The sequence below is a fragment of the Lontra canadensis genome, unplaced genomic scaffold (assembly GCF_010015895.1).
Source record: "Lontra canadensis isolate GAN:19392208 unplaced genomic scaffold, GSC_riverotter_1.0 scaffold16, whole genome shotgun sequence".
Taxonomy (NCBI): domain Eukaryota; kingdom Metazoa; phylum Chordata; class Mammalia; order Carnivora; family Mustelidae; genus Lontra; species Lontra canadensis.
This window is the reverse complement of record NW_022631010.1, coordinates 6,841,483-7,128,616: the sequence shown is the minus strand read 5'-3', so window position 1 is coordinate 7,128,616 and position 287,134 is coordinate 6,841,483. Positions and strand designations below refer to the sequence as shown.

The window sequence follows — 287,134 nt, the reverse complement described above, 5'->3', positions numbered from 1 at the left end:
GGCCTAGTCCCACCAAAAGGCTCTGGGCAGAGGTCTTGGGAGGCCTAAAGGCTGTGGCTGTGGGCCAGAGAGGATTGGGGTCCTGCTTATGGGAACATGCGCCTCCCCCAGCCCAGGCCCTCCCTCCAGCTCCAACTGCTCTGCCTGTCTCAACTCCCTGCCTCTAGGCCTCGGAGAACTGGACCCAGCTAGGAACAGCTGATGGCCTTGTGTGTGTGTGTTTGGGGGTGGGTGGTTAAGTAGAGGAGGGTAGGGTGTCTCTGGGAGGGGTCTGGGAGGCTCCCTTGGGTACCTCCGTCTTCCTTGCTGGTGATCAGGGATGAGGTTTAGAGCCTCTTCTAGGTGTGCTCAGTGTGGTTTTTGGCCCCCTTTGTTTCTTCCACCTCCAGAAAGGTCCCATAGAGCCTGCTCCAGTCCCTGCCCTGCTCCTCTCTTAGGTTGGGGTCATCAGGAGGGGCAGGCAGGGGCCTTGGCACTGATAGACCGGGAACCCAAGGCTGGGGCTGAGTCTGCACTATCTGGGGCTTGCTGAAAGTCTGCAGGACTGCCTCATCTCCTCTAAGTAAGGGGTCATACTAGCGAATCCCTGACACACCCATCATCAGGGTGCTTATATATATATATATATATTTTTTTTTTTTAGGGTGCTTATATTTTGTGGGAGGACTGGAAAGGTAGAGGGCCTTAAGCCTCATGACCTCCAATATCCATTAGGATGTGGCTTAGCCCTGAAAGGAGCCCACCCAGTGGCTGCTGAGTGATGTCAAGGGCAGTTGTAGGGGCTGGGGGGGGCATGGGGGTGACATGGGGGAGTCGTCTCCTGGGGGTAGAGGAAGCCAGCAGCCCCTGGAGCCCTCTCCTCTTTCTCTTCCCAGGCAACAAGCCCAGAGTCCGGAGTATCCGCTTTGCAGCAGGCCATGATGCAGAAGGCTCCCAGAGCCATGTCCACTTTGACGAGAAGCTGCATGACTCTGTGGTCATGGTCACCCAGGAGAGTGACAGCAGCTTTCTGGTCAAGGTATGTGCCCTCCCCCCACCATCTGCCTTGCTCCCTCAGCCTTTGCCTGGCCTTGCCTGGCTTCCTGGGCCTGTTTGTTTCGTTTGCTTTAAGTGGGCTTCCGAGGCACATCTTGGTCCCTCCCTGGGCCTTGGTTTCCCGGTCTGTAAAGTGGGAGGTAGCAAGACTGCAACGAAATGAGTGCCTTTAGGATGTTACTCCAATAAAGTGGGACGGAGCTGTTGTCATCAGTGTCACCCCAAGAGCAGCGGTGGAAGGTGGTGTTCAAGCTTGAGGTGCCCAAGGCCTGGGTTCAGGTCCAGGCCTGCTGTTCTGGCACTGGGACCTCGGGCAGGTCACCTCAGTTTCCTCTTCTCTGAGGTGAAGACCGTTCACACCCCATTGAGTTGGTGCAAGCATGAGGTGAAAGAATGTGTGTGTCATACAGGTGTGACACATAATTTTGCTGATGACAGGGTGTGACTTCCGTTACCCCCCTTTGCCAAACCTCTGGTGGCTTTAGGCTGTCTGTGGTTTTAGTGTTTTCTTATCACCCTGTGTCTCCTGGTGGGAGTCCCACCTCACACACACTCCATCATGGCTTCTCTGAGTGCTGGGGCACCGGCAGATCCCACATTCACTTGGGAGGGGCAGGAGGAAGTGTCTGGAGGGGACAGATTGGTGGCGAAACAGGGAATGAGGCCCTTAGGTTGGACAGTAAGCCAGAGCTCTGGAGATGAGTGGGAATGCCCCAGCCAAGGGGAAGGCATCTGGTCCATCGGGGCCTCCCTGAGGAGGGGCCCAGATTCATCATTTCTGCCCAACTGTAAAATCCTCACTCTTTTCCTACAGCTGGCAACTTCCTCCAGGGAATTAACGGAAGGAACCAAAACTTGAAAGAATAGCTCTCTCTCCCCCTGCCTCCCCGTTGCAAAATCCATTGACGTCCACTAGGGAAAATTTGGAAGCTAGAGAAAACTGTAAAGAAATTTAAGAGCGCACACAATCATACTGTCCAGACAACAACCACAGTTAATAGTTAATATTTTGATGTGTGCCATTTCAGGACTTTTTTTTTTTTTTCCCCTTCATTTCCAAAAACAAAAAGCTGGTATCACAACAGACATGATGTTTCTTGCTTGCTTGTGAACCGTCTCCTGTCTAGGTCAGTAAATAATTTTCTACGAGATTTTCAAACTGCCTGATAATTCCATTAAATATATCATCATTGATTTAGCTGGTCCCCTATTCCTGGTATTATGGACGTTTCTATTTTTTACTTAAATTGGGCAGCGATGAATGTTTTTTGAACATCTCTAAGAGTTCCTCTGGAAAATTCTGTAGTTGGTGCAGCTGGACCACAGGGTCACCATTGGCAGGACAGCCAGAAAGGCCTCTTGAGAAATGTGTCCTCTACCTGCAGAGTGTGGGAGCCCCTGGGCTGACCTTTATCATGTGGTGATGTCTGTCCCGCTGAGCTAAGTGCTTCCCGCAGCGAGTCCTAACAAGCCCCGAGGCCTGGACTGTCTGGCCCTTGCCACTGTGAGCACACGCACCCCCCAGACTGCACTCTGCCTAGCCTGCCTGTTCAGCAGCCACCCCAGCTTGTGTCCCGTCATGCGACTGGACTTAGCAAGGTTGGCATCTGTTTCAGGGGGCACTGCTTGCCAGTCACTGTGTATGAACAATGGAAATGGCTTGGGCCCGGAGTTGGGGCTCTGGGCACACTGATCCTTTGAGTGGTAGGCAGACATCCACATTCAGGTGCCGGTGGGCCAGCTGGAGACTGACACAGATGGTCTTGTGTCTGTTTTTCTAATTCTGTCTCCTCCTCCTTCCCGTGCAATCTGTCTTGCCCATTATCTCCATGCGAGTGATGAGAGGACCAGTGTCCCTGACCCCAGGCTGTTGGTTCTTGGCAGGTGCTGGCAGGGGTGGGGCCAGGTGAACAGCCATCTTGTGGGCCTTTGAACTTCCCCTTATGGGCAATGCCAGGTGCTTGCTATGTGCCACAGGTAGTAGGAGTGGCTGAGAGGCCTCGGGAGGGCTTTACCCAGGCCACACTGTGTGGTGTCCCCGCCAGTCATTGTCTGGCTTCCATGTCTTCATCTATAAAATGGGCTACCATATACTGTGGGGCCCATGAAACAGATGTTGAGTAGCAAGCTGGAGGGATGAGGTCCTCAGGCAAAGGGCTTGGAGCCACTGGGCTTGGGGTGTGGCCAGGCTGGAGTGCTGGAGGGAGTTAGTTCCCCCTCTGGGATTCCTAAAGCAGCAGGTACAGGGGCTCACAGGATCCTAGGTGGAAGGAGCTGCCAGGCCCTGGGGGAGGCTGAGAGTAAAGGTGCTTCCCTCTCTCCCCTGTCTTCTTGCTACAGGTTGGCTTCCTGAAGATCCTGCACAGGTATGAGATTACCTTCACTCTGCCCCCAGTGCTCAGGCTGAGCAAGGATATCCGAGAAGCTCCAGTCCCCAGCCTACACCTCAAGCTCCTCAGCGTCCTGCCCATCCCAGAAGGTGTGTCCCCTGCTCAGGGTGCTGGAGGCCTGCTGTCCTCCAGCAGGGCCTGGGTGGAAGTGGGGGTGAGTGCATGGGGTGCTTCCTCTCCCCCTTCCAGGGTGGATGGGCAATTCAGCAGTTGGGGGACATGAGGCCTCTTTACAGGCTTGGAGTGTCGCATCTCAGCAGGTCCCATACCCCAGGCCTTGCTCCTGGACAGAAGTCCGTGGGCTCGCACTACCGGCCTGTGCCTGTGCATCACGTGGTAGTTCCCTCAGTAAGGACGGGCTCTGGGCCTCCAGCTCTCCCTCCTGCCTGCCCCTCAAGAAAAATCTGCCAGAGCCCCAGGAATCCTGGGCAGCTATGTCCTAGCACCTGCCAGTCACAGGCTTTGGACTTGGGGCTGCTTCTCCCTCCCCTGCCCCCGCCAAGAGGCTAGGGTGTCAGTTTCATAGTATGCTGACACCCCAGCTTCAGTTTCACGTCCCCCGACTTCCTCTTCAAGACCTTGCCCCTGCGGGGATTTGGCGAGCTCCCTCAGGCCTTTACCTCTTGCCGCCTGATCTGCTGAGGGCTTGCCCTGTCCCTCTTCCCCATCTCCCCCTCTCCCTGTCTGCCTTTTTGGGGAATCAGCGGGCCCTTCTCCTGGAAACCTGAGTTTGACCCTTGGAGCCCTAATGGGGTTGTCCACAGGCTGGAGGCACGTAGAGCTCAGTGAAGAGTGGGAAGTTTCCAAGGCCTGTTTGTACAGCCCTGGGGATGGCGGGGGATAGGTCCTGGGCTGTCCTCGCTCCTTTGGAGGAGGTGGCCAGTCTTGGTGGCAGGTTGAGGCCAGTGAGTGCTGGGCGGGGTGGGGTGGGGGGGAGACCATGGAGGTGCTGATGACCTGGGCAGGTTACAGCGTCAAGTGTGAGTACTCGGCACACAAGGAGGGTGTCCTCAAGGAGGAGATGCTGCTAGCCTGTGAAGGAGGCACCGGCACCTGCGTGCGAGTGACAGTGCAGGCACGCGTCATGGGTGAGCTTTCGAGCCTTGGGTCTGGCTACAGGAGGGGGGTGCCAGCTTGGCTGCAAGGGCTTTCCGCTCTCCCTGTCTGAAAAAGGTGTCCTTACCCTGGCCTAGGGTTCGCAGGTGCCTTTCTCCCGACTCTCCTAGCAGAGCCCACAGGGAAGCGTGGGGGGTCTCCTAAGAGTGGGTGGGGCCAGGGGCCAGCCTGGCATTCTGATCTGTCACCTGCCTTGCAGACCGACACCATGGCACACCCATGCTGCTTGATGGGGTCAAGTGCGTGGGTGCTGAGCTAGAATACGACTCCGAGCACAGCGACTGGCATGGCTTCGACTGAGGCCTGCGGCCCTGCGCGCCTTGGGGCCCCACAGCCTTAAACCCCACCTCATCTCCCCAAATGCTGTGTGATGTGGCTTCCTCGCCCCTCCCCGGGGTGGGGGCGGGGTGGGGTGTCCAGGGGCCTCTCACCTCTGCCTTCATTGTGCCACCTCCCTGCCTCTCCTGTGTCCTCCTCTCCCACTTCCTCCTCTCCGTGTGCCTCAGTCTCCTGCTGGATGAATTGGGTTGAGCCCCCAGGAAGGCTATCTGAGGAGGGGAAGGGGGGGCCTGGGGTGGGTTCTGCCCTCCCCCCACCCCAAGCCATAGGGGCTGTAGCCAGGGCTTGGGAGAGGAGGGCGCTGGCTCTGTGACGCCGTTGTCACTCCCGTTATTGCTGCTGCTGTCTGGCTTTTGCCGTCCTGTGCCCCCTCCCTCTTTCCTACTGCTGGCCGAGCTCAGTCGGAGGGAGGCACAGCCCCCATGTCCTAACCCCCAGGTCTGTGTTACTTGGTTTTTAAAGGACTGATTGGGATAAAACCCTAAAGAAATAAAACTTTCAGTGGATACCGGAGGCTCGCCAGTGTTTGTTCTCCAGGGCTCTGAGAACACCCAGTCCTCCACAGATGGGCTAAAGAACAATTTTGGCTGTATTATTCTTTTAGGAGACGAGGGCACTCCATGGTATTCTAGCACCTAGCCCCAAAAGAAGTATGCAAGATAGGTATTTTTCAAGCCTGGGTATAACTCACTAGACTTCAGATGGCGATGGGGTCTTCTCCCTAGGCCAGACAGAAGTCTTAGGGAGTAAGTTCTGTTTGGGATGTTTGCGACAGAGACAACAGCACCCCCTTCTGGTCAGTTCCCAGAGCTGCGCAGAGCGGAAAGCACTCTCCCCTTTTTGAACCCAGTCCCTCTCCACTACTCTATTGAGGTCCCCTCTTGTGAGGTACCAACAGGCTATACCTTAACCTTAAGGATAAACGCTTTATTGTCACCTTAGGGTTCTTAGGCAGGTGGGGCAGATGCATGTCATGGGTGGGCAGGCAATGTCCCAATGGCACATTGAGTTGATGGCAGAGCCAGGATCAGCCCTTAGTTCTCCTTCTGTCTCCCTACAGCCCCCCAACCCCTACTGCCCTTTGATGGCTGGGACAGGGTGCAACTGGGTCATTCATGGGCTGCCCTTGGGGCCTTCTTAGATGAATTAATCTGTCCTGAAGGAAGGTTCCCCCAAGCCAGCATCCCCCACATCCTCTCATAAGTGCCTTCATCCTGCATCCTCCTCTTTAGCCTGTTAATTGAGAAAGTTTAAAAATTAACAGTCACACTTGGATGGTCAGTACCACATCCAGGAAGGTCCTCTACCCCTGTGTTACTTGTGCCAGTCTCCAGCCATTTTTTGCCCCATAGGGGTTCTCCGCCCAGTGCCCTGTGCTGGCTGAGCCTATCAGTCCATGCACTGGGCCCTTCAGGCCCAAGCCCTGCATATCCTCCGTCCTCCTGCTCCCCCTCCCGCAGCAGCCCTGCTCTGCCTCTCCCAGCTGCCTCCACCTCCCACCCCTCTACCCTCACCACCCCCCATCCCCAGTTCAGGCCAGGACTTGGTCTTCTGGTGCATTCTGCCTTCGGGGTCACCCCTTATTGGCCCACCATCTTACAAACCTCTTCTGACTCCTTGATCTCAGCCCTTGCTTGGCAGGGCTCTAAAGCCTTCCAGTCAGCCGCCCCGGGCCCAAATCCAAAGCGAGAGTCTGTCCCCACCCATCCTGCGACCTCAGCTCCCCGGACAGGAGGGCGGGGGGAGGGAGGGAAGAGGCGCTGACTTCAGAACCAGCAGCTCTGTCCTCCGCAAGCCGACGCCCCAGACCCCCAATCGCAAGAGGGCGGGGCCTGGCACGGGGTCGGGCTGGCACCGTGTCCTCAGTTGGAAAGAAAGTCGATGGCGGCACGCACGGAGCGGTTGGTGCTGACGTCGACGGCGGTGACCTTGATCTCGGTGTCGCCAAACTGCATGGCTGCGCGGATCTCGCGGCGGCCGGAGGACGCGCCGTCGGCGGGTTCCAGCTCGAGGCTGAGCGCGCCGCACTTGCGCACGCCCGGGTCGGTGATGAAGCGCGCGTCCTCGGCGGCGCAGCAGTACAGGTTGATGAGCACGCGCCGCTGGCCCGGCCGCGCGGGACAGTAGCTGCGCCGCACCTCCTCGCCCAGGGCTACCGACTGCTCGGCGGCCACGAAGCGCTCGAAGACGTCGGTGCACCAGCGGCGGCCGTCGCGGACCAGCAGTTTTTCGGGCGGGTGGCTCCCGGCCACGAAGCGGTTGAGCACGCCCACGCCGTAGGTGAGCGGCGAGCGGCGCACGCGCACCACGCCCGGCGCCTGCCCGAACAGCACTGCGCCCTTGAGGATGGTGAGGCCCACGTCGTGCGGGACCACCACGCGTAGCCCGCGGGCGCCCAGCGCAGTCTGCACCGCGTGCTGCAGCACAGCCGACTCCGCGAAGCCGCCCACCAGGAACAGCAGCTTCACGCCCTGCACCTCCGGCCTCGCCAGCAGTGCCTCTGCGGGAGGGGGCAGGGTGGGGTGCAGAGAGGAGGGAACGCGGGGTGAGGGCGAGCCCCAGCCTCTGAGGCCGCTGCGGTGTGGCCACAGGCACCTCCCCTCCACAATCCCGTACCCGGATGGCAACTAGACACTAGCTCTTACACCCTCAAACAGTAGCCGCGTTCTGGGGAACATGGAGCGTTTTCATTGAGTGCTTCTGGCAGTCGTCACGGGCTCTGCTTCCGTGGCACTCTGCCCCCTTTCCTCTCCCACCGCGACGTGGAGGGCGACAAGGATGTGCATTTGCGCGTACTAAGTGCTCCTGCCGACTATGCATGTCTCTAGATACTTGAGGTCATTTAAATCCCTGGGATGACACTTTTGGGAACCCGGTACTATTACCCCATTTTATAAACAAGGAAACCGAGGCACCTGACCTCGGTCAGAGAAGAGACTACACACATCATCCCGCCTAGTTCTTAATACCCACTACACTGTGTCCTCCAGGTGTTTCAGATGATTCTGGGTCTCATTTCAGTGTACGGGTGTGTGGAGGCTTCCAGGCATTATCACGAGGTGGAATCATTCCTGCATCTGAGCGTGAATGTGGGGGTTAGTGGAGGACTCAGGCAGGCACTCACCTATATGCTGGATGATCCCACTGACCGTGGGCTGAAAGAGCTCGTTCATGGCTTCGCAAGACATCCTGAGCATCCCCTGTGAGGACCATTTCACGAAGTTCACGCTGTTGGTGAAGGAGGCACAGGCTTATCGGTGGGGGTCTGGGGTTCTACCCCTACTCCAGGCCAGTGTGCCTGGGTGCTGACTGCATAGTGTGTGTCCTCCCAGCCTCACTCCCCCAGGGGCTTTAGCCGCCTGCCTGGTCCACTTTCAGGCATGAAGTCCCAGGAGAGGAGCCTCCCTTTGTCTCTGGGCAGAAGAACCAAGGCACACTGGCTGGCACCGTGTGTGTGTGTGTGTGTGTGTATGTGTGTAGGCGCGTGCGCGCGCACCTGTGTCCACTGTGGTGCGGGGAGGTCAGCCCTTCCGCCAGGGCTCAAGATTCCGGTCCCAGTTCCCGCCATGGATTCTAGCTGGGATGTTCATGCCCCTCTCCTGCTGTCCGCTGGCAAGAAATGCGCGCGGGGCAGTGGGGGCAGACTCCCACTCTCCTCTGGGGCCCACGTCCTCCCTTGTGGGGGCCTACCCCACCGGCAAACCCTGCTTGAGTCTGTGGTCCCCAGACCCACCTGCTCCGGCGCAGGGCTGTCTCCACGTTGTGGCCTCGCTGTTTGCGGTAGAAGTCGATGAAGGAGAAAGGCAGCGAGATGTTGAGCGCCCCTGCGCGGTGCGGGCCTGCAGTGCGTTTGCGGGCCTCGAAGGCTATGGTTAGGTCCACCCAGGCTGCTGGCCGTTGCCTTTTGAAGGTGGTGATGAAGTCCTCGCCGAAGATGCGGCCCAGCAGCTGCTCAAAGGCCAGATCCACGCCCACCGCGCCATAGGGACCGCCTGGGGTTGGCAGGGGTAAAGGGGGGGGCATCAGCGCAGACTTCACCGCCCAGGGGGCGCAGGCGGGCCTGGGCACGCTGGGTATGAAGGGTGCTGCTGGCTGGCTACTCACCAGATGCCTTGTAGAGCTCCTTGAGGGTGCCATGTGGCTGCTCCAGCTGGTGCACGGTCAGGTCTACCGTGCCTCCTCCGCAGTCTGCCACCACGTAGCGGTCTCCTGCAGCGCCGAGCGTGAGCACACATCCCTGGCCTGCTTTGCACCCTCAACTCTGCCTCTCTTCCAGATTCACCCAGCACCCAGCACCCAGCCCTGCCCCAGCCCGGAGCCTTGCCTTCAGGGAGGATGGGTGGAGTGGCTCTAAGGAGCTTCAGGTGCTTGGACCTTAGGCCACCAGGTAGGGGCACCAGGTTTTGGGGGAAACTGTTTCCAGGACTCTGCAACCATACGCGGAAAATCCCAAGGAGAAGTGGGAGTTAGGGGGGCGGCTGAGTGGGATGGGGTGTAGGTGACAGTGAGGAGACGGCCAAGTTAGATGCAGCTGATGGAGGAGGAGGGGTGGGATTTTTAGGGTCTGACACCCACTTCGCGAATGTTCCCTTGCCCCCATCAGTATATGTTCCCCGCAGGAACCAAGAAACGTCCCTTGGTCCCTCCTTCCCCACCTGCTTGCATCTCTGCCCACAGCTCTCCAACGCCAGACTCCACCAGGAAGGTGCGGCTGTGGCGGGAACGGCGCAGCTGCTCACGGGCTGGGGGTCAAGGTACAGCAGGATGGTGGGGTTAGAAGGAGGTGCCTCAGCTACCATGCTTGGCCCCCGTCCTCTCACCAGCACCCTCCATGAGCATCTGGACCAGCCAGTTCTGAAACTCCTGCTCTACTCCTAACTAGGAGAAGGCAATGCTGAACCTTGAAGGGTCCAGAAAAACCCTATGGGGTAAACTCGGGTGCTGTGACCAATAGCTGAGGGGAAGTATTTCTGGCTGCAGGACATTCCCTTAATGCAGGCTGGCTCACAGCAGTGCGAGATTGGGGTTAGGACAGTTTGGAGGACCTTGTGTGGCCAGGGGAGGAGGTCCTGAGGGGTCCAGGGGGGTCATGGGAGATGGCATCTGGGAGAGTGACTAAGATTGATCATAGCTATCTCAGTGCCCAGTGCAGGCACTGGAGCTTGAGCTTAGTAGCAGGAGCTCGGGGCTATTGTGGGGGGAAGGGGGATGACAGCTGATGTACTAGGATGGGAGAGGTGACTGGTTCAGGGGCTGTTGAAACTCTTGAAGACCACCTTGGATCAGAGTGGGGGCTGGCTTTCTCCTTTGTCAGTACCTGAGCACCTCCCCTCAGGACAGGTGGTTTCCCCTACCTTCAGATTCAGGACTGGGGCTGAGTCCTACCCTCCTCAGACAATGATCTCCTAGGGCAAGGTGAAATCTCTGTCCTCAGATTGGACTCCCCCAGGTCAAGACTGTGCCTCCTCCCTCAGACTGAATTCCACCAGAGATGTTTCTGTCCTCTCACACTGGGCTGGAGAGGGTTGGGGCGGGGCGGGGGGAGAAGGTTGTCTCTTCTTCATGTTGGACATGGCTGAGCCTCTGGCCTCAGTGTTCCTCTGACCCTCCCAGGGCAAATGTCCTACCACTGGTCAGTGCCCCTGGGGGCAGCTCACCCTGCCGGAAGCTGGAATCGATGGAGCGGCGCTCACCCAGGCGTCCACTGCCCGGAGCCCGGCTGCTTAGGTCCAAGAGCTGGTGTAGACGCAGCTTGCGGCAGTAGACAGAGGCAGCCTCTGGCTCCAGGGCGATGAGTAGTTGCTCTGCATCCTCCCTGGACACCAGGCCAGCCTGGGGATAGGTGGGGGGCAGGGCCAGGGAATACCGTGGGCCAGGTGTCACACCTAAGACGGCACCTCTGAGAGGGTAGCCAGAGCCTGTGGAGCTCCCAGTTCCTCCCCATCACATCCCACTCATGGTAGGCCTCTCAGGCCCCTCCATGGCACTCAAACTTGGAGCTGCCTCACAGCTACCCTGTGACCAGCCTGGGGAGGAGCACAGCCACAGCCGAGAATACCATGGCATTGCCTAGGAGGAAGAGACCTTAGTGAAAACCTAGAGCACCTGGGATCTGCCTCTTCAATCTGCCCAAGGTGGTCCAGGCTGCAGCAAGGTCCCCCTCACAAGTGCAGGCTAGCCAGCTGAGCACTGGCTGAAGGTGTTAGCTCAGACCCCAGCACAGTGGGTATGGGGGTATAACGGCCAGATGGTGTGTGTGTGGAGGGGTGGTTCCCCTTTGGCTCACTGAACCATTTTCCTTCACCAGGCTGGTGCCAGACAGTAACCACAGGACTCCCCACTCCCGGGAGAACTCTGTTCCCCAAGAATCGGATCTAGGCACCAGGAGACAATCAAACAGTGAAATTGCAGGCACCAGGACAGGCCAGCTGAGGGGAGAAAAACACTTGGATCTGTTATTTCCTGTATCAGGACAGGGGATCCCTGTGGGAAGTACTTTAGGGTTTTGTGGGATTCCCTGGATTCTGACGAGGTGGGGGTTGGGGATGGGTAGGTGTAGAGACTTCCTGCCCAGGGTCAGCCCTTCCTGAACTGGCAGCCAGGGAACAGTGTGGGAGGAAGCAGGGTGGATAAACTGGCAGGGGGCACGAGGGTGGGGGGTGTTTATTCTGGCTGGGCACAGCCTTGCTTTCATCCTGGTCTCTGCACGGGGGATGCCCACTGCCTCAGGGTTAGCTCCTTCCGGTGACAGATCTGGTGCCTGGGCATGCCTGGCCAACAGATGTGTGGGGGTTGAGGGTTCTGGTATTTTCCAGGGGGTGTACCAACAGGCCTTTTAGAAGTCCTAGGGCATCTTCCGGAGGGCCCAGGGGGAGGACCAAGCAATAAGTCTTGCTCTGGGAGGCTGTGCTCCCCTTTTTCCCCACCCCACCTCACTAGAGGTGGGGGGGACTTGAATTGTGCACCACTTCCCATTCTCCAGACCTTTGGGCATCTTACGGTAGGAAGCCCAGCAAGCATTGGTCCAAATCACCCCCCTCCATAGCTGGCGGCTCCTGTGTCCCAGCTGCCCCCTTCTCTGGAGAACTGCCCTCAGCTGAATGGAAAACACGTCCCTTGGAGAACTTTCTCCCACACCCCAAGGAACCAATGACAGGCTGATAGGGATGCATGAAAAGCCAGCCACCTTGCCTCACCATGGTCAGCTGCTGGGTACAGTTCTTCCTCCAGTGCTCTCCATGGGATCAGGCTGAGGCTAGACTCCGGTTGAGACCACATTCCTGCTCAACTCTTTCTCCTGTCCATTTCCCTCACTCTTGCTCCTGAGAGCCCTTTTCCAATACACCCCATGCACAAGAATCCCGATCTTGGGCTCTGCTTCTAGGAAACCTGACTTAAGACACAGGTTAAGCTGGCCTGGGCTGTGCCTCTCGTCCCTCTGCTCTCTGTTCCTGCAGGCTCACACCCTCTCCTGGTAGCAACAACCCTCCAAAATGCCCAGCAGGGGAAGGCCAGAGGTCTTTATGCAATGACTGGTCCAGGGTTGTGGGTAAAGGATGGTCTTGGGGGCCTCCCTGGAGCCCTCCCGAGTGACTGCCCCCTGCTCTGCCTGCCCATGCTCACCAGGTAGGCGGCCTCACGCATGAACTGCTTGGCGGGCTGTTTCCAGATGGCGGGGACTGTCAACACCCAACGCACAGTGTCCTTCTCTGGCAGCGATGGGCACTGCTCCCTCAGCTCCTGGAGTAGGAGGGGGCAGTGAGGGGTGGGCTGGCTTGGGTTAAGGGGGTGTCTTCAGCCTTCTTTGTATGGGATCTGGAGGAGCTAATCATGCCTCAGGAAGGACTTCCCAGCTGAACTGGAAGAATTCCTAATGCCCCCCTCCCCAACACCTGTACATCCCATGCAGTCTCCATCAGACGGGAAGGCAGGGGCTGGAGAAGATGGCTTCTGAGCCCTGATGGATAGGCTGAGAGGAGACGATGGACCTGGGGGTCCGTGCCCCAGTGGGGAGGGATGGGGTCGCAGCGCACCTGAAGGGCATGCTCCTTGAAGAAGCGCAGGGCGTGGGCGAACACCTCCAGGGCAGGCATTTTCTTTCCATTCACAGCCTCTAGCTGGGTCTTCAGGGTGAGATCCTGGCAGGGACACAGGCAATTCGGCAGAAGGCCATACCTCTGCCCCCACTTCCTGACCTCTCTTTCTGAAAATCGCCCCATTTCCTGCTGCTTCGCCTCTAGTGTCCCCGCTAATCACACATTAGTTCTGTCCCCAGCCCCTCTCGTCAGCACCGCCCCTCCTCTAATCCTAACCCCACCCCAGCCCCGCCCCCACTGGCTCCCAAGCTCCGCCCCTTCACCCTCGCCTCTCCTTTTACCTTTGTTCCCCTTCCGTGAGCCCCTCCCTTTCCACACATAGCCCCGCCTCCCTGGCTGGAGCGGCCCGGAGCCAGGATGTGCCTTACAGTAGCGCTGTGGATCTTCATCTTGAACTTCTCGAAGTAGAGCCAGTCTCGTGCCTCCTCAGGGTCCAGATCGTGGTAGTAATCGCGGGCGGTGTAGCCAAAACTGTGAAAGGCGCCCTCCGGGGTCAAAAGCAGGCAGGTGGGGGTCTTCTGGTGGGCCACTCCTGGGTCCCCGCCCTCCCATTTTCTGTGGAGGCACAGGGCTGTCAGTGTGGTCAGCGAAACCCTCTCTTCGTGGGGTTGGGTACTGGCTTGGGGATCAGCTATGCGACCTTGGGCAGGCCACCTAGCCTTCCTGAGGTTCAGTCTTCTTACACGTAATACGGAAATAAAAATAGTACCTACCTCTTAGGGTTCTTGTGAAGATGGTGCTGGGCATCCAGTTAAATCTCCATAAATGGTGTTCATGGCATCCGCCCTATCCCTGGGGCCACAGCACCTATCAACATCCTCAGCTCCTGCTTCCTCCCATGAGGTACACCATTGGACTTCGCCTCCCCGTACTCTTAAGCAGAAGCAAGCCTGCCTAGGTCTGGCCTCCTCATGGACCCCTAGAGGACCCTAGCAGAGGCTTTCTCCCAGCCAGACTATTCGCCCTCCTCCAGGCTGTCTTCCACCGCCAAGCTCCTTCAAGGCATTAATCATTCCTATCTGACCCACCTCGGCAGCTACACCCCAGCTGACTGTACCTCCAGCAGTACCCTAAAACCTGAAACAGATTCCAAACCTCCCCATCTGCAGGTGCCATCTGGATCTCCACCCAGAACTCCCTGTCTAGTTCATTGGCCTGGCAACTTCTTTCTCCCCTTCCTCTGCCTTCTCAGAGGCCCTGATGCCTCTAGGCCAAGCTTATCCCTGCAGGCTTTAGGGGAAGGAACTGGGAATCCAGGCAGAAGGAACAGTATGTGCAAAAGTTTAGAGGTGTGAATGATCTGGGAGAACGAGCTATAGGTTCTATGCAGCCAAAGAAAATCCAGGAACGTTAAAGTCAGCTAAGGAAAAGTGTCAAATGCCATGTCTGAATTCTGTCTTGATGGGTCTTAAGTAGAAAAATAAAGAGTCATAACCACATCTGCCATTAGAAAAGTCCCTGGTTGATCTTTGTGGTGGCAGCAGTGGTGACCACTGTTCAGCTGCTGGTACATAGCTTTTTGTTCATGCCCAGGGCCTACACACCCTTGCAGAGACTGGCCAGGGCGTGATAGCCCAGATCAAGGCTCATGCAGACTTGTTGGAGAGCATCACTCCAAGGAGATCAAGTCCTGTTCCTGGCAGGCACAACTCAGAAGATGAAGCTTCCAGGGCCAGTGTCAGGTGGAGGCTCTGACCACTCTGAAGTAGAAATGATGGATGGAAGTAACGATCCATATGCTTGGAGGGAAAGTCCGTGGTTCCCTGGTCTGTGCTGGGAGAGTATGAGGGCAGACCCAAAGTGGCCAGACAGGAGAAAAAGAAGACAGGACAGGCCAAGCAGTGGGTGCAGAATTGGTGTTTTGTTAATGCTTTGCCCACCTGTGGCCAGAAGAAGGGCCCCAGTGCCAACTCTTAAATCCTTAATCCTGGCTTTCGCTAATAAAGCCACTTAGCCAGTCAAAAAGAGAGAGAGAGAGAGAGAGAGAGAAGAAAGAGAAAGGAAGGTCACTAGTCCCCAGGTGGCAACAGCTTGGAAGGGAGGAAAAATGGAGAAGGAAAACCGGAGAGGAGGATATTTATTGCTCCCATCCAGGTGAGAGAGGGTGAGGCTGAACTTAGGGGGGGTGGCCATGGAAAGAAGTGACTGGGTGTTCCAGAGATATTAGGAAGATAGAGATTACAGGTCTCGGTGGCTGGTAGGGGTGGAGAGGGTATGGGAGGAAGCCAAGATGTCCTCCAGTTACTTCCCGTGACTGTCCCCCCCACAAGACAGAGGGACAGCATCCTTCCTCCTTGGTCCTCAGCCCCAGCATGGAATCCAGCATGGCCTCAGTCGCTTATGCTGACAAGCCTGCCAGCTGAGATGCCCTGCAGCTCCTAGAGGGCTGTAAGTGCCTGGAGACCGTGTGGCCTTGTGTGGAGGTGGATGGAGCAGAGAAAGGGGGAGGATGGTTCCTGTGCATACAACACAGGTCGGTTGTATCTGTGGGGAAGCGACCCTTACGTTTGTCTCTCCATCCACCCTGCCATCTACCCTCCCAGGTTCAGGGGAAGCCCCTCAGCTCCCCTATCCCAGTCTGGGTTAGAGCTTTGGGGTCTTCTAGAAGGCTCTTCCACCTATTGGCTGCAGCTACACTAAGACACATTCAAAGGATCAGGGTCTTGAGGCCTGGAGAGAAGTGTCCAAAAATGGACTATTCGGGGGCACCTGGGTGGGTTAAGCGTCTGCCTTTGGCTCAGGTCATGATCCCAAGGTCCTGGGATAGAGCCCCACATTGGACTCCCTGCTGGGGGGGAAGCCTGTTTCTCCTTCTCCCACTCCCCCTGCTTGTGTTCCCTCTCTAACTATGTCTCTTTCTCTCAAATAAATAAATAAAATCTTTTTAAAAATGTGTTGCTCAAATAAAGCTCAGCTACATCAGAATGGGTTCTTTGCACATCTCCTTCCCAACAACTGTGTGACCTGTTACCTCAGTGACCCCTCTGATCCTTCACGTCTTTGACCTCCACTGAGGGGCTCACCCTAGCAATCTGCCTGTCTCCCGCACACACATCCCAGCACAGGTGTTCAAGGAAGGCTAGTCATCACAGCACTTTTTGTAATAGTGAACAATTAGGGGGAAGAAGCCTCTTAAAATCATCAACAGAAAAATGGGCGAATTATGACATACCCGTACTGTGGGATACTAGGCAACTATTAAAAGAAATTGTGGCTTCAACAGAAGCTGATACAGAGAACAGGCGTGCCAAGCAAGATGCATGCTCAGAGCCCAAGGGAGCTTGAGCCCAAGGTGGCTGCCTTGTTTGTGTTGTTTGCTTGGTGCCTTTTCTTTTTCCTTTTTAATTAAAAAATAATGCAGGTGGATTTGAAAGCAAAAGAAAGAAAAAAAGAAAGAGGGAAAAGAAAAGAAAAAAATGAAATGAAATTGTGGCTTTATGTGTTGACACAAAACATCTACAAAATAATGCTGGAAGTTTAAAGTAAGGCAAGTTGTAGGATATCCCACTTTTATTTATTTATTTAAGATTTTATTTATTTATTAGACATAGAGAGAGAGATCACAAGTAGGCAGAGAAGCAGGCAGAGAGAGAGGGGGAAGCAGGCCCTCCGCTGAGCAGAGAGCCCGATGTGGGGATCGATCCCAGGATCTGAGATCATGACCTGAGGCGAAGGCAGAGGCTTAACCCACTGAGCCACCCAGGCGCCCCTCCCACTTTTATTTAAAAAAAATACATGTATATGTATATATGCGTGTGTACTAGGGATGGAGGGAGCTCTGGGCAGACTCCATGTGGTCCTCAGTGACAGTCCTTCTGAGACCAGGCCCAGCCCCGGGACTGAGGACCCCTGACCCCATCTCCCAGCCCAGCCACCCTCACCTCATCATGTGGATGGCTTCAGGATCACTGGCGAAGCTGAAAGCATAGCCACTGGAGGTGGTGCCAAAGTCGATGGCCACCACCACGGAGAAGGGAGCGTGCTGGGGGGCCCGGGTCTCAGGCTTCTGTGAGGGCGAGACCCAGAGTTAGGCAGCAGCCAAGGGCTGCGTGCCCGAGCCCCTCCTCTTCTCTGGCTGTGTTCCCAACGGGCGCTGCCTCCAGTTACCTGCCCGGGCTTCCCTCCCTTCCCCTCCCCAGGCTCCAGGCTGAGCCCTGAAGCTGCCAACTACGCAGAATCCCAAGGCCTCTCAGGTTGCCCTCTGCAGCTCCTGCTTTCCTCTTTGGGTTCCCGCCTGCCCTCTGCCTGGCCGGCCTGACCCCACCCCCAGCTCACATCTTCTCAGGGCAGCTCCAGTAACACATGGACCTGTGTATATTTGACCCCCCAGATGTCTGTGGCCACAGTGAGACAACCAGATTCTGTCGGTTTTATGGCAGAGGAGAAAGGCCAGTGCACAGGCCCACTGCGGTTCCTTCCCTCTCCCAGGCCAGGCCTGGGCTCCTGAGAACAAGGGAATCCCCAGGCTGGATCATTAGGTGGAGGCCATCCTGGGTGGGGTGACCCAGGGAGTTCGAGGGAGGGTTACATCCTGGGTACTTCAAACTAGTAGTTTCCAAACTAATTTTTAGCAATGTGTCTTGTCTCCCCCAGATATAACTTGTATTCAGGGAGGGCTGTGGTCGAAAGGACGGGGAGCAACTCTGGGAGGCCGAGTGCTCTAAGGACCTGAAGTCACTAGAGGCTCAGAAGTCCCCCAGCCCTAGGCAGGCTCTGGTTCACGGATGGTATCCTGGAGCGAGGCTGTTTGGGTGGTAGTTACGTGGGGCTCACCGGAGTAGAACTGTTACCCCTACAGTCCTAGGTCGCCGGAGGCTAACTCTTCTGGGGGGGACATGAATGGAGTGTGCAGGGGTAAGAGGCATGGTGCCACCCCCAGCCCAGCCCGGGTCCTGCCAGGTCTCTGTCAAACACCAGGCCTTGTTCTCTGGAGCACGACCCATCTCCATAGCACCCAGGCCACCCACCACCGGGAGCCCTGCTCCCAAGCTTACTGGAGACTGCGAGGGTGTGAGTGGGGCAATGCCACAGCTTTCCTGGGTCCTTGGGGAGCCGGGCGGGCTAGGCACGGGGGACCGCTCAGGGCTGGAGCCTGCAAAGAGAGGGCAAGTCACTCTAGCACAATCAGCGTAGGGGGGCGGGTGGCCAGGCCCTGGGAGGTTCTCCATCAGTCCTTGCTGGACTGAGGCAAGGGACACCCTGCAGGGGAAAGGGGACTAGTGGGGGAGGGGAGGAAGGACAAGACTGAGGCAGGGGCAGACTAAGGGTCTGTTATCCATCTGAGGTGACCTTCCCCTACAGGGTAACCTATATCTCACCTGGTGTCTTCCCCAGCATCCCTCAGACACAGCAGGGGAGGGAAGAGACAGAGAAGCACTATGGGGGGTGGGGGGGACCTAAGTCCAGAGACAGAAGGGCAGGAGACATGGGGTGGGTGGAATCCTGGGGTGGAGGGTAGAGAAACCAGAAAAGGTGGGGAACTGCAGATGGAACTGAGGCCGAGGTGGGGCTGCTCCGCTCCCCAGTAGAGTTTGGCCAAATGGTTCTAATCAGGACCCGAGGGAGTCTGCCTCCTTCCCATCCTCCCTCCCTCCCTCCACTAAGGGCCAAGCATAGGCCCAGCTGGCTGCTTGGTGAGGATCGAGAAGGGGAACAGTAATTCCCGTGGCCCAGCCCTGAGCTGGGGGGTGTCCACAACACTAGGAAGTTGGATTCTGAGCCTCCCTTCCCCATGACACATAGGAACGTGGAGCCGGCATTTGGGGGCAGGGGGCCCCACTGAAACCCTCTCGCAGGCTCAGGACCGAGCTGGATCTTTGCTGGGAGGGAGCAGAGCACCTCCAGAAGGCAGCCCAGAGCTTGGCTTGGAAGATCAGGCAGCTTAAGGGCCTGCCTGGCTGGTCATCCCCTAGGTGTGGGCTGGTGGCTCCTCACCACCACACTGGGCCCTGAGAAGGCCCCTGCCCGGGGTACTGGGGCGCCCTGAGATTCAGGTGTGGGGACAGGAAGACTGGGCCGGGAGGCTTGATAGGGTCTGGTGTGAAGACCCGTGGACATGTTGAACTGGTCTGGCGGGCTTCAGGCTGAGCCAGGCCCGGGGCCTGTGTTCCTTCAGCAGCTGTCCTGCCTTGTGCCCTACTAGGTCCCCACTCTCCCTGGCGTTGGGGTACCCCAGGAACATATGTGAGGCATGAGGGGACTCGAAGAAGTGCCTGGCCAGGGCCAGAGTCTGTCTTGAGGTGCCGGAGGGTTCTCCCAGGGCTGCTTTTTTCTAGGTGGCAGGTCTAGGCTTGGGCCCTGCCAGCAGCCCCAGCTTGAGAGGCCGAGCTGCTATGGCTTGAGCCTGGGAAGGGAGGCAGGAAGGAAGGCCCTGCCCGCCAGGGCTTTGTTAATGGACTTCCTGAGGAGTGTCCCTCCTGCCTCCTGGCCTCCCACCCCTGCAGAGAATGTACAGCCTGCTCCCAGGCCAGGCCGCAGGCCACTGCAGGCATATACACACACAATTCCATGCGTGCAAAGCCACCTGCCAATACACACGCTCTCACACGAGGCCCTGCACACAAAGACCTGCCCGCAGGAAGACACAAACACACACACAGACACACACACTCATACCAGGTCCCAGGTACACAGATCCCACTCAAGACACCCACACTCATATAGTCCTGGGCACACCCCCCCACCGTGCACACACACACTCAAAGACACACACTCACGTACACAGCCCTGTGTGCACCAACCCTCCCTGCACACACACACTTGCTCAGCAATCTCTTCTGGGAGAGGCACCCATGGGCAGACCGGGGGTGGGTCTCAGTGCCAGGGTGAGTGGGGTGGTGGGTCAGGGCCAGGGTTGGGCCGGGCGGAGGGGAGACTTACCGATGTACAGCCCCTGCAGACCCATGTCTGGGACCGCCAGCATCTTTGCAGGCCCTGGGACTGTGAGCAGGGACAGACAAACAGAATGGCATTTATTTGTTCCCTTGTTTCCTCCCTCAATGCTTATTTATTTTCTTTGCTTGCTTTCGGCTGAAGTTCTTTGAAGCCAGTCCCAGGCATCGTGTTGTTTCACCTATAAATTCTTTAATACGTCTCTCCAGCAGATAAAGACTTTAAAAACAGGGCCATCACGCCGACCTCACGTTTAATAGTATGAACAGTAATTTCTCAGGCTCATCTAACGTTCAGTCCCATAGTCCCCACTTGTCTCAAAAAACCTCTCAACAGCGGCTTTGTTGGAATCAGGTTGTTCCTGCATGTTTTCAAGTGCCCACTCTGTGCCAGGTGCTGGCAGACATCTGCAGCCCAGAGAGACATTGCTGCTGCCCCAGAGGCCCACAGCCTGGTGGGGAGACTGATAAGGGTCAGAGAATCACCCAAGTGCATTTGAGGTTACAAATGATGCTGTCAAGGTCACAGCTGGATACAAACCGCAGAAAGGCTTGGTAAGGCTGGAGAGAGAGGCTGGGCTGGGCTGGGCTGATCCTGTAGGCAGGCCCCTGGGGACCCTATTTCATTTATTTATTTACTTTTATTTTTGAAGATTTTATTTATTTATTTGAGAAAAAGAGAGAGAGAGAGAGCACGTGTGAGCAGGGGGAAGGGGCAGAGGGAGAGGGAGAAGCAGACGCCCCTGCCGAGCAGGGAGCCCAAGGAGCTGAGCTCCATCCCAGGACCCTGAGATCACAACCTGAGCCAAAGGCAGACAGACAGCTGAGCCATCCAGGCAGTTCTTGGGCTCCCTGTTTTAGATCTGGTTTTATATGAAGAGCAACAGCAAATCTGGAAAGGTCTGAAGTAGCAGAATAGAGATAGGGGTGTGACCTGCGTTTTACAAAGCCCGCCAGGCTGTAGGGAGGGTGCAGATGGCAGCAGCTGGCCGGGAAGCAGAACTCCAGGCAACAGAGGATGGTGGTGGCTGTGTGTCTTGAGACAGAGGTGGAGTTCTGAAGACAGAGGTTAAAAGTTAGAGGTTAAGGTTAAGTTAGAGGTTAAAATCAAGAGGGCTGGGCACCTGGGTGGCTCAATGGGTTAAGCTTCTGCCTTTGTTCGGGTTGTGATCTCAGGGTCCTGGGACTGAGCTTGGCATCGGGCTCTTTGCTCAGCAGGGAGCCTGCTTCCCCTCCTCTATCTCTGCTTGTCTCTCTGCCTACTTGTGATCTCTCTCTCTCTGTCAAATAAATAAATAAAAATCTAAAAAAACAAAAAACCCAACAGGGCTGACAGAAGATGGCCAGACTGGATACGGGGGCTTTGCGAAGAAGCAGGTGTCAAGGGTGACGTTGTCCGACTGGAGCTCGGAGGTGGACAGAGAGGTGGAGAATACTGGCGAAGGTGGGGCTGGCAGGGGCCAGGGGCAGAGTTCTGGGTGCAGTTTTGCAACTGTGGAGAGAATAGCCCAAGGGGCCGGCTGGTGTATGATGCAGAGCTCAGAGAAAGCTGAGCTGGAGAGGCGCCTTTGGGAGTCTTGGTTCCCGGGGGGGCCTGGTGGGGAGTCATGCAGGAAGAGAAGGAAGCACCAGCACAGAAGGTTGGCTGGGGGAAGGCGGGCTGCCCGAGGAGTCCAGATGCCTGCTATGGTTTCAAGAAGATCTCAGATCTAAGAGATGCGCATGAAATTAGATACCTTTAGAGGTTATTTATGAGTCTTGAAACACCTGTTTTAATGGTCCAGGGCCAGCATTTTGGCAGAACGATGGAAATGGGGTACAAGTCAAGGGAGCCTAGGCAAGAAGTGAGCAGAGTTGAGGAGAACACAGTGGGCACTTACAAGAAACTTGGCTGAGATCAGGAGCTGGTGGGAGGGCAGTAGCTAGAGGAACAGAAAGCTCGAGGAGGGGGGGATGGGTTTTCATTTTCCTTTCTAAGATGGGAGGAACCTGAGTTTGTGTCTGTGAAGTTCTAGGGGCTGGGCTAGAGGCAGCAGCATTGCAGCCCCTGCATTGCAATCAGAAATGCAGAACCTCAGGTCCTGCCCAAGAACTACCGAGGTCAGAACTTGCCTTTTAACAAGATCCTCCGTGGTTCTGGGCACATTTGAGTTCAAGAGGTGCCCCTTGACGTGTCCCTGGGCCAGTCATCACCCATGCCACTATCCTCACCTGTGGGCCTGGCAGTCCCCCCAAATTAAGGTGAGGCTGCTCAGAGCCCACTCCCTCTCTGTAGTCAGTGGCCTGATCAGGAGATTTGCTAACAGAACACAGGCAGACACAGATCTGGATGCCATGACATGTAAGCACACGCATGAAAATGCATGTGCATGCTCTTGCTCACACACAGTTGACACAGCCCAGCCCCAGACACTCAGGCATGTCCAGAATATTCCCCCAAGGCCAGCACCATAGAAATTTCCAGACACCTACAATCGTGTTGCCACACTGTTGTGGCACACGTTGGAGGCCCAGGAATGAGAATCACGGGAAGGATAGGGGCTGTTTGTGGGCACTCAGAGTAGCAGGGTGGTGCTCAGAAAAGGGAGAGCAAATAGTGGGCATGGGTATGAGCCTTGAGAGCCAGACACAGGCTCAGCTCAGGGGAAGGGAGTGGTGTGCGGGAGGTGGTTCTCCCCAGCCCCAGCAGCTGATTCTGCGTGTCTTCCCAACTCTGCACTGATTGACAGCACCTGGACAACTTGAAACCAGCCATGATGGAAGCATTTACACCACTGAAATTGGCAAACACTATATATCAGGTTTTTCTCTCTCTGAGAGAGTTGACAGTAAAACATTCACCAGCGCACGCGTGGCTGGATCAAGGCCACAAGGGAGAAGCCCTATGTATGCTTGTCTCAATTCTTCAGCAAACACTGAGCATTTCTTTCTTTGTGTCAGGCTCTGTGCTAAGTGATTGAATGATGAATGGCTTTTCTGGACCAATGCTATTGTTTTTGGAGGAGAACCAATCTAGAACCACCAGGAAAAAAAGACTCTGGAGTCTCTCTGGAGACTCAGCTGGATTCCATGTCCAAACTGTGTGCTACAATCCTCCCAGCTATCTGAAGCTCCAATTATCTCCCATCTCTGAGTATGTGGACACAGAGTGCCCCTCCTCGGGGGTCTCAGGGCAGGCAAGGGCCTATTACGGCATCTGGTCAGAATACACAGTGTCTATCCTATAAAATGGGTCACACAAGGGCTTGTTAAGACTGACAAGTTCAGGGGGCACCTGAGTAGCTCCGTCGGTTAAGTGTCTGCTTTCAGTGCAGGTCATGATTCCGGGGTTGTGGGATTGAGCCCCACATCTGGCTCCCTGCTCAGCGGAGACCCTACTTCTCTCCCTCCCTCTGCTGCTCTCCTGCTTGTGCACGCCCTCTCTCTGTCAATCAATTAATAAAATCTTAAAAAAAAAAAAAAAGACAAGTCCAGGTAAGGAAGGTGGTTGATAAAGGCAGGACTTGGACAGATGAGAGCAATTGTTCTTTTCCTTCATAGTATGGATTCTGAATTTTCTCTTGTTATAAGTTTTTGGTCTTAAAAAAAAAGATTTTATTTATTTATTTGAGAGAGAGAGATAATGAGAGAGAGCATGGTGGGATGGGGGCGGGTGACAGGGAGACAGAGAAGCAGGATTAGCAGGCTCGTGGAGCAGGGAACCTGACACAGGGCTTGATCCCAGCACCCTGGGAATCATGATCCGAGCCGAAGGCAGACACTTAACACTTACCTGATGAAGTCACCCAGGTGCGCCAGAAATTTTGGTCTTATTGAGACTTATTCTAATCATTCTGAATTCTTTAGCGAGGGAGGGAGGACTTGAATCCATCTGTGTTAGAGGAGGATCCTGATGATTCTTTTTTTTTTTTTTTTTAGATTTTATAAACATATAATATATTTTTATCCCTAGGGGTACAGGTCTGTGAATCGCCAGGTTTACACACTTCACAGCACTCACCATAGCACCATACCCTCCCCAGTGTCCATAACCCAACCCCCCTTCTCCCAATCCCCCTCCCCCCAGATCCTGATGATTCTTTGAGAGGTGGAGACCCCAGGGGCCCACTAATTTCAGACTGGTGATGCTTATGGGTTTGAGCATAACTGGGTAGGGCAGTTTGATTTACACAGAAAGTAACTTCATTTCCTGGCAATAAGCACAGGCTAAACTCTGGCCCTAGCCTGACCCCTACCTTGCTCACAGACAGCCCCTTCACCCTCCTATGGACTGACCCCTAGCCCTCGGCTTCATATTGCTCTCTCATCTCCAGCTTCATATTGACCCCTGGCCCTGACTTCTACCTAATAGGTATGACCTATCGTTCACTCGGGGCCAGGACAGGATGTGGCTCAGTCCAAGAACTCAGAAACCGAGACTCCCATTCCAGAATGCTTCCCAGACTCACAAAAGCCAAGGACTTTGGGCCTGATGGAGAATATTCTCCAAGAATCTCTTCCTGGAGAGGGGAAATTAAGGCTGGATACTTATGCCCCCAAAGAGCACTGAGGGTAAGTGGTGTTGCTGGATTTCAGCACTCCACACACACCTGTCCTCTGCCCATGAGGACAAAGAGCCCACCCAGATCTTTACAGTACCCCTCTCTCCCCTGCACACTTCTCTTCACTGGACCCTGCCTCTCCCATCCACTGTTTTCTGCTCAATATCCTGCCAGCTCTTTAACTTAACAGGACCCTGTCAGCCCGCAGAGAGGCCACAGGCATTTCTCCCAAGCCACAGACTAGACCAACCAGGGCCAAGGACCGACCAATGAGAAATGGCACCCAAAGGGCTGCCCCAGTCTGTCTGTGGAAAGGAACCCTCAAGGAGAGGGACCATGAGGAGGCTGTGGGGTAAGGGGGCTGCCTCCTGGGCTGGGGCAGGGGGAGGCATAAATGGCTTCCCACAAGGCCCCTCCCTGTCCTCAGCTTTTTTCCCCCATACATCCTGCCCCACCCCCCGTTGGGTCCTCATCACGGCAGCAGTCAGTTCACAAATCAGTTCACAAACAACCTCTGTCCGGCAGAGCCCACTGAAGCCCCTTCAATCCTCTGCCCACCAGTACCCCCTCACCTCCCTTACCTTATGAGGCTCCAGGGCTGCACTTGGTCTCACAGGGAGACCATATTTTAGAGCTCACCCCCTCCCAGTCTCTCTGCCCCACAGGAGCTTGCTTTACAAACTGGATCCACTGCCCAGACATGGAGCCCAGACGCGTGGCCACCTGGGCCCCCCAGCCGGCCTCACAGAAGGAAACCAGAGGTCCCTGTGCGGAGGCCTGCCCACAGTCAGGAACTGCAGTATCCTGGCCACTGTGCCACTCTCGAGCTTCCCAGACCATAGGCCCTAGGAACCCCCTCCCTCGACCAGGTGACACCCCCCCCCCAACACTCAACCCTAGGTCTTCACGTCTGGCGTAGGCATTGTATCCTCCACAAACTGGCTTACTGGAGCAGACCTCCCAGCTCCCAAACCCCACCCCTACCGCGGCACAGGGGTCTACTCAGCTCCCCAACCTCCGCAGAGCCGGTGTGGGGTCCCGACGCCAGGGTGGGAGCCCACGGTCGCCGCTCCAACTGCTATTCTAAACCCGCAGCTCCACTGGAGAGAACGGCTTTGAGGATCTGTCCCCAGCCCGGCTGCCCAGGGTTAGGAAGTCTTTCGCGGGGAGGCAGGGGGGCCCTCAGCCGACAGCCCGGGACCCCCAGGACGGCACACACCTAGCCGCCGTTCTCCTCTGGGAGCCCCCCCCCCCCACCCCCCGGCTCAGAACTCACCTCCGCCCTCCCGACAGCTCGACCTCAGTCCAGCCGCCTCGATCCCGGGCCCGCAGCCCGTGGTTGTGCCCCGCCGCGGCGGCCGCTGCCCTCGACGTGCGCCCAGCCCGCGCCTCCGGCTTGCCCCGCGCCGCCCACCCCGGCCGCCGCCCCCTCCCCCAGGCCGGATGGCGGTGCGCTCCCGGCCCAGATGTGCGAGGCCGGGGCGGGGCCTGCCTGCGCGGGCCTCTCCGAGGGGCCCACCCCGGCCCCGCGTTCCGGCCCCTCCCTGCGCCCCTGCAGCGCCCTGCCGCTGCGCCTCCCCACTCCGCCCAGCCCGCAGCCCCGGGGGTGGGAGGGAAGGGTGAGGAGGGGAGGTGGAGGGAGGGAAGAGGAATTCCAGACCCCTCGTCGGCCTCCTGCAGCCGGCAGGCGGCGGAGGGGCTCCCCCTCCCCTACCCAAAGGGCCCACCTCAGGGCTCAGCTCAGGCCAGCGCCACTCGCAGCTCCCAAGCCTAGCCGCTGGTGAGGGAGGGCCCTGGTCCAGACCCCTCCCGTCCCCTGGCCCAGACTCCTTTCAGTCCCCAGCCCATCCTACTCTCCTCCCCGCCCCTCCCCCCCCAGCCCTAGCCAGGTCTCCAAGGGTCAGACAGAAAAGGCGGAATCGAAGGTGAGGTCAGCCCCTTGGGCCCCAGGCTGGGGTCTAGCTCTGTCCTTGATGAAGCTTGGGGCATTGAGGAAGGGTTCTCGAAGGCTGGGGCCCCATTTCTGGCAGGGGGCTCACTGGGAACTCACCCAGCCTCCTCAAAGAGCACCCAACCCCTTTCCTTAGAGCGCTCACAGCCTTCCAGTCCTAACCAGGCCCTGGGTGGGGGTGTGGGGGTGGGGAGATGCTCAGACATGACTCCAAACAGGGGTTTGCCAGATGGAGACCCCTCTCAGCTAGGCCCCTCTAAGGCAGCTAACTTACCTTGCCCTCCATCACCTCCTGGTTCTGGAGGGCCTAGGCGCGGCCCACTGCCCATCTAAAAGCTCGTCAGCTGAAGTGTCACATCTCCTGGGCTTGTTGCCCTTCTTATCCAGGTCACTGCCCTGGAGCACCCCTGCAGCAAGGCTGGGGTTGGGGTGTGCTGCACCAGAGGGCTTGGGACATCAGTAGCTAGTCAGTAAGCCAGCAAAGCATCCAATCAGCAGCCTCCACTGGCTGCTCCGGGGTGTGTGTGCGCGTCTGCGAGAGTGAGTGCGGCTCTGGATGCCAGTGACTCCATGTTCATGTATTAAGTGCGTCTCTTGGGACTTCTGTGTGTCTGTGTCTTTGTGTCTGTGTATATGAGAGATGTGTGTCTTTGTGCATGTGTTTGAACTTGTCTGGATGTGTGACAGGTGTGTGATGGGGGCTGTCAGCCCTTCATGTCATTTCAGAGGCTGAGAGAAGCCTGGGACGGCAGAAGTGGCTGCAGGGGAGTATATGGGGACAAGGCAAAGGGTCTGGCCCCTCCAATGCAGCCTGTCTCTCCTTTTCCTTTGCCCTTCCACTGTGCTTTCATTCCCTCCCCACCTGGAGCTCTACCTATTGGCTCATCTCTGAGGGCTTCGCTCTGAGCAGGAGTAAGAAGACTCATGGTAAGAGGTTCTCAGCCCGCAGCATCCTCCCACTTGGCAGCCTTCCGTCCCCACCCCCACCCCCCATTTCAGGCCCTCTCAGTCTGACTTGGGACTCACAGGCCCCACCCTTGGGCAGCTTCCAGTCTAACAGAAGAGAAGGGTGGCAAATAATCCCAGTGAATCCTCAAATTCGAGAATGTTCGACTCAGTTGCCAGCAGGTTTGGGCCCTGGAGGTCATGCACAAGGATCCTGCAGAGCCCCTGCCTTTACCACCCTCTCTCTGTGCCCTTGCAACACTCTCCTCTCCCCTCCCAGGGCCACTGTGGGCCCACCCACTGACCTCACCCGCTTTCTGCTTCTCCCGGGGTGGGGGAAGCTGGAGGAAGGTTCAGCCTCTGAGAGTATCCTCCCAGGAGCAGCCTGTCTCCAGGCCAGGCTATCCCACTCTGACCTTGGCTCATCTACTCTCTCGAGGACACCCTGCCCTTCCAGCCCATTTCTATGGTGCAAGTGAAGGTGATTCTCCAAAGTGCAAGCCTGGCCCCATCCCTTCATCATTTATATTCTCTGTGGCTCCCTATTACCTACAGGAGAAGATCCAAGTGATCCAAGGTGTGGACTGCCCTTGGTTGACCTCTCAAGCTCTCCTTCCCAGACCTAACCTCCAGCCTCATCTCCAGCCCTTTGAACACAAGCTCCAGAGCTCTGTTCCCCCTGAACCAGGCCCCTAGCCCTGACCTGCTCAGCAACATTCTCCTTTCCCTTGAGCCCTCGGGAAGAAACTGGCCCCTTGGACCCTGCTGTGGGTGCTGTTTCAGTTGGGAGAGGCCCCAGCCCTGGTGATCACTAGGGGTCTCTCAGGAAAATGCAGGGTTGAGAAGGCAGAAGCAGGGCTCTCCTTTCCCAGTGCCCACAGCCTGGCCCAATGTGGCAGACCAGCAGGAAGTTTTAGCCCAGGGCGTCTCAGTCTCCCCTCCCTCCTGCCCAGGCCTGGCTGCTTGCTCTGCCCCAACTCACACCGACCCCCCTGCCCCGCACCATGCACAAATACACACCAGCGGGGAGGGCAGGTGCCGGAAGACTTATTCACCAGTAGACTTTGTTGACTGAATCCCACAGTGTGCTGGTGCTTAGCTGGCTAGCTTACCCTGCCACCAAACACTTGGCGACAGGGCCCTCCATCCTCACTGTACAGAAGAGAAACTGAGGTTTCTGGGAGAACTGGGCATTGCCCCATTCGGACCCAGCAATGGCCTCAGGACCTATGTCCTTTGCCGTGTCCCAGCCTCCCCGAGGCTGGCAGGGGAGGATGGTACCTAGGCACCCAGAGGTGGCTCCCTTATGGTTGTCCGGCCCTGCCTGACCCTTCCTGGGCACAGGAGGGCTCCTGGGACAGAGGCCTCTTGAGTGTTCCTCTACCAGATTCCTGAGGTGCGAGCTTCCTTCCAGGAATTACTCCGCCTGCCCCCACCCAGCTCACTTCCTCTCTGTGGCCCACAGCCACATCACTTTCCTTATCCGAGATGGGAGTATGGGAGGCCCGGCCTGTGGCCAGCCTTGGTAGCGCCCTACCTCCACTGTCATATGGGCAGCTGGCGCCTCTTTTTTTCATAAAAAGAAAGCCCTGGGGTCGCACCTTCCTGCTGAACCTCTCCAGCATCCTGCCCCCAAAGGACACCCAGAGGACCAGAATCAGACCCTCTTCTGGAACTCTGCACCAACACTGTCCCACTTGCAGCCCCTTCTCCAGTGTGATATTATTAGGGTTCCCAGCAGGAACATCAGGAAGACTTCTTAGAGGAGGTGACCTCTGATCTGAGCCCTGAAGGATGACTGAGAGTTATCCATGAGGAGAAGTGGGAAGGACATTGCAGGAGGAGGAAATGGTGCAACTAAAGGCAAAGAGGGCAGGGTTCTGTGAGGGAACAGAAAAGGACCAAGACTCGAAGAGAACAGGACATGCTGGGGGGAAGATAATACCTCCATGTCAGCCATGTTAAGCTGGAGGAGACTGTGAAGATGCCCCCTCCCCGGATATATATTTTCTTGTTCTTAACTATACAATCTTCTCTTTTTAGCCATGCACATGGCCACTCAGCCTAAAGAAGAGATATCCCAGCCTTCCTTGGAGCTAGGCATAGCCACATGACTAAGTTCTGGATCATGAGACGGAAGCACAAGCGTTATATGGTGTCTTCCAGGCTTTAAGTGCTGGTGGGTGCCTGTTGTTCCTTGTTCCTTGTTCTGCTTTTCTCCATCCCATTGCCTGGAATGTTGATGGGATGGCTGGAGTGCAAACCACCATTTTAGAACATAAGATTCCGGGGTAATGGAATAGTGCCCTGCAGAGAGACGGGCACTTGAGCAGTATTCCCATGACAGCCTCGGGCTGTGAATATCCAGATGTTTAATGCGGAAGAAAGAAACCCTTTTGTGGAGGACGCTGTGTTTTCAGGCTCTGTTACTCACAGCAGGATGTAATACTATCTGATTCGCCCCCAAAGAGAAATGTTGACTGGGCAGTTGGTATATGGATCTGGAGCTCAGAGCCGAGTTTTGGGTTGCGGGTAGAAATTTGGCAGTTGCCCTCATGGAGATGGTAATTGAAGCCACGAGAGTGGATGAGATCACCCAGGCAGGGTATGCAGTGTGAAAGAGAAGGGTAGAAGGCTTCCCGGGAGGCAGCCCACCCCACCCTTTTGCCCACAAAAGATGACCCTCACTTTGCATCTCAGTGTCATCCACCCCTCTTCCCAACATCACATGAGGAAGGTTCTGCCTCCCAGAACACTTTTCGGTTTTTTTTTGTGATGCAGAGTCAGGATGGAAGGGGGCTAGCGGAAAGATGTGTATGGATGGGGTTGGGAGAAATTTTAGTTTTTCAAGTTTTTGCCAGTGTGTGGCAAAGTGGGTGGAAGAAGAAAGCATTTTATAATGTGTTGTTATAATCTAAGTATCCCTTTCATGGTATTCAAGAAACCACACAGAACTTGAAATTTGCTGAAATGATTTTTTGGTTGCCAGACTGGACCTCTTCTGTCGTAACATCACCCAGAGACTGGTCCATTTGGATAATGGCTTTAGAAGGGTTACACGAGTATCGAAAGCCATTAGAGCAGTGTAGGTGAAGGAGAAGCTTGGGCCAAGGACACAGGGTTTGTACTTTATAGAATCCAGGGGCAGAAAAGGGTGCACCAGGGCCTCACGAGGGCCTGGAACAAGGAACTGGAAATATCTCAGTAGCCATCAAGCTGTCACCTGGCCACAGGGACTCTCCTCTCTGCTGCTCTCCGCATATCTGCTAGATTCTTCTCTTGTTACAGATTGCCTTTTAAAAAATAATTAATAGATTTTAGCTAGTATTATTTTTTATTATTTATTTATATAGTTTAGTTTTATTATTTATGTAGTTTATTTTATTATTTATTTATATAGCTTAGGTTTTTTTTTTTAATACTTTATGTATTCATTTGAGAGAAAGAGAGAGAAAGCACGAGCAGGAGGAAGGGCAGAGGGTGAAACAGACTCCTCGCTGAGCTGGGTGGGAGGTGGGAGCCTGATGTGGGGCTTGATACCTGGACCTAGAGATCATGACTTGAGCCGAACGCAGACACTGAACCATCTGAACCACCCAAGTGACCAGTTTTTGTTACATTTTAATTGAAGTATGTTGACACACAGTGTTACATGCACCACAGTGATTTGACAGGTTTGTACATTATAACTTTTCACAAGTGTAGCTGCCACTGGTCATCACACAAGGCTATTACCATACCACTGACTATATTCCCTATGCTGTAGTTTTCATCCCTGTGACTTGTTCATTCCATAACTTGAAGCCTGTGCCTCCTACTCCCCTTTACTCCTTTTTTGCCCATCCCCTACCCAATAGATTTTATTTATTTATTTGGGGAGGGAAGGGGCAGAGGGAGACGGGGAGAGATAAGCTTAAGCAGGCTCTATGCCCAGCCCAGAACCTGACACAGGTCTCCATCTCATGATCCTGAGATGACGACCTGAGCCAAAATTAAGAGTTGGAGGCTTAACCACTGAGCCACTCAGGTGTCGCCCAATATATATATTTTTAAAGATTTTTATTTATTTATTTGACAGACAGAGATCACAAGTAGGCAGAGAGGCAGGCAAAGAGAGAGGAAGGGAAGCAGGCTCCCCACTGAGCAGAGAGCCTGATGCAGGGCTCGATCCCAGGACCCTGTGATCATGACTTGAGCCGAAGGCAGAGGCTTTAACCCACTGAGCCACCCAGGCACCCCTAGATTTTGTTTTTAAAAATAGTTTTAAATCTTCAAAATATTGAGTGGATAGTACAAAGTTTCCATATATTCCTTGTACAGTTTCCCCTGTAGTAACATCTTGGGTTAGTTTTGTGTATTGGTTACAATTACTGAACCAACATTGATACATTATTAAGTACAGTCCATAGTTTCCATTAAGGTTCACTCTTTGTGTTGCCCATCTATAGGTTTTGAAAAATAGGGCAGATAAATTCAGGAATGCTCATATGCCTGGAGAAGAAAAACACATCATGTACTCACCATTATAGTATCACACAGAGTAGTTTCACTGTCACAAAAATCCCCTGTCCTCCATTTATTTATCTGTTGAGGGCCTGGCACCCACAGGCAAAAAAAATTTTTGCTTTTTCCGGAATCAAATAGTTGGAATCATACAGAAGGTGGTGTTTTTTTTTTACCCCAAAGATTTTTTTTTAAAGATTCTATTTATTTATTTGACAGAGATCACAAGTAGGCAGAGAGGCAGGCAGAGAGAGGGGGAAGCAGGCTCCCTGCTGAGCAGAGAGCCTGATGCAGGGCTTGGGCCCAGGACCCTGAGATCATGACCTGAGCCGAAGGCAGAGGCTTAACTCACTGAGCCACCCAGGCGCCCTTCCCCAAAGATTTTATTTATTCATTTGAGAGAGGGAAAGAGAAAGAGAGGGAAGAGGGGCAGAAGGGAGGTAGAAAGAATCTGAAGCAGACTCCACACTGAGTGCAGCTGACGCCGGACTCGATCCCACAACCGTGAGATCATGACCTGAACCGAAAATGAGAGTCAGACACTCAACTGACTGAGCCACCCAGGAGCCCTCAGAAGGTGGCCTTTCCAGACTGGCTTCTTTCACTTGGTCATATGCATTTAAGCTTCCTCTGTGTCTTCTCATGGCTTGATGGCTCATTTCTTTTTGTCACTAAATTACGTTCCCTTGTATGCGTGGAACAGTTTATTTATCCATTTACTCATTGAAGGATATCTTGGTTGCTTCCAGTTTTTGGCAATGATAAGTTAAGCTGCTATAAACATTTGTAGACAGAGTTTTGTGTAGACTTGAGTTTTCAGCTCATTTGGGTAAATATCTAGGAGTGTGACTGCTGGATCATATGGTAAGACTAGGTTTAACTTTGTAAGAAACCCACCAACTGTCTTCCCAAGTAGCTGTTTCCTTTTGCATTCCCACCAGAAAAGAATGGAGGTTCCTGTTGCTCTGTATCCTCATCAGTATTTGGTGTTGTCAGTGTTCTGGATTTTGCCATTCTGATAGGTATGTAGTGACATTTCATTGTTGTTTTAACTTGGAATTTCCCAATGACTTAGGGTGTTGAGAGTCTTTTCAAATGGTTACTTGCCAGCTGTGGATCTTTGGTGACATATCTGTTCAGATCCGTTGTGCATTTTAAAAAGACTTTTTAAATCTAAAGTAATCTCTGCACCCAACGTGGGGCTCGAACTCACAACCCTGAGATCAAGAGTTGCATGTTCCACTGACTGAGCCATCCAGACACCTTACCCCTTTGTGCATGTTTTTCTGCGGTTGTTTGTTTTCTTATTGTTGAGTTGTAAACTTCCTCATATATTTTGGATACAAGTCCTTTATCAGATACGTGTTTGCAAATATTTTCTCCCAGTCTGTGGCTTGTCTTTTCATTCTCTTAACAGATTGCCTGTTATTTATGTTTTTCTTCTCCATGCATATGAGCATTCCTGAATTTATCTGCCCTCTTTTCAGCTATAAGCAGAGGCCTAATAGTGTCACTTTGTCCCAGTTCCAGAGTTTTGAGAGACACTATTATTTGATAGTCTGGTGAAGTGGGAAATTAATTTTGGCTGAACGGTCGTGTGGTGACATTAAGGCAGCTGGAAAGGAGTCTGGGAAATGCAAATGTGATTTTCCATCCCCTTCAGTACAGGCAGACAAACTAGAAGGAGGTGGGAATGGTGCCTAGTGCCAACCCTCCATAGAGACACAGGAGGTAGAGGGAGGTGGGTGGTGGGGTTCTGATATGGCATAGTCTGTGTAGACAAAGAAATTCAACCAGTACAGGATGGGACAAAATGGAAGACAAAATTTCCTACACCCGTTCCACTCCTCAAAACCTTTTCTATTTTTAGATAGTCCAGAGTTTTAACATTATAGTTCTAAAGAATATGCTTTACCTCTGTTTCTCAGAGTGCCTGAGTGACTCAGTCGATTAAGTGTAATTTCAGCTCAGGTCATGAACTCAGGGTCCTGGGATCGAGCCCCGTGTCGGGTTCCACTCTCTGCGGGAAGTCTACTTGGGATTCTCTCTCTCCCTCACATGTGCTTTCTCTCTCTCTCAAAACAAAACAAAACAATACAAAACAAAAAAAAAACCAAAAACAAAAACAAAAAAACCCCAAAAAACAAAACCAAAACAACCCCAAACAACTACCTCTGTTTCTCAATTTAGTAACTCGAGAGCATCTAATGATACTTCATTGTTAATGCAAGAATTTAAATCACACTAGCTCCCATCTCCCCCCCAAGCCCACTTTTTCATTTTTGTTGGCTATATTATTATCACAGTCTCATTTGCTGTTATTTATAGTTCTGATCAATCTATATTTAAGATTTATTTATTTGAGAGAGAGAATGTGCACACATGAGCAGGAGGAGAGGCAGAGGGAGAAAGAGAGAGAGAAATCTTCAAGCAGACTCCCTGCCATGGGGCTTGATCCCAGGACCCTGAGATCGTGACCGGAGCCGAGATCAAGAGTTGGTGGCTTATCCTATGACTATGCCACCCAGGTGCCCCTGAACAATCTATATTTAAAACATAGACAACTTCTTGAGCCCCATCAATACATAAAGATAATTAACCTCTCTAGTCCACCTGCCATCTTCCTTCCCTACCCCCATCTAATTTCTTTTGGTTTTACTTTCACATTTCCATGGCCAAAGTTTACAACATTTACATTTTGTTTTGTAATTATAACTAAATCTCCCATTCTTTATCTTCAAGTTGATCCAGAAAACTGAAAATCAGCCAATTTTATGATTATATAAACATCATTTACTACAGAACCAAGTAATGGGATAGCTCCATTGAGAAGGAAATGTAAAGCCATTCTCTCCACCCTCTGCTGCCCAAAGAGCATTTGGTGTCTCAAACATCAAGGTCAAGCAGATTTTCTTTTCTTATACTTCACTAATTGTTCAAAATCATGCCTCACATGTGTTTGCTTCATATTCAGTGCCTGGAATAGATTTTGTTGTTTCTGGTTTTCTAATTGGCTTTCTTTTTTCTTCCTGAGAGAAGAAACAGATGTTGTTTCCATTATGTTACTGCAAAATCGACTTGCCATGCACACATTCTCATGCCTGGGTCTTTTGTCTGTGTAGTGAGATGTGGTAACTGCTGTCATGTTTATCCAGCTCTCCTTTTCCCACCCCTTTCTTTCAGTGAACTGCTGCTTCCCCAGTCCAGTTTTGTGATTTGATTTGTTTTTGTTTTTGTTTTTCCAATTGCTGTGCCTTCAGGGGTGGGCTTGTACACCAGGCCAGGGAGTTTACCTTGATGGGGACTCATCTGAGGGCTGAAAACACAACTGAGGCAAGGATAAGTGGAGTCTTTCTATAGGATTTGATAAGTGGATATTGGGAAAGAGAAGCACTCACTCCTTTAGCTTCAGGTAAGTCTTGATCCAGGGACTGCAATGTCATCAAGGACCCAGAGTCTCTATACATCTTTCCTCAGCCCTCAGTGTTGTCTCCATCCCTGGCTCCTCAGAGTGGACTGTCAGCAGCAACATGTTTCTCTTGTGCATAAAATGGGGGAGGGGTGGTCAATTCCACCCAATCCACAGGCTTCAGAAATCAGAGGGAAATGAGAGTGTTTTAAAATTTTGTTATTATTATTTTTTTCTATCAAAAGAAAAATTTTGGACACCCAAACCACAGATGCTCACACTCCTTTCTATTGAGTTTGGTTTTTCTTAGTGATTCTATTTTAAATTTCTAAGAATTATTTCTTGCTTTTTTTCATAGCTCTCTCTATTCGTTTTACGAATATAATAGAATTAGACTCTTATTAAGTTTTCTTCTGTTTGAATTATCTGTTTCCTCTGGGATCAGTAAGTCACTTTTTTTTGGTTTATTAAAGAGGGAGTATCATTGGAAGCAGCCCAAGTGTCATAAAAAAATGAATGGATAAAGAAAATGTAGTATATGTACACGATGGAATATTATTCAGTCATAAAAAAAGAACGAAATCTTGCTATTTGCAGCAGCTTGGATGGAGCCAGAGGGCTAAGTGAAATGAGTTAGCCAAAGAAAATTCATGTGATTTCACTCATATGTGGAATTGGAGAAACAAAACAAACAAGCAGAGAGAGAGAGAGAGAGAGAGAAACCAAGAATCAGACTCCTAACTCTAGAGAGCAAACTGATGGGAAACTGGGAGGAGGACATGGGGCAAACAGGTGAAGGGGATTGACACTTATCATGATGAGCACTGAAGAATGTATAGAATTGTTGAATCACTATATTGTACATCTGAAACTAATTTAACTGTATGTCCACTGGATTGGAATTAAAATAAAAAGATTAATAATAATAAGAAAGAAGCAGTAGAGTTGAGTAGTTCAGGGTGCAGTGCAGCAAACAGGCTGCCTGGGTTCAGATTCCGTGTCTCTGCCCCTCACGAGCTGTTTCAATCTTGACCAAGCTAACGTACTGTTCTGTGACTCAGTTTCCTGCAAAGTGGAGGTCACAAGAGCATCTAGCTCAGGGCATCGTTACATGGTTACTGAATGTCGAGGCTTAGACCACGGCCAGGCGCACTGTTGTTGCACTCAGTTGTGGTTTGTTCTGCTTTTCTGAATCTTGCTTTTGTTGGGTTTTCTCAACTGGCCGGTAATACCTCGTGGCCAGTTCGTCTTTAGGAAGGGAGGGCAGGGCTGGCTGGTATTGGTATGGATGGAAGGGATTTTCTCTGCCCTGGAGCGTTAGCAGGGGCAGATGGAGAAGTCCATATGCCTTCACACTGTCAGGGAGCAGAAATGAGTGCATGAGCAGGGGAGGAGAGCCAGAGGGACAGACCACAGGCTCTCAGGTGACTAAGGGAAAGCCAGGATGTGCTTATGGGAGCGGTCACCTTCGTGGGGAAGTGGGAGCAGTCTTCGGCTACTCTCACGGCACCCACAGAGCTATTCTGACATTCCAGGCTTTGTGGCAGGCTCTTCACACTCGCACAAGCTGTCCCGAAGTCTCCATGTTCAGAGTGGTTGAGTGACTTCCCCCGGTCACACAGCTGGTGAATGATATGTCTGAATTTGAACTCAGCTCTGTGGAAGGCCCAGGCTCCTAACCACTGAGCTATGTAACTCACATCTGTCCCCAAGCTGACCACAACAGGCCCTGAGGATCTTCTTTGAGCCACTGTGGGCTGAGCTGGTCATATGCCTCGGATATTGCTGTTGGATCCGAAAGGACAAAGGTGAGGAAGCAGAGGGCTCTGGCGCCCTCTATGGGAGATAGGAGGCTCTACAGAGATGCCGTCATAGTTGAGCAGGGGCCTGCGGCTGAGATCCCAACAGTTCCAAGGAATGAGAGATTTAATTAGAACCCTGGTTGCTCCATAAAAAGGCAGGGCTTCATCCCTCCACCGCCCACTTCTTAATAATGAATCTCTAGTATTTATCTGGGCACATCATCTATTGGAATAAAGACATAAGGCCATGTGACTAACTTCTGGCTAGTGTGATGTAAGCAGAAATGAAATATGCAATTTAAGGAATTATCCTTAAAAGACGGGGGCATGGCCTGCTTTGTTCCTTCCTCTATCTTGCTTTCTGGAACGCAGATATAATGGCTGGTTTTCCAGTAGCCATCTTAGACCATGAGTGGAAGTGGCTCATTGAAGATGGCAGAACACAAAAATTAAAAGGGTTCTAGCTTCGTGACGGTTGGGCAGTTGCCACATCAGCCTTGATGCCAACACTTATTATTTTATTTAAATCCCTATTAATTCTAATTTTCTGTATTTTAGCCAAAATTTTTCTCCATTAAAAAGATATATATATGCTTGGGGCGCCTGGATGGCTCAGCCAGGATCCTCAGGGTTCTGGGATCGAGTCCCACATTGGGCTCCCTGCTTGGCAGGAAGCCTGCTTCTCCCTCTGCCTCTCCTTCTACCTCCCCCTGCCTGTGCTTGAGTGTTCTCTCTCTCTCTGATAAATAAATAAATAAATAAAGATCTAAATAAATAAATAAATAAATCCTTTTAAAAATTATGCTTATTTATTCCAGAACAAAAGTAAAACACATTATCCACATTTTACTAAGAGTAGCACCATGAAACCATGAAATAAATTCATTTATTAGCAAGATTTAATTTCATATTCAAGATTTCCCATGTCACGCATTGTCACTAAAAACATAGTATGTGGCATCTCTGCTCATGCTCTTTCCTAATCCTGCAAGGTTCTATTATTTTAAGATCCGTTATTCTTAGGACAGATTTTGACCTGATAGTTTTAATTGCAAAGAGATGGAATTTCAGGATACAAAAGCCTGAGAATTGTTAAGAGAGTTTCTTTTCACCGACCTTTACTCCTTCTATTTTACAATCTCCAAATAATAGGGATATGAAAGTGGCTTTGCATGCCACCGTCAGCCACCTGCCTAAGGCTGAAACATCAGCTTCCCAAGTCAAGGGCCTGAGCTGGCATTGGCTTCAGGGGATGAAAGGGGGATGCCAAAGTTGTGGGCCTACGAGTTACAGCCAAAGTCTTGAGAGAATTTCTTTCTTTTCTTTTCTTTTCTTTTCTTTTCTTTCTTTCTTTCTTTCTTTTTTTTTTTAAGGAACACACTTTTTTTTTTTAAAGATATTTATTTATTTGACAAAGAGAGAGGGAACACAATTGGGGGAGCGGCAGAGGGAGGGGGGAAGCAGGCTCCCCACCAAGCAGAGAGCCCGATGTGGGGCTTGTTCCCAGGACCCTGAGATCATGACCTGAGCCGAAGGCAGACACTTAACGACTGAGCCACCCAGGCGCCCCGTGAGAGAATTTCTGAGCTCTCACTCCAGTGGCTGGAGTGAATGGAATGAGCTTTGTCCTTTCTATTATTTTCTTTTCCTTTTCCTTTTTCTTTTTTCTTTCCCTTTCCTTTTTCCTTCCTTCCTTCCTTCCTTCCTTCCTTCCTTCCATTCTTTTGAACTGTTTTAGGGTCGCATCAAAACGAGAAGAAGACACACAAATTTCCCATACGCCTCTTACCCCCACCACATGCATAACGTCCCCCCATTATCAACATCCCCTGCCAATTTGTTGTCACTGATGAACCTGCATTGACATCCTAATCACCTGAAGTCCACAGTTCACATTCGGGTTCACTCAGTTCTGTACAGTCTGTGGATTTGGGCAGGTGTTTAAGGACATGCGTACGTCATGGTACTATACAGAACAGTTTCACTGCCCTAAAAAATCCCCTATGTTCCACCTAGTCATACTTCCCTCCCCACTAACCTCTGGTAACAACGACCATTTTGCTGTCTTCCTAGTTTGGCCTTATCCAGAACGTCATATAGTTGGAATCAGCTGCACAGACCTCAAGCTCAACCAGCAAGTCTCATTTTGGGGTTGGAGGGGGAAACAATGGAAGAACACATTGTGTTTTGGTCAAAAGAGGAAATGACTCAAAGCTAGGAGAGATACGGGGGGCTGCAAAGAGGCCAGAGTAAGTGACAGAGCGCTCATTTTTGCGGGACTTGAGGATTTCAGGGCAGAATGTCACGAGACAGTTGCTTTGGGCCACTGTGACCTGGGATCCTGGCTTCATCCTGATCCAGGGTTTCATGTCCTATTTGATCTGTACCTGTGGGTTTGCCCCCAGGGTCCAGGGGGTCTGATCTGCCATGGTTGGGCTCTCCACCACCATAAATATGTAGGGGCTGAGTTAAATTAAATTTAGGCTGTGAAATGAGAACTGTGTTGTCACTTGTGGCCGCCATTGCTTGGAGCAATGAACACCCTTCTCCATGTGCTATGTTTCTGGCAAATAGTAGGCCATCAATGAAATGGGCTCCAATTAAAAAAAAAAAAGTCGTTACTAGCCATGGTGGAGGGTTTCTTTTTCTGCCTCAGTAGGGGTTGGGAGATGCTGAAATCACATGTGGGTGTAGTGGGGGTGTAGGAGAGACAATGGGGAAGGGAGGGGGAACCAGAGACACCCTTCCAGCCTAAGGAGTATCCTGGAGGTTGAGGGCCCTGTGTCTCCCATGACTGGGGCCTGCTTCTTGGCGGGGTGGGGGTGGGGGGGTTCTAGGAGAGTCCTGGTAGCATTGGGATACTGAGAGGTTCCCAAAGGGCTTGGAGAAGCAATACTTGCATCGGGGTGCTCTGTAATGCTCCTTCACCCCAGGCTGGGCTTGACTCCTTCTCAGTTGTCAGGAGGACCATGGGTAGAAAGCTCCCTTCCTCTTCTCTTGGACTCCCTAAAAAGGCCAGTGGCCACAAAGAAGAGGAGAATGAACATGGCCAGTAAACAGGACACCCCCTCCCCATTTCATTTTGTCTGAGAGTACTGTGGCCCCAGATCCCACTTCTGCTTGCTCAAGTCCTTAAGGGCTTTCCCGGGGCCCTTCCCCTGCCCAGGAGGACTTTCCTGTCTTGGTATTACGCAAGGCCTCCAGCTGCCTCCCTGACCAGCCTCCAGGCTGAGGCTTTGGGAAAAGAGGAAGCAGCCTCTGAGCCTGGATCTCCTCTCTTGGGGTGGCAGAGCCCTGGGAAGCCACCAGCACCACAAGCATCTGGCCCTCGGTCCTGTTCTTCTTCCTGTGGTTCACCAGCCTTGCAGCCCTTCCCCCTGCGGAGCAGGTACCCCCATCTCCGGAGTGTGAGAGGAGGGCTGGGAGAGGGGTTGGGCTGAGATTTGCTGGGGGGCATTGGGAGTGGGTGCTGGGCCCCAGACCAACTCAAGCCCGAGATACTAATCAAGGCTGCAGTCATTACCAGAACCCCCAAATCTTCCCCAACCCATATCCCGGTCCCAGTCCTCACACCTGCCAGCCCTCCCTCACCCTCAGCGACACCCCCAACATTTCCATCATTTCCATGCAGCCTCAACCCTGACCTTCATCCTCTCCCGACCCATCACTCTCCCCTCCACGTCCACCCAATTCCATCCCACACTGCAGCCGAAATTCATCTTCACGCCCGCCCTGGGGCCACCCACCATTCATCTTGGCCTCACAGGAGCCCAGTCCCACTCACTGCCCTCATCACCACTTCTTCCTCTCAGCAGGACCCCCAGCACTGCCTAGCACAGCCTGGGGAGCAGGAGCTTGGGCCGGAACGAAAAACGAGATGTGAAATCTCTACTGCCCATTTCAAAGCCAGGCGACTTCATTTATGGGCCATAGGGCTTTTCAAGCAAAACGTTTGGCTTATGTTTGGGGCTTTCCACTCTTAGGAAGATCATATACTCTGGAGTCGCCCTCCTGTACCCTGATTTCTTATCTGTGGGGAAGGGCACTCCAGATGGCTGTATCCCCTCATTTCTCTCCTTCTGCAGCCTGATAGGGAAGTTGAGGGGGGAGCCCTGGTACTAGGAAACAGAAACTGAACCCTACATAGCTGTCTGTAGTGAAACTGCATCTGCCCTTCCTTCCCCAGGCCAGACTGGGCTCTGGACTCAGAGGTCAGGGTTCAGCCAGCCCTCCCCACTTATCATGGGACACTTGGTCTCACATAGACTCTACCCGCCTGCCCACTTGCTCTTGCACAGGCAGCAGCAGACTCGGGCACCCACCTTCCAGGCCATCCCAGTCCCACCCTGATGCAACATACACCAATTTTGAGAGTGGGGATTAAAGCCCATGTTCAGAACACCCAAGACTTGAAGCTACAAAGATGAATCTCAGAGCCCTGAGCTTTCTGAGGTCTGGGGAACAATCCTCTCCCAGACGGTCATTGCCTAAGGAAGAGGTTGTTTCAGGCTTGCGGGGCTCTGGTCCCCCAGGACACCCACGCCCTTTCCCAGGACTGGCAATCACCCCTTTACCACCAGGGGGCGCAGGGCGCCCACCAGTACACCCAGCTCAATGCAAGCCCTAGGAGCACCTACCCCCTAGCCCTGAGGTTTCCAAATAGGGACAAGGGTCTTCCTTTCTGGGGTCTGTCTTGCTCCTTCTTTTCCCAGGAAGGTTCTCTAGGACGAGGATGGTGTTTGGGGTGAAATAGGTTAAGTCAGTGAATTGGACTTCGGTGGGACTTACTCTTGGGTGTTGGGGCTGGGCTAAGTGTAGGTGACACCTACATGATGTGATTTGGGGTGGTTCTAGAAGGGGTCCTCTTGCATGTTTGATAATCTCTGCTCTGTTCTGGGGTCAGTAGGTCTAAAATCCCACCATTTCTCCTGTAGTTTCAGCGTTGTCCCTTCCATGGCCCCAAATGGGAAGAGCAGGGGCCCTGGGGCCGACATGCCACCCTCTCCCTCGTGTCCCTTCTGTAGCAGAGCTGACCTTGTTACCCACCCACCCCAAACATGCCTTGAGCTGCCTTTCAGCCCAGCATCTGGGCCCTAGTTCCAGCCTGGGCCAGCATGAGCCTCTCCTGTGGCTCCTCCATCCTCCTGGGATAGGGGCAGGCCTAGAGCCGCCTAAAGAACTGGGGACGAGCCGCTGGGCCTCAGCAAATGACCAGCGCTGTCGGCTGGGTTCCCTGAGGAACAGTGCTCTTCCTGGCCTTCCCATGCCTTCGCCTTTGCCCCACTCCCTGCAAAGACAGCCCTGCCCTCTTCACACTTGGCCAAGTACTGTCATCCTGATGGACAATTCAGATCCCATTCAGGCCCTGGGTGTCTGCTCAGCCCCTCCCCAGGAGTGCACCCTGGTAGCCGCCAGAATCAGCTGGGCCCCATCCTGCGGCTGATGGGCTGGGGGCTGGGAGATGTTATGAGTTTCCTGTCTCTGCTCCCAGCCTCCTCAGGCTCACCCCCTCACTCTGCCAAGTCAGCGTTTAGGACCAGGGAGGATTGCGAAGTTGGCAACATGGGTTTTTGTTTGTTTGTTGTTGTTTTAAAGATTTTTTTTTTTTTAATTTGAGAGAGAGAGAGAGCATGAGTGGGGGGGGGGCAGAGGGAGAGGGAGAAGCGGGCTTCCTGCTGAGTAGGGAGTCTAAGGTGGGGCTCGATCCCAGGACCCTGATAACATGACCTGAGCCAAAGGCAGATGCTTCACCGACTGAGCCACCCAGGCGCCCTAGCAACATGGGTTTTTGTATGCACGTTGTAAAATATACTTAACATAAAACTTACTGTTTTAACCATTTTTCAAGTGTTCAGTTTAGCAGCATTAAATACATTCATGATATTGTGTAACCATCACCACTGTCAATTTCCAGGAATTTCTCATGATCCAAAAGAGGGACTCTGCTCTCATTAAACATGAACTCTCCACTCACTCCTCCATGCCCCATTCCTTGTCCCTGTAACCTCTAGTCTGCTTTCTGTGTCTTTGAACTTGCATACTCTAGGTACCTCATATAGGTAGAATCATGCAATATTTGCCCTTATGTATATGGCTGGTTTGACTTAGAAAAATGGTTTCAGGGTTCAGGTTTCAGGTTCCTGTGCCCTTGTCACACAGGTCAGAATTTTGATCCTTCTTACGGCTGAATAATATTCTTTGTATGGATGGACCACCTCTCTTTCATCCATTCATCTGTGATGGGCGCTTGGGTTGTTTCCACGTTTTGGCTATTGTGATTAACGCTGCTATGAACACAAGTGTTCGAGTATCTGTTTGAGTCCCTGTTTTAAAATCTTTTGGTTGAGGGGCACCTGGGTGGCTCAGTGGGTTAAAGCCTCTGCCTTTGGCTCAGGTCATGATCCCAGGTCCTGGGATTGAGCCCTGCATCGGGATCTCTGCTCAGCAGGGAGCCTGCTTCCTCTTCTCTCTTTCTGCCTGCCTCTCTGCCTACTTGTGATCTGTCTGTCAAATAAATAAATAAATTAAAATCTTTAAAAAAAATATTTTGGTTGGTATCTGGAAGTGGAATTGCTGGATGCTACAGTAATCCATGTCTGACTTTTTTTTTTTTTAAGATATTTATTTATTTATTTATTTATCAGAGAGAGAAAGAGCACAAGCAAGGGGAGCAGCAGGCAGAGAGAGAAGCAGGCTCCCCCCTAAGCAAGGAGCCTGATGTGGGGCTCCATCCCAGAACCATGAGCTGAGCTAAAGGCAAATGCTTAACCGACTGAGCCACCTATGCACCCCTATGTCTGACTTTTGAGGAACTCTCAAACTATTTTCCACGGGGACTGTGCCATTTTACACTCCCACCAGAATGTAAAGTGGGGAAACAGTGCATGGGGCTTCTCATTTCCCCACGTCCTCATCAACATTTATTATTTCCTGGTTTTGTTTGTTAATAGCCATTTTGATGAGTATGAAGTGGTAGCTGGTTGTGGGTTTAGTTTGCATTTCCCAAATGATTCATGATGTTGAACATCTTTTTATGAGCTTTTTGGCCACATATATCATCTTCAGAGAAGCGTGTATTGAAGTTCTTACCCCATTTTTTGATTTTGGGTGGTTTGGGGTTTTTTGTTTGCTTGTTACTGTTCTTGTTGGGTTGTAGGAGTTCCTTACATATTCTAGATATCAACCCCTTATCAGATAGATGATTTGCAGGTATTTTCTCCCATTCTCTGGGTTGTCTTTTCACTCTCTTGATAGTGTCCTTCGATGTGTACAAAAGTTATACGTTTTGATCAAGTCCAATTTATCTATTTTTTCTTTTGTTGTTTGTGCTTCTGGTGTCATACTTGAGAAGTCATTGCCTGATCCCAGGTCGTGGAGATTTTCACCCATGTTTTCTTCTCACAGCTTTATAGTTTTGGTTATATGTGTTTCTGGGATCTCTTGCCCTCAGATTCTTATCTGTGCCACCCCCTTAGAGCCTCATCTCCAGCAGGGCCCCCCAATGTCAGAAAGCCCACCTTCTTGTACATGGTAAACAGTAGGCATTTAACTCTGGGATATGTGTTGTGCGGGGCTTGTGTCCCCTGCCCAGACTTGCCCTGCCACCAACTCCAGACACCCAAGGACCACGCCCCTCTCTTGCTCACTACTGCAAGGCCTGGGGCTCTGCTCTGCTTCAGGGTGCATGTCCTCAGTCCCAGCTCCTGAGAAATGGGGGTCACAAGCTGCCAAAAACAAGGCGAGCACAGAGATGGCTGTGGGGTGGCTCCAGGAACCCCACGGAGGAAGTTCCGGCTAGAAGCCACCTTCAAGCTGCACCTCGAAGACTGAATAAGGTTTCAGCAGGCAAAGATCATTTGTGGTGGAGGCAGAGCTGGTCAGCTGGAGAGCCCACGTGTAGATGGGACTTGGCCACAGACCGCGTGTGTGGCCAGCAGGGAATGGGGGCAGAACTGGGAGTAGGAACCCTGAGGACCTTTCAGGGATGTAAGTAGCTCTCAAAGAAGCACTTTGGTCAGTGCTCAGTCAAGCCCCATTAGGGCTTACAGCTGGTAAGGCTGGTGGTAAGGAGACAAGTTTCAAGCTATCATTCTTGCTGGGTGTTTTGGAGTGAGTCCCTGGGCCTCTCTGGGCTCCAGTTCCTGTTGGGCTTGGTGGTGGGGAAGAGGTGGGGAAGTGGGAGGAAAGAGAAACAGATGTTCATCTGCTCTGGAGGAGTGTCCTTGAGGGGTTGGGAAAGCAGAACTTGGGGTGGGGCTGAGGGACACACAGAGGGCTTTCTGGGGCACGACACCAAGTGAAGGTATTCCTGGGTGTGGTCGGCGCCGGGAACGTGGGATCCTGGCTCCCTGCTGCTGGCTGTGCTAGGAGTCCTTGGCTGCCTGGCCCTCTCACTGGGGGTTTGGTGGGGAGGCAGCAGAGCAGGGCTGGACTCTCTGCAGACTCTGAGGCTGAGGTGCCCTGAGGTGCCCTAGGAGGCCCTTGTGTACCCAACCAGTACACAAGGTATGTATCGCCTCTTAGGCACCAGAACCAGTGTGAAGCCTGCTATGGACTCCCTGTTCCGGCTTCTCCAGCTGTTCTCATCGATTTCAACAGGTAAGCTGTGCTGGTCTCGCCCGGCTCCCAGGGCCTGGCCCTGGGCAGACCGCACTGGGCCTGGTCACAGGTTTGTCTGCTGAGGTCGAAGGAGGGCTCAGGGAGGCAGTGGCTGGGAGGGCCCCCCTGCTAGGGGGCTGCTCCAGGGGTGCCCGGCTGGGGGCTCATATGGGGACAGGTCTGAGGGCTCTGCATGATACCAGGTCTTCATCACTCTCCTCTCCGTCTCGCCCCACCCTCAGGCCTGTCCTCCTGGGGTGTCTCCAGTCCCCAGAATGTGAAGGGCGTGAGGGGGTCCTGCCTCATCATCCCCTGCGTCTTCAGCTTCCCAGCTGATGTGGAAGTGACCCGCAGCATCACGACCATCTGGTACTACGACTATGCGGGCCAGCGGCAGGTGGTAAGCCACTCGGAGAACCCCGAGCTGGTGGAGGCACGCTTTCAAAACCGTGCCCAGTTCTTGGGGCGCACAGAGCACAAGATGTGCAGCCTGCTGTTGAAGGACCTGCGACCTGAAGATTCAGGCTCCTACAACTTCCGTTTTGAGATCAGTGAAGGCAACCGCTGGTCAGATGTCAAAGGCACTGTGGTCACTGTGACAGGTGAGGGGCAGGGTGAGCTGGCTATGGCCTGGAAGTGTGTCCCAAGCTGCTACTGGCCCCATTGAAGTCTAAGCCCATCTCCGGCCTCTCCCAGCCCTGCATCTCCTTTGCATTCACCCTAAGTGGGGCCGGGGGTCGAAAGTAGTCTCTCCTTCCTCTTGAAGGACCCTGCCCAGGTCTCGCCCCTCAGCAGGGCTTTCTAGGGCAGGAGGCCTCCTGTGTGGTGAAGGGGAGTCCTGAGCCTCTGGTCTTTGTCTTCAGAGACACCTGAGAAGCCCTCCATATCCTCCCTGGCGGAGCTCCATGAGGGCATGGAGGCGTACTTCAACTGCTCTACTCCCTATGCGTGCCCAGAGGAACACATCAGCCTGCAGTGGGAAGGCCAGGACCCCGAGCGCTCGGTCACCTCCAACCTCCAGGATCTCAGGCCCACAGGCATCAGCCACCTGGAGACCCTCCACATGGCCCTGTCGTGGCAGGACCACGGCCGGACCCTGCACTGCGAAGTCTCAGTGGCCAAGCAAAAGGCTCGGAGCGAGATTCACCTCCAAGTGCAATGTGAGTGTGCTGGGGGCCCCACCCTTGGGACTGAACGCACATCTATGGCTCCCCAGAGGAAACCAGTCTCCTCCGTGGCCTGTAGAAAGAGAGCCCTCGCCCCTGAGGCAGAGCCAGGTGCACTTGGACCTTCAGGCTCAGCCAGGGGGAGAGACGCTGCAAAACCTTGAGAGCCACATTGAATGGCTCCCTTGTACCTCGCGTCCCTGAGGCCAGGTTGGGCAGAGAAGGGGAGACACGAAGAGCCAGAGAACTGGGGGCCGGGGAGGGAGGCCTTGGGGATTTAACCCAGCTCTGGAGGCTGCTGCGTGTCGGGGGAGGAGGGTTCACCCTTTTCTTGCCTAAGGCTACTCAACAAAGATGAGGTGGGAGGAAGCCTGAGTTTCTACTTGATTATGGAACTTCCCATCACGGTAAAACATGGCAGCCTATTCTAGAACAAGTGCTGTTCACAAGCATCATCAGGCTGGCTGGGTCCACCACTAGCTGAGCAAACTGGGCAAGTTACTTGACCCTTGGGGCCTCCATGTCTACCTCTGTGAAGGAGAGGAGTTGTTCTCAAGGAACTGTTATGGAACTTGAAGGAGTGCTTAGCACATACTGAGCACTCTAAGATATTAGCTTCTGCTATTTTCATATTTCCCTAGATAAAGCATTTGAAAATAATAGCTTTTATAAGCCTATTTACATAGCCAGAGGCTTTGGAACAAGATTTCTAGAAATGCAGATGTGCTGTATGGTTGGCTCCTTCCTTCCAAACGGGTTAACCATCTTCTGCCTTTGGCCCCCTTCATGAAGTGTTTGATTCCTTGCCAACAGCTACCAAAAGCCACCTAAGCAGGAACGATGGTGCTTATGATCCCTAGATAGAAGAGAGGGTGATGGCTAGTGTCACGCGGCAGAAAGCCTTAGAAGGCAGTGCAGGCTGGACGCTAGGCCTGCATTATTAGGCCCTCGGTGGAGAAGGAAGGAATCAGAATCTCCTCACGAGGTGGGGGGCAGTGCCTGGCGGGGCTTCTTGAAAGAAGAGAGAAGTGGCACCACTGTCTTCCCTGGGCCCTTCCTCTGACGCCCCCCCCCCACCCACCTTGTGCCTTGCAGATGCCCCCAGGGGTGTGGAGATCCTTCTCAGCCCCTCAGGGCGGAACATCCTTCCAGGTGATGTGGTCATACTCACCTGCCGGGTGAACAGCAGCTACCCCAAAGTTAGTTCTATGCGCTGGATCAAGGACGGGACACCACTCCAGGTCGAGGGTCGTATGCTGAGGTTGTCCCAGGCAACCTGGGACGATGCTGGTGTCTACATTTGCCAAGCTGGGAACGGCGTGGGCTCTTCGGTCTCGCCCCCCATCAAGGTCCACATCTTTAGTGAGTCCTGGGGGAGCCTGGGTCTTGACTGGAGGGTGGGGCGGGGTCCCCAACAGGCCCCTGTTGCTCAAGGGAGCTAGGCCAAGGCGCCTTCTGGGACACGGGTGTGGAGTCCTAGACCTGCCCCAGATAGATGACAAACCTCCCCAGCAGGGTGGGCGGTTGCAAGAATCCTAGTAAACAGGACAAAGAGATGCGGTGCCCACCCAGAAGGGGTCTGGTACTGAGTGTGCAGGGATTCAGGCTGATTGGCTACAACCCCAGGATGCTGGAAGATGTCTGGGTGTCCCCCAGCATGCCCACTGCTGCCCCTACAGTGGCTGAGGTCCAGGTGAGCCCGGCAGGCCGCATCCTAGAGAACCAGATGGTGACACTGACCTGCAACACGCCCCAAGCAGCCCCCAGCGAGCTGCGTTACAGCTGGTATAAGAACCACGTCCTGCTGGAGGATGCCCACAGCCACACGCTGCGGCTTCCCTCGGCCTCAAGGGCCGACACCGGCTTCTACGTCTGCGAGGTGCAGAATGCCTATGGCAGAGAGCGCTCCGGCCCCGTCAGCGTGGTGGTCAGCCGTAAGTGGCCAGGGTGGAGCTGGGGACAGGGGCCCCACAGGAGGGTGAAGAGCCTGGGCCTGGTCGGCTCTGCGCTCACACCCCAGCTCTGCAACTCTGGGCAAGCTTTCACCTCCCTGGGCCTGGGTGTCCTCCTGTTTTAGACCACTTTTCATTTAGAATGAGTTAAGCTTACAGAAAGTTGCAAGAAGAATACAAAGAATTACCATACGCCTTTAACTTAGATTATCCATTTATTAACAGTGTGGTACATTTGTTCTCTGTCTTTATTTATTAATTTTTTTTTCTTAAGAGTGGGAAGGGGACGGTGCCTGGGTGGCTCAGTGGGTTAAGCCTCTGCCTTCAGCTCAGGTCATGATCTCAGGGTCCTGGGATGGAGCCCCTCATGGGGCTCTCTGCTCAGCAGGGAGCTTGCTCCGCACCCCCCCCACCCTCCCACCTGCCTCTCTGCCTGCTTGGGATCTTCCTCTCTGTCAAATAAATAAATAAATAAAATAAAGAGTGGGAAAGAGAGAGCACGGGTTCATGGTGCAGGGAGGGGCGGAGGGAGATGGGGAGAGAGGATCTTAAGCAGGCTCCACGCCTAGTGTGTGAGCCTTCTTGGGCTTGGCCTCACCACCCTGAGATCATGACTTGAGCTGAAATCAAGAGTTGGATGCTTAACTGACCAAGCTACCTAATAGATTTTATTTTTTAACAATAGTTTTATATTTACAAAAATATTGAGCAGATAGTACAGAGGTCCCATGTATCTTTCCTGGCACAGTTTCCCCTATCACATCCTGGATTAGTGTTGTGTATTTGTTATAATTACTGAACCAACACTGATACATTATTAACTAAAGTCTGTAGTTTACAGTAAGGTTCACTCTTTGTGTTGTACTCTTTGTATAATATCATGTACTCATCTTACAGTATCATACAGAAGAGCTTCACTGCCATAAACATCCCCCGTTCTCCATTTATTTATCTGTTGAATGCCTGACAACCACAGAAAAAAAATTTTTTTGCCTTTTCCAGAATGTCAAATAGTTGGAATCATACAGAAAGTAGTCCCTCTCTCTTCCTCTCTTTTTTAAAGATTTTATTTATTCATTTGAGACAGACACACAGAGAGAGAGAGTGTGCGCATACATAAGCAGGGGGAAGGGCAGAGGGAGAGGGAGAAGCAAACTCCCCACTGAGCGGGGAGCCCGATGTGGGACTTGATCCCAGGACCCTGGGATCATGACCTGAGTGAAGGCAGACGATTAACGGATGGAACCACGCAGGTGCCCCTTTTCTTGCCTTTCTTGACATTGAGACTTGAAGAGTACAGGCCAGTTGTGTGGGTGTCCCTGTTTGTGTTTGTGTGGTTTGTGTAGACTGAGACTGCACAGCCGGGCAGCAACAGCGTGGGTATGACGCTGGGTCCATCCTGCTGTGTCACGTCAGGGGGCATGTGATGACAGTCTGTCCCATTGCTGGTAGTTCCTCACCTTGGCCCCTTGGATGAGGTGCTACCCGCTGCTGCCTGGCAGTTTTCCCATCCTCATAGTGGGCCCCTGAGCCCCCACTCACAGAGTTGCCACAGCTGTTGACTGAGAAGACAAAGTGACTGGCTCCACTCAGGCACAAGTGTATTCGACCGGCCCTCAGGAGCTCTGGGGTTGCTCCCTTCATGGGGTATTGCACGGTCATAGCCTATAAAGGGGGATCCGGGATTGCCCCCATCTGAGGGTGACCAGCACCCCTCATCTCCACGCAGACCCGCCCCTTGCCCCGGACCTAACTGCCTTCCTGGAGACACGGGAGGGGCTGGTGGGTATCCTCCACTGCTCCGTGATCAGCGAGCCTCTGGCCACCCTGACGGTGTCGCACAATGGCCTCATCCTGGCCTCCACGCCAGGGGAGGGAAACCACAGCTCACGCTTCAGTGTCTTCTCCACCCCCAACTCCCTGAACCTGGAGATCCGAGACCTGGGGCTGGATGACACTGGGGAGTACACGTGCTCAGCTACCAACTCCCTGGGGAAGTCATCGTCCACCTTGAACTTCCAGGCCAAAGGTAAGACAGGCACGGGGAGGGGGGCTGGTGAAGGGACACCGAGGAGGAGGCCTGCTCTGGTCTTCGTCCCAGGAGTCCAGGGGACTTAGCTGAGGGGACGAACAAGCTGGTTGGTTTGAAAAAAAAAAAAAAAACACATCAAAGATCTGGGCTATAACCACCTGGGAGGTCCCTGAAGTCAAGGCAAAGGGGAAACGTGGCAGGTTGCATTATTCCTTTTGTACACATTTTGACTCTGAACTTGAAGAGCCCTTCATATCCATTGGTTTTTTTATTTATCAAACGCCTGGGGCAGGCTCTGCTAGGAGTCCGAGGCAGGAGGAAAAATAGAAAAGCGCGGTCATCCATACCTTCATGCATGCATTGCCATTCCCTCCTTCTGAGGCTGTGGAGGACAGAGCTAATCAATTGTGCCAGGTTTTTGATGGAAGCCCAGGCTCTGGCTCATAATCCTTCTCGATCAAGCTGCAGCCAATAGATTAGAATTGGCAGTGAAGGACAAACTCTCCTGATATCAAGACGTTCATGGAGCTGATGCCACAGAGTCCAGACCTACCTACAGTCATGTGGGGAGAGGAGAACCCTGGAGGTCTTCCTGCAGCTGGTGGCATGGGTGCAGCCGGATGCAGGGGACCTGAGCCTTCCTTACTCCCTCCTCTGCCAGTGGCCCACCTCCTCATCAGCCCCACAGCAGAGGTGGTAGAAGGCCAAGGAGTGACCCTGAGCTGCAGGAGCGGTCTGAGCCCATCGCCTGACATCCGCTTCTCCTGGTACCGGAATGGAGCCCTGCTTCTCGAAGGTTCCAGCAGCAGCCTTCACCTCTCTGCGGCCTCCAGCACCGATGCCGGCTCTTACTACTGTCAGGCCAACGATGGCCACAGGGACAGCGGACCCTCCTCACCTGCCATCCTCACTGTGCTCTGTAAGTAGTCTTCCCACCAGCCCCTGCCTACCTGGGGAGGGTCAGCCTACAGGAGCCCACCAGCCACCTCCAACTCCTTCAGGCCCTCCAGCCCCTGGGTCTAGATCAGGAAGGCAGCCACGGGCCTGGGCACCACAGAGCTGCCTGCCCAAGGCTGAAATGTGGGGAACAAGCCTGGGGCTTGCTGTCTCCCCATATCCTGTCCCTCAACCCCAGCCTCTTTAAGGCCCTCTACTTTTAGCCTCAAAGGCACCATGGATACCCTATCCAAGTTTTGTCCTCAGCTGGCCCCTAGGACACCATAATTCCATATATGTGCACACACCCTTTGGCTGCGCTCTCACAAGCTCCCACAGCCTTGACAGCAGAACCTCTAAGCACAGGGACTGTGGCCTATCAAGGGTGGATGCTTCATATTAACCTGAGGGGCCAATCAGAAGCACACAATGTTATGCTAGCCCATACGACACCCTTGTCCAAGCTAGAAAATGATATTCCTTCCTCTGGGAAGACTCAGTACAGCACTAGAGCACAGCTGAGCATGAGGGCCATGGGCCGAATTCCTCCTACTTTGGTTTGGTTGTCCTTGTGCAGTGAACAACCTACACAGCTGTTCATGGCAATTCTGAGCACATGCCTTTGTTTGCTGTGTTGTGGGAACCTAGCCAGCTTTGAGTGGACGTGGAGAACCCTGTGGAGGCCATGAGATGAATGCCTATGCTCTTCCTCCCTACAGATGCTCCACGCCAGCCCACGTTCACTGCCCAGCTGGACCCCGATGCTGCGGGGGTTGGGGTGAGACGTCAAGGGCTCCTCTTGTGCCGTGTGGACAGCTACCCCCCAGCCCAGCTGCGGCTGCTCCACAGGGACCATGTCGTGGCCTCTTCCCTGCCATTGGGCTGTGGGGGCTGTTCCCAGCGCCTAAAGGTCACCAGAGCCCCCAACCTGCTGCGTGTGGAGATCGGTGACCCGGTGCTGGAGGATGAGGGTGTGTACCTGTGTGAGGCCAGCAATACCCTGGGCAACGCCTCTGCTTCCACAAACTTCGATGCCCAGGGTGAGTCAATGCAGGGAATGGGTGGCTCAGGGTCAGGGGCTGGTACATTGGACGCTCCAACTCTCTCTGTCGTCCAGGGCAGGTCTATTGGGTGAAATCACCTCTGTTTGGCCATGGGAGCTCGTTTTTCTCCCCTACCCCATGGGCACGCCAGGGAGGGGTCTCCTTCCTGCCTTCCCCATGCTGGGAGGCTGGGCCCCCACCCCAGTGGGGAGGCAGTCAAGGGGAGGCCTGTCTCAGGTGGCCTGTGCTGCTCGCCCTCCAGCCACCATCCTGGTCATCACCCCATCCCACACGCTGCTGGAGGGCACCGGAGCCAACCTGACCTGCAGTGTGAGCCGGGAAGCCGGCGGCCCTGCCAACTTCTCCTGGTTCCGGAATGGGGCACTGTGGGCCCAGGGCCCCCTGGAAACCATGACGTTGCTGCCTGTGGCCAGAACAGACGCTGGCCTCTATGCCTGCCGCATCCTCACCGAGGCCGGGGCCCAGCTCTCCGCCCCGGTGCTCCTGAGCGTGCTCTGTGGGTGATGGGCAAGGGCAGGGTTGGGTGCTCGGAGGGTGAGGGGGTGCGCAGTGCGGGGGAATGGTCGTGAGGGGCAGAGCACGGCTTGGGCGTGAGCAAGGGCAGGCCTGGACTGCGTGTGCGGAGGGGAGGGGCACAGAGTGTGGCAGCTGCGCCGTGGTGAGCAGGACGGGGCGTGGCCTGAGCTCCTTCCTGTCTGCAGATCCCCCAGACCCTCCAAAGCTGTCAGCACTCCTGGACGTGGGCCAGGGCCACGTGGCTGTGTTCGTCTGCACTGTGGACAGTCGCCCCGTGGCCCAGCTGGCCCTCTTCCACGGGGAGCACCTCCTGGCCACCAGCCTGGGGCCCTTGCTCCCGCTCCGTGGCCGCCTCCAGGTCAAAGCCACAGCCAACTCCCTGCAGTTGGAGGTCCGAGACTTGAGCCTTGGGGACTCTGGAAGCTATCGGTGTGAGGCCACCAATGTCCTCGGATCCACCAATACCTCCCTCTTCTTTCAGGTCCGAGGTGAGTGTCCGGTCCCTAGGGCCCACGTGCCCTCGGGGCTGCTCTGGCCAGGCTTTGGACTGTGTCATGTGGATTTGGGGTAGAAATGTGAGCCTTTTTCAGTGACGGTTAGGGGAGTTTCTAGCCAGCCAGCAGGCCTCCCTTGGTCTCCAGCTCAATACATTTCCCTGTAATCACTTGGGTCATCCATGCTGGGTCCAGCTCACTCTTGGGACAACGGCCCTTGGCATGACCTAAACCCCTCTGATTTCAATGTTCTATGGGGTCAAGCCAGCATCTGTCCAGAGCTAACTTGTGCAGGCACTGCACCTGCCATGGGGTTGGAGGTCCCATAAGCTGGGCCTTCTGGTAGGTGACATATGACCGACAGAGTGAAACTGTAGCTCTGGGTAGTGGGTGATAAAAGCTGGGACAGACGAGGGCAGGGGAGTTGGGAGCAGGACAGAGGGAGGCATGGAGCTGAAGTGGAGCCTTTGGTGGTGGTCTCATAGGGGGCCTGTGGCTCCAGGACATAGGACTAGGGTCCTTGTGTGGACAAACATATAGTCCCAGGCTGGGGGAGAGGGCATGGGGGAGGGCCCTCACCTGCCCTTGGTTTCCCCCCGCAGGAGCCTGGGTCCAGGTGTCTCCATCACCTGAGCTCCAGGAGGGCCAGGCCGTGGTCTTGAGCTGCCAGGTGCCCGCAGGGGTTCAAGAGGGGACCTCATACCTCTGGTATCAGGATGGCCAGCCCCTCCCAGAGTCAAACTCAGCCACGCTCCACTTCACGGCCATTACTCTGAGCCAAGCTGGGGCCTACCATTGCCAAGCCCAGGCCCCAGGTTCGGCCACCACGAGCCTGGCCGCACCCATCAGCCTCCACGTGTCCTGTAAGCTTTCATCCTGTCCATGTTTCTTGGGGGGTGAGGGACAAAAGGGACAGATAGAGGAGGGGCTGGGCAAGCCCTGCCTCCAGCGAGAGTGCTAGAGAAGGGACGGGGGGTCCTGACCACTCCCCACCTCCTGTAGACGCCCCTCGCCAGGCCACACTCACCACCCTGATGGACACGGGCCCTGGACGACTGGGCCTCCTCCTGTGCCGTGTGAACAGTGACCCTCCAGCCCACCTACGACTGCTCCACGGGGACCACCTTGTGGCCTCCACCTTACAGGGTGTGGGGGAGCTGGCCAGCCACTCTCCCCGGCTGCAGGTGGCTGTCGCTCCCAACACACTACGCCTGGAGATCCACAGAGCGGTGCTGGAGGATGAGGGCGTCTATACCTGCCAGGCCAACAACACACTGGGCCAGGCCTCAGCCTCTGCCCTCTTCGATGCCCAGGGTCAGTGTGAGGGCGTGAGTGTGTGCATGGGGGGCTCCTTTAAGAGAAGAGAGAAGGCTGGAGAAGGTTCTGGAAGCCTGAGGGACAGGCAGGTGGGCTGAACATAAGGACAGCCTCCATTCTCAGCCTCCTTTAAGGACAAATGACTCCAGACTTGGCTTTCACGGAAGAGCCTTTTTTTAGAAACAGATGTTTGCCTGGATGTCCAGTGGATAAATCAGAAAAGGGAGGGCGGGGTGTTCAAGGAGAAAATACTGCAGCCCAGGCAGGCTTGGGTTCTTCTTCCATGTGCCCATTAGGGTCAGGGAGGGCTTAGGGTACCCGGAGGCCCTGCAGAACCCTGGTTGGGACCACCTGAGAGATGTTGAGCTGTTTCCCATGTTCAATCTTGAGCCCCCTGTACATGTTTCTCTTCCTCATGGAGACAAGCGGCTTTCTTTACACAGCTTCACAGTCTAACCCGTGTCCCCGGCCCTCTTCCCTCCCCAGCTGTGAGTGTGCAGGTGCAGCCTAGGGCCGTTGTGCAAGAGGGGCAGCTGGTGAACCTGACCTGCCTTGTGTGGACCTCGAACCTCACCCAGCTCACCTACACGTGGTACCAGGATGGGCAGCAGCGCCCAGGTGCTCACTCCATCCTTCTGTCCAATGTCACAGTCACGGACGCTGCCTCCTACCGCTGTGGTGTGGTGACTCCTGGCCAGGCACCCCACCTCTCCAGACCTGTCACTCTGGATGTCCTCTGTGAGTTTGGTTGGATGCAGGGTGGGACAAAAAAGAATGACGGTGGCCCACAGGGATCAAGGGCATGGCCAGAGCCCCACAGATGTCTGACTCAGGAACCCAGACCCCATCAATCTGAAGAAGCCCAGGACAAGGAGCATTGAGTCAGGGTCAGAGGGGGTAGCTTCTTTCTGGGCAGAGGATCCTCAGTTGGGCAACTGGGGGCCCTTGCGATAGGGAGCCAGGGCTCTCCTGCTTTGAATGCTGCCTGTCAACTGGCCTCCTTGTGGCCTCCAACTGGGTGTGGTCTCTGAACTGTTTCCTTCGGTGTCCCTATAGACGCTCCCCGCAGCCTGCGCCTGACCTACCTCCTGGAAAGCCGAGGCGGACGGCTGGCTCAGGTACTGTGTACCGTGGATAGCCGTCCACCTGCCCAGCTAGCCCTCAGCCATGCTGGCCACCTCCTGATGTCTTCGAGCACAGCCTCTGTCCCCAACACTCTGCGCCTGGAGTTGTGGGAGCCCGGACCCAGCGATGAGGGGCTCTACAGCTGCTCCGCCCACAGTCCTCTGGGCCAGGCCAATACCTCCCTGGAGTTTCGTCTAGAGGGTGAGGCAGGGCTGGGGGCTGAGCCCAGCGTGGGGAGAGGGACCAGCTGTGGTCTCTGGCTGGGACTTGCTGACCCTGGTCTCCCTGGTCCAGGTGTGCAGGTGACCCTGGCTCCATCTGCCGCTGTGCCTGAGGGGACCCCCGTCACAGTGTCCTGTGAAGACCCCGCTGCCCGCCCACCTGTTCTCTATGCCTGGTACCACAACAGCCGTTGGCTGCAGGAGGGGCCAGCTGCCGCCCTCTCGATCCCAGCGGCCACACGGGCTCATGCGGGGGCCTACTCCTGCCAGGTCCAGGACGCCCAGGGCACCCGCAGCTCCCGGCCCACCGCCCTGCAAGTCCACTGTGAGCCAGGGCCCTTGGCTGGGGTTGCCGAGGCTGAGAGCAGGCAGAGGGCACTTCTGGGCCTTCGTGGGGGTGGATGCAGATCTTGGAAGGGGCACTTGGGAAAAGAAGAACATTGGTGATGAGAAAAGAGTCCTGCGAACCCCACCTGGGGTTCTCTGCCACTCTGCCCACGAGGTGTCACTTTGAGGAAGTGGCCTTTCATCCAGAGGCTTCAGCCTCACCAGTGCCAGGGGGGTGGGCCATGGACGGTCCAGGGTTTCCAAAGAGGGCCTCCAACTATGTGCTGTTGTGCTCCCAGATGCCCCCCGGGATGTCATCCTGTCGTCGTTTCGGGACTCCAGAGTGGGCTCCATGGCCGTGTTGCAGTGTACTGTGGACAGTGAACCCCCTGCTGAGCTGGCCCTGTCCCGTGACGGCAAGGTGCTAGCCACCAGCCTGGGAGTCCATGGCTTGGCATCCGGGACAGGCCCTGTGCAGACGGCCCGAAATGCCCTGCGACTGCAGGTGCAAGACGTACCCTCCAGTGACAAGGACACTTACATGTGCACAGCCCACAACTTCCTGGGCTCAGTCAGCACCACAGGGCAGCTGCTGGGGGAAGGTGAGTGGGCCAAGGGGGAGGAGAAGGGCTCAGGCACAGCGGGGCCTTGTGTATACGAGGGGCACGCTGACCAGAATGGATAGCTAGAGCCCTGCCCCATCTGATGGAGGAGGAACCGCTTTCCCTGGAGGCTGTTGCCCAGCCTGAGGGGAAGAAGCAGCCTTGCCCTTGCAGAACTCTGCAAAGGAGAGCTGCAGCCATGTGGAGGGCCCCTTGGAGACAGGGGAGACAGAGCCCTGCCCTCACAGAACCCAATCTGGGGTGGAAGCACAGACCTGCTCTGGGGAAGCCTGGGGTGGGAAGAGAGTCCCAACCCTACCTTTAGGGGACATAATGTGAGAGATGAGATGGAGCCCCATGTTTGGGGAGTCCCATCTCCGAGCAAGACACAGCCTCATCCATCAGAAAGCCTGGTTTGTAGAGACAAACCACCCTGTCCCAGAGGTCCCCAGTGCAAGAGATCTCAGTCTTTTTTTTTTTTTTTTAAGATTTTTATTTATTTATTTGAAAGAGAGAGAGAAACAGTGAGAGAGGGAACACAAGCAAGGGGGAGTGGGAGAGAAAGAAGCAGGTTTCCCGCTGAGCTGGAAGCCCAATGCAGGGCTCCATCCCAGAACCCCAGGATCATGAGCTGAGCCAAAGGCAGGTGCTTAACCGACTGAGTCACCTAGGTGCCCCAAGAGATCTGTCTTTTGAGAGAGCCACAATCTTACCTCTGTGGGCCCCAAATCAGAACAGATGTTCCCATAATGCACGGAGGCCTCTCCGATGCCCAGATCCCACCCACAGGCTCCCTGACCTCCTCCTGGTCCTTGGCCTGCAGGGGTGCGTGTGGTGGCCGAGCCGGGGCTGGATGTGACTGAGGGGGCACCGCTGAACCTAAGCTGTCGCCTCTCTGGTGGTCCCGGACCCATGGGCAACTCCACCTTCGCTTGGTTCTGGAATGGCCAGCGACTACATGTGGAGCCTGTGCCCACCCTTGCTTTCGCCCACGTGGCCCGTGCCCAAGCCGGGGTGTACCACTGCTGGGCTGAGCTCCCCAGTGGGGCCACCACCTCTGCTCCAGTCATGCTCCGGGTGCTGTGTGAGTACGACCCTCCACCCCCTGTCCACATCTCACTTGCCTGCCTCGGGTCCTCCCCCTCTTCTGTCTGCAAAGAGCAAAGACTTTGCAGGGATAGAGTCCTGGGTTGGAGGACTCCCGCTGCCTGCTTGTGTGACCTTGTACATCCCTGCCTGGCTTTTCTCATGTGCAAAATATCAGCCCCCTCACCCAGTGAGGAGCCCAGGGGATACTGCGTGCAGAGTGCCTGGGTCCCCATTCCATCCCTCATCCAGGCCCCCATGCAGGATCAGCCAGTGGTGGCTGCAGTCACAAGCCCCCCGAAATACAGAGCTTCAGAGGACAGCTGTTGTGTTTGCTCCTGATGCTGGAGGTCAGAAATTCAGGCGGAACGGAGCTGGGCAGGGTTCCGGCTGATCTCTGTCATTGTCTTGTTGCTAGCTGGTTGAGGATGGCTGTATCCTCATGGCCGGCAGCTGGGGCTGGCCTGACCTTCTTCCGGGGTTGTGTTTGCAGGAGGCCAGAAGCTGTGAGGCCCCTTGAGGTCTAGCCCTGAAGCCACATAACATCACTTCTGCTTTCTAGTGGTCAGAGCAAGGCACAGATCAAGGAGAGGGGCAAGGGGTTCTACCCCGTCATGTGGCGAGCTGCAGTCATCTTGCCTGGGTTGGGGGAGGGGGGAGGAATTGGCGCTGGTGTTCTGCAACTATCACGCCCCTCTGTGTTCCCACAGACCCTCCTGAGATGCCCTCCATGACGGTCTTTGTGGAGCCTGAGGGCGGCCTCCGGGGCATCCTGGACTGCCGAGTGGACAGCGAGCCCCTAGCCAGTCTGAGTCTCCACCTCGGCAGGAGGCTGGTGGCCTCCAGCCAGCCTGGCGGGGCTCCGGCCGAGCCCCACATCCGTGTCACAGCCACCGCCAATGCCCTGAGGGTGGACATGGAGGAGCTGAGGCCCAGCGACCAGGGGGAATACGTGTGCTCTGCCTCCAATGCCCTGGGCTCTGCGTCCGCTTCTACCTACTTCGGAACCAGAGGTGAGGGGTGGAGGGAGGGTCTGTCTCCCAGGCCCCTCTATAGGACGGCCCAGCTCTCAGGTCCAAAGGCTTCCTTCTGAGGTCTTCACTGAATCCTTCTCCCTGTGATCAGTTTGTCTAACTAGTCTAGCTTAATGCTTGGTTGCAAGGGAAAGCTTCTGAGATAAAGTGAGAGCTAGAATGGTTTTCATCTCGGGGGAGTCCCCTTGGGAGGGAGCCCTGGAGGCCTGGAGCGGCCACCTGAGCCTCACCCCTGCATTCCAGCCTTGCACCGTCTGAGTCTGTTCCAGAAGCTACTCTGGGTCCTGGGGCTGCTGCTGGGCCTCCTCTTCCTGTTGTTGGGCCTGGGGGCCTTCTACGCCTGGAGGTGGGTTCAGGGTTGGGGTCACCTCGTCATCCCCCACTTCCCCTCAACATTCCCTCATGTCTCTCTTACCAGATGCACGGGCTCTGTACTTTCTAGCCTGTCCCTCTTCTTCCCACTGCTCCAAATTTGGGAACTGCTTCTAGAATTGTCTTTCAAGCCCTCTTGCTGTAGTTTTCTTTCTTCATCTGGAGCCCATCTGTGTAAAGAAAGGGCTGGGAGGGAAGGAAGAAAGATAAGGTCCCCCACTCCCCACAATGCTCCCATTGCTCTGTTCAGTGAGCTATCTGGGGCTAAGTAAGCGCTTGGGGTCAGGGGAGGAAATGGGGGTAAGCAGGGGAAGTGAAGAGACCCTCTGAGTCCACTCTTGCTGTTGCAGGAAACAATTTTGTAAGCTGAGCATGGGTGAGAATTTGGTGGAGATGACTCCTCAGAAGCAGACCATGCAGGTATCCATCTGTCTTGTGGGCCCAGGTAGACACGACGCCTGGCTAACCCACTGGGCAGGGCTGGTGCACAGAGACAGCTCTCATATGTAGGATGGGCCCTGGGACTAGGGGGAGACTGGGGAGAGAATACAGAGAACCAGGGACCTCCGGAAAGACAGGGAAGCCACATTTTGAATGGGGCACACAACAGTCACGTGTTTGCTCGCCAGGCATGATGGGTATACTGTAGGCCAGCGTGACTGTCAGGTTCTCTGTGGGAGCTGCTGGTAAGGTGACCGGGGCAGACATTCTGACATAGCAGCTTCTCCTCGACTTTCAAGATGCATCTTGGAACACAGAACCCCACCTGGGTTCTCTCTTCCCTACTCTGCAGTCTGCCTATCCCCTGGGCAGGGGTGAAGGTCTGTTTTCCCTTCCCAGGGACGTGTCCCCTTCTGCAGATCATCCAGTTTTGCGGTGGGGGGTGGGGGCAGGGCTCACAGCCTCATTGCCAGCCAGGCACATGTTCCGCAGTCCCCTGGGGACTAAGGCTTGAGGTCTGGGGAACTGCCCTCCAGAGTTAGAGGCCATGGGATGACCACTCCCAGAGCGCTCCTTGTCACCAGGATTTTCTCTGCGGGAAGCTCACTGATCCTGATCCTGATCCTGATGCAGCCGCAGGTGGGCCCTAGTCCTCTGCTCTGCCCCTGAGCTGATCTGTGGCACTGTCTACCCTCAGGAGGAGGAGGTCACCAGAAACTGTGACGACCTGGGCCTCGTGAACAAGGCAGCACTGAGTCCTGACTCCCTCTGTGAAAACAACTCTACAGCATCTGACTTTCTATGACCCGGATCCAAATCTCTTGCCAAGAAAAATGGGCACAGAGAAAGAGGTGAACCTTAATCTACCCAGGAGGGTGCTGGCCCTGGGGGACTCTGAGGATAAACGAGTGCCCATGTTGTCTACTTGTCTTTTCCTTTTCTCTGGATCACATCTCTCCCTTTATCTTCCAATGGACGGCCCCTCACATCTTTTCCCTCCAAGCCCACCCTGGACTTTTTGGCTGGATTAGAAAAGATGAGGAGCTTCCTACATCCTCCCAGGCCGACCAGAGCACTCCACAGGAGCTGGACTAGAAGTTAGGCTGCACTAACAAGAGACCAAATACATTACCTTCAGCATGAGGACATGTTACTTCTCTCTCCCATACTAATCTGGATATGCTATGGTAGTTTAAGATGTCAGAATTTGGGATCATTCTATCTTCTTTTTCTCCATCCCCGAAATGGTACCTTTGACTGTGAGGTTCATGGTGGCCCCACTGTGTTGCCATTCCCTCCAGCAAGAAGAGGAGTTTGAAGGCACAACCATTCCCATTGTGGACAGAAGTTGCAGGTCATTTTCACTCACTCTCCATTGGCTGGAGTTGAGTCAAGCAGCCACCTCAAGCTGCAAGAGATTCTGAGAAATATAGTTTTAGTTCTGTTTCCAAAGGACTCCCCAACCATGGACTCATCCCCGAGACTTCTGACATTGGTGAGAATGCTGCCGGCAGGCCACGTTTGCAGTGCCCGTCTACTGAAGGCCAGGAGATGTCCCTGGTCATTCTGTTCATGGGCTTCCCAGAAGAGGGAGTCCCTCTCACACATTTAGACTGAGGAAATTAAGATGGTTTGGTGTTCCCTAGGGAAAAGGCATGCCAGGCAATGGGGTTGCCTGAGCATGCATTTTATCATGCCCTTGGAAAAACAGGGGCCCCCATTCCTACCCCAGTGAGTGTGGAGAGCATCCTTATTTCTGCTCCAGGTACCTCCTTCTCTGTGATCAAGTGGGCTCACTCGGTCTTCCTGGGGGCTTCTGTGCCAGGGGCTGTTAAGCAGAATGAGGGTCACAAAGAAGGAATAACTTGCTCCCAGGAAGTCAGTGCCTGAGAGGGGCCGGTTCTTAGGTGGACTAGTGTCTCCCCTCACAGCCTGGTGGCAGATGGTAGGAGACGCAAAGACCCTGCCTGGGATTTGGGTTGAGAAACTGGGAGAGTAGTGGTGAGATGTCCTAGGGGCTAACAGGTTGGAAAGAAATTGGAGGCTGAGTAAGCTCCATGGAACCGTGGCCCGAAGCTTCCTGGTCCCAGGTCCCATTCCTTGCAGTGCCTGATTGCCAGACTCTTCCTGGGGGAGCCTGTCTGGCATGTCCTCCCAATAAACACCCATCCTGTGACGTTACCAGAGTGAGTCTCTTTCTTGCAACCCAAACGGCTGCACCGCAACACGGATCTGAATGTGAACGCAGCTCGTTCTGGGAGACTGCCTGCTGGAGGTGGCCAGCAAGTGCAAATTACATGACGTTTGCCACAAACTACCTTATGTTCAAGAGATGTGCACTCTCTCCTGCTCCTTGAGGCTCTAGGTCCTGCTCACCTCCTCAGTCCACATGACCAGCACCTCGCTTGGCACGCAGTACGTGAGCACTTAGTAAGCACTGGTTTTTCCATATTGTTGTCTGGGGAGAGGGGTGGGGGTGGAAAGTGTGCACTAAATCCAGAGGTGGGACAGAGACAGAGCAAGCCGAATGTGGCCAGATGTTCTTAGGCTGTCCAGGGAAGAGAAGGTGAGGGGAGGATTCCTTCTGCGCATCTCCAAGGGGTCATAGGTCCACCTGGGAATGGAAGGTTCTCAGAGGGGCTAGCTGTGTCTACCTCCGGAGGTCTGAGGCACCTCAAGACTTCTGAAAAAACTTGTACTTCAGGTGTGACACACAAACAGAAAACCGCACACACTATAAGCACACAGCTTGATGACTTTCCAAAAAGTGATCAAGCCAGTGCCACTGCCACCCAGATCAAGAAACAGACCAGCACCGGCACTCCGGAGTCTCCCTCAAGCCCCCTCCCAATTGCAAGCCCCCGAAGTGAACTTCAAGCTTGCTATCTAACACCAGGGATTTGATTGGCTTGTTTTTGAATTTTATATAAATGGAGTAATATAGAATGATGACTTTGGAAAACTGTCTGACATTATCTATTAAAGCTAAAACACTCCTGCCCTCTGACCCTGAAATTCCACCCCGGGTAGTTACACCAAAAGAAGAAGGGCTCTGTCCACCATGAGGTTTGTAGAGGAATGTTTATAGTCACCCTGTTCTGGGTCATTCTTCAGAATGCGTCTTGTTTACAGATGGTGAATGTCACCCATTACGTAAGCACTTTGAAAATTTAACTCTCCGTGGTTTGCCTTCTGCCCAGGACACTCCCCAGTGTCCCCCTGGAGAGTGACTCCAGCAAGACACTGGAGACATCATCTTTTCCACAGTGGCTACTTGTGGGATCCATCTTCCTCAACTTTGGTCTAGTGGCCCCATCCCCTCCTCTGCAGCCTCCAAATAAATAGTTGCTTGGAGATTTCTGCAGAAAATTCCTTGGATATACTTAGACATAGCTCATCTGGGTTGGGAAAGCGTCCACGTTGCAAGGATGATTCCAACGTCCCCATGGCTCTTAGGCTATAAGTTCACCTTGTTTTCTTAGCCCTGACTGTGTGCCCGGCCCTGTGCTAGGCAGTAAACAAAGATAACCCCAGACCCTGTGGAGCTCAGGGTCTGGGGGGCGGGGGGAGAGAGACAAGGAAATGGGCAGGGAGAAGCATATGCAGGGGGCGGGAAGCAGGCTTTGGGTCGGCAAGAACCCCTTGACAAAGAGGCACCAAAGCCTAGGTTTGCAGCGAGAAGAGGAGCTCACCAGTTTGCTCTTTTCTTGCCCGAGAGGACCCTGCTGTCCACAGTGAAGCCTCTGCTCCGTGTTCAGAGTCTGGCTGCTCTGGAGAGTCTTCTCTGCTGCCCAGCCCCCAGCTCATTTAGAGCTCAAGCCACCTCCAAGTCCTCACCAGGCCCTGCTAGGCTGCACATTTGGTATTGTCCCATGTCTGTGATCTCTGGGGCTTTCTTAGCTGTCTCTCTCTTCTTCCTATTCAGGACTCCTTTACCACAGTTAGGACTGTGTGCCTGTAATTTCCCCTTCCTCGGGATCCATATTTTGTTCTGGAATCTCTCATTGTGCTCCTGGTTCAAGATGGAAGCCTAGATCCCCCTGTCCACCCCAATTCTTCCCCAAATCCTCCCTAAGAGGAGACAGGATGCCTTGCTTTCTGCTCCCTGTACCACCCCACCAGCTCATGTCAAGGGAGGATCAGGGAATTCTGTGCTTCGAGGGTGGCCTCTGCTGCTGGGGGAACTCGTGGGAACCCCATTTACTCATCCACAGAGGGAAGAGTTGATGTCTCTCCAGCCTGCCCACATTGGAACCTCCAGCATGACCAAAGCCGTCTAGGTCTATTTTAGGTCTGGTTCCCAAAGATGAGGTTTCATGTGCAAGCGATGTCAGGCTGTGCTCCAAGGGGGAAATCAGTAAAGGGCTGAAGAGAGCAAGACAGGCAAAGGCAGGAAGCTGGGGACACACACACACACATAAATGTCCACAGCAGCATTTTTGGTAACATCTCAAAACTAGGAACCACCCTCATGTTCGGCAACAGTAGAATCAATGGGAAAAATGTGATAGTCACACAACTGGATGCTAGTTAGCAATGAAAATAACTGAACTACAGCCACACACAAAGGCTGAATGCATTTCACAAACTGAAAAAGATCTGCAACTCACACTCCAGACAAAAGATGAATCTCCCTTATATATAAAGAGTTCCTTCCAGTTGTTACGAGAAAGACCAACAACTTAGTAGAAACATGATTCAGGGAACAGGAAATATAAATGGCATATAAGTGTTTGAACAGTTATTCAAGTTCACTGCTAGGAGAAATGCAAATTAAGACTGCACTCACACCTTCAGACAAGCGTATCACAGTTTGAGAACTGTGTCGGTAAGGTTGCAGGCCAAGGGGCCCTCTAGATACTGCTGGTGCAATTGTCCATTGGCACAAATTGAAGGGCAATTTAAGTGTATCCTCCCAAGTCATAAAAACACAAATCTTTTGACCCAGGAAGCCCATTTTAGGAAATCATCTCACAGATGAGTTTGTGTATAAAACTATCCATCACAGCCTGGATTGCAATAGCAGAAGGCCTGGAAACCATTTACATGGCCAAGAGGGGACTATATGAATGAGGGGCAGCATTCAACTATAAAAAAATGGCGGGGACACACAGCCACTGGAATAACTAAAATTAAAACAATGAGCAACACTAAGTGCCAGCAAGGATGGAGAGGAACTCGAACTCTCCTCCACTGCTGGTAGGCATGTGAGATGGTACAGTTGCTTTGGAAATGAGTTTCTTTCAAACTTAAATATGCCCTTGCCATAGGACCCTGCCCTTCTACTTCTGGGTCTTCACAGATGAGAAATGAGAAATGAAAACATAGATTCATATAAAACTTCACAGCAATGTGTAGTGGCTACATGTAGGAGAGTCTCACACTGGAAGAGAACCCAAATGCCTAACTGGAGAATAGAGAAAGCGTGCTTTCCTCTGCCCACGGAACATACTCGGCACTACAAAAGCAAACAATGTCAATGAATTTCAAAAACATAGAAGGAAGAAAGCCAGACACAAAGAGTACATGCTATGTAGTTACATTTATACGAAGTTCTGGAATAGGCAAAATTTATGTATAGACACAAAGCAGATCAATGACTGCCTGGGGCTGGAAGTGGGAGAGAGGGACTGGGGAGGGGGCACAGGAGAACTTTTTGGGGACGATGGAAATAGGTCTATCAGCTCCAGGCACAGCTGGACTGGTCTGGCCAAGGAACCTCCAGGAATGCAACCCCACTAGCTTACAAGTAGTTAATCAGTACTACTTCAAGGATATTATTACCGGATATGCCTAATGAAACCTCTACCAAAAAGAACAAATATACTTTTCAGATTCCAAGCCTCTTGAGATGAAGAAGACCTCCCAGGGAACCAGACAAAGTGGCACCAGGACACATGTTAACACGACCTCCTGGGCCTCCAGTCAAGGACACCCACCTTCTCAGGACAGTCCTGCCCCCAATTTTGCCCTTAAAACCCTTCACTTGCAAGCCACTGGGGAGATCGGGACTTTAGAGCATTACTTTCCCATTTTCCTGGGCGGGTCCGTACCAGTAAATAGCTAATCTTTCTTCACTGCAAAAGTTCTGTGCCACTTTTACTTGCCTGCTGTCCACAGGGTGGACAAACTCTCCTACTTGGTTTGGTTACAGAACATTGTATCTGGATTATTGTGGTGATTACAGAGGTGCATGAATTTATCAAGTTCATCTAAATGGACACTTAGAACAGGTGCATTTTATTTTTTTAAAGATTTTATGTATTGGGCGCCTGGGTGGCTCAGTGGGTTAAAGCCTATGCCTTCGGCTCATGTCATGATCCCAGGGTCCTGGGATCGAGCCCCACATCAGACTCTCTGCTCGGCGGGGAGCCAGCCTGCTTCCTCTTCTCTCTCTCTGCCTGCCTCTCTGCCTACTTGTGATCTCTGTCTGTCAAATAAATACATAACATCTTTTTTTAAAAAAAGATTATGTATTTATTTGAGAAAGAGAGAGAGAGCGAGCATGGGTGGGGAGGAGGCGCAGAGGGAGAGGGAGAAACAGGCTCTCCACTGAGGAGGAGCCTGACTCCCGGCTGGATCCCAGGACTCCTGAGATCACGACCTGAGCTGAAGGCAGAAGCTCAACCAGCTGAGCCACTCAGGTGCCCCAGGTGCACTTTACTGTGTGTAAATTATCTTAATAAAGTTGACTTGAAAACCTGAAGTAATGATAATAGGATACTAGTAATAACCATAAGACTACTTTACATGCACTGATCGGAAGCACCTCGGAAGTGTAGTAAGTGGGGGGCGGGGGGAAACGGCGTAGAGGAATGTTAAAAAAAGAAAAAGATCTGTATCGTCTTGGATGTGCGTAAACTAATCCAAAACCTACACAAGGAGCTAAGGATAGCGGCTTTGCATTGGTTGCGGGATGTGGGCTCAGAGGGTGGGAAGAAAAGGGAGGGATGATTCCTGTACATCTTATCATATTTTGTGGTATATCAGACCTACACAGGGTTCCCTATATCTGCTGCAATTCTTCCTAAGGGGACATCCGCATTTGTTCCCCAAAACAAATAGATTTGCGTAAGAGTTCGCACCCCTCCTGGGGCACCTGGGTGGCTCCGTGGGTTGAGCGACCGACTCTTGGTTTCAACTCAGGTCACGATGTTCCCTGGTGAGACTGAGCCCCAGCTACACCGTCCCCCCTACCCCCGACTCAGTGAGGAGTCCCTTTTAGATTCTCTCTCCTCCTCGGACCACCCCTCAAACAAACAAACAAACAAAATATTAAAAAACATATTTAAAAAAGAAAGTTAACACCTCTCGCTGTCAGAATACGGCTACTCGTTCTCCGGATTTACTACTCAGTACACAAACCTTTAAAGAAAGAAAGAAACAGATGTTGCCAAAGCAGGAAGGATCCCCTGAGTCTGGGAGTCTGTGGCTTTGCGCAGTTGTTCCCGGCGGCCACCCCAGGGACAGGGGCTGCCCGCACCCGCCTCGCCTTTGACGGGCACTAAGCCCGCAGCACCGCGGCTCCACCCGCTCCCCCGACCCGCGCGCACGGGCTGACGGCCACCCCGACGCCCACGAGCGTTCGGAGCCGCCGGGGCACCTGCCTCTCGAGGGCGACCGCCTCCCTTCTCCTCGGGGCACTTCCGCCGGGTTCGGCCAGGGCCCCTCTGGGCAGGGTCGGTGAGCAGGCGGAGACAGAGGTCCGCCCAGGGGACCATGGAGGGGGGCGACCCGAGCAGCAGCAGGTGGCCCCCAGCCCTGCTCTCTCCTCCACCAGCCCCCGATGGCCCTCAAAGGCCCTTCCGAGGGGCCCCGCCCCATCCCCTCTCCACACCCGCTCCGCCCCGGCGGGGAGAGCGCGCCGAGACCTACCCCGCGGCTTGGCGCTGGCGGATCCCCGAGGGGCCGCACGGATTCCGCCGGCCCTGCTCCTAACCTTAGACCGCCGCTCCGGTTCCCCGAGGGAGCACAGGGTCTGGCCCGGGGCCAGGGTCGGGCGGATGGGCTGCGGGGTTGCGTGCGGGCTGGCGCGGGAGGCGGCCGGCCGGCTGCTCTGGGCGTGGGTCGGCTTGGATCCAGCCGGGGCGGAGCCGGGAGCCGGGAGTCGCGTCGTGGAGGCCGGGGCGCTCTCAGCGATGGGCTGGGGGTCTCGGAGAGCTGGAGGGTCGCGGACGTGGCTGCTGCTGCTGCTGCTGCTCTTGAGGCTACCTTTGCCGGTGTGGGGGGTCGAGGCGTTTCAAGGTGAGTGCGATGTGCCCCGCCTGGCCGGCGAGGTCGCTGTCAGCCACCACGGTGGCTGGGAGGACAACGGAGGGTCTCCGCAGGACCTGTTCGGGGACTCTCAGCTGTACTTGGGCTGGCCTTGTGGCCCAGACTGACACACTCTGCCCAGATGCCACAGTGCCAATAACAAAGCATTGGCGGGGTGGGGGGTCCCCTCTGAGCATCTGCCCAAGTTCCCAAACTCCTCTGCCAGGTTTTTCTGCCTTGACCACCCCCAGACCCCACCCACCGGTGTGGACTTTCCTGCATCTCCCTCCCTGAGGCCCAGTGCACTGGTTGCCCAGAGCCCCTGCTGTGCCCTCAGACTCAGGCAGCCAGCATCCCAGGGCCTGGGGGGCAGTGTGTGTGTGTTGTTGATATTGTTGCCTTGTTTGATGAGATAGAGAAAGGTACTTCAGACAGAAGGGGCCCTGGAAGGTAACCTCCACAACCCTGGTGTGCAGGAGGACTGACTGAGTCCTGTTCCCTCTATGGAAGCACCCTGTGCAGGGACTGGAAGCACACCTGGGAGGGGGCAGGAATGGCCAGCTGGGCTGGGCAGCCTGGGGGCACTGGGTTCCAGAGCACTGTCGGGGAGTACCCAATAGGGATAGGGTCCTGTTCTGTCCTGGGGTCCCAAGAGGGTAGGATGATATCCCTCATGCCTTTGGATGGCTGCTCCTCCTCAGCCTGGGGTGGGGGGTGGTTGGGAGAGGGTGGGATGACCCCTGAGATACGTGGAGAAGGGCTTTGTGCTCCCCAACATCACACTGGCTCCCTAACCCTCATCATCACAGCTCCATCTCTGCCTCCCCTTCTTCCTCAGGGGTGCCATGAAGAGAATCCCCAACCCGCATGCACACAGGCACACCCTCTTCTCTTTACCTGGGAGGCCCAGGGCCAGCAAGAGGAAGTTCTTCACACCCAGTTAGTCCTCTCTGGGATGGGTTGCCCCCCACTTATGCCTCCTCCTAGATTCACTCCGATCCCTCCCCAACTGTGGCAACTGGCTCATCCAAGCCAGGAGGGCTTCCTGGGAGAAGGGGACTCCTATAGCTGCTGCTATTCTGGGTCTCTGATGATGAGGTCTGGGGGAGAGGATGGAGGAAGAGAAAGGAGTTGGGGTGGCCTGGCAGGAGCTGGAACACTTCCAGAGTCCGCTGTCTGAACGTGGGGTCAGGGCTGGCTGGGTGCTGGGTAGCTGTCAGTTCTGGGAGCTGGGTAGCTGTCAGTTCTGGGAGCTGGGCTCACTTCCCCAGGGATTGTGTCAGAGGACAGGGAGGGCTGCCTACAGGCTCTGGGGCTTGACTCCTGGGGCTTGACTCCTGCAGGGCGGTTGTGGCAAGAGCTGCTGGGACCCACTGTGGGGTGCGGGGCTGGGAGCATTCCAGGGGAGCATTCCAGAGCCTTCTGAGTAATCCTTGGCTCTGGTATTCCTCCAGAGCCCCTTTAAGCACGCCGGGCCTGGGAACACTCAGGCTGTGTCCCCCTAGGCCACCCCACCTTGAAAGATCCTGGAATCAGGCTTCTGAGCTAGGGTCCCTGGAAGTCCTGCTTCCAGCCTGAGGCCCCCCAAGGGGAGCTCTGGACAAGGTGGGCCTCCGCAGACATCTAGCTGTTGTTTTTCCCAGATGATGGAGACACAGGCATCCTCTCTTCACAGATCTCTCACCCCAAAGGCATCTGCTGCCCAGTCTAAAAATACCCCAGGCTGCCTCCTCTTTCCCTTCCCTTCTGCACTGGGGGCCTTGATCTCTTCCTTGTGGCCTCTGACCCCCAAGCCTCCTCCAGGTCAATGGGGAGGATAGCTGAGCTAACCTTCCCAGGCTTTCTTCTGCCTGGTGGCTCCTCGGTTCCAAGGATACCCCATGGGTGGCCATCCTTTCCCGGGCTTTGAGTGTGGAAGATGGAGTCTCCTGTTCCACCTGGCTGAGGTCCTATAACCTCATCCCTCCACCGTCCCCACCCCCCTAGGCTCCCCCTCATCTTTTACTCTGTCCTCCCTCCAGGAAACCACCTTGAAAAACCAGTCACCTTGCACTGGGTCCCAGATGGAAGAATCAGGCGCAAGGTCATCCTGGAGGATCCGGTTAGTGCCAGCTCGTACTTCCCCTCGCAGGGGCCCAGGGTCTCCCTGCCCCTCTGCCCCTCCTCATTCAGCCTGGCAGTTTGGCTGGGGTCCTTTTGGCCCCTTCCCGGAGGGTTGGCAGGTGGGGGTGGGGAGATAGCTGGCTCACATGAGCCTTCACACATGGAAGTCATTTTCAGGCTTCCTCCCCCTTGCTCCCTCCCTCCCAGAATTATCCAGGCCACCCCCATCCCCCAGCAGAGGTGGAGCCAGAATTTGTGGGGCCTAAAACTTTTCAGGGACCTCTTTAAGAAAACACCCAAATACCTTCCTTTTGCCAAGTTTACTAGAACATGTTACCCTGTTGACACATTGTTGTTCCCTCTGGGAAAACTTCAGCCTCCCTGGCTCATGCAGAATCCACTTCTGGACAGGGGACACTGGTCACTCTCCTAGTGTTGTCCAAGGGCACCTGACTTTGTTTCTCCAGGACGCTCTGCCCTAGCTTCTTGCCAATGCCCACCCATCACTTCCAGAATAACTGTGTCCCCATCTGTATTGGTCACACAGCTGTGCTACAAACCAGGAGGCCAGTGCCCTTGGTATCCCCATTTCACAGAGAGGCAAACTGAAGCCCAGAGAGGTTGAGAAAGTGTCTAAGGTCACATAACCTGAGACCAGAAGCCCAGAACCCTGAGGCCCACTAAAGTCTGAAACACTTGTAACCATTAACCAGTGCCCCCCACCCCTCTAGAGAGTCCCCTTCATCCTGAATTTTCAGGCAAGAGAAGACAACCCACTGTCTAAGCCAGCAAGGAGAAAGGCAGGTGGACACTGTCATTAAGGCTAGGAGGGCCCCATAGGCCCCACAGCTTTTAACCTAGGACCTTCCCTGGGTCTCTGAGATCCTCAGGGGCCCCCATTCAAACTGGCCCAAGCTTTGAGTTGGTTGTCCTGGATACCACTGCCAGAAGGGAAGTCTAGGTACATGCTGGGGTCACAGTGACTGTGGTCCTCCCTCCTGGTCCAGCCTGGGCTGTGATGAGGCTGGGTATCCCAGAAGGCATTGCTTTCCCCTGCCTCCGGGAAGCCTGCCAAGATGAGGACAGCAGGCAGAGTTGAGGCAGGGAGTCCCGTCCAAGAGGCGGCAAATACCCATACTTCAGGTTAGGGGTGGGGTGCGTAGTGAATAGCAGGGTCACCAGGAGGGCAGGAAGCGAGGACATCAGGGGCTTTAGGACAGAGAGAGGGGAGCCCGGGGCTGGTGTTGAGGTAGGAGGAGGCTTTCCATCTGGGGCAGCTGTCCGTGCTTGGTGCCAACATTTCTCCAACAAAGTAAGAGGCATTCGGGTCACGTGAGCTCATGCTTAGAGCCTTGGAGAGGTCTCTTGGCTGGGGTGGGGGAGCTTGTCTGCTCCCCACCTGCAGAGAAAAGGACCCCAGAAGAATCTGAGCCCCTTGGCCTGGGGCCCAGCCCAATGCATGGTGGGATAAAAGGGAAGGGCCAGCAAGGGTGAGGGCCCACATTCCAAACACACAACAGCTCTCCACGATGCTCCTGGGCCTGCTCCAACTCTGGGCCCCCAGCCAGGCAGAGTGGACAAGGTGGGGCAGAGGGGGTATTCCCACAGGGTGGGAGAGGCAAAGAAGCTGTGGGGAAGGACAGGCTGGCCCAGGCTCGGCCTCCTGACATCTAGCTGAGATGTTTTCCTCTCGGCCTGGAATTGGGGGGCGGGGGTGAATGTTTACTCCACAGGCTCAGTGAAGCAGGTGTGGGGCAGGCCTTCAGGAGGCCAGGGAAATTTTTGATTTGTCAGAATTGGACAAGGAGGGAGTAAAGTCTGAATTCTACAGGGAGTGGGGAGTAGCAAGATACAGAAAAAAGAGGTTGTAAGGATGCCCGAGTCCTCCACCCAATGTCTTCAGGACCCAACCGTCCTCCCCACTTAGAGCAAGGCTTTTGGATGTGAAGCAGGAGGGAGAGCCAGAAGAAGAGCCCGGTCACCCTGTGTAAGGCAGCACACCTTTCTGGGATGCCTTGTCTCATATCTCCGGAGGACATTCACCTAGCAGGCTGTGTCAAATGCCTGTTGTCAGAACCAAAAGCACCCCGAGTTTGGGAACATATATGCCTGCATATTCTCACCCCCACACCCATCTATACCTACCGTGGCAAGTGGGGAGCCTGCTGCCCCCTGCCCCCCGACTCTCCCTTACCAGCCTGCTCCCCATCCCACCTGCGCTCTCAAGCCCTGCTCTCCTTCTTGCCCAGGTCTCGAAGCTAGACTCGGGGCTGGTGGCCTTGAAGGTTGAAGGGCAGGAGCTCCTGCTGGAGCTGGAGAAGAGCCAGTGAGTACCAGGCTGGGGAGGAGGCTAGCAACCAAGAACAGCCCCACACTCTCTGGCGGGGGGGGGATCTGTGGGGGGCAGGGACTGAGGGGAACACATGAGGGAGGCTGGCTGGAGGGAGGGTCCCAGAGGCAGGGGTACAGGTGACAGAAAAAGGCATGCCAGCCCATGACCAGGTCCCTCAAGGCAGAAACAGGCTGCTGAGGCTGGGTCAGGCCAGCTGTGGGATACACACCCCACTCCAGCCCCAGGAGCACCTTGTTAGCTTCCTGCCAGAAATGAGTGAGCATCACCCTGCGGGTGCTCAAAGCGGGTGCCAAGTCCGAAGAGACTCCGAGATGGATTCCATAGTTGGGTAGGTGCTCAGGGCTGAGGGACATCAGGGACAAAGGTGCGGTAGCTAGCAAATGAAGGCACTTTCAGGGGGAGGCAATTTGTCTGGCTTGCCTGGAGGGTATCCATCTGCAGGGAAGGAAGCAGTGGGAAATGAAACCAGGGAGACCCATTAGGGCCAGATCACAGAGGCCATTTTAAGGCTGAGTGTCCAGGATGAGGCAAAGGCAAAGATTCTGAGCTGGTGAATGAGGAGGCAGGGCTGGGCCAGGTGGGATGGGTGTCGAAGGTGGAGCATAGGGTCTGGAAACCACCCAGACAGAATTACCAACAGCTTTCATTCATTGAGTGCTTGTTTCATCGGACGCACTGTTGCAAGCACTCTACACATGCTGACTTCTTCCCCCATGGAGCCAGATGCACCAGGAACACGTTCTAGTTCCACCCATCTCAGCACAGTTCTTCTGGGGTTCAACATCCCCGCACAGAAAAGGGGGTGACCACATCACCTACTCCTCAGGTTGAGTGTGTTGGGGGAGCCAAACTGGAGAAGGTGGAGGAAAGACTATGAGGTGGAGAAGCAGGCATCGCAGGTCTTTGCGGTAGTCTGGCAGTAAAGAGGTCAAGGCGAGATGGGGGTTGAGGATTTTCTTTACAGAAGAGAAATTGACTCATGTTTCGTTCACCTTGGTGAGAAGGACCCTGGAGAGATGGAGAAGAATGGTGGTATCGTTACTGGAGTGGGGTCTGAAGAAGGTGGGGATGGGGATTCCTGCTCTGGTGGGCAGGCAGGAGCAGCTGTGAGCAGGTGGGGATTCTCTTTTTCTCTGGAAGCATGGGGTGAGCATCACTGATGGACAGGTGGGGAGATACGTACGGTCTAGGGGCCAGAGAAGATCTGAAGGATTTGGGGGGCAGGAAAGAAGACAAGAGAGGGTTGACCAGATGCCCAACAAGGCTGAGCCACAGGCAGGGCCACCAAGGGAGGTCGCTGCACTTCCTTGGTTCCGGGTCCCACTTCCTCATCAGTGCCTCCTGAATCCTCCCTCCTGCCCCGCCCCAGACCAACAGACCCAGATGCCTGCCACAGGTCCCACAGGGACCACAAACTCTTTCCCCATTCCTGCTCCTCCCTGGTGCCTCCCACACCCCCACTTTCCACACCTCAGCTATTGCCAAGGCTCCTTCCTGCCCTCCACCTTTCTCCCTCTAGCCCAGGGTTTTTCTGATCTGAGCAGCGCACAGTGGTTCCTGTCCGTTCCCGAACATCCACGTGGGTGCTTCCTCAGTGCCAGCATTCAGGGAGGAAGGCTGGGAGGGCATCCTGGAAGAAGCCAGGCTGAATTAGGTGACTCCTACAACACCCCCTTCCCAGCAGGCTGCTGGCCCCAGGATACACAGAAACCCACTATAGCCCAGATGGACACCCAGTGGTGCTGGTCCCCAACCACACGGTGAGATACTTCCATGGGCTCTGAGGACAGGGTAAGGGTGCTGGGGGGGTGCACTCCCTGAGGACCTCTCCACCATTCCTTCCCCATTCTCCTCCTCTTCTTAAGGAGAGCCTGCAGCCAGCCCCCCACCATGCTCTCTCTCTCTCTCTTACGCCTCCCAGTTCAGCCCTGGCTGAGCTTTGGGGCTGGGTGCCTTGCTCTCCAGGACCACTGCCTCTACCATGGGCACGTGAGGGGCTTCCCTGACTCCCGGGTGGTCTTCAGCACCTGCTCTGGGATGAGGTGAGGCATTCTGGGGGAGGGGCGTGGGCCTGGGGCTGGGGAAACAGTCCCTTCTCACCCTTCTCTGCACTCCTCGCACCCTAGGGGCCTGATCACACTGGACAGGAATGCCAGTTACTATGTGCATCCTTGGTCAGCCAGAGACTCTGAGGCCTTCGTCACTCACAAGATGTTCCAGATCGGGCAGCTGCTTGGCTGGAAAGGGGCCTGTGGCCACAGGGATGCCAGGAACAAAGGGGACATGGCTAGCCTTTCTCGTGCCACTCAGGTCAAGGTCAGAGGCACCGACAGGAGTGGGAATGGGAATGTAGTAACCAAAGCCCTCCAAATCACAAGAAATAGGAATACACAGTCCCAGTTCAGGGCCTCCAATCCTGACATTTCTATCTGGAGGGTGAATAAACAAGTTCTAGCAATCTTTAAAGCTAAATTTATGCTTCCTGGGAATTGAGGTTAGCTGTCAGGACTCAAGCCTGGCAGCTTGCCACTGAAGGTCAATATTGTCTCTCCCCAGGAGAGGCGGGAGGTTGGCAGGAGCCCAAAGTTCTTGGAGTTGTACATTGTGGCTGACCACACGCTGGTGAGCCAGAGGTCCCAGGGGGCTGGCAGGGTGGGATGGGGCCGGTTCAGCCTGTGACACCCTCTTATGTCTGCCTTTCCAGTTTTTGACCCAGCACCGGAACTTGAACCACACCAAACAGCGTCTCCTGGAGGTGGCCAACTATGTGGACCAGGTTGGCGTTGGTGGAAAGACAGCCCTGATGGGGGTGACTGCCACATAGGCTGGCAAGTCCTGGGGCAGGAGGTGGGGGTGCTGGGAGATGGGGGGCTGTTGTGGTGTGGCAGGGTTGGAGATGAGGCCAGGAAACTGAGCAAACAGCCACCCCACGGAGGAGCACCGGCACTGTGGCCTGTCCTGTCCTTACTCTCACCACCCCCCCCTCATCCCCCCCCACCACCCTCTTCCTGTCCTCACCCCCGTCGCGTCCACAGATTCTCAGGACTCTGGACATTCAGGTGGCCCTGACCGGCCTGGAAGTGTGGACGGAGCAGGATCAGAGCCCCGTCACGCCAGACGCCAATGCCACGCTCTGGGCCTTCCTGCGCTGGCGCCGAGGGCTGAGGGCACGACGGCCACACGACTCCGCGCAGCTGCTCACGTGGGTGCCCCCAACGCCCACGCGGGGCCCCGACCTGGAGGCCCAGAATCCTGGCCACTCCGGGTCATGCTGCATTCTGCCTTCAGGGGCCGCGCCTTCCAGGGCGCCACCGTGGGCCTGGCGCCCATCGAGGGCATGTGTTGCGCGGAGAGCTCCGGAGGCGTGAGCACGGTGAGCTCCACCCCCCTCCCCCCGCCCCCCCCGACAGCAGTGGGGAGCAGGGGGCAGGAGGCAGGCTGCCCGCGGCCCGCCCCGACTGTCCCCACTCCCTCTCAGGACCACTCGGAGCTTCCCATTGGCGCAGCAGCCACCATGGCCCACGAGATAGGTCACAGCCTTGGCCTCAGCCACGACCCTGACGGCTGCTGTGTGGAAGAGGCGGCCGAGCAAGGCGGCTGTGTCATGGCCGCGGCCACCGGGTACGAACGCCGCGGTCAGGCAGGGGCTGTGGGGGAGGCCCCGCGGGACCAGGGCGCTTTCCTTTTCTTTGGGAGAAATGGTTACGCTTCCATTTTCTCTTTCGTAAAATGGGGATATGATCATAGCACGGCCCCGAGAGTTCTTTATGACGCTTGAAGGGGGAAAAAGCAGAAAAAGTGGATTGTCAAAAGTATGAAGATTATTTTCAGAACATTCTAACAAGGATTCTCCAACCCCGGGAGGAACAGCTCTAGGTCGCCATCCGACCTCGAGTCCTGGGCTGCCTGGTCCTGTCGTGACGCCTTCCAGCCTCGGGCTCACAGCGTGACGTTGTGCAGGTTCCTTGCCCTCTTTGGGCCCTGCTTTTAGAGGCTCCGGGCCGCTGGTCGCTTAGGCAGTGTGACTGCGTCCGGGGGCTGTGTGGCCAAGTACAGGGGGTACTGGTGGGAGGGGATGGGAGACGAGCAGGGGGCCGAGGGTGGCGGTGCCAGCACGCCGGATGCCCTTCCCCGCCCGTAGGCGCCCATTCCCGCGGGTGTTCAGCACCTGCAGCCGGCGCCAGCTGCGCGCCTTCTTCCGCAAGGGGGGCGGTGCGTGCCTTTCCAACACGCCCGATTCCGGGCTCCTCGTGCCCCGGGCGCGCTGCGGGAACGGCCTCGTGGAGGACGGCGAGGAGTGCGACTGCGGCGCCAGCCAGGTCAGGTCCGCGCTCCCGGCCCCCGGCGACCCGAGGCTGGCGCCCCACCCTCTCCTTCCCCAACGCCCCTCCGAGGTCTGGGGCGCGTCATCCTTACCGGCTGGTCCCCACATCCCCTTTTCGGCTCCAGGAGTGCCCGGACGCCTGCTGTTTCGCCCACAACTGCTCGCTGCGCGCGGGGGCCCAGTGCACCCACGGGGACTGCTGCGCTCGCTGCCTGGTGAGGGCGTGGGAGGCTCGGGGTGAGGGGTTAGGGGACGCTTGCGAGCCCGCCTGTTGGTCTTGGCTGATTGGCGCGCTCGGGTCCCCCGTTGGGTGCCGGCTGTATTCGAGCAGGGGCCTGCCTGGCCCTCCAGCCTCTGTGCCGCGTTCTCCGTCTGGAGCTCACGGTCTGTTGTCCCTCTGTGCCTCGGCCAACCTCCCTCCACCTGCGTAGCTGAAGCCGGCCGGCGTGCCGTGCCGCCGAGCTGTGGGTGACTGTGACCTCCCAGAGTTTTGCACGGGCGCCTCCCCTTACTGTCCCCCGGACTTGTACCTCCTGGACGGCTCGCCCTGTGCCGGCGGCCGGGGCTACTGCTGGGATGGCGCATGTCCTACACTGGAGCAGCAGTGCCAGCAGCTCTGGGGGCCTGGTGAGACTACCGGAGCACCCCGGCCCATCCTCGGGTGTGCGCTGTTTTCTACTCTAGGGAAGACTGGGGGAATTGCTAGGGGAACGGAAGCCAGTGCGGTTTCGCCCATGCTTCCTCAGGCTCCAGCCCAGCACCAGAGGCCTGTTTCCAGATCGTGAACTCCGCGGGAGACGCCCACGGGAACTGCGGCGAGGACAGCAAGGGTGGCTTTGTGCCTTGTGCGCAGAGGTGGGGAGTATAGGGGAGGGCGGGGAAGCTGGGTAGTGCGCTGGGGCAAGGACATGCCACTGATCGCCCTGCGCTTTCCTCCCCAGGGATTCTCAGTGCGGAAAGCTGCAGTGCCTCGGTGGAGAGCAGCGGCCACGCCCACTGCACACTGTGCCGGTGGACTCCACCATTGGACTAGGCAGCGATGAGGTGACCTGCAGGGGAGTCTTTGTGCTGCCCGGTGTCCAGCTGGATGTGCTCGACTTGGGCCTGGTAGAGCCAGGCACTCAGTGTGGACCTAGCATGGTGAGCCCTGCACCCTTCCCCTAGTGCTGAAGTCCTGCCGGTGGGAGAATCACTCCCCCTAACTGCCCAGTGCATACACTGCCCCTAGGTGTGCCAGGACAGGCGCTGCCGAAACACTACCTTCTGGCAGCTCGAGCGATGCCTGGCAGCCTGCCATGGCCGTGGGGTGAGTGGCCAGAATGTGATTGGGGTGGGCAGTGATGACCTTGCAGTTCCTGATCCTGTGGGATCCTCCTCTTCTCTTCTCCTCTGTAGGTTTGCAACAGTAACCAAAACTGCCACTGTGTTCCGGGCTGGGCTCCGCCCTTCTGCGACAAGCAAGGGTTTGGTGGCAGTGTGGACAGTGGCCCCATGCAGCCTGAAGGTGTGTCCATGGTGGACAAGTGGGGAGAGGCTGGGGAGGTGCCCCTGCTAAGTACTCAGACTTACCCTGTTGTCCACAGACCACAAGGCCTTCCTGCTGGCTGTGATGCTTAGCTTTGCATTGCCGTTGCTTCTGGGGGCTGGCCTGGCCTGGTGCTGCTTCCGGTGCCCAGGATCCCGTCTCCTGCCATGCCTCTGGGGCTTGAGGAGGGATGCCGCAAGCCGAGGGTAGGCTCTGAGCCCACTCAAGCACTCCCTGCTCTGCAGAACTCAGCTGGGCCTGGGGAAGCTGGGGTGGGGTGCTCAGACCTTGCCCCTGGCTACACAGAGGAGGGGGTGGGCAGAGGCCATAGAAAGGAGCCTTGAGCAGGAGGCCACAGTGGGTGGGTGTGGATCCCCATGGGGCCCCCAAGCCCTCCCAGTTACTGTGGTTCAGCCCCCTTGACCCCCTCTTCTGTCTCTCCCATCAGGGGACTGCCTCACCATAGCCTGCCTTTGTTCTACCAGCTCATCCTGCCGGTCTCGCTCCACTGTGCCCTTCAGGACTTTCCTAGCCTCTCATGACCCATCTGCCTTTTTCCACTTCCTCTGCCTAAATCTCTTCTGTACATCTTTCAAGTTCACAAATGCTGGGCCTGGCACCTCCTTTCACTCCACACCACTGCTTAGCTAGGGGGCTGGCTGCCCTTGTGCCCAGGGCCTGCTCCTCACCCAGTTTTCTGTGACATGGGAGGAGGTCACATGATACCTAAGCAGGGTTGATCACTGGGTGCTGGGCAGGGGAGGCCCCCTAGGGCACATCTGACACAGCCTGACCTTGGGAGTGCTCTGGACAAGTTTCGGGCAAGGGCAGGATTTGAGCTAGAGACTGGGGCTGAGGGCAGCCCGGACAGGGGCAGGGCACCAGCCAGGTCCCAGGTCCCGAGAGGGCTTTAACACAATGAGCAGTGATTGCAGGTCTATGGGGGACGAGCAAGGTGCTCAGATTTGGTGTGTCAGCATCAGGGGGCCTAGAGGCCAGGTGCGGTGGGGGACCCATGTATCATCACTAAGGCAGAGTCTCGAGCGCTGTGGATACTGTTTCGGAGAGAAGAGCAAAGGACAAGGCAAGGCTCTGGGAGATGGGACGTGGGCACCCAGGCATGGCTCAGAGTCATCGAGGGTGGCAGGGCCACCCAATGGCAAGGGGCTCAGGAGTATCTGATATTGGGGAGCACAGCCACCTGTCTTTGGAGCCTGAGTGATGCCAGTATCTGGAGGGTGCCAGGATGTTGGGGTGATGGCAGAGCTTGAGAAAAATGTCAGGGCTAGAGAGAAATGCCTGTGGCCCTGGGAGGGCAGGAGCCGGACCTGGAGCCTAGAACCCCAGGGCCTCTCCCAGGAGGGAGCAGGAGGGGAACTGGAGGCAGGGACATAGACCAGAAGGGTAGAGGCGCATTAAAGGCAGAACTCAGGTCAGGTGTATCTGCTCAGGACCACTGTGCCAGCCTCTTGCCCTCTTATCCCACTGCTCAGGCCCAAAGATGGCCCAAACAGGGACTGCCCCCCCCCCCAGTGGTGTTCACTCCATGGAATTGGGCCCAGCAGTCATTGGAGAGCCCCAGCCCTTGGGTGAGAGAGGCACAGAAGGAGATGGGGAGGGAAGTGAAGGATGTGCTCTCTTGCCTTCCACCTCCTTCCAGATGGGCCCCCCTCCTTTCCATGTAGCACCCAGACACCCTGAGGCCCCTGTCCCCACCCTGCCCCAGGGACTCCTGCCAGTGTCACAATATGTGGCCTCCACCCATTGCTGCAGACCTTGAGAACTCTGCCAGAGCCCAGGAGCCACCTTGAGGAGCCTTTGGCTGGGTGCCCTGCCTGCCACCCCAAGGTAGGCGGGGCCTTCCGCACATCACCCACCACCTCTGTTGCCCCAACTCGGAGGTTGCTGATCTTGGGTTATTATGCAAGTGAGATGTAACCTTGTGGAAGAGCATTGGTCACGGAGACCTGACGCTGGAAGGCCTTAGGGTGGGAGAAAGAGAAGTCGTATCTCTTCTTGGGTCACTGATCCTCAGTGAGGGAGGAAAGGGGGTCTTGGCCCTCAGGGGCAAGCCTTCCTCTTCATTTTCAGCGGGCCGAGTCCAGAAGCCGAGATCCTGCTGCTGGTGAGAGGGAGCTCCTGAGATGAGGATACTTACCGTCGACCACTGGCAGCCTCTCCAGGGACTTGGTCTCCCAGGCGCAGAGCCGCAGAGTCAGACCGTCTGCACTTTGGCAGCCTACAGATTTCTTCCCTAAGTTGAGCTTGCCCACCTACTCCAGGACCCCAGAGTTTTATCAGAAGGTGTGCAGTGCTGTCCCCATTCCTTAGGACTAGGGAATCCTGGTAGGGTATGTACTGCAGCCCCAAAATTTATCAGTCCAAGGAGTGAAGGTCATGTAGCCACTGACCTCCCATCAGCAGGATGGGCATGACCCAGCCTCTGTCCGGGGAGCCCTGGGGGTCTCTGCTCCATGTACTTTACCCAGACCCAGGTCTGCAGAGACTGGTGACTGCTGGGCCAGAAGATAGCCCTCAGGGCCCTACGGTTCAGACGGAGTCCACTTCCCTGGAGCCTGGCCCCAGCAAACAAACAAAATGAAACAAAACAAAAAAATCCTTGGGACCCTCCTCCTTTGCTTTTCCTGCCTTATCTTGTCTCTCGGGTGCTTCCTCAGCCTCACGCCTGTTCTTGGTCCTGCACTTGAGGTTTCAGAGGAGTGTGGGGTCTGCTGTGGACACTACTCACCCTCTCCTCCATTCCATGGGAGGGGATAGTGGGAGCTGTTTTAAAAAGGACACCCAAGTAAAAGTCAAAAGAGAGACAAGCTGCCTTTCAGCCTCTGTGAGTCTTTCTCTGTGTATCCATTCAGCCCCAGGGGGCTCCCTATGGGTCCTAAGGGGACGTAGCTGGTGGGTGGGGCCTCAGATGGCAGCCAGGGCCCCAGAGGTACCTGGGCATAGGATGCTGTTCCCTAGCTTGAACCATCCCTTTGCCCCACCTCTTTTGCCTCCCTTGGAGATTCTGAGAAGCCACTTACTCATGGAAGAATTGCTGGGTGACCTTCTGTATCAGTCAGCTGTTGCTATAGAACAAAACCACTCCCAAAACATAGTAGTAGCTGGAAACAACTAATTCTGTGAATTGGAAAATTAGGTGTAATTCAGCTGCTGCTCAGCTGGGCCAGTCTACTTCTGGGTTTGGCTGGCTGTTGGCTAAAGTGATGAGGATGAGCAGTCTAGGCACCCATTTTCCAACAGACTAGCTCAGGCTTGCTCACATGACAGCTGCGGAGGGTTTGAGAGAGCAGGAGTAGGGCAAGGCAGGTGATGCACTTACCTTGAACACCAAAAAAAAAAAAAGTGATCAAGATATATCTTAATGCAAAAGTCAAAAGATCAAAATTAATGCAAAAAAAAAAATCAACGGCGAACAAAATATCAGAATTTTAACAGAAGACCGGATCAGTTACAGTGTCATGCCAAGCCACTTTGGAACCTGAGCCAGAAGGAAAAATTCGTAATAGTGATCATTTCTCACCCCAGTCCCAGCCTTGCCAGAAAGTAAGTGGACGCTTACAAGGCCTCTGGAAGGTTCTATGACTGGCACATTAAACTCCATAATGCCCTATTGGCACAAGCAAGTCACAGGGCCAGCCCAAGTTCCAGGGACTGGGAGAGAAATTCTACTTCTTAATGGGCAGAGCAGCAGAATCATGTTTCCGAGGGCATAAAGGCTTGGGGGAATTTTGACAACCAACCATTCCTGCCACGAGCAGCAGAGAAGAGGCAGCCCCGAGCTGGCTTCCGCTCCATCAGCCCCAGAGATTGAATGAGGCAGTTTTCTACAGCTGCCTTATGTCTTTTTTTTTTCTTTTAATTTATTTGAGAGAGAGCAAGCAGGGGAAGGGGCAGCGGGAGAGGGAGAGAGAATCTCAAGAAGACTCTCCACTGAGCTTAGAGCCTGATGATGCGGGGCTCTATCTCAGGACCTGATCATGACCTGAGCCAAAACCAAGAGTCAGACATTCAACCAACTGAGCCACCCCAGTACCCCAAGCTGCCTTCTGTCTTGATTGTACCCATGAGATTTTGATTTATAATGATGACCTGAGTACTGGCATGGAGAGGTTAATGCCACTGAAAGTTTTTATTACTTATAATTCCCAAGAGAAGGGTGTCACACAGGGCCACGTGGGGAAGCACGACGTTCAGTGGGGAGGCAGAAGCAGGAGAAAGGGCAGAGCCTATACTAAGGTTTCTGCAGGAAAGGCAAGGCAGGGCAACTGACCAGCTGTGAGGTATAGGGGTGTCTCTAATGGTCTGGTACCTGGCCCTGGGATGACTTAGGGCAGGGAAAATATCCCTGATGAGTACAGATGCAAAAATTCTCAACCAAATATTAGCAAAGTGAATTCAATAGCTCATTAAAGGGATCATACACCATGATCAAGTGGGATTTACCCCTGAGATGCCAGGATGGTTTAACATATGCAAATTGATAAACGTGACATACCACATTAATAGAAAGATAAAAATCATATGAGTGTCTCAATAGAATGCAGGACAAGCATTTGACAAAATACCGCATCCTTTCATGATAAAGACAAAAAAAAAAAACTGAGCACAGGAGGAATATAACTCAACATAACAAAGGTCAGATAATTGCAAACCCACAGCTGACATCATACTCAATGGTGAAAGATTGAAAACTTTTCCTCTAAGATCAGGAACAAGATAAGGATGCCCACTCCAACCACTCCCACGAAGCATAAATGTGAGCAGAGCCCTTAGGAAAAAAGAAAAAAGAATAAAAGGCCTTCAGATCAGATAGGGGGAAGTAAACTTATCTTTGTTTGCAGGTGACATGATTTTATTTTATTTCTTATTTTTTACCTTATTTTTTCAAATATTTTCTTTATTTTTTTTAAATTAACATATATTATTTGCCCCAGGGGTACAGGTCTGTGAATCGTCAGGCTTACACACATCACAGCACTCACCATAGCACATACCTCCCCAAAGATTTTATTTTTAACCAATCTCTACACCCAGTGTGGGGCTTGAACTTACAACTGCAAGATCAGGAGTCACGTGCTTCAACTGAGCCAGCCAGGTGCTCCAATGACCTCCAATGTGACCTCCAATGATGATTTTATATACAGAAAGTGCTAACAACTCCACCAAAAAAAAACCCATTAGAACTAATCCCCAGGGACTCCTGGGTGGCTCAGTGGGTTAAAGGCTTTGCCTTCGGCTCAGGTCGTGATCTCAGGGTCCTGGGATAGAGCCCCACATCGGGCTCTCTGCTCAGCAGGGAGCCTGCTTCCTCCTCTCTCTCTGCCTGCCTCTCTGCCTACTTGTGATCTCTGTCTGTCAAATAAATAAATAAAAATCTTAAAAAAAAAACTAATCCCCAAATTTGGTAGTTAGAGCATACATAATCAACATACAGAAATTAGGTGAGTTTCTCCTCACTGACAAATGATCTTTAACAGAAATAAAACAACTGCATTTGCAATTGTATAAAAAATATCAAGGAATAAGTTTAACAAAGGAGGTGAGAGACCTGTACGCTGCAAACTACAGACTTTGATGAAAGAAACTGAACAAGACACAGATAAATGGTGAGATATTCTGTGGTTATGAACAGGAAGAATCAGCACTGTTACAGGGTCCATCCTACCCAGAGCCATCTATGGATTCAGTGCAAGCCCTATCAAAATACCATGGCATTTTTCACAGGAATAGAAAAGATTGTCCTAAAATGTGTATGGGACCACAAAAGATCCTGAATAGTCAAAGCCATCCTGAGAAGGATAGATATAAGGGAACACTAACATTTTTGTTAGCAACTTTTCTTCACGTCTAAGGTTAGCTAACAATAAAAAGTTAAAATTATAAAAGAAGGGGAAGAACAATAATGTTTCACAAAGTTGACAGTTTGGCATGGGAGAGACTAGGTCTCCTGGGGGTGGGAGGGGGTAGTGGTGGTGCAGTGTGTGTGTGTGTGTGTGTGTGTGTGTGTGTGTTTCCACCTAGGCTGAGTGCCTCCCAGACCTACCTGCAGGCAAAGCGGAGGAGGGGCAGGGGGAAACACACTCAGTGGGGCAGGATGTCATTCCCACTACAAGGCTCCTCCCCATGGGAGTGTCAAGTCCGCACCAACGACGCTTGCAGCTCGGGTTCCCACGCTGGGCTCAGTCTGCTGCTGGGAAGCAGACACCTGTCCCGCTGGGATTCTGCTGTCAGTCGTCCTCCCCATCTGTTTGCTGCCCGGCATGGGCCTCTGCTTGGCACCTGCGCTGCTGCTGCTGCTGCTGGGTGAGTGGCTGCCTCCTCCCGCAGACCCCTCACCTCTGGCCTCTCTGCTTGATCTTCAGGGACAAAGTAAGGGGGCAAGAGGATGGTCTGGAAAAAATCACAACCGCAGTGCGGGGCATGGGCAGTAGACTTGCATATGGGGTGTGCCTACACCGTGCCACTTGCCACTCACCACCTCCAAGTCCCATCTTGGTACCCGGTCCCAGAAACTTTCTTTTTCTTCTTGGGTCCCTTCTCCCACCTCTCTTACCCTTCTCCCATCTTCAGTCTTGGAGCTTCACACTCATTCCTTGGTGCCACGCATCTGCTGTTCCACCTGCTTGACTTCCCCTTCCCCAGCTGGGGCATCCCGGAGGGAGCCGTCACTTGACCAGGTGGAGCCGGGTGGGGAGAATGGAATCTGACAATGGTTTAAGGCCAAGGAGATACTGGAGCTGAGATGCGCTGAGGGTAAAGATGAGGCAAGGGTACTCCTGGCAGAGGGGAAATCTGTAAGCAAAGGAGCAGAGGTGGGACCAAGACCTTAGGTGACACTAAGTGCTGCTGTGTGTGGCTGAAGCTGGGCATGTGAGGGGTTTGGCTGGGACAGAAGGGTAGAGTTTCTCTGCTGCTCCTGGAGTCCTGGAGGGGAAGGGGAGGGGAGGGGAGGGGAGGGGAGGGGAGGGGAGGGTTCCCCTCTCTCCCGTCTACCCTCTCCACATACCTACTCATCCTAAGCCCTTGGTATCTGTTCATCCTGCCTGCGGAATAGACATGCTGCAGCCACACGGAGAGTCCCTGTGGCTCCTGCCATCCAATCCATGGATCCTGAAAGAGGGGGCCAGGGCCAGATGGGGACCCTGCTCCCAGACCTGAAGCAGGAGCCACCTCCCTGCACACACTCAGTGAGAAGGATGGGGGGCCAGACTGGAAAACTTGCCCATGACTGTAGCGCTTCCAGGGGCTGAGAGTACAGAGAGGGGCAGCAGAAGTCTGGTTTTGGTGACCCAGGTCCTAGGAAGGGGCTGCCAATTCCCTTCCTATGAGACCCTCACCTGGCCCCCAGAAGACTGCCACCTGTCATGGACTATTGGGCCTTGTGGCTAAGGACAGATCCCTGTTGCCTGACCAGAGGGTCTCTCTTGCTCTGACCAGAGGAATTCACACTCTGGCCGCCTGGTCTAAATGGGCCCTCTGCTGCCCAGAGCCCTCCTTTGCTTGGCTGGTGGAGAGTGGAGGGGCCAGGTGACACCAGAGATGGGCCACACGGGAGGATGAGAAGGGAGCATCAGAAGGAGTGGAAGGGCAAGACGGTAAGGGACAGAAGGAGGCACCTGAGAAGGTCTGGAAGGTGGGAGACCCAGAAACCAATAGGGAGGAGAAGAAAGGGAGAAAGCTCAGCTGTCCCTGAGTGTCAAAAGAGAAAGAGGAGGGGCCACTGTCCTCAACCCATCTCTGATAAATGTCCATTAGCCAAGTCCCCAGAAGCCTTGCTCTGTTTCCCACGTCAGCTGGGGCCTAGGAGAGTGGCAGGAGCCCCGCGGACCCCTCTTTGAACGGGTGTGGCCGTTCTGCGGAAGGAGTGGTGCCTGGGGAGGATGGGCTTCATTGTCTCAGGGAGGCCGGCCCGAGTCTCGGTGCGCCCGATCCACCCGTGACGTGTTGCAGGACTCCCCAGAGCCGGGGGCCGCCCGTCCCGGCGACAGAGGGGCGGTCAGTGCCAGCCGGTCACGCCTTCGAGCCACACTCTGCGCTCCTCAGGTTCCGCGCGCCCCGCGTCTTCAGAGGGCGTGGCCGGGGGACGCGGGGGAAGCGCGCTGGTAAGGCTCCCGGAGAACTGCAGCTGCCCGCCGTTCCCTCAGGGTCACCTGGCTCGGCCGGACGCAACCGATGCCTGGACGCGGCCGAGGCGTGTACGGCGGACGCGCGGTGCGAGCGGCTGCGCACCGAGTACGTGGCTCAGTGCTTGGGTCGGGTCGGGGCAGGAGGCTGCCCCCGCGCCCGCTGCCGCCGCGCCCTGCGCCGCTTCTTCGCCCGCGGGCCTCCCGCGCTCACCCACGCGCTGCTCTTCTGCCCGTGCGCCACCGCCGCGTGCGCCGAGCGCCGGCGCCAGACCTTCGTGCCAGCCTGCGCCTTCGCGGGGCCCGGGCCGGCGCCGCCGTCCTGCCTTGCACCCTTAGACGCCTGCGAACACAGCCGGATCTGCCGGTGCGGAGGGGGGTGGGGCTACGTGGGATGGGGCGGAGGCGGGGCGGGGCTGTGTGGCAGGTGTGAACGGGCTGCGGGAGCAGGCGGGGAGGAGACGGGTGGGGGGACTGGGCGGGGCCTCCCGCTCACCGCCCCTCCGTCGCGCCGCGCAGGCCCCGCCTCCTGGCCTTTCAGGCCTCTTGCTCGCCCGCCCCCAGCGCCCCCGACGTCTGCCTGCAGGATGAGGCCCCTCGCTGCCTGCGTGCCTACGCAGGCCTTGTGGGTACGCACTGCCGGGATCCGGGCGCTGACTGGGTTCTCTCGGAGATGCCTCCGCCTGGGTGGGCCGATTACCCAGTCCTGGCGGTCCCAGCAGGCACCGCCGTCACTCCCAACTATGTGGACAACGCGAGCGCGCGCGTGGCGCCTTGGTGCGACTGCGGAGCCAGCGGAAACCGGCGTGAGGAGTGCGAAGCCTTCCGGGGGCTCTTCACTAGGAACCGCTGCTTGGGTGAGGGGCCCGGGTGGGGCGGCGCTGACCGCTCCTTCCCAGTTTCGGGCTGGCGAGAGCTTATTTTAGCGGTGAGGAAACTGAGGCTGTTTGCGGCAGCCATGCAGGTGCACACCCTCTGTGCTGTCGACCTGCCCCTCCAGATATCCGCGCCCAGTTATCCCCAGAGACCAGATCACAGACCAAAGTAGGATCTTAGGGATGTCTAGGCTGGTGACCCTGCAGGCGGGTAGGGGTGGGAGGAAACAGTCAAAACAAGTTTCCGAGTTCCTGGAATGGAACTAGGTGAAATTCCTGCCAGCGCCACTTCTGACGTGGTCCCACGCCCAGGTGATCTTGCTTTTTGGGTCTGAGTAAACTGGGTGGTCTGTGAAGTCCGATTCTGCCACTCACCCGCCCAGAGTTAGCCAACTCCTCTAAGCCTTTTTGTGCCCATCTGTAACATGGGGGTAATAATCGTCACCCTTCCCTGTGAAGATGACAATTTGGAAGGCCTTGTCATGCACCTTCCATTCCAGAAGCCAATTCTTGCAGATATCCTATCTTCCTAACCCACCGCAGGAAGCCAGAGGTCTCTGTTTGTCCCAGAGGACCTGGGCCTGGTGCTGGGGTTTCCCAGCCTAGCCCATCCTGGCCCTCTTTCTCCATAGATGGTGCCATACAGGCCTTTGACAGTGGGTGGCCTCCAATCCTGCAGAACCAGCCAGATGTCCGCCAGGACCCTGAGCACAGCCTCCTGCAAGTAGGTGTAGGGAGAGGATGGTGAGCTGCCAGCCCCTGGCCTGTCTCCTTCCACACACTTCCATTCCAGGTGGGCTTGGATGGAGGCATGAATGGCCTGGGGTGGAGGTGGTGGAGGCAGAGAGCAGAACCCAGCTTTTACCTCAAGTGCACATTCTGGTCCCACCCCTAAGGTGTCCTCCGCACATGGGCTCCTGGTGGTGGAATCCCTGCTTTCCATGCTGTTTGTCCTCGCTCTGCAGCCCCTGCTCTGACTAGGACAGCCAACCTTGGACAACAACATCATACTGACAGCCATACTGCCTGGGATATAGGGCCCCATCTGCACCCTCTTGCCCCCTGAAAGTGGACTGGCTTGCCTCCCAAGCTGGCCCCAGTGCTCTTGCACTGCTGTCCTTTTTAGGTCTGGACACCCTGTGTGCCTGTCCCCTAGAGTGAGGGATGTGGGGTTAAGGGCCCGATGCAAAGCCCCTTGTTTCCCTTTTAGTGGGTTTCTTGGTTGTAGGTCCCTCTGTCCACTGACCTTGGAACAGTCAGGTTCTCCTACAGGGTAAGATGGGAGGGGGTCACCTTTGTAGCTAAGTCCTCAGTGGGGCCCCAGATCACCTACAAGTCAGAAACCATCCAAATTCCAAGAATTTTAAGAGATTTTTAACAGCTTCTCCGAAGAGAACATACCCTAAGGAGTACATCTGGACAGACTTACAGGTAAACTTTTTTTTTTTTAACACTGCAGCCTTTCATGGCACCCTCCCAGGGAGGCACCACCTGTCATGATATCCACCTAGGCCCCATTGACTAATGTTAGTAAGGTTCTTCCCAACCACGATATGCTGCTTGGTGTGCACCACCTGAAGTGAGACTCCAGTCCCCTGCATTGCACTGGTCATGTCACATCTTCCCTGTGGTTTAACCTAGCACTATGAATGGCAACCATAGCTCAATAAACCTGTATGCACTGAGACTGGCCTTGCTTTCCTGTGATCTGTCCTGGGATCCCGGAGACCAAGTCTGCTACAGGCTGGTATCCCTCTGCGGGCCTATGTGACCTCAGATGGTATCAGAACCAATCTGGCTACCTCTGCTCACCTGCAGATGCCAAACTGAATCAAACTATTAGATTCTAGTGGCAGAGATTTCTGTTGCTTTGTCTTCTCTGCTAGTACTTGGATTCAGGAACTACGCTTCCCAGCCTCCCTTGCAGCCAGGAGGTGGTTATGGAACACAGTCCTGGTCATAAGTGGAAGTCACAGATGAGGCTTCCAGGAGAATTCTTGAAACAGGAGCAGACTTGTTGACTGGACCCCTCAGGCTTTAGCCTTCTCTCCCTTCTTCTTGCCCACAACTTGGTGGCCATGTCTGGGGACGTGGGAGCCATTTTGAAAATGGGAGTCACATGACATTGTGGAGCCACTGCCCCAGCCCCCATCTGCTGCCTCCCACTAGACTCTTCATTGTATGAGAGAAATAATACCTTTAGTTTGTTGAAGCCAGTTTCTCCAAAGACATCTGTCATTTGCAGCCAAACACAGTTTCTGATTGTTCCACTATCAGTGGAACAATCCGGGGTGCCAGTGAGCCCTGGGGTCACTTGTACACAGAGCCCAGGCCTGACAGACACTTTAGAGTGGTGGTCATTTTGTCATTGTTGTTGTTGCTGTTTATTTCCATACATTCTGCCTGCTTCTGTCCATGTGGAGAGTCGAATTCTTTCCTGGTGTCCAAGGAAGTGTCTCATAAGGTTTTCACAAGCACTTGTGTGTGGCCGGTGTGGGTGAGGGTGTGCCAGGGGCATTGTGTTGATCTGCGGTCCTGCGAAAGTGTTCGGGGAGGAGAAGGCAGAATGATGGGGGCCAAGTATGAAGTCTTCTGCCCGCTTCCTTCTTTCTCAAGAGCTTGGAGACACCGATGAGTGAAGGGTTACAGAGTCTCTGAGCTGCTCCTTCTCAAAGCTGGTTGAGGCTTGTCAGGGGCTGTGAAACCCATGTGGGCCATGTTGTTGGCGCCTTGCTCAGAGACCAATCTGGGCAGGTCAGGTGCCCACCACACCAGGTTGGGTGCTGGGGAGGTTGGGTGCTGACACAACTCAGAGCTGCCCCCCACTCTAGAAGAAATGCCTGTAAAGTTCTCTGCTCCTGAGGTAGACTGCAGCCATGGGGCGGAGGGACTCTCCTCTGCACCATTCGTGCTCCCGAGCTCCTTGTGGGATTGGGCTGAAGCTAGATCCCAGCTGAGACCACAGCCTCGCCTAGCACACCTTCCCCTGCCTGCTCCTGCCTCCCTCAGAGGTTCCCCTGAGGGCACTCCCTCTCCTAAACCATGACCTGTGAATTCCTGTCTTAGGCTCAGTTTCTGGAGAACCTGACCTTAGACCAAGGCTTCAGTGCAGATCACACCCAAGCCCAGGCCTGGGGCTGTCCTGACCAGAACAAGAGCCACTGGCTCTGAGACTCTGTATTTAGCGCTCAGAGCAAACCCACAGACACCACATACGGCGGCAGTCCACCAGCCTTGCAGCTGCAGCCAGTAATCTCCTCGAACCCAGCACTAATCCGACCTGCTAGGGTATGCCCCTGAGCAGCCCGGGCTTCCGGCACAGCTGAGTCCAGGGTTCAAGTGATGGTGCCCCGTTGGCCTATCCATGGCTTCCCTCCGTGGCCACGAAGGCTCTCCCTGCAGGATGCGTTAGAGTGTCACCTGCAGCTGCAGACTGTGGTCTCTCCTTTTAGGGATCTCCGCAGAGAAAGGCTCCTCTCATTCCCATCATCCACGAACTGAGGCAGGACCTGGGGAGGACCAGCGTGGGTTTTAAGCCTTTTCCAGGCAGCCCGCAAAGATCACACGGAATGGGAAGGGCAGTTCTCCAGAGGAAGAGAAGGAGGGGTGCTGGGCAGGGGGAAGCTCAGAGTTCAGCCTCCTCTCACTTCATGAAGAAGGAATGTTCTTGACTCTCTTCACCTGCATGGGAATGGACACCTGTGTGTGGGCTGGGGAGAAACAGGCTGTTTAGGTGTGCTGGGAGCTGCAACGCGGAAAGCTGCCCACCATGATGGCGCAGTGGCCCAGATGAAGAATTACGTATCTTCTAAATGACGGGCCGCGTGTGTGAGTGTGTTTAATTCTAGCACTACATTTTTAAAAAGTTGTTTATTTATTTAAGGAATCTCTATATCCCAAGTGGGGCTCAAACTCACAATCCCAAGATCAAGGGTTGCGTGCTCTACCCACTGAGCCAGCCACGTGCTCCCATCACTTCATTTTTTTTTACGCCAATAATTAGAGTAAATTATACCTTTTGAAAGATTATGAACATGAAAAAAGAGCAGAACCTTGTAGAAAACAGTGGCCCTCTTCCAATAGCAGCTGGCAGTCTCCCTTCAGTAGTTCTTTCCAACTCGGGCTCGGGCTTTAACGAAATGGAGTCACTTTATCATCAGACAGTGTGTCGTGGAAAGGAGGCTTCCTTGTTGGGAGCAGGGGGAAAAGGAAAGGTCTCAGGACTCCTGCTGCCTGGTTCTCTGTTCTTCCCCCAAGTGAACATTCCCACGTGGGAGGCTTAGGGCTATTTGGGGTGAGGACCTGGGCAGCTCTGAAGACAAAAGCCAAGAGGAGGGGACCAAGCACCATGGTGTACAGAGGCCACCATCTAGCCACCTCTGGGCCCACTGACTTTCCAGGGGTTTTGTTGCTGGAATGGGCTGAATGGGGGCCCCAAAGCTATGTCCACATCCTAAGCCCTGGAACCTAGGACTGTTACCTTAGATGCCTGCAAAAGAGTAAACATTAACTAATACAGCAAAAGATGTGATTAAGAATCTGGACAGGAGGGGCTTGGATTATCTGAGTGGGCCCTAAATGCAGTCACATGCATCCTTATAAGAGAGGCAGGGGGAGATTGGATAGACGATGTGAAGACAGAGCAGAGCTAGGAGAGCCGGCGGCCACCAGAAGTAGAAGAGGCTGGGAATGGGTTCTCCCCAGAGTTCCTGGAGGGGGTGGAGCCCTGTCAACACTGAGATTCCAGACTTTTGGCCTCCAGAACTGTGAGAATGAAATTCTGTTTTAAGCCCCCAAGGTTAGGGAATCTGTTACAGCAGCCCCAGGAAACGAAGAGTTGTTGGAGTTCATTTTCCATCAATTCTACCTGAAGAGGTCTGCCTCATACACAGTGTTCATTCTGGCCAGACGCCTCAAGGCTGAGTCCCGCTGTGGCCCTCGTGACCAGGAATGGGTCCTGTTCTGTTGGTCCACATCTGAGCGTTGGCCTCCGTGTCCTTCCAGATACCCCACTGGCCGTCACTCTCTCACATGCCCTCGGGGAGACTGTGGCCCTGGCGTCATCCCCGTGACTGGGCCTCTGCTAGCTGCTGTCAACACTGAGCCTCTAGCTGGCAGGTGACTGGGGGAGGGGGAGGAAGTAAGGCAGAAGGGCAGGTGCTAGAAGCATTCATGGATTTATTGGTGGAAACTTCACGGCTCATGAATGTCCACCCTGGCTTGGGGCCCGTTTTCTAAGTGCAAGTATGATAGGGAATCTGTTTGTTGTCCCCGTCCTGCCCTCTCAGCCCCCTGGCTGTCAGGCAGGGCCAAACTCCCAGCAGCAGCTCACTTTTAGAGGACGTGTGGACATTGTTAGCTTAGATTTCCAGAGTAGCAGGAGGACGGGGGCCATGTGGGGTTTCAGGAGACATCCCCCAGCTGCACAGCAACTTGCCAATGAGCCCGGCATGTGTGTGACAGGAGACAGAGCCAAGGCCATCTTGCTGGCCCACAGGCCCTGGAAGGCCTGAGTTGAAGAATGTCTCGGGAAGCTGTTTTGCCAAGAACATGTCACCCCACCCTCAAAGGAGCCTCCAGTCCAAGGCAGACGATCCAGAGAGAACAATTAAGATGAATATACACCAGAGCAAAATACACAACCTCAGAAGCTGAGCCCTCAAGGGGTCAGGATTAAGCAAACGAGGACGGGCCTACTGGGTGTGCAAATGGACCCTGAGCCAGGCTGTCCCCAGCTCCCCGCATGGGACATCAGAACGTTGCTTATGGTCAGCAGGTCTTCCGGTCTGGTCCCTTTCTTGTGTTGGTGACACAGGATGGGAGAGAATTCCCATCCCTAACATGGGGCAGCAGGGTATGTCTGCTCATACCCAACTTGCCCGTGTGTGTGGGTGGGGCTGGAGAATCAGACACCAGGAAGGACAGTGCCATTGGTGACAACATTTTCCAAAATGATGACCAGTTCTGGGTGAAGTTCTGAAGAAAAAGTTTGGCCTTCCTCCGATTTACACCATAGCTGCCTTTCTGGAAAACTGGCTCTCACACCAGCTCTCAGATCCTTGTGTTTGTAATGGGGTTGGGTTCCACGCTTAAATAATTAGGAACTGATGTTCTCATCTATACAAATACCCAGCAAGATGTTTTAAAATCTAGTGGGAGGTGGGTCAGTTCTTGGTTGGGTGGGACAATCGTGTGTGTCACAGGATGACCATCTTCAGGCTCACCCACTAAATCGCAGCAGCTCCTCCCCATGCAATGCAATAACCAAATGGCCCCTACCTGTTCCCCAGATGTCCCAAGATGGGGCTCTCAAGAACTGTGCCCTACAGGCCTGGGCCAGGCCCAACTCCCAACACTGCTTGGGTAACCCATTTTGTTTTAGCCACTCTGGCCGCTTTGGACCAGCTCAGACCAGCAGGCATGCCCTACCTCTAGGCCTTTGCACCTGCTGCCCCTCCATTTCTAATTGCCCTTGTTCTGAACATCCATGTGCTGGCTCCCACCTCTATTCAGCTCTCTGCTCAGCTGTCACCCGTCAGGATGGCCCTCCCCTGCCCCACTAAGTAAAGGAGCCACCCCTCCCTCATTTTCTGCCCCCTACTGCATCTGTACTTTCACAGAACTTACCATCTGACGTTGTACCCATGACCTGTCTCCCTAACTGCCTTGTATACTCCACGAGGACAGGGATTTTTGTCTGTTTCGTTCACTGAGTTCCCTGGTCCTGAAGGACACGCTCATGCAGGAAGGAGGAGGACGGCAGACGTGCAGCGATTCTGAACTCCTTTGGGGCCCTGCGGCGTGTGCCCTTAGACACAGCCTGCACAACCATCTCTAGACTGCACGTGGTTCTAATGGAATCTTCCTCAACAGGCACAGCGTTGGTTGGTTACCTTTTTAAAGGTCAGACTAATGGTTTCTTTGGCAACGTCATTCCCTCCAAAACCTACACTTTTTTTTTTTTTTAAAGATTTTAGAGAAAGCAAGCAGGGGGAGGGGCAGAGAAGAGAAAGAGAGAGAGAGAAACAGACTCCTGGCTGAGCACAGAGCCTGACTCGGGCCTCAATCTCACTATCCTGAGATCATAAGCTGAGCTGAAATCAAGAGTCAGATACTTAACTGACTGAGCCACCCAGGAGTCCCCCAAACCTACACTTAAAAAAAAAAAAAAAGATTTCATTTATTTGACAGAGACAGTGAGAGAGGGAACACAAGCAGGAGGAGTGGGAGAGGGAGAAGCAGGCTTCCTGCTGAGTAGGGAGCTCAATGCAGGCCCTCATCCCAGGACCCTGGGATCATGACCTGAGCGGAAGGCAGATGCTTAACGACTGAGCCATTCGGCCTCCCCCTCCCTGCCCTTTTTATTTATTTCCCAGGCAGGTCTAGGGTCAGTGATGACATTCCTGATTCTTTCCTGGACGCCGTTCTCAAGTTGGCTTTATAGCTTTGCTTCCTTCTGGCCTCTCCCTCAAGATGCTGGCTTTGAGGTTCTGAGTCCCAGGCGGGAAGACCACACCCTTCACCTTCTTCTCACCTTGGGAGGCCAAGGCTTACCGGATCTCGGTGGATCGTGAGCGCCTCTTAGTGTTTGGAGATCAGAAGCAAGAGGAGTTGGCTTTTTCCAGCCCTGCGGGACCCTGGATTTCAGGATCCTCTCCCCCTTTCCCTTCAGCTTGTAAAGTGGCTAATTCCTTCTGGAAGTCAACTCCTCCTTGTGGTGCCTTGCCGAGAACAGCTGATAATAATCAACGCATGCCACATTCTGGGGTTGTTTCTTTTCTTTTCTTTTTTTTTTTTTAATCTTTTTTTACTTTTTCCCTCTGAGCTAAAAATTCAGCAGACACATAGGTTGCTTTCCAAGTTGTCGAGCTGGAACAGCCTACCAGATGTTTTGCCCCTGCCTGTCAGGGATCCCAGTTGCTCTGCTGCTGCCATCTGTTTGCTCCCTGCCTGCCACCTGGCCACAACCGAGGGCAAAGCCCTGCGTTGTAGGTTTCCATGATGGTTGTGCCGAGCTTCAGGGCACCAATCTGGGTAGCGTGAGTTAGAAAAGCCACTTGTTGTAACAAAGTCCCAAATCTCAGTGGGTCGGTTAGAGTAGAAGTTTCCTTTCAGTGCTGCAAAGACCGGCATACAGCTCTTGCTGAGCGGGTGACTTGCCTCTAATTGGTGACTCAGGGACCCACATGTTTTCCAACCTCTTTGGCACCTGACCTCCAGGGAGTCCCATGTGGGAGCACTGCATGGGCCAAGTTTGGAACTGGTGTCCATCATTTCTTCCAACATTTCTTTAGCCACAGCTCACTTTATGGCCCCCCACCTAACCTGTGGGTCCAAAGGCAAATTTTTTTTTTTTTAAATTTTTATTAACATAAATGTATTATTTGCTCCAGGGGTACAGGTCTGTGAATCATCAGGCTTACACACTTTACAGCACTCACCATAGCACATACCCTCCCCAATGTCCATAACCCAGTCACCCTATCCCCACCTGTCCCTGGGGATAGGGATCCAGCCACCATATCCCTGAGTTTGTTTTGTGAGATTAAGAGTCTTATGGTTTGTCTCCCTCCTGATCCCATCTTGTTTCTTTTTTTTCCCTCCCTACCCCCTACAACTCTCCACCCTGCCTCTCAAATTCCTCATGTCAGGGAGATCATATGATAATTATCTTTCTGACTGACTTATTTCGCTCAGCATAACGCCCTCTAGTTCCATCCACATCATTGCAAATGGCAAGATTTCATTTCTTTTGATGGCTGCATAGCATTCCATTGTATATATATACCACATCTTCTTTATCCATTCATCTGTTGATGGACATCTAGGTTCTTTCCATACTTTGGCTATCATGGACATTGCTGCTATAAATATTCCCAATGGCAAATTCTAATAGGTTTGGTGAACACAGGGCATTGTCTCTGCTACAAACCACGCTCCCACAGGTCTTCATCCTGTCCTAAGCAATTGGTGGCTCCCACGGCCCTTCCCCCTGAACAGTTTCATGGTCTTCTCCACCCTGGCAGTGGCCACCAGTCCCACCATTTACCTCCCCAGCCCAGTCCCATGCGCTGATGGGCCGGAGGGACTTAATGCCTCAATCTCCCTCCCCTACAGGAACCATGGCATTTCCTTGTGTTTCCTCTTCAGTTCTCAACTCCTCTTAAGCTGATCTTCCTTCTAGGACTCCTGCCCTCCATACCAGGGTGCCCGTGTACTGTTCTGACCCTGTTCTACGCACAGGAGCTGCACCCCCAGACACAGCTCTCTGGGTGGGAAGAACATCGGAAACTCCCAGGACACGCCATGGCCTTGGAGTACTCGACCTGTCAGCACACCTGAGATTGAGCAGTCTGGAAAACCTAAACATTCAGGAACCCGTGAGAGAACAAGAAGGTCAAAGACTGAGGGCACCTGCGGTGGCTTGGGCCTCAGCCTGGACTGTTCCCCACCCCTGTCGGCCCCCACTCTGGGGACCCTCCCCACACCAGGGCAGAGGTGCTCTTACACGGCTGTCTCTCCCCAGCACAGTCATTTCAAGCACAACACCGACTACAGTGGGGACACCGGGAGTCTGCTCACAGGCCACGCAGGGCTCTCTGTACCTCTGACCCCAAAAGGTAGCTGAGGGGCCCACCCTGCTGGTTTTATACCTTGACCGTCACTGAATGCCAAGGGCTTCCTCTTAGTCTGAAAACTGGTGACCATTTTAAGCATTTCCCCCCTTTCTGTAAGGTTCTAATGATCAAACTGTAAAAATAAAGGAAAAGAAAGCAAAACAAAAAATCAAAATTCAACATTCAGAGCAAAAACCACATTTTTACCAGATCTACTTTTATTTCAGAAGGAAGTTTGTATTATAGTATTTACTTTTGTTTATATACAAGTTCTTCACATTTGTGTTTAAAATGCACAGACCTCCCTTAATTCTCTTGTTCCTGCTTAAATTAGCTGTTATTTTACAATACAAAAAATACCAAAAAATTGCAGTCCTAAATGTATGTATAACACCCACAGTCCCCAGCAATGAAATAGTTTACAATACTTACTCCATATTTACATGAGTGCAAGAGATGCTAAATTATACATATTAACAAACTAAGCTTGAATCCAAACCAAAAATAAAAACAAAAACAAAAACCGTAAATACCTATAAAACAAAAACATTTCCAGAGCCAGAATTAATTCAACGAAACAGGCTTCACTAGTGTTTAGAATGTTTTGTGCACAAATTTCAGTTACTGAAAGTCAATTCCATTATTGCCTTTGAAAGAGAAGGCGCCAGTTCTCCTCTCCACTCCAGACCATCTCCCTGCAGGTAAGGGTGTTTAGGAGTTTGAATGATTCCGGGGAAATGTCTCTTGGCAGGCCTGCCGTCACGGTGATTTTTATGATTGGAGCCAAGTTTGGTAAATTGGGCACACATTTCAGACTGAGAACCGGCGCTTGGCCCGAGGACAGAACTTCTGCCTTCCTGGGTCTGTCCTCAGGGTGGCCAATTCTCACAGAAACCACCACGAGAAAAGTTCTCCTGGGATGAGAGGCGCGAGTTGGGTTTTGCTGTCATTCCAAAGAGCTTTCCATCTTGGTCACTGCCCTTCGCGTTAGCTTAGGTTGTTAGTAAGTGCTTAGTGAGTATTCATTGAGGGAGTGGATGGTTGAAAGAAACTGAAGGATCCAGGGTGTTCTCGAAAATGACACCAGCACCCAAGGAAGTGAACCCCCAACCCCTCCCCAGATACACTCCATTGAACCGAAGGAGCAAAGTGCACTGAAAAGGTCCCATGACATTTTTCTTCTTTTAAGTTCACCCCAGACCTCCCAGTGAGTATCCCATCGGGAGCTTCAGGCCCGATGTTCTGCTGTTTTCCTGCCCAGGGCGGCTCTCCCTCCAGGTTGGCTCAGTGGAGTACCTGTGGGTTGCCTTCTCTCCACATCTCCTCCCATCTCTTAGAGGGGATCTCACAGGGAGCGCAGACTTCTCCGCAAACTGTAATAGGACGAGTGGAAGATGGCCAGGCGGCCAGGCTGGGCGCACTTGTCCGGGAGGAAACGGGAGCTATGCATCATCGAACTAGCCACCCTCCTCCCACCCCCGATTTTCAGAACAGGGAACCACCCTCCTAGGAAATGGTCGTTAAAATCGTGGACCAAACGGAAAAGGCAGCCTGGAAAATCCCTTTCTAGAAAATCTGACAGGGTCTTTGAACTGAGAGACTAAGAGAAATGCTTCTCAGGACAAGACTGGTCATCCCTGGCCAGACACAGCACCAAGAGGCTAACAGATTCACGACTCCCTTGCAGAGCCAGCAGCGGTGACAGCAACAGGCCCACTGCCTTTGATGCTCCTCACATAACGCTGTTTAAATGGGCTCCAGGCCTGATTTCTCCTTTGTGTACTGACAGACGATTTCTGTTTTAGAATCAACCGATTCATACCAAATGCATCTGGACACACTGGCACAACGGGGATGCTTTTTTTTTTTCCCCTGGTTTTGTTATCAATGTATCAGGGCCCAATGAGAGGACTTCTTTAGACCTGGATATCCGGTATGTGGCACAAAAACGTATCAGGTAAAACTCAGACACTGTTACATTTAATAAAAATAACATTAGCATAGTTTTCTGTTTTATGTACACTCTGAAAGTCTGAACATTCTGGACACTACTGTATAATTATGTACAAGTGCAACATCAATGTTTTCATGACTATTTTAACTTATATACAGGCTCTCCTGTGACACGCAGCCATCTCTCTGAAGTTCCAGATGATTCCCTCTGGGTAACTGGCTCCTAAGCCGAGTGCCTCCTTCTCCTGCCACTCCCTTCCTCTGGCCTGACCCCGGAGGAAGCTGTTTGCCATTGGCTGCAGAGGATAAGCAGGTGGATTCAGCTGTTTCTCCACTGTTGGAGCAAAGTAAACATCACTTGCTCCTTTTTCCTTCCTTTTTAAAAATAAACTTTTAGGAAAAAAATAACAACAACAAACCAGGTGGTTATGGGACACGGTGCATGTTATTTCAAGGCCTGGGAACCCATGGGGAAGAGACTTCTTTGGCCAAAGAAATACTGGTCCTTTGAACAAACAAGGATTTTTCCTTGTGGGAGTTCCTTCTCCAGCGGCCTCCCTCTCTCTGCCAAGAGGCCTCATGGCAATTACAGGGGGAGGCGCCAGTCTGCGACAGGCTCTCTGTGGGTGCCGTGATGTGGAGCAGGGGTGTGGGAAGCTTGGAAGAGAAGGGGTCTTATCTAGAATTGTCTGCTCTTTGCCAATGATGTGAAAAAGCAGCTTTTTGAGAGGAGAGTCTCCAGGTAGAGGTGTTCTGTGCATCAGATAGTGTTTTAGGGTTCAACTTCCATGGAAACATCTTTCCAGGAAACTCTTCATGGGTGAGGGGTTGGTGCTGGGAAAGAGACAGCACTCCTACTCTAGGCACTGCATTTAAAGGTGAAATGCTGCAGTCTTTGCTCTTTTGAGTATTAATTTCTCCAAACTCACAAACGAGCGTGGTCACCTAGAGATCCATCCCTACGGGATAATGCCAGAGAACCCAAGTTTTGAAGCGGAAGGGAGACCTGGGGAGGCTGCCGCATAATGCCAGAATCCAGAGCACCATACACAGGGACCCCACAACCCGCAGGCAGCGGCCTGCGGAGAAGAGCAGGACCGCCCCGCCCCACTTCAGCGTGGTCACTTTCCACATGGCATGGTTATTCCTCCTCATCCATTTTCTCCATGTGCTTTTCATCCTTCTCGGTGGTCCCTGCCCTGCCCACAGCCAGCACCCGGGGCTGGGAAGGCAGATGCGGGTGCCGAGCCGAGCCTCTCCTGGAGGAGAGCGGGCAAACCAAAACGTTCCAGGTCCTTCTCCAGGCTCTGGTCATGCAGTTCCACCCGCAGCCTGAGGATGACCCAGCAGCTCAGGGCAGGCTACAGGGCACACTGCTGCTCTGACGCAGGGATCCCAAGCGCTGGCATGCTCTTTTCTGCCCGAGAGAGACACGTGACATGGACAAGTCCCTTCCTCAGTGGTGTCCTGGCAGGAGCGGCCAGAAGGGCTGGAGCCAATGTCAGGCCTAGAGTGGGGGGCGGGGGGGCAGGGGGCACAAGAGGACCACACCTTATTTAGTGGTCTTGTCTTTTGACAGCAACATCAACAGGAGCTTTCACAGTTTGGTCATTTCTGCTTTCCTCTCAGTCCCTGCTGCTAGGTTAAACGTTCCCTGGGGTGAGAAAATTCTTTCCTGGCTGCAAATTAGATTTTAGAAAAAGAGCAGATTGCCAATGGTAGCTATTTAAATTTTGTAAGAATGCAGGAATGCAATTATGGAAAAACTTAGGCTTACTAACTCTCCAATTGCTAGATCTATTTAAAGTCTAGGCACTTAGTGTGTGTGTGTAAGTGTGTGTGTGAGTGAGAAAGAGAGAGAGAAAGAGAGAGACAAGAGAGAGGGAGAGACAGAGGGAGAGGATTTCAAATGGATTAAGACTAAATTAATCAAGTTGCTATAGAAAACTACCTATTACATCAGTTTACATTCTAGGTAACACTGCTGACCTTGACATTTAAAATAGCCCCCTTCTACCTTAGTTTGATATGATTCAAAAGAGATGGACCATTGTGAGTTCTCAACTAGAAAAAAGCTACTCCCTGCAAGAGAGAGATTTGCCTACGTCGTGCGAGAATAAGTAGCACATCTTTTAAAAAAGATAGCAGGCTTCAGATGAGAACGAATTCATTCATCTGACTAGTTTTTAAAAGACCATGTTCAAGAACGACTGGTGGTGAATGTCTACTTGTAAACACTACATCTTTTGTTTTTTTTTGCAAGTTGAGACGGCCCCAAGAACAGTTTTCCGCAAGTGAACCTGAGTGTCGCTCCCAGCTCTCTCACTGGCTCTGCCCCAGCCTCCTCCAGCAACAACTGGATCCCCCCTGGACCTGCTATTCAATCCATTATTTCCTATGCAAAAGTAAAAGGTTAGATGCTGGAGCACAGATGGGAGAAACCGGCAAAGAAAGCTTGTGAACATGCAGAGGAGTCGGATGTGTCGAGGGTTTCCAGTCTTCGGCCCGCTCCACGCAGCGTCTCCCCGCCTGCCCCCTCCCTGCAGACGGCGCCGGCACGCCGCCCCCCCTGGCTCGCTCACGGAGAGTCCCCAGCCCAGCCTCAGATGCAGGTCCCGGGCTGCGCGGGGGGCTGCTGCTTCCGGTTTCTCACGGCTCCTGACTTCTCTTTGTACGCTATTGGCATCTGCTGAGAAATGTCCACCAGGGCGCTGGCCACTGCGAGACCTGGGGGGAGCCACGGGGAACACGTGGTGAGGAGCAGTTTGCTTTGTTTTTAAACATAATTTCAGAAGACAGTTTTTTGATTTTTGTTTTTTTACATTCCCGGGGTGCAATGAGCAAATAAATAAGTACAGAGGGGAAAAAACCTTCCTTCGTTCCACACTGTGCTTCCCTCCACCCCAGCATTGCTTTCAATAGTTTTTATATATTCTTTCAGGGTTTACTGATGCAAACACAAATGCATATCCTCCCCCCCACCACCACTTTTTACACAACAGATGTAGCTTGCTGTTCAGCAGATCAACAAAGCAAAGAGCTCTGCCGGGCAGTTGGAGCACTGAGACAAGATTACAGTCACGCTCTAAGTGCTACATTTTTCCTGCAGGCCTCCAGAAGGGTGCCAAGAGAAAGCAGCACTGTCAGTAAATTCAGATTCATTCCACATCACCCAGCCAGCACTAGTTATTTTCGTTATCTATCCTATGACCAGGTTAGGACAGACTCTGGGGCCAGGCTTTGGAATACCTAAGGATCTTTAACCATCCCATGCCTCAGTTTCTTCATTTGTAAAATAGGGACAATAACGTACAGGGCATGTGTGAGGAGTCACTGAGTGAACCCACGAGAACATCTGAGAATGGTACCCGGCTCGTCACCTCACCACCTCCATCACCTTTGCTTTAGGGACTAGTGGTTCCATTCTTCGTTTTGTACTAGGAACTGATTCACCTGATGTTTGGTGGGGAAGGCACGGGTGTGGAGAGCTGGATTCTCAATGCATGGGAACGAGCCAGTGGAGGCTCAGAGCCCTGCTGAGGTTCTCAGAGGCCATGTTAGGGCCGCCTGTTACTTCACCTATAAAATGGAGGCATTGGGGGCAGTGGGGATATATTTTATGTAAAGTGCCTGGTGTGCAGTGGGGAATCCACTGTTTGGAGACACTGTTTTGAGCAAAGGCAGAGCCAGGTGCTCTGGGAGTCCAGAGGAAGGACCATCTAAAATAGGGAATAGAGAAGAGACCATCTAAAATGGGGGGATGGTCTTACTTGGGGAGGGTCTCAAGCAGTGAGTAGGCCTTCATCAGGAATTGAGGGAGATGGGCTGGGCAGGAATGGTCACAGTATGGCAAGCCTGTCACTTCCTACTCTAGCCAGGGCCTTGCTCTCAGGGAGTACAGGCCAAGTTTGCTGAGCTGGGAAGTGACAGGAGACAATGCTCCGGAGTTCAGGACATTGCGTCATTCTGACCTTGACATGGGTAAGGCTGATTTAGGAGCTGAACTCATATTCCCAGGTGAGAGCAAATCAAGCAGTTCCCCTATGAAATGAAGACAATAAAGCCTGGCCTGGCTGAGCCTAAAGGCCTCGCTCGTGAGGACCCAGAAACCATTTCAAGAGCTCAGCCGGAGGCGGCTTTGGATCTGAAGGCTGCACTCGCTGCAGAGCTCCGGGCTGGGCAAGGATTCTAGAACATACTTTATCACAGACACGAGGCTTTCTCTGGCTAAGGCAACCCTGACCCCCAAAATCATTTCAACTGAAAGCTGTCTAAAACGTATGGTGCATCTTGTCTGAGGCATCCCTCAGAGTATTCCACAATTAATCAGGATATTTCCAAAACTGTATTCCATATCTCCCTGGCCTTTGATAAGAGGATGTCTATTGAAATCATGATCTGTATACTTGATGGAATTGCATAAAAGAAACTGGTAAAAACGTGGGGCAGTAAAGTATTAAAATATTTATGATAGTTACATGAAAAAAGAAGAATAAAAATGAGATCTATACAATTATTTCAACAAAGCTGGCCAGGGCTGGAAAGGAAAGAGAACAATGAACACTGGTGGATTGTGAGTACATTTCTAAGACTTCGTATAAGTTGTTAAAACTGTGCCTTCTGTCTAAAACAGAGTGAAAGGCAAAAGAAATGCAGCAGTGCTAGAAATACCAAGTTGAGGGTGGCCAGCTTGAAGGAGCTAGCTGGGGCCACTAGAGTAGGTAAGACGATTGTGGATGAGCATATGGCTGGAGGGCAGAAGGCCTACAGTCAGGGCTGAACAAGGGAGAAAAGCCAGAGCCGGCAAAAGGCAAAAGCACAGCAAGGGAAGGTGTGGCCGGGAGTGTCACCACCGTCGGGAGGCAGAGGGAACGGGGTGCTCCCAGCTCATCCCTGGGAAGGAACCATGACCTCAGGACAGACAGTGTAGGGAACACCAGGGACAATGGGATCATCTCCCTGGATCCTCACAATGACAGGAGGTAGGCACAGGCCTCCGGTTCATTATCACTTCTACACCCATGTTCACGTCCTGTTCGTCACCGGCCCTCATCTACTCACCTGACTGCCCAGGAGGAGGGATTCCACCAAGGCCTCGAGGGAGCCTCACAAACACAGAGAGGACAGCAGCTCTGTTGCCAAAACACGGCTCCAGGGCAATGGGTTTGGGAACAGTCTGGTGGGAGATAACAAAGAACTACCTAAACCGGGGTTTCTCACATGTTAATGATGCAGCCTTCATTTCTGAAATTTTTTTTCATTTTTAATAAAAATTTAAATTCAATTAATTAACATATAAGGTATTCTTGGCCTCTGAGGTAGAGGTCAGTGATTCATCCATCTTTTATCAGTCTTATATAACAACCAGTGCTCATTACATGTCCATCACCCAGCTACCCCATCCCCATCGTGATTTTTAAAGATGTCCTCTATTAGTTTCTATTGCTGTGTAATCTTGGTTGCTTACGGCAGCACTTATTTTTTTATAATTTTTCATTTTTTTTATAAACATATAATGTATTATTAGCCCCAGGGGTACAGGTCTGTGAATCATCAGGTTTACACACTTCACAGCACTCACCATAGCACATACCCTCCCCAATGTCCATAACCCCACCCCCCTCCCCCTGGCAACCCTCAGTTTGCTTTGTGAGATTAAGTGTCTCTTACGGTTTCTCTCCCTCCCGATCCCATCTTGTTTCATTTATTCTTTTCCTACCCCCCAAGCCCCCCATGTTGCATTTCCACTACCTCATATCAGGGAGATCATATGATAGTTGTCTTTTTCTGATTGACTTATTTCGCTAAGCATAATACCCTCTAGTTCCATCCATGTGGTCACAAACGGCAAGATTTAGTTTCTTTTGATGGCTGCATAGTATTCCGTTGTGTATCTATACCACATCTTCTTGATCCACTCATCTGTTGATGGACATCTAGATTCTCTCCATAGTTTGGCTGTTGTGGCCATTGTTGCAGGACTTATTTATTATCTAGCTCGGTTGGGCAGGTCAGAAGTCCAGAAGAGCTCCATAGGGTTCCTGCTTACAGATATAGGTCTGTTCATCCCTTCCATCAGTTCTGGGAAATTCCCAGCTCTTATCTCTCCAAGGTCTCCAGGATCTCAGCTCTTATCTTCACAGGTAGAAGTCAAGTTAGCATCTGGGCTGGCTCTTTTCTGCAGGCTCTAGGGAAGGATCTGTTCAAAGCTCTGTCAGGTGCCCTCAGGTGGCCGGCAGAATCCAATTCCTTGCAACTGTAGGTCTGAGGTTCCCACTTCCTTGCTGCAAGGGGCCACTCTCTTCCAGAGGCTTCCTCCCGCAGCCCCTCCAGCTTCAAATCAGTGCTGGCATGCCAAGTCCTCTGCATGTTTCCTCTTCTGCCACCACACAGAGAAAAACCCCTCAGTGTCTTAAGGTCTCAGCTACCTTGGGATTTGTATGATTTCTGCCCAGTCCCTTCAGAGCAGCACTTAGAATAGTGATGGACTGAAAAACCATGAGTGGGGAATTGTGGTGGCCATCTTTAGAATTCTGTCTCCATACCCCCAAATGTGTCATTCATTTTTTTCAATTTGGTTGAAGAAAATGACTTCTGGAACCGCTGTGGCTGCAGCACAGGAAGGATGGGTTAGGTGAGAGGACAGTGGTTTAGATCAGTGTGGTGACAGCGGCGCAGGTGTGTGCAGGGGTGGAAGACAGAATCAAAGACATGTGCTGATGGACTGACTGTCCGATGAGAATGACAGCAAGCACGGACCAAGCACAACTCCAGGACTTTGGCCTGGAGCGGCTCAGATGATGTACAGAGTTGGGGGCAATATGCCAAGCGGAGGTATTGGGGGGATAATATCCACAGCTCAGCTTTGGATAGGTCAACTCTGAGACTGCTGCTAAGACAAGTGGGGATGCTGAGTAAGCAACCAACTGGATACAGGAGTTGGTGGCTCCCAGGAGAGCTCTGAGATCATGGTGTTAAGATGAACCCACGATGGAAAAGATCACTGCTGTGGGTCTGAATGTGTCCTTCTAAAATTCGTGTGTTAAATCTTAATGCCTAATACAATATTTGGAGGTAGGGCCTCTGAGAGGTGATTGGCGCCCTCATTAGAGGGACCCCAGAGAGCTCCCTAGCCCCTTCCACCGCGTAAAGTCAGAGTGAGAAGGCACCATCTACGAACCAGGAAGGGGGCTCTCACCAGACACTAAATCTGCCAGCACCTTGATCTTGGACTTCCTAGCCTCGGAGATTCTGAGAAATTTCTGTCATTTCTAGGACACCCAGTCTCTGCTACTTTGTATGCAGCTCAAACAGACTAAGACGGACATCAAAGGAGTGAGTGTAGAAGGCATGAGAGGAGGCCCAAAGACCGAGGCGGACCTGCACCGCTCTTAGAGGTGTGGGGAAATGGAGAGCGTTAAATAGAGAACACTGAGCCAGAGCAGCCAGAAGGTGAGAGCGTATGTGTCCTGGAAAGAGAGTCAGTAAAGCCTTTGACAGAGTAATATGTATGGTGCCTCTCAGTACTTTCAATTTGTCTATTTTTTTTAATCCCACATATTGTTATTTTATCATATTTGCTTAGATGTGTATATGCTTACCATTTCATTTTCTCACTCTTCCTTCTTATTCCTCAGTCCATCCTTCTGGGTAGTTTAACTTTCTCCCAGCACATCCTGCAGACATTTCTTTTGTACAGGTCTGTGGTGGTCAACTCTGCTTTCCCTCTCATCAGAAGAAATCTTCCTTCTGTCCTCGTTCTTGGAAGGCAGTTTCAGGGGCACGCTATCCTAGACTGGCAGTTCTCCTCCTGATGTCATTTGGAGACATTCTTCCACACTCGCTTGGCTTCTGGTGTTACTAATGAGAAGTCAGCTTTGCTCTGTCATTTCCTTTTGGTGATCTTTTCTCCGCCCCCCCCCCCAGTTATTTTTTAATATAATAAATACAGATAACATATACCATCTTAACCCCTTTTATTTTTTAAGACTTCTTTTATTTGAGAGAGAAAGAGACAGAGACAGAGATAGCGAAGAGAACACAAGTGGGGAGGAGAGGGAGAACCAGACTCCCTGCTAAGCAGGGAGCCCAACACAGGGCTCAATCCCAGGATCCTCGAATACAGACGCTTAACCAACTGAGCCACCCAGGCACCCCCTCCCCATCCTAACCCTCTTATTTTTATTTATTTATTTATTTATTTGGTGGGGTGGGGGCGGGGAGGGTGAGAGAGAGCACAAGCAGGGGGAGTGGAAGGGAGAGGGAGAAGCAGACTCCTTGTTGAGCTGGGATCCCGATATGGAGCTCGACCCCAGGACCCAGGGATCATCACCTGAGCTGAAGACAGACATTTAACCAACTGAGCCATGCAGGCGCCTCCCCCCAACCCTTTCTTCCATCCTAACCCTTTTTAAGTTTACACTTCAGAGATATTAAGTATCATGTTATGCAACCATTACCACAATCCATCTCCAGAACTCTTCTCCTCTCACAGAACTAAACCCCTACACCCATACTGACTCCCTATGCCCCTCTCTCCCAACCCCCTGACAACCACCATTATACTTTGTCACTGGGATTTGAATACTCTAGATAACTCAGAAAAGTGGAATCATACAGTATTTGTTTTGTGACTGGCTTATTTCACTTAGCATAATGTCCTCAAGGTTCACCCATGTTGTAGCATGCGTCAGAATTTCCTCCCTTTTTAAGACTGACTAATATTTCCTTGCGTGTATAGGCCACATTTTGCACACCCATTCATCTACTGATGGACATTAGGGTTGCTCCCATCTTTTAGCTATTGTGAATAATGCTGCTATGAACATGGGTGTGCAAATGTAGCTTTGAGACCTTGCTTTCCATTCCAGCAGGTATATCCAGAAGAGGAACTGCCAGATTACATGGCAATTCTATTTTTTTTTTTTTAAGGGAGACCAATACTGTTTTCCACAGCAGCTACATGATTTCACATTCCCATGAACAGTGCGCAAGCATTCCGATTTCTTCACACTGTGGCAATCCCACAATATAGTATAAAAGCCACGTTAGGTCTTCTTCTTTTATCCTCCATATTCTTATCATTTGTCACAGTTTCCATCTTCTTGTCTCTCTGTTCTGCATTCTGTGTAATTTCTTCAGATTCATCTTCCAGTTCAAAAATTCTGTCTTCACTTGTGTCTGACATGCTGTTTAATGTGTAAACTGAGTTATTTAAAAAATCTCAACCCCTATATAGTCCATGTTTTTTTTTTTTTTAAGTTTATTTATCTACTTAAGTGATCTTTACACCCCATATGGGGCTGGAACTCAACAACCCCGAGATCAAGAGTCACATGCTCTACCAACTGAGCCAGCCAGGTGTCTTCGTATGTTCCATTTCTAATAGTTCCATTTGGTTCTTTTTAAGATCCGGTCCTTTTTGATTTATGGTCTCCTCATCTTTACAACTCCATCTTTCCCATCTTTAAACATTTCAGACAGAGCTATATTATGTGCCTGAGATGCCACTCTGACATGGGAAGTTCTGTCTAAACCACTGTCCATGGCGTCTGCTAACTCTTATTCCCAGTGGGTTGTCTCTCTTGTTCTTGGTGAGCTCTGATGGCTTGATCTTGATCTGTGGGGATCCTACATGGCTGGACTGGGGATGCTTTCCCACAGAGAGGATCTGCACCTACGTCAGCAGGGAGTCACCGTGTGTTACCAAGCTGAAACCACTTCAGACCACACATCGTTCTGGCTTGGGTTCACGATTTATTCTTTTTGGGGGTGGGGGATAGGAGAGTATTCCCTGGGAATTACACCTACTTCCTTTGAGCTCAGTAATGCTTTAATAAGTATTTTAAAATTCAGGATCTATAGCTGTTTTCCCAGAGTATCTGAAATATTTCATCATTTTGCCAAAAGAGAAACTTTTCTCACTTTCTTCCTCATTTCCTTTTGGAGGAGTCAGAAATATTTATATTCCATGGAATGCATAGTGACTCATAATTTTTGCCCCTTTAAGAAAATTCCCTAAACTCCTTATAAAAAGCAATGTTGCAATTTAGCTCTTTTCCAATATAAATTTTAAAGTATTATGTCACAGAATACTTAATAAGAATTTGAGGCAAACCATTTATATTTTCAAATTCTTTGACCACGAGAATGCTTAACAACATGAATGAAAGACTGAAAAATGAAAGCAAAAGAATATGTGACATCGGCGTGCTGTCTGATGGCTAAAGAGAGAGAGGAACACATAATTACGAGGCAATAGAATAAGGCTCTTGTTCTCTACAAGTTTTCGGGACTTTTGAATCACGTTCTCACCTTTATACTCCCCCCAATAAGATCAGGAGGCTCTTCATCTGTTTCCAAGGCAACGTTTACGGAGGCAAAGGGGCGACTGGCCATCTGCTGCATCTCTCGAAGAAGTTGCTACGGAGTAATATTATGGCAAGTGTTAGCAGACCGAGTGCTGAGGGGAATTTAATAAGGGATGCAACATATTAAAAGTACCTCATCCTCCCTGCTTCAAACAAATCAAGTCCAAAACGTTATTTTTGAGACAGCTGGAGAAAACTGGACACAGACGAGGTATCATCAGGACTTACTAAATTTTGTTGGATGTGATGACAGCACTATCGTTGTATATTAAAGAAAAAAAGTCCTTACTGGTTAGAGATACAGGATAAGTACTAATGGACAGAGTGCTGTGGTGCCTGCTTGTTAAGTACATGAAATAAATGACGTAGCCCTGTCTCCTCGTGTTTTTATTACTAAAGCCAGGCTTTCTTCCTTCCTACTGAAACTTGTACTGAGACTGCAGATAGGAATGGAAAGAGCTCTCTGTTCCCAGGGGTGGTATAAGCTGAAAACAAAAACATGTCAAGTCTGGCACAGTGAGAGGCACAAGCAGGGGCTCTGGATTTAGGGAGGCTTGGATATGAATCTTTGATCCAATGCTTTCCAGCTGTATCACCTTAAAAAAAGGTGTTTAAAGTCTCTGGGCTTCAGTTCCCTCTTCTCTGAAATGGGTTTTTAATGTCCTAAGAGTGTTAGCAGGTTCAAAGGAAACACTTCAAAACCCAGCTCAGCGCCTTGCACATGGTGGGATCAATATATATCAATCATGTATCATTGAGGATATTAGCAATCTGGGCATGTCACTGAAGCCTGGAGGTCGGTCATGCCATGGAAGACAACCAGGCCTGACTGCAAACCGCCCCCTTGGAACTATGGTAGGAAGGAGATAGAATCTTAGTCTGGATAGATCAGGGCTCTGTTTTAGAAGGATATTTTTATCCTAAACATTTTCTTAAAACACTAACATTCTACATCTCGTCAAGCTGTTGGTCCACTTACTCAACAAATACAAGCGGCAACCCTACTTTGGGTTCTGTGCTATTCTCAGAGCTGGAGTCACAGCAGGACAGAGCACCCACGCTCCTCTGGTTTGGAAGTTCCTTTGGGAAGAGTGCAGGAGGTAATGTGTGTAGGCGTCCAGCAAGCCCTTCAGGAGTGTCAACTGCTATGACTTCTGTAATAAATCCCAGTAAGTCATTTCTTCTACAAATCTGAGAGGGATAAGCCATGACTGAAGCTGGGGAAATGCCGAAATATATTCTCAACAGCTGGGTTCACAGTTAGAGAAATTTTAAATGGCAAGGGTAAAAGCTTAGTTAATTTGTTGATAAACACTGTTGTCATAAGCATACTTTTTTAGGGGTGGGGTAATTCTTAAAGAAGTTTAATCTGGGGCTTCTAAAGAAATTTAAATGATTTAAAAAATAATATGCTGGGGGAGCCTGGGTGGTTCAGTGGGTTAAGGCTTCTGCCTTCGGCTCAGGTCGTGATCCCGGGGTCCTGGGATTGAGCCCCACATCGGGCTCTCTGCTCAGCGGGGAGCCTGCTTCCCTTCCTCTCTCTCTGCCTACCTCTCTGCCTACTTGTGATCTCTGTCTGTCAAATAAATAAACAAAATCTTTAAAAAAAATAATAATATGCTGAAGAAACTATTATTCTTACGGAACCTAAATAAAGCCTATCCTAACCCTGCAAGGTAGGAATCTTCTAATTCTTCCCTCCTCCTTGATAAAGCATGCTCTCTGGTGTGGCTAAAGAAAAGAAAATCTCTCCTTCACCAGACATTCACCATTCCTACAGAATGAAGAAATAGCTTTTTAAATTTTTATTTAGAGTCATAATATACTTTTAAAAAACCTTTTTCTACAAGGTGTTCATCCTCTCCATATTTTCTTTCAAGTATGTTGCAAACATTTTCTAGTCGGCTGTCTTCACAGACTTATTTTTTATATACTTTATTACTTTTTATGCATGCAAGTCGCTACTCTACTGTGCTTCTATCATCTTATCTGAAAATAGTAACTTTGCCCCCTTTCCAATTGTAATAAAACTTATTTCTCTTTCTCAGAGTGCACAGCTTATAATATCCAGAACAGAATTAAGTGACAATGGGGCCTATAGGACTAGGCACGTGGCCCGTGAGGACTGAAGTCCCAAGTTTAAAGCCCAGTTTGGTCTCATAGTAACTGTGCAATGAGGCACAGAGTAATTTATTTTTCTGCCTCCCCGAGCTTCGGTTTCCTCATCTGTGAAACAGGGTCAGTAAGTATTTCACAGGCTTGTTATGAAGAATAAATCAGTTAATCTATATAAAACCTCTTAGAACAGTGCCTGGAATTTAGAAATGCTCAAATGCCAGCTCTTCTTAAGACAAACTTGTCTAGATTTTGTTGGTACAACCTCTAGTATTTTTATATCATGAGTGATGTTGGTTATCTGGATATTCTTTATAGTGTTAAAAGGAGGTATTATTTTTGAGTTTACTAAGAGTTTAGTTTTTAAAGCAGGAACCAGTGTTGAATTTCAATAAATGACTAAGTGATTACTTGGCCACTACTAAAAATTTAGGTACTATTTTTACCCACTGATATAAGGTATTCTTTTTTTTTTTTTTTAAAGATTTTATTTATTTATTTGACAGACAGAGATCACAAGTAGGCAGAGAAACAGGCAGAGAGAGAGGAGGAAGCAGGCTCCCTGCTGAGCAGAGAGCCTGATGTGGGGCTCAATCCCAGGACCCCAGGATCATGACCCGAGCCGAAGGCAGAGGCTTTAACCCACTGAGCCACCCAGGCGCCCCTGATATAAGGTATTCTGACAGGGTTTCTGGGAGCAAATGATCCTTTTATTACACTGGTAAATTAGACTGCTCCACATCCAGTCACTGTGTGACTGGCCTTTGTTTTGGTTTCAAAGTTTCTATGCATACAATGAATTAGGACTCTTTAAGCTTTCCATCTTTTCCCTTTATCTGGAACAGTTTAGGTATTTTGGAAATAATTCTCCTAAACACTCAAGGAGAAATAGACCATTATGATTATTTCCATAAGCTCATCTCAAATGGAAACTCCTAGGGTAATGCCCTTCATGGAGAGAGTAATATTTTGATACCTTTCAAATTCCTTCTCTGGCTACTGGTTTATTGAGGATTCCCACTTCTTTCTTACTCTGTTTGGATAACATTTTTTTTTTTAAGAACACTGTACAATTAAAAAAAATGGTACAATTCATTGGGTTTTAAAATGTATTAGTAATGGGGCTATTAAAAAAAATTCCTCTGAATATGTTACCCACTGAATTTTAAGAATGATAATAAAAAGGATGCAACATTACCTCTGTGCTAACATCACCTTTATGTGGGTCAGAAAAGGGGTCACGGCCCCCAGGAGAAGGCCCTCATTACAGACATTAATGTTCTGGTAACAGTACTGCGGGTCTCTGAGTTTTGATTTGGGATATTTCCGTTCTCTTCTAAATCTTATCTGTAGATCAATTTTTATATAGAAAAGGGCATGAATAGATACAGAAGACCGAGGAGTGCGGTCAGCCTAGACCTCAGTGCCCTTCCATATCAACAATGCAATAGGAGACAGGACTGCTAGAAGGCAGAGTAATAACATCGGTGAAAGGTGTGATAAATGAAGAGTTTATGCTGTCACTTTTAACCAAGTTTATTTATTTGACTGGTCACAATTGTAAATATTTGTGAGACTTAGTATTTTTTTTATTAACATATAATGTATTATTAGTTTCAGGGGTACAGGTCTGTGATTCATCAGTCTTATACAACACACAGTGCTCACTACAACACATACCGTCCTCAATTTCCATCATCCAGTCACCCCATCCTTCCACCCTTCCCCCCCTTCAGCAACCCTCAGTTTATTTCCTGAGATTAAGAGTTTCTTATGGTTTGTGTCCCTCTCTGGTTTCATCTTACTGCATTTCGATATTACTTTTGGAACAGAGTTCTGGATATATATCAAGACTCATTAAAAAAATGAAATTCAAGCAAAAACTTAACTAGACACTGATTTATCTTTGAGCGATGAGACATTTCTGAGATGCTTAGCTGGTTGATTTTACCCTCCTTCTCATGAAAAGCCCTACTTCTGAGCCCCCAGATCTCCTGCCTGAGTTAAGGACAGACTGCTGCTAGAAAGAGTAGAATTAGCAGCTGTTAAGTCAATACTAAAGACTAAAAATACTAAAGATTCCTTTTAGAAAGTTAAAGGCATGTGGTACAGAACTAATTTTACTTTATATACACTAATCCAAATCTACAGACCACATTCTGCAGACAGGGCAGCCCGAGTCCCCCTGTGATATGTCTATCAATTATCACTAAGTCGCTAAAACTGACTTGCTTTAGAGAAACAGAAAAGAAGAAGCTCTCACAAGGCATTCATGAACCTTCATCCCCTGAGGCTTACCTCTCTCCGCCTGGAGGCCCAGCAACTTTGTTTGATCTTCCAAACCACAGCAGCCACCAGGAGCAAAGAGAGGAAACAACTGTGAGGAAGGAAAGTACTGAGTTATTATCCCAGCCCCCAGAATCAGTACTATCACCCACCCATGCCTCGGCCAGGCAGGGAGGGTCACCCCAAAGCCCAACTCCGAGCACTTTTTTCACGACTCACCACAACCATGTCCCAGCTCACAGGAAGCAAGTGCGAGAAGCCTGTGAAGAGCTGAGCTTCCGGACTACATATACTGCCCCCAAAGGCACTGGCTAAGAGCTCCAACCGCCCACCGGGCCTTTTATCAGAATGGCCCCTCAAGGCTTATCCCAAAGAAGAAAAACAAAACCTAGAGTAATAATAATGAATGACACGCATGCTATTTAATTGACTTAGCAAACCTTTACTGATAATCCTTAAAAAATGAGAAAAGTTCGTTATTAATGTAACAACCAGTTTTTCATACGGAAGAGGAAAACACAAGAAGAAATAAATGTATATATAATAATATATATTCAATCATAGTTTTATAAAATAAACTCATATAATTTTTTTTTTTTTCTTTTTAAAGAATTTAACTATCTTTATTTTCTGGTTAAAAAGAAAAAAAGGGAGAGGGGGGAATAAACTCATATAATTTTTATAAAATAAAATGATCAACCTCAAGCCAAAGAACTTTCTTAAAAGTATTAGCAGAGAATAACTCGCCACTGGTCTTATAACTAAATGCTTTAATGTTCTCTCCTCTGTAAACCAGGTGTGGATGGTTTGAAAAGCAACCTCAACAGCAGACAGAATGACGGACTTCTGTTAAGCACAGACACAAGGCATTTGCAGCACAGGTCTGCTTCCGGAACTGCAGCCCCAGTCACCCAGCTGCTGGCTGGAGGTAGGCCCTCAAGCCGGCTGCAGGGGGCGCGCTGAGGTGTGAGGATGACTGAACTCCCACACTCTCAAGGCTCCCACAGCCCCCCCGCTGCCCCAACATGAATGAAGGAAAGACATCTCCAATGAATTCCCTGATGTCAAAGAGAAGGGGCTTGCCAGGGTCATCACTGGGGGAGAGCCTTCTGGTTCCTGTCTTACTGGGCCTCTCGGCTGTCCTGACTCTCCTGGTCCTTGTGCCTCCCTGATGGTCTCAATTTTCCTTTTAATCAATACTCTATTGAGGCAGGTCCTGTTCTAGGCCCATAAAATACACCCATGAACCGGACAAAAGACCGCTATTTTCATGGAGTTGACATTCCATCAGGTGGAGATAAAAAATAAACAAAATAAACAAGCAACTTATAGAGCAAGTCAGAAGGTAGTAAATGCCACGGAAATAAAAAGATGGTAAGGAAAAGGGGGTCCGGGAGTGCCACTATCACTCTAAAGCAGAACGGTCAGAGTGTGTGAGTCTTATTTCTTGAGAAGGTGACATTTGAGCAACACTTGGAGGGGGTGTGGAAGGTGGCTCAGGGGAGTTCTACAGACACACCTGGGGAATGGGCGTGGCTGTGCACAGCAAGAGGCAAGGAGGAACCTCAGGAGGCTGGCATGGCTGGAGCGTGGGGGGGAGATGGGTCACAGGGAAAGGCAGAGAGGTAAGCCCAGTAGACCTTGGGAGGCCTGCAGGCACGCTAAGGGTACTGGGTTTTACTGACTGAGATGAGGAGCTAACTTAGTATTGAAGCAGAGAAGTTAACACAATGTAACTGATGCTGAGGAGACTTTTAGGGTTGCAATGGCAGGAACAGGGAGACCAGTAGTCTAGGAGACATGATGTGGCTCAAGCACTTTGGAATCTGGACATAATGTGAAGGCTGAGACCACAGAATTTCCTGATGTGCTGGAGGGAGGGGATGGAACAGAAAAGTTCTGGCCCGAGGAACTTGCCATCAACCTAGACAGGGAAGGCTCTGGGCGGAGCAGGTGCAGGACAGCAGACAGTGTGAGACACGCCGAATTCTGAGATCTCCACCTAACCGCCAAAGGGAGAGGTCATGGACAGACACATGAGCCTGGAGGCTGGGTGCCAGGTCGGGCTTGGAGGTGGCGTTTGGGAGTCATAAGCATACACAGTTAACCCTTGAACAATGGGAGGGCTGGGGGTGCTGACCCTCCGCACGGTAGAAAATCACGTGTAACTTCTGACTCCCCCCAAACTTAACTACTAATAGTCTACTGTTGACAGGAAGCCTTACTGATAGTATAAACAGCCGATTAACTCACATTTTATATGTTATATGTATTATAGGCTATATTCTTACAATAAAGCAAAGGTAGAGAAAAGCAAATGTTAGTAAGAAAATCATAAAGCAGTGCGTGGGTGGCCCACTTGGTCAAGCATCTGATTCCTGGTTTCGGCTCAGGTCACGATCTCAGCGCCGAGTCTGCTTGAAATTCTCTCTCTCTGCCCCTCCTGCTTGTGCTCTCGTGCAAATAAGTAAATAAATCTTAAGAAAAGGGGAAATCATAAGGAAAAGAAAGTACATTTACTGTACTGTATTTATTGAAGAAAATCCACGTATAAGTGGACCTGCAGGAAAAAACCTGTGATGTTCGAGGGGCAGTGGTGTATCTGAAGTAATAAATCTGGATGCGGTCCACCCAGGGAGTGAATTACAAATATAGAAGAATGTCCTGGGGGGCACGCCTCACCCAGGAGAAGTTGGGGAGAACAGGGAGAAGCAATAAAGGAGTCTCAGGGTAATCTGTCTTTCTTGGTTTCCTGCTTTTTGTTATTTTAATTATGATAGGAACACAAGGAGGCAGCAAATCCACATGAAAGGGCAAGGAGGGAATGAGAACAGCTTCCAAGTTGGTCAAGATGCCACCAATACAGTTGAACACAGGACTAAGTCTTTGGAAGCGAGCACCTTGGTGCCACTCAGAGGCCTCTCCTAGGACTACCCTCAATCTAGAGATGTAAGACAGTACCGCTCAGGTCTGTGTCCTCTTCCCCTCCACCACCTCCTGGCCTAGGGGCTTCCATCTTCAACACAGATTTGTTAAAAACAACAGCAACCCAGTTTCTTCTACTGATTCCAGCTTTTTTTTTTTTTTAAGATTTTATTTATTTATTTGATAGAGAGATCACAAGTACGCAGAGAGCGGGGGCGGGGGGGAGCAGGCTCCCCGCTGACCAGACAGCCTGATGTGGGGCTCGATCCCAGGACCCTGAGATCATGACCTGAGCCGAAGGCAGAGGCTTAATCCTCTGAGCCACCCAGGTGCCCTCCAGTTTTTCTAAGAAGTGACACAAACAGCATACTAACACACAGTGATTGTTCCTCAAAGCTGATATGTGTATGAGATTTCTCCTAGGGTAATACAACAACAAAGAACATTCTAGTTATTTCAAAAAAGGTGGCACTCACTGATTTACCTCCCTTCTTTCCTTCCTACCACAGTTTGGGTATAGGTAGTGCTGTAACTCAGTGTTCACCCTACTGCAGTCCCTCTTGTCAACTGTTTTCTAGATTTTCCCATGTAAATGAAATTTAAAGAAACATTAAACTGTGAAAAATTTTCAAACATACACACAAGTAGAGGAAATGATCTAGTGAATTCCTACGTCCATCACTTAGCCTTGGCAATTATTAACATTTTGCCAATGTCATTCAGAGATCATCAAAGACGTGCATTTCTCTTTCAAAACTAGGACACTAGCCCCAGGCTAAGGGTCTCTCACTTTCTGTCAGCTCTGTACCTAAGGAGAAAACAAGAAACATTTCACCTTTTTGTCCTAAGCCTGTTCTTGCTTTCAAAGGTTTATACTTCCCTGAGACTATTCTCAAAAAAATCCATGCCTTGATTCTAAGTTTCTCTTTCTACCTCTAGTCTATGTCTTTTGCAAACTCACAATTTGTGTGAGAGCTCAGTGTTTGGGACCTCTGTTTCTCACCAGCTTAACTATTGTGCAGTTAGAATGATTTTTTGTTTTTTTTTTTAAGATTTTATTTACTTATTTGACAGACAGAGATCACAGGTAGGCAGAGAGTCAGGCAGAGAGAGAGAGAGAGAGAAGAGGAAGCAGGTACCCCACTGAGCAGAGAGTCTGATGCAGGGCTCGATCCCAAGACCTTGGGATCATGACCTGAGCTGAAGGCGAGGCTTTAACCCACTGAGCCACCCAGGCGTCCCTAGAATGATATTTTTGAGAGCATCCTGAACATTCTCTCCAGAGGGCAAGACTATTAACTAATGGTTATCATTTCCTGTACTCACAAATCTGGCTTTTCTAAAACTACGTATGCATTTTCTTGGCCTGGCCTTGACCTCTAACCCAGCTTGAACACAGAGACACACTGCTTCTTACTGAGCTGCTGCAACTTGCACTTCACTATTCTGGTCAGCATTAGATCCAGAGAGGCAGGAACCCATACTCCCGTCTATCTTCTGGAATGTGAAATGGACTTGTCAGAATGTTGTCAGTGTGGCAAGGGTCTAGCAGAAGTTCAAGTAATTAAGTTTTACAAGAACATTGTATCTCGCCTCTAACTGAAATTCCCATTACATGCCCTCTACTGGGCCAAGTGATGTGACATCACCTATTTCTCCTTTTTTATCCTCACTCAGACATTGGCCTCTAAGGCATCTGTGACCCCAGCCACAAAGATGTCCACAGAGTGTTGGTCCCTCTTACTACTACCAGTTGTCCTGACCACCCTGGCACCATGCTCCCAGATACAAAGCCCTTTCACATACATGACTTCATCTGATTCTTACGGCAAGCAAGCAATGGGGTCTTATTATTTCCCTCTTCATTCACAAGGCTCCTACTGGAGTCTCAAGTAGCATCTCATTAAGATACAAAGAGGGCTTAATGGATTTGTCAGAGTCTAGAGTTTACTTCACTGTGCCTGAGTTTTGAAGTACTCTTTCTAACTCCCCTCACAATGATTTTCTCACTTGAATCCCTGAGTGCCCTGTACCGCACCCCCCATTCTCTTTTCTGTGTTATCTGAGCTGTTCTTCAGAGTGCTGCTTAGGATTGTCTGGATACCTTTCTTTTCCCCTTATTGTCACTTAGATCCTTTGGGACCTGGTTAACTTGCTTGGGGAAAATATTTCATTCCTCGTGTTCATAAAAAGGACTCTTTTCTAAGTTAAAAGATCATCATCATTCTGAGTTCTTAAACAAACTCCGGGGGTGGGGAGCACTGGGTTCTTGTCCAAAGGTTCCACCTTCAAAAGAAGAAATGACAAGAGCGCCATTTGTCCTTGTTTGCTACACAAGATTCCACGGTCCCAGCCAATTCTGATGGTATCACTCAGTCTTCCACCAGAAGGGACGACTCCTTACTGGGCTGGTACCTGGCAGCAGGGTCACCTCAATCTGTACGCATGTTCCAAGAATATACGTAAGACCTGCTCATGAGCTACCGAATTAGCATGTGGCCTCTACATGCCCTTGAGAGCGTGCCATCAACGGGCTCCACCAACTTCTTTCCCTCAGAGAGGCTGGTCCCTCTGGTTCCTTGAGACTCAGCACTTCTCCTGAAGATCTAGTTTACATACATGTATTTGCATGTGACTGTGTGCTAGGGGCTGGAGAGGTGTGTGTGTGTGTGTGTGTGTGTGTCTGAAAGAGACAGTGCACCTGTTCTCTTAAGCTTTGATTCTGGGAGCACAGATATGAAGCAAGGAAAAAACTGTGGGAAGTACCATGATGAAAATTAATACGGTTCTCTGGGAGAGAACAAGGGAAGACCATTTAGTTTGGGGTTCTGGGATGTGGTCTTGGAGGAAGGAACACTGGGCCAGGACCTGAAGGATGAGTGTGGTATAATTAAAAAAAATGTTTGCTTTTTTTCCCGAGTTCCTGGTATAGAGCTCCTAATTTTTTTTTTTTTTTTAAGATTTTACTTGTTTATTTGACAGAGAGAGAGATCACAAGCAGTCAGAGCGGCAGGTGGGGGGGTGGGGAGCAGGCTCCCTGCTGAGCAGAGAGCCCAATGCCGGGCTCGATCCCATGACCCTGAGATCACGCCTGAGCTGAAGGCAGAGGCTTTAACCCCCTGAGCCACCCAGGCGCCCCCCTCAATTTTTTAAAAATATTTTATTTCTTTATTTGACAGGAATATAGAGATAGAGAGCACAAGTAGGCAAGAGCAGCAGGCAGAGGTAGAGGGAGAAGCAGGCTCTCTGCTGTGTAGGGAGCAGGATGCAGGGTTCGATCCCAGGACCCTGGGATCATGACCTGAGCTGAAGGCAGCCTGAGCAACCCAGGTGCCCCTAGCTCCTAATATTCTTAAAATTTCATCAGTGATAGGAGTGTTCCCCTTCCCAGGTTTTTACACATAAGTTCACAATAGCTCTATTTATAATAGCGAAAAACTGGGAACAATCCAAAAGTCCATCAAGAAGTGAAGAAACAATTAATTAATTAATTTTAAAAAAAGAAGTGAAGAAATAAACTGCGGCAGATCTTTACATAGAATATCACTCAGCATTCAAAAGGAATGAGTTACTTTAAAATTTGATTTAAAAATTTGTATCCTTAGTAGTTTTTTATACAAAGTAACTTTCTATAAAGAAAGGAATAATTTAAAAAATGACAGGGTCTCTGAGTTTGAATGATCTGTTTTTGTTTTTTTTTTTAATAAGAGATTTATTGAGATGCAATTCAGGAGTGTCCTTTGTGTGCTAAGGAATGACTCCTGGGAGGGAGGGACCCAAATAGCTTCAGGATGGAGGCTGGGCACCAGAAAAACCAATCACATGCTTGGAGAGTTAGAACATTGAACACCCTGCCCCATTCCCACAACCTGAGGGGAGAGGAGAGGGCTGGAGATGGAGTTTGTTAGTCACCTGTGTAAGGAAACCTTGAAAGAAATAAGGAACCAAGAGGTCCGAGGGAGCATCTGGGTTGGTGAACACATCCATGTGCCGGGAGCGTGGCACGCCTGACAGGGTGTCGAAGCTCTGTGCTCTCCACCCACCCCCACCCCCTGCCTTCTGTGTCTCTTCCATTTGGCTGTTCATGAGTTATATTCTTTATAATAAAACTGTAATTTTAAGTACTGTGCTTTTCTGAGTTCTGCAAGCCTGGCAAACTCTCAAATCTGAAGAGGGTCATGGGAACCCTCAAATTTGTAGTTGGCCAGGCAGAAGCATGGCCAGGCTGAGGACCCACTGGTGGTTGACATCTTTAGTGGGAGCAGCCACATCAAACGGAGTCCTTAGCCTGTGGGATCTGTGCCAACTCCAGTCAGCGTCAGAACTAAACTGAACTGCAAGACAACGAGTTGGTGTCAGAGAACTGGACATTGTTTGGAAAAACCAAGCAATGAGCAGAGGTATACAGATGAAGAAGGGTAGGGAGCCAAAGAAGGGAAGCATTTTCCAGAAAAAAAAAAAAAAGGGTAGTGTGTACAAATGGGAAAGAACATGGTGCTTTTGAGAAGATGGACCAGGGGGTGGGAATGCAGAGGCGTAACATAAGATGAATACAGAGGAGCGAGCAAATGTCAGTGTACTTTGGTTTTTATTTTAGATACAGTGAAAGGCCACTGAGTATGAGCTAAGGGAATAGATGCAGATGAATTCATTTTCAAGGTCTCTCCTGGACTTTTTGTGAATTATAGAGGGGCTCTGAACGCTGCACGGGAGAGAAGTGACTTGGAGGTGGCAGGGTGACACTGCAGTCAGTAATGTGGGGAAACCTGGTGGGGAAGGACTGAGGAAGAGTTTGCTTCTCTGCGTGTTGTGCTGCAGATGGGATGGCAGACTTCAACTGGGAACAGAGAATGAGAAGATGGCCAGGACTGAGATCTGGAAGAACATCAACAGCGAGAGGCTGACCAGGAAAGTTCAACAGAAGAGTGGTCTCGGGACAGTTTGGGGTCAGAGAACGCCAGAAGAGGGTGAGTGATGGGGGGTCAGTTGTATGTACTGTTGAGAATCCAAAATATGAGGAGTAAAAAGTATCTTTTGGATTTGGCAATAGAGATGTCCTTGCTACCCTTCACACACACAAAAATTCAGATGGGGTGTGAGGATGGAAGTCAGATTAGAAAGGGCTGAAAAACAAAAAGATCTCACCAACACAAGGCGTTTTAGGGTCGTGAAAATACTCTATATATTACGTTGCTGGATTCATGTCATTATAGATTTGTCCAAACCCACAGAACGTACAACACCAACAGTGAAACCCGAAGGTCAACTACGGACTTTGAAGGATAATGATGTGCCAATGTAGGTTCTTCCTTGGTAGAAAATGTACAATTCTGGGAAGCGATGTTGATAACAGGAGGCTGTGCATGTGTGAGAGCAGGGGAAATCTCTGGGTATGTATGGGAAATCTCTGTACCTTCTTCTCCATTTTGTTGTAAACTTAAAATTCCCTTAAACAAAGCTTTCTAAAAATTTAAACAAACAAAACAAAATCAAATCACACCAAACATGATCCAAGCCCACAGCCAATGGACACAAGGAGGGAAGGGAACAGCCAGCATGATCGAGGGCAGCCACATTCAGAGTGGCCGCACCAGATGGCTTCTTCCCCCTTCTCTGTCCACGATGAGCAATGGGAGACAGCAGCTAAGGCAGTGAGCCCTGAGCCTGGGACCAGGGAAGCCAGACAGGAGTGTGGCTCTGCATTCAGAAGATAAACAGTACAGCTCACCCAGTAGCACGTTCTGCCCCTAACCCACACTCACTGGAGGCTGGGACACACAGAAACAGCGTGCACACACAGGCACACAGCACTCTTCAAACCAACACTGTGAAAGAGTGGTAACAAACAACAACAAAACCCAAGCATCCGAGGAGAGTTAGTAGTAAGAGCAAAAAATAAGACTTCAAAATAAAATAAAATAAAATAAAATATTATGAACCTCACAAAGGAATAGGAGAGGAAACTATATTCATAAAATGGACACAAGTTATAAGGAAAAACACATGAGCAGTAAAATGCAAACATTAAAATAAAAAAAAAATCTTATCAGATGGGCTCAACAAAGGAAACAGACCCAACTTTGGATTAAATTAATGAGCTGAAAAATACTACAGTGGAGCTCACCTAGAACAAAGAACAAAAGGAAAATGAAAGAATTTGTGGCTTCAGTTAAGAAATACAAAGGACAGGGGCACCTGGGTGGCTCAGTGGGTTAAGCCTCTGCCTTCAGCTCAGGCCATGATCTCAGGGTCCTGGGATCCAGTCCCGTGTCGGGTTCCCTGCTCATGGGGGGGGGTTCTGTTTCTCCCTCTGTGCTCTCTCTCTCAAATAAATACATCTTTAAGAAAAAGTCACTAGAGGTCCTTTAAAATATCACAAGGATCAGGTTCCATAGGAGACCAATGAAATCAGCATCTTTGGGGGCACGGGGCTTGGGCTGCTTCTGCTTCTTTTTAAGCTTCTCAGGGAGTTCTATGTTATAGCCAGGGCTGCGAGACGGGACGTAACTGTTTCAGGCTCTCAAGCCCAATTTAAAACTTGTGGGAAGGGCTTCTACCTGGCCCTGGTCATCTTTGCATGTCAAATTGCAGGTTCATCTGTGTCTGAGCTGTTCAAGCTCCGGACTGCTGAATAATTGCATTAAAGGCCGATTAAGCGCTATAATAAGAACATGAGTAGGACTAAGTTCCAAAAGGGATGGACTTTGGAGTGAATGCGTCGGAAGACTTCATGGAGTAGGCAATTGGGTTGGGTTTGGAAGGAGTAAGGTTATGCCAGGTCAGTGGGGTTGGGTGAATATCTTTGAGGCAAATGCAGAGGAGAACCAGGTTAGGTCCACTGCCCCTCCAGGCCCTGCAGGTCACGTGGTCAACAAGGAAGGAGATGACGGCTATCTTGCAGGGGCTCATCATCTGGTGGGAGTCACAGGGCAAAGATTCACGAAATACTGAATCTGCAAGAATACGGAATGATGCTTTGGCCCCACTCTGGGAGAAGCGTGGAAGGCGGCTCATGTCAGTGACTCCTGACGGCCTGGCACTAAGCAGAATAAAACACTGCTGGAGGGGTGGGAAGAGATCTTGGAATTTTAATTTTTTTCTGTGGTAACATCAGAGAGGGCAGTTTCCTTTTGGAATCTACACTTCTGTGGAATGAAGAGATTTTCTTGTGAACAGGAAGTAATTTCGTCCAAGTTCCAGTGCTCGGACAGAGGTTCTGTGGTCCCCCACTCAGCTCCTGAGCTATGCTGAGCATTCTCTGAAGAAGGGGATGTCATAGTGAGTTCCTGGTCTCAGTGGATGTAAGAGTAATTGAAGTAATTAGTATCTTGACCTAGTTCACTGATGAGTTTCTGAAGGATATAGTAAAGTTATACCCGAATAGATTTCAGATGGACATAGGAACAACTAAACATGAAAAGATAACAGGTAAGATATCCATGAAGAAAACAGGGAGGGACCGAGAGACCTGCTTGGTGGAAAATACCATAAATGGGGCCAAAGATAAACAAGGGAACACACACACCGGTTAATAGTTGCAAAATGAAACAAAGTCCTAAGTTTCAGCAAGAAAAAGGCAAATATCCCAAGAGAAATATAAACAAAGGATAGGGACCAATCATTCAAAACAGGAACTGAAAGACATTAGTACGTACCAGTCATAACTAAAGAAATCCAAATTTAAGATACCAGTGTTACCTCCCAGAATGACGAATGAAAAATGACAATATCTACTGTTGCTAGGAACTAATAAGAGCAACAGGCAGAAACAATAAAAGAAATTATATTCCTGCTGTATAAGTATAAATTCACACAACTGTTCTGAGAGGCCACGGCAGTGTTTTTGCGTTTAAATGTAAAGGCATATGTAACAAAAACTGAGAACAATCTAAGAGTCAGTCAAAAGAGGAATGGTTAAACAAAATATGGTACTCATACTATGGAAAAAGCTGTTTAATAATGGAGTGAATCCGCACATGGGAAAAGTTAACCACAGAACACTGAGTGAAAAAACAAGTTCTAGAACAACATGTAAGGAGGAAACCCATTTCATAAACCAAAGAATCAGAAAAACCACAACTTGCATGCACAGTGTATATACACACAGAAAAAACTCTGGAAATACAACCATTAAAATATTAACAGTGGTAATATTTAAAGAGTAGGATTAGGGGAAGTTTAAGTTTTAGTTTTTATGTTGTCTGAAGTTTTACTATGAACATAAACAACTTTTTTAATTTATAGTAAGAGAATTAGCTTTATGCTGATTTTCTACCTTAAAAAGTCTGAATAAGGATTTACTATTTTGTTTTCAAATACTTGGGATTAGTTTAGCATTATTTTATCATATCTGTTTATGTCGCCTCTACAAAATTTTCCCTTTATCTAGGTCATTGTTGTTCAACAGAAATTTAATGTTAGCCACGCATGTAATTTTAGAAGTTCTAATAGCCACGTTAAAAAAAACAAAAACAAAAACAGGTGAAATTAATTTTAATAAAATAAGTTTTATTTAACCCAAGATTGCTGAAACATCATTTGAACACGTGACCAATATAAAAATTGAGGTATCTTATGTTCTAATATTCTACTAAGTCTTCAAAATCCAGTGTGCGTTTTATACTAATAAGCACATCTCAATGTGAACACTAAATTTTTATCAGAAAAGAACTGATCTGTATTTAAACTTCATAAAATTCACATTTGAAAAAGCAGATTCACATATCCAGGTTGTTCTAAACACACAAGTTCTCTGGTAACTGAATCAAGTAGTTTTTAAATTTATATTTAAATTAAATATATTTAAATGTTTTAAGTTATATTTAAATTAGTTAACGAAAAACTCAGTTTCTCGGTCACACTAGCTACATTTCAAGTGCTCACGAGCTACATGTGACTAGTGGCTATTAAGTCTATACTGATCTTCTAGCTTCTTGTTTATAACTGTCTACTGTTTAACTCTATTTAGTTTTTCATCACTTCAAACAAATCTGAGACCTTTAAACTTTATCTGTTTCCTTGGTTATGGACATATTCCACTGGTTAATCTGATTTTGTGCCCAGTGCCACAATGATCACTGTAGCTTGACCAAGTGTTTACTTGGGGGAGGGGGACAGCAGACAGTCTTCCCACCCTCTCCATTTTTTCTTGGTAATTCTTTCTTGATCTGTTATGCTGTAAGTTTGAATAATTTTACTTACTAAAGTAACGGAAACATGTAAATTTCATTTTTGTTAGGGAAGTATAGAAATGTAATCGATCCCCCCCGCCCCCGAAACACTGAATGCTTTTATCAGATTTTCTCTCTCTGCAAGACTGGAGGGATGCAACAGTTACTTCTTGGTGGAGATGTCATCATCATCCAGAAACTAAAGGCTACAGTTCACAGCAGGCAGAAATGGGCCCATCAGGATGTGGCTGAATCTCGACGTGAGGCCATCTGCTCCCCAGCATCACTCAGGAAGGGATTTCTTTCATGGTCGGAAGGGGAGGGCACCTAATGGCTCACTATGGGAAATACAATTAATTATATGGTTTTCATGCCATCATCTGCCTTTACCAATAAGAGCTGCAAAAGATGTATGTCTCTGAATGATACAGAACTAATTTTTTTTTTTTAAATTTTTTTTTTTTTTAAAGATTTTTTATTTATTTACTTGACAGGGAGAGATCACAAGTAGACAGAGAGGCAGGCAGAGAGAGAGAGAGAGGGAAGCAGGCTCCCTGCTGAGCAGAGAGCCCGATGCGGGACTCGATCCCAGGACCCTGAGATCATGACCTGAGCCGAAGGCAGCGGCTTAACCCACTGAGCCACCCAGGCGCCCCAGAACTAATTTTTTAATATTGCCCTTGTATCTAGCAACTTTGCTGAATTCACCTATCAATTTTTTTTTTAAAGATTTTATTTATCTGACAGACAGAGATCACAAGTAGGCAGAGAGGCAGGCAGAGAGAGAGGAGGAAGCAGGCTCCCCGCTAAGCAGAGAGCCCGATGCGGGGCTCGATCCCAGGACCCTGGGACCATGACCTGAGCCGAAAGCAGAGGCTTTAACCCACTGAGCCACCCAGGCGCCCCTCACCTATCAATTTTAATGTTTTTTTTTCTGCCTTCTTTTGAATTCCTATAAATACAATCATATTTTAAGGTGATGATTTTTTTCTTTTCTAAATCTTTTTTTTTTTTTAAGATTTTATTTATTTATTTGACAGGCAGAGAGGCAGGCAGAGAGAGAGGAGGAAGCAGGCTCCCCGCTGAGCAGGGAGCCCAACGTGGGGCTCGATCCCAGGACCCTGGGATCATGACCTGAGCCGAAGGCAGTGGCTTTAACCCACTGAGCCACCCAGGCGCCCCTCTTTTCTAATTCTTATGTAATTTTTCTTATCTTACTGTATTGGCTAGAACCTTTGTCACAATGTTGAATGAAGTGACTGATAGAATCTTTTTTTTTCTTTTTTTTAAGTAGGCTCCATGCCCCCTGGGGCTTCCAGTCTTGACCTTGAGATCAAGAGTCACAGGCTCAACTGACTGAGCCAGCCAGGAACCCCTGATAGAATCTTTGCCTTGCTTGTTCCCAAACTCAATTTCACCATTAAGAAAGTGGTTTGCTGTTGGCTTTATATATTGGTCCTTTATCAGATTTTTCTTTTATCAGAAGTTTCTTTCTATTCTGAGTTTCCTAGGAGTTTTTAATGAATGAGAGATCAAATTTTATCAAATGCTTTTCTTCACTGCTTAAGATGATCATATTATTCTCTTCTCTTATTATGCAACTCATGTTAATTACACAGATCAATTTTCTGATGCTAAATCAACTTTGCAATTCCTGGAATGAACCCAACTGAGTCATGATATTGTTGGCTTTTTATATTACTGGTGGATTTTTGCTTCTTCATTTATGAGGGAGACTAACTTGTAAATTCCTTCCTCATAATATTCTTGTCAGGTTGTACTAAGCTCATTAAAATATATTAGGATGTATTTTTTTCTGTTCTCTAGAAGCTGTGGTTACTAAGGATATTATTTCTTTCTTAAAAGGTTATAAGTTACCAATGAAGCTATCTGGGCCTAGAGTAATCTTTGTGGGAAAATTTTAAGTTATGTATTGTTTTTAAACAGATATAGCCCTATTCAATGTTCAATGTTCATGTTCCTATTCTGCATCAATAAGTAGTATATAATCTTTGTTTTTCTAATTGTCCATTCTATCTGTCCCATTTTCAAATTTATTTGCAGAAAATTGCTCATAAAATACTCTTATGGAGGAAAAAGTTGTCTGCAGGATTTGGAGTAATGCCTCCTTTTACATTTCTGGTATTATTTATACCTTCTCTCTTTTTTCATTGGTCAGTCTTGCCAGGGTTTATCAATATTACTCTTATTCTTTTCAAAGATCCAACTTTGTAGTTCTTTTAATCCTCTCTACTGTACTTCCTCCCCTATATGATTAATTTCACTCTATGTATATGGCCTCCCTCTATTTTCTTTAGACTTATTTGGTAGTTCTTTTTTCTGACTTATTGAGAAATGTGGGTTTTTTTTTTTCTTTTCCAATTTTGCTTTTATAAAGCAGTGATTCTTGACCTTAGCTGCATATCACAGTCACCTGCAGAGCTTTCAAATGCTTGAGTCCCATCTGCAGAGATTCTGATGTGACTGGTCCGGGATGTGGCATGGGCATCAAAAGCTTTCTACTGTGCTGCTACGGTTAAGAACCACAGATTTAAAGCCATACCCTCTAAGTACAACTTCAATTGTATCCAATAAGTTTTTAATTCTTCTTGCTCATTCAAACTGGTTTAAAAGTTCTGCAGTGATATTATGTAAATTTTTTAAATGGGCAAATCCAATATATGGTTTCAGAAGTCAGGTAAATAGTTACTTTGGGGACAGAAGGGTGTCGTGACTGATGAAACACAGGGAAGCTTCCAAAGTACATGTTCGATGTGTGATTAACTCATTGAGCCAGACACATTTTATAAGTGTCTCTGTAATTTTATAGTAAACTTTAATATAATTTTTTAAAGAGAGAAACAGATCTCATACAAGGAGTAGGAATTATAAAGGCGATAACTGCCTTCTCACTATTAATACTAGAAGCTAGAAGGAACAGCATAATGCCGTCTCAATTCTAATGGGAAATGATTTCCAGCCTAGAATTCTGTATGCAACTTTTTGATCAAATGGGAGGGTAAAAATCAAAACATTTTCAGACAGAGGTTGCAGAAAAGTTACCTCCCCTGCCCCTTTTCTCAAAAAAGTCCTGGAGAATGTGCCCCACTTAAAAAGAGGAAATAAACAGGGAGATGAAGACACGAGATCTTATATTAAATATCTTATATTTCAATATTAGAGGAAGGCAAGAGAAATTCCCAAGATAACCATCCTGCCGCAGGCCTCAAAAACTAGTGCACCTGGGAGCCGCGGGTTGGAGGGTTCTGGACACAGACATCTCCAAGAGGAACTAAAACGGAGAGTGACTGCTTGTGTTTGACCACAGACAGATTTTTTTCAATTCTGTCAGAGTACAGGGAAAAATCCGGGGTAGCTTCTTAGAAAACCAAACAATTAAAAAAACAAAATTAGAGTGCGAGTGATTGCTCCAACCAAACAATGGGGAAGTACAATCACAGTTCAACTTGCTGTGAATGGGGGTTTTACAGTTATAACAACATAAACAGGGAGCACTGAGTTAGGCAAGCACTGTGATGTAACTACATGACATGAGGGGGAAGGAAGGGGATTTCTGTTTGCACTGGTGGTGTGTGGGGAGTTGAGCGTGAGGTTACATGAGATAAATATCCTCATCTACAAGTGGGACATCCGAAGAGAAACTGAACTGAAAAACCAAGAAACAGTGCAAGCACAGAGACGTGAAAAATAGCTACAGTAATTTAAACTTTGGGGGAAGTGAAGGATGGGAAGGTGCGGGGAGGAATGCTTCTACTTTCTCTTATGAGCACTGGAACACGTGTCTTTTTCAATTATGTGTCTGTATTATTTTCATAAAAATAAAATTAAGCTTGAAAAAAGTGTAAAAATAAAAGAATCCCAAGAGCCTAACAAGTCACTTTAAGCTTTCAAACTCTGGATAATCACCAGGACTATCCCTGATTAAGAAGAAGTATATCTGTAGCACATATCAGTAATCATTATTAATTAAATATTGTTTCAACCCCGAATTCTCCCCATATGAAGAACCAAATTAGCTACATTTTAGTAGAGAGTACATGGAAAACGGCCCCCCAAGATCAGAACGTACAAAGCAAATGTTTTCATTTATCAGGTTAGGATGGATTTACACGATTGCGACTGACTCATAACTTTTCAGACAGGTCTAGGAAGTTAGTTTGATCTCTTGTGCCAACACAGGATTACTCGATTATCTTCTAGGATAATTTTGATAATTAATGGGATTAAGTACCTGAATCAAAAGAGAAGATAACATTTGTAGAAGGGAAATTACCTGAAGAAAGTCACGAAGAACTGTACCAGGTCCATAAAATTGCTGTGCTGGGAGAAGGCGATCTGTGAGGGAGAAACAGGTAGTGTGAGGAGGGAGGCTACACAGGAGCGCTGGCAAACTTGGCCTTTTAGTTCAAGAGACACACATGAAATGTTCAAGGAGAAATTAATGAAATTGTTTTTCTTAAGGGAAAGTGGCTCATCCCTTTAGTTTCTTTTCTGGCTTAACCACAATCGAAATGTAATATTCTGAGGCTTCCACGCAAATTCCTAGAGTGCCTACCCCTCTGTTCTTGATATCAGATCTAAGTTCTTTTAGTGTGACCCTGAAGACGTCTCAGATTCCCAACCTTAATGCCAGGCAAGTCAGTTGGCTTGCTACTTCCTTGGGCCTTGCCCTGGACAAAATGCTCTCCCTATCTGCTTCAAGTTGGAGTTCCGTGACCTACCTGGAGGTGGGGAGCCTCATCTGCGCCCTTCATCCCTTTGATACTTACATGCTTAGTGAATACACTCACTTCAGGATACTGTTTTTTTTTTTTTTAAACCACATCTCAAAATTTAATACACTGAATATCATCTGACAGTCAATATAATACCAGATGGAACCCAAGTAATTTTATCATATGGTTAATAGTTTTTATACCAAGAATATAAAATGTCCCTTATGTAGCTCATCTAAGATACCACTGAGTGAAACAGGCATTATTTTGTACATTACCAAGAAAAAATGCTGCCCATTACACTATGGCAAAAAACTTTGAAAACCACCGACTGTAAGATGCATCATGATTTCAGAGATATCAGAACATGAAAAAAAAAATGAACACATCAGGATTTATTACTAAGTATGATATCTGTGTCCTTTTTATTATAATCTATAATACTCATAGTACTAGCCAGATGTTACAGCATATTCCCTGCTTTTTTAAAGGGAACATAGCCCTCCTTGGAGGGACAAAAGTACCATAAGTAAAGCAATTATTGAATAAGGTGATAACTGCTCCAGTACAGACAGTAAGTATGACAAAAATCAGAGAAGTAAACGATTAGCAGCTTCTTTTTCCAATCTCACCCAACTCCCTATCTTTATCAGACAGCGGCTCCCATCTTACCGTAATGCAAGAAAGTGCTAGACCCAGGCCCCAGCACTGGGACAATTCAATGCTTCGTGTTCTTTTTATGGCCAGACTCAAAGAGGCAGAAAGAGGCTTCCAGTGTTTGCCTTTTTTGATGGCCTTATTTTCTTTTTGACATTCCATAAATAAAGTCTCAATGCTACCTATTCAGGCCATAGGACGTTATGGGGTACAGAATTTGTAGTCTGTGTGTTCTCTAGCAACCATTTATAATCAGAAATACAAAGATACATAGACTTTATGCCATACATAAGGAGAAGCCCACGTTCTTTCCTTTTCCTTCATTTTCTACAGTAACTAGTCACAAGTAAGAAGACCCCTTGAGAAGACGGCCACCATCCTTGCATAGAGCTTTTTAGTATTGGAGAAGGACAATTATTTAAACAAGGTTATTCAGTCTTGAGGCATGAAGATTCCAGGTTACAACACATAAAGAGCGAGAAGGAAACAGGTTCTAGTCCATCCACATCTGTTTATAGATTTTAGTCTTTTTAAATTGTCAGTGTGTCCTCAGTGTTTAGACTTCAACAGATCCTGAGATGCTTTTCCTCAGTGTCGGGTGCCAGGATGTATGGATGCTAACAGTGCCCTCTGAGGACTCCCAGGGGTCTGTGCACCCTGTGCCACGTAACACTCTGCAGGGCTGGGATCACCACCATGAGCCTGACTTCTTGCTGACACAGAGCCATACCATGTTCATGTCTAATTCAAAACCACAATGAACCAATATAAACTGGCTGCCAGGGTGGCTGCGCCCCAAGATTCACATTACTCCAAAAGGGGATCTCTTTTGTTAAATGTTATTCATCCAAGTCTCCACAGTTACAAGGTTTTGTAGGGAAGCAAAAGGCCTAACAGAAAAATGTTTATGAAAAGACTGACCACTTAGAAACATCTAGTCTTGTTCAACACCCCACCCACCATGTCAGTTGGTTAATCCTTGACTGACAGGCTGGTGAGCTTACTGTCCAAACTGAGAACTTCTTTCTTTTTTTTTAAGATTTGATTTATTCATTTGACAGAGAGAGAGAGAAAGAGAGAGAGAGAGAGAGAGAGAAAGCACAAGCAAGGGGAGCGGCAGGCAGAGGGAAAGGGAGAAGAAGGCTCCCTACTGAGCAGGGAGTCTGATGTGGGAATTGGGGGCTATCCTAGGACCCTGGGATCATGACCCGAGTCTGAGTCGACGCTTAACTGACTGAGCCACTTAGGCGTACCCAAACTGAGAGTTTCTGAGAGAGAAGAGGAACGCTATTAAAAAGTACACTGGGGGGGGCATCTGGGTGGCTCAGTGGGCTAAGCCTCTGCCTTCGGCTCAGGTCATGATCTCAGGGTCCTGAGATCGAGCCCCGCATCAGGCTCTCTGCTCAGCAGGGAGCCTGCTTCCTCCTCTCTCTCTGCCTGCCTCTCTGCCTACTTGTGATCTCTGTCAAATAAATAAAATCTTAAAAAAAAAAGAAAAAAGTACACTGGGACAACAAGCATGAATTGGGCTGTCCCTCCTCAGCCCGTCACACATGCAAACCAACCGCAAAAGCAATCTTGTGAATGATGAGATTTTACTGAAAGTGCTGTTGGAGAACTGATCCCACAAAACCACAGGCAAATGGAGACCTGGCAGGGTTGAAGGTAAAGACGTCTGTCCTTCAAGATACTCCAAAGGGGATTAAGGGAGGGCCTTGGGAAAACCGATGATTTATTTCTATTCTTTCTCTTTCATTACAAAATAAGATCCATGAGGACTGGGACCTTGCTACTGACTACTGTGTCTCCAGTGCCTAAAGCAGATGACTGGCATGGAAGAGGTGTTTATTAAACATGTGTTGAATAAAGGAATAGGGTAATGGGAAAAATGATGACCCCACTTCCACCCTTTCCCCAAACTTAGTGAGACCTGACTGAGTTTTCTCTTTTTTTTATTTTTTAAAGATTTTATTTATTTCTTTGACAGGCAGAGATCACAAGTAGGCAGAGAGGTGGACGGAGAGAGAGAGGCAGGGAAGTAGGCTCCCCGCCAAGCAGAGAGCCCGACTCAGGGCTTGATCCCAGGACCCTGGGATCACGACCTGAGCCGAAGGCAGAGGCTTTAAACCACTGAGCCACCCAGGCGCCCCTGAGTTTTCTTTCTTCTAAGAATCGGCTCATGGTTGCAACCATTAACTTAAATTTTGTTAACTGTAAAATTAAAATAAACATTTTTTGTGATTTTGAATTTTCATTTTTCAAGACAATAAATTTCAATCAGCCCTTTCTTTTATGATTTATTATAAAACAAACATTGAAATAGACATTGAAGTGTCTGTGACTTTTCTGACACTGAAGATAATGGGGACTTCTTATAATAAGATATACTTATTGCCAATTAGAAAATGTCATTACAATTTATAAATAAAACTCACAGTGTCATTCTTCTCCCTTTCCAGACAGCAGATAATCACTCCCCACACTCCAGCAAGCCTAGAATTTATGTCCCCTTACATTTCTACAACCTGCTGCTGCCTTACTTTCAGCAATAAGTTTGATTAAAGTGTGCTTGCCTGGAAATAGGGAAAGGGAGGGGAAAGATATATTGTGTTTTTTTTTTCTAGTAAGGCTTTGACAGGCTACTTGACTTTATGCCATTGAATAACTTCGATGTTAAAAAAGCTGAATTTAAATAGATATGGGTTGAATTCAGTTGCTCTTATATTTAACTTGACTAGTCCCCATTTTTTTTTCAGTGTCCTATAGCTACCCCTACAAAGTATGTGCACAATTTCACTGCACTGAGAAATAGACTCTGTAGGATACACGTGGCCATGATCATGCCTCATTTACAGTATTGAGCCCACTAGCCCCATTATATTCTATTTACTTCTAATATGAAAGAATACAATACATACATCATTACAGAATAATCTAAAAGCAGGGATGAAAAAGAGGAAGGAAGACAAAAATGAACCTTAGGAAGCTTCTGAGAAATACTTATTAACATTTTACTATTTCACTGAAATCCTTCTCAAACTTTTTTTCAGAAATGTGATCATACAGATTCATATCTTCTTCTATTTTTTAATTCAGAAAAAAATCATGAATATATTTTTATGTCAAGATATACCTATGCCACAAACAACTTGATCTAACTTTGAATATTTAATTTACTCTGGACTTTTTTTCTTCTTCTATTATAATCATTGTTACATTAAACATACCTTGAGCCATAAATAAATAAATAAATAAATAAATAAAGCGTGCTTGCCCAGAGACCCTCTGGGTGTGCTAAATAAATGTGAGAAACTGAACTCAGAAGCCCAGCCAGCCCCAGGACTGAGGATAGGATATGGTGGGGCTGCATTTCCCAAGCACTAGTTCTGTGCTTCAGCCGAACAAGTGTTTCAGGTTGCTCTACTACGGCATTTGGTCCTTCCATCACCAGAGTGCCCTGCGCACCCATCTGCAGCGGTGGTCCCCCCTGCCTCTTGCCGCCCAGCTCAAACACTCCCTTCCTCATTCAGTTGCTGGGAATTGGCTCTCTCTTCTCTATACTCCCAGTTCCTGACCCACTTCCCTCTCAGGGCATGGGACAGTCATACTCCACCTTATTATTATGGCTGTGTATGCAGAGATGTCCTGGAAAAAAAAGACTTCTATGCTCTTCTGTCTGCAAAGGTATCAATTTCTGACTTTCTAATTATTGTAGGAGAAAGAATGGAAAGGCAATTCCCTACCTCCCACAGAGGCAGATACACCTACCTCCAGAGAGCAAATAACACCATCGTATTCCAAGAACTAGGCCATGGTTCTCAAACTCTGGAGAGCTTACAACAAAGGGCAAATCCTGGGGTCTATTCCTGCTCCTAAAGCTTTAAACTCCCCAGGTGAATCTGATGCCAGTGTCATTTCTACTTGGAAGGTTTGGCTCCCAAAGAAATTAACCTGGATCTTGTACGGTGGGGTCATGGGGATGGGGGGAGACCAGGGTAGAGAAAGAGAGGGTAGAGCTTTGAAACAAACAGAGAGGCATGGCCCAAACCTTGAGACCAGGAAATGGAGGGAATGGAGAAGATGTTCTAGAGTTTTGAAAGTGCCAAGGAATATGGGAGGACTGCATGGTAGGCCTAGGGAGGCTCTCCGCCCTCACTGGTTATTGTGTGTCCAAATGACCAAGCCCATCACACATGGGAATGGGGACAGCTGCCTTCAAACAAACCTCATGGCCATAAACCAGGGTACCTGGAGCAGCAGTCAAGTGAATGAAAGCCAGGGGCCTTCCCTAGATCTCTGAGCTCAGGTAAGCCCTGAGGTTTCTACAGTTCCTGAGAAAAGGGGATGGGGTTCTCTGAGAATGAATTTCTTATCAACTATGGTAGGAAGGGTGCTCTTTAAAAAAAAAAAAAAAATTAAGACATTTCTTATACTCAACTATCACAGAACAAATTCTTTTTCTAACATCTGTATTTCTAATATTGTATTTCTAACATTTCTAACATTTGTGCAATCCACAAAATAGGTATTTGGAAACCAGTGAGCAATGAAATGGATAAATAATACTGAACTGATAGGGAAAGACCACTGTTTAATACAGAAGGTTTGAAATGAGAGAGGGAAGGACCTCTAGTTTGTCTTTAACTTTTCCACCAAGAATGATCTTCACTATTATGAACACCCAAGACAGGCAGAGGACGGGAAAGGACGGCTGGCTCCCCTGAGAAGTAAAGATGGCCAGCTTGTGGCAGCACCTGCTGGGCTCTGAGAAAACCCAAGGTCTGTGTGTACCTGACAGACTCCTTGGGGGCTGCTCCTAAGGCCAACGGCTTCACCAGGGCTCAACTCCACCCGGTCTGCGAGCCTGTCCAGACCAGGGCCCCTCCGCTCTTTGACTCTCCCTGAGAGATGAGGCTCTGCAGACACAGAAGATCTCACTTCAGGACCCGAAGCCTTGGCTGCCTCTGGGCTTCTGGCTTCACCACACCAACCTTGCCCCATAGCTCTGGGCTGCAAGGCTGGAAGCCAGGAGAGAAATGATTCCTCCCATAAGAACTCAGGCCTGTCTACAAAGAGCTTTCCAGTCAGGCCTCAGCTGTGTCAAAGATGGAAGACTCTGTTACCTCCTTAACCTGGGTCTACTGCTGCTGCCTCCTTGAGTTTTGCTGTGACCCCCCAAAACTTTCTTGTATGAAATTTTGCCATTTGCAACCACATGGACAGATCTAGAAGGTATAACGCTAAGTGAAATAAGTCAGTCAGAGAAAGACAAATACCATATGATTTCTCTCATATGTGGAAATCAAGAAACAAAAGAAAGAAAAAAAGGAGACAAACCAAAAAACAGATTCTTGGGGAAGGGGGACTGACCTAACAAGGTGAGGCTTTATTTTTATTTATTTATTGAGATTTTATTTATTTATGACAGAGAGAGATAGAGAGAGGGAACACAAACACAGGGAACTGGAGAGAGAGAAGCAGGCTCCCTGCTGAGCAGGGAGCCCAATATGGGGCTCGATCCCAGCACTCTGGGATCATGACCTGAGCCAAAGGCAGACACTTAACCAACTGAGTCACCCAGGTGCCCCCCAAAAACCAGATTCTTAACTACAGAGTACTGATGGTTACCAGAGGGGAGAGGGATAGGGGGATGGAGGAAAGAGGTGACAGGGATTAAGGAGTGTACCTGTGATGAGCACAGGGTGATGTTTGGAATTGTACACCTGAAACTAATATTAAGACTGCATGTTACCTACATTGGAATTAAAAAAAAAAGAATAAAGAATAAAAGAACACTAACACAAATAAACAAAAACCAAACCAAAATAATATTCTTTAAAACAAAACAAAAACAAACTGAAGTTCTATATGGAACTCTCTGTTGAGACCACAGGCCCTGGACTGGATGGATCCCAATGCCCATCACCCAGCCGCACACACTACCCACCTAATGCTGGTTTGTGCTGGCACAGAAACTGTATACACAAGCTCTGGTCAGAGCCTCAAGGCTAGTTCATTCCACTCGTTCCTGACACCAAGCTAACACTCACCGTCTGTGCACGCCCAACCTCCCACCTCAATACTGCTCTGTGCTTGCTTCCCCACGTGTCCTTGCAGCCATTCCTTTCACCACTCTCTAGAATTCCTGTTCCATCTTACCATGATCATTAATAATTTAAAAATCATTAAGAACTGCATACACTTGGTTGGACTATCTACAAAGACCATAGCTAATCACACAAAGCAATGGTTCCTGCTCTCTACTTAGTCCTCTCCTTAAGGTTTCTCTCTTTGGCCTCCGCCTTTTTTTAGGTTTCTTTTTTGTTCTTTTAGGGTTATCTTTTTATCACTAATACGTTTTATTTTATTTGCTATTTCTTGACTTAACCATGTTAGGCATCACTTACTGACTTCCTGCTATAACGGAAGGTGACTGAGGCCACCATCCCCACCTGCCCTTCCAGTCAAGTTACATCATTGTTTTTCGTGCCTCTGTTGGTTTCTGTGGCATTATTTTGAGGGTGATGGTGTTGGGAAGGATGCCAGCAGAGACAGACAATGGCTAGAACACCGCTGGTTGCAGGGAAGGGATGTGCCTGTTACCAACAGGCAGCCACAGGAGCAGGAGACAATGTGGTGAGGCCCCCTGCAAGGCACACAGCCCATGTGGAGGACACCTCAGGCCTCTGATGCACCCCTGCTTGCTCCCTTTGCCATTTCACAGGGGGAGGTGTGTTAGACAGGGTTTTGTCCCTGGCTCTTGACTGTCCTAGAGACTGTCCAACAGCAGTCAATGACTGGTAAAACCCTAGTAAAATGCTGTGCACTTCCTGCAAAGTGAAACAGAAGGCCAGTTCCAGATACAACGCAGCTGGCCTACGATGGTCCCAGTCAGTCTAGGCCACAGGCCTAACTGAGGCTACCTTCAGGAGGTTAAATAATAAAGTGGGGCTTTAATATTGTTTTCTATTACCTGTATTATCTTTTTTAAAATTTTTTATTACAGAAAATTTAAAACTGTTTAAAAAGTAGAGAGAATAGTATCATGAACCCAATGTGCTCATCACCCACGTGTAATAATTACCAGCTCAAGGCCAGTCTTGTTTCATCCATATGCTTCCCCACTTTCCCCACAACCATATTATTTTGAAGCAAATCCCAGGTTTCCTACCGTTTCATTCTTAAATATTTCAATCTATGCAGTACCTCTTAACTACCCTCTTTGTAAAATTAGGATGCTTGTGTCCTCATCCCTTTCTTTTCTTCTACCTCTCAACTCTTCTGACACCATGCTAGAACAATTCAATCCTCTAATACCAGACTATGCAGAGTGGGATGACAAATCCCTGCCCCTGGTAGGCAGTCATTCTGTCAAGATCAGAAAAAGCTGTCAGCACCTTTAGAAAAGATACAAAAGTTGCAAAAAAACAGAACAAAGTTCCGATACCAACCACAAAGCTCCCATACCTACAACTACTCATCCATCTAGTGCTCATTTGTGACGTGTCTACTGCCAATCAGCTCTATGCTGTGACACTGAGGACACAGAAGTCTAAGACACTGTCCTTGCCCTTAAGGAAATCTTTGTTGGGTGAAATGCCAGATGAGTCTACAGCTGTGGAAGCACAGATGAGGAAAGCAAGTTGCTACGGAATGTGCCTGAGGGTCCCTTGATGGACCCCTCTCCTGGGTTTCTAAACAAGAATTCTACCTGGACTCCCCAAGTCAGGTCCAGCTCCTTCCAACCCATTCTCCCAACTGCTGCCAGAAGGATCTTCTGAAAACACCGATCTTCGTCGCTTCTTGGCTTAAAACATTTCAACAACTCTCAGTGGTTTTCAGGCTATAGTTCCAAGCCCTCAGCCAAAACCTCCGGTCTCTTCCCAACACCCTTCGCCTAGGTCTCCAGCATCTTGCTCACAGCGCTGCCACTTCACCTCTGTGAAACTCCCAGGAGTTCTTGAAGGTGACTGCATATGCTGGTTCCCCACCCCTAGTCCCCAACCTCACGCTCCTGAGACTCAGCTCTGCTACTGCCCATCCTCACTCAGACTCGGGCAGCACGGGACACTCCCCTCTCTGCCCAGGACTCCCAGGAGCAGGGGAGCACAGCCTGCCACCCAGCACCAGACAGCCCCTCCTGTCCATTCAAGGCTGCTGCTCAGGGCCACAGAGTTTGCTGCATGAGGAGATGTTAAAGGAAGCCTCCGGGCTATGGAGATCACAGGGGAGAGATCTGCTAGAGCTGGAGATTTACCCGTCCCAGCCATAGGTGGTATTCACAGATGGCGTGGATGAGACTGTCCAGGGAGAAAGGATCCAGAGGAAATTCAAGGGAGCAGGGGTACTGAAGAATTAAGAAGAAACAGCCAAAGCCATGGGTGAAAAGTGGAAGAGAAGAGGCTTTCAAGAAGGAATAATAAGCAATGATCCTAATGAAAACCACAAGGTAGTACGAGAACCTCAAATGCCACTCTAAAACAAAGAAAGATTTATACTTTGAGTAGTTCAGTTCTAAATGTATCTCATAGCTGTATGATTCTTTAAAACTCTGATGGCACAGATCTCTAACACCAGGTGTAAACATACATCATCATCATCATTACACAATACATACAAACATTAAAAGTGTACCTGACATTGTTCATAATAGCCGAAGAGTGAAAACAACCCAAGTATCCATCACCAGATGAATGAATAAACAAAATGTGGCATATCCAGACAATAAACTATCACTCAATCCCTAAGAGGAAGGAGTTAAGAATTCAAACATACTAAATATGGATGAATCTTGAAAACATTATGCTAAGTGAAAGAAGCCAGTCACAAAGGACCATACGTTATGTAATGCAATTAATATGAAATGCCAGAATAAGCAAATCTATAGCGCTAGAAAGTAGGCTGGTGGTTGCCAGGGTCTAGGGGGAGGAAGGAACAGGCAGTGACTGCTAGTGAGTACGAGATTTCTTTTTGGGATGATGAAAATACTCTAAAATTGATTGTGGTCACGGTTACACAACTCTGAATATACTAAAAACTACTAAATTGTGTGCTTTAAATGGGTAAATTGTACGGTATGTGAATTGTATCTCAGTAATGAGGTTACCAAAAAAAGTATCTCTGAGTCAATAAAAGTTTCATACATCCTTTGCTTAGGAGAGCAATCCTGTTAGCACCCATAAACATAACTCTAAAGTCTAAATGAAGGCTCAGTTCTCAATACAAATTCTGTGTTGCCTTTGCTTAGGAACACTAGCCTCTTACATAAACCAGCAGATGAAACACCAGCATGGAGAGGGCTTTAATATAGTTCCACATTACAGTAACAACCTCTGTTGCAAAACCAGTAACAACCCAAAACCCCAGCTTCACCGCCCACCTTCCTACCTCACACAAAACATCTGTCTGTCCATTCTCTATCTTGAATACCTCCCGCCCCAAACTCTGGACAAGGCTATGCCAGCTGAGTCCCTGCTAACTGGCGAGGACACCCAGGATCGCCTTCAGAAGGCAGAAGCTGAGGGAGGGGCGCTCACCCACAGGAGCAACTCACAAGAAAACAGGCACAACCGGCCCCAACAGACCCATCACCCTCCTGCACACAAGGCCTTCTCAGTCTGGGTGGGTTTTTTTTGTTTTTTGTTTTTTTAATTTTAAGCTGCATCTATAAAGATTTTTCTAGTTGGTTTCAAATTCCCTCAGTGAGCAGTTATAGGTTTTGATCTGTTCCTAATTATGGAAAAGAATCCTGGGATTGGTTCAGAGGGAAGGAACTTGAGTTTAACATTACCATTTTTAAAGCACCAAGGTTTATGTGAATTCTGAGTAGAGAACTGGATTTCCTCAGTTATTTTGCTTTAAAAAAAGAGTCAGAGACAAAAAGGCTTTTGCCTGCACTGAAAGCCATACTAAAATTTAACCGAATGGCCTACGCTGCACCCTATTCTCTTCCTTCAACGAGTCTCTGCGTTTTTACTGAATCTGGATCGTCTCTAAGGTGCATGGATATGTTTAAGAGTGAACTACATGTAGGAAAGCTCAGGCTCTGAGGAGATTAGAGAGTACAGAAAAACAAAGATCCCTCTGCTGAGCACAGCACACCACTTCACATGCCCAGAAGACATGCACACACCTACACACGGTCCCGAGGGCAGAGAACCAGTGCCGTGTGAAGACACCGAGAGCACACAATGCCACAGGTCTAGTGCCTGCAAATACTACAGTTAGTTGTACCAAAGAGCAAAAGAACGCAGTTCCAACAGAACTTACCTGCTTGTTCAAGGAGAGCCTGGCAAGCTAAGTGGTGAGCCTGCCATAGTTTATTTTCGAAAGTGCTCCTGAATACAGCTTTCTTAAGTGGCTCTTATTCAAGTAAGTCATCTAGCCCAGGTAAAGAGCCCCCCAAAATCAGGCAGCAAATCAACATCTCTTTGACTCTTAAGATTAGTACTTTAAAAAATTAAGTGTGGGGAAGAGATCCCTCTGGAAGGAAATGCTCTAAAACCATTTCAGTGGCTTTCAGAGGGTGGAGCAACAGGGCACTGGGAGGAAAAAAACTAGAACTCAGCATTGGCAACAGCACGACTATCTCCAGCACAAGAGCCTGTTTATATGCACGGAGCCCTCTTTCCAAATGGGAAAAATGTTAGCAGTGTAACTTAAGATTTTCACTAAGAATCTTAAAAATGTTAATTATTTTTCAACTTTACACAACAAAGCCCGAAGTTTAATTGATTCAGAAATAATAAGGTATGTCAGTATGAAAATAATCCCAAGTTAAAACAAGCCAAGAAATAATATTTACTATACCCCAAATCAAATTTTTATAAGTATATCTAATCTATAATTGGATAGTGTTACATGTTCCCACACTGAAATTGGCTGGCTGGAGCCTAGAGTTCAACCTCAATGGGGTCAAACAACCTAAAAACCTGGTTGGCACCTAATATTCCCTTTACTTTGGTGGTGTGTACACTCTAATCCCTCCCCTTAAGTGTGGGTGGGCCTGACCTAATCAGGTCAGTGTGTTTAATTATTTATTTGTTTGTTTGTTTTTAAACACAGGGCCTGAACCTATGACCTGACATCAACACCTGAGCCAAGATTAAGAGTCAGACACCTAACTGACTTAGCCACTAAGTGGCTGCTTTTAAAAGGGTCTTTGGGGGGGGGGTGCTTTGGGTCAATCAGAAAAAGTCAGAAAAAGTTGAAACTTCAGTAGATATACCTGTATTTTTGGTCTAAAATTTTAACTTTCAAATGTTACAGAAATGGAATCAAACAGTATGTAAATTTCTAGGATTCCCCCAACACCCTCCCAACTCAGTAAAATTTTCTTGGGATTCATCGAAATTGTTGTATCAATAGTTTATTTCTTCTTGTTGCTGAGAGTTACTCCATGATATAAAATAAGTAAAATCTTAAAAACTGTTAAAAAAAAAAAAAAGGCAGTCAAAGGATGCAACTGAGAAAGAAAAGGACATAAAAGGACTCAGTAAAAAAAATATGTATCCTGAAGATAAACCCTTATTACCGGAGTCCTTATCAGAATCAGATTATATTGTGGCTATAAGGGCTGAATGGGCAAAAAGAAAAGCAGTGAAGAATGAGAAAAAGTAACAGTAAGAAAAATCAAAAAAGAAAGAGAAGTATACAAAACAGGATAAGGAGAAAAAGAAAGCTGCAAGTTAAGTCCTGACTGGCCATAACAATATAAGAAAAATCAGGATTCCCTTATAAAGAAAGTACAATGTCTAAGGAAATTTCAGCTGTGAGAATTAGGGCATAATTACTAAAATGCATGAACGTTCCCATTTTTAGAATTTGTCCTGGACTATCCAGTAGCCACGCGGATGCCGCTGTGTGAAAGGCCCATAACTGTTGCCTGCTGGAACGTCTGTTTTTATCCCTTCCAGTGTTTAATGACTCTGGGAGATAATACACTGCAGTTGTGCTAGTGATTAAGATACTTGGGGATAAAGTTCATATTTCTGACTAGAAGTATCTCATGATAAGTCAACAGAAGTTGAATCTGGATGTATCATTAAGGTGTAATCAGAAATGATCAGGTAGGGACGCCTGGGTGCCTCAGTCATTAAGCATCTGCCTTCAGCTCAGGTCATGATCCCAGGGTCCCAGAATTGAGCCCCGCATCGGGCTGCCTGCTCAGCGTGAAGCCTGTTCACTCTCCCACTCCCCCTGCTTGTATTCCCTCTCTGACTGTGTCTTTGTCAAATAAATAAATAAAATCTTAAAAAAAAAAAAAAAATGATCAGGGGACTCTAGATAACATTTTTGAAATAGGGATCACGTTGATATTTCAAAATCCTTACTCTATAGATAAGTGTATTTTAATTCCCCCCATTCTAGACTTTTATTTACCTGGGAAAGGAGCTTTGTGGGGGAGGGTGCTAACCAGTTAGCAGAACAGCATGTCTTTTATCCTCACATGTCCTATTTCTGTCGACACAACAGCCATGCTTCATGGGGAGGGCAGAGCTGGGTACAGCACCTTTGCCATCAGACATCCTTGGATTCCGTCGCTGGCTGTTTTATTGTTTTGTTTTATTTTGTTTTTTTTAAAGATTTATTTATTTTTCAGAGAGGGAGAGCACAAGCAAAGGGAACAGCAGGCAGAGGGAGAAGCAGGCTCCCTTCTGAGCAAGGAGCCTGATGTGGAACTCGATCCCAGGACAGTGGGATCATGACCCAAGCCAAAGGCAGACACTTAACCAACTAAGCCACACAGGCATCCCTGTTGTTGCCTGATTTAAGTGAACCAGAGAAAGAGCCCTTTGCAGCATGACAGAGCCCCAAATGCTCTGGAATTTACCTCTATTTCAGTAATGCTGAACGTTTTTAAGCATTAGAAAGTGAAATAAGTCAAGCAGAGAGAGTCATTATCATATGGATTCACTTACTTGTGGAGCATTTAAGGAATAACATGGAGGACATTAGGAGAAGGAAAGGAAAAGTGAATTGGGGGAAATCGGAGGGGGAGACGAACCATGAGAGACTGTGGACTCTGAGAAACAAACTGAAGGTTTTGGAGGGGACGGGGATGGGGAGTTGGGTGAGCTTGGTGGTGGGTATTATGGAGGGCACCTTTGCATGGAGCACTGGGTGTGGTGCATAAACAATGAATCTTGGAACACTGAACAGATAAATAAAATAAAATAAAATAAAATAAAACTGTTAAAACATTTGAATTAGTTTGACTACACTTCCTTACATTTCAAATAGATATTTTTTGAACTTGATTGCTAAAGATTCTAAAATGCATGTTTTATATTGTTAGGTTTTAACTAGTCAGGAATATTCTATGTAACCAGTGATATGAATTTGATTTAGGTTGTAACGTTTAGCCTTTTTAACTCCTTACTCTTGCTATCTTAAACTTGTTGCTGTATTTAATGGCATACTTGCCAAGATACTTAACATGTAAAAAAACAAAAATAAAAACAAAAAAACCCCACCAGGCTTTTGGGGCACCTGGGTGGCTCAGTCATTAAGCATCTGCCTTGAGCTCAGATCATGATCCCAGGGTCCTGGGATTAAGTCCCACATTGGGCTCCCTGCTCAGTGGGGAGTCTGCTTCTCCCTCTGCCCCTCCCCCTGCTTGTGTGTTCTCTCTCTCTCCGAAATAAGTAGATAAAACCTTTTAAAAAAACAGGTTTGTTTGTTTTTTTTAAACAGCATATTGAAGCTGTGACCTACCATAAACAAGTTGAGTGGCAGTCCTAGTATGCTATGCCTTGTTACAAAAAGCTACTGCTAGAATATTAGTAAACACAACATTTTAAAAAGTTGTCTTTCTATATTCATAACAAATTATGACAAGCGAGAATTACATTAAGCTCTTCCTGCGTCATATTTTACTAAAATTTTGTACATCATATCTCCTGCTGAATTGTTTACTAGTAATGTTAAATGGAACTGATAAATCATTTTTACTTTATATTTTTATATAATCAGGTAACATGAAATATAACTTGATGTACAATTTTGCCTGTTACAGAGGGCATGCTAATTATAGTGGTATACACACAAAATATTTTGGCTTGACAAGAAGCTAAATAAATAATTATTTCACTTTAAAAGAAAAGAGCTGTGATCCTTACTGAGTTGATTTAGTGTAAGATTGAGGATTAGGTTGAATGAAGTTCATTTATTTGTCGATGGTTGTCTACTTGTTCGAGCACTACTTATTTGAAAGGCTATCTTTCTTCCATTGAATTAATTGTCTTTGTTCCTTCATCAAAAGTCAGTTGGACACATTTATGTGGTTCTGTTTCAGGGTTCTGTATTCTATTCCTTGATCTGTGTCTATCCCTCCACCAATAACCACAAAGTCTTGATTGCTATAGCTGAACAGTAAGCCTCAACATTGTGGACAGTGATTCTTCCCACAATATTCCACTTTTTCACACCTGTTACAGCTATTCTAGAATCTCTGCCTTTTTGTATAAATTTTAGAATAAGCTGTTTATAGCTACAAAGAAAAATCTTGCTGTCATATTTAAAATTTTTTATAATTGGGGTCGCCTGGATGGCTCAGTCAGTTAAGTGCCTGCCTTCGGCTGAGGTCATGATCCCAGGGTCCTGGGATTGAGTCCCGCCTTGGGCTCCTTGCTCAGTGGGGAGCCTGCTTCTCCCTCTGCCTGTTCTCCCCCTGCTTGCATACACGCTCTTTCTGACAAATGGATAAATAAAATCTTAAAAAAATAAAATCTTTTATAATTGGGTTAAAAATATTTAAGATAAAATTTACTGTTTTAAGCATTTTTAAGTGTATGATTCAGTATTCTCAAGCACAGATGCTGCAAAGATTAGAGGATAGTGTGAATACCTTTGTGTTGATACATCTGAAAAAATGAAATAAATTAATGCCTAGAAAAAATTATTTTAAATGACTGAAACAGAAAATCCAAAATATCCTACAACTTTTAAAGAAGATGAATCAAGAGCTAAAAAAAAAAATTTCTACAAACAAAAAAATAGTAACGATTTTACAAGGGAGATTCTTTTTTTTTTAAATACTTTTTTTAAAAAAAGATTTATTTATTTACTTATTTGACAGACAGAGATCACAAGTAGGCAGAGAGGCAGGCAGAGAGAGAGAGGAGGAAGCAGGCTCCCCATTGAGCAGAAAGCCCGATGTGGGGCTCGATCCCAGGACCCTGGGATCATGACCTGAGCCGAAGGCAGAGGCTTTAACCCACTGAGCCACCAAGGCGTCCCTATAAGGGAGATTCTAATCTTATATAATCTCTTCCAGAAATGAGAAGAAAACTCCTCAATTTATAATTATTAATTATTAAAGGTTAGTATAACCTTGATATAAAAACAGAACAAGGACAGCAAAAGAAAACTGGAACAGTGGTATCATTCACTGAGAAAGGAAGCATGGGGTGTGGGGCTAAGGTCACAAGAACGATTACGTGCCAATGGCAGGAGCTCGTGATTGTCTGCTTGGAGATGTCTAGGCAGCAACTGAGAACACTGGTGTGGAGCACAAGCAGAAGCTGGGCTGGAGACAGAATTGAAATCCTATACGTGGGATGGAATTACCCAGGGAAACTGTGTGGGATGAAGACAAAGGAGAACCAATGTCTGATTCCCAGATAATCTCAATGTTTAAGGAAGGAGATTCCCTCAAGAGCCTGGCCAGAGAGTCAGGGAAAGAAGGACCAGGAAGGCAAGAAAGACGGTGACTCCAATGACTCAGTGAGAAGGAGAGGGGACTGGAGAATTGGTTGGGTGACTGGCTTCTTCTTAGACAGGACAGTTTTCAGGATGTGGTGAGGAAAGGAGGCACGGCTGCAGGCTGAGGGATGAGTGGGTAAGAGGAAGCACAAACAGGGAGCCAACACCAGAGAACGCCAGCTGAGGAGGGAAGCAGAGAGTGTGTAAGATCAAAGGGAAAGCAGACTAGAGGATGAACACATGGGTGACCAGCTAGACAGAGAAAGGGAAGCAGTTGGTGAGAAAAAAATCACAATACAGAGCCTATCCCCACATTCCAGGAACAGAAAGATTCTTCTTTAGTCACAGTCCCAAGGCATGAACACAAAATCACCAGGACTTGGTTTCAAACTCATCCTAACTGATCAGTGACGCCTTGTTTCTGAGAATCGGCAGACGGCCACAGACCAGGCCCATGACCATGCTTCCGTGGCTAACACTGGCCCCGTCCCTGAAATTCACCCCGCCCTGGATTCCATTTTCACCCCAAAGAGAGGGGGTAAAAGCGAAAAGTACTGAGGCAAGGCCTGGAGGACACAGCGGCAAATGACAAAGAGTAGAAATGGGGCCATGGGTCTTGGATAAGAAAGTCCACCGAAACCCTGAGAACTGAGAAAAGGCTCGAGGTTGATAACATCAGTGGCAGCAGCAGGTAACACGCCTTCAGGTCATGCACACAAAACCCGTCATGTGGAGAGCTACATGATCTGTGGAGGAGAGGCCAGGACTCACACGGGCCCGTGTTCTCCCACGTAACCCGATACTGCCGCCCACTCCACCCCAATCTATCTTCTTTAAACTGAGAGCAGTTGTGGCATCCTTCCATAGGACACTTCCACACTCTGGCTCTCACTGGTTTTCAGTGTGTTTCATTTATCCCTATTTGACTCATTCCAGAACCGAAGCTCTGCAGGCTTTTACATGGGAAGTGCTCAGTGAAGAAATGAATACAGCTGTAATTACCAAACATGCCAACTGGCTTTCAGAAGGGCTTATCGTTCTCTTTCTTAAGTGATTTAAGCCATCCCCACCACCGCTTTCCCTACGGTGGTCATGTGCTCAGTACTCCTTTGCCACAGGCTACAAAGGCAAAACAGTATCGTACACCCCATTTACCTCAAGTTTCAAATTAGAGGATTTAGTCTCCACTGAAAAGTTTTCACTGTCTGCAGGTTGAGACCAAAAAACACTTCTTACCTGAATTTTGATGGGCCAGGTGAAATTACTGACATAAACGAAGAAAGTGATATTTGGGTGGTTGCGAAAATCAAACTTCTCATTAGAGAAGCTATCTTTGTACTCCTTAATGTTGGTTTTTGAAACAACAGGCATCTCTTCTCCAGCCTGGGTTCCAGCTGTCAGGAAGAAAAGAAAGAAATACAAGAGTCTATTTTTTTGGACAGAATCTGCCCTCATTAATAACGACAACAGTCAGCATTTACTCAACACTTACTACGTTCCAGGAATAGTCTCTAAGAGCACAATCTCATCTAATTCTAACAATTTTCATTATTCTCATTTACAGATCAGGAAACTGAGGTTCAGAGAAATTAAGTAACTTGGTTCAGGTCACATAGCCGAGCAAGAAGCAGAGTTGAGATTTGCAGCGGGAAGGCTGATACGCAAGGCTGTGCCCTTAACCAGAATAGTTCCTCCAGGAGTCTCTGCGGCTCCTCTCCACTTAAACAACCAGACACCTAGCTGTGAACATACAGATACTAGAATCCTATCAACAATGACTTTCATTCTGCCTGTAGAACTTCAACTACTTTGCATTTCCCTTTTAGACCTGCTTGTCAGTGCTCCCCATCCCCCGCATCAGGAACACTGATTCACCTCTCACTTCCTAACAAGCAATGACCTCATGTCTCAACAGCAGCAGGGAACAAGGAGCTCTAGAGGGCCACCCAGTCTCTACTGTATTGAAAGTCCCCCCAATCTGGTATAAACTCATCCTATTCCCAAACAGTCCTTCATCGTTCCATACTCTCCCTCTGGAATCCTGGTGTCTACAAAGATTTGTAAAATAGATTTTTAGCATGTCTGCATTAAACACTGTGACTAGAGCCCAGAATGATCGTCACCTCATTGAGACAATCATTGAAAAGCATTCACGTGCTCAGAGATGCTGTCCTTCTCCCAATGTTCTCTGATAATTTTTCTTAAAAGTGTCTCCTCACTGCAAGTTTCTGAACCTTTTCTGAATTCCATACAATCTTTTAAGACATGGTAAACATAAGACATGCAAAGGTAATGTTTAATTTTGCTTCAGTCTAACTGGCTGTGTTCTGACCGAACACCAGCACTGAAAGAGCAAGGAGAAGGAAGTGTGGTTACCATCCGGTGAGAACCTGCTGTGTTTCAAGCACTACACGGACTACTTCCTTTATTGTCTCATTTCAGCTTTACCAGGCTGTGCACAGCTTGGTGTTTTTATCATCCCATTTATCATCCACGAGCAAACCAGCTCAGAAAGCCTAACCTCCCCAATTGCACAGTGCACCAGAGTCGGTAACAGACAGAGTTCAAACCCACATCTGTCGAGCTACGTTCAGAAGCACTTCATAAGGCCTGTCTGTCCCTACCTCAGTAGATCTGCCCAGATCATCTTTAGCGAATCGTAGCAAGGTGGACAAGAGAGCAAACAGTATGCTCTTAGAGCTTGATTTAATTCCCAAAGTATACTTCCTTGTACCTACCAAGATCTCATTTTGTTTTAAATAGTTCCATTTCTCACTTCTGAGGCCTGGCCGGGGATGACGAGGGGAAGGCCAGAGCAGTGGCTGCGGCAGGGCTGGGATAGCTGGGCACAGGGCAGGGGCTGAGTGCACACTCAGCCTGTCCCCACAGGAGGCAAGGGCATGCATAACCTGATGTCATTGACACAATTTTAGGAGATAAGTACTGCTGTCTGCTCTTTGTGACAAATAACCCTGCCTTTGAAGAAAAAGAGGCAAGGGCATGCATAACCTGATGTCATTGACACAATTTTAGGAGATAAGTACTGCTGTCTGTTCTTTGTGACAAATAACCCTAAGGTCCAGAGAGGGTTTCAGACACCTGTTTGAACCTCCCAGGTCACAAGAGGCAAAGGTGGGTTTCAAATCCATCTGTCTGGCTCCAGAGCCCCATTTCTCAACAACTACACGCATTTCTCAATCTACTACCAATCTACTCCACTTGGAAGGTCTTCTCTAGGTATGTCTTTACCTGAGAAGCTGGCAGCCCAGGTGATGTTGAGGTTAAAGTTTTTGGAGGCATTGATGAACATGTCCAAATCCCTGTTTTGCTGATAAGCAGTGCAAATAGTTAGAAAAGTAAGTACAACAGTTTCCAGATTTTAAAATAAAGAAGTAATTAAATTTTACTACTCTCGATTTTAACTACAAAACAGATATTTTACAGTGTCTTAAAAGGAACTCATGCTTATAACAGTCAGTAACATTTCCACCCAATATAAGCAATATATCCCAAGTAAATTTCATTTCTCTCTCATAAACATGCATGTGATTTAATGCTTTATCAAATGCCTAACTCCATAAGAAAGTAGGTTTTAGAAAGCCCCTGACCAGAGAACAATGACTTAAATTCTATGACATATGTTAGGGGAATCAGCTTCCTAAGAATCCTCTGGGAAAATTAAAGATACCATAATTTGAAGAGCTCGTCTAATTTATTTTGATTCTTGGTTTTAATGACTGAGAAAGACATCTCTGAGAAATGCATTGAGCCAACAGGTCGAAGTGCACTATTGGCTACACTAGGTAAACTGTAATATGAATTTTCAGTTTTCACTGAAACTTGACTAATAAATCTTTCTTGTCTTCAAAGAATTATTTTTGCAAGTGAATCAGATGTTGTATTTTTATATTTTACAAATGGATCCAATCCTGCTGGAATTCTTTTTCTTCAAAGGCAGGAAAACAAGTCAGGACAGTAAGATTTTTAAGGGTGTCGTTTTGATGGTAATTACAGCACAAAACCTTAACAATGGATACATTTCCAAATAGCCATTTTCAAAATGTGATCTCCAAACCAGGAGTTTCTCTCCCAAAGCAGTTAGTTGCCTTCTTGCTTATTGATATAACCTCACCTTCCTCTTACAGGGACAGCTCAAGTGTTTATTTTTAATATTTTGTGGAAGAATACTATTAACAATTAATAGTAGATCCTTTCCAAAGAAAGGATCAACAAACTTGAAATCCTAGTCCTTTTATAAAAGACAGAACATACACTTTAGATAACTCCATTAAATATTCTGTCATAAGATAAGCAAGGAACTCCAGAGAGGTCAAAAGATTTTCATGGTCACTCACCTCATTAAGAAGTATTACCAAGAGTCTATTATGTTTATTCAAAAAAGAGTTAACAACATCAATTACATCCTGCAAGACTGAGTACTTCTCCCAACTGCTTATGAATAAGATACTAAATAAATTTCATGTGTGGTACTTTTGCTATAATTTTATTCTAAACTCTTTTTTATTAATTCCAGTCAACATAGCCATTCAAATGATATGATATATAGTGTGTCCATATAATATTTTCATCTAAGGTCATCTATTATTTTTATTTAAAAAGAAATTCACTCTCTAGTACATTTCTTCTTAATTTTATCATTAAAATGGAATATAAAAAACAAATCTTACTTCCATGTGATTGTAAACATCCCACACTCTGGATTTTGTTCTACTAATTTATTTATTTTTTAGATTTGGCAATGTTTGTTAACAATAACATTTGTTAACAAAGGAACACAACCTGGCTTACTGTCATATTATTTTCCATGTATTTTTCATCATGTTTATGATGACAGGAATTTTGTAATGTTAAGTGGCTTTGTGTTATGTTGATGAGAAATAAACCTTCAAGGAAGTTCCTAAATAATTTATCATCAAGTTTAGTAAAATTTCATTATGTACTGGAGTGGCCATTGAATGACTTTATATTTTATCAAAGATATCGTATAGGTGTGTCTTCATGTTCTAGACACTTCACTTTTATTTGTCATGCTATGTTGGGTCCCTTCTACCACCAGGCAGTACCTTATGTCAGGCTGGTGGTCATCATTAATGAAAGTAGATATAAACCCACATTTCAAACAGTTGTCCTACTAATTCCAATTGTTTCTGGTTAACTTCTTGTTGGACCTGGCTATACCTTCAATTTTTTTACCTCCCAGTAAGGCCAACAACTTCCTATAGGCACAGAAGAATCTCCTCTGTGGGCTCCCAGGCATCAGTGGCATTAACTTCAATCTGCAGTTTCTTTGCAGGTACTTGTTAAGCCTCTGGTCCATTCTGAGAGAGTAAATCTGGGCCCTGCCATGTGCCCCTCTGATTAGGGACATCCCCCTGCAGTCTTCTCTCCTTTTCTGTGGGGGCTGTGACGAGCTGATGGGCAAACCAAGTCTATGTGTAGAGTCAGTCGGTCTGGGTGTCAGATCCTGGTAAACCTGAACAACACCATTCTTACCTTTGAGGTGGAGAGGGGATAAAGGGTAGCTTCTAACACTTCTTTCCTGAACCTCTAAACAGTTCTGTGTACTCCACTCTGGAGATCACTGCTAATGTTTCTACCCATAAATATCAAGAAAAAGATGCACATGAATTCAAAACAAAGCAAGAAAACTTTTAAAATCTTACTTCATCAGGGGTAGCCACAAAATTGATGGCTGTGTAATAGCGGTCATCTTCCTGGGATAGGCTAAAGGTGAACTGATAGTCAATGAGAAGAGTATCTATGGAAAGAAAGAAATGTGTATTTAAAAATTAAAACAAAACAGAATAGGTCTCTAGACATACAGATTGATTTCCTTACAAATATTCAATAGCCAGGAAACACTTTTAGCTCACTTACACCTGGGAAGTGGAAAGCTTTTCAAAGGCAGTCAAGTGGGCAGCATCATTTTATTTGGACTAACCTATCAAACTCTTCTTACATCAAGATGCCGGTTAAGACTTTGAGCTCCAATCTAACTCACCTACAAATATTAACCGTACCTCTATAACACATTAGGTTTTGCTTAAGGATACAAAGTTATAAATTAATGGTAAAGAAGAAACCAAGACCCCATGGAAAAATGGTTGATCCCAGGTCTGTAGCAAGGAATATGAGCCTTGATTATCTTGTTTTCAAAAGCAACAAAGCATTCAAAGACTAAAGTGATGTAGCAAAAGAAAATAGCTTTAAAGAGAGCCTATTGGACAAAGATGGTATAATTTTTTTTCAGTATAAAAAAGGTGGTTTTATTCAAGCACAGGAACAGGACCTTTAAGCAGAAAGAGCTGCCTAAAGATGGTATAATTTAATTCTAAAAAGTCCATTGTAAAACTTGACAACGTGACTTAAAAATGGGACAGAGGAGTTGAATAGCTATTTCTCCCAAGAAGATACACAAATGGCCAGTAAGCACACGAAAAGATGCTCAACATCAATAATCATTAGGAAAATACAAATCAGTTAAAAAACCACAATGAGATACCACCTCATGCATGGTGGGATGGCTACTATCAAATAAACAGAAGATAATTAAGTGTTGGTGGGCAAGTGGAGAAACTGGAAACCTTGTGCACTGCTAGTAGGAACGTGAAATGGTGCGACTAATGTGGAAAACAGTACGGTAGTTTCTCAAAAAATTAAATAGAGAATTATCAAATGATCCAGCAATTCTACTTTGCAGTACATACCCAAAGAACTGAAAGAGATACTTGTACACCGTGGTCATAGCAGCCAAACCTCATAGCTATTAGCCACAATAGCTAAAAGACGGAAGCAACCCTACGGTCCATCAGTAGTATACATAAAGTGGAATATTCAAAAGGAAGGAAACTCTGACATACACTACAACCTGGAACAACCTTGAAGACACGATGACAAATGAAATAAGCCAGTCACAAAAGACCTGTACTAAATGACAGTACTTACATGCGGTACCTAGAGTAGTCAACATTATAGAAACAGAAAACAGAATGGTGACTGCCAGGGGCTAGGGGAAGAGGGAAATGAAGAGCTGTTGATAAGTTTATTTTTAACTATTTAAGAAACTGCCAAATGGTTCTGCCAAAATGCCTACATCGTTTTATATTTCCACAAAGACGGATGAAAGTCGTACATAAAGGTTCTAGTTTCCCATATCACTGCTAAAACCTGCTATTTGGTATCGGCTTTATTTTTTCAAGATAGATAAGTTACAGCATACCAGATTACAAGAAATTAACTGATATAGTGGGGCACCTGATGGCTGGGTGGCTCAGCTGGTTAAGTGTCTGACTCTTGGTTTCAACTCGTGATCTCAGCGTCATGAGACTGAGCCCTCCCTTGGGCTCAGCAGCTTCTCCCTCTCCCTCTGCTCCCCCTGGCTATCTCTCTCTCACGCTCTCTAAAATAAATAAATAAATCTTGAAAAAAAAAAAAAAAAAGAATTGTTTCTGAGGGCACCTGGTGGCTCAGTCGGTTGAGTACCAACTCTTGATTTCAGCTCAGGTTGTGATCTCAGGTGGTGGGATCAAGTCCCACGTCCGGCTCCACACGCAGCACGGAGTCTGCTGGAGATTCTTTCTCTCCCTCTGCCCCTCCCCCTGCTTGTGCTCTCTCTCTAAATAAATAAAACCTTAAAAAAAAAATGGTTTCTGACCTATATCCTGAATGTGCAATATGTTGACCCCAACCAGGTAATGGCAAATGAAATTAGGTTTCAAGAGAACATAAATGAGGAAAGCCAGAGGTATGTATTTCTGTAATCTCCCCTGATATCTGCTATGGACATATTAACTAAACCACAACCATAATTAACACAGCTTCAAATGGTGTTCCTATATGCATAAGTGGAACAGAATGGAAACACATCAAATTAGGACACACTTCCACAAAGGGCTATATTTTCGTAGCACTTACCATTCTTAAACCACGTTAAAGTAAATAACTAAGTTTTATTGAACTACTTTGCTTCTAGACAAATATGAATTGTGAAAACACTTACAATAACACGTTCCTTTGAGAGGGTTTCCCTGGTATCGATTTTCTACCTCACATCTAGGGGGATAAAAATAAAGATTATTTTCTATTGATGGTTAAAACAAAATCTACATTCATCTTAAAACCAAATCTACATTCATCTTAAAACCACGCGGATCCTTTCCTATAAAACTACATTACAAAAAGTGTGAGTCATGATAATTACATTCTTCACGGTCACTCAGATCAGGCAGGCTGAGGAGTCTGTGTTCATGCTGAGTACCGACCACCCGGCACTTCACGCCCTTCCAACTGATAAACATTTGCCAAAGCACAGGAGACAAATCCAAATGTAATAAATCTAGATCCTACTTATTTTCATGAAAAACACATTTCAACTTTTGTGTGTACTAAATATTCCTCTAAAAGTGAAGTTAAAACATTTTTCAAATATCCTTTTCTCACTTCCTTCCTGTTCTCCCTGGATAAAACTGAGCCATTCTTTTAAAAATAAGAAAAGGCTAAATATCAAGAATCACTTTCACTTTTTTTTAAAAAGTCCTTGAACATGGTTCACCAGTCACCAGAGAAAAAAATAAGTTCTAAAAAAGAATCATTACTTTCCCCCACAAATATTATCTGTGAACATCAGCAAAACGCAGTCTCCCACTTCACAAGGCCATTTATACTGGCAGGCCCAGGAGCTAAGAGCTATTAGGAAGATGGGGAAAGCTTGGGTCAAGCACTTTTGCTGGATAAATAATACATGAAATTGTGTCCTTGGATCCAGGGTGATTCTTAGCACTTGCTTCTAACTAAAATCTCTTGAAAAGAAAGTCTTTCACTGGACCTATATCTCATTTCGTTACTGCATGCCTAATTGAGGGCAGGAGTGATTAATTATGCTCTATTATATGGTTCTGTTTAAAGGAACCTAGGTCCAAAAGCTAAACTTAATCTTTGATTAGACATTTCTTCATGTATTGGCTTTAAGGCATCATGAAACCAGTAAACGTGCCCAGTGGTGTCAATTGTAAAATGCAGACAGAATAATTCCTTCCTTGAACATCACTATCAAAGTCACTGGTGACCTTACTACTAGTGTTTTTTGAGAAAAAGTTTACCAATGATGTATCTGCTTGTCTCAGCTTAATGTTGTGATACCACTATGACCTCTCTCTCAAGTCTCTTCTTGAGAGAATGAGTAAAGCTGGTGCTTGTGTTTTATGAGGTTTCCTAGTGAGGCAAACCGGTATATATTCGTCAGGGAACAATCTTGTTCCAACTCACCAGGACACTAAAAACAATTATTGCTAGTACTGCTATTGATGGACAGGGAAACTGAGGTTCAGAGCAGTTAAGTGATTTGTCTCAAGAGTGCCCTGCTTCTTGGAGGCAGAGCCAGGGCTAAAATTCCATGTCTGTCTGACGCTATTGGCCTCCTCATGGATGGGAACCCCAGACTCTTCCCTGGAAGATGTCTAGCAGACTTCACCAAGGAAAATGCTAGAAGAGGAGGGATGTGTTAAAGGCCAGGGGATCAGCTCCATCATCAGACAACCAAAATGCTAAATAAAACACTGTCCTGGAATACCAAGTCTTCTAGCTCTTTCTCAGGAAAGGGTACAATCTCCTGATGTGACAAAAATTGAACAGTGGTTGAAGGTAAGACTGATCCAAGTCAGCAATGCAGTCAGTGCCACTCAAACATAAAAATGTGACCTAAGGAGCCATCAAGGAATTGCTGCTGAACCTCCTCAGTATGGAGGCTGACCGAATTAGATCCGCCTGAAGTAGAAAAGGTAGAATTCCAAACTCATCAACCTGGGGATCCCCCCCACCCAGAGCCCATAACAAAAGGGCACAGGGAAGGGGTGGCTCTTGTGGTCCAGCAGCATCATAGTTCCTTGGCCTCCCTTGTGGTACAGACCCAGCTGGCCTGGCTGTCAGTCACTAAACCCACGTGGGGCCTGTGGCAGGAGTGTGGTACTCACAGCTGGCACTCGTCCCCCTTGACGCCCTTGGTGGTGCAGAAGCACTTGCCCGTGTTGGTGTTACACAGCGATGCGTGCCCGTTGCACTTGCAGGCTGGGGAGAAGGAAAAGGAATGGAAGTCACAACTGGCGTGAAAGAACACCACTATCAGAGACTTTTCCTGAAACACATAATTTTATCTGAATTGGATTCGATAGGAAAGACATTAGAATGAAAGCATTTAAAGGCTAAGATTCAAGTTTTCCAGCTAACAATTTATCTCAAACAATGTAAAGGCAACATGAGAAGAACCAGAGTCCAAGGACAGGAGGAAAGAGAGCGCTGGCTTCTACTGCCATCTGAAGCAACCATTTGGATCTATTTTGATCTTCTCAATAGGCTGTTTTTCACTATTATGACTCATTCGTTCGGTAAATATTTATGAAGCATCTCTCGTGTGCCAGGCGCTGGGTACGGGGGCACTGACTCAGTCCCTGTCCCCAAGGAGTTGCTCTGAGCAATAACTGCCCCTCAGGGGGAGGCTTGGTCTGGCTGCACTCAGCCTCCAATGAGGTGCCTGCCCCACAGAGGCCGAGTTTCAAATCCCAGCAGGGCTCAGAAGCGGGGTGAGATCACAGTGGCAGGTCAGTGTTTCAGAGGCCCTGCAGGACTTGCACCTGGCCTTCTCTGTAGCCGCTGCAGAAACGGGCACCCATGTGGGGTGCCCACAGGGATGGGGTCCTGTGATCACTGTCAAATGGATGAAGTCCAGTCACAAAGTGTGGGGAAAATATTTTTATTCAAGACCTTTCAATCTGAGCCCGAAATGTTCTTGAAGAGTGGGGGCCAATGGCAGCAAAAGAGTACTAGTAAACACCCACACTTCCTGAGCACTCACTATGTGTCATGCACTGCTCTGACTGCTTCCATCTTGACCGCCATCCTTTTATCCCCATTTTACGGATGAGGAAACTGAATCCCAGAGAGGTTAAGGGATACACTGCTAAGATGCCAGCTGTCTCGTGGTTGCTCTGGGATCAATTCTCAAGGGCCATGCTAAGGAGTCTGGAGGTGGCATGTGGGGAGAAGTTAGAGATTTTACTTCCTTATTTATTTTCCTACTCATAACCTGAAGGGTCTTCCCACTGGAAGTAAGAACGAGCCAAAAAGCAGCTCGCCAGCCTCACTGATCATTTTAAAAAAAGGTATTAATTTATGTTCTAACACAAAAAAGTCCTCGCTTACAGGAATCTATTTGACATGCATACGGAAACAGAGAACTATTTAAATCTTCAAAATATACGAGAAGTGGGGCGCCTGGGTGGCTCAGTCAGCTAAGCATCTGCCTTCAGCTCAGGTCATGATCCTAGGGTCTAGGATCGAGTCCCATGTTGGGCTCTCTGCTCAGTGGGGAGCCTACTTCTCCCTCCCCCTCTCCCTCTGCCCCTTCCCCTTGCTTGTGCAGCTCTCTCCTTCTCTCTCTCTGTTGAATAAACTAAAAAATAATAAATTTATATATATATAAATTTGTATAATATAAACACACACACACACACACACACTCTCTCTCTCTCTCTCTCTCTCTCTCTAGATGTACTAAGGAATCCAGCTCCTGGTTAAAACCCCATGTGTGGTGTTTTGGATCCGACCACAAGCTAAAACCCAGGCTTAGCCAGCAGATCTCCTGTTCCTGAGGGGGGTCTCTGAGGGAAAGCTGCAGTCACAGTCCCAGGGCAACCCACTCCCCAAGTCAGCCATGTTCCATCACATATTTGCATTCCTAGTGTAAGTATCTTTGCTCCTGAGTCTCTTTATCTGGGCCTGGGCAGACCCTCTTTGGGAGCCTTGCTGAGCCTCCTCAGGATGGGGGGAAGAGTGAGGGAGCCCTGAAGACATCGTCCCCACTCTCAGTCCCCAGCACCCTCCCTCTCCCTCCCCTCTCCAGGGCCCATGACAGGTTTTTGCTGGAGCCTTCTGTCCTGGGCTCTCCCCACCTCTGTGCTGATCCACCTGACGCTCAACCAACATCCAGTCCTGGACGGAAAGGAAATGTGGGGACTCAGAGCTTTCTTGGGTTTAAGCTTAAGCCTCTTGCTTTACCACCACAGTAAGCGATTAAAGGCTTAACTCTTCCATTTTCAGCTTGTTGGCGTTAACTGGCTACTCTAATACTTGGCAGCTCTGCTCACTCTCTCACAGGCTTAGCTGAGCTCCTGACAAGCATGACAACAAAGGCAGTATCCAAAACCAAGTGGCTTCTGTCCTCCTGATATTCAAGTCAAACAGAGGCACTGCGTTCCAGCTGGTCTGCAATCAGTAACCCTGAGGGATTTACTTACGCTGACACCTTCCCCCATTGGTGGGATCACCATAGAAGCCAGATATGCAGGTCTCGCAGTGCTTGCCTGTGGTCAGGTTCTCACACTTCTCACAGATACTCTGATTAACGCACTTGCTGTGGCCATTGCACTGGCATGCTGGAAAAGAAAGCGTTAAAAAAAAAAAAAAGGCATTTTAAGGGGACTGTCCCGTGGTAGAACAGAGTGGAGTAAATTCCATGAGATTTATTTGCAACTATCTATTTAAGTTCTTTATTACCTCTAAGGATAAAATCATTAAAACTGGCCCACTAAAAACAAGTTGGGAAAATAAGATAAAAACATCCATACAGGACTAGCCCAGGAAAATCAGAAATATACCACAACAGGGTGAAAATCTATAGCCCTTAAAAAAAAATTTGTTGTTCATAAAAATAATGCATGTTCATGATAGTAAATTTAAAAAATATAAGGAAGAGGGGAAAATAATTTTCAATTGCACCATACAGAGATCACTGCACATATTTGGGATTTTTAGTTCAAGAAATTTATTTTTTCTATATAGTTTTACACAGTTGTGCTTATATTAATACTCAACTTTGATTTTTTTTTTTTACTTACAGCACAATTACTTTGCCACATTATTTGATCTATCATAAATAAAACCTTACATGGCAGAATGTCTATGAATCCTAACAGCTACTTAACCATTCCCTTACATTCTGATATTTAGTTTGCCTTCAATTTTTCTTTTTTAGAAAAATTACCATCTTTATATATAAAAACATTCCCACAAGTGGAATTAGTAAGATTCTTTTTTTTTTTTTTGAAGATTTTATTTATTTATTTGACAGAGATCACAAGTAGGCAGAGAGAGAGGGGGAAGCAGGCTCCCCACTGAGCAGAGAGCCCGATGCGGGGCTTGATCCCAGGACCCTGAGATCACGACCTGAGCTGAAGGCAGAGGCTTAACCCACTGAGCCACCCAGGGGCCCCGGAATTAGTAAGATTCTTAACGCCCATAGGACCTTACAACCAGAAAGGCATATGAAAGGTGGACCTCTCAGGACTACTTCAGGACAGCTGGTTAGGCTGTGCACTGCGGACTCCAGCAGGACCAGAGCGCACAATCTACACTGCAGGCAGAAGATCTGACTCTGTACATCTTTGTCCCCCAGCTTTACTGAGATACTACTGACACGTAATATTGTGTGAGGAGCATAATGCACCCATAGCATTAGCTTTGACTAACCTTTTGATTTGTTCTATGTAGATTGTAAGTCTACATAGCAGTTACTATTGCACCAAAAAAGTAGGATATGCACATCGTTCCTGTGAAGATGAATAACTATATATATCAAAAAGGCAAAGCAGAGCACACACACAAAAATGCAACACCTAAAATTATTTACCAATAAAATCCGTATCCTAGATAAAAAGACTAGAAACATGCTTCTCCCTCTTTACCCCTTCAAAATCCCACTGAAATTACTGAAAAAAAAAGTAAAAACAAGGATAAACCCATAGCAATATAGGACAAGAGGAAAAGGTGCTATCAGATGTATTGAGAAATACTTCTGAATTACTGAGCAATTTCTAGAAATTATAAAACAGATGGTGTCAATCTGATAGAAAAGGGAGTTGAGACATCTGTCTTCTAGTGCGGGAGGGGACAGCTAAACTGACTAGATGCTCGTTACCAATGGACACCTGAAAAATCCAGTTGGGGCTGGGAGACAGAGCAGGCCTTAGGAGAGTGGCAGACAGCAGGAAGTGCCTCCTGACCGGTTACGTGTCTGTTCAACCTCCCACCCCATACAAAAATAAACCCCAAAGGGCTGATGGACATAAATATAAGAGAAATATCTATGAAACTCTAAAAAGAAGAGATAGGAGTAAATCTTTGTGATCTTGAGTTAGCTATGCACTGATTTCTTAGATACGATACCAAAAACACATGGGATAAAAGAAAACACCAATGCCCCGGATTTAGAAAATTTAGAACTTTTATATTTCAAAAGATACAACCAAAAAAGTAAAAAGAAACCCTCAGAATGGGAAAAAATATTTGAAAATCATATAATCAATAAGAACTTGTATCTAGACTTCATAAAGAATTCTATGAGTCCGGGCGCCTGGGTGGTTCAGTAGGTTAAGGCCTCTGCCTTCAGCTTGGGTCATGATCCCAGGGTCATGGGATCGAGTCCGGCATCTGACTCTCTGCTCAGCGGGGAGCCTGCTTCCCCCCACCCTGCCGCACCTACCTCTGCCTGCCTCTCTGCCTACTTATGATCGCTGTCAAATAAATAAATAAAATCTTTTTAAAAATTGTTTAAAAAAAAGAATTCTATGAGTCAATAATTAACAGACAAATACACAATTTAAAAATGGGCAAAGAGGGGTGCCTGGGTGGCTCAGTGGGTTAAGCCTCTGCCTTCAGCTCGGGCCATGATCCCAGGGTCCCGGGATCGAGCCCCCCATCGGGCTCTCTGCTCAGCAGGGAGCCTGCTTCCCCCTCTCCCTGTCTCTCTGCCTGCTTGTGATCTCTCTCTCTCTCTGTCAAATACATAAGTAAAACTTTAAAAAAAAATGGGCAAAGAATTCAAAAAGACATTCCTCCAGAGAAGACACAGATGGCCTTCAGATGCTCGACTTCATCAGTCATTAAAGAAATGCAAATCAAAACCAGAGATACCATTTCTCACACACTACAACATGTATCAAAAAACAAAAACAAAAACAAAGTCCCCCAAACCAAAAAAATAACAGATACAAGTACTGATGAGCACGTGGAGAAGTCTCAATCTTTTCAGGCTGGCCAGGGAGGGTGAGACATGGCACCGCTACTTCAGAAAACCCCGTGCCCATTACTACTCATGTCTACCCCCGGCCTAGGTTGATCGCTGAGCTCTTTTTTGTCTCCGCGTGTTTGCTCTTTTTGTGTGTTTGCTCTTTTTTGGACGTCTCACATAAATGGTATCATACACCATGCAGTCTTTGCGTGGGCCTGCCTTTACATAGCAGGCTTTTGAGGCTCATCGGTGTCGCAGACTACACTACTCCATTCACCCCTTTTATCGCTTAGCAGTGTCCATCATATGAACGTATCACATCATGTTTTTCCATTCGCCACTTGACAGGCACTGGGTTGTTTCCATTTTTGTCTATTATGAATAATGCTTCTATAAGCATTCACTGCAAGTTTCTGCGTGGACATATGTTTTCAATTCTCCTGGGCATATACTGGGCCATATGAGAACTCTATGTTTAACTTTTTGAGAAAGTGCCAAACTGTTTTCCAAAGTGGCCACACCAGCTTACTTTCCTTCCAGCCATGTGTGAGGGTTCCAATTTCTCGAATGTTGTTGAGCATCTTTTCTTGTGCTTATTGGCCATTTGTGTATCTTCTTTGGAGAAATGTCTATTTCAGTCTTTTACCCACTTCTTAATTGGGTTGTCTTTTTACTGTTGAGTTTTAAGAGTTCTTTACATATTCTGGACATTAGACTCTTACCAGATACTGAATATGGTTTGCAAATATTTTCTCCCACTCTGTGGGTTGCCATTTCACCTCATATAGTCTTGATATTAATAAAAATGCACAGACTTAAATACTTCATGAGTTAAACTAGTAGATTAGAAACAGAATGATAGATCCTCTGACATCTTAGAGAGGAAAAAAGAGAACACAGAAAATTTAATTGTTTGGAGGGAAAAGACCGGTTTCTTATTTTACATTTCCCTGCTCTGCTTCCTTTTCTGAGAAAGATTTCTTTACATCCTTTGTCCACTTTTTCTACTGAGCTGACAGCGCTTTCTTCTGGAGGGCAGAGGTTTGCATACTCAGGATGATAATCACTTATTATACACACGGCAGCTATGTTCCCCCACCCTGTCTCTTGCCTTTTACCATTGCTCCCCATGGTCTTTCCCTTACAGACGTCCCCACAAAGAGCCTTATTCTTGGTGGCACTATCAGACTCCTGGAGATCTTCCTACCCACTAACCTCCCGGGGGTCTTTGCACCTGCCTAACCATCCCCCTCCCCGGTATTCTGCAGACCCTTCGGCATATTCCTGAGTATTTACTGAAAGTCTGAATCAAAGGCCAATCTCTCAGGGCAGCATCCCCAGCAGGGATAGAGTCAGGCTTTAGGCCAACTCACGGTCTATTCCTTCTGGCACCAACCACTGGAAGAAAGGAGGAGAAGGGAGCAGAGGGAGAGTAGGACGAGGGAAGGAGGGAGAGGAGGCAGACAGGCTTAATTTTCCTCTTGCCAAAAGGGATAGGGACCTTTTCCCCTCTCCCTATTCTTAGAGTTTTTCAAGAAAAACCTGTATTTACAAATCCTGTCTGTTTCTTTGATATGTATATTATGTAAATCTTTTTTAAAAATACCTCAATAAACCTCTTGTCAGCACAACAGTCCAGGAATGTTTTCTTTAAGGGCCTGGGAGCCATCACTTTGAAATGTAAACATCAAGGAAGGCAGCACTCTATATCCCTGCCACTTTGGGAATTCAGTCTGGGTGCCTTTGTGCCAAAGTGTAACCACCTGATTGCCATAAAGATACAGGATTTTTTTTTTTTTTTTTTTTTTTTTTGGATAAAGACAATTAACTAACACAGGTGGCCACCCCAATTACCAAGTAAATTCAGGATAAACTATGAACGACAGTACAGCAAACGGTGCTGTCAAATCCTCTCATATGAGGACAAGTTATCATTCATCTTCAAAACATTTATGTAATGGATTGTATATGCCTGGCTATTTAAAAGGGTGAGATTTCTCTCTGTCTTTGCAGTCTCATTAGTGGGTTGCCTGTAGGGTGCACAACAGTTTGATGGTTTGATGCTTTTCAAAATAAAACTGTTTTCCTTTTTTTCTACATTTGTGGAGAGGAACTTCTGGGTTGGTGGTTTTGTTTTTCATTTTCCCCTAACGGCTGCCATAATGTATTTTTCAGTAAAAAGCAAACTACAGAACAATACATATTAATCCTATACACCACAGTACTTTCTATTTTTAAAATAGACAGTGTCTATATTAAACCATTAGAAGTTTTTACTTCTCTGAAGAACTGGAGAAGAATTCCAGTTTTTATTTTATCTACATCTGCAATATTTGTTCATAACAAACATACTTCAATACTTTTACAGTGAAAGCAAAACACCACACTTGAACTTCTGTGTTTTCATGAACTGACATTAAAAATATTTTTCATGCAAAAAATGTGTATATTTTTCATGCAAAACTATTTCTTCTAAAATGCTCTGTTACATTTTTTTCCCCTAAAGCAAATTCATATAAATAATGTAGCTTTCAAAGTTTTAGTCTTTGTAAATAAGTAGAACACTTGATTTTGGATACACAAGGCATCTTACCTGGACAATGAATGAAAGACCAGTTGTATCTGCTGTCCTCCAGGCACATGCTGGCATTGAGAAGGGGCTGTGGGTAGGAATTCCCGGCAGGGGCCTGAGAAGGCATCTTCACTGGTCCTTTATAGGAGCCCTCTATGCATTTGCCTTTGCCAGTGTTGCTGGGATCAGTGCACCAGCCGCAGCCTGGCTGCTCCAGGCAATGGCTGCAGGTACAATAGCCTGAACAATTTTCAGCTGTAAAAGAACACAAGTTACAGTCCACTACAGCATGCCACTTTGAATTCATTATATCTAAATTACCTTTTCAAAAAGCTTTTTAAGGGGCGCCTGGGTGGCTCAGTGGGTTAAAGCCTCTGCCTTCGGCTCAGGTCATGGTCCCAGTATCCTGGGATCAAGCCCCACATCGGGCTCTCTGCTTAGCGGGGAACCTGCCTCCTCCTCTCTCTCTCTGCCCGCCTCTCTGCCTACTTGTGATCTGTGTCAAATAAATAAATAAAATCTTAAAAAAAAAAAGGCTTTTTAAAATTAATTAATTAATTTATTTAAGTACTCTCTACACCCAATGTGGAGCTTGAGCTCACAACCTTGAGATCAAGAGATGCATGCTCTTCTGACTGGGACACCCAGCCACCCCTAAATTACCTTTTATTTAAACAGACTATTCTGTCAAAAATTCCTATTCTAAGGGGATTTCTTAAATGACACAAAAAATTTAAAGGGCCCAATAGCTTGCCCAACATAGAACAGGGGCTCCTCCCCTCCTCTGTCAATCCTAAGATGTGGAGGCAGAAGGGACCTTAGCGGCCATCTACCAGAAAGCACTTATTTCACGAATCAGGAGAGGAAGATGTGGAGACATTACATGGCTTGAGCAATTCGATGCTGAAGCTGGGCAAGCTGTTTCTGTACTCCATGCCCTGTCCCACAGGGCTTGATTCTTCTTCTTCTTCTTTTTTTTTAAAGATTTGTTTATTTGAGACAGAGAGAAAGAAAGAGAGAACGAGTTGGGGGAGGGGCAGAGGGAGAGAATCTCAAGCAGGCTCCCTACTGATCATGGAGGCCGACATGGGGTGCCATCTCACGACCCCAAAATTATGCTCACATCTGAAATCAAGAGCCAGACGCTTAACCAACGGGGGGTGGGGGGGGGCAGCTGCCCCACCAGTGCTGGACTGTGTGCAAAGGTTCTCCTCTCCTCAGGCAGTCTCCGGTCTTGTCCCTAAAAGGCTGAGAGATTGACAGCACGACCCCCCAGCAGGAGCTGCACTCTTCCACTTACGGGGGCAGCTGCTCATGGTGTACCACTCCATACACTGGCCGAAAGGGAAGGAGGCCACGTAGGCGTTGGAGTCCACGCACTGCTTCATGTTGCTGCACCACATGCACTCAGAGCTGCCACTGGTGCATTCCCCGCATGCTGTCCGCAGGGCACACGGCGTCCGGCACTGCTTGGCACTGTGGTTTGCTAGGAAGCAAATCCAACACAGACACTTAGTGCTCCTGCTACGCTGGCCAAGGTCAAAGGCTTTTTGGGATGGGTTGTGACCCACTAGTAGGTCATGAAATCAAATCAGGGGGCTACAGTTAATGTAGGAGAAAACTGAAAACCAGATACTGGGCTGGTCAAGTATATCCACATAGGAGAAAAAACCCTTTCTCTCTCTTTTCAAAGAGCATTAAGGACAGACATGAGGGAACAAGCGAATCTTCCCAGAAGCATAGCAGTTCTAAAGCTCCTTGCGGTATATGGGACTCAAGATGACCTTTAGGGGTTTTACGACCCACCTGAACATGAAAACTTGTTATCTTTGTATATCTGGGGGCAAGAGGGACCACAGCATGCATTAAATGCACCAAAGCATTCAGTACCCAAAATGGCTGAAATGCTCCCCTACAGGAAGCTTAGAAACCATATTTTAAGAGGATTCTTTCAGGGCTATGAATTCTTTTCTCCACCCTTGTACTCCTCGGACGACTTGGAATACCTTCCTAAAATGAAACACAATGTCAATGGCATACAGCCTCCCAAGAAGTGCGCACAAAATTCCGCCTACTTCAAGTGAGTCCCTCTGTAGGCTATGATGCTTGTCTTGGCTTGTCTGCGTGCTGCAGATGCTGCCTGTGCCTGCCCACGGGAGGCCTGAAGGCAGCCCACAGGGGAGCTGTGAACCTGAGAAGCAACTCAGCGCCTGCCCTCAGACCCTCCCACAGCGCTAGCGCCGATCAGGACAGCTTCTGCTTTCTGTCCTATGACTGCTCTCCCCATTTTTCTCCCCATTGACGCTTTCTGTCTACTGTCCCTTGAAGTGACCTGCTTGCTTTTCTGACCTTTTCTTTGCATTTTTTGTTCCTGCTTCCACAGCGTTTCTCTGCCAACCTTAAGGACATTTGCCTTTCAGAGCAATTCTCAGTACTTCGTATGGTCAGCAAACCCATCAATCTCACGTTAATTAGAATGTTAGGTTCTTAGAGTAGTGTTAGTTTTTTTGTTTATGCTTCTGGCTCATACTATTCACAGCCAGAGACTGTTTCCTTCCACTTCTAAGTTCTGCGCTATACTCCGCTTCATATGCTTGGAATCAATACTCCATCTGTTTTTCGTGACTATCTCACACCTCTGAATATCGCACACACCTCCTACGGTCTCTCAGTGAACTTCCACTGACAAGTCCTTCACCCACAGACTCACCAGGCCTCTCACAGACACTGCCATTGAGTGGGTTGATGCAGGTTGCAGCCTTCAAGCCCCGAGTACTGGGCTCTGACAAGATCCCACAGAATCCAGCATCACTGGGCTCAGATGGCATCCACTGTAGCAAAGTATTTGTGAATGGGGACATATCTTCCCAGCACCAGTAGGACACGTTGATCTTCCGAAGGCCAACCCATGGGGTTAAGGTGAGCTTGGACTACAGGCATAAGAGATGTAGCTTTGAATACAAGCATTGTCTTGACCAAAAAAACCTTCTAGGTAAAAACCACCAAGTTATATATACCCCAACAGACAAAGGAAAACCTCCCCATCCAATTCAACCACAGCAGATTAGGACAGACTGTCTTCTTACTCCCTCAACTACACTCATGCACTAGGTACTCCGCCTGCCGGGCATACCACCACAGGGAAGCTGCTTGGGTGCGTTCAGTACAAGTGTGGGTACCAGAAGCTTCGGTTTTGAGGATGTGAACTCACCATGCTCTGTGATGACTGCATTATCCGCAGCTGTTTAAGGACGAATTCTACCTTCTTCTGGGTTGTAAGAGAAGCCAAAAAGGCATTGTGGTTCCTACAGGACAATTTAGCATTGTCATAATTCTCCTTGGCAGTAGTAATTTTCAAACAGGAGTTTCCAACCAAATGCCAGCCAATGCCACAGATATTTTCTTTTGTGAAGGGAGGAGGGAAAAAAAATAGAGTTTTAGAAATCACACAAAACTACCACATTACCAGTTCAAATGACCAGAAACCTAAAAGGTTTCAGTGATTTGAATTCCGCAGTACCTCACCAGGATGTGGTGAGGGCATCCAACACATAACTAAGGACTGATGCAGAATACAATAATGTTAGACTTCACCAGTCCTGCTTCCTGGATCTCAATATTCTAAGGTCAATTGCTCTATATCTTGGAGGAAAAAAAATCTTAGGTGCCAGTGCTAGATTTTTAAGCCCCCTTTTGAAGAATAATTAGAAACAAGACCAAAATCCTAAGAACAGAGCAATGAATATGCAGATAGAAAGGGTCGGGAAGAAAACTAGAGGATAGAAATGAGTCGGTGAGTGAACAAGACGATGGTCTTCAAAGGTGCATTGTTTCACATCAAGTGGAAGGTAAAATCAAGGGTACAAAACTTCCTGAAAGTGAGGTTTCTGGAAAGATCCTTTTTAGAAAAAAAGACAAAAAACAAAAAACCCTAAGTGATACAGGTGCAGCAAATAGGGTAAGACTGTAATCTGCTCCTGTGTTCACCCTGTACCCACCCAGCTCAGCTCTGTGTCCCGAGCTTCAGAAGTTCTCTATGCTTCCTGGAAGACAGGGAACAAGCAAGGCAACTTTGCCAGAACTGAGTAACCTGGACACACCACCAATGATGCCTGTGACTGGTCATTGAGGCAAGTGGAACATGCCCCAGAAAAGGGGTCATTTAAGAGCAAACAAGGTGTGCTCTTTCAAGTGTGGCATCAGTGTCACTACTCATTAAAATGCAGATTCTGGGGCTCCACCCCCAATATGCACCAGAACCTGAGTCCTGACAAGACCCTCTGGTACTCTGTAGTACACTGAAGTCGGATACAATGAGGTAAAGAACACGCAGCTCACACTCGTGCAAGCCAAATCCAGTACTCTCAAAGGACCCTGAGAAGGGGCCTGGCAGACCCTGCTGCTGTGTGCGTGCTTCGGAAGCTGTGCAGAACCATTGATGTCCCCCTTCTTGGAAATCCTGGGTGAGCAAATATATCACAGAACTTCTGCTGTGGCTGGCTGGCCTGAGGCCCTCAACTCTTCGTCCTCAATCTCAGCTGCCATAAATTGAGGTGTTCAGGACTGGAGAGCGCCTCAGGGGGTTGCTGGTGAGAAAACCATCTCCCCTCCTTCTTGTCAGTAGGTGCTAACAGCCTGATCCCAGTGGCAAGAAGCGTCCTTCACCAAGTGGCACACAGACCGGCTGCCAAGACTGCTGCTTTCGATTGCTAGGTGACCAGAGCAGAGGTAAGCAGGGACAATGGAGCAGGCTCAATGACATGGAGCCAAGCTGTCATTCCATTCTCCAGAGCAGCAGATAATGCTTTACTTTATTTCAAAGGACAGGAGCAGCAAATGCTTAAGAATTGTACTTTCATTTAAAAAAAATAACCACAATAGTGGAATGGGGGAATGAATGGATAAAAAGTTTGTTCCCTCTCTTGGGTGCAGTCTAGGCTGCACAGTATTGGGGGTGGGGATGTGTGTTTGTGTGTGAAGTCTCTGGACCCACAGACACCCAGATGCCCCTATAAGGCCTACCGGGCAGAGCGATGCACTCCTGATTGCGGGGCTCCCACTGGCAGTTCTGGTCCAGGGCACAGCTCCTACAGCTGGTCTTCTTGTTACAGTAGTACATGGGGTTATCCTTGGGACAATTCTCGTATCTGGAAATGGAGATCTAGAACACAGCAGACAAAAGCTTTTCTCTTAATCCACGGACAGAACTCATGGTAAGGACAGGGTACTAAAATCAACAAAATCTAATTGAGGAAGCAAACTGCAAATAAAGACATAAGATGCAGGTGAGGCGGCCCTCTGGTGGAAAGAGTGTGCTGAAATCTTTCGCACAGGACATGTCCTGACCCAGCAAGGAGGCAAGGCGCTCTTTTAAACACCATGCTTTCACCTGCTCAGCTGTGAAATGGGGGTGTTCAACCTGCCGCTTTTCAAATGCCTCCTGAACAGTCTAAAACTCTCATACTTTATGAACTGCTTTACAGAATAAACTGTCAAAAACTACAGAGGCGGAGTCACTGTATCTTTTTCTGTCCTATCACCCAAGTAAAAAAATCATAAATGGTGAGCATAAATTACACTGAGCCATGATATAACACAAGACAAGGAGATTTCATTAAGTTGCCTGACTCACCTTCAGTCTCAAGTCCTAACTTGCTCCCCAAAGCTTGCACAAGTAGAGTGAGCTCACCATGACAAGCCTCTCACCAAGAATCGAGGACCTAGCTAGAGCCATGCCTAGGGAGTGGGGAGTACACAGAATAACAGTCCTACTTTCTTCTAAGACATGACACACCAATCCTGTGGCTAGCAAGACCTTCGAAATTAGGATATATATAGCATCCCTTCCTAAAAGAAAGCCTGAAACTACACTGGAGGTTTTGAAAAATACCTCTGGGCCAGTATTTGTGTGACACACACCATAATCTCACCCCTGACCCGCCCTGGGGCTTCTTCATCCACTGAAACCCTTGAGAAGCAGTCCCTGACCTGGCCTTCTGTGCAGCTGTGGTTCACGGGGACACAATGGTCACTGCACCAGTGACAGTCATTGGTGTTGGCTGTGCAGCTGTAACAATCCGTGTGCTGGTCACATCTGTCGTGGTCAAGAGCTATGAAAAGAAGAAGAACTCATCAACTGTGACAGTTTCGTCTTAGAAAAGTCACAGGCCAATAGCCGCTATTGAGCACAACCTGAGACTAAGGTTTGAAAAAAAACCAATGTAACAAGGGTTGGGAAGTTAAAAAAGAAGAAAAACTGGCAGGAAAATATATCGGTGTGTTCAGGTTAAAATAGTATTTGGAAATAAATAAACAGTTTGAAAAAACACTATTTTGTGAGAAGCCTGGGTGGCTCAGTCGTTAAACATCTGCCTTTGGCTCAGGTCATGATCTCAAGGTCCTGGGATCGAGCCCTGCTTTGGGCTCCCAGACTCAACAGGAAGTTTGCTTCTCCCTCTCCCACTCCCCCAGCTTGAGTTCCCTCTCGCTGTCAGATAAATAAGTAAAAATTAAAAAAAAAAAAAAAAAAGAGAGAGAACAGTATTTTGTAAACTTCCATGCCCCCACCAAGAGTACACTAGAGGGAAAAACAAAGATAGGTTAATTTAATTCAACAACAATGAGATATAAGGGAAGTAGGTCTGGTTCTTTGAATACTTCTCTTTCCAAGGAAAGAAAGCAATTAGTGATATAATGAACACCAAGAGTGCCCAAGAGGCAAACAAAGTAATGCAGAAGACCAAGCCACTGCTCTAGCTACAAATGCAAAGCTAATCTGGACAGAGGAAGGAGGCAGCACCACAGAACCCCAAAAGAGACACTAGGCTGAGCTACAATTTATACATGTATGTAAGTCTAAGAGTGCAAATGTGAGAACTTTTGGGCTACTACAGACCTTTTATGTCTCCTACTGACCCTAGACAGGTCAAGGTCAGCAAAAAGAAAGAGGCTGCACAACCATACTGCTTGATCTACTGATACACTTACGGACATGGCACATGGCTGAACCCATGGACAAGACAGCCAGCCCCCCACTCCGCCACACACACAAAGCATGCGCCTTAGATTACTCTACCTCTCCTGTCACCACCACAAGGACTGGGCCCACAGAGAAAGCAGAGTGACCAAAGATGCAACATCTGAGATGAGTTCATAGCAAAGAGGTTTATATTGAACCACCTACGGTAATCAAACATTGCTTCCTATACTCTTGCACATTTAATTTGAACTTTTAAAATTTGGTTTAAGAAGAAAAAAAACAATTTCATGAATTTTATTCATTTGAAGAGACAGTGTAGATACTGTCTATCCCTACCAGGTTCTGGTCCCCTTAGTTCTCCACCACTCATTGGAAAGTTGTCTGGATGCCCTTTGGGGATCTATGATCATCTTACTTTGGAGCATTCCAGCAGAGTGAAAGCTGACTTTATCTACCATAACCCTCAAGGTAACTTGCTACATACAACTCTTAACAGTTAAGAAATTCAGCCAACATTCTTTAAAATAATTGAAGTGAACAAATATTTTGCAGAGACTTTTTTTAAAAAAGGATTTCTTAGTTCTTACATCACCGTATTACACTGTGCTACATGTCACAGCAAAAACATAAGCAGCTAAGTAGGCAAGATGAAGAAAGCTTAGAAAACATAAGTGGTGGTTCTAGAAGCCAGCACCACTGGTCACACTCAGCAACTCTCTGTCTTGCTATCACTGCTGTGCCCAACTAGAGAAGCTAGAAAAGAATACTTTGCAAAGACAGCAACTCTACCTCTATTCTTTATCTACTCCAACATAGCTTTTCCAGGTTGGCCCTCTTAATCTCACCCTTAGCGTAAGAACTGCAGAATCCAGTAAGGTCGCCACCAGTCTCATGTAATTCTTAATTTAAATTAATGAAAGTTTAAAATTCATCAGTCACACCAGTCTCATTTCAAGTGTCTCTGGCTAGTAGCTCCCATACTGGGACAACGCATAATAATACATTTCCATTATCACAAAAAGGTCCTACTGTATTGTATCGCCAAAACCAACTGCCAGGCTTAGGAGCTGGTATACAAACTCTATGCAATGCCAAGGAGGTTTTGTCTCCATCATTCACAGACAGCTTCTCGGAGCCACATGGCATGTTCCCATCCACTGTAAAGAGGTTTACAAAACTATTTTCAAACACCCATAAAGCTTGTGCACCAGTTATTACCAAACCATTTTAGATAATAAAATGAACATTAAAAATGCATATGTGCTAGATACCGTCATAATTCAGATAAAATGAGATTTCCAATTAATTAAATTTTAAGAAAAGGAAAAAAACATACTTCTTTTGGAAAAACATTCTGATTTTAACTTTTCTTCTTGTGCTTCAGTGGCCAATTCCCAGGAGATACACTGAGATGACCCCGTATCCCACACACACCGGATGCCAGGTCCTGCTGCCAGACAAGCAGCTTCACTCCTGTGTGCTCCACACTGTTCTGAGGTAAATACGAGGGTGTCACTGAGGAGGAGACTATTGAAACCACCAAATACATACATGGTGCTAAAAGGGGGGGAAAAAAAAGGAGAGTAGTTTACTGAAGGTTTCTATATACAAGGTTTCTATATATGCTTTTTATAATCTTCAGATGAAATGTCCCCAAAGGTCCATCAATTCAGGATGTGATGTGAGTAAACTATGGTACCTCCACACAATGAACACAGCAGTTGGCAGATGTAAAAAGGAATGAGGACAATTTCTACATTCTGCTATGTGGTGTGGGAAAAAAATGAAATGCAGAGAAAAGTATATATTGGATGCAACCATTTATCTAGTGAGGGAAGAAGGAAAACACACACACACACACACACACACACACACAAAATATCATTTTTCATTTTAAAAACCGTAACAACAGGGTGCCTGGGTGGTACAGTCGGTTAAGCAAACTCTTGGTTTCGGCCCAGGTCATGATCTCAGAGTTGTGAGATCAAGCTCCACATCGGGCTCTGCACTTAGCATGGTGTCTGGTTGGGACTCTCTCACCCTCTCCCTCTGTCCTTCCTCCCCCCTCAAATAAATAAATCTTTAAAAATTACAAATATAAAAACAAGAAAGCAAAAAAGTTTCTCTTTAACTTCTCTTCTTAAAAGGGCTAGAAACAATGACCAACCTAGTAGCAATAAATATGACTAGTACATAGATTGCGATATCTAAAAACCATTCTTTCCCCTAACCTTCAGAAAAAAACCACATAGGACTCTTTAAAGGCAACCTCTAGGAAGTCAGATTTAAAAATAAAAACAAGAAAAAACAGGGGCACCTGGGTGGCTTAGTCGTTAAGCGTCTGCCTTTGGCTCAGGTCATGATCCCGGGGTCCTGGGATCAAGCCCCACATCGGGCTCCCTGCTTTGCAGGAACCTGCATCTCCCTCTCCCTCTCCCCCTGCTTGTTCCCTCTCTCGCTCTGTGTGTGTGTGTGTGTGTGTGTGTGTGTGTGTGTCAAATAAATAAATAAATAAAATCTTTAAAAAAAAAAAAAAACGAAAAAAACAACTAGGGAGAAAAAAATCAGCAGTGGTACATTAGGGAGACAGACTACAGAATTAGTCAAGGCAAGACACTAAACAAACAGTAATAACAACCCCCAGTGGCAATGGTGGGAGAATCAGAATCCACACCTGATATTACCTAAAAGGTTTGGTTTTCAACAAAATGTTACAGTACATACAGAGTCACCTGCATGGCTCAGTGGGTTAAGTGTCTGCTTTCAGCTCAGGTCATGATCCCAGGGTCCTGGAATCAAGTCCCACACTGGCTACCTGCTCAGTGGGGAGCCTGCTTCTCCTGCTACCTCTGCTGTACCCTGGCTTGTGCTCTGTCTCTCTCTCTCTCTCTCTCTCTCTCTCAAATAAGTAAATACATAAAATCTTAAAAACAAACAAAAAGGGGTGTCTGGGTGGCTCAGTGGGCTAAAGCCTCTGCCTTCAGCTCAGGTCATGATCCCAGGGTCCTGGGATCAAGCCCCGCATCGGGCTCTCTGCTCATCAGGGAGCCTGCTTCCCCCTCTCTCTCTGCCTGCCTCTCTGCCTACTTGTGATTTCTGTCAAATAAATAAAATCTTAAAAATAAATAAATAAATAATTGTATAATCTGAAGAAAAGAAATGAAAAAATATCAAAGAAAATGAAAAGAGAAAATGCTTCAGAGATTTGCAGGACACTGTCAAGTATCCAACATAAACATAATGGGAGTCTCAGAAGGAAAGAAGTGAGAGAGAGCAGAAAACACACTTAAAGAAGTAATAGCTGAAAACTCCCCAAATTTGGTGAAAATGATTACTTTACACACCCATCCATAAAGCTCACCAAACTCCAACTAGAACAATCACAAAAAGATCCATGTTTACATACATTATAATAAAAAACTGCATAGGATAACTCATACAAGAGAATCACATTAATATTAATGGCTAAGACACAATGGAGGCCATAAGGCAGAGAAAGAAGATACTGAAGTAATGGAAAGAAAAAAAAAGTCAAATAAGAATTCTCTACCCAACAAAACTATCCTTCAAAAATGAAACTAAAATAAAGACCTCCCCAGAGAAACAAAGACTAAGAAAATTCTTTGCTGTCAGGTCTTATGAAAAACAGTAAAGTAACAATTATAGTTGAGGACTTTAATATCTCACTCTTAATAATGAGAGAACAACTAGGAATAAAATTAACAAGGATACACAAAACTTGAACAACATTATCAACCAATATGACCTGCTGGCGTCTGTAGAACACGTCACCTAAATAAAGCAGCACACATATTCTTTTCAAGGGCACATGGAACATTCTCCCAGAGAGACCATATATGCTAGGCCATTACAAACAAACAAACAAACAAGAATGCAGTAAGTGTTTTTTGTTTTTGTATTTTTAGGGAAGGAAATCTTTGAAGTATGTTCTCTGATCACCAAAATGGAATTAAATCATAAATAAACAGGCAGAAAAATCTGTGAACTCCACAATTATTTGAAAAATAAAGAAAATATTCTGAATAACCTATGGGTCAAAGAAGAAATCACAAGGGAACTTAGAAAATATTTTTAACTAAATGAAAACAAAAATATGCCATTTCAAAATTTATGGGATGGGATTAAAGTAGTACTTAGAGACAAACTTACAGCTTTAAGCACATATATTAGGAAAAAAAAAAAAAGAATCTAAAATCAGTAACCAAAGCTTCCACCTTTAGTAAAGAAAAGCAAACTAAACCCAAAGCAATCAGAATGGAGAAAATGATATCAAGAAGAAACAATAAAATACATAGAGAAAAATGAAAACAGTAATTTGTTCTTTGACAAGATCAATAAAACTGACAACCCTTTAGCTAGACTGACCAAGAGCAAAGACAGAAGATAAATTAACAAAATCAGGAATGAAGAATGGACATCATTATTGACCTTCAAGAAATTAAAAAGCATATAAAGAAATACTATGAACTTTTATACCAACAAATTAAACAACTTAAATGAAACAAACTCCTGGCAAGACTGATTATCAAAACTATCTAGTTTCTCAAAAAATTTAAAAACAGAACTACAATATGATCTAGAAATTGCACTTCTCAGTATATAACCAAAAGAACTGAAAGCTAGGACTCAGATATTTGTACATCCATGTTTATAGCAGCATTATGTTGCAAAAGGCAAAAGGTGGAAGCAAACCAAGTATCTACCGACAGAAGAACGGATAAACAAAATGTGGTATACATATATGAGAGTATTATTCAGCCTTAAAAAGGAAAGAAATTCTGACACCTGCTAAAACATGGATGAATGAATCTTAAGGCTATTATGCTAAGTGAAATAAGCTAGGCACAAGAGGACAAATACTGTATGATTCCAGGTAAAGGTACCCGAGGTAGTCAGATTCACAAAGACAGAAGCTAGTGTGCTGGTTGCCGAAGGCAGGGGCAGGGCAGAATGGGAAGCTGTTGTTCAGTGGGTAGAGAGCTTCAGTTTGTGTGATGAAAAATGTTCGGGAGATGAATGGCAGTGATGGTTGCTCACAATGTGTGCCATTAGTCCACACACTTTAAAAACAGTTAAGATGGGGGCGCCTGGGTGGCTCAGTGGGTTAAGCCTCTGCCTTCGGCTCAGGTCATGATCCCAGAGTCCTGGGATCGAGCCCCGCATCAGCCTCTTTACTCAGCGGGGAGCCTGCCTCCCCTTCTCTCTCTGCCTGCCTCTCTGCCTACTTGTGATCTCTGTCTGTCAAATGAATAAATAAAGTCTTTTAAAAAAAAAACCAGTTAAGATGGTAAATATTATGTAATGAAAATTTTATCAAAATTTTTAAAAAATCTAAAAAAACTGCTTAGCCAGAAAATCCAAACAGATAAACCTATCTCAAGTAAAGACTGAATTCACAATTTTAAAATCTTTCCACAAACAAAAGCCCAGGCCCAGATGAATTCTACCAAACATTAAACATTTAAAGTGTAATACCAATCCTTTATAGGTCTTTCCAGTAACTACAGGGGGAAAGAATACTTCTCAATGTATTCTGTCCGGTATAATCAGACAAATATATCATTAAAAATAAATCACAAAACTATGAGGCACTATTCCTCATGAATATAAAATAGGGCATTTTGAACAAGGACATTTAGTGGGTGATAGATATGTTATCTTGATTATGGTGATTATTTCACAAGTGTACACTTATGTCAAAGTTATCAAAGGATACACTTTAAGTATACTCAATTTGTTGTGTTTATCAACTCCAATAAAGCTGTTTAACAGGCCATCTACGCAGACTCACACACATTCAAAACAAAAACAGCTGTGTAGTAGTTCCAGGGAAAGTTCTTAAAACGCTATGGTGGGGGGCGCCTGGGTGGCTCAGTGGGTTAAAGCCTCTGCCTTCAATTCAGGTCATGATCTCAGGGTCCTAGGATCAAGCCCTGCATCGGGCTCTCTGCCCAGCAGGGAGCCTGCTTCCCCCTCTCTCTCTGCCTGCCTCTCTGCCTACTTGTGATCTCTCTCTCTGTGTGAAATAAATTTAAAAAATCTTTTAAACAAAACAAACAAAAAAAAACACTATGGTGGGAGGCCAATGCCAGCAAATGGTAGGGTTTGTCTCACAGGGTACCCAGGGCCATATCTATCTGCCACATACACGGTACCTCTATGCCTCTTGTGTGCCATTTGCTGGGACATCCTCAACCCTGCCAACCACTGTGCCAGAATAGAACCTGAAGAAAGAGGCTGGGCGCTATACAGAAAGGAGACACAACACCATCCTTAAACATAATCATCTCTTGGGACACCTGGGTGGCTCAGTCAGTTAAGTCACTGCCTTCTGCTCAGGTCATGATCCCAGGGTCCTGGGATCGAGTCCCGAATCAGTCTCCTTGCTCGGCAGGGAGCCTGCTTCTTTCTCCACCTCTGCCTCCCATAATAATCTCTTGCAAAATCTAAGAACAGAAACAAGATCACTGGGCAGAAGAGACAGAGAAGTGGACTCCAGATCATATAAAGGAGAACCTGCTAATCACTGTTGTCTCTGGAAAAGAAAGGGGCTTCCTTCTTAGGTGAGTTTTCCATCCCTGGACCTTTTAAAGGGGATGACTGCATTAAGTAGAAGTTTTGAGCTGATGACTTTAGGATCTCTTCCAACTCTGAGATCCTCTGATCTGCCCGGAAGTTTAGAACGAACCCACAATGAGGCATCAAGTCATTCACTCTCACTTGCCTCAACTGCCTTCAAATTAACACAAGACTAACTTATGAAAGCATAAAGATTTTTATGGCTAAGTATCTGCTATATACTATATCTAGAAATGGACACATTTCAATGACCCAAAATGAAGCCGATGTTTAATTTTTAATCTCACGATGGGTTAAGTATCACATTAAGCAGTCTGGATTCAACTAGTCAATCTGCTGCTTAAACCAAAGAAGCTCCACCCCCTCCCAGTACAGCTGGTGTGTTCAGCAATTCTGAATCCATCTGGTCACACATTGGCTATGTGAGGTACGCAGAGTCCTTCAAAAAGGCCTGGAGCAGGCAACTGAAAGGAACAGCCACCTCTTCGCAGCCCCAGGGCCTCGCAGCCAGCTCCTCAGCCCACGGCCCTTACAAAACCCACAAGGACAGCAGGTAAGTGACGGACAGCAGACCCAAAGCTGCTGGCAGACTAAGAAAACCACCACTTGGGATACGAAGAAATGATATCCACGTTTCTCTCTTAGTAAATTCTTCCACAAAATGAAACTAGACAAGGCCTCTCTCGTCATCTGCTGCCCCCCTCTAGCCCTGCCCCATACACACAGATGATTCACAGATAGGCCCCAACACACCACTGGAATTACACAGAAATGAAAACATCATGATAAGTCAGGCGAGCCATTCCTAATTTTGATTCGTGGCTTAAGTCTGTCGTCTGGTAAAGTGTCATCTTCTCTGAGTCTGAACCTTAGAATGTTTTAATAGAAGATCCATTTATCTGCTAGTTACTATCACCAGACTAGGAGCTGCTACAATTTAGCGAATGTCTATTATCTGCCAAATACTGTGCTGGGAGAAGCAGGGGCATAAAGATGAATGAAGCAGAGGCCAGGAACCCACTGGCAAGGGGATGACAAAACAGCCCCACTGCTTTTCAGATGAAAGCATCAAGAGGGACTCACTAGAAAACCTCAGGGTTTTCCTCACTGAGGAAGTATCAGCCTACAATTTAAGGTGACACTTAAAATCAATATGGGTATCAGTCTATACTATCACATGTTCTCACAGGAAAATCATGTTTATCACTAAATTGCAGCTGAGTGATTCCTTTAAAAAGTTGTCACCTTTTCCCAATATCTAAGTAACTGAATTTTGCCCATTCCTCCTTCATGACATCGTCAAGACATGCTACTGGTTCAGCTTTTCTAATCCCACATCTCCATCTCATCTTGCATCATAACAACAGAAATTCTGAAAGCCAGGGGAGTCCTAACATAATGTAGGCATTGTCGCATTTCAGAAGTTTTAGGATTGCTAAGGCTCAGAATTTTAGAAGGTGAAATAGACAACACTCACAACAGGTGAAACAAAATGGGAAAAATTAAGAATATGACTAGGCTGTTTAACAAATCACCAATCTATCTTTCTTTCTTTCTTCCTTTATTTTTAAGATTTTACTTTTAAGTAACCTCTACATCCAATATAGGGCTCAAGATCACAACCCTGGGACCAAGAATTTTTACGTGCTCCGCCAACTGAGCCAGCTAGGTGCCCCAACAGATCACAGATCTTTAAGGTACACTGTGAGGAACGGGCAGAGTGGCCAATCTGGATTCCCCTTCTCCAGGTGCAGATTTAGTTAACTCGGGCCAGGCATTTTTGAGCGACACAACAAAATGTAGTACAGATTTCAGAATATCAAAGATTGCGTATTTATCTGCAGGAAGCTTCATAACTTGCCCATCTCTGTTCCTCTATCCTGTCCATCTGAAATGCCCTCTCTTCTTTTTTTTAACCCCTCCTTCCCACTCAGATCTGACAAAGAGAAACCTGACAACCCAAGCACGACAACAACAGTGAACAGCGGGGGGCTTGAGACCGTACCACAAGACCTCCTGTGTCCCGTGCATGCAGACCGCACCAAACAGAGCATACTCCTGCATGCTAACAAACTGGGCATCAGAAGTAATTCAAATCCACATCAGACATTTTAAATATAAATCAGGAAATTCAGACGTACGTAGCTCTGCAACAAACTAATGGGCTGAGGGAATCCCGAAAATAATATGTAAGTCCGATTCCACTTTCTCACGCTCAACTCCATTTCCATTGCTACACTATACATACACATTACACACAAGAGAAGAGAAGCAAGCCCTTCTTCAGTTAATTACCTGTTGTGTAAGACTGCGGAATGGCCAAATCTGTTGACATCATGGTGGAGATCAGGTCTGGGAAGCACTGACCAGCGGTCACAAGCTAGGAGCAAGAAAAACACATTTCAGAAGGAGCTGCTCTTCACAATCAGTAGGAACTGGCATCTTCTTTTGGGAGAAGACTGCAATAAGCACAACCTCATAAAATATATTTCTCGGGGGCGCCTGGGTGGCTCAGTGGGTTAAAATATATTTCTCGGTTTTTCTTAATCAAGTCATTATTGCTGAGGTTAAATGGGGCAGCGGTGGAACAGTGTGGCATGGAAGAAGGGTGTAGGATAATACGGCAATTCTAATTCGTGAATGCATCCAACATCCATGATGCTCACTCACTCCGCTGCCCATCAAGTTTACCCACCAGAACCCTTCCTAACTTGGGTAAATTTTGTATTTTTCAAAATTTATGTAAGTAAAACATGTGCCCTCCATAATTATTTTCCACTCCATATTGATTTGCCCAAACTCAGTAGCTAAAATAGGAAAATACAGGTGGAGAATGAAAACTAAATAAATAGATAAATATATAAAAAATTCAAACTTCAAGTCCTTTCCTAGAACCCCTAGCATCTACTGATTTTCCTTTGTCCTGACCCATGACAGCAATTCTTCTCTGGACCTTTTTTCATCCAACCGGCAGGGCAGAACCCTACCAACCTCACTCACACTCCCTCTCTGAAACAGTCATATTTTCATGCTCACTAAGCAAGTGCTCTTCTACTCGATCCAGACCTTCACTCAACCTTACCAACAACAGTATTTGCTTCCTTCTCCCCAGCCTAGACTCTATGGCGGTCTTCTTCACACAGAGAAGAGGCCATCAGCCCTCAAAGCTTCCTGCCTACCCACCTTGCTTGTCAAAAACCACACGGTGACAGGGACTCTTTCTTCCTGTCTCACCTGACTTTTACCACAGCATTTAAATGTGCCCAAGGAGGCACTCAACTACACGTTCTCTTCCTACAGAGAAGTGGGGCTTTTTCTTTTCTTTTTTTACTCTAGTCAACATTCATGGTATACCTCTTATATGACTGCAATCTGGATTACTCCTCCCTGTCTAGAAGCTAACAAACAACATCTTTTGTTGCAAAATCCAAAAGGCTCCCCAGTCCTTGTCTTCCTTGAGTCCTCTGTAGCCACTGTTAACAGCTCCCTCACAGGTCACCCATCTTGCCTCGTGTTCCTCCTGCTTCTCTAACAGGCATCCATCCATTCTGACTCTCTGCTCATCCCTGATGACGCATGCTCCCTAGAGGCTCGTCCCTGCCTAATCTCTGTATGGGTCGGTCCCGCGGTCATCTCCAGATGAACATGCCCCCAAACCCATTGTATTCCCTTCCTCGCAACCCAGCCCCTCTCCTTCTGCTTCCAACCTGGTAAAAAGCACCGTCTACCACGGCCACACCAGGTACCTGGCAATAAGGATGCGTTTGCCTCTCTCAAAACACACCCAAACAATCCTCAAGTTCCCAGCAGTTCTCAAACCCATCTCTCTTGAACCTCACTGCCACTTCAACAGCCTTGGCTCCAACCCTCCTCAGGATTTTGCAACAGCCTCCTAACTCCTCTCCTGCCCCTTCCCAACTACTCACCACAATGCCACAGAGATCTTCCTAAGACACAAATACGATTCCATCAGCTCTTATGTAAGATTCTTCAAAAAGCCCAAATTCCTTAGCATGGCATAACAAGTCTCTCAAGATCTGACTAATCTGCTAGCTGCTGGCTTCTCTAGTTCTGCCGGAAGCCGTTCCTCCCTGATGTGCAGCTGATACAGCCCAAACTCTGATACTCAGAGGCCCTAGGTATGTGGCAGAGTCTCTTTTTGCCGCTGTGTCTCTGTACATGGGCTGTTGCATAACTTCACTTAGCTGACTTCCTCGGGACCCAGACCATCCTTAAGAAGGCCTTCCCTGATCATAACCCATTTCCTCCTGCGTTAGGGCATGCCCAGAGATGCTCTCACATATTCCTCTCAAATCAAGTAACACCCTGAATTGCAATTATATTGTCTGCTCAGTTTTCTGCCTCCCCCACTGTGAGGCCAAGCACTGTAATTTACTCATCTTACAGTCCCCGAGCTCAGTAGCAGGCACATAAACATCTGTTAAAAAAGAACATCTGATGATTACTTAAACAAGAGAACAGCTAGTATTTGTTTTGTGTGAACAAATACTGCCCTCTTCTGGTCAAGTATATTACCACACCAAAAAACGTTTAAATTCCATGTCAAAGTATGACTTCAAGAATGTGTAAAAACCATTTTTTAGGGAATGTGATAAAGCTATTAGTCAGACCAACTTAACGCAATGCTGGTGGTCACAACTACATAAGACTATTATATAAGGCATTCGTTTGTAACATAGAAGAGGCTGGTCACCCCAACTCACCTTCAAAAATTAACATTCAACCAATTAATGGGAGTATTTCACATAATAGAACTTAATATAGAAAAATATATTAAAAACTTAAATAAGAAATATAAAAAAGAACTTAATATAGAAGTAATGCTTTTTTTAAATACATGTATAATATTTGTCACATGAATACAAAAAATACCATTTGGACTCTTTCAAACGGCCCAATTTTAACTGGCGATATTTTCAGTTTCTCTTAAAATGCTGCTTACAGGGGCACCTGGGTGCAGATGGTTAAGCATCCGACTCTTGATTTTGAAAATGGTCATGATCACAGGGTCATAAGATCAAGCTGTGCACTGTGCTCTGTGCTGGGTGTGGAGCCTGCTTAAGATACTCTTTCCTCCCCTCCATCCCCCACTACTGCTCTGTCTCTAAAAAAAAAGAAAATGCTGCTCATAGATAAAAAAGATTCTTGAAACTAAAATGGCTTTGGGAAACTTACCAATGTCATAAGCCATAAAATCTGAAGAGAAGCATTTGGCACCATGGCTCATGGATGTGTCGTTGTGTGTGTTTCCTCCAAACACCAGCATGGTTCCACTCACTATCACAGCTGTGTGTAAGTAACGGAAAAATCGGCTGTCCTTAAGAATGGTCCTTTTGAGTTTATTTAAAAATAATAAATACAAGGTTAGTTTTTTAGAATATTTATCATCTATTTGCTAATGCAAACACAACCATTTTCTTAACTTCAGATCCAAATGTGCAAATACTTCTAGATTTACCCCTATATATGTTACTTTGTCAACAATAAATAAATATGTAATCTTAAAGGCCTATGAAAATTTTGACAAAACATATTTAAGAGTCTTCAAACTGTTCCTACCTTATGACCCTATAATTCCAGTTTCTGGGTAGAAATCACATCAAATACAGATGAAAACTTACATATAATGCCTTAATAATAAGACAACAACTAGAAACCAAAAATTCCAACAGCTCAGTCTCAGTACACCCACATGACAGTAATTACACAGCCACTAAAAATGACAGACATTTTAACGATACAATGTAAATGGGTATCCATAGCTGGTCTCAAATACAAAAAGAAAGAAGAGAAACCACTGCTTTATATAATGACACTATTTTATAACTCAAATTTGCTGTACATTTATTAAAATTAGCACACTTCATGTATAGTTCAATTTATAACAGAGGGAGGAGAGTTCTAACTCAGGTCCTGAAACCCCTCTATTTGATGATTTCATGCAATGATGCCAGTAACTAAGCCCAAGGATGACACTTTAGTCATCAAGGTTAAAAAATGGATATATTTTACTTAATTACAGCAATGTGCATACATTACAGCTTTGCAGAACAATCTATTCCTCAGGATTTTGAGAGCAAAAAGTGTATAGAGGTATTGAGGATATGAAAATTGAAAGAACAGTCAAAAAAGTCAAGTGTTTTCTAATCATTCTCCTATAAAATTACAGAATAATGCTATAAAATAAATACTCGGTACATTATTACCTTCTGCTTCTTTCCCAATTTCTCTATCTATAATGCTGAAGAGAATTATCTGCTAGGCCTAGAACAAAAATAGAGCCCAATATTTTCCCAACAATTGCTAGAATTCACACCTTAGAGTAAAAGCTCAAGAAAAAGCACCCACCACATCTGGGTGTCCACATCGTATCTGTAGAGATCATCTGCGAGGCGGTACTTATTGGCACTGAAAGCCTTGTAGCCCCCATGAACATAAAGGGCCTTGGTCCTATGGTCATAGACACTGCTATGACCATAGCCCCCTTGGACAAGGGCACCGTTTGTTTGTAATATACTCCACGTGTTCTTAGCTGGAAGAGGAAAACAGTTAAAGGCAAACATTGCAGGCTCCTCCTCTCTAATACTTAAAATGACCAACTAGTTTAAAATAAGAGATTTCAGGGAGCTTGATATGTATAAATTTCTTTAATCTTTTTGTTTTTAAAGGAAGGTCATCTAAAACTTGTAACAAAGCCAGGTGGCCAAACATCAATCTGTTAAATGTTCTGATGTTCTACTATATCGTGTTGGAAAATAATTACATTAAATTTAAAAGACTCGGATTTCCCTCAAGTGAACACTTAATACCCCGCGACCTTCAGTGACCAATATGCAGATGTGCTTTATGGACCTACTTTCCCAAACTATCAATTACAGGTGGTGCTCCCATACCACCACAACAGACATAATAAAATTCAACCAACGGAAAGATTACACATTAAGGGGAAACCACAGTCCATTAAACCAATCTCTAAAGGGTCGTCTAATTTTTTTTCTTCAGAATATTGGTTGTTCCAAACCACTTTTATTTATTTATTTTCAACACTGAAAGCATTTAGTGTCATCTTTGGCTCCTCACCAAACTGATGGCAAGGAACATAGATGACATAATAGCAGCAATAATCTGAATTTTACTGGGAACACAGCCACATTAACTGCATTTCAAGATAAAGAACTAGGGTCAAAGTTAGGTGGAATCTTGTTCAACCGTCATAATAATAAGGGTAGAGATTTTTAATTTGACATTCCAAAAAGATCCACTGGAAAAAATACACCTACCCAAGTCATATTCCTGTACATTGCTTATATATCCATAGAGAGGGCAATGACCAAAGATGACCAGCATGACCACTCGGCCAGTTTTCAATTTGACGATGTGTGCCGAGTGCCCGACCACTGCATACTGCTCCTTGGCTTTCGGGGTCAACAACACCCATGACTCATTATGAATATGGAACACTCTCAACTCATTGGTCACGTTCCCTGTTGAATCAATTTTTCCTCCATACATGTAAATTTTATCCTATGGGAAAAAATGCAAACAAAATTCTAAAAAAAAAATCAAAAGCATCAAACCCGAGAAAGAAAAGAAGTTCAAAACCTCAGTGTTATTCTTAGCTGAAGAAATACTAGTAAAATGCACCTTTTAGTGAATTATTAGGAAAGGAATGAAAGGAACAACATAAAATAAAACATCATATCCTGTATGTCCAACACTTCGCCACTGTTCTTGGACTTCCTCACAGGAGATCTCTTATGGTATAAAACCATAAAAATAAAGTTGAAAAATAAAGTTGAAGAGTTCCTCATCCTCCCATAAGCCACAAAAACAAGGAAATGAAAGTGATTATTCAGTTATATTGCAATGTGGCTATTCTTGGCTAAACTTCCTAATTAACATGAAAGCTAACTGACACAGTATTAATTTTTAGCCATTTAGTACAACAACTGTAATATCCCAGTACAACTCAAATCCATTAAAATCTCTCAGGTTAAACTGGTTTCAACTTACAACTTAGCCAATTATATACACCCCCCCCCCAAAAAAAAAACCCAGAAAGATTCCCCCTACCTAAAAACCAAAACTGAAGTCAAAATGAGAGAGACAGAGAAGAGAATGGTGGTTGCCAGGGGCTGGAGGGGAGGAGGGATGTGGGAAGTTATTATTTCACAGGCTCAGTGGTGTAGTTTTACAAGATGAAGAGTCACAAAGCGGGATGGTGGTGATAGTTACACATTAGGGATGTCTTTAATACCACTGAACTGTACACTTAAAAATGGTCAAGACAGTAAATTTTATATTATGTGTATTTTACCACAGCAAAGAAGATTAGCGACAAAACCCCAACACTATGTAGCTTTTCGATTACATGATATAATAAGGCAAGTGTGGATGACCGGAATTTCTAGCTTGTACAGAGGGGAGACACCTTACCTTGTATAATGCTAAAGAATGGCCATATCTGACAACCACATTGTTCACCGAACGATTCAGGGTAAGCCACTCCCTAGAAGCAAGGTCATACCTACAAAACAAACAGATTATATTTTTACCCAAATGACAAAGCAGAGTATCTTATGCTCTTCTACTTGTGATAATCATGCAGTTTGGAGATGCTCATTAAATATGCCGTGCCCGTAAGGAACCTCTCCAAACAAACCAACCTAACAGCTGAGTCCACGAGGCAAGTCAGAACTTGAGAGGGGGGGCTGGGCTGCACAACCCCGGGACAAGGGAAAACAAAGCTACTGGAAGTTTCTAATACTCCCTGGAAACCTCTCCTACACACAGTCTAAGTCACTTGCTGCAAGTTGCGTTACACAGAAGGGGCATTTACTGCTGTAACTTCTCTTTCGTTTAGTCATGTGAAATTGAAGACAGGTACTGAAAATGAATGATGATTAAGTAAAAGAAAATTCCTAACTTTCCCTTTTCTTTATCTAACTGATTTTTTAAAAAAGATTTTATTTATTCGACAGAGAGAGAGAGATCACAAGTAGGCAGAGAGGCTGGCGGGGGGCGGGGGGGAGCAGGCTCCCTGCTGAGCAGAGAGCCTGATGTGGGGCTTGATCCCAGGACCCTGAGACCATGACCTGAGCCAAAGGCAGAGGCTTAACCCACTGAGCCACCCAGGCACTCCTGATTTTTTTAAAGTCATATTTTCAAGAAAACTAGGCTATCATGGCATTAAACATTAAGTTAACATCATTCCAGACATTTTTCCATGTATATATACAAATAGAATACACTGACAATATACATTTATACAAAGGGGATCATCCTCTAGATACTTTTAATAAACAGTGTTAATTTTATATAATTTAATAGAAAAAAGAAATCAAAGGAAAACCAATGCTATTATTCTACTCTAAATGTTATTTTTTCTAAGTTTTCCTGAATAATCCAAGTTTGTTTTATTATGAAAAACATTATTATGTGAACAAGAAGATGTAAGAAAGTCTTATTATCAACATAATAAGCAAAAAAGAGTACAAATAAATGTCCATCAATAGAAAATGGATTAATAAATTATAGTATATCTATCTAATAGAATTATAGAGTGAAAAATAAATATACCTGAACACCTTCTCAACATAAGTCTCAAAACAATGTTAAGCTAAAAAAATCAAACTGCAGGATACTGTTTCTTTAATGACTAAAAACAGTTAATTTATTAATTCTAATTTTGTTCATATATACTAAAAGTGTAAAGATATGTGAACAAACACCAAAAATCTGGATATTGGTTATCTTTGAGATAGGGGTGGAACATGCAGGGGTCTTTAATTATATTAGCAATGTCTTATTTCCTAACTTAGGTGGTGTATGCGTTAGTATTCATTATTATTCTCTGAACCTTTCCTTTTGACTTAAAGATTTTACACATGATCTAAAACAAAATGGCGACATTTACTAAATATGAATGCTACATTAATACCAGCTATGATTTGATGTATTATTTTAATATTCCACATTTTTAAAAACACATGAATAATTATTTAGAAGTTGGATTCACTTTAGTTTTTAAGTTACATACAAAATTAAGTTAATTTTGGACAGAATCCATTAACTTCCCGCCTTGAAAGTTGAAAACTTTAGCACTCACATTTCCTCCCATTTCTTCTCCCAATTTTTGTCAAATAATTTTTACACTGTCCAGGTTTGCGTACTCACATCCCACTCGATAACTGTGATTTCATACTTCTTTAGTACTGGGCCTTTCTTTTAGGTGAAGCAATCTTCTCACCATCCTCTTACCACAACTTTTCCTTGAATCTTTAATTCTTACTTGGCCAGATTTTGTTGCCAAGTGGTTATTTTCTAGAGGAGCTCCTATGTGTTCCTTTCCCTAAATTATCTGGTGTTTAAGAATATCTGCTTGCTCACTTTAGAGCTGAATGACATCTTGGCTGGGTATAGTATCTTGGGTCATCCTTTCTTGCCAGCAGAACTTTGCAGATGCTGCTCCCTTGAAATAATACTGAATGCTGCGATGGAGAAGCCCAAGGCCATTCTGATTTTTCCTGTTTTTATGTGGTCTGTTTTTCTGTTTGGGAGCCTGAAGAACTCTGTCACTCCCATTCTCTCTCATCCTCCCATTCTCTCCCTCCTTTCTTCTCTCTCTCTCACTACCTTTTAAAGTCACAATATTACATTTTACTTAGGTAGAAATAACTAAAATCCAAACAGGCTAATGTCTTTACAAAATGGACTATGTAGCACTATATTACTTCTATGGACCTCTGGCTGTGGAAGGGCTCTCCTGAGGACTAGCATGGCTTCTGAAAACACATAAGACACCTAATGGTCGAGCCAGAGGCCTGTCTCTGTAAAGCTGAAAGAGAGGAAAGAAACAGAGGGCGCCCAAATCTCTAGATGACTTAATCCCCCTCTCTTTCAAGTGACACGGAGGGTGCTCAATCTGTATCTTAATGCATTTTGCTCCTCCTAGTCAATGACAGTTTAGCTCAAGAGCTTATCAGAGACACTAAGGCACTGGCAGGTTCAATAACCCGGCACAGATTAACTGCCAAAAGATCTTACATAACAGGTTGTGACTCTTTTCACAACCCAGAGAAGCAAACACAAGTTAAGATAAATATTGATGCAATAAAACATAAGAAATTCTAAGCACTTAATAAATTCTTCTGGGAGCTCAGTCCAAGATAACAGAATACTGAACAACTAGTTCTAAGACGTGGACAAGCAGATAAGCAAAGACAAACTTCAGGAATTCAGTAACAGGTGTCTTCCAGAGCTGCAGCCATCTCTCTCCCAAACTCCTCCTTGCTGGTTGGTCTCATGATGACCATGATGACACAGGGCACACACTCCACCACCCACAATGGCCTGGTATTCCAATCACAGTGTCTGACCATCTAAGACCACAGTGAAGGCTCTCTGCAGATTGACTCTGACCCCAGCCAGAGGAGGCACAGAACTCCCTGAGGCTTCCCACCCAAAAATCTGTCCTTTATGCCAAAAGTTCAACAACTTGATCAAATCCGGTCTTGTTGTGGAAGAGCTATATAATTTTCCTGAAACCTCTTATGCTATTTCAATCCATCTGTCCTATTTGTTTGGTTCTTTTCTTCAGTGACAGCAATTACCTTTATATTGGATGTCCTGTCTTCTGTGTCTCTTTGCTTTCTAATTATTTCAATCAGTATTTGTTGGAATGTCTATAAAGCTGTCAGTGATTCGATTTTCATTCCAGTTTCTGCTATATGTAATTTATTTACATTTCCTTGGATGTATAATCTTCCATTTCATTGCATTATTATCATTTTCTTGTCTGTTTTTTTTTAATTTGAATTCTCATTAAGGTGATGTGCAGCATCAAGCAATTGGAAGCAATCTCTCTTATTTTTCCTCTATGATCAGCTGTCAGCATTTACATGCTGTTTCCGTCCTCTTTATTTTCTCATCATAGGATATTTGCGTTAACTACAATGTCATTTCTTTCATCATGCTTGTGGTTATACACTGCTCTCCAGACATTTGCAAAGCGTGGATGATTTCGTAATTCTTTTTCTGCAATGTCTAAGAAAACTTTACCCTCCTATCCTAGCTGTAGTGTGAGAGCTGATATTTTATGTTCTATCCACTGTTCTGAAATCTGAGGATGTGCTAGAGCTAAGATGGGGGAGCATACAGTCTATTAGAATAAATCACCCAGACTCTGCTCTCCTTGGAGTGTCCTGGGTCAAGGCATAGCCCAAATTAGAAGCGGCCCTGACTTCTGGACAAAGAGAGGTTTTTCCCTCTTTTCACCCAGTGCTCCCCAGCAACAATGTCTTCTACTCTTCAATTAAGAGAGTGAAATAACAACGATCCCCACTCAGTTTGCATCTTCCAGATTTGGTGTTATAATACCAGACTGGTGTAAGACTGGTGTAAGAGCTCTCAGAATCTCAGCCATATGATTTCTGTGGGGCAAAAAAGAGGTCAGTTGTATGGTTCCTGTGAGTCTGTTTTAAAGTTTACTGGATTAGGTGATACTCCTTCCTCGTTTGGTTACTTGCTGCTCAATCTTTGTTTTAATTTTTTTTTTTTTTTTTTTTAAGAGAGAGAGAGTCTGAGTGGGGTAGGGAGGGACAGAGAGAGAGAGAGAGAATCTTACGCAGGCGCCACACTCATCACAGAGCCCAATGTGTGGCTCGATCCCACAACCCTGAGATCATGACCTGAGCTGAAATCAAGAGTTGGATGATTAACCAACTAAGCCACCCAGGTGCCTCCTTACTTTTTCTTTTTAGACATTTTTTTTAAACACTTTTTTGCTTAAAGGAAGGAAATTCAGTGATGAAGTTTCAATTGAAAATCATAACCCAGGGTGCCTGGTTGGCTCAGTGGGTTGAAGCCTGTGCCTTCGGCTCTGGTCATGATCCCGGGGTCCTGGGATTGAGCCCCGTATTGGGCTCTCCGCTCAGCGGGGAGCCTGCTTCCTCCTCTCTCTCTCTGCCTGACTCTCTGCCTACTTGTGATCTGTCTGTCAAATGAATAAATAAAAAAACTTTATAAAAAAAAATCTTAATCCAGAAGACCAGGATCATTTGTCTAAGAAGACTCTTGGGTGACATAAAATGGGGACTGCTTTTTAATGCAACTTAAACGTTTTGGGTTAACAGGGTTGTGGAAAAAACAGTAAGCTCAACTGCTGAAATATGTTTGTGTAAGAATATAAATGATGATAAAACTTATAATCTCAGTTCCAGAAATACTTCCTCTAAAAGGAATCACTGTGTTTTTACTTTCCATGAGTTAGTAAAGATTTATTTGAAACTATATGAATTTTTTACATGAAACACGTAAAGTTGTAAAAATCATGTTTTGATCAAGTACAAGCAGAAAAAATGTTACAAACAAATGTGGCCGGTGAGGTGTACCAGTCACATAAAAGCAAGAGGTAACATTAATATTTCCAGGAACAAGTATGTGTGAAGGAAATAAGTAATTCATTTACTCTCTTATTCACCTGATAAACACTTATTTGAGCACATTCTATGAGCTGAGCTCTGAGCTGAGTGAGCAAACAAGGTCTCTAACCTCAGAGAACATATAGTGGAAAAGCCAAAAAATGAGCAAATGCAACAAGGGGCATACACAGCATTAAAAATGATGCCCACTGCTCTAAAGGAAATGAGAACGATGAAAAAGAACAGGGAGAACCTGCCAGTACTGGATGATCAAGGAAGATCTCTTGTGGTACAGTTAACTAGATCTAACAGGTGAGAAGAAAACAGCCCTGTGGTACAACACCAGAAGAGTCTGGACCAAAGGGAGGGGTAAGCACAAAGACTTTTAGAGTAAGGACACACCTAGAGAGTGTTAGGTAAAGCTAGAAGGTTGAGGAGGCAGGAGTCTGGGAAGGTGAGTGGAGTCAGATCATGTAGGCCCATTATTAGGTCCAATGGGAAAAGCCAATGCTGGGTTTTAAGAAAGTAGTAAATGATACAAGTCACACTTAAAAAAATATCACCCCAGTTGATATTTTAAAAATGGATTAAAAGGAATGCATGGAGCGGCACCTGAGTGGCTCAGCTGAGTGTTTGCCTTTGGCTCATATCATAATCCCAGGGTCCTGGGATCAAGCCCCACATCCGGCTCCCTGCTTGGTGGGGAGCCTGCTTCTCCCTTTCCTGTTCCCCCTGCTAGCGTGCACCCTCTCTCTCTCCCTCTCTAATAAAGTCTTTTTTTTAAAAAAGGGGAGGTGCATAGAAACACATAGGCTGCTAGGAATCTACTGCTGAAGTCTAGGTGAGCAATAATGGCAGGCTGGTCGCAGAGGGAAAAAAGAATGAATATGACATGTATTCGGTGGGCTTGATGAGATTAGCATATGAGGAGGTGAAGGGGAGGATCGAAATCACTCCCAGATTTCTTTTGCTTTGAGAGAAGATGATGCCAAATACAAGGGTAAAAATCACATAAATGGTAGAATACTTGACTCTCATAATATCTGTATGATAGCCAAAGGGACAAGCACTTTCACACCTTTTATTTTACCTTACTTCGCAGGGTGGAGGCATGAGAAGTAGTGAAAAGTGGTTAGAGTGAGGACAGATTTTTTTTAAAGGTCAAGCTAACAAGACCTCCAAGACCTGCTGACATTCTGTAGCAGACAGCCACCGGGGTGGTGATCCTTATGATCTCTGCTTCTGGGTATTCATACCCATGTATAATACCCTCCCCTCAAGTGTGAGCAGGGTCTATGACTTGCTTCTAATCCAAGAGAACATGGCAAAGATGATGAGATGTCATTTCCATGACATCTGTCCTGCCAGGAGACTCAGTCTAGAGAGAGACTCTTCTGGTGACCTAATGAAGCAAGCAGCCACACTAGGGAAGTCAAAGTGATAAGGAAATGTGAGCAGCCTTCAGGAGTTAAGGGCAACCTCTACTTGACAGCCAGCAAGAAGTTGGGGCTCTCAGTCCTACAACTGCAAGAAATGGATTCTGCAAAAAACTCTAGTGAGCTTGGAAGTGGACTCTTCCCCAGTTGAACCTCGAGATGAGAACACAGGCCAGGTGACACCTTGACTGAAGAGCACCCAGTTAAGACATGCCCAGACTCCTGACCAGCAGAAACTATGAGGTAATAAATATATGCTGTCTTGAGCTGCTAGGTTTGTGGTCATTTGTTATGCAGCAAGGGATAGCTAATCTACGCACTGATATGGCGAGTGAAAAAACAAGAAGTTTTTTGTTTGGCTCCAATATGGCTCCAATGTTGGGATTAAGCAAACAGAAGTATGAAATAATCATTAACTGAGATAGGGACATCTGGGGCAAGTACTAGCCTGGAGGAAAGATCAGTTTTGGAAGCACACAGTTTAAGATACCTCTTAGGCAAAAGATTGAGATGTGAAATAAAGAGATGGCAATACGGGTTCAGGTGAAAAGTCTAGGATGCAGACATAAATCTAGGAATCGTCAACATAAAGGCCAAGATATTACATGAGATCACCAGAGAGCGAATATAAACTCTCACAGAAGAGGACCAAGAGCTGAGCCTGGGGACACATCATCATTCAGAAGTCAGTGGAACCAGAGGAACCAGATAAAGAGTCTGAGAAAGTAATAAGTAGTTGGAACAAATATCAAGAGAATACAGAAACCTGGGAGCCAACTGAAGAAAGTGTTTAGAAGTGGAGGGAGGGGGGTGCCTTGGTGGCTCAGTCGATTGAGCATCCACCTCTTGGTTTCAGCTCAGGACATGATCTCAGATTCCTGGGATCAAAGTCCTGCATCAGGCTCTGCACTCAGCGGAGAGTTGGCTTGGGGATTCTCTCCCTCCACCTACTCTTCCCTCACTGCACTTAAGTGTGCACTTGAGTGTGCACTCAAGCATGCACACGCTCTCTCTCAAATGAATGAATAAATCTTTAAAAAAAAAAAAAAGAAGAGTTAAGGAGGGAGGGACTAGTTATATCAAATGTTGGTATAAGATCAAGTATGATGAGGACTAAGAATTGAAATTTTAAAGTTCAGCTCCTTGGTCACATTAGCCACATTTCAAGCTCAGTGACCACACGTGGCTAGTGACATGAAAGTTCCCCACTGGACAGTGCTGATGCACAGAAACAGAAGGCAGGATAAATGAGCACAGATACAGGTAACAGCTAAATATGGTGGTTGGAGTTTGTGGAAGTCCTCTTCAGATAACCACTCCCCTTCAAAATAGAAACAGGAAGCAAGGCCAATAGCTGAGAATGAAAACAGGAGAAAATGTGCTAGAAATTTGAAGAATGAAAAGAAATATGGTGGCTGAGCAGGAAAATGAGAGCAAGACTGAGACAAAGCCAGTGGACTGTGAACCCCTGTGGGAGCCACGGATTGCTGGAGGTCACCCAACTTCTTGCATGTACATGCATGTCTTCTGCCAAATTTGGGCAATTCTCAGCCATTATTTCTTCAAATACTTTTTCAGACACTCTCTCTTGCTCCTCTCCTTCCAGGACTCCTCCAGTGACAGAAATGTTAAAATTTTTTGTTATGGTCCCCATATCTCTGAAGTTCTGTTCATTTTTTTAAGCATTCTATTTTATCTCTGGTATTGAGATTGAGGAATTTATATTTTATTATTCTACCTTCAAGTTCACTGACTCCTCTGTCCTCTCCATTCTGCAGTCGACCCTATCCAGTGACGTATTTGTTTTGGTTACTGTATTTTTCAGTTCTAAAATTTCCATCTGATTCTTCCTTACATCTTCTATTTCTTTAATGAGGCTCCATTATTCATTTCAAGTAGGTCTATAATTGCACACTGAGGCATTTTTATAATGGCTGCTTTAAAATCTTGTCAGATAATTCTAATATCTATGTCATCTTGCTGTCAGCATCTCAACTGCCTTTTTTTCACTCAAGTTGAGATTTTCCCAGCTCCTCACATGAGAAATGATCTTCAATTGAAATCTGAACATTTTGGGTACCATGGCATGAAACTGGATTTAATTTAAATTTACCGTTAGAGCAGGCCTCCTCCGACACCCCAGTAGGGAAGGGGGAAGGCCAACTCATTCCAGCTGTTACTGCCAGGTGGGGTAGAATCCAGGCTCCCTACAGGGGCTCCACTGATATCACAGGGGTGAGGGAGGCCTCATTCCTGCCTGGTGGAGAAGAAAGTCCCAGCTCTCTAACTGGCTTTCAGAGATTAAGACTGTAGGCAAATAACATGCAAAAACCAAAACCAAAAGGCTAAACATTAACTAGGTTACATTAACACTAGATTGCTGAGAAAGTCCCAGCTCCCTAATCGGACTTTTCTAACACTGGCAGCTGGAGAGTGGCTGGAGCACCTCACCAGATCCTGGCAAAAATGAAAATCTAGACTCTATACTGGGACTTTGCTGACAGCAATGAGGGCAAAGCCACAGTTCTTTCTGTAGTGTTTGGCTATAGTAGAGCAGTTATTTGTGTCTAAAAGTTTTCTGTCTTGCTAAGCTGCCCCTTCCCTAGTCCTTTGGCTAGAGAGAACAGGTGGGCTTGTTCTTGGGGCTTTTTTGGCTTGTGCCTACTGGTATTTCCAGATTGCTGCTTTTTCCAACCACAAATCTGAGATACACGAGACAAAAAGACCTGGAATTTGCCTTTACCTCTTTCCCTGGGTCCCGAGGTCTCTAGCCAGACTGCCTTCTTTCTACCTTTTAGAGTTTTCTCATGTTTGCATTACATATAATCCAGGATTTTTAACTGTACTTACCATAAAGAATAGGGGAAAGTGACCTTCATTTCTTTGTGACTTTTAATAATTTCCTTTTTCATATTCTATTACTAAAGGAGAATCAGGGCACCTGGGTGGCTTAATCTGTTAAATATCTGACTCTTGGTTTCAGCTCAGGTCATGATCCTGACAGGGTCGTGAGGCTGAGCCCCATATCAGGCTCTGCACTCAGTAGGAAGTCTGCTTCTCTCCCTCTCCCTTTGCCCCTCGCCCTGCTCATGTGTTTGTGTGCACTCATGCTTTTCCTCTAAAATAAAGAAATAAAGCTTTAAAAAAAATAAAGGAGTATCTTATTTACTTTGTGTTTCTCCTGGGTTTGTCTTCAATTCTGAAATCATTTTAAAATTCTTTATCCATTCGTCTGCTGAAGACATCCTGGCTCTTTCCACAGTTTGGCGACTATGGCCATTGCTGCTATGAACACTAGGGTACAGATGGCCCTTCTTTTCACTACATCTGTATCTTTGGGGTAAATACCCAGTAGTGCAATTGCAGGGTCATACGGTAGCTCTATTTTTAATTTCTTAAGGAATCTCCACACTGTTTTCCAAAGTGGCTGCACCAACTTGCATTCCCACCAACAGTGTAAGAGGGTTCCCTTTCTCCACATCCTCTCCAACACTTGTTGTTTACTGTCTTCTTAATTTTGGCCATTCTAACTGGTGTAAGGTAGTATCTCAATATGGTTTTGATTTGAATCTCCCTGATGGCTAATGATGATGAACATTTTTTCATGCGTCTGTTAGCCATTTGTATGTCTTCTTTGGTGAAGTGTCTGTTCATATCTTCTGCCCATTTTTTGACATGATTATCTGTTTTTTGAGTGTTGAGTTTGAGGAGTTGTTTATAGAGGATATGGTCCATATATACAATGGAATATTATACCTCCATCAGAAAGGATGAATACCCAACTTTTATACTGACATGGACAGGACTGGAGGAGATTATGCTGAGTGAAATAAGTCAAACAGAGAGAGCCAATTATCATATGGTTTCAATTACTTGTGGAGCTTAAGGAATAACATGGAGGACATTAGGAGAAGGAAAGGAAAAGTGAATTGGGGGAAATCAGAGGGGGAGATGAATCGTGAGAGATTGTGGACTCTTGAGAAACAAACTGAGGGTTTCGGAGGGGTGGGGGTGGATGGTTAGGTAAGCCTGGTGGAGGGTATTAAGGAGGGCACGTATTGCATGGAGCACTGGGTGTGGTGCATAAACAATGAATCTTGGAACACTGAAAAAATAAAATTAAATTTAAAAAAATTCTTTCCTAACTTCTACCATCTCATTTCTGGATTTTTCTACTTCTGATTCTATTGTTCTTTCATGTCTTGCATCATTTTCTTCCTGTATTTTAGCTTGTTTGGGAACAGTAAGTTCTCACTTTCATCAGTTTTGGGAGTGTATTTTTCTACTACGCTTTCATGTACAATGGCAGGTTATTCTACCAGATAGTCTCTTTTTTCTTTCTATGTTACTTTAACTTTTAATTTTCTATGTCATTAAAACTTGATACTTTTCTGTTGCTCAATTTTAAGTAAAACTACTTTTCCCTGAACTTCTACAGGAGAGACCTGGGTTAGGACCATCTTCCTAATTTCTCAGCTCTCTAGTTTACTCTTCTATTGTCAATGGTGTGGTGTTCAAAAGACAGCAGCTTACTTGTTGAGATATCTGGCTCTGTCCCTCTGTTACCTGGACACTCTTAATTTTTCCTCTATGGTCCCTATGCTCTTCAATTTGAATTTTATTCCCAGCAGTTTCTCCTTGGTGTGGAAATTTCTCTCATAAAGAGACTGGCTAGTTCATTTGGGGAGCTAAAAAGGCACAAACTGCTCTAGCCCCTTCAGACCTTACTACAGATCCCTTGTGCTTACCCCCTACCAAAATATACAAATCTTTCCAGTTCCAACTACCGTTCTCAAAAGCAGCTTCTTCTAGGTATACTGGAGCCTATCAGTTGGCCACCTGCTCTCCTTTGCTTACTCCTGCTCAGATTCTAATACCACAAAGGCTTTGTAGCTGTCAATAGTTAGCCCCCCTTCATCTGAGCAGACACCTTCTGACCAAGTTTTGTTTTGTTACCCATGTATTTTTTTCATTTTGCTATGCTAGTTATCTATATGCTTTAATGACTACTTGAGAGATTCAGAAACTATGCCTTTACTGCCATAGTTCCAGAATCCCTTACAGAACAGATTCTGGTTTTTGACAATCTTCATTAATAAAAAATGTCTAGAAAAAATTTCCAGGGCACAAAATTGGCATGAGTACGTGTTCATAAATTTCTCCCTAAAATCAATCTTCATAACTAACTTCATAACTCCACTGTGATAACATATATTCTCCCTTCAAGATGAGCAACATAGGACCAGCAAACAGACCTTGAACTCTAGGTCAAGTGTTAGACCATGGCATAATTTTCTCTAGCAAACTATAAATTCAAACCATCTGACCTACAAAAATGCTAATTAAATTTATAGGTAAAGTAACCCCCAATTTATATAGAGCCTAAAGTAAAATATAAGAGATGGTACCTAGAAAATTTTAATTATTGCTTATTATAACAATGCATTCCTTGTGGCTCCCAACTTCAAAAACTAAGAACATGTCAAAAAAATTCTGGAACAGTACTACTAAAATACTAACAGGGAGTTTCCTCTGGTAATGGAATCACTGACGACTTCATTTATCTCCAAATTTTCAAAATGGGAAACTAGTAAGCTTCTTACAAAAATGTTTAAAACAACTTACGCTAGAACCATGTTGTAATCTGAGTGGTTGAACATATATCCTCCAACAACCCACATTATATTTCCATTGACCACAGCTTTGTGAGAGGCCCTGGGGAGCTTTAGGTTAGAATATTCCTCTCGAGTCCAAAATGACTGGTTAGCTGGCACAGGAATCGAACATCCGGGACCTAATAAAACAGAATAAATTAGCTTCACAAAATGCAGCTTTAAAATTACTGCATTTCAAGTTTTAATCATATAAATGTAACAACTATCTAAAGAATACTTAGTCGTTCCTTTAGCATCGAAATGTCAGATAAAGCCCTTTAACTCATTCTTTCGATTCACTCAAAGCTGGTGACAAGGGTCATCTCCAGTATAATTCAAAATCACATACTTTCTCATGATGACTTGACCACAGTCAGGTTAGGATTTTTTAGTAATGAAATACTTGCTTCAACAGCTCGCATAGGAAAGAGTAGACGAAGAAATTACTGATTCAAATGAAAAACTTTAGGGTTAAAAGGTAAAGAAAGAGTAATAGTCCTGGGAGTAATAATACAACCCATCCAATTCCTGGAAAATCAAGAAACTCCATTCTTGGGGGCTGTGCCTCTTGCTGCTACCTTTCCACAGAGATAGGTACTCAAACACTTCAATTCCTTAACTCATTGGTTTTGGCCCAAGCACATAAACAAGAACATTTAAACAAACACATTTCCTTTCAAAATAAAAGTACTCTGAAGAAAAGATGCATGTATAAAGAAAAACACTAAATCAGTAACAGGTGTTATCACACAAACCTTAAAGAATTTGCTAAAGCTTCTCTGATAACCTCTCTATCTGCAGGTAATTCCACTTGCTGTTTTAGAATGATATTGTATAATCGACCCCAATTTTTTCTGAATTTATTGAAAGTTTCTGAGAGATACTATCACTGATAGTTCTTGTCCCACCTCCTAGGCTTGGTTCTCTGCTGTATTTTCTTGAGGTTGAGACCAAGTCCTCCAATTTTCATGAATGAATTGCAAAGAATGTTGAAACCCCTCCATGATTCTAAAGAGACTACAACCACACATCTATGAAATTGAAAGATCTGTAAGAATCTGAATAACAAGATGCAAAGACTTCAATGCTCCCTGATACCTCATTAACATAAGTGGTATATGTGCAAGGAATGAAGTCAATGTACAATTTACTCAACTAGGAAGATGCTGTAAAAGGGAAGAAAAAACAAGAGAAAAGCAGCTCCTACCCTGCCACTCGGGGAAGCAGGAGCATCCTCTGACATCGCTTGAATTGCAACCACCTCGATAAGGAAAACCACAGTCATGGACACAGTGAGGAATATCGCATGCTTCCCCTTTCCAGTTTTCCGAACATTCACATTGGACAGTGTTGCTGCTATTACTGCTCTTACATTCTCCTCGGCCTGAGCAGTTGTTCGGACACATGTCAAAACTATCAAAACAGTGGGGGGAGAATGAAATCAACACAAAGCAACACTTCAATTAATTTAGCAGAATTTTTACCTACACAAGGTTTAAGACTCTCACGGGCTCTCCGGTTCATCCACAAGCATAATGGCGGCACTTACCAGTTGGCCTAAGTAGGGTCAGTCAACACTGCATAGCTAGGGCAGGTAATGAAATCAAATCCAACCCTGCTGGATTCTCACAGGGCAAGACAAGTTAAAAAACTTAAAGGGAGAAGAAATTCTTGCAAAATGTGCAGGCTTAGCTTCTCAAAGGTAGGATGACTATGCTCTTCTTGGTGGCCCCCCTAGTGATGGGCATTAGAAAACTGTCAAATATGGGGCATCTGGGCGGCTCAGTGGTTTAAAGCCTCTGCCTTCAGCTCAGGTCATGATCCCAGGGTCCTGGAATATGGAGTCCAGCATCAGGCTCCCTGCTCAGTGGGGAGTCTGCTTCTCCCTCGCCCTCTGCCCCTCCCCCTGCTCATGCTTGCTCTGTCTCAGTCTCTCTCTCAAATAAGTAAAATCTAATAATAATTAAAAAAGGGAACTGTCAAATACAAGCTTCCAAGTTCGGAGGAAGGGGATAAAACAAAGTGCTAACAATATATTACCCATCCTCATGGTGTGTATACCTCTGGACAGTTTCTAAAAGTTCAGAAAGTTAAAGATTATTGCCCAGAGTGGTATATTTAAAATTCCTCAATAAGTCATCTACTCATATCAGATGGAAGAAAAGGGAGAACCAGTTTAATTCAACAGTTTAACTATAATGCGTCTCATAATAACACAACTTAACATAACTTATTGCGGGGCACCTGGGTGGCTCAGTGGGTTAGAGCCTCTGTCTTCAGCTCAGATCATGATCCCAGGGTCCTGGGATCAAGCCCGGCATTAGGCTCTCTGCTTAGCAGGGAACCTGCTTCCTGTCTCCCCCCACCCCCCGCTTGCTTCTCTGCCTACTTGTGATCTCTGTCAAATAAATAAAATCTTAAAAAAAAATTAAAAAAAAGGTAACTATATTGAGGAGCACCTGGGTGGTTTAGTCAGTTAAGCATCTGCCTTTGGCTCAGGTCATGATCCTGGAGTCCTGCAATCCAGCCCCACATCAGGCTCCCTGCTCAGTGGGGAGTCTGCTTCTTTCTCTCCCTCTGTCTGCTGCTCCCCCTCCCCCTACACTCATGCTCTCTCCCTCTCTCAAATAATAATATTTAAAAAGAAAGATAACTGTATTGACAGCACTCTAAGAAGACATAATTCAGATTTCAAAGGGGAAAGCAATAACGGAACTATCAGGATACTTTTAAGAATGTAGATTTCTTCTAAGACCTACAAAGAAAACTAAAAAGAAATTTTGTAGCAAAGCTTGATAAAAAATCAGGAATCAGTTATTAAAAACAAGCTAATTGGGGCGCCTGGGTGGCTCAGTGGGTTAAAGCCTCTGCTTTCGGCTCAGGTCGTGATCCCAGCGTCCTGGGATGGAGCCCCGCATCGGGCTCTCTGCTCAGCGGGGAGCCTGCTTCCCCCCTCTCTCTTTCTCTGTCTACCTATGATCTCTCTCTGTCAAATAAATAAATAAAATCTTTTAATAAATAAATAAATAAATAAAATAAAAACAAGCTAATTAATGTTTATACCTGTACCCAAATATCAGTTTATGACATATTTGTAATATATTCTATAATTCTATAAATATTTATAAACAATATTTTTATAATCTATGTAATTACAATGTAAGAAATATGTATATCTACTTCTCAAGACCCAGTAAGCAGAATAAGTACATAAAGTATTTGGTTAAAAAAGCTGAATGAGCGGCGCCTGGGTGGTTCAGTGGGTTAAAGCCTCTGCCTTCTGCTCAGGTCATAATCCCAGGGTCCTGGGATCGAGCCCCACATTGGGCTCTCTGCTCAGCAGGGAGCCTGCTTCCCCCCCACCCCCTGCCTGCCTCTCTGCCTACTTGTGATCTCTGTCTGTCAAATAAAGGAATAAAATCTTAAAAAAAAAAAAAAAGCTGAATGACATTCTTATCAGCCTCTAGAAAGTGGTGTCTACCATCTCTACAATAATATAAACACAGAAGTAAAGCTTCAATTTCATCTTTTTAAGAAAAAGGCCTTTGTAAGACAATGGTTTATAAAAACTAAACTTTAAATCTCAGATTGGACTTGTTATGGTAAAATGGCTACAATAATCATACTTTGTTTTTATAAAAGGTCTAGGATAAATCTGTAGTAAAGCATTGCCATGATGTGCTCACCCTTATGCCTCACACCAAAAATATGTCAAATTATTAATTTCCTACTGACACACTTATTAACCGTATACCAGGGAATGGCACACAACCAAAATTTCATGTTACTGAAAAGAAAAGAGGAGGGAGTAACCCTTAGCACCTACTAAACTAAGGGAGGGCAAATATCACAACTTCCCCTGTGCCTCAACTTCTTCACTCCAGTGCCCTCAGGCATACGTGGACTTCATGTGCCAAAAATTAATTATGAGCACTCGTTACAGTTACATAAAATCTCAAAACACAAAAATCATTTTTGAATCTCAGAAAAATGAAAGTGGCAGGTAATACATCGAAACATCTGCGCGTATGTCTAAATTGGAGCAATGAGAAAATTAGTCTAATTATTTGTGCTTAAAATGTGACTCGGAAATAAGATGAAATGCCAATTTGTGTGAAAATAAAATATAACTACTTTTCTCTTCTTTGAGAAGAAAATTAGGCAACACCAAAGTAACTATGGGTACTAGTCTCAAGGGTCCCCCAGTTGAGGCAGGTCCAAAGGTAGGATTCGGTGCAACCTGAGGACACCTAGAAAATGAGTAACAATGTTTTATGTGTGTCCTTCTGGGCATTCTTCTGGGAATAAAGAACATCGTTTAATTTGGCTTTTCAAAGGGTCTAGAAGCCCCAGAATGGTTTAGGGCTCCTTTTTAAAGAAGAGAGATCTTGGAACCAAGAAGCTAGTAAAATTTAGGATAACCTTAACATTCCTTCACTTAATAAATAAATACTAATTCTGGTCTCCAGGAGAGATCAAGGCTTCCCCTACACCAATCAAGGTAAGAAAAACATTCATTTCTTGTTAATGACCACAGAGCTAACAGAGATCTCCAGTGATGGGGCAAAGGGCTTCCGGTGTCAAGGGATATTTGAATTGCCTTTTCTCTAGGGATGCTCCCTCCCTGGAGTTTCTCTTCTTCCCCAAGGCTGCTACTATGAGGAGACTTGGAAGAGCAAAGACTGTACCTAAGAACCTATAGGGAACTTGGAATGGGGCCTGGATGGATGTCTAGATCAATGCTCCTCAGAGTGTGGACCACGAACAGGGGAGGCAGCATCACCCAGGAGCTTATCAGAAATCTGAATTCTCAGGCTCCAGCTCTGTTGAACTCTGGTCTCTGGAGAAGGGCCAGGGATGCGTGTCTTAACAAGCCCCTCCAGGAGATCCCTGTGCATGTGAAGTTTGGAAAGTACCAGCCTAAGCCTTTACCCTTCCCTTCAGAGCTGAACCTCTTCCCAGAGTGTCCCACTCTCAATGCTGTGACTCTCTAACCTTCTATTCTGAACTGTGCCTCTCCTAGGCCCCTGACTCCACCCTCCCCAGCTAGGGTCACCTAGGGCTCCCCTCTGCTTACTCAACCTCATAGCTGTCAGTTCCCTCCTTAAAACTTTCTTTTCTGAGCTTCTGTAACGACACAGCCCACAGGCATTCCTCTACCCCTTAGCTGCCTCTACTGCCTTTCTCCTCACTGTGCACACGCCCCATAAGCCAGTTACTGTCCATATGCTAGTGATTCCCAGATGACAACCCCTGGCTCTTCTGGGCCCTGGATCTGAATATCAATGTCCTGCTTAGACATCTCACATGTACCCAACCAGACTCATCAGTCTTTCCTCTCAACCCAGCCTTTATGCCTGCCTGGCTCATGAAAAATCAGCTTGCTAGTACTGTGATACACTGGCCAGGCTGCCAAGTCACAAACCTTGGGCACCTGAAAAGCTAAATGAGTGTACCAAGCAAGACAGAGATCGGTCTAAAGAGGCCTGAAAGAATCCGGAGACCCTGAGAAAACAGGCAGATAAAGAATCCAGCATAAAGGTTATACATGGAGCTTCCTGCCGCTGCCAGGAGTTGGCAAACTTATTCTGTAAAAAAACCACATAGTAGGGGCGCCTGGGTGGCTCAGTGGGTTAAAGCCTCTCCCTTCGGCTCAGGTCATGATCCCAGGGTCCTAGGATCAAGCCCCACATCTGGCTCTCTGCTCAGCAGGGAGCCTGCTTCCATTCCTCTCTCTCTGCCTGACTCTCTGCCTACTTGTGATCTCTGTCAAATAAATGAATAAAAAATTTTTTTAAAAAGTTAAAAAAAAAAACAAAAAACCACATAGTATCTTGGGCTCCGTGTGCCGCAGATGCTCTCTATTACAGAGCCCTTGCTTAGGGAGCTTTATGGGTTTAACTACTTACAAAAACAAACATTTCTTAAGAGTAAAATAAGAAAAGACAAAAGTTAGCCTCTCTCCTATCATGAGAAATTCCCAAAGATGTCTAGGTCTGTTTGTCTACATTTCCTCTGTAATCTCAGCTAAGTCCTCATCAGTGGGCCAACAACTGAGTACATGAGAATGACTAATATCTGTTAAACTGCACTTAGCAAGAAGCCCCAGTGTTTTCATCCATCAGCAGAAAAATGCCCCTCTTTTCCAGAAGAAGCTCAAACGCAAGACCTGGGTTGAAACTGTGGTCCCAGATCTTTGACAATGTATTTCACAGTTTCCCACCAGTTTCCTCCATTATAGAATGAGTGAAAAACACAGTGCTGTACTTCACTGAGTTTTTAAAAGAACTTTAGACGAGAAAATCCACGCATACTGCTTAGTGCAATGTCTGGCACACCATCAGCCCTCGATATGTGTTAGTTGTTATTACTGTTAAATACAGTGTCTGAATAAAATCACAACGATTAGACTTAAATATCTTACTTGTAAGTGATATTAAATCCAGTCAAATTATAAGCAGCATCACTAAAAAAATGCAGCAGGGCATAACCTGATGTGGTAACAACCTCAGGGACAGTCTCGTTGCCATCTCTCTCAGGGACGATGAGGCCACTGAAATGAAAACACATTTCTTACAAAGGGAAGCATGGTCACCAGGCACATCAATCACATGGCGGCACACAAATTCAAACCTTAGAATTTTTAAAAAAACACTTTGAGGAAGAGGGGCAAATTCTTGTGATAAACACATACTGCCACCTGATCAGTCTGGATCCAGTTCTGAATCCTCTGAGGAACAGATCTGAATCTTTCACCAGGCCCTCCTTTATCCTGGGTTATATTTCTAATGAGATTTGCAATCAATGGCCCTATTCTTTTTTTTTTTTTTTGTATATAAAACTATTTCTAATTCCTCTTCAAAAAACTGAGTAAACCTTCAAAATCACAGTAACAAACTTTATGAGTTGATGAATGTCAAATATAAACTACTGAAAAGTATGAAAAATAAAATTATAAATAAACTTGATAAACACCCACAATCTTTTTTTAATATTTGTATTGCTTTATTTGTCAGAATCACAATCTTAACACTATTATCATTCTGATGTACTTTCTTTGCCTAATCAGTACCATATAACATCTTATATTCTATTTTATAAGTAATACATCATAAGCAATTCCCCTCTCATTCAGAGTCCAACACAGAAGATATTTGCTGGGTGTCTAGAGAGCATTAAAAATTATCAAGTCAAAGGGTCTAAAGGATGGCTTTAAACCTCTTGATCCATAAAACCAACTTGCTTTCCAGAAGTAATATGTCAACTTGAAATCTCATCAATATGAGAATGGAAAGGTCCAGCCTACCTCACTTGCCAATAGGAAGGATTACCAGTCCTATATTAGCTTTGGTAATTTAATAAGTAAAAAGTAATTGTTTTATACTGTGGTTTTGAGTTTCTTTTACACTCCTGAAGTTAATCATTTATTGTATGTTTACTAGCCTTCTGCATTTCTTCATACGTACACATCTTCTGCCCAATTATCAATGCACTATTACCACCACAACGTTCAGTGAAAACCTGAATCATTACCAGGTCCTATGCAATCTGCTCCACACACACAGCCCCATCCAATGAACAAACATCTCATCTATTACTCTCTTCCCTTCACTCACTCAACCCCAGCCACACTAGTCTCCTTGCTTTCCTATAGCACACACCACATAAACTCCCCATCAGGCCCTATGACAGTCTTCGACAGTCATTCACTGTGACCTAGCAATTCTAAGTTCTTTGTAGAACTAATACTTGTTCATGTATGCAAAGACAAATATACAACAGTCCTCACTGTAGCACTATTCAGAATGGCAAAAGCTTGAAAATCACCTAGGGGCACCTGGCTGGCTCAGCTGGTAGGGCATGTGACTCTTGATCTAGGGGTCATGAGTTAAGCTCCACGTTGAGCATAGTGATTACTTAAAAAAAAAGGAGGAGGAGGGGGCGCAAGGGTGGCTCAGTTGTTAAGTGTCTGCCTTCAGCTCAGGTCATGATCCCAGGGTCCTGGGATTGAGCCCCGGATTGGGCTCCCTACTCAGCGGGAAGCCTGCTTCTCCCTCTCCCACTCTCCCTGCTTGTGTTCCCTCTCTCGCTGTGTCTCTCTGTGTCAAATAAATAAATAAAATCTTAAAAAAAAAAAAAAAGAGGAGGAGGATAAAGAGGAAGAAGACGACCACCTAAATACGAATCTGCGGGGAGTCGGATGACGAATCATTCCATATCTGTAAGTCTGCAGAATAACAAGGAGCTCGTCAAGGCATTCCAGTAAGTAGGGGAAAAAACAAGCTGCAAAACAAAGGGCCTAGCGTATGTGTACATTTACACATATTTAGATAAGTGCATATAAAAATAATGCACTGGAAGAATATAGAAGCAGGAAATGAGGAGGAGGGGATGGGATTTTCATTCAGTAAGATCTTAAATACAAAGAGAGAATTCTAGGAACTTGAGAACTCCCAAGGTGCTCCGAGTTTACAAAACAGTGAAGCATTTTGCACCATGTAGTCAGCTAACCAACATTTACTGATGCTGCGGGTGAGCCACAGTTCTAGGCACCAGGAACATGGCAGTGAAGAACTCCCTGCCTCCGTGGAATTCACATCAGGGAAATGACGAATGAGCCTAGATATACCCCCACCCCCACCCTGACACACAGGTGTGTGTATGTAACACCAGGGAAAGATAAATGCTAAGAATAAAACAGTGAAAGAACAAAAGGTGCTACTTTAGAAAGGGGCAGCTAGGGAAGGTCTCTCGGGAAAGGTGACCTTTGGTTAGAGACCTACATGAAGGTTTCAACTGTGATCATGCTTTCATCAACTTCATGTACCAAAACCCCTTGAAATGCTGAGCAGGGATGTACCTGTTAGAGGGCCACCTCGAAACAGGTATGTTGGAAGTAATCTTCCCAGAAGAAATACTGCCCCAGGAATGACTGGGGGCTTCAGTCACATGCAGAAGACCCACACTCCTCTCCTAGCATGAGCTTCAGGACCAGAGATGGGAACATCAATCCTCAATCCACATGCCTGGGCACGTCACAGACATCTGGGAACCTCAGTGTCCTCAAAGGTGCACAGGCAGAAATCCTGCCTGCCTCGCAGCGATACAACAAGAAGCAAACTATTACAGCACGTAAGTCCTGAAACACCGCCTCACCCTAGCAGGTGCTCAGTAAGTGATGGCTCATGGTGTTCATTACTCATATGGTGGGGACATTTAAGTGTGCGGGACAGAACAGTAGGCTGGGAGGAGGGAGGAAGGGCAGAGTCACACGGCAGGGGTGGAGGGCTGCGTGCACCAGATGAACATGATGCTGGACAAAGGGGGTCAGCTTCCTCACTGTCAGAGAGACGGGCACTGGCTTCTTTTCACTTTGAAAACCTGACATTGTGACAGCTTTGGAATGTGCCACTTTCTCCCAGTGAAAATAAAACAACCCATTTATGATAAAAATAAACTTCTACAGAGTAAATAAGTACAAACACAGCCTCGACCCAGCACACAAGGCAATGGAAAGTGCGTGGGTGAGAAAGCGATGCTGCAGGCGTGCCATTCAACTGTCACCACGAGCAGCCTCCCACCTCCCTCCCCCTCTCCTCCCCCCAGGTAGATAAATACACTCAGCCAAGGCTTAGGGGGCAGCCACGTGTTCAGTTTGAGCCAATCAAGAACTGCCTACCCCGGGGTTCTGTATAATCTTTTATTTTAAACCACTGTTTAGAACAATTTTTGAAAACCACCGTTCAAAGATATCTTAATTCAGTAGAATGGTGCCAGGCAGACATGGGTTCTCTGAACACACCTGGGGCACACCCTGCCTTCACCAACTATACCAGTCGAGTTTCCTGGCAATCCTAGATTTGACACACCTGTCTCCTTGCAAGATGAGATGCCCCCTGGGGGCAGGGAGATGGGGAAGGGAAGCCAGATTCTTCAAGTTCAAGCTCAGAGTCTGGCGACGGGGCTGGGGTTAGGGTTAGGTCCTGGTGGAAAGATCCACGAACCTGCGAGGTACCTGCCTTTGACAGCTTCTCATGTGCCGTGGTCTGACCACAGAGTCAGCTGGGTCAGCAGAGTGCCGGACAACTGACGGGTTCCTGTTCTCATGAAGCTCTTCTAATAGCTCTCTGTCACAGTCTCAACAATTGCCCTATCAACAGATGCCTCCCCCTGCCTCCCCCGCCAGAAAAAACCACCAACTCTCCAAGGAATAATGTTCTGATGAAGAAAGTTCTCAGAAAGGAAATCTCTTCTCCCTGCTCCATCACCACTCCCCACTCTGCGACAGCTCCCAGCAGAGGGGCCGTTCACAGAGGTGCTCCGTTGACACATCTGTGGAAGTTGGTGTCCCACAAACAGGAGTGGTAGAGCTGGAAGAATCCTGCCGCCCCCGCGGCTCTCAGATCTGTCTGCTAACGGAACCTGGTCTGATACGCAAATTTTATTCAGAACTTCAATATGTCAAAGATAAAGGCCATCAGCCAGTTCAGAATCAAATGAAAGTTTGGAGTTCAGAGAAAGCACAGTAGAGCACTGGGACCTGAGGCAGCAGAAACTGAGAACTAGAGCACGTTGAGTTGCTCCGAGTTGACAGAGAGACTTGGGCAGAAATGACATCCACAGTCCCCACCTTCGGAATCCCACGGGTTCTCATTAGCTGGGCCTTGTGCCCACAGGCTCCCACCACTCGGCCTCCTCCTCTGCCTGCAGGTCACCATGGGGTTGATTCTTCCCCCCAAAGCTCTCCTGACCCAACAGCCCTCCTCAGCCCCCATCTTGTGCCAGTGCCCTCATGGCTTCAACAGTGGTTTTCAAGGTGTTCTGCACATCACTGCTTCTAGGGGTTTCATGTTTCAGGCAAATTTCAATTTTCGAACACATATTTGTTCACTGTCATTTCAGAAACTTCAAACTAAATATGTTATTAGTTTAAATTTTAAAATAATCCATGTGTTAATTTATGTTATTAGTTAATGAGCTTTTATAGAGAACCATAAAAACCTTCCAGTTATTTGTACATATACTTTGGCTTCTCTCAGAAGTCACTGACCCAAAAAATTATAGCCTCCTGCTTGTTTTGTTGCTGCTGTTGCGTCACGTGTGTGCTCATCAGCTATACAGTCCAGGGGAGCCACAAGGCAATGCACCTGCTTGGCTGAAGTTCCCAAAAGGGCCACTGGCAAGCTGAGTCAGAGTGCCCGGCATGAACTCAGTGTTGAGTGAACCCCCAGAAATCCCAGCAAGTGTTATCATGGAAACATCCTATTATAGACAGTTTTCATGCTTATTGAAGTTTGGGGTGCCTCTTGACATAACCCAAGGTATGCTTCAAATTCTGGCATAAAAGTGTGTACTCCCCACACTTGGATGATGACATTTTACTGCTTAGCACGGCCTATCTACCCTATTCTTTGGCTCTATTGGTGAACCTCTGATACCCAGAAAATGACCTTGGTTCTCAGTTTAAAGATACGATGGAGAGAATTCTAAGCCAAAGGAAGTGGAGAAATATCAGGGCACATTAGTCCCCTGATTTCCTGTGTCCTTGGGCTGCTGTGTACTGTTTATTCTCTGTTACCTCCTCACTGACATGAAACGTCAAGACTAACCCCACGTGAGGAATACAAAAAATATTTGTTGAATTGATATCTTTTTAAAGTCAGGGAATTAAAAAGTCAGGAAGAAATCCGGAAAGTCAGCTGCAGATGAAAAAAATGACAGCTATGGCTCTCTATAGCCATATATAGAAAAACACATTTTATAAATTCTCTATCAAGTAAAAGGAAGAAAAATGGATGGTTTTGAATTCCCATGTAGTCAAAAACATAATAAACAACAAAGCTACTGACTGTTAATAAAAACGAAAATACCAAAACAATAGAGAACACTCCATATATTTAGTGTTAAGCTGTTTCATTTAACTACTAATCAAGAATACACTTGTCCAAAAAAAACCATAATCGGTATTTTCCTCACTTCCCACAGGTTACTCTTCATTTTCTGTGTATTCTTCCAAAAAGTCCTCCTCAGCCATATTAATGCATATACATAAATACACACACACACACACACACACACACTAGATCGAATTCAACAAATAACTCCTGAAAGGCCTATGTGATGAGGACCCCAAGGATCAAGGTGACTGGTTCGTGATCCAAATTTTTCACAGAAATAATATCTAATATATTACTCACAAAACATTTTTTAAATGTAAACTGCACCACCACCATAAGAAGTGAGTAAACTTGATACGACTGCCACAATTTTATAGATGAGGAAACTGAAACAAGAGGTCCAATACTCAGCCCAGAAACTTACCCAGTGGCTACAGGAAACCAAGTCAGGCCTAGAGCACAAGTGACAGAGGATTCCAGAACTAGCACCTTCTCCATGAAATAAAGGTGGTAAGTGACAATAAGAGTTTGCAATCTAGGAGGTAAGTCTGAATTCAGAAATCAAATAATGATTAACTAGTACTTATGTGATGAAACTTACCTAAAGGCAGCAACTAGTGGTGCATAAATTGAGTCTCCATCATAAACATATAAATGGTCCCAACTACACTCTGTAGCAAAATGATTGAAACGGAGTCTCATTATTCTATTTGGCCTGAAAAGAACAAGAGAGGCAGTTTATAATAATCATCATAACTATAAAACATTTGAGAAGAAACTAGAGAAAGATCGATTTTTAAAGAACTTACAGGGAGAGAAGAAATGAATAGTACATAAACGACATTCCTTCATATGTCGAAGATTTATTTCCTACTTACTGTGTGCATGAGACCACGAAGCACATGATGGTAAACAAAATCACCCTGACCTATGCCTCTCTGGGCCTTACAGTCTGTACAGTGGCTGTTTTTAAACAGCCTGTGAACCAACCCATTAGCCCTTCCGTTTCAGCACTTCCTTCCTTACTCAACTTCAGATTCCACACCACTTCATTTCACAAACACAACTGCCAGTTCTCTATACTTGCCTACCCTTCTGCCTTTCCAAACAACTACCTGGCCAAGGCCTGGTCTAGAGGACACGAGTTATCTGCTTTGACTGAGATTAAATGCAAAGAAAACTAAGCCTATCACTGGTCCTCTAGAGGTCCTCAAGACCACCAGGTAGGCTGGTTTCAGGACAGGTCACAGCTTACCAACTTCCAATTGGTACTTCAATTCTGCTAGCAGTGCCACTACTCATTCTCTCTCTCCTTCTCCACAACTGCTGCTCACTCCCAATTACTATTTCAAACCATTTGGTGCCACCTCCCTGCTTAAGCTCAGCACCCAGACAAAAATCTCCCAATTCCCCATTTTCCAAAACAGATGCACCCACCCACTCCTCTGTCCATCTTTCAAACACTCCACATCTCCCTCTCATCTGGAACTTTCCACATCCTCATTTTAATCTCTTTAAGTAGCACGTATTTTACAAAAAATAACAAAACATAAAAATGTCAAATCTCAACTCTCCTTCCGGCTATTACCTCTCTCTGCTGAAGACAGTGAACCTCCACACAAGACTTTGCTTTCTCTGTTTCCTCACATCCCACTCACCCTCTTTGCTCTCAAACCTGGCTTCCACCCAAACACTCCACTCAAAAACCTCTTGGTAATATCAACACTGTTTATACCCTGGCGATGCCTAATTATATGTCTCCAGCCTAGGCCTTCCCTCTACTCCACACTCGTTTAGCTAACATCTCTAAGCAAACAACTAAGTAAGTTCATAAACAAGTTAACTCAGCTGATTATGGCTCCTGTGAAGATATGAAAGGAATGTGAGGTGTACAACAGGTGGTAGCGAATTACCCCCAGAAATCTCTAGAAGATTTGAGAACAAGAGATAAGCCATGTGAAACAGATAGGGAACCATGTTTCGGACAGAGGGAACAGCACAGTCTTAAAGTCCAAGTGAGAAAGAGGGTGATGTGTCCAAGCAACATGAAAAAAATCAGTGTGTCTGCAACACAGAAAATAGAGGACACCACACAAGATGAGAAGTGAGAGATGGGCAAGGTGCAACAGCAAAAGCCAGGAGGCCAATTTCAAGGCTATCACAGTGGCCCAGGAAAGACAGGATGGTTGGTGTCTTGCAATGATAGAGATGAAGATGAAAAGGAGAAGGTAGATGGACTGGGAAAGCATTCTAGAGGGAAAACGGGCAGAACTTACTGACAGGCTGAATGTGGGGATAAGGGGAAAGAGGAGTTAAAGGTTTTCCTTAGGCTGAGGAGGACCAACCAGGAGCACCTTCAGAGGACTGCTACAGAAGGACGTCAGATCAGAATGAACTGATAGAAAGCATAGGGGCAAACAACTCCTTAAAGCAGCAGTTCTGGAGCTCTGGGCCTCGCGATGCTGGGAGGGGCCCTGAGACTCTTTGAGGCGGTCTAGGAGGTCAAATCTATGTTCGTGATAATCCTAAAATATCACGTGCCTTTATCAGCACGTTGGTATTTACTAGGTGCGGAGCGATGTGGGGAGAAAGATACTGCCAGCACCTTGGGACAGAGCGAGGCAGAAGCACCAAACTGGACCAGTAATCCCTGTTATTCTTCACCACTACACGCTCACAGAAAAAGGAAAAATGGGTTTTGTGTAAGGGTATCTTTATTAAGCGGTAAAAATGATTAATGTCATTATCTTGAACCACGAGTACACATCTTTTGAATATTTAACAGGACAGGACAGGAAGTACGGACAAAGCACTTCTGCAGCCCAGCACAGGACAGTGGTCTCAAGGAAAATCACTCTTGGAATCGTCTGGGTGGTGAGCTGAACCAATTGCTCTTTTTCCCAGAACGCCATCTATCATTTTTACTTAAAAGAACAACTAACAGGGTGCCTGGGTGGCTCAGTGGTTTAAAGCCTCTGCCTTCAGCTCAGGTCATGATCCCAGGGTCCTGGGATCGAGCCCCATATCAGGATCTCTGCTCAGCAGGGAGCCTACTTCTACCTCTCTTTCTGCCTGCCTCTCTGCCTACTTGTGATCTCTGTCAAATAAATAAATAAAATCTTAAAAAAAAAAAAAAAGAACTAACAAACTATGGTTACTCAGACTTGTATATCTGGTAGATACTTTTTTTTTAAAAATGAACAAAGCAAGTCTGTCACTTCAAAGAAAACAACTGACAGTATTTGGTGCCAAAGATAAAATGTAAGCTTTCAAGCAATAATTAGAGTTATGGAAAATTTGCATCTGCCACCCAGATGCAACTTCCCAGTGCTTCAAACTTTCCAATGAGATTAATGGTGATGTTAACCAAGTGATTTCTTTTCATGTTATGTCATGAAATATATAAAAATTTGGAAGATCTGCGTAATTCAGAGAACTACGAGTTTCCAAATAACCCATATGTTCTGTTACAGAACCATCCAAGGGTTAAAGAGCCATTCCAGAGTATAAGAAAACCAACAGATTTTAACTTAAGTTCCCAAAGTTCATGAACATTGAACATTGTTTCAGATTCCACATTGCAATTCACTTTAAAGAAATTACCACTTGTCAAGCTTTCATGTTTGATGGTGTATCAGAAGAGAGCATCCAAAATTATTTAAAAGGGTTATCAAAATCTCCTTCCTTTTTCTACTACATATTCAAGACTAATTTTCCTCACATACTTCATCCACAATAACATAATGTAACAAAGTGAATGCAGAAAAAAAATATAATAATCCAGTTACCTTCTATCAAGCCACAGAAGAAATTTTATAAAAATGTAAAACAATACCATTCTTTTCAGTGATTTTTAAAAAAATATAGGGTTTATTTTTTCACAGAAATGTCACATGGGCTGACATGTAGGAGGTTTTTAAATGCGTTAATGAAGAATTTCTTTAATATTAATTTATAATAATAATAATAAACATAGATATAATCCATACAAACAAAAGTTATTTGGAAATCTCAAAATTTAAGAACGTAAAGGGGTCCTAAGACCACAAAGTTTGAGAAGCGTTGCTTTAAAGATCTGCCATAAAGAGAGATGCCTGGGTGGCTCAGTCAAATAAGTAACTGATTCTTGATTCTGGCTCAGGTCTTGATCTCAGAGTCATGAGCTCAAGCCCCACATTGGGCTCCATGTCCAGCATGGATCCTACTTTAAAAAAAAAAAAAAAAAATGCCATGAGAGAAGAAGGAAAAGGCAAGAGCTGGAGGGTATAGGAGGCCCAGAGAAGAAGCCATTTGAACAGTAACAGTTATTTTTATTTTCCTGCCCGCAATAAATTAGGTACTTACAAAAATGTTATAATACTGTAATTGTCTACTGCTTTAAGCAAACCATTTAAAATATTCAAGTTTTAATTATTATAATTGAATATACAAATTTCTGGTATGTACAATTCATTCAAAGCTTTAAATCGACACAAAACTTTTTTTCAGGTTAACAATGAAGATTAAGAAAAATAAATTCACTTGTCAGATGAAAAGTTATCAAATAAAATACACTTTAAGTACTTTATTTTACAGATTGTTAATTTTGCTTATAAAAAAAAGTAATGCCACACTGAGCTTGGAAAAAAAATTAAAACGGGCATTACTACTTACTGTCCTTCAATAAGCCATGTGCACTTCGTTTTATATTTATAATTTCCAGGTCCATCTGTCACAAACCCAGAAGATCCAGTTAGTCTGTAATGCAAATTAAAAAAAAACAAAAACACTTAGGTCCATCAAAATTTCACATATCAATATCTTTCTTAAAAGTTAAGCATAGTGGTACATTAATGCATAACCAGAAGAGAATCACTGGATAGTTACAGTCAGAGTATACTAATCTGGGTGAAAAGAATACTTGCCATAAACTTAAGAAAAGGGGGCACAAATACACTAAAACTAACAGGAATAAGCAAAAACATACCTAAATCTTTCTAGCTGAGACAAGAAATCCATACTTTGTACCATGAAAATGGCTACAAGAACTTACGTATAAATTTGAGTTGGTTTTTAAAAAGTAAGATCACACAGTTACAGGTACAATTTAAGTGTATCTAATTCAGTAACACTGTGGGGAACACAACTGAGATGGGCAAGCACATCAAGCTACAACACACAATGGACCCATCACACTCATCTTTTTCTGAAGGCAATCTACCACACCCCATGAGCAGTGTCCTCCAGAACCTGTCTTCCCTCACTCCTGCCAAGTCTGAAGTTTGTCAATATTTTTAGGTCTTGCCAATATGATAGGCATATCCTCATATCTCATTAATGTTTGGACTGCTACTAACCCTGAAGCTTGAATATCTTCTCATATGCTTTGGTCATTTGCATTTCCTCCTTTGTGAATTAAAATTCCATATTCTGTGCCCACTCTGCCACCGAGTTGTCTTTTTCAAATTAATGTTTAGGAGCTCTTTTTATATTAAAGAGCTCCCATCTGCATGTTAAATACACTATAAATATATTTTCTCAGTTTACTTTTTTCTTTATATTTTGTGTCTGTTATCTTTTGCTATATATAATTTTTTAATATTTAAGAAGGATGCTATTTCCTTCCTCACTGCTGTTTCTAGATCATTTTTCCTTCCTCTCCCATCATCAGTGTCAGCCTTTCTGAAATAGATGTTCTCCTCTGGATCTGCCTCCCCTACTTTCTGAGTTAACTACTGGCATCCCAGTTACTCCTTCTCACCCACTGATACTAGCATCTAGCTCACTGCCTTCCATTCAACTACATCAACATTCAAGATGTTCCAATCAGAACTCAAGCTCTCCATTTCTTAACTTCACCATTAACAGTCTTTTCCTCCACCCCACATGAGCCATCCACTCCTCTGGGCCCTGCCATTATCTGTGAGAGCAAAAGCACCAAAATCTTCATTTTAGGCATCCTATGCTATGACCACTATATCTTTTGTCTCAAGTTCATTTAGCCTAGCTCCCCTTTTCCAGGAAGTCATCAGCCCTATGGGGACCTCCAATCCACTGATTTCTTCATGTTCATCACCCACCTCCCACACACTTGACTTTCCCCTTACCTATTTAAGATTCCATGGTCCATCACAATATCATCACCTGCAAATCCCTTGGCTTCTTTCCCCTTCTCTCCCTCTGCCGTACTTACCTGGATATTAATCTCTCCATGACTTACTCCCAATATCCATTTTACCCCCAAAATGTTAGTCTGAGCCAATTGTGGTGTTCTGTGTTCCCTGCCAATAACTGATTAGAAATGTGTATCAGTTAAGATTAGGTTCTAGCCCAACTGACAGAAAAATGTAAATTGTAATGACTTAACCAAGATATAAAGTCCAAAGAAATACAGAGCACCTACGGGATTTCTATAATCAACAGGGAACTAATGCTCTTCTACCTTGTTGCCCTGTCATCCTCAACATGTGGCTTCCACCTAATAATCCAAGACAGCTGCTCAAACTCCAGCTTTTATTCCCACATTCTACCCAGCAGGAAGGAAAAGAAAACAAGATGCACATCCCCTCCTTCTAAGACAAATAGGACAATTCCACTTATATCCCCTCAGCCAAAAGTTACTGACATATCTAAATGGAGAGGGAGGCTGGGAAATGTAGCCAGTATTCCAGATGACCGTGTACTCAATGAAAAATGAGGACTCCCTTTACTAGCAAAGGGGAAAGAGGCCAAAAAGGTCACTGCTAGTCTCTGTCACAGCATGTAATCTAATACTTGGATGTGAAGGCAAGTCTTGATAGAGAGCTTCCAGGAACTATTTTTTCATTCTTAAGAAAGACACTGTGGTAGGGGCACCTGGGTGGCTCAGTGGGTTAAAGCCTCTGCCTTCGGCTCAGGTCATGATCCTGGTGTCCTGGGATCGAGCCCCACATCGGGCTCTCTGCTCCGTGGGGAGCCTGCTTCCTCCTCTCTCTGCCTGCCTCTCTCTGCCTACTTGTGATCTCTGTCTGTCAAATGAATAAAATAAAAAAATCTTTAAAAAAAAAAAAAAAAGAAAGACACTGTGGTAGACAGGGAGATATATCACATTAATCTCCCTTTTGAAGAAGGATTTACTGCCTCATCAACAGGCAGCCTCCCAGTGTCCGTTTCTTCAGGAGTTGCCTTGCCCCAAGTCATGCCTTGCCCAGGGCAGCTCACATCATAGAGGGTAGAAAGGCTGGAGCATTTCAATCCAACACTAAACAACTCTGACACACAGTCCTTTGCTCTAAGCTCCCCTTTGTCAGGTCTGCATTGAAGTTCAACTTCTTCCTTTACCCAATTCTGCTTCCTGCCCCTTCCTCTCACGGGTGTTATAACCAATTTGTGCCCCAAACTGCATCTCAGCAACACAGCCATCATGGTATGAGGTTGAACACAAAGCCAACACCAAGAATGACAAACCAAAGGAATGCAAAGGTCCATGAAGAGCAGTACCAACCAACCAACCACAGAGGCCTCTCCAGGTTTATGGGCTAATACAGTTCCCACTGGTTACTGGTTCACTGTGTATGTGTGTGTGGACACAATTTAGGCCCTTCTAGCTCAGAAAGTTTTCTGGTTTTTTACTACGCTTGTTTTGCTCCCAAGAGTTTCTATGTATTTCATATACATAGACATACTCAGGCCTTGGCAAATCAGCATCACTTTTAGAAAAGAAATAGGTCATTTTAATTTTAAATATTCACTGAGTATCTTTAAATCTAGCACTTATATAATTTTACAAATAACGAACAGCTACGATCACAGATAGCCTTTTGTCAACTGAAGGGACAATTCTCCCTTTGTAACTTCTCTCCCCAAGTACTCCCACCCACCCTACACTAAGATAAACATTTAACCACCTCATAAGCGTTCTTAACTATTTTTCTTCATACTTATGAGCCCATGATATATGCACAGCTCTCTTCAATTAATGTTTGGCTACACAATTATGCAAACTTTTCTGCATCTTCCTTTTTCTCACACAACAAAACTCTGGGAGAATCTCTTCAACCAAACAGGTATGAGTCTCCATTTTTTTCCATGGAGCATTATCTTCTAACCTACTGGGATAGCATTTTTTCCTGCCTTTCTCCTAATAACATTCATTTTGTTTTCAGTCAGCTGGCATTATGCACATTGCTGCAATAAATATCTCTATACATATGGCCTTACTTGTGCTTTAATTTCTAAGAATAGAATCTTAGTAGGAGGATTACTGGGCCAAAGGAAGATGAATTTTAATTGTTAACCAAGCTGCCAAATTACTTCCAAAATGGCTGTAACAATTTACATTTGCACGAGCAGGACGTGAGAGCATGCTCTTCTCTACGCCCCCTCCCCGCCCCCCATATTAGATATTCTTGTTTCTTTTACATGGTTAACCTGAAATTCTCTGTGTTCTAGTGAATGGCCAGTAGAGTATTTATTGAAAGGGGAAGGTCAGGAGTATCAACCACACTTTCAGGTCAAGTTTAATATTATCACTGGTGATGCAGGTACACACACTGGTACTGCCTATGCTCACTTTACCAGCAGTCACACAAAGGCATCTGACTGAAACAGAAAGACTCTTCAACAGGGACGCCTAGGTGGCTCAGTTGGTTAAGCGGCTGCCTTCGCCTCAGGTCATGATCCCGGCGTCCTGGGATCGAGTCCCACGTCGGGCTCCTTGCTCAGCAGGGAGCCTGCTTCTCTCTCTGCCTCTGCCTGCCACTCTGTCTGCCTGTGCTCGCTCTCCCTCTCTCTCTCTGACTAATAAATAAATAAAATCTTAAAAAAAAAAAAAAAAAAAAAAAAGACTCTTCAACAATAGAAAACCAGATACAGAGAATTAGTAACTCCTTGCTTCTACCAAGTTTCCAATTCAAGAATACACTGGGGGTGATTCTGCACTACAAACATACAGGGAAAATAGGGGAACCCTCCAGAGGAGGCGGGTTTCAAAGGAGCCATTATAATATTTCTTTTTAATTATTATTAAAGTTCATTGGTATTATTACCAAGTAAAGTGGCCTATTAAAAAAAAAACAACCCACAAACCTCAACTTTTCTCACCTGTTTAGATTTTCTTTGTGGTCAAGTATGTTGGACATCGATAAACTTTGATCAAAGTTCCTCGAACATTTAAAAAAAAAAAAAAAAGACAATCTATCGTAGGAATGTAAACCAGTACTGATTCATGTGTAATTCAGTTTATTGAATGCACTATTCAACTCCTTCATATTCTCCCCTGTTACCTAGTAGATCTATTTCTGAGAAAGGTGTATTGAAATCCCACACCATGACACATTTACCACGTTATTTTTGCCTTATTTAGCTATTTAGTCAAATAAGCTTATAACTTTTAGATTGTCATAAACTGTCCCTTTTATCATGATAATAACCATTTATATAGTTTGATGTTCAGGTTTCATCTTGTCTATTATTATAATTACTGATTTCTTGTTGTTGTCTTCCTGGGTCATAGATCTTTATCCAATTCTTTATTTTTCATATTTCCTTATCAAATTTTCAAAAGTTTCTTTTTTCTAAACAGGACATGGTTAGGTTTTGTTTCTTAACCTAGCCTGACAGTTTTACTGGCATAATATAATTTTTCACATTTCGTGTGACTGCTATACCCATTTGCTTCCTTCCAACCAAAATTTTAAATCAACCTTAGAGAGGAGCAATTTATATACAAATGGCATCTTAAATGTACAATTTCTTAAGCTGTGGCAATTGTATATACATGTGAAACCCTCCCAAACAGCACATAAGACAGGTCTGTTACCCCCAAAAGTTCCTTCACACCACTTTGCAGTTAATCTCTCCCAACACTGATCTTATTTCCATCACTACAGACCAGTTTTATACAACATGATTTAATAAAAGCGTACAGAGACACTCTTGTGCCTTGCTTCTTTTGATCAGCCTGATGCTTCTCAGTATGATGTGTATCAGTAGTTGGTTCCGTCCCACTGCTGAGTAGCATGCTACTGCATGAATATACCACAGCTTATTTATTCATTCTCCTGCTGATGGACACTTGGATTATGTAGTTACATGAATAAAGCTGCTAAGAACACTAGTGTACAAGCCTTTGTGTGGACATGTGTGGACACTCCTCTTGGATAAATAAGTAAAAGTGAAATCACTGGATCAAAATTGATATATCAGATTTAAAGAAACTGCCATAATTTTTTCCTAAGTGGTTACACCATCTTATACTTCCATCATCACGAATGAATCTTTGCTGCTCCCAGGTCTCCCAGTAATCCCCTTGTCTCAAGCTCTGGTGAGATTCTCCCCATCGACTTAGCAATATATTGACCTTGTGGAGGTCAGAAAGATCTACTATATATCACACCATCCAGATCTGAAGCTTTACAGTCTCTGTCCCTTGCTACACTAGCCCGGCTATACACCAGTTCTCTGTCTGGGAGGATCACAACAGATCCTAGATCCTAGAGTTTCTTATAGGTCCCCCCAGCAAGCTGGTTCAAGAAAAGCAAAGTGCTTGCAGTTGTGAGAGCCCAGGAAGCAAGACTCATTGAGGCTGCCATGTTCCTATCAGGCTGCCATGTTCCTCATATCCCTCTTGGCTAAAATCCATTTATGTTTGGATTTTCTGTTGCTTTCAAGTAAAACCATCCCAACTACTAATTTTGCCAATTCTGTGATGGAGCCTCTTCCCCTAATAGTTCAGAAATCAGGATATACTATAAAGTCAATGGCATGTCACAGTTTAAAGGAAGTGGTTTTTCTTTCTTAGTGGTACACAAGATAAAGGTGAACTTTGCATTCAATGGCATCTTAGCAAGTTGAAGTTACACATACAGCAAAATTCTAAACCTGGTTGAACCCAACTCTGCTTACTCTGTATGTACAACCAAGTAGCTGGCTAAAACTAGAGACACAACGTTGTGCTGACTGGTCTCACTTCACATTTATAAACACACATCTCAAATAGGTTCTCAGCACTATAGGACAACAATCCTTCCATTTTCCTGGCCAGCTCACTTTTATGCCTTATTATCTTTCAACTTCCCAAATCCTCTTCCCTCTTCCCAATTTCAACTGCTGATCAGTGGATTGCTTTACTCATTTCATGTATATTTTCCCCCAGTGGAATGTAAACTTCATAACGGTAAAGATTTTTGTCTCTTCTGTTCTCTATTTCCAGTGCCTAGAAGCGTGCCTGGCATCTTAATGACACTAAGCGGATAGCGATAGAAGAAGAAATAAATTAGGAGAACTACATTTTCTTCCCATTACTAAATGCATGTGCTTTCCCCTGGTTACAATGGATAAACTATCTAAATTCATCTAGGATTAAATCCTCTACCTGGGTCCAGAATTCTCTACTCAATCAAGGGCACCAGCAGAACAAACCTGATTCCAAACCCAACCCCACACTTCTCTCTACTGGATCAGCATGAGATGAGCTTTCGGATTTCCTTCTTAAAAAATAAACTTTCGGGGTGCCTGAGTGGCTCAGTGGGTTAAAGCCTCTGCCTTAGACTCAGGTCATGATCCCAGGATCCTGGGGATCGAGCCCCGCGTGGGCTCTCTGCTCAGCAGGGAGCCTGCTTCCCCCTCTCTCTCTGGCTGCCTCTCTGCCTACTTGTGATCTCTGTCTAATAAATAAATAAAATCTTTAAAAAAAAATAAAATAATAAACTTCCTTCATTTTATGTTCCACTTGTGCTATTATCACTTCTGTGCTTTTACAGCAAGTCTTGAGAATTATCTACTCTCACTGACAACTCTCTAACCTACTAATTTCTTACCCCATTTCAGCTAGTTAGCTTTAACCCTAACTTCCCCAGCCCCCCAAAATCCCTTAGTTAAGGTATATGAGCCTTTGAAATAGTTGATGCCTCTTTCTTAAAAAAAAGAAATAATAATTTTTTCTTTATTTTTGCTAGGGAGAGAGAGGGAGCACACGCGGCAGGGGGCACGAGGGTATGGCAGGCAGAGGCAGGCTCCCCACTGAGCAGAAAGCTTGATCCCAGGACTGGGGACCATGATGGGAACCGAAGGCAGACGCTTAACCGAGTGAGCCACCCCAGCACCCAATGCCTCCCACTTTCTTAAAATACTTTTTGGGGCACCTGGGTGGCTCAGTGGGTTAAGCCTCTGCCTTTGGCTCAGGTCATGATCTCAGGGTCCTGGGATCGAGCCCCATATCGGGCTCTCTGCTCAGCAGGGAGCCTGCCTCCCTTCCTATCTCTCTCTGCCTGCCTCTCTGCCTACTTGTGACCTCTGTCAAATAAATAAATAAAACCTCTAAAATAAATAAATAAAATCTCATAAATAAATAAATAAATAAATAAATAAAATACTTTCTTCACTTGGTTTCCAAAACCCCCCATTCTCAATTCACAGCTTCTTCTCAGTCCCCTCTGATAAGCCCACCTTCCTGTCCCAGTCAGCCTCTAGTTATAGGAATGCCCCAGGGCTCCACCTCAATCTGCTTCTCTGCATGAAGTCATACTGGTCTCATACTATCGAAAAACATTAAATACTACCTATATATATTTTTAATAATGGAATTTTCATCTCTGTGATAGTAACACCATTCTCCTGGTTATCCCAGGCAAAAACTATGAATAATACAAGCATATCCTCTGTTCAAAAAAAAAAAAAAAAAAACTTTCATTTTTTTCCTTTCCAGTAATTATGACTTTATTATTTTTCTGGCCTTATTGTAATTAGTTAAGATCTGTTATGACATGGAAAAGAATTGGTGATTGGTAAAAACTGGTGAGGTCTTGTTCTCAATCTCAGGGGAAAACTTTCAGTATTTCACCATATGTTCTTTGTAAAACCCTTAATACCAGATTAAGGAGGTACCTTTCTATTCCTAGTTTACTAAAGATTTTTAACATTAGTGAGTGTTGAATTCTAGTTTTTTTTTTTAAACTGTGTATCTAATGGTCATTTGCTTTTTCTCCCTTATTCTATTAATGCTGTGAATGATAGTGATTTTTGAATATTAAATTGACACTGAATTTCTCAAATAAACCCAAGTTGATCATGATTCTTTTTATATTTTGCTGGATACAGTTTGCAAATATTTTAAATCTGTTTTACAGCTTCATAAGTTAAACTGACCTGCTTTTTATTTGTCAAGTTTTGATAACAAAATTATCTGGAACAGAAAAGGAATTTCACCTATTTTCCTATCTGTAGGAGAGTCTAAGATTGGTGACATTTCTCTTGTAAAAGTTTGGAAGAATTTACTGGTAAAACCTTCTGGGCCTGGAGTTCTCTTTTATGCAAGTTGGTCTTACTAGAGTTTGCCATTTCATCTAAAATTTTCAAATTTATTGGAATAAACTTATTACTAATATCCTATGATTTTTCCAATGCATGTAGGATCTATAGTGATGTCTGCCTTATTATTGATCAGTAATTTGTTTTCTTTTTATCAATCTCTCTAGCAGCTTATCAATTTTGTCTTTTCTTTCATACATATACATTTTATTTAAATAATCTCTACGGCCATCCAGGCTCCCCTCAATTTTGTTTTTCCTGTTCTAATGACTTTGAGTATATTTTTGCAGTTTTCGTATTTTCTTGAGTTGAAAACAGATCACTGACTTCCAACCTTTCTCTTCTTATTTAGTGTATACATTTAAAACCCTTTCATTCTCAGCATTGCATCAGTTGTACCCATAGTTCTCATATTTAATACTTTCATTATCTTTCAGCTCAAAATTTCAAATTCCCAGGGTGATTTCCTTTTTGATTTATGATTATTTCGAAGAGCACAGTAACTATATGGTATAGTATCCTCTGTATGTCAATTAGGACAAGTGTTTTAAAATCTTTGTTCTATTAATTACTGAGAGGAGTGTTAAGATATTTTTAACATCCATGGATATTAAAAAAGCAGGAGGAAAACCTAATGAGGAGCAGTTTATATACATGGTTTTAATGTGTTTCCCCCATATTGCTTATAAGTTGCAAGGAGGAATAAAATAGATAGTTGGGGGGGGGCAGACAACACCTTAAACAGGAGAATAAAATTAATATAAAAAATAAGGGAAATAGAGGTATCATACACCTCCAGGTATGAGATCCTGAGAAGGGCCAACCTTCACCTATGCAGTATTCTGACCAAGGATGTATAATTTGAATCTAACCATGAGGAAATATGAAACAAAAGCAAAATAAAGAACTGGATTAAAATGGAGGGTATCTATCCATGGAAGAGTGTGAATATCATTTTTTTTAAAAAAAAGGAAGAAAGGCAGTAGAAATGTTCTACATCAGGAGTCAGCAAATTACAGTCCTTAGGCTAAATCCTGCCTGCTGATTGTTCATGTAAATAAAATTTTTGGAACACAGTCAAGCCCTTTTGCTTACTTATTGTCAATGGCTACTTCATGTTACAAGAGCAGAAGCAACTGTACAGAGACAAAGCAGAAAATATTTACTATCTAGTTCTTTACAGAAAAGATTTGCTGACCCATGTTCTACATTAAAGCAGGCTACAGAGACATAACAATTAGTTGCAGTACCCAAACCTAGACTGGATCTGGTAATGGAAGAGGCAGAAGCAAATAATATAAAAGGACATTACTAGGTCAACTGACAAAATGTAGTACAAACAATATACTAGATAAAGGTACTATATCAATGTTAAGCATACTGAAGGCGAAAACTATACCACCTTAAGACTTAAGTCTCTTAAAATGATCACTACCCTTAGAAAATACACACTAAAGTATTTTATTTAAAGGGCCAAGAGCCATGAGATAGATCTCTCAAATGGTTCAAAGAAAACCACTGTGTGTATATGTGAAAAAGAGAGAGCACAAGAAAGTTCACAAATGACAGACTATTTTTCAGCCCTCTGTCTCTCAGTGCTTCTGCGTAGGAATGTTTTCCCAGCATACCTTATTCATTGATTCTCTTTTCATCTGCATCTAAGATTCCTAAAATCAGTTACTGTAGCTTCAGTTTCTGTTAATTCTTTTTTATATTTTCTCTTTATTGAAATTGTTTAAACTCTTAAAGCCATCATTTATTTCAAAGTCTGTTTCTAATCATTCTAATGGCTGACTCTTCTGTCTCTCCACTAATGTCCCTTTTCTGTCCAAGCCAGAACCCAACACTGCAGTTAGCTGTCATGTCTTCATGCCTCCCTGAACCTGTTTCTTTATAACAATTTAAATTTTAGTTGAGATAATAGATTCACAATATAAGAAAGCATGCAGTTATAAGAAATAATACAGAGTGATTCCTTACATACTTTGACCAAGTTCCCTAAATGGTAACATTTTTTTAAAACTACAGTAAAATACCACAACTAGAATACTGACGTTGGTAAGTCAATCTTATTCAAATGTCCCCAGTTTTACTTATACTCATGTGTGTATGTATGTGTGTGTGTTTAAGTTTTGCACAATTCTGTTACCTGTGTAGGTTCATGCATCTACCACCAGTCAAAATACTAAATGGATCCAGCACAAGGATTCCTCATACTACCCCTATGTAACCATACAGCTCCCTCCCACATCCTCCCCCCACCCAACAACCACTTTACATTCTTAACCCCCGGCAACATTTAATCTGTCATTTTATCTTTAGGCAATGTTCCTTTTTATCTCTATAATTTTCTTTAAAGCATAATCTGTCAGTTATTAGCATAACCATTCCTACCCTTTATTTTTTTCAATTAATTCTAGCATGGTATATGTTTTTCATTCTTTTACTTTCTACCTACATATGTTGTTGAATTTGAAGTGACTTTCCTACAAGCAGCATGTAGTTGGATCACATTTTTTCATCCAATTTGCATTTCCATTTTAGGTAATTATTACATTTATAGTAATTACAGATATGTTAAGGCTTAAGTCAGCTACTCTATTATTTGCCTTATATTGTTTGCGCTGGTTCTCATTCTGTTTCTCTCTTTTTGTCTTTCTGTGGGTCATCTGAACATTTTTTAAGATTCCGTCTTGATTTATTTATATTGTTTTTATCTTTTTGTGTATTTTCTTCGTAGTTATTATTGGCACCAGAATGCACACATGTGACTTAGAAAAATCTACTGGTAATAATGTTCTACCACTTCCATTTAGGTCCTTTACCTTCACCATTTTATTTTTTAAAAGATTTTATTTATTTATTTATTTGAGAGAAAGTACATGCATGAACTGGGGGGGAGGGGGGAGCGGTGCATGGGGAAATCTCAAGCAAACTTCCTGCCCAGCCCAGAGACTGATATGCGGCTCGACCCCACAGCCCCAAGATGACAAACCCAGCCAAAACCAAGAGCGGGACGCTCACCTGACTGATCCATGCAGGAGCCCCTATCTTCACCATTTAAAATATCATCATATTTAGTATTAGATGGTTTTAAAAAACTTTATTTGGGGGGGGGGGAGAAAGAGAATCTCAAGGAGACACCCCACTGAGCAAGGAGCCCAACACGGGGCTCGATCATACGACCCCAGGATCATGACCTGAGCTGAAATCAAGAGTCGAATGCTTAACCGACTGAACCACCCAGGCATCCCCAGTTTTATATTTTTTATTCAGTCATCAAATATGATTGCGACCACTCAGGAGGACTCTCCATTGTTCCTTCTTTTTTCTTGATGCTACACAATTGACTCTTTTATCATTTCTCTCCTGCTCAAAGAACTTCCTTTAGCCAATCTTTAATGAAAGATCTGCTAGCAACAAATTCTTTTCATTTTTTACCATCTGATAATGTTTATTTCCCTTTAATTCCTGAGGGACAGTTTTGCTGAATACAGAATTCACAAATGACAGTTGTATAATTTCAGCACCTGAGAAATAGTGTGCTGTTTCCACTGGCCCCCGTGCTTCAGATGAGAAATCTGTTATCTGCATGGGTGTTCCCCAATCGTTTTGCTCTGGCTTTCAAGACTTCTTCTTGGCCCTTAGGTTTCTAGGCTTTTATACTGTATATATTTACGTAAGTATATACTTACATACTATACGTATATACTTAACCCAAGTATATACTTATACTGTATATATTTATACATATTATATATACTACACATATTTAGGTAAGTATATACTTCTCTATTTGGAAGTATATACTTGATCTATTTGTCTATTCTTTCGCCAATACCAACTATCTTGATTACTGTAGCTCTATAGTAAGTCTTGAAGTCAGGTAGTGTTGGTCCTCCAACTTTGTTCTCCTTCAATATTGTGCTGACTACTCTGGGTTTTTTTTTTTTTCCTCTCCATATAAATGTTAGAATCAGTTTGTCAATATCAACAAAATCATTTACTGGGATTTTGACTGTATAGATCAAGTTGGGAAAAAGGGAAGAACTGATATCTTGACAATATTGAGCCTTCTCACCCATGAGCAGGGAATATATCTCCATGTACTTAGTTCTTTGATTTTGTTCATTAGAGTATATAGCTTTCCTCATATAGATCTTCTACACATTTTGCTAGACCTATGCCTAAGTATTTCACTTTTGGTGGCACTAATATAAATGGTATTGTGTTTTTAATTCCAAATTCCACTTCTTCATTCCTGGTATATAGGAAAGCAACTGAATTCTGTGTATTAACCTTGTATCTATCTCACACATTTAGATTTCAAGAGTCCAATTATGATGCATCTTGGTGGGGATTTGAGCTTTTCTTGTATGGCGTTCACAATTTCTTGGATTTGCAGGTTTCTTTTGCCAAATTTGGTACATTTTCAGCCATTACTTCTTTTAAAAACTCTTTCAGCTCCACTCTCATTCCTTTCTGGGACTCCAATTATACAAGTGTTAGATCTTTTGCCCCAAAGATCATTTTGTCAAGTCTATTTCCTCTCTGTTGTTCAGATTGTAGGATCTCTATTGTTCAGTTCTCAAGTTTACTGATTTTATCCTCTATTACTGTCATTCTACTAACTGAACCCATCTAACAAGTTGGGGAGGGGGCATTATTGTTACTGTGTTATCCAATTCTAAAATTTCCATTTGGTTCTTTCTAATTTCATTTGTAATTTGGTTCTAATTAATTTTACTTAGGTCTTTGATGAGATTTTGTACTTTTATTTCTTTCAAGACAATTTTTAATTTATTTTAAAGCATTTTTATGACAGTTGATTTAAGATTTTTGTGAAAAAATTCTAATATCTGATTTATCTTGGGTTGGTATCTGTTGATTACCTTTTCTAATTCAAGTTGCAATTTACTTTGTTCTTGGTATGACAAGTCATTTTCTCTTGTATCTTGAATATGTTGTCTATTATGTTAGAAGTCACTAACATATGGTCTCATAAGATTTTATTTTAGCAGGTAGTCACCCTGTTTAGTTTTAGCATATGGATCTTGACCCAGTTTTCTGGGCTATTATTCCAATGGCAGATTAATTTTCAGAGTCTCTGTGTTGTTATCTGCCCCACACTGCTTATCTGGTACTACTGTGCTCCCAGGCATCCCTGCCAGTGCTGCCAGAGGGGATGAAAGGAGTTTCCCCAAGCCAGGCTGCCAGGTGCCTCTTCATGGGGGAGGGGTGTGATGGCCCTAGGTTCCCCCCTGGCCAACAACCCCCTGCTTCCCAGCATCTCTGAGCAGTAAAGGCAACTCTTGAGGCCACAGAGAAAAAGAGGCCTCCCAGAACAAGCTGCTTCCCATAGCTGGGTCCCTCTTGCCAGTTCCACCCTCCTGCCCCTGTATACCTCTGGCTAGGGGAGAAAAAACTCAGGCCCACATAACCAAAGAGACTACCGAGACTACCCAGCACTAAGCTACTTGCAGCTGTGTCCTTTTTGCCAGTAGTGTTCACCCTGGTATCTTTAGGTGGGGGAGGAGATCCTGAAGTCCTCAAGCACAAAGATGCTTCTCAGACTAGAATCCTCGCTATAGCTGAGTCTCTCTCCCTAGTTCTGCCCATTTGCCTTGATAGCTCTCAGTGGAAAAGGAAAGTCTCAAGACAAGTGGGAAAAAGAGTGCTTTGTCTCCACACTTCTATTCAGTGGGATTCCTAACTTATCCCCCTGGTTGATGATATTAAGCTTGCCTGATGTTTTCAGAGGGAATTCCATTTGATTTATGGAAGAAATGAGCCTACCTGGACTGCATTCCATTGCTAAGTCAGAGGGTCAGGAAGCACTGGGCCTGGGAGGCCTTCTTCTGTTGGGTGGGAGTATGCAAGACATGCTATAGCTACACTGTTCTTCTAGTCCTGTGGTCTCAAACCAGCTTCTTCTTACAACCTTTCAGAGTTGTCCTTTGGGGACGCCTGGGTGGCTCAGTTGGTTAAGTGGCTGCCTTCGGCTCAGGTCATGATCCCACTGTCCTGGGATCGAGTCCCATATCGGGCTCCTTGCTCGGCAGGGAACCTGCTTCTCCCTCTGTCTCTGCCTGCCTCTCTTCCCACTTGTGATCTCTCTCTCTCTCTCTGACAAATAAATAAATAAAATCTTTAAAAAAAAAAAAAACATGTCAGAGTTGTCCTTTGATTGTCTTCTGCACCTATTTCAGGATTTATAGCTAGACTTAGCAGAGAAAATGCATCTACACTATCTCATCTGTACTGGAAATCTCCCTATGAGTCTGCTTCAATTATGTTTTCTCTCTTGATTTTTAGCCAATTCTTTTGTCTTTATTAAATATCTGGTTATTTTTTATTTAATGCCAGGCTGTTCTATAATACACTATGTTATAAACATACATATAATATAGTTACATGTAAATACATATTACATATTCTCAATAATATATAAAAATTATACAGATAACTTGAATCAATGGTTGATGGTGTCTTTCTCCAGAGCAAACTTTTATCTGCTTCTGGAAGCAATACAGCTAGGAGCAGGTCTCCTTAATCCAATCAAGGACTGAGGTGATCTGAAAGCTGACTTCAGCCTTTGTGAAAGCTAATCCTTAAGGTGCATCCTATCCTTCAGAGTTCCCAACTAACAGCCTGGGCTGGTTTCCAGTGCCTTTCCTTCTCTGCAGGCCCTGAACCCTAATTTTATCCCCCAACTCTGTATAACTTCCAAAATCTCTACTTAGAATCTCAGCCTCTCTGCCACCACTTTGTTCAACCACTTACATGCACATTTCAAATCAGCCAGTCACTCCAAGGGAAAAGCTATACTGAAATTTGGCCTCACCCCTCTGAGCTTTCCTTCTCCAAAATACATATACCTCAAGTCCTTGCTATCTGCCGTGCTTACTTTCCAAAGTCTTTAAACAGGTTTTTTAAAAAAATATTTTCCAGTTTTTCCAGTTGTTCTCAGTTGGGAATGTCAGCTTAGAAAAAGGTATTCTACCATCGATATGAACAGAAATTTCCCCAGTAGTTTTGTGATAGAAAAAGATGTTTCAAGCTCATTTTATAGACTTCCTGGCTCCCTTTTAACAAGGTACCCAATGTTCCTTCTAGTGGGAATTATTTAGAGAACAGAGTCTGGAATTAGAAATCCTTAATGCTGTCCAGGTGGGTTTCTGAGATTTTTCTTAGTAGAGAGAACTAGGAAATATATTTTTTAAAAAGAAAATACAGGGGTGCCTAATTAGCTCACTTGGCAGAGCACATGACTCTTGATCTCAGGGTTGTAAGTTCAAGCCCCACTTTGAGGATGAAGGTTACTTAAAAAAATAAATAAACAGAATAGAAAAGAAAATACATCATGAGTTCATACTGATAATTCTGAGTCAAATTTAGGATCCCAGAATTCTTACCCAATTTCTCTGACTGTATCTCTTTTCCACACCAAAATCTACGGCCTCCATTCAATGTCACTATCTACTTGCTTACAAACATATAACATATATTATAATACAATAACAATATCAATATTATTACCAATTACTATAATAATCTGATTACTAAAACCAGCTTATAATATCTTTGCAGTTCTTTGTCTTTAGGGGCATATACTATTAGAAACTTACAGTCAAATTACTATTTTTCAGTCTCTTGAAATACTCTATGCTTCAGCCTAGAGCTTCAGCTCACTTATTTCATTTTGCATTTGATTTTTTTGAATTGCTTTCTTCCTCTCATTTTAATTTATTCTTGTTTTATAATATGGTAAAGTATTTACATGACTCTAAAGTCTAACCCACAAAACACAAAGTATATTCTAAGTCTAGATTCTGTACCTATTTCTTCTACCCAACTCCCTCCTTGTCCTTAGAGTAACCATTCTTGTTAGTTTCTGGTTTACCATTCCTTTGGTGGGTCTATGTAGATATACCACAATATATATTTACATGTTTATAGGCCCCTTTCTTTGAAAACTGGTAGCATACAACACCACTGTCCTGCTCTTTGCTTTTTTCATTAAACAATATATTCTCAAGATGACCACATAGCATATACAGAGATAGTCCTTGTTCCTTTTTACAGCTACTCCCTTTATAGTACTCCATTGTGTGGATATGTTGTATTTTACCTAAATGATCTGAGCCCTAACTAAACTGCTATTCAATTTTGCTTCATAATTTAAATTCACATAAAAATTCAAGTGGTCTTACTGCGATGGCCAGATCAACTAATTTGCTGCTGCGATTCTGGCCTTTGCTATCACAGCTTTAGCAAAGAAGCTAACCACATAAGCAAGAAGCCAAAGGCACGAACAAAGCCCCTACTCAAACCCCTGATAGAGTTCTCAACTAGAATACACATCAAAATCAGCCACAGATCTTTAAAAAACACAAATGATGGGGCCCCTCCCACCTGGGATCTAGCATTGCATTAGTGTCTTTAAAAGCTCCACAAATGATTTTTTTAAGATTTTTTTTTTTTTTTTTGAGGAAAAGAGAGTGAGAGTGTGCATATGCACAAGTCGGGGGAAGAGGGAGAAGCAGATTCCCTGCTGAGCAGGGAGCCAGATGTGGGGCTAGATCCCAGGATCACAACCTGAGCCAAAGGCAAGCACTTAATTGACTGAGCCACCCAGGCACACCAATGATTCTAATACATATGACAAATTAAGAACAAATCTTCCATATATGGTCTTGGAATTTCTAGATATTAAAGTAGCTGAATTCTTAGAACTGAAATACTGAAAATACTTCCACATCCAAAGTTTCATCTTCAGTCAAAAATGTTTTATCTAGGGGCACCTGGATGGCTCAGTGGGTTAAGCCTCTGCTTTCGGCTCAGGTCATGATCTCAGGGTCCTGGGATCGAGCCCCGCATCGGGCTCTCTGCTCAGTGGGGAGCCTGCTTCCTCCTCTCTCTCTCTACCTGCCTCTCTGCCTACTTGTGATCTCTGCCTGTCAAATAAATAAATAAAAATCTTAAAAAAAAAAGTTTTATCTAATTCCTTAAAACCAAAATACAATGAGGGGCACCTGGCTGGCTCAGTTGGTGGAGCATGTAATTCTTGATCTTGGGGTTGTGAGTTCAAGCTCCAAACTGGGTGTGGAGATTACTTAAATAAGTATTTTTTTTAAATACAATGAAAAAAGTTCATCATGAAAATTCATTCATACTAATGACCCTAACATGTAATGAATTAAGCATTTGTCCTAATTAGTTATAAATAAATCTACAACTATAATAAGTCATATAACACAACAAACGAGTGCTATATGCTTAAATGTTTAGGATATCCTACTGTACTCAGCCATGATGATAATTAAAACTACCCACAAAACAATATGGCTCTCTTATATTTTTATAAAAAATAATAAATCATCTATCTTGAAAGACTCAATGAGCAAACGGTTCTCCAAAGAAGACATACAAATGGCCAATAGACACATTGAAAAAATGCTCAACATCACTCAGCATCAGGGAAATACAAATCAAAACCACAATGAAATACCACCGCCTATCAGTCAGAAAAGCTAAAATTAACAAGACAGGAAACAACTAATTTTGGCAAGGATGTAGAGAAAGGAACCCTCTTACACTGTTGGTAGGAATGCAAGCTGGTACAGCCACTCTGGAAAACAGTATGGAGGTTCGTCAAGAAGTTAAAAATTGAGCTACCCTACAACCCAGCAATTGCACTACTAGGTATTTACCCCAAAGAAACAAATGTAGTGATCCAAAGGGGCACCTGCACCCCAATGTTTATAGCAGCAATGTTCACACAGCCAAATTGTGGAAAGAGCCAAGATGTCTATCAACAGATGAATGGATAAAGAAGATGTGGTGTGTATATATATACCATCTGTGTGTATACACACACACATACACATAAACGGAATACTACTGAGCCATCAGAAAGGATGAATACTTACTATTTACATAGATGTAGATGGAACTGCAGGATATTATGCTGAGTGAAATAAGACAATCAGAGAAAGACCATTATCATAGGTTTCACCCATATGCAGAACATAAGAAACAGCACAGAGGAAGGGAGGGAAAACTGAATGGGAAGGCATCAGAGAGGGAGAAAAACCAGGAGACTCTTAACTGTAGGAAACAAACTGGGAGTTAATGGAGGGGAGGTAGGCGAGGAGATGGCGTAACTGGGTGATGGGCATTATGAGGGCATGTGATATGATGAGCACTGGGTATTATACACAACTGATGAATTACTGAACACTACATCTGAAGCTAATGATGTACCATATGTTAGCTAATTGAATTTAAATAAAAAATTAAGTAAGTAACTTAAAAAAAAAAAAAAAAAGAAAGACTCAATAAAATTAAGGGACAACTGTTTTGGTCAAATCCTGGGCTCTGTCCTGGAGTTTTCCTGGATGCAATTCTCCATGATCCCCCTTACAGGTAATCACATCTGCATTCATGGCTTCACCTACCATCTATGCTGGTAACTACTTGAGCTACATTTCCAGCACAAAGCTAGACCCATGTTTCAGACAAATACTTCCTATGTCAAAAAATTAAAGTAAAAGAAACTTTCTTCATTTTCTCCAACATTTTGTCATCATGCACCCTATCTTTCAAAACTTATCAACTGTTCCTTTGCTTCACCCCATTCATTCAGCTACAAAACCACTGCCATTTTGGCCTTCTTCTATCCCCACTGCCACTGCCAATGCCCTTTTTCAAATTCCCCTAGTCTAAGTTTAATCTCCTGCAACAGCTCAGCCTAGCTCCCTGCTCTGGCCAGTTCTCCACAGAACAATCGGTCATCTTCCTCAAAGGCCAATCTGATCGTGTCAAACCTACCCGGAAACCTTTGCCCGCCTTAGCACTATATACAAAGTCCATCACAATCCAACCCCACCTTACCTCTCCTGCTGCATCTCTAGCCCTGCTCCCCAGACTCAGCAGCCCAAACTGCCACAATACTGAATGTCACTCTTCTCCCTCAACTCACCTGTCCTGAAGTTCCCATGACTTAGCTCATCCTGACTATCCCTGTATCTTCCCTCCCTCTTGCTTCCCCACCAGTAAACTCCTACTAAACACCCTTTCAGATCTCAGTTCAAATGTCCACAGGAACTCTGGAAACTGTGCCCACTGTTTCAGATGCTAGCTAAGTAATCCCTTCTCTGTCTTCAGACTTATCATGTGGTCTGTTATTGATACAGAGAAACATCCCTGCCCACTCGCCAACCATGATTTTCTCAAGGACATTATTTCATTCACTTCTTTTTCTCCAGTGCCTAAAATATCACAGGTGTTCATGTAACATTTGCTGCCTAATGGGTAACAATACCAATTCCAGCAAAGTTCACAACAACAAAAATTCTCAAGTTCTTACTACCACCAGCAGCTTACTACAAAGAAAGTCCAGGACAAACTCCTATATGTATCTATGATATTCTAGAGAGAAGAGCATTTCAGAAGCTAAAAGACTAAAGGTAGAGCCTTTGTTCAAAGACATCTAAACATTGACTTGGCTCTATTTCCTCAAATAAGGAGGTGCCTTGTGGATGCCTAGTTTGGCTCAAGAACTAGGAAAGTCTGAGAGTTTACGTTAAGCATTTCCTTAAACATCCATATGAAGATTATTTGTATTGTGTCTTGAATACAAATAGAAATGAAGGGGTGCCTGGCTGGCAGAGTCGGTTAAGTGTCTGACTCTTGGTTTTGGCTCAGGTCTTGATCTCAAGGTCATGAGATCGAGCCCTGAGTCGGGCTCTGCGCTCAGTGTAGAATCTGCTTAAGACTCTCTATCCCTCTCCGTCTGCCCCTCCCCATCCCCATGCTCCCTTGCTCTTTCAAATAAGTAAATAAATCTTTAAAAAAAATAGAAATGAAAACTCAGAGCCTAACAGGGTAGTACAACAGCAAAAACTGAGAGTTCCAGAATCAATAAAACTCAACCCTGCAAAGAAACCAGGAGCCAAAAAATATGACTCTGACACAAGCTATATTTGACTCTGCTTTGTGTGGACCCCTTGTTTCTTACAGTTTTCTAGATACATTATTAGCTAATAATTTGAAATGTTAAATTAATCTTGTGGGAGGGATAGCTCTTTCCATTCAACTATAGTCCACCTGAAATGATAAAACAGCTCCATTCTCCTAAGCTTAAAATGTTGGTGTGACATTTGTTAGCTTTTCCCTCTATTTTACCTGCTTCATCAAGTGTATGACCAATTCATGATACAACTGCCATGAAAGCCTTCCTAAGATTCTTCCCTTCATCTCCATTCCCACTGCTATGCTCTACCCCAAGACCAAAATAATTCATAGTAGTCTTACTGCCAAAGACCTTGGCTATCTTCACAGCTTCAGAGACCTGCCCACAAAGTCTACTAAGCACCCCACAGCTGGAACAACATTCCTAGAGCACCGATGTCACCATGTTACTACCCTTGTCAAGTGTATACAATGACTGCACAGACAAGGCTTCTCAGGTTTACATTTACCAAAGGGGGAAAAAAGGAATAAGATTTATACTGAACTTTGTCTCCTTCTAGCAGTAAGTTATATTACCCATAGATTTTTTTTAAGTACTAGCCATCTCAATAAGACATGTTTCTCCAACAAAAATCTACCTAATATGTTTAAATATTATTTCTAAAATGTCCATTATATTTATATGGTTTGTTCAAAGATGCACTAAAAATAATCATAATGATCAGTTAATTCAGAAAAAAAATCTTCACGTAAGGTCTCACAGTAACATAAAACTGAAAAAAAAAAGGGGCGCCTGGGTGGCTCAGTGGGTTAAAGCCTCTGCCTTCAGCTCAGGTCACGATCCCAGGGTCCTAGGATCGAGCCCCGCAACGGGCTCCCTGCTCAGCGGAGAGCCTGCTTCCTCCTCTCTGTCTCTCTGCCTGCCTCTCTGCTTACTTGTGATCTCTGTCAAATAATAAAATCTTTTTAAAATTTAAAAAAAAAAAACCTGAAAAAAAATCATTTACATACTAATCCTCGTTTTGAAGAAATATAACATACTCAACTATCTTCAATATAGAAATATATTAGAATAAAATCCTAAGGCAGAAATACACATATACAAATTAGTGCATGAAAACTGGTAAAAATCTGAATAAGACTGATGAAATTATATCAATGCCAATTTTCTGGTTGTGCTCATACACTATTACGCAAGTTGTTACCATTAAGAGAAACAGGTGAGAGGACAGGAGATCTCTGCACTATTTCTTACAACCTTATGTGAATCTGCAGTTATCTCAAAATAAAACATTAAAAAAATTATATAGGAGGATTTGGAAACATATTACAAAGTAATCAAGATAGGCTGGTACTGACAAAAGAACAAACAGGTCAACAGAATATAACTGACAGTCTGAAATAGACCCATACATCTAGAGTCAACTGACAGGGGACCCAGGACCAGTCAATAGAGAAAAAAATAGTCTCTTCAATAAATGTCACTAGAACAACTGGATATCCGCATACAAAAGAATATAAAGTACCTACCTCACAGCATGTACAAAAAGTAATTCAAAACAGATCAAAGACCAAAATGTAAGAACCAAACCCATAAAACTATTAAAAATAAAACAAATGTAAATCTTCATGATTTACATGATTTGGATTAGTAAATGGTTTCTCAGATAAGACACTTAAACCACAAGCAACCAAAGAAAAAATATATAAATAAGATTTCACCAAAATTAAAAACTTTTGTATGTCAAAAGACACTCTCAAGGTTGTCTTCTTTTGTGAAAAACAACCAAAAAATTAACAGAAATTGATTGCAAATCACATGTCTGATAATATTAGAATATCCAGAATATATAAAGAACACCTGCAACTCAACAATAAAAACCTATATAAAAACCCAATAGGACCTAATTTTAAAATGGGCAAAGGAAGGAAGAGATAATGCTGAGTGAAATAAGTCAAGCAAAGAGAGTCAATTATCATATGGTTTTGCTTATTTGTGGAGCATAAAGAATAACACAGAGGACATGGGGAGATGGAGAGGAGAAGTGAGTTGGGGGAAACTGGAGGGGGAGATGAACCATGAGAGACTATGGACTCTGAGAATCAAACTGAGGGTTTTGGAGGGGAGAGGAGTGGGAGGTTGGGTGAACCTGGTGGTGGGTATTATGGAGGGCACATATTGCATGGAGCACTGGGTGTGGTGCATAAACAATGAATTCTGGAACACCGAAAATAAATTTTAAAAAATAAATAAATTTTTTTTAAAAACGGGCAAAGGATCAGAGTAGACATTTCCCCAAAGATGTATAAATGGCCAATAAACACGTGAAAATACACTCAAAATCAACAGACATTAAGAAAATGCAAATCAAAGCCATTGTGGATATAAGCTACACTCACTAGGATGGCATAAAATCACAGAAAGTAAGTACTGGTAAGAATGTAGAGAAAATGGAACCCTCATAAATTCCTGGTAAGAATGTAACTGGTGTGGTCTCTGTGAAAAAGGCTTGGCATTTCTTCAAAAAGTAAAACACTGAAGGGCACCTGGGTGGCTCAGTCAGCTAAGCATTGGACTCTTTATTTCGGCTCAGGTCTCAGGGTCATGAGATCAAGCCCCCTATCAGTCCTGTGCTGGGCATGAAGACTGCTTGGGATTCTCTCTCTGCCCCTCCCGGTTCCTCCCTCTCTCGGAAAAAAAGAAAAAAAAAAAAAAGAAAGAAAGAAAAGAAAAAAGTAAAACACTGAGTTACCACATGACCCAGCAATTCCATTCCTAGGTGTACATCCAAGAGATATACTCAGATGTCCACACAAAAACTTGTACATGAACGTTCATAGCAGCATTATTCTCAACAGCCAAAAGATGAAAACTACCTAAATGTTCATCAACTGAGGAATGGATAAATAAGATGTGGTATACACATACAATGGAATATTATTCAGCCACAAAAAGGAATGAAGTACTGATCCATGATACAAAGATGAAATCTTTCAAACATGGTAAGTAGAAGTCAGTCAAAACAATCACATATTGTATGATAACGTTTACATATGATGTCTAGAATAGACAAATCCATAGACAGAAAGCTGACTGTCAGGGGTTGGGAGGAACAAGGAATGGGAAGTGGATGCTAATAGGTACAGTGTTTTCACCTGGCATAATGAAAATATTCTTGAATTAGATCATGATGATGGTTGCACAACTTTATGAATATACTAAAAGTCACTGAACTGTGCACTTTAAAGTGGTGAGCTTTATGACATGTGACATCTAAATCAGTGTGCAGAATTCTTAAGCCAGAAAAGAATTATAAAATTATATGGGGTTATTTGAGTGAAAATAAGAATTTAAGCAAAAAAAAAAAAAAAAGGAACAGTACAAAAACTGACTTAAAGAAGACTGCACATGTATTTTTTTTAAAGATTTTATTTATTTATTTGAGAGAGAAGGAGAGACAGACAGAGAGCATGAGCAGTGGGGAAGAGGCAGAGGGCAGAGGGAGAAGCAGGCTCCCCTCTGAGCAGGAAGCCCAAAGCGGGACTCAATCCCAGGACCCTGAGATCATGACCTGAGCTGAAGACAGAAGCTTAACCCACTGAGCCACCCAGGTGCCCCTACACATGTATTTTTTTTAAATGAAAGGGGATGGTTATCAAAGTGCTATGGACTTTGGTTTCTATCCGATAAGTTTTTTAAAATAACATAATTTTTTTAGTAACTATTCTTTGCAACTATATAAATCCCTTTTTAAAAAATGATATATGTCAACAGTCTGTCAACCTAAAAGTATGCAAGGAAGCAAAAAGAATCTTAAAATTATTTTGGAGGTGCTTCAGAAGTTTGAAGAGAACTACCTGATATAAAAATCATACACAGGTACACGGAGAAATATGTAAAGAATGTTAATTGTAGCTGTTTTGGTAACAGGACAAGTTGGAAAAATCTAAATGCCTGTCAGCAGGAAAATGGGTAAATAAGTTGGGAGTTCTATACTGAATACAGCTATGAATCAACTAGAACTACAGTTATCAATACAAACAAATCTCAAAAGCATTTAAAAATGGGGCTTTGGTGAAAAAGAACATGTATAGAATAGTTACTTTTTATGACATGTGAAAACATGATCTTGTTTTTGGAAATAAGACTGTGTGTTTGTGTGTGTGTATATGTCTGTAATAAAAGTAGAAACATGCAAGGAAATAATAAACATCAACTTCACCACGCTAGTTACCTCTGCGAAGAGCATTAAGGGGAACAGGATTAGCGAGGAATAACATGGGGACTTTGGTTGGTATCTGTAACATTTTATATTACATAACTTAATGTTATTATATCTTAAAAATAATATGAAGGAAATTCAGCAAAGGTAGGTTGTAGGGTTGTAGGTCCAAAGATGTTCATTTCATTACTCTTTGTATCTCTTCCATAAGTTTGAAATGTTTCATATTATAAGGAAGTTAAAGTTAGCCAGAAACTGAGCCAGCACCAAACATAACTCCTTTAAAGCAACCATTTAGGGGCACCTGGGTGGCTCAGTCAGTTAAGTGTCTGCCTTCGGCTCAGGTCATGATCCCAGGGAGGGTCCTGGGTCTGAGTCTCGCATTGGGCTCCTTGATCAGAAGGGGGCCTGCTTCTCCCTCTGCCTCTGCCTACCACTCCCCCTGCTTGCGCTCTCTCTGTCTCTCTTCCTGACAAATAAATAAAATCTTTTAAAAATAATATTAATAATAAAAAAAATAATCCAACCATTTAGTTACTTTAAAGCAACTGTCATGGTTGGTCAGTATTTCTCAACCAGTGGCCCAAAAGATGTTCTGAATAAAAGACAGTACTAGCATCTACTAAAAGAGAAGCATAGGACATGATATTTAAATACACATTACAGAAGGGCATAAAAGAAATCTAATTCTGCAAATTTGCCTCAAGATCATCCTGCCAAACCTTCTGATCAAAATCCTTGTATAGCTTTGCAAGATGTCTCTAGTACTTCAAAAAAAAATGTCAAAAGGGGAAAATTAAGTGACAATTATAGTCAATCTGGCCTTTCTGCTCAATTTTGAACAAAACCATCTACACAGGAAAAATGCTTACAAACAGCTGGAAACCACTATCATTTTATGATTTAGAAAAAAAAAACAAAAAAAATTTCTAAGACATAATTTTTAAAGCACAAATGCATAAATACCAAACATGAGGACAGGAAAGTCTACTTTTCTAGCACAGAATCTGCATTGTAATATAAATTCAATCCAAAATTAAGTGTCATTTTTTTGTCTATAAATCATGCTTTCCCTTACAAAATTAATTTAAAATGCATTAAACAACATGTTCTACATGTTAAGCAGGGAAAAGATGAAATTTTTCTTTTAACATTGTGAATACCATTACAAATTATGTTTAAAATGTATGTTATAGTCTTTATTAAGAAATTACTTTTTAATCTATTTAAAATCATCATTGTCCAAAACAGGATACTTTTTTGAAAAAGATTATTCTTTAATTCCTAAGATTCCACAAGAGCATACTTTTTTTTAAGATTTTATTTATTTATTTGACAGACAGAGATCACAAATAGGCAGAGAGGCAGGCAGAGAGAGAGGAAGGGAAGCAGGCTCCCTGCTGAGCAGAGAGCCCCATGCGGGGCTCAATCCCAGGACCCCAAGACCATGACCTGAACAAAAGGCAGAGGCTCAAAATCCACTGAGCCACCGCACCCCAAGATTATACATTTTTGTGAAGGGATGTGTGAATCAAGAAATACAGGAAACACTGGTCAAGAAAGGTGACTTACATGTCTCTTAAGAGCACCTGATACAGTCCCAGCCCCTAATGCTTATAGGCTTGCGAGTATAAACAAATTAGAAAATTCTTAATTAGACTGCACAAAGGACCAAGAGGAATTAATTGGAAAATTCATTCAACTTATAACTGTATACTATTAATGTCAAATTCTAAGAAGATAAACAGGCAAGTCAGCCATGACTAAAATTAACTTCTGTAAGTGCAAGAGAATTCTAGATGAGTAAACATGTAAACAAACAGCTAAAACTAAAGTTTGCTCACAGTGTTAACTTGAAAAAACAGAAAACTTAAGAGAATTAAAAACTGAGAGACCAAGGGGCACCTAGGTGGCTCAACTGGTTGAGCATTTGGACTCTTGGTTTCAGCTCAGAGTCAAGAGATGAAGCCCCAATTTGGGCTCCATGCTCATCTGGGAGTCCACTGGAGATACTCTCCCTCTGCCCCTCCCCACTGCTCACATGTGCATGCGCATTCTCTCTCTCTCTCTCTAATATATAAATAAATCTTTTAAAAAACTGAGAGAATAAAATAGAACCAGGGTCCCAAGTGCTAAAAGAAAAGCATCCAAAGGAAGAGGACATCCACAAAATGGTAAGAAAGAAAAATGCCAAGACAAATAGGAGAAAGCCACCCTCAAAAGGGAAAATGAGACAACATCTGGCTGATTATAAAGGGCTAGTTTGAAAGTACAGGGAGAAGGAGGAAATGGAAGGAAGAGAGTCAGGAACTGAAGAATGAGATTAGTATACAGTATATGGATGGCACTCACTTTTGCCACAATGCACTAAAGAAATCACAAAGTGATAAAGAGTGTAAATGAGAAACATGGGCCAGCAGCTGATAAATTTCCCAACACAAATACTCTGAAAAGTACAACAGTGGTTTTCATTTCAGTTTTAGAAATCAGTCTGTGTTAAAGAGAAAAACCAGTATGATTTCTGTTCCACCACAGTACCAAATATCTACTTCTGTATTTAATACTCAAGATAAACATAACCTATAAGTTTATTAAGTCAGTTCATCATATTAGGAAAGACTGTTTGATCATACATACTCTGTTTTTCTCCTATATATTTATCCATCCTCTACACTGTAGTAAATAAAAAGCTTATCTTGGGAACCTTTCACAGAAGTAAAGCTTAAATGTCAGATATCTGCTTTCAAACATATACCGTATGCAATTATATTAAGACATCAGGCTCAACTTTTCTTTTTACTTAATAAACTTATTTTTACCTTTCCAAATAAGTAAATTCTATCTTCTAGGAATCAGCAAAAAAGCCTCAAATGTTTATTATGTGGTATTTTACATTGTTGATTCCTCCCATTTTCTATTCCCCCCCACTGAAAAATCAGGGAATGAATTACGGCCATTCAGTGACTTAACTCGAGTGCCAGACCAAAACTCAGTATGGCACAATCCTCACTGAGACAATCTCAAAGAGCCAGCATAATGCATTCCACATAGTGGGACCCTCACAACCCCTAGTAATGACTGAGTGAATTCCTGGTAAACTAGGGGCCTGGCATTTCATTACTTGATACAGTATTTTCCAGAGCATTCCCAATTTTTCTCACAGACACCTATTGAGTATTCACCAAATTGGAGGTTCTAGGAATATGCAGGGGTGTCACTGTTTTTACCTCCCCAGCATGGGCCCCACTTTTCTGGTACAGTATGTGTTCCCTTTTCCTGCTCCCCTTTTCTCAGTCTGTGCCACTTACTCCATCTAATGGAACTGGACCTCACATTCCAGTTCCACAGCAGGTATGCAAGTCAGGTCTGATGAATCAGGACATTCCCATGACCCCAAAGATTGCTTCAGTAAAGGACAAGGGACCAGTGAGATTCTCAGCATTGCTTATTTGCAACAAGCTTCTAAGAAAGGGTCATTCTTCTCCAGTGGAGGATGCTAAGACAGTTTGATTTAACTTCTGGAGACACCACCTGAAGACAGCCTGCCTGAGAATGAGGTCAGCAGAAGGCAGATCAAAGCTAAGAGATGGAGGGAGAGAGACCAAGTGGTCCCCTGGATCCAGACACACACAAACCCAACAACATCCCCTTGACTTTTCTGTCACATGAACCAATAAATCTCTCCCATATTTTTTCTCTTAAGCTTGTCTGAGTTGGGTTATCTGTTAATAAAAGAACCTTGAAGGGCACCTGGGTGGCTCAGTGGTTTAAAGCCTCTGTCTTCGGCTCAGGTCATGATCCCAGGGTCCTGGGATCAAGTCCCGCGTCAGGCTCTCTGCTCAGCAGGGAGCCTGCTTCCCTTCCTCTCTCTCTGCCTGCCTCTCTGCCTACTTGTAATCTCTGTCTGTCAAATAAATAAATAAAATCTTTTAAAAAACAAAAAAAGAAACTTGACAGGAATCGTACCCAATACGATTTAGAAATACAAATTAATGAGCCCTCACATAGGAAATTGGCTAAATAGAGGGGAGGTACAGGGCAGTGAGAACAGCCTCATTCCCAGGGGGAAGCTGGCAAACTGAGTTGCGCAGTATCAAAGAAACAAGCTAAAACCATTGCCTGTGGTAACTCACGGTTCCGATCATGTGCCCATCAACACTGGAAAACTAAAAGATTTGGCAAGAAAATGTCAGGAATTTAGACCACGGCCTATCATGGTTCTAAGAGAACATGGCTCAAACTCCTCAGTGCCTAATATGAAGACCTTCATGATCCAGTCCTATGTTCGTCTGCATGTTAGGAACTGCTCTATATTGTAAGGAACAGGAAATCCCACTGTAACTGCCTTAAGAGAAACACGGACTGCAGCACCTCACCAAAACTGAAAAGTACAGCTTCAGGCAACATTTGATCCAGAGATCCAGAAAAGTCATCAGGTCTCCAGCTCCATTTCTCTGACATCCTCCCACTTCTAGAAGTTAGTCTGACCACGGGTGGGCTCTTCTCACAACAACAATACTAGCTATGATAACTCGTGGTTTTATTTCCTCAGCACACAAAGCAGAAGACAACAAAGCATCTCCTTCATGAGCATCCAGAGGAGAGTCTCCAGCAAGTCCTGAGATTCACTTAGACTGAGTCAGGTTGGATCACATGCCTACCTCCAAACAATCATTACCACCAGAGGCTGGAATGCCCTGATGGCTTAACCCAGGTCAAAGATGCATCCTGAGGTTGAAGGGTGATGGGAAAGGAAGAGAGAAGGTCATTAACATCTTCCAGTCTCACACCTTTCCAACGCATTCCGCACAAGTTATGCTCTGACAACATCCATCTATATCCAGTTCTCTAAGGGCTGTGGGTTGAATTGTGTCCCACAAAAAGCTATGTTGAAGCCCTAGGCTTCACTACCTGGAAATGTGACCTTATTTGGAAACAGTCTTTGCGGATGATCAAACTAAGAATGAAGTCATACTCATACGTCCAACATGACTGGCATCCTCACACAAGAAGAGACACACGGGGAGAGGTCGGTTTGAGTTTGAAGTGATGGAGGCAGAGACTAAAGTGATGCATGTACAAGCCAAGGAACGCTAAGGACTGCCGGCAATTCCAGCGGCTAGGAGAAAGGCATGGAACAGATTCTTCCTCAGAACTTTCAGAGAGCACATGGTCCTGCGGACACTATTTCAGGCTTGTGACCTCCAGAACAGTAAGAGATTACATTTCTGTTGGTTTAAGCCATCCAGTTTGTGGTACTTTGTTACAACCACCTAGGAAACTAATACACTTAAGTAAGCACAACAGCCCATGATTCTTTGCCTTTGTACACTCTCTTTTCTCCTTCTGGAATGCCCATCTCTCCCAGATGGTCTATTCATACTAAACCTCAGATCTGCCCAAATGGTCTCTTCTTTGGGATGCCTTCCACCATGGCCCTCAAAAGAGTCTCCCCACCACATCTTAGTCCAGCACACAAATTGCCCGTATTTTTACTATTAAGTTCTAATTGCCTGTGCACAAAGCTGTCTTCGCTTCAGAATTATGAGCTCTCCAACAGGAAACCAAGGCCTGATTCTCACCCACCTTCATATCCTCAAGGCAGTGCACGGTACCTAACACATAATAATCACTCAAAAGCTATCTATGAATTGAACAGGCTGACGACTCCTCTCAGAAAAAAGTTAATGGGTATGATTACAGAGAATTGGCTGTTATGGATATAGAGAACTGAAGATGGACCTTGAGGTAGAACCTAGATAAGTAGAAAAGAAAGAATCTGGGGGCAGGGAGGAGGAAAGCTGTTAAATTTAGCAAATATGCAGAAAAACTACAAAGTAGAAGAATTTGGGTAGAGAGAAAGGAATGTGTGTGAAGCAGTGGGAGCCTTCTGCTCAGAGTCATTTTACAGGTAATAAGAGGAGTAGGGGAAAAAAAGGTTTCTCAGCAAGACGGTGACATCATGTTTTCAGGGGATTTCTATGACAAAGTGTAGGATGGACTCTGGAGGTGCAAAGAGATCAGACAGGGCAAAAGAGAGGAAGCTCAGCAAGGAGGTAAAGGGCCAGGTGTTCTAGGATAGCAGGAACAACAGTGGAAAGGAACAAAATTTTAAGACTTTCGGAAACAAAGAATAAACACAAAGAGTGAAGGATTACTCCAATGGTTTGACCTTTGGTTATCTCACATAGGATTTACTACTGATACTGAAATAAGGGAGGATAAAGGGAAAGACTACTCTTTTCGAGGAGAATAAAAGTTCCTCTCAGGGGTGCCTGGGTGGCTCAGTGGGTTAATGCCTCTGCCTTCGGCTCAGGTCATGATCTCAGGGTCCTGAGATCGAGCCCCGCATCGGGCTCTCTGCTCAGTGGGGAGCCTGCATCCCCCCTCTCTCTCTGCCTGCCTCTGCCTACTTGTGATTTCTGTCTGTCAAATAAATAAAAATAAATCTTTAAAAAAAAAAAAAAGTTTGTCTCAGATGGCTTACTATGAGGTGACAGTAAAACATCCCCAAAAAGATGCCCAGCAAACAGAAGACAATGAAGTACATGAGATTTATGATATGGCAGATTTTCCTTATTCTAGATAGGGCAGTTATATGGGTAAAGATGACTTTTCATTCTTTCATCCAACAAATATTTATTGCACACCATGTCCTAGGCACTGTTCTAGGCTCTGGGAATAGAACAACAAGCAAAACTGACAGAAATCCCTGCCCTCATGGAGCTTATATTCTACTAGAGAAAACAGACAAGCCTAGTTGATTCATGAACATGAATTTAGGGCTTTAGGTAAATACTACTTACTAGTAAATATAAACACCCTGTTTGTTTGGGGTTTTTTTACCTTTTTCTTCTTTCAAATTTTATTTTCCAGAATTTTCATTTCACTAGTTATAGGTATTTATGTCCTTGACCAGTAGCCAAACAGGTTTGAGTGAGTTAAGTTTTGTTTTGTTTTTCTTTTTTTTTAATCCTGGCTTTACTGTTGTAATAAACCTATTTTTCCTTCTTTGTCTGTTTCTCAATGGCATTAGGCAGCCCTTCCAAAGAATTTCATGTAGGGTGACTGGACTCAAAAAATGAGAGGCTCGGGGTGCCTGGGAGGCTCGGCCGGTTAAGCAGCTGCCTTGGGCTCAGGTTATGATCCCAGGGTCCTGGGATGGAGCCCTGCAGCCAGCTCCCTACTCGGCAGGAAGCCTGCTTCTCCCTCTCCCACTCCCCCAGTGTGCATTCCCTCTCTCGCTGTCTCTCTGTCAAATAAATAAATAAATCTTTAAGAAAGAAAGAAAGAAAATGAGAGGCCAAATGGTACAATGGAAAGCAAGAGAGTGGGAATTAACAAGGCCTGAATTCAAATCCCAGACCAGTTTTTCACAAGTTGTGTGAGCTGGTGCAAGTTACTCAGTATCTCCAAGCTTCAGTTCACCCACCTGTGAAATGGGAATAACTTCACTCTAAGGATTAAAAGGAGTAATTTCTAAAAGGCGCTTGACACAACACCTAGGAGAAAATGGAGAACTGTTGTTGGCTGCTAGTGTTGGGACTACTACTACCATTACTCCATATGCCGGGAACAAAATAGATGCTCAGTAAATGCCTACTTCTTTCCTTATTCTAGAGAAGGTAAGTTCTTAACATCCTGGGTAATTATAAGGCTCCCATTCACTAGGCTATTCTAGTCTATCCTCTCCATACTTCAGAAACGCAGAAGAATTAAATGCATATTAATTTCATAAGTGGACTTAATATCTTTATTTCTAATTTGATGGGATGTATTTATCATCTGAAGAAAAATTTCCATGGTGATGTCACCAGAAGAAAAGAATGATCACTGAATTATGAACGGTAAGATAAAACTGAATGAAACTGGCTGCTTTAGAAATCGTCTTCCAGGGACGCCTGGGTGGCTCAGTTGGTTAAGCAGCTGCCTTCGGCTCAGGTCATGATCCCAGCATCCTGGGATCGAGTCCCACATCGGGCTCCTTGCTCGGCGGGGAGCCTGCTTCTCCCTCTGCCTCTGTCTGCCTGTGCTCGCTCTCTCTCCCTCTGTCTCTGACAAATAAATAAATAAAAAATCTTAAAAAAAAAAAAAAAAAAAAAAAAAAAAAAAAAGAAATCGTCTTCCAAAGATTCCACAGTTATTTTTACTAAACTGACACCAATAATATTGTCCCATGTGGTAATCATTTCTGGAGTATCTTTCATTTGGAAAAAAAGTTAAGTGATTTTCTACCTGCAACCATATGCTAATACAAATTTCATACAACACCCCCAGAGTCAGAAGATTACATGGTATGATGTGTATGAAAATGTTTGACCAGATCCCCAGCATATGCTATGCATTCAGTGATAACTTGGGGGTCATCTAATCCTCTTATTATCCTACATTCCTTTCAATTACTAGGAAAGACCTTCTAACAACAATTATAACACAGAATTTATGGAACTAAAAAGATTTAAAAACACACTGCCTTGATGCCATTCCATACCAGAAAGGCATTCATTTGAATGTCTCTTCGTTTAATAACAAAGAGGTCTGTGAGTTAAATGAAGATACATACCACTATAATCAAAACCAACATTTCAGTCTTTCCCTAAAATAATCCTTCCACTAACAATTTAAGGAAAGTTTTTTTAAAAGGCCAGAGACGTTAAGTTCCTCTTACATTCATTTTAAAAAATGCAAATTCCAGAAGCCCACAAAATATACCAGAATCATCAGGACCAAAGTCATAACTGTTTGCCCAGGAGACAGCACCGCCACCAGCTTGAACCCGCTTAAATGGAGCATCCACAATAACCAGGGGAGCCCCTTCACTCACGCATGACTCCATCTGAGACAACCAGTGTCAGGACTGCTTATTCCCCACAAGTGGCTCTTCTCCGATCTTCTGGATGAGAGAGACCTGCTCTTTCTCCCTGGCTGTGTCCCTCTATATCCAGATGACCTCCGACACTTACGCCTGTCCTGCCAAGTGGATACCCTGAGAGCACCTAATCTCCATGTAGAAAACCTGCTTCTCCTGTGTCCCTGTGTCTGTTAATGGTATTACTATCCCCTCAGCCACCCAAGATAGGATCTAGTTTTCTTTCCCTCACCAACCCTCTCCCTTCCAAGAACAAACCAGTTTCAAAGCAAGACCTGTCTTTTACCTCTGCAATACCAGCTAGGACGCACCCTGCCTCCATCCCCACAGCCTATCCTAGGTTCTCATTACTGCCGTCCGGACCCTGCCCAACACCTCCCACCCAGTTGCCCACCACCTCTCATACTTACAATGAGTCCACCTACTCTGGATAGTACGGACTGATCTTGTTATGCATGTCCCTCTACACCCTCTGGGCCCCCACTGCCTTCTCAGAACTTAAAGGGTTCTCATCTGACACAACCAACTATTCACTTGCTTCTAGAAGCACCTCAAATTAAAAATGCTCTGGCAGCCTTAACTTCAAGGCCGTTCCTGCTCTGGCTCCCATCTAAAAGCCTGTAATGTCATGAAAATGCAAGTTAACTGTGCCATTCTACTGCTCAAGAGCTAAAGGTCAAAATTCTCAACCCAACCTACAGGACTTCACATGGCCTGGCCACCCCCCATCTCTCCAGTCTTGCCATGCTCTCGTTTGCTCTCTGCCTCAGCTATCCAGCCTTCTCTTCAGCTTGCCATGATACCCCTCATCCCCAAGCCTCTGTACATGCTGGCCTCTTAGCACCCCACCCCTCACGTAGGTAGTGCTATCCTACCCCTCAGATCCCAACTCAAAGGTCACTTACTCAGCCATTAGTCTTAACATTCTAAACTAAGTCAAGTCCTCTGTTTGCCCCTGTCCTTTGCCTCCACAGACTCAAGCAAAATACTAATAAATTGATTATTAGATTTCTTACTCCCAAGCTAGAATACAAGCTCCATGAGAGTAGGACTGTGTCGGTCTTGTTTGCCACTGTATCTCACAATTTACTCCAGAGTAGCCCTCGACAAATATATGTAGGCTAATGTAATTCATAAATCACAATACCCTAAGTAAATTACATCCCAAGATGCACTACACACTGGTCTTGAAAGCGCCTGGTTTCTCCATAACAATAAAGTGCTCAGCTCCTCAATGTCCTCTGAGTTCTTCCCCTGAAAAACTGACATTATATGCATCTACAATTCTACCATTCCAAACCTCCACAGTTTTGTTTGCAACCTTCCTCCCATCTGGAATTTCTTCCCCAGCTACATAGTTCCAAAGCCTACTTGCTTCAAATGCTCAAATCCAATGTCACTTTCTCCTGGAAGTCTTCCTTGCATTCCCACGGCTAGTCACAACCTCCCTCCCTGAATTCCCACAGGTTCTCCATGGTCTCATTCAGCTCAGATCAGATGTCACTTCAAATGAGAGGTTTCTCCTAAAACTTTAGGAGAAACTCACTAGTTACAATTCTCTATCAGGGTGTCCTGTTTTACTTTCTTGACAGCATTGTTATCTGAAATTATCTTGTTCATTTATTTCTTTATTTATTTGCTTATTTACCAATCAACTGCCTCTGTCCCCCCTGCTAGAATGTAAAATCTCTAAGAGGAGGGACCCTGTCTGTCTGGGTCTCGGTATTTCCCCACTCCTCCACAGCTAACATCAAAAGTCTTTTGTAAAATCTGCCAAAGGCATGAATGACTCTGTAGTCCTTATGACTAGGGTCACTTGTGTACCTATCTTTCTCTTGCTGTATTCCAAACTCCATGTGGACTAGGCCAAAGTCTGGCTAATCTATTTGTTCATGTGTATTACCTGGAAATCCTTCCACAATTAAAGCAAATAACAGATAACTATTAATGAATGATTTGATGATCTCTCCAGGAGGTACTGTCCCAAACCAGGCCAACTCATAACCCCATATTCTCCAGAAACCAGGGCAAACAAGAACCTCCTTCCATGCCCTCTCCACCCTGTTCCAATCAGCTGCCTCTAGTGAGCTTCAAAAGGCTAGTTTCCTCACTTTCCTCTATCCAACAACCACTCCTTCTTCTATCTCTGACCTAACCTCTCCCCTCTATCTTGAGCCAACAAATCACTTCCAGGGCCCTGTTTCTTCTGAGTACCCTAAATCTCCAACGAGTTGGGTAGTTCATCAGGCCCTAGGGAACAAGGGGATGTTAAAAGGAAGTGTTTAAGTAAGACTAGCTCTCTCATCTTTCCCTGTATACCTCGTTTATCCGAAAGAGGCCCAGTTTCAGGGACTGGCTTTGATACTCTTTGGGACCCTGAGCTTTCTTCTCCTGTACCCGCCGCACCCAAACCTCTCTGGGGTGCCTCCACCCTTGCCTCGAATCTGTTCATCTTCCGGTACAAGAGGACCCTTGGCCAGAGACAATGATCTCCTCGGGAGCAAATGGTCCTCAAACACCGTGGGACGGCCCTACCCTCCCCACTTTCTGTCCGGCATCTGCCTCCGGCCTGGAACCATCTCGCGCGCCCCATAGCCTCAGCCTCCTTCTGGGCCCGACCCTCCAACACCACCCCCCACTCACCTGAAGCGGCCCCCGCAGTGCTGGCATTGCTCGCCCACCCAGCCAGCGGGGCAGACGCACTGGCCGGTGCCAGGGTTGCAGCGGCCGCCGTTGACACAGGGTCGGTCACATTCCTTGGCCTCGGCTGCGGCTGAGCCCGACACCGCCGCCGCCGCCGCCGCGGCCTCGGCCGCCCAGGGCAGCAGCAGCAGCGGCGGGAGCAGCAGAAGCAGCAGCAGCAGCCGCCGCGGGAGGCGCAGCCCGGCCCCCAGCCCCGGCCTCCCAGCCCCGGTCGCGTCCCAGCCCCGGCGCTGCCCGCCGTTCCTGCCCGCAGGCGCTGTCGTCGCCGCCGTTCTCCTCCTCAGCCTCGCCTGAGTCGCCGCCGCCACCGCCACCATCTTCCCGGGGCTGAGACGGCGCCCCGCGAACACATACACACACACCGCACGGCCGGCTCCGCTTTGCCTGGCCGTGCGGGGCGGGGCTGTGCGGACGGTGGCTCCGGCGGTCAATCCTGAGGGCGGGGCCAGAACTGCGCGGCTGGCGGGGCGATGCGTGCGTGCGTGGGCGGGGCGCGGCGCGCGGGCCCTCCTCCTGCACCCGGTGCCCTGGAGGCGGGTCTTGGGCCCGACCTGTGCAGGTTGAGACCCCTCCCGCCTCGGGGTCAAGGCGCTCCAGTTTTGCCTGCCCTTCGCGCAGCCCGGCGGTGACAGGTTAGCATCTCTGAGGCGTCCTCTTCCCGTTGGCTCCCTGGGAGCCATCCGCTCTGCTTGGTGGGCGACCGTGTTGAGCACTGCCCTCCCGGAAACCCCGGCTCTGCCCCGACTCTACCTGCGGGGTAGAAAGGGCCTAGGAGTCTTCGTCGTGGTGTGTACGGTGGTGTGCGGACTGTTGAAGGAGTGCTGTGTTGCAGCCTCCGCTTTCTCCTCCGTAAAGTAGGGATAACGAAGTAACACGTGTGTTAAGAAACCAGTGCATAGGCTATGCGCAATAAATGCCTCTAGACCGAGTGAAGACACACAGAGCCCGGCCTTTCTTGATTCAGGCTGATCCAGTGGCCGACCAGACCCCCCACCTTTAATAATGTGGAGGAAGCGCGGGGCTACCTTACACCCCCACTCTTTGTTCTCAAACCTCTCTGAAGAGAAGCCAGCATAAAATTAGGAATTGGAGCACCCTCGGCCCACACACGTCTGCTCCTAGAGCCGTTCTTGTCAGGTAGTTTGTTACTTTGGTGGCCCCCCTGAAACTTGCCTCCTCACAGTATAACCTTATGTGGTCGTCGACCCTGGAACCTGGACTGGACCTGTGACTTGATTTAACCAATGGAAGAATGTGCAGAAGTGACTGTGCCAGTTACAGAGATGAGCTTTGAGAATACCTGGTAACCTTGATTTCAAGCTCATTATAATTCTGAGCTACTCCCCCTCTCTCACCTTGCTGTAGAAAGATGGCACACAGAGACCACCACCTGGAGAGGCAAAAGCCCTGAGACTACATGGAGGAAAAGTAAGGACCCAGTTATCACCAAGAACTGAGGTCCCAGACACATGAACCCTGATGAACCCAGGTGAACCCTGATGAGTCCCTGCTGAGGGACCAGTCATTGAGGGGAGAAGCCATCTGAGCTGTTCCTCATTACCTAAAACAGAGGTAAGTCTTTCCTACTGTGCCTTTTCCAAAATCCTAAGAAATGATAACTTGGGTGCTGGTTTAAGCCTATAAGTTTTAGAGCAGTTTGCCACCCAGCAATAGATAACCAGAACATTGTCTGACACAATCCTTCTGTTGTGAGGAATATTCCTGTGGCAGCCACCTCAGAGTCTGAGCACTCTACACTCCCTGGAAAACAAAGAAATCCCCTCATATACCTGTGGAGACTTTCAGCTTTACCATAGAACACAGAATTCTGATTCTAGGATATACCCCCACCCTCATGCCCAGGTCCTGACCTACCTTCCTGGGCAACCACGTCAAGCCTCATGAAGCTTAGCAGCACCCCAGCCTCCAGCCTCACCCCAGCTCTACACCCACACATCCTTCCTATTCCTGTGTGAAATGTATTGTTTGGTCTAGGCCCTACCACTGGCATTCTGGTTTGCAGGTGGTTTTGGCTACAGTATCCTACAAGGACTGTGTAGGATGAGGTAGGGAAATGGAAGACATGGCCCTACTGTCTGGCAAGGACCCAGTCAGATGGAGGTGGTTCCATGAAACCATGACCTGGCTACAGGAGATACTGTTCGCCCTACTCCTCTAGGCCAGAAGTGGAACCAACCTTTTCCTTTATTCCCCACAGCAAAATTGAACCACTACCACCTGGAAATTTTAATGTCTGTGGCAAAGAATTCCTGGAACTGCTCTAACTACATGCCCAAGGAGGTTTGTATCCACTAGGATAGTTTGACGTTACCTCTGCTCTTTTTTTTTTTTTTTTCCCCACTCAAGAAAGGCATTCTCTCTGTGTGACCCTTTGCTCTCTCTGATTTCATGTCCTCATTTTCTATATCTTTGCTTTGTCTCCAGGTCAGGGACATGGATGGTTCTATAGTTTTTTAGCTTTTACTCATGTGTTGTCTTAGGTCAGTTTCCTGACAAGCAGAGACTGAAGCATAATTTGAGCACATAAGTTTTTAGGAGAATGCTTTCTGGAGAAAGGCAATAAAGGAAGCAGAACAGAATAGGGAAGGGAGCTAAGCCAGGATGTGGTCTTATCTGGAGTCAAGCTTCAGCCTGATCCTATGGAGAGACTTGGGACATGGATTATATCATAGAGCTGATTCCACCTTGAGGCCAGAGAGCCATGTTTTGTATATATATCTCATTTAGCAGCTAGCCAGCATGCACAGCTGTAAAAAGGATCCAATAAAGGAAGCTTAGGGGAGGCATCAGTCTACCATATACAATGGATATCTATGAGCACTCAATTGCAAGGATGAATGCTGCCCCAGTAAGATCTATCTTACCAGCTGTCTGACCTTCCCCGAGTATCACGGGACCTCGTCTACGCTATTTGACACATCAACATTTTTTCGTTTGTCAGAGATCTTCTTACACTTTCAGTCTGCATGGAACAAAGCAATTCCCTGATTATAGATATCAGGATCTTACCTAAGATATAAGGTACTATGTGGCCTGTGAAGAAGGTTGATCTTGAGGGTTTGGAATAAACACAACTGGGAGGGTTTTAGGTAAGAAGGAAGCTCCACAGGGTAGCAACTTCCTTGTGAGGGATAGGTCAACTTACAAATATAAAAATCCCAACACTCCTTGGAAGGCTCTACAGGAAAATGTTTAGGGATCCTTGATCTAGGAGCCCAGGGTTAGCCACCTTAGCTGTTGGCTGAGTTCCTGGTGGCCTCCACAGGGAAGCCCCACGAATATAGGAAATGGCCTTGATATCAACATGAAGGACAAGACCCAATCTTGAAAGGAGATCACCAATTTAAAGGCAGAGAACTTGAACTTTCTGTTAGATGAGTTGGACGCATGCCCTAGCTCTCAGATTTCTACAGTAGAGAAACAAAAGTTTTCTCCTGTGCATAGATAAGATATTATGAAAACAGTAATAGAGGGGCACCTGGGTGGCTCAGTGGGTTAAAGCCTCTGCCTTTGGCTCAGGTCATGATCGGGGCACTCTGCTCAGCAGGGAGCCTGCCTCCCCCTCTCTCTCTGCCTGCCTCTCTGCCTACTTGTCATCTCTGTCAAATAAATAAATAAAATCTTAAAAAAATAAAAACAAATAAATAAATAAAATCTTGTGATCTCTGTCCATCAAATAAATAAGTAAAATCTTTAAAAAAAAAAAAAACAGAAAACAAATAAATAAATAAAATATTTTTTAAAAAGAAAAAAAAACAGTAATAGAGTTAAAAGACAACTGGCCTTCCTAAGTTTCCTGTAACTGCTGTAACAAATTAACATAAACTCAGTGGCAAAAACAAAAACCGACGGAAATTTATTCTGTCACGCTTCTGGAGACAAGAGGTCTAAAATCAGAGTGTCAGCAGGGCTCATTCCCTCTGGAAACTCTAGGGGAGAATCCCTCCTGTTCTAGCTTCTGATGGAAGTTGGCATTCTTTGGCCTTCTTAGCTTGTGGCTACATCACTCCAGTGTCTTCCTTTGTCATCACATTGCCCTCTCCTCTATGTTGTCTTCTCCTGTGTGTGTCTCTTATAAGGATACTTGTCATTGGATTTAGGGCCCATCTCGATAATTTAGGATGATCTTCTCATCTCAAGATCCTTAATTAATTACATCTACAAAGACCCTTTTCCCAAATATGGTAATATTCATAGGTTCTGGGGATTAGGATATGGACACATCTTTAGGAGAGCCACTATTCAGCCCACTACACAACCCTATACAGGATCTCAACTCATTCATTCACTTCTACAACTAATATTTAATGAGTGGCTACTATATACCAGAGACTGATCTAGGCTCTGTGGAGGCAACAGTAAAAAAGCATATAAAAATCTCTTCCTTTCTTCACACTCATTAGGATGACTACTATCAAAACAAAATAGAAAATAACAAATGGCAAGAATATGGAGAAATTGGAACTGTTGTGTATCAGTGGGAACGGTAGCACACTGTGGAAAACAGTTTGACAGTTCCAAACATAAAAAAAAAGAATTATCATGGGGCGCCTGGCTGACTCAGTTGGTAGAGCATGCAACTATTGATCTCAGGGTTGTGAGTTCAAGCTCCACACTGGGTGTGGAGCCCACTGTAAAAAAAAATATATATATATATATAATCCAGCAATGCCACTTGTGGATATATATCCAAAATAATTGAAAGCAGGATCTTGAAGAGATATTGGTACACTCATATTCACTATAGCATTGTTCACAATAGCCAAGAGGTGGAAGCAACCTAAATGTCCATCAACAGATGAACAGATAGACAAAACATGATATATATTTATATATGTATATATTTATTATATATATGTATTTTTAGATATATATATATCTAATATATACATATAATATTGCTCAGGGGCACCTGGCCAGCTCAGTCAGTGGAGCATGCAACTCTTGATCTTGGGGTTGTAAGTTCAAACCCCACATTGAATGTAGGAGGGGCAGATGGAGAGGTAGAGAGAGAATCTTAAGCAGGCTCCACACCGAGCACAGAGCCTGATGCAGGGTTCCATCCAAAGATGGCTGAGATCATGACCTGAGCTGAAATCAGGAATCAGACACTTAACCAACTGAGCCACCCAAGTGCCCTTAAAATTTTTTATTTTTTTAAATCACTGCCTTTATGGAATATCTAATTATATATAATTTTTTATAAACTCTCTGTTGAAGTATAACATGTATACAGAAAAGTGAAGAGATCATCCATATATAGCTCAATGAATTTTTTTAAGTAAAAATATGACTAGGGCCTTGGTCAGAAATTAATTCGTAGGATCCCTCTTGGACCCTCCTAGTCACTATGTCCATGCAGGAGCCACTCTGCTAACCTCTTACATTATGGACTCTTTTTGCCAGTTTTTCACTTTATATAAATGCAGTACTATAGTATGGAGTCTTTTGTGTCTAGATTCTTTCATTCAGCATTATGTTTGTGAAATTCATCCATATTGTTGTATAAATAATTTGGATCTTTTTTAATTTTACTTTTTTCAAAGATTTTACTTATTTATTTGAGATAGAGAGAGAGCACAAGCCAGGGGGCAGAGGGAGTGGGAGAAGCAGACTTCCCACTGAGCAGGGAGCCTGACATGGGGCTCAATCCCAGGACCCTGAGATCTTGACCTGAGCTGAAAGCAGACGCTTAACTGCCTGAGCCACCCAGGTGCCCCTTGTTTTTATTTTTATAGTCTACTAGTTAAACATATATATGCCATAATATGACAGTTTATTTATCTGTCCTACTGCTGATGGACATTTGGGCAGTTTCCAGTTTGAGGCAACTATGATTAATGGTGCTATGAACAGCCTAAGAATCCAGTACAAGTCTCTAGGTGAGCATACATACACATTTCTGTTGGGTATACACCAGAGGTATACTGATAAATGTTTATCAACCAGCTCCCTTGGAGGAAAACACCCTCATAGGTAGCATTTGTTGATTTCTGTGTGTAAGTACTCCCACCATGGCCTATTTCAAGCTACCAACATGATGTCACTGAATATAGAATCAGGAAGATATACAGACCTGCTCTCCCAAGCCAGTGGGAACCAACTCCAGCACTGTGTATGCCTGGGAGATCAATAAATGTCCAAACAGACCTGCAAGAGACTTACTAGGAGAAATATCTGAGAGGGATAAAAAGGAAGGAAAGAGGAAAAAGCAAGGAGAAGATTCAGACTGAAAGAAAAATCCAACAGCTGTGAGGGGAAGTGGGGAGGACAGACTGGTTACAAAGAGTCTAAGACTGTGGTGCAGTTCTGAAAAAGGCTTGTCCAGGCCAAAGGGGATTACTGGGGCCAGAGTTGCTAGCTGGAGTAGCCGTGCATGTCTCAGGAATGGGTCTGCACCAGCCAGCACAGAACCAGTGGCAGGACCAGAAGGGCAGCGGCTGGGTTTCTAGTCAATGGCAGTCCCCCCAACAGGAGAACTGAGCCATGCATTTTCATGACCACCATACCTGGCAGTATTTCTTCTCACCACAACCCTGGAGATGAGCAGGACAGTCTGTCAATCAGGAGACATCTCCAAATGTCTTCCTTTTCACATGTTAACTGTACAGCGCTGGCTCAGCCGACTTGGAAATTGGAATGGCCACTTTAGATTGAACAAGCCCCAGGTTTCCTAGGTAATTCACTAGAAAGGAGAGAGGGATTGAGGAACAGACAAGCATTCTAGTTATTAATTAAAGAAATAGAAGTTGACCATACTATATCCCCAACTGATGATTTAAATCTTACTGCTTACATAAGGAAAGAATAGAAAAATGAAGTTAGTCAGAAATAGAAGCTGGAAAAGACCTTATAATCCAAGTTATAGTTAGCTTTAAAGTAGAAGCAATATGGTGCTTAAAAAAAAAGGCTACAAATTCTTTAATATTCTCATTAAAATTTAGAGTTTAATTCCTCTATGTAAAATAGAGGTCAGACTTCGTGACTCTATTCTAACAAATAAAGATGTGGTAGAATTATGCTACGTGACTTCTGAGGCTAGGTCATACAAAGGATAGCTGCTCCTTCTTCTTCCTCTCCCTCCCCATCTCCCTCTCCTCAATGTCCCTCTCCTCCCTGTCCCTCTCCACTTGCTTTGGAGGAAACCAGCCATCACGTCAGGAGGACACTTGAACAGCCCATGGAGAGGCACAGGTGGGGAGGAACTAGGGCCTGCCACCAAGAACTAGCACATACTTACGAAACATGTGAAAGTCAACCTGAAAACGGATCCTTTCGCCCATAAGGCTTCAGGTGACGGCAGTCCTGGCCAACATTTTAACTGAGACCTCACAAAAGACCCTGAGTCAGAATTGCCTAGTCAAGCTGTTCTTGAATTTCTGACCCACAAAAACTGTGAGGATAATAAGTTGTTGTAGGCTACTAAATTTGGGGGCAATTTGTCTCACAGCAATAGGTAATTAATATAGGCCACAAGAATTTGGAAGTCTCCATACACATACCCAACACCATAACAGAAGATATTACAACCGAGACAATATGGCAAACCCATGGAGGGTATCCATTGCCTTGTTTCCTGCCTTGGCACATAGTGAAGCCAACTCCTCTCTAAGCTGATTCCCATCAAAGCTCACTGTCCTGGTGCAGCCAGAAGCACCATCTCTATTCCTAGTGCTCGCCCAAGGCACTGATACAGACTGTTGTGATCAAGATTTCTAGTGCCCACACAGAGGTCCCCATCTCATGTTGCTGCCAAGCCACTGGCACCAACCCCCATCATCTGAGAAGCCACTGGCAGCAATGCAGCCTTCATTACAGGGAAATGGTTCTTGTGTTCACTTGTACTATGACCATGGCTAGAACCCCAGTGTGGGGGAGGGGTGGCAGATAACCATGTGTACAGAACCAGCTCACCAAAAAAACCTGGCCTGTGACCCAGATTGCAGTGTTTACCAAGTTAAACAGTCTAAAACCAGATCAGCATATCAAAAATGACTCAAGCAACAGAAAGAGTTTAGCTATGAACCCCAGCAAGTCAGGGCCAAGGACACTGATTATGGACAAGGTTCAAAGAGGGCAGAAAGAAAGCAGACCTGCAGAGTTCTGGGCTTGGGGCAGCTTTGAAGAGTATACCTATGGCCATGGTGTGAGCCCCCCACCCTTGGGCTGGCTTAAAGTCATCAGGCCCCTTTCTCCTCTATGCATTTCAAGGCTATAGCTTTTTTTCATGTGTAAAGTTCCCACAGAATTGCCAGGGCTCAGACTCAGTGTGATACTGGCAAGGAAGCTTGAACACTCTTATATTAGTTTAGGTTCCCCCAGAAGAAAGCCCCAAGGCAAGAATTCAAGATTAATGTGGTATGTAATCCCAGGGAACAGGGAGTGGAGTACAGAAGTGAGACAGGGAGGGGAAGGCAGTCAATAATACAGAGTTGTGTTATCAAGCCAGTGACTAGTGTGAACAATTCCAGGGGGAATTCCACAGGGGAAACTGGGAAGTGGAAGAGGACACATGCCTCAGAGAGGTAAGAAGGCTAGAGTATTTGAGGGTATTTATATAGCAACTCCAGTCAGCCATTTTTGAGGGTTGCTAGGAGAGGGAGTGTTAATTAGTGTGGGGACCAACATAGAGAAGCAGATACTACTGATCAGTGGATCCATTTTTTATTTGTTCATTGGCCATTAGGTCTCCCCTTCTGTGAACTGAGCATTCATATCCTTTGCCCATTTTTCTATTGGATTGCCTATCTTTTTTTTTTAAACTATTTCTTTTTTTTTTTTAAGATTTTATTTATTTATTTGACAGAGAGAGAGATCACAAGTAGGCAGAGAGGCCACAAGTAGGCAGAGAGGCAGACAGAGAGAGAGGGGGAAGCAGGCTCCCTGCTGAGCAGAAAGCCCGATGCGATGCGATGTGAGGCTTGATCCCAGGACCCTGAGATCATGACCTGAGCTGAAGGCAGAGGCTTTAACCCACTGAGCCACCCAGGCACCCCTGCCTATCTTTTTCTTACAGATTTGTAGGAGTCACATATATAACCAGATCTTTTCCATTGTATATGTAACAAATATCACTTTCCAGATTATGGCTTATCTTTTCACTTTCTTTATAGTATCATCCAATAAGTAGTTCTTAATCTTCAATGTATGAACTTATCAGTGTTTTCTTGATAGTCTATGCTTTTCATGCCTGGCCTAAGAAATCCTTCCCTACCTTGAGGTAACGAAGATGATAATTTACTAGGAATTTTTGCTTTCTTACAGATAGTCTTTGATCCACTTGGAAAGGATTTATATGAAAATATAATACAGGAATTCAGTATTTAATTTTTATCATGGAAAATCTCAAACATACACCAAAATAAGAAGAGTACGATGAGCTCAACATCCAGCTTCAACAATTACTAACTTATTTCATTTGACCACTGCTGTATAACAAATTACCCCCAAACTTAGCAAATTGAAACAGTAATAAACATTGATGATGTTGCACAGTTTCTGAGAGTCAGGATTTTAGGCCTTTAGAGTTGTTCTGGCTAAGGATCTGTTATGAGGTTGCAGTCATGTTGTTGGCCTGGCCTGCAGACATCTTCAGCCTTAGTTGGGGCTAAAGGATCTGTTCCAAGGTGACCCTCACCTCTGGCTGGGAAGGTGTTGCCAGGAAGCATCTGTTTCTTGCCACTTGGCCCTTTTTGCAGAGCAGCTGATGCATCCTCACAGCATGGTAGCTGGCTTCCCCCAGAGCAAGTGAGCCAAAAGAGAGGAAGGCGGAAGTTGCAGTGACTTTTATAACAGTCTTGGAAGACATACAAGATCACCTCCACCACATTGTATTCATTAAGTCACTAAGTCCCATCCACATTCAAGTTGAGAGAAATTAGATTCTGCTTTTGGAAGGGAGGAATATTAGCATTAGCGGATGTTTTTAAAACCAGCACGTAACTCACAGCAGTTCTTTTTCAGCTGTGCCTCCATCCACTCTCCCTTACAAACTGCATTATTTTGAGGAAAATTCCAGACATCGTATTGTTTCATGTGTAAATACTCTAGTATTGATTTCTAAAAGATAAGCCTTGAAGAAATGTCATAAGCACTGTACCATAGGCATACAAAAACTTAACAACGTAACAATAATTCCTTAATGTCACCAGATATATCCAGTCAAAATTCAATAGCATTTAAGTTCCCCCAATTCATTCCCTTTCCTGCTTGCCCTCTCTCTCTTTTTTAAATAGTTTATATCAAACATCTCTGTGCATAACTCCAGATCCTCTTGGGCTCACGTCACTTAATCCAGCCATTGCTGCCCAGATCAGTCCTGCACAGGCTCCAACCAGCTGCACGCAGGTATAGCCTGGCCCTTCTTCAGGGCTTCTGTTTAATGCTGCAGTGTGGAACACTCTAGAAATCTGCTTGGCATGTACAACCCAAAAGTGCCAGGGACTTAAAACTCTCTGAAGCAGGGGCACCTAGGTGACTCAGTGGGTTAAGCCTCTGCCTTCGGCTCAGGTCATGATCGCAGGGTCCTGGGGTTGGCTCAGCAGGGAGCCTGCTTCCTCCCCCGTCTCTGCCTGCTTGTGATCTCTCGCTCTCTCTCTCTCTCTGTCACATAAATGAACAAAATCTTAAAAAAAAAAAAAAAAAAAAAAAAACCCACCTCTCTGAAGCAAACTTTAACCAACCAGGATGAGAACCAATGGACAACCGCTTTCCCTTTCATGTGCAGATCAACACTCTGAAGACACAGCATATGTAACTTCTCAGAAAGTTGTGGGATTAAGGAATCACTCTTCATGGTGGCCAACTTGATCATGCCTTCTGGTGCTCCTCTGTTTCACTTATTGTCCCTCATTCCTGTCTCTTCAATAAAGTATTTGCACATATCTTTACTACAGATTCTGCTTTCTGGGGGCCCTAGGAGAAGACACAGTTGATTCTAAACAAAGTCTCTCTGATCCATAGGTTTCATCCCCTCCCACTTCTTTTCCCTTAAAATTTTTTTTTTTTTTAAGATTTTATTTATTTATATAGGAAAGAGAGAGAGAGAGCATGAGCAGTTGGGTGGGGGGTCAGAGAGAAAAGTAGGCTCCCCACTGAGCACTGAACCCAATGTGGGCCTCCATCCCAGGATCTGAAGATCATGACCTGAGTCTAAGGCAAATGCTTAACAGACTGAGCCACTCAGGTACCCCTACAATTATTTGATTATCATTAAAAAAATCATATTGTTTGTCTTGAGGAGTTTACCACATTCTAGGTTTTGCTGATCTCTTTTGCTATGGTGTATATCATGTGCTCCTATTCCGTGTATTTCCAAAACTCGTAGTTAGATCTAGAAGCTGAATCAGATTTAGGTTTGATATTTTTGGCAAGAATATTTCATGGGGGGTGTGTTGCATATTTCTCGTTGTATCACCTCAGATGACATGATGTCTCTTTGTCTCTTTTTGTGATTTTTAGGATGGATCAGTAAATTCAGGGGTAGTAATTCTAATCTATGCATTGTAAATTCCCCACCAGTCTTTCACCCAGTGATTTCAGCAGCCAAAGATAATCATGCCCTAGAACTGTACTGTTCAATACAATAGCAACTAGCCACATGCAGCTATTTAAATGCAATGAAAATTGAACAAAATTAGAAATCTAATTCCTTAGTCACACTAGGCACATTTTAAGTGCTCAACAGCTACAATGCCTATTCCATTGAACAATGCAAATACAGAATTTTTCCTTTATCCCAGGATATTGTATTTGAGAGAGCTAGCCTGGAACCGTTATTTCATTTTAATTCTAATATTTATTATTTCTAGTATTTCATTTTATTTTTTTCTAGTATTTCATTTTAATCTCTCATCCTTTATATGTTTATCAGCTGTAATTGTTCTATAAAGAATAACATTCCCTTTTCGACTCTTTAGTTGCTCTGAGATATAGTTCATGGAATAAAAGCACAAGTGCTTATTGCCTTTATGTAGCAGTATTCAGGATAATGAAATGATTGCCTGGCATCCTCCAAACTTGACCAAAGCATTTTGTAGTTTTTATTGTTTTGAATATCATCATGAACTCACAAACAACATATTTGATGTCTTTCAGTTCACTGGAAGTACTGTTCTTTTTGATGTTCAACTTTTCCTATGTGCTAAAGGTTGTTTCCTACAGTAATATTCTGTAGGTTTGTCTGTTTCATTTTTTTTATTTCAAATACAAGATGTTTCAGGCTCTTCTTGTACATTTTCTGCTCCAGATAAGAACTCAGACATTTCTTCAAGTATCCTTGGTTCCTTTTAGAGAAAAATACTATTTAGAGACCACAATCTGGATGCTATGGGTACTTATTCCCAGTGACTTGGTGGTTTGGGTTTTTTTTTAAGTATACAGAGCAAGGGTGCCTGGTTGGCTCAGTCAGTTAAGTATCTGCCTTTGGCTCAGGTGATGGTCCCAGAGTCCTGGGATCAAGTCCCACACTGGGTTCCCTACTCAGTGGGGAGTCTGCTTCTCCCTCTACCCTTAGCCCTGCTAAGGATCTCTCTCTGTCATTCTCTCTCAAATAAATAAATAAAATCTTAAGTATATGGAGGTAGAAAATAATCTTTTTTGTTTTTAAAAGAAAATACAACTTAGGTTCATACTGAAGGTTCATACCCAAATTTAAATTTGGGACTACAGAGTTGTGGAGCACCTGGCTGGCTCAGTAAGAAGAGCATGCACCTCTTGATCTTGGGGTCATGAATTCAAACTTCACATTGTGGGGTAGAGATTAATTAAATAATTTTTTTAAAGGACTATGGAGTAGGGGCATCTGGGTGGCTCAGTTACTTAAGCGACTGACTTTGGCTCAGTTCATGATCCCGGAGTCCCCGGATTGAGTCCCACATCAGGTTCCCTGCTCTTCAGGGAGTCTGCTTCTCCCTCTGACCCTCCCTCTGCCATGCTTGTTCTTTCTCTCGCTCTCATTCTCTCTCTCAAATAAATAAAATCTTTAAAAATTAAAATTAAAGAACAAAAGGACTACAGAGTTGTACTTAACTTCTTGGAGTTTATGTTCATATTTCCTTTCTCCTGGCCTGAGAATCTTGGTTTTTATTTTTTTTTTTTATTTTTTTTTTTATTTTTTTTTTTTAAGATTTTATTTATTTATTTGACAGACAGAGATCACAAGTAGACAGAGAGACAGGCAGAGAGAGAGAGGGAAGCAGGCTCCCTGCTGAGCAGAGCGCCCCATGTGGGGCTCGATCCCATGACCCTGAGATCATGACCTGAGCCGAAGGCAGCGGCTTAACCCACTGAGCCACCCAGGCGCCCCAGAATCTTGGTTTTTAATGTCATTGATATAAGTATTCATTTTCTTTGTCCTATAATAATTTCTCATTCAACTGTGTGCATGTATTAATTGTTAAATATCTTGACTATCATCCCTTAACCTCCAAATCCTTTGAATTAATTGTTCTCTGCCTGCATTTCCTCACTTGAGGAAGTTGCTATTCTCCCACCAACCATGATTTCATGAACCTGTCCGTCAAGGAACTTGGCTTCCCCTTCGGGGAGAGTGGGAAAGAATCCCAGGCTGTGAGGGAGTTAACACCCGACAGGTGAACTTCGGCCAGTGCAAGGTAAGAGGAAGGAACCAGCAAATAATCTTTCTCTTTCACCGCACAGTGGACCATTTCAAAATATGGTGCATTTGCATAACTTTTTAAGAAGACTCCTGTGTAACTAAGCAACTACAGTGAGCTCAAAAATAGACCACCTTTCAGTTGTTTTCCTTCCTTCCCCCTTGTCTCTAACTTTTGCTTTGGGATAGCACCTCCCATTAAGACCCTAACATGAAACCTTTGCCTCTTGCTCTGTTCTCTAGGAAATCCAGACAAGAAAACTTTCCAGGATCTTCTCCTTCAGAAAGGTAAAAAGCAGTGCTGGGAATTTATGTATTTAATAAGAATTCCAGTTGAGTCTTATAATCAGACTAGTATGGCTGATGTGACCTTACAGCATCCTCAGGCTTCAGATTTCACATGGACAGGAAATGAGCTGCTCATGTTGTACAGAATTCAGAAGAAGAATCCATGCCAGAAACCCTTTAGAAATGGCCATGGAGGACAATGAACAAGAGAGATGAGCACAGAGAATAGCCCGGAGACAGTGAGATGGACTGAACAAGGATGTTGTCTGCTGACAAAGCCAAGAGCACTCGCTGGTCCTGCCTTGGAGAGGGGTAGGCTGCACTGTGAACTGGTGGCTACTTCTGTTCTCTCTCTCTCTCTCTCTCTCTCTCCTGTTCCAAATGTGAGTTTTTATTTAGTGAGGTTCTTTCATCCCTCTTCCAGCAATTTGTTTGTGAGTGTTATTTGTATGTTGCTGGACTATGGGGAGTCACATGTGGACCCTCCCCCCAAACACACACATCTTGTTGCAGCAGACAGGGCATGACTCAAGCTATTTCTGTTTGGGGAGGAGATGTTTTAATTTCTGTGCCCCCAGAAGCCTATCCTGAGACACAAAGACTTGACTGCAAATAGTTTATTTGGGAGATTAAAAAAAAAATACTAGTAGGGGGGCACCTGAGTGGCTCAGTCAGTTCAGTGTCTGCCTTTGGCTCAAGTCATGATCTTTGGGTCCTGGGATCGAGTCCCGCATCGGGCCTCTTGGTCAGCGGGGAGTCTCCTCCCTCTGTCTATGCCCCTGCTCCTGTGCTCTTGCTCACTCTCTCTCAAATAAATAAATAAAATCTTTAAAAAACAACACTGGTAGAAGAGTGGGAAAGTGAGAGAAACTTATGCAACCAATATAGTGGGCATTATCAAGCCAGTTACCATTGTGTACAATTGGGGCTTAATCCCATGGGAAACTGGGAACCAGTGTAGAACATGCACAGAAGTGTTAGTCCACTACAAGGAGTAAGGGAGATAGGGCGTCCATATATCAAGCCCCATCAGTCATCGGTTGAGAGGAGCTCCCAGGGAAGAAGATACATTAATTCCTCTGTACTTCCAGCCTTCTTGTGTAAGTGACAAAGGAGGGATGACTCTGAGAAAGCCATTATACAGAGAAGCGTGCGTGCTGGCCTCTGGAAACCAGGCCAGTATGCATGAGAGTGGTAAGAACAGGAGGATATGGGCAAGGCAGTGACAGCATCTGCTGCAAGAACTCAGAGGGCCTCTGGTCACTTATCTGTCAGCTTCATTACCTTAAATGGGGACATTCACTAAACTGTAGGCACATGTGTGTGAGCGCTGGCCAGTTAAAGAAGCAAAATGCCGACAGTATCTGGTTCTGCTTTTCAGAATCACCCTTTTCCTACTCCATATGATTCTGGGGGGGACTCTCCCCCAAAAGGTCTCTATCCCCTGTCACAAGGCATACGAATGACCCCCGAAGACTCGGTCATTGTAGTCATTGTAGTAGACACTGTAGGTGCCCCAGTCAGATTCCCCTTTACTGGCCAGTGCACCCATCCTGCAGTTCAGGTGAGTGCTGCCACTAGAGGCTTGCTGCTGCATTTTTCTTCAGAGAATTGCCCTCAGGAGGTGGGGGCCAATTTGACTGGGGTATTATCCCCTCCCACCCGGGGGTGTTCCACATCTAAAAGGAAATACAGAAGACCACTCCTCTGCCTCATGGGAAGGTGGGGTAGATAATTTTGCAGTGCAATTTATGCATCAGAACTCCCCCAAGAGATCAGCTGAATCTCCTTTGCACAGTTTCTTTCCTGACCCTATCTTGCTTCTTTTGCTCCCTTATAGGATTTTCCTGAAAGCACTCCTCAATTGCTCAGGTACAAGTCTCAGGCTCTGCTTCTTGGATGCCCAGCTAGGACACATTGAGTGGGACACAGTGATGAATTGGCCCAAAGGAAGGCACATGTCTCCAGCATAGCTGGGCCTTTGGGAGCATCTCGGAAAGCAGATCTGTCTTTCTCTAAGTTTATGAGTTGTATGTAAGAACACTGTACTACTACATGTTCACTCCCTGAAATGTACTTCACTCTACTTCTGGTAATAATACATTGATTTTGGAGGAAGGGAGAAGGAACTACTTCTTTCTCTTATTCTCAGTTCTTCTACTTTGGGTGAAGGCGACTTCTATTTGGGTCCATAGGTGGGCATATGACCCACTGTAACCAATCATATTCAATGGCCACAAAGATTATTTGGAATGATCCTATGACCCAGTCAGAGCCACTGAAATATGGGTTGAGAGAGAGAAAAACTACCCCCCCACCCTGTTACAGCTTCAAGGATGAAGGGAACCTAGGGCTACTAGAGGCCATCATGAGGAACCTGAGTTTTAAACCAGCACAACAGAAGGAAGGACGCTGTGGAAGGGCGAAATGAGTACTACATGGACAATGTTGGAACTCTTGGTTCAAGCTCCACTCAAGGACAGTCTGACTTTAGATTATACATCTTTGGTTTTACAGGCTAATTTCTCTATTTGTTTAATCCAGTTTGGGTTGGTTTTTAGAACCCTTAAAACCAAAGCAGTTATGACAGATTCAATGATGGTAAGCCTACAGCTATAAGAAAATATATTGCTGCCATATGCAGAGACCCTGCATGACAGTTCTTTCAAAAAGAAAGAACTAAGAGAGGGATCAAGAACAAGCAGTTGTTGTGGGCATATCTAAGCACTGGGATCCTGCCATTCCTGAAGCATATTGTTCCTTTGGGTTCAGTTATTTGAGTCAATAAATTCCTTTTGTTTAAAGGAGTAAGAGTTAAGCTTTATTACTTTCAAAGGAAAGAGCTTTTTTTTTTAAAGATTTTATTTATTTTCCAGAGAGAGGGAGAGAGAGCAAGCAAGTACACACAAGCAGGCAGAGAGGCAGGCAGAGGCAACGAGAGAAGCAGGTTCCCTGCCAAGCAAGGAACCCGATGCCCAGGATCCTGGGATCATGACCTGAGCTGAAGGCAGCGGCTTAACCCACTGAGCCACCCAGGCGTCCCAAGGAAAGAGTTTTGACTAACACCATACCTTTTTTCTCAATTTTCCTTTGAGTCATTTTATTTTTTTTTATTGAGTTAGAGTCACTCTTTATATATTTTAGACATTGGCCTTTTCTCCATTATTTACTGTACATTATTTTTCCAATCCACTACTTGTCTTTACTTTGTTTATGATATTTCTCATTAGCTAGGAGATTATAATTTTATGGAGTCTAGATCAACAAGCTTAACCTTTATCATTTTTGGAGTATTAGACATGATTCTTTTGGTTGAAAGTATAGGAAACCCAACTCAATTTAGTTCAAATACGAGGACAGTTTATTGGCTAACAAAATTGGAAATTCTATATTATTTGGTCCTGAGCCACAACTAGAATCATAATTCCAACAATGTCATTAGGATAATTTCTCTCTTCATCTATGAGTTCTGTGGGCTTCTTTCCTTTTGAAGCTCCCTTTGCCTTGTTGGAAACATAGCCCATATTCTTATACTGGATGGTTCCAAAGGAAGAGAGAAAGACTGTATGATGGTTTAGGCAAAAGAATCTCAGGAGAGCCTGTTAACCTGTTATGGGCACTCTGACCAATATATATTATATATCGATTCCTGTATCTGATGACTGTATAAGTCATGTCAAACTATTCAGAATGTGCTCTACATGAATTGGAAGAGTTTTGTCATGGGAGAATTAAGGAAAAGGCAAACTTGATAAGCATACAGTAGCTATCAACTCTGGCTCTTGTGTCTTGTTTATGAAAACCTTTTTCTCCCCAAATGATGTTTATATATATTTATATGTATGTGTGTGTTTTAATTCTCTCATATTTTTTACTTTTAAAATCTGTGGGGTGGGCGCCTAGGTGACTCAGTGGATTAAAACCTCTGCCTTCGGCTCAGGTCATGATCCCAGGGTCCTTGGATCCAGTCCTGCATCAAGCTCTCTTCTCAGCAGGGAGCCTGCTTCCCCGTCTCTCTCTGCCTGCCTCTCTGCCTACTTGTGATCTCTCTCTGTCAAATAAATAAATAAAATCTTAAAAAAAAAATCTGTGGGGTACCTGGCTGACATAGTCAGTGGAGCACATGACTCTTGATCTCAGGGTTGTGGGTTCAAACCCCACATTGCGGGGGTCCCCGGGTGGCTCAGTTGGTTAAGTGACTGCCTTTGGCTCAGGTCATGATCCTGGAGTACCAGAATTGGATACCCATTGGGTCATGATCCTGGAGTACAGCATTGGGCTCCCAGCTCCACAGGGAGTCTGCTTCTCCCTCTGACCTTCTCCTCTCTCATGTTCTCTCTCCCTGTCTCTCTCACAAGTAAATAAATAAAATCTTTTTAAAAAATGGCTCGTTATGATTGTGGACATTTCTATTTTTCCTTCTAGTTCTACCTATTTAGCTTGTCATATTGAGGACCACATTAGGTACCTAGAAATTTAGAATTATATTTTCCCAGTAAATTTAACATTTGACCATTATAAAACGTCTCTAGAATGCTGTTTGCCTTAAAGTCTGTTTTGTCTGATATGAATACAACTATACTAGCTTTCTTTTGCTTAGCATTTGCATGGTATGTATGACCTAGCCTTTCGTATTCAGCTTTTCTCAGGGTTTCTTTGGTTTCATGATCCTTATCTTTATGGAGAGTACTAGCTAGGTATTTTATAGAATTGCCCCTCAATTTGGGTTTGCTTGATATTTTCTATTTGGGGAAAGAATAGCACAGAGGGGAAGTGTCCTCCTGATCACATGACATCAGGGGACTACATAATATCAGCACAACCTATTACTGATGATGTTAACCTCGATCATTTGGTCAAGGTATTATTTATAAGGTTTCTCTATTGTAAAGTTACTGTTTTTCTCCTTTCCATATTCTGTTATTTGGAAGCAAGTCACAAAGTTGAAGGGAACATGGAAAGGAATTAAACTCTACCTTCTGCAAAAGAGGGAGCATGTCTACTTTATATTATTTGAAATTCTTCTATGAAGATTTGTCCCTTCTTCCCCATTTGTTTATTTATTCAGCCATCTTATTTATATAAGTATGGAGTCATGTATATTTATTTTATACTTTAAGTTATAATTCAGCACCACTTTATTTATTTTGTTTCCCAGTTTTTTTCCAGCTTTGGCCATTGGGAACTCCTCCAAGTTGGCTCTGCCATCTCTTTGACATGTCCTATCCTTTATTGTTGTTTTTATAGTTTTTGAATACTTCCTTAATTTCTAATACTACAAAATGCACTGGGCACATCTTGAGCCTTAAATTTAGTCTTTTCTGAGCCTTAAATTTAGTCATTTCTCCAAAGAGCCCAGATTGTTACCGGTGAATGGTATTAGAAACCAAGATCTCTGGGACACCTGGGTGGCTCAACCATTAAGCATCTGCCTTCAGCTTAGGTCACCATCCCAGAGTAGTGGGAGCGAACCCCATATTGGGCTCCTTACTCAGCAGGAAGCCTCCTTCTCCCTTTGCCTGCTGCTCCGCCTGCTCATGTGCTCTGTCTGACAAATAATCTTTAAAAAAAGAAAAGAAAGAAGCCAAGATCTGGACACTGAGGGTTCTTGTGGGTGGGTGACCACTGGGGTGTCACTGCTCCCAGGATCTCTCAGCAGACAGTGGGGAAATATATATATATGAATAACTGACTTGGGTAGATACACATTTGTTTCTAAATTTATCTCTATATCTATCTATCTATGTATGCGTCTAATTTGTGTGTGTATAATATATATATATATACACATACATGTATATATATAAAACATGAGTTCATGTTAATTGTCTCTATTTATACTTTAAAAGTTATTCGTTGTGCCTAGTTCCTGGTGAGACTTTTCCCATTAGAACTTTGTGACCTTTGATTCTGGGAAATTGGATTATCCTCTTGGCAATTTTCTCTCCTGGATTTTCTCATCTTATCTCTCTGTATCTCTGTCTCTGTATGTCTTTCTGTGTGTCTGTCCTTCTCCTGTCTCTGTCTCTATCTCTCTGTTTCTGCCTTTCTGTTTTTGTCTGTCTCTCTGTCTCTATCCCTATCTCACTGTCTCTGTCTTTCTTCCTCAGTCTGAATTTAGCTGGTGTTTCAAGGGTGTGCTGGGCAAGTGTTTATTGACTCACATACCCCTTTCCTGCCTGCTCCTCCTATGCTTACATCCTTTGAGCTATGGGAGGGTTTGGCAGGAAACTAGAAGGTAGGAAGAATGGAAACCAGGGTATTTCTCCCTGTTTCTATCTGCTTTGGGTGGTATCTCTAGCAAGGGTTGAATCTCCTGCTGGGTTACCTCTGCCACGATTTCATTTCCTGCTGGTAGACTCCAGCTACTGGAATAACATCACCTCTAGTAACATCACTTCATACCTCTCTCTTCCAGTCCTGGGGATGATGGCAGCTTCGTGCTGCAGCTCATCTCCGGGCATCTCATTTGGGTCTTGTGACTCTTTTGCCACTATTGTGTTGATTTCTCTAAATTAATGTTCTTTTTTTAAAAAGATTTTATTTATTTATTTGAGAGAGAGAGAGCATGAGAGCGGGGAGCGTCAGAGGGAGAAGCAGACTCCCTACTGAGCAGGGAGCCCCATACAGGGCTTGATCCTGGGACTCCAGAATCATGACCTGAGCCAAAGGTAGTTGCTTAACCAACTGAGCCACCCACACACCCTAAATTAATGTTCTTCTATTGAACTACATTGCTTGTGATCGATTTTCCTATCTGGACTTCGATCCAAAGGGAAGAGAAGAGTTGGACTTCCTGAACTATTCTTCTAATCATCATATTATTTTTCTTCTGTTTAATCTCTTTGGGTTTTTTTTCTTTTTGGTACCTCCAAGGGAGAATTTTTTCAAAGTCATCTTTTAAACTTTCAGTCTTTAAAAAAGTTTCTGCTATAAGCTTTTAATGTCTAAAATCTTTTTTTATGCTCGTTAAATATTCCTTTTTGTATATATAGCATCCTAATCTTGTTTCATGGATATAAGATCTTCTCTAATCTCTCTGGGAATATTAATTATAGTAGATTGTTACAAATTCTTTCCTGCTCCTTGTCATTTTCTCTGTTTCCTCAAGTTCCATTTTTTTTCTGTTTGTTCAAGTCTCTGATTTCCACGTTAACAGCTTTCCATGTTAGGTGACCTATGGCCCTCTGTTCATATGCACAAGAACTAGAGCCTTGCGTTTGTAGGTGTTTATTGATTGTGGCTTCATAGACGAGGGGAGACCTAGAAGTTTCATTGGAAGAATCCCTGCAAAATGCCAATTTCTGAAAGTATTTTTCTCTGGACTGCTCAGTTTCTCTAGCCAAGGCACTTCTTATCTTCTGCCTGCTGACAGGGAGCTTTTATGTGAGTGGAAGGGAAAGAATGGAGAGTAGTGGAATCTATCTGGCTCAGAGTGGGGGATAATGCCAGGCTCTCCATTCATAATGCAGACTATACTCCATTCCCGTGTCCACTCCAACAGCTTCATTTTCTGCTGTACCTGATCTCCCTAAAGTAAGGGCTTTGAGGTCTAACCTTTCCAAATGGCAAATTCTAGTTTTCTGTCCTGATAGAGAAAGACCAAGATTTTCAGCTGTGTCTTCCTGTTCCAGCTCAAGCCCTCACTTGTGACATCAGAGCTATGTGGTATTTCTAGTCTCTGAGCCTTTCTGGGGGTACTGAAGTACAAATTGGTTTTCCTCTTGTTGGTTCCCTTCCATCTACCTGGCACAACAGAGAAAACTGAAAGCAATGTTGAAACAGCAAAGTTCTGAAACCAAGAGATTGTGAACATATATCAAAATTTTATTTAACTCCTTAAGGAAGGAACCAGCAGGTTAAAAAAAATTTAAAAAGTGGTTTGCCAATGCTTGAAAAACAGAAGTGTGTGTGTGTGTGTGTGTGTGTGTGTGTGTGTGTATACAAACAAACATAAGGTTAATGAAAGGAATTCCAAAAACAATTTGCTAGGTATGATTCAAGGCTAGTTAACTTTCAACAGGGCATTAAAATTCAGTGTTTACCCATGCAACAGCCTATAACACCACAGAACCCTCTGGTTTCTAAAGTTAAATTGTAACTATATAGGACCATAAAACTGACCCTTCCCTCTTGCTGTGGATCCATTAGACACATTGTGGTAATGAATTTCATCCCCCAGGACAGGAGGTTCTACTTCCATTAAACAGGATTTGTGAAGGTGTTTTTCAAAGTACTGGGAAGCAGTCAATCATAACTTTGCCTCTCTTGCACGTGTAGACTCAAGTTCTCTTTCTCCCCTACTTCAGGTAAGAACATCTAATGTATTATTGACATCACTAGCCTGGTCTTGCTGCCTCAGTACCTGTTCTTTTTATCTTTATAGGGTTTGTGCTCTTTTCTTTCTTCCCCCCCCCCCTAATTTACTGTTATTTTAGTGAGGCTTGGAAAGGAAGCAGGCAAAAAAGCTTCAGCACAATTCCCCTTTTTTTGACCACACATTTCTTTCTGTTCTGTCTTCCAAGACTTTCTTGAAACAGCTGGCCTTTTGGGTTTTTCAGCTACCCGACGCTTCTGTAGACTTATTACTTTCCCTATTTCATATCTTTTCTGGATTTTGTTGGGAGTTCTCAGTAGGAATAACAGTGTGTATTCAAATATTCTGTTTGCCAGCATGATGTAGGCCTTTTCCTGATTATATCAGTATTTGGTTTCAAATATCAAGGAGCTCCCCACCTTTGTGGATGGAAGCAATGGTTCCTATTATTCAGAAAAACTACTGTAACATTACAAGAATTAGGTATCTTGTCTCCTAACCTCTCCACCCACTTCTTACTCATTCCTGCCCATTCATGGAAGGCAGACTTAGTTTGGCCTTTCTTGGCTCAGAAGAGTAACCTTTTCAAGTTTTTTTTTTTAAAAGATTTTATTTATTTATTTGACAGAGAGAGATCACAAGTAGGCAGAGAGACAGGCAGAGAGAGAGAGAGAGAGAGAGAGAGAGAGAGACAGAGGAGGAAGCAGGCTCCCTGCTGAGCAGAGAGCCCGATGCGGGGCTCCATCCCAAGACCCTGGAATCATGACCTGAGCTGAAGGCAGAGGCTTTAACCCACTGAGCCACCCAGGCGCCCCAACCTTTTCAAGTTTTAAGTGCATTGCCTTGTGGGTCTGAGGCCACTGTTAAAATAAACTGCTCAGATGGTCTTTTGGAAGGGCTTTACCTCAGCTTTTCAAACTTGAGTGGGCACAAGTAGCACTAGGGGGAGCCAGTTATAAATGCACAATCCCAGACTCCACCCCCAGAAGATGGAGAAGGTACCTTGGAATCTACATTTTATGTCAGACTTGGGGCAACACCAGCCTCAAATGAATAATGCACCAGATGGGTTATAATGTATTGAACGAAAATAAATCTATTCATTTATCTTGATGTTAACACAAAACATTTTAGGGGGAAAATGTAGAAAGGAAAGTTCTTCATAGAAGAATGCCAACTAACCAATGTCGAAGGAATGATAGAAATGCAAAGATCATTTTATAAATACATTCTAGTAATAGAATTCCCATTCAGACAGGACTCATCAATGGAAGATAAAACCATTGCAAGGAAAGGGGTTGAGAAAAAGGATAATCAAAAGATCTATGGGGTGCCTGGGTGGCTCAGTGGGTTAAAGCCTCTGCTTTTGGCTCAGGTCATGATCCCAGGGTCTTGGGATTGAGCCCCGCATCGGGCTCTCTGCTCAACGGGGAGCCTGCTTCCTCCTCTCTCTCTGCCTGCTTCTCTGCCTACTTGTCATCTCTGTCAAATAAATAAATAAAATCTTAAAAAAAAAAAAAGATCTAAAAGTATTACCCATAAAGCCTCTGCCTTTGGCTCAGGTCATGATCTCAGGGTCCTGGAATCGAGCTCCGCATCAGGCTCTCTGCTCAGCAGGGAGCCTGCTTACCTTCCTCTCTCTCTGCCTGACTCTCTGCCTACTTGTGATCTCTGTCTGTCAAATAAATAAATACAATCTTTAAAAAAATAAATAAAAGTATTACCCAAAGAATACTTAGTAATTGCAAAGAGGAAAAAGTACCTTTACCATGAAGAGATTTGGTGGTCACCATCTTGACCAGTGGCTTACACTTAGCATCATTACCAACGTGACTGACAAATGTCATGGATAGAGATGGACACAGGTCACTTAATAGTTCTACCACAAATGTGAACCCAGATCTATTATTTTAAGATTTTATTTATTTTATTTGAGAGAGAGAGAGAGAGCCCATGAGTGGGGAGGAGAGCAAATAGGGAGGGAGAGGGGACAGGAGAGTGGCCGTGGGGAGGAAGAGGGACAAGCAGACTCTGCGCTGAACGCAGAGACCGACATGGGGCTCATTCCCATGACCTTGAGATCATGACCTGAGCCAAAACCGAAAGTCAGATGCTTAACTTATTGAGCCACCCAGCTGCCCCAAACACCGATTTATTTTTAGGAAAATCAGGGCCCTGTGCATTATGCTGTCATAGTGATTTTAAACATGATGGCTTATTTAACGGACACAACACTTTGAAACTTTCAGTTCCCTTCTACCACAGCCTCCCCTGTATTCTGAAAGGGACCAGGGAAGACTGGTACAGTCCCTCAGCATCCTCAGTTTTCCGCCTGGAAATGTCACCATCCAGGCCTCTGTCATATGAAAAGAGTGAGCATGGTCTCTGCCCCATTTCTTATGTTTTTGTTAAGTGTGTTCAGTGCCAAAGTCATTCTGTGCTAAAGCTGCTGAAATACACCTTGAGGGCACTTTCTTACAGGACAGTCCTAAAGACTTTAGACTAAGTCCTTTATACTTTCAGCATCTCACCAAGATTTCCTGACATTTAGCCATCCTTACATTTCATAAACTTGCCTTTGGTGTGTAGTGCTTTGATTTACAGTTGACTTTTTAAAGCCAGTTTTTTATTGTGATAAAATATACATAACATAAAATTTACCAGTTATAAGTGTGTAGTCCAGTGGCATTAACTACACTCACATTGTTGTACAACCATCACAAAAGCCATCTCAACAATGGTTCTTATCTTACCCAACTAAAACTCTATACTTATTAAACAGTATCTCACCATATCCCCCTCTCCCCTGACCCTAGCAACCATCACTTGACCTTCTTTCTCTATGACTGCTTGGGGTCCCTCATATAAGTAGAATCGTACAGTATTTGTTTTTTTGTGGCTGGCTTATTTCACTTGACATAAGGTCCTCAACATCCATCCATGCTGTAACAGGTGTCAGAATTTCCTTTTTGAGACTAAAGAATACTCCCGTGTATGTATCAGGATCTTTATGTGCAGCCCAAAGTGTCCATATCATAGGTTGGAATTAGATTCTGAGATGGAATTTGGGGTGCAGGATATTTATTATAGGAAAGAAGGAGACAGAAGTGTCCTTAGGTGGCTTAGTCAGTTAAGCATCTGCCTTTTTTTGATAGTATCTCATTATTTTAATTTTCTTTTCCCTCATTCCTAATGATGTTGAGCAAACTTATGTATGTTTATTGAGTTTCTGCATCTTTGAATTGCCACCTCTTTGTGCATTTTTATATTGGGTGGTTTGTCATTTTTATTGCTTTACAGAATTCTTCGATACAATCTGTCAGTGATATTCATTGCAAATATCTCCTCCTAGTGTGTGTCTTGCCTTTAAAAAAAAAAAGCTGTATTGATAAATAATTCACATACCATAGAATTCACCCTTTTAAAGTGTATAGTTCATTGGGTTTTGGAGTCACTGAGTGGTGCAGCCATCACCACAGTCTAATTTTAGAGGGTGTTCATCATCTCTAAAAGAAATCCTGTAGTTATTAGCAGTCACTGTTCATTCTCCCTCTCCTCCCAGCCCCTGGCAACTACTAATCTCCCTTCTGTCTCTATAGATTTGCTTACTTTGAAACTTTCATAAAAATGGAATCATACAGAGGCGCCTGGGTGGCTCAGTAAGTTAAGTGTCTGAGTCTTGCTTTCAGCTCAGGTCATGATCTTGGGTTTCTGGGCTCCAGCCCTGCATGGGTCTCCCCACTCAAGAGGGAGTCTGTTTGTCTCTCTCTCCCTCTGCCCCTCCCCACCCTAGTTATGCTCTTTCTCTCTCTCTCTTTCAAATAAATAAATAAATAAATATTTTGGGGTGCCTAGGTGGCTCAGTCAATGGGGCATCTGCCTTCACCTTGGGTCAGGGTGGATCCTGGGATCAGGCCCTGCATCGGGCTCCCTGCTCAGCAGAAAGTCTGCTTCTCCCTCTCCCCGCTCATGCTTTCTCTCTCATTCTCTCTCTCTCTCTCTCAAATAAATAAAATAAAATAAAATAAAATAAAAATAAATCTTTTAAAATAATGGAATCCTACAATGTGCAATGTTTTGCAACTGGCATCTTTCACTTAGCATAATCCTTTCAGGTTACACCCATGTTATAGCATGGATGGTGACCATGTGTTGTACATATGTTTTAAGTTTTGATTTGATCAAATATATGTCTTTTCTGTAGATTTCCATTTTTTATCTTTTTGAGAAATCCTTCCCTTTCCCTGAATTATAAAGATATTCTCTAATAATTTGAAGTTTCAGTTTTTCATATTTAAATTATCTGCAGTTTATTTTGTAATTATGTCACATCGAGATTTAATTCTTTGCAAATGGTAGTCAGTTGTTCAGAACTGCTTATTGAATAGTCCACCGATTCCCCCATGCTTTGTCATACCCTGTTTATTACACAGCGAGGTCTAATACATGTTTAGATCTGTTTGCCCCTCCGTGTACCATTACGATAGCTTTAGAGTAAATCTTTACTAATAGCTTTATAACAAATCCAACTAGTTGGTAGGGCAAGGTCCCTCTCCTTGTTCTTCTCTTCCATAACCAGCTTTGCTGTTAATGACCATAGAGATCAGTTAAGTTCCATTAAAAATATCCTGTTAGTATTTTGTTGGACATTGCATTTAGCTCATAGAGTAATTTGGGAGAAATTAACATTGTCGTGAGCGTTTGAATAAACGTGGGCTATATTAACTCCTAATACATCTGTTTCATTTTGTAGTCCTCCTTTTCCTCTTGCTCAGAAGGAAATCCTGAGATAAGAATTTGAGCACAAGTACCTATTTTGGGAGATAATACCAGGAAAACCCAGCTGGAGAGTGGGGAAGAGATTCCAGGCAAGGAAAGCAGCCAATGAAGTGCCCATTCTCAAGCAAGTAATCACTGTGAGCAACAGAAGTTCAGTCCTACTGAGGAGCCTTCAGAAACACTGGAGTATGTGACTTGGACTCATCCTATGTAGGGAGCAAGGACTCAGGGTATTTATAACAGCCTGCTGATATGGAAGGTGGGCCAACAAGCAGGGAAGTGGTACATGCCAAGGAGCACCAACAGCGTCTGCCAAACCACCAAAGGGTCTTTTGAAAACTCAGGGGAAAAAGCATGTCTTTCACCCACCTAAAGTCTTTTCCTGTAGAAAAATCCAAAATTGTTGGCCTGGCCTATAGGTTTCTCCACACTGACTACCAGCTCCTTTCCTGCCTCACCCACCACCTCCTTTTCCAGGAAGTCTTATCTCTACCCACATCGAACCACTGTCCATCTGCTCCCTCAGAAGCAGCCGGTTTCTGTCAAACCCTCACTTCTTTGCATTTATTGTTTTCTCTGCCTATAATGCCCTTCCCTTATTCTCTTCCTAGAAAATGATTCTAGAACTCAGTGATTAGGAAAGGGGCAATGGGGAAAGACAGAGCTAGAATCAAAACTCAGTTCTAATGTAGCCAGCATTTGCTTTGCTTAGTGAACACTGCCAAATGACGGGATATGAAGTTGGTCAGGCCTGAGGGTTTGTGAGAAATGATGATGGAACACTGGGGAAGAATAAAAGAGGTTTAGGGACCTGGGTAGCTCAGTCAGTTTGAACATCCGACTCTTCTTTTTGGCTTGGTCATAGTCTCAGGGTTGTAAGCCTGTAAGGGCTCCCAGCTCAGTGCAGAGTCTGCTTGAGATTCTCTCTCCCTCTCCCTCTGGCCCTCTCTCTCACCCCATGCTCTCTCTCTCTCTCAAATAAATAAAATCTTTTAAGGGGTGCCTGGGTTGCTCAGTGGGTTAAAGCCTCTGCCTTCAGCTCAGGTCATGATCCCAGGGTCCTGGGATCGAGCCCCGCATTGGGCTCTCTGCTCAGCAGGGGGCCTGCTTTCCTTTCTCTCTGCCTGCCTCTTTGCCTACTTGTGATCTCTGTCTGTCAAATAAATAAATAAAATATTTTAAAAAATAAATAAATAAAATCTTTTTAAAAATAAAATAAAAATAGGTTCAAGGAGGGCTGAGGAGATTTGCTATCTGAGCTATGATGTTTTTCTTTATTGTTTCTCCATGGAAATTGTGAAAAAATTTAAATTATTTGTCAAGGGAAAAACCTGTTCTGGTACTTATTTGGGCAAGCCACTTAATCTTTTTGAAGCTCAGTTTTGTTATTTGTATATAGGAAATATCCCTAATTCTTATCTTTTAAAATTATAGTGAGATATATTAGTTATCTATTGCTGCATTAAAAATTACCCTCAACTGCAGTGACTTTTTTGTTTTGTTTTGTTTTGTTTTAACTGCAGTGACTTGTAACAACAACAACAAAACCCCATTTATTACCTGAAGCAGTTTTTGTGGGTCAAAAATTCAGGAGCAAATTGTTTCCTACTACTGGGTCTCTGAGATGCTGCAGTCAGGATGTCAACTGAGGCTGTAGTCATCTGAAGGTTTCACGGGCTGAAAGATGTGCTTCCGGGATGACACAGTCACGTGACTGGCAAGTTGATGTTGGGTTTTGACAGGAGGCCTCAGTTTCTCACCATGTACGTCTCTTAACATAGCTTATTTTTTTAAAATTTTATTTATTTGAGAGAGAGAGCACAAGCAGGGGGGCAGAGGGAGAGGGAGAAGTAGACTCCCCTTGATGAGCAAGGAGCCTGACCTGGGGCTCAATCCCAGGACCCTGAGTTCATGACCTGAGCAGCAGGCAGACACTTAACTGACTGAGCCACCTAGGTTCCTCTTAATAGAGCTTCTTGAGTGTCCTCACAGAATGGCAGCTGCCTCTCTCTAGAACAAGTGCATATATCCTTAAGCACCAAGCTTTGGAAGTCATACAGTGTGACTTTTGCCAAACTCTGGTGCTCACAGGCCAGAAATGATTCAGTGTTGGAGAAGACTACATACTGCGATATGAATAAAGGATCTGAGGATCACTGGAGGCCATCTTGGAGGTTCGCTACCACCAAAGTTTTCGTGAAATGTGCTTAGACCACCTTGTTCTCGAATAATCCCTCTTTATTATCATTCATCCTCTGGCCCCCTGCACAAAGGTCACTTCTGAGTAGCCTTCCAGACCACCATAGGTAGTTATGAAATAGCCTTGCTAAAAAAAATTCAAAATCTGATATGTTCAAACTTTCATTACTTTGCATCTTCAGGATTCTGAAGTATTTGAGGTATTGAGGGGAAGGGGAATCCTTATCCAGATAAGGTCTTGTAGCTGGTCCAGGCCTTCATAACTCATGCTGTTCCCCTACTCCCAGACACCATAGCCAGCCACATTTACCTCTTAAATAAATGAAAAAAAAATTAAGCTTCATGAAAATTAAAACATTCTCCTCCACAAAAGACACCCTTCAGAAAATGAAAATGCAACCCCCAACTGGGAGAAAATGTTCCCATTGCATCTTAACCACTAGAGCACCAGAGAGTGTCTTTTCCTGATGCGTACATCCAATAAATGATACATATCCAAAATATATACAGAATTCCTTTAACTCAGCAATAAAATACAAACAACCCAATTTTTTAAAGTGGACAAAATACTTGAAAGTCGCTTCACAGCTGAAGAAATTCAGCTAGTAAATAGAACATGAAAAGGTACCCCACATCATTAATTACTAGGGAAAAATGGAAATTAAAACTGCAGTGGGAACCACTGCATACCGAGGAGAATGGCTAAAATTAAAGATCGATTCTGGTAAGTGTTAGTGAGGATGTGGAGCAACTACAACTGTAAAATGGCACAACCACCTTGGAAAACTGTTGGTTTTTTATTTATATTTTTAAGATTTTATTGATTTATTTGTCAGAGAAAGAGCACAAGCAGGAGGAGCAACAGACAGAGGGAGAAGCAGGCTCCCCACTGAGGAAGGAGCCTGATGTGGGACTTGATCTCAGGACCCTGAAATCATGACCGGAGCCCAAGGCAGACAGATGCTTAACCACCTGAGCCACCCAGGCATTCCAATGGCTTTTTATAAAGATATATAAATACGGGGTCCTTGAATCAGTCCCACATTGGGCTCCTGGCCCAGCGGGGAGCCTACTTCTCCCTCTACTTGGTGCTTCCCCTGCCTGTGTTTGCACTCTCTCTCTCTCTCTGACAAATAAAAAAAAGGATAAATAAATATACACATACCTTGTGAGGTAGCAATTCCACTCCCAAGTATTTACCCATGCAAAATTAAAACATCTGGTCACATGAAGAATTAACAGGTTTATAGGAGTTTATACATAATTTCTCCAAACTGGAAACAACCCAAATGTCTATCAACTAGTAAATGGATAAATTGTTATGTCCAAACTGTGGAATACCACCCTTCAATAAAAAGGAATAGTCTACCGATACATACAACAAGTTAAATCAATCTCAAATCATGATGCTGATTCTGTTTATGTAAATCTCTAAAGAAGACAAAACTAATCTATGGCTATTAGGATCTAATCAGTGGTTGCCTGGGGCCAGGGTGGGGAATTTGACTGCGAAGGGGCCCCAAGAAACTTCCTGTGGTCATAGAAACGTCCTGAGTCCTGACTGGGAAGCAATGATCCTACAACTATATACTTCGTCAAAACTGTTTGAACTGTACATTTTCATACCCATTTTATTCTAGAGAAATTGTACCTCCATTGAAAAAAAGATTATTGGGGCACCTGGGTGGCTCAGTAGGTTAAAGCCTCTGCCTTCGGCTCGGGTTGTGATCCCGGGATCATGGGATTGAGCCGCGCATCAGGCTCTCTGCTCAGCAAAGAGCCTGCTCCCCACCCCCCGACCCCCGCCTCTGCCTGCCTCTCTGCCTACTTGTGGTCTCTGTCAAGTAAATAAATAAAATCTTAAAAAAAAAGATTATTGGGGATAAACCTTTCAAAAGACCCTAATTAAATGGATTACATATAATACCTCAGATCATCCATGAGGAGGGTTGCCAGATTTAGCAATAAAAAAAAAACAGGGGCCCCTCTTAAATTTGAATTATAGCTAATTGTTTATGCCTATGTACATTGATATAAAAGAAAACTATTGCATAGGATATATACTAAAATGTACTTGTTATTTAAAGGAAATAAATTGTAAGTAACTTATATACTTCTTCCTTTAATTGTATTTTTCTGACCTTCCGGTTCTTTTTACTAGTTCCTTATTTTGGGGTGCCTGGGTGGCTCAGTGGGTTAAGCCTCTGCCTTTAGCTCAGGTCATGATCCCAGGGTCCTGGGATAGAGCCCCACGTTGGGCTCTCTGCTCAGCAGGGAGCCTGTTTCCCCCTCTCTTTCTGCCTGCTGCTCTGCCTACTTGTGATCTCTCTGTCAAATAAAAAAAAACAAAAATCATTAAAAAAATAGTTCCTTGTTTTGTGGAATTTGTGAAATTCCTTACAATGAAATCTATATTCATTTTCTTTGTATCATAGCTTCTACAATGGTCACATATAACTTCTTTAGTTCTTTTGTCTATTGACCATTCATTAATAAGAAAACATGCTCAACATTAGCATTATGGGCCAGTACACTGAACAGGTACTAGGATAAAGTCAACGACCTTGAAAATTGCTCTTCAAGTTTGGTTTGTTGAAGCAGATACCATCTTTCACGACATGACTTGCTTTTCCAATCTTCAGTATTATGTTGCATCTCTTACCCAGTAACTTTTTTAAAAAAAGATTTATTTGTTACTTATTTATTTCAAGAGAGAGAGGGCCGGGGGTTGAGGCTGAGGGAGAGAGAGTCTTAAGCAGACTTCATGTTGTGTGTAGGGCCAGATGTAGGGCTCAGTCTCACAACCCTGAGATCACAACCTGAGCCAAAACCAAGAGTCCAGCACTTAACTGACTAAGCCACCCAGGGGCCCCAGTCAATAACTTTTTTTAAAAAAAGATTTTATTTATTCATTTGACAGACAGAGATCACAAGTAGGCAGAGAGGCAGAGAGAGAGAGAGAGAGAGAGGGAGGAGGAAGCAGGCTTCCCGCTGAGCAGAGAACCTGATTCGGGGCTCAATCCCAGGACCCTGAGATCATGATCTGAGCTGAAGGCAGAGACTTTAAACCCACTGAACCACCCAGGCACCCCGCAAGTCAATAACTTTTTAAAACACTGTCCACTGACAAAAGAACAACATTGTCATTAATTTTTACTCCTTTCTTCTTCAATACGACACATGATGATTCCACTTGTTCCCATGCTGTCAGATAGGAGTATTTAGCAATATCCCTATAAAAGAATCAAATTCCCTATGAGATGAAATTCATTTCAAAAGGCAGCCATGACAAGTACTTTAAGAATTATCCACTTCAACATTGGGGAAGGTATGTGCTATGGTGAGTGTAAACCTGGCAATTCACAGACCTGTACCCCTGGGGCTAATAATACATTATATGTAATAAAAAAAAAAAGAATTATCCACTTCAATTCAGAATTTCTCTTCCTTTTCATAAGTAATGTCCCTTTTAAGCACAGCCTCGATACTTAAAGGGATAAATTTTCCTTCATCAGTCATTCCTTTAATACATTCAACAGTTTCCTTAAGCAATGGGGTGCTGCAATGACACTTGTCTTTCAGTTTGCATGATTCTGTTGCCAAGGAGATATTGTGTACTATGAACAAGAAATAAATTGGTTTCCCTTAATGGATTATTCCTAAAGTGGATAAGAATTCGGGGGGCTTTTTTTTAAAGAATTAAAGTAAGATTCCAGTGCTTTAAACAAATTGAGGATTCTCTCAATTCCACTTATTAAAGAGAGCCAATGAGAGACACAAAGAACATTCAGTGCCAGCAAAATCACAAAAATCCATTAATTGTTCACTTTGAACTGTATAAACGCTGGCAGAAGAGAACAATTTCATGACAATTACATCAAAGCAATGGAAGGATAAGAGCTGGCGTTAGAGCAGCCTCACGTACAATATGAGCAAGACAACCAACAGCTTTCATAGACTCATTCATGCTTTATCTTCTTTTTTTTTTTTTTTTAAGATTTATTTATTTGACAAGGACAGCAAGAGAGGGAACACAAGCAGGGGGAGTGGGGGAGGGAAAAGCAGGCTTCCCTTCCCAGCAGGGTTTGATCCCAGGACCCTGGGATCACAAGCTTAGCTGAAGGCAGACGCTTGATGACTGAGCTACCCCGGCACCCCCACGCTTTCCTTTCAGCTTTGAATAAACAATGTCTGCACTTCATGTAAACATCTACCAACATTTGTATTTGTATTATCTCCACCAAAAGCAGTACAATTTTCCTTATTAACTCCTACCTCAAAGAGTCTACAAAAATTTTCTCTTGTTTCTGAGGTCTCAGGAAGGGATTTTACTCAAAAGAGCCTTACAAGTGAACCTTTTCACAAGAAGAGTATTGCACAAAGGGAAAGTTTTCTTGCATTGTCATTACTTGCATTCGTGATGATGCTGTGAGAAGATAAAGCATTTAGAGTTTTTTTTTTTAAGATTTTATTTATTTATGAAGCACCTGGGTGGCTCAGTGGGTTAAAGCCTCTGCCTTCGGCTCTGCCTTCATGATCCTAGGGTCCTGGGATAGAGCCCCGCATCCATCGGGCTCTCCGCTCGGCAGGGAGCCTGCTTCCTCCTCTCTCTCTGCCTGCCTCTCTGCCTACTTGTGATCTCTGTCAAATAAATTTTAAAAAAATCTTAAAAAAAGATTTTATTTATTTATTTGACAGAGAGGAAGATCACAAGTAGGCAGAGAGGCAGGCAGAGTGCTGTTTTGATAATCACTACAGCAGTAAAAGGAATTATTGCATTTTTAACTATTGCGGTAGATTTTGTCCTGGCATTTGAAATTTTGCTTATAGTTTGGAATTAGAAAATACTTCTGGTAGCAGTACATTCAAATAGTCATTTGAGCTGAAAGACTGATGACAATATACAGTGTGGGAAGCCATTAGAACTTCTGCTATGATCATTTTATCTTGTTCATCTGGATTTCTCTTAGTCAAAAAATTGTTATATGGAAGTGTTGAATTGCTGTACTGGACACCTGAATTACACTGTATGTTAACTTAGCTAGTTTATATCTGACTTTATACCATTTTCTTTTCTTAAGATTTTATTTGATTTTATTTTAAAGGTTTATTTATGAGAGAGAGGGAGAGAGCACACAAGTGGGAGGGGCAGAGGAGGGGGGAAAGAGAGAATCTCAAGCAGACTCCAAGCTGAGTACAGAGGCCTACATGGGGCTCAATCCCATGACCCCGAGATCATGACCTGAACCAAAACCAGTAGTTGGACGCTCAATTGACTGCACCACCCAGGAACCCCTAAGATTTTATTTTTTTAAGACTTTATTTATTTTTGAGAGAGAGCACACGCACAAGTGTTGGGGAGAGGCAGAGGAAGAAGCAGACACTCTGCTGAGCAGGAAGCATGATACAGAACTTGATCCCAGGACACTGGTATCGTGACCTGAGCTGAAGGCAGACACTTAACTGACTTAGCTACCCAGTGCTCCTTGGCTCAAGTCTTGATCTCAGGGTCATGGGGATTCAGGCCCCACACTGGGTTCCACGTTGGGCATGGAGCCTACTTAAAAAAAGAAAGAAAGAAATATATAAATTGGATATCATCAAAATTAAAAATTTTGTGCTTTGAAGGACACTGTCAGGATTGTGTAAAGACAATACACAGAATGGGAGAAAAATTTTGCAAATCATATAGCTGATAAGGGACTTGTATCCAGAATATATAAACTATTACAACTTAATTTAAAAGGGAAATAACCAAATAAAAAATGGGCTAAAGAGGGGCACCTGGGCAGCTCATTCAGTTAAGCA

At 45.9% G+C, this 287,134-nt stretch overlaps 6 protein-coding genes and 1 pseudogene across 14 annotated transcripts in view; 5 read left to right on the top strand and 2 right to left on the bottom strand.

Moving 5' to 3' along the window:
- The window catches only part of CUNH20orf27 (chromosome unknown C20orf27 homolog), a 12,962-nt gene extending 7,572 nt beyond the window's left edge, over nucleotides 1-5,390 (top strand). For both annotated transcript variants that reach the window (XM_032859089.1, XM_032859088.1), the window contains exons 3-6: nucleotides 876-1,018; nucleotides 3,376-3,514; nucleotides 4,391-4,513; nucleotides 4,741-5,390. In XM_032859089.1, coding sequence (XP_032714980.1) covers nucleotides 876-1,018; nucleotides 3,376-3,514; nucleotides 4,391-4,513; nucleotides 4,741-4,841 — 506 coding nt within the window. In that variant the 3' untranslated portion in view covers nucleotides 4,842-5,390. The remainder of the gene's footprint in view (nucleotides 1-875; nucleotides 1,019-3,375; nucleotides 3,515-4,390; nucleotides 4,514-4,740) is intronic.
- A 1,243-nt stretch (nucleotides 5,391-6,633) lies between these two features.
- HSPA12B (heat shock protein family A (Hsp70) member 12B) lies at nucleotides 6,634-25,824 on the bottom strand. 3 transcript variants are annotated; one of them, XM_032859085.1, is made up of 13 exons: nucleotides 25,684-25,791; nucleotides 19,856-19,915; nucleotides 17,971-18,068; nucleotides 16,858-16,982; nucleotides 13,345-13,531; nucleotides 12,914-13,018; nucleotides 12,504-12,620; nucleotides 10,538-10,712; nucleotides 9,536-9,622; nucleotides 8,985-9,089; nucleotides 8,614-8,872; nucleotides 8,005-8,108; nucleotides 6,634-7,380 (listed from the first exon to the last, which is right to left on the bottom strand). In XM_032859085.1, exons 2-13 carry the CDS (start codon nucleotides 19,896-19,898, stop codon nucleotides 6,743-6,745), a joined length of 2,043 nt encoding a protein of 680 aa, XP_032714976.1. In that variant the 5' UTR covers nucleotides 19,899-19,915; nucleotides 25,684-25,791; the 3' UTR covers nucleotides 6,634-6,742. The 3 variants fall into 3 exon arrangements, with proteins under 3 accessions (XP_032714976.1, XP_032714977.1, XP_032714978.1); XM_032859086.1 differs by having other exon boundaries at nucleotides 6,743-7,380; nucleotides 13,345-13,447; XM_032859087.1 differs by lacking the exons at nucleotides 16,858-16,982; nucleotides 17,971-18,068 and having other exon boundaries at nucleotides 6,743-7,380; nucleotides 25,684-25,824.
- On the top strand, nucleotides 13,710-14,949 carry LOC116868772 (annotated as a pseudogene).
- Nucleotides 25,825-40,252: 14,428 nt separating the features above from the next.
- On the top strand, nucleotides 40,253-62,481 carry SIGLEC1 (sialic acid binding Ig like lectin 1). Of its 4 annotated transcripts, none has more exons than XM_032859080.1 (22): nucleotides 40,253-40,405; nucleotides 45,541-45,615; nucleotides 45,858-46,217; nucleotides 46,479-46,775; nucleotides 47,877-48,143; nucleotides 48,461-48,715; nucleotides 50,463-50,762; nucleotides 51,427-51,684; nucleotides 52,421-52,741; nucleotides 53,007-53,261; nucleotides 53,467-53,769; nucleotides 54,378-54,638; nucleotides 54,778-55,089; nucleotides 55,579-55,830; nucleotides 56,149-56,418; nucleotides 56,512-56,763; nucleotides 57,065-57,367; nucleotides 58,191-58,451; nucleotides 59,164-59,466; nucleotides 59,731-59,833; nucleotides 60,210-60,279; nucleotides 60,998-62,481. In XM_032859080.1, the coding sequence occupies exons 2-22, from the start codon at nucleotides 45,567-45,569 to the stop codon at nucleotides 61,103-61,105; spliced, it is 5,160 nt and encodes a 1,719-aa protein (XP_032714971.1). In that variant the 5' UTR covers nucleotides 40,253-40,405; nucleotides 45,541-45,566; the 3' UTR covers nucleotides 61,106-62,481. The 4 variants fall into 4 exon arrangements, with proteins under 4 accessions (XP_032714971.1, XP_032714972.1, XP_032714970.1 ...); XM_032859081.1 differs by lacking the exon at nucleotides 40,253-40,405 and adding an exon at nucleotides 45,295-45,319; XM_032859079.1 differs by lacking the exon at nucleotides 40,253-40,405 and having other exon boundaries at nucleotides 45,446-45,615.
- A 5,796-nt stretch (nucleotides 62,482-68,277) lies between these two features.
- ADAM33 (ADAM metallopeptidase domain 33) lies at nucleotides 68,278-81,695 on the top strand. Its single transcript, XM_032859084.1, is given in 24 exon segments — nucleotides 68,278-68,544; nucleotides 70,575-70,654; nucleotides 72,906-72,982; nucleotides 74,691-74,769; nucleotides 74,975-75,051; nucleotides 75,136-75,325; nucleotides 75,566-75,631; nucleotides 75,714-75,785; nucleotides 76,045-76,211; nucleotides 76,298-76,382; nucleotides 76,488-76,630; nucleotides 77,151-77,328; nucleotides 77,459-77,548; nucleotides 77,765-77,960; nucleotides 78,080-78,188; nucleotides 78,275-78,473; nucleotides 78,562-78,639; nucleotides 78,729-78,837; nucleotides 78,917-79,064; nucleotides 80,352-80,382; nucleotides 80,384-80,447; nucleotides 80,544-80,594; nucleotides 80,597-80,706; nucleotides 80,950-81,695. Coding segments are annotated over 24 exon segments (2,697 nt in total). The 5' UTR covers nucleotides 68,278-68,303; the 3' UTR covers nucleotides 81,007-81,695.
- A 3,444-nt stretch (nucleotides 81,696-85,139) lies between these two features.
- Nucleotides 85,140-89,553, top strand: GFRA4 (GDNF family receptor alpha 4). The gene is given in 7 exon segments (XM_032859385.1): nucleotides 85,140-85,182; nucleotides 87,024-87,386; nucleotides 87,464-87,510; nucleotides 87,513-87,627; nucleotides 87,707-87,859; nucleotides 88,510-88,601; nucleotides 88,774-89,553. Coding segments are annotated over 7 exon segments (894 nt in total). The 3' UTR covers nucleotides 88,855-89,553.
- A 9,899-nt stretch (nucleotides 89,554-99,452) lies between these two features.
- ATRN (attractin) lies at nucleotides 99,453-252,517 on the bottom strand. Of its 3 annotated transcripts, none has more exons than XM_032859078.1 (29): nucleotides 252,048-252,517; nucleotides 215,724-215,807; nucleotides 211,672-211,785; nucleotides 205,598-205,726; nucleotides 200,381-200,586; nucleotides 199,145-199,313; nucleotides 187,099-187,189; nucleotides 185,943-186,186; nucleotides 185,011-185,194; nucleotides 183,838-183,992; nucleotides 180,937-181,021; nucleotides 173,378-173,598; nucleotides 171,051-171,172; nucleotides 170,085-170,223; nucleotides 168,274-168,464; nucleotides 167,773-167,992; nucleotides 166,363-166,548; nucleotides 165,084-165,317; nucleotides 159,720-159,857; nucleotides 157,401-157,494; nucleotides 155,432-155,484; nucleotides 153,096-153,190; nucleotides 150,661-150,739; nucleotides 148,648-148,805; nucleotides 130,608-130,669; nucleotides 114,231-114,309; nucleotides 109,762-109,869; nucleotides 104,505-104,623; nucleotides 99,453-102,174 (listed from the first exon to the last, which is right to left on the bottom strand). In XM_032859078.1, the coding sequence occupies exons 1-29, from the start codon at nucleotides 252,422-252,424 to the stop codon at nucleotides 101,685-101,687; spliced, it is 4,626 nt and encodes a 1,541-aa protein (XP_032714969.1). In that variant the 5' UTR covers nucleotides 252,425-252,517; the 3' UTR covers nucleotides 99,453-101,684. The 3 variants fall into 3 exon arrangements, with proteins under 3 accessions (XP_032714969.1, XP_032714967.1, XP_032714968.1); XM_032859076.1 differs by having other exon boundaries at nucleotides 104,509-104,623; nucleotides 252,048-252,424; XM_032859077.1 differs by lacking the exons at nucleotides 99,453-102,174; nucleotides 104,505-104,623; nucleotides 109,762-109,869; nucleotides 114,231-114,309 and adding an exon at nucleotides 129,622-129,975 and having other exon boundaries at nucleotides 252,048-252,424.
- Nucleotides 252,518-287,134: the final 34,617 nt, after the last annotated feature.

Coding starts and splice junctions, on each gene's coding strand:
- HSPA12B (XM_032859085.1), bottom strand. CDS start 19,898: ATGCTGGCGGTCCCAGACATGGGTCTGCAGGGGCTGTACATCG. Junction 16,983..17,970: donor TCACACCCTCGCAGTCTCCA/GTAAGCTTGGGA, acceptor TCGCCCTCACAG/AAGCCTGAGACCCGGGCCCC. Junction 8,873..8,984: donor GGAGCTCTACAAGGCATCTG/GTGAGTAGCCAG, acceptor TGCCAACCCCAG/GCGGTCCCTATGGCGCGGTG.
- SIGLEC1 (XM_032859079.1), top strand. CDS start 45,525: ATGTATCGCCTCTTAGGCACCAGAACCAGTGTGAAGCCTGCTATGGAC. Junction 53,770..54,377: donor CCTCTTCTTTCAGGTCCGAG/GTGAGTGTCCGG, acceptor TTCCCCCCGCAG/GAGCCTGGGTCCAGGTGTCT. Junction 54,639..54,777: donor CATCAGCCTCCACGTGTCCT/GTAAGCTTTCAT, acceptor CACCTCCTGTAG/ACGCCCCTCGCCAGGCCACA.
- ATRN (XM_032859078.1), bottom strand. CDS start 252,424: ATGGTGGCGGTGGCGGCGGCGACTCAGGCGAGGCTGAGGAGGAGAACG. Junction 165,318..166,362: donor CACCATGAGCAGCTGCCCCC/GTAAGTGGAAGA, acceptor GTTCTTTTACAG/CTGAAAATTGTTCAGGCTAT. Junction 114,310..130,607: donor TTCTTCGTGACTTTCTTCAG/GTAATTTCCCTT, acceptor CCTTCCTCACAG/TTGTTTCCTCTCTTTGCTCC.